Here is a 288,358-nt window from a genome sequence, read left to right as displayed (position 1 = left end):
CTTTTCTAATAAAAAAACAGATTTCCCCCTGTTTTTAAGAACACAATTACCCTTAAAAGACCCGTTACAATTCCACCAAAACTCAAATAAAACCCTGCCTATAGTGCAGAATTCGAAGTTTTTTTTTTTTCCATTTTTTAAAAAAAATTTTATTTAAATAGTGCTTCGCTATTTTTTTTTCGGTTTTCAAAGATTTTTTTAATACTTTAATGGTACTGTGATAAACCGGGAAAGGAAAAGTCGACCACCTTTGGGAAAAATTCAATTGCAATCGGTCAAAACCGAACAACCTCTTTTATTTCCACTTAAACCCCAAGGGGTAAACCCAAAAAAAAATTGGTAAACATTCTGTATAAATAAATGACTTAATTATTTGATAAAAAAATATTTATCCAGAATTACTGGGGAAGAGGGTGTTTTTTGTGCTGCCCACTGTGAAAAATAAGGCCTGACTTTTGGGCACTTTTCATTACTTATCAGGAATATGTTGCAGCATTTTGAAACGTTACCAAAATTAATCAAAAAATTTTCTAAATACAAAGTGGTCGAAATTTTTCATCAGCAACATTCATTTAGTCCCCCTTTTACAAACCCCTTTTTGGGTCTCATTCGTGGAGTTTGCTTCTAAATATAAATTTGAAATTTTTGAAGTTTTTAGCAAATGTTTAAACTTTATTTTTAAACCCACCTTTATTACAATTTGCAAAAAATAAAAAAATTACTGTAAAAAAAATCTTTTTTTCGGTTTTTCATCAGTACCTATGCTTGACCCCAAAAAAGCCAAACTCAGTAAATTGAGAGATTTGCTCTTTTTATCTTTTGAAGTTATTTTATTACATGGTTGTTTGATTTAGTACCATAATCTACAAGTAAAGGAATCTAGTAACAAAACATAAAACATGACATGGCCCCAAAACCCTCTTCCCCAACTAAAATAAACCCGAAATTAACAGTCATCTTTTTGTGATAAATTGTATTTTTTTTTTTTTTTTATAAAGATACAAAAGATAAAATTTAAAATGCTTTCTTTCTGTTTTACAAGAGTACAATAATATATCGGTTTTGTGATAAAAGTAACTTAGAATGCTGTTTTAGCTTTTTTTAAATAAAATAAAAAAAACAAATTTTATTTAAAAATCAGCACCGACATGTTGGGGTTTTTTTCAATAAACTTACTGACTTTAAAAGCATACTTTCGCGTCGGTATTAAAAAAAAAAAAAGACATTTTGAACTTATTACGTCGGTATTTTTATTCAGACTTTAAACCAAGAAGCCGGGGTTTTTAAAAAAATGAAAAAACTTGTTTTTTCCCGGGGAAACTACGGGGATTTATTGAAAAAAGCAAACTACAAAATTTTTGCAAAAGAATTCAAAATTTAATTTGCAAATAAATTTTTTCCCGGTTGTTAACAGGTTATTCTAGTACAGTTTATCATTTTCCCCCAAAAAAATCATTGACGGGTATCAAAAATCGTTCAAAATAAAACCCCAACAAACCAATTCTGTGATATCATAAAAAAAATGAAAATAAAATCCATAAGAAGTAAATTTAATCTCTTTACAGAAATAACTTATAAAATTCGTCAAAATTTATTTATGTTAAACTTATTTGGGATAAAAAGTTTAATAAGAGTCAAAAAAAAAAAGTTTGGGGGTCAATGAAAATTCTTTCCCCGAAAAGTGCTAATTTCCCTGCGCTCACCCAAAACGCTTGGCGAACGTATTTTATTTACCTTTTTTTAATTAAAATTTTTATTATTACGGTTAAATTCCCCCCAAAATCCACAAAAATACCATTATTGAAAAATATATGGGCGCAGTTTGTTTATAGAAAATTTCCCGGCCCCTTTCCAAATTTCAATCTCGATAAAAAGTTTTGCGCAACGTATTTCATTTTTTTTTTTAAATTTTTTAATTATGTTATATACGGGAAAGAATTCTGCTAAAAACCCCATAAAAGTACAACTTACTAAAGAAATACGGGGGCTTTTGCAGGATATTTCCCCTGCGCCGCCCATTTTCAATCTCGTAAAAATCGTTTTTCGGAATTTATTTCATTTTCCTTTTGTAAGTTAGTTATTTAGTTAATATTATGATTGAATATTGTTAAACACCCAAAAAATCCTTTAATAAAAAAAAAACGGAGTTTTTTCCCTTTTTGTTTACCCGGGTTTAAAGTGTGCCGTCTCACTTTCAAATACCAAAAACCATTTTTTTTATGGGGCAGATGGACAAAGTTTTTTCCAACAAATTTTTCCATTTAATTAGGTGGTTTTTAGTAACACTTTTTCTAACCTGCGAGACAAGAAAATTTTATTCGAAAGTAATAAACATTTCACAAAATAACCTGGAATCAGCTAAAGTATTTTCAAAAAAACGCAGTAGAAAAAATTCCCCTTTTTAAAATTTTATGTAATCATAGCTGTGTAATTATTGTGTGCTTGTTAAAGCTTCATCTAATTAATGGACAAAAAATTTTCAAAAAAAAGTCTCATAAATGTCAAATATTTCGTTCAGTACAAATAGATATTATTTTTCCCAAAACTTTAAAAGGGTTCGGATTCGTAAGACAAAAAAAATGAATGAAAAAATTAAAATAAAAATAAATTTTTTTACGCTTGTGGCATTTGTACAGTCCCAATATTTTAAACCCATGGAAAAAATTTTAATTTAAATAAAACACCTGTAAAATAATTTGTTTAAGCTAACAAAGTCGGGAAAAAGGCAGAAATCGAACCCCTTTTCTTTTGACTTTTTCATTGTACATTTTATTTATTTTGGGGATGTTACAAAGTATTTAACGGGACATGCTTCCAAAAGGACATCAAATGTTTTTTTGTTTTTTTTTTTTTAAAAAAAAGCAAAACTTTTTTTGTGTATTTAAATAACGTACAAAATTCTTTTTATCAAAATTTAATAGCGTAATAAAACTTTTTCTAGCGTATCAAATTTGTGAAATTTACAAAGAAACGTAACGAAAAATCAACTAAAATTTCGATTTTTTATAATAACTGGCACATTTTACAAAAACAGTCAAAAAATATTAAAAACAACCGATTTTTCGTGTGTCCCAGTGCGATGGCTCTGGTACAAAACCTTTTGATTACCGTGAAAAAACAGGAACGGGATTGTTTCCTGCCAAACTTTATCGTATTGTTTCTTTTCATTAAATTTTTATTCTTTTAAAATGCCTTCGCGTTTTTTTTTTATTTTTTAAATCAAATTTCCCCTTCAATGGGACTTTTTTTACTAGTAAAAAACTAGTCTATTCTTGTCATCTGGAAAGTTCAGAGATCGCTTGGATGTAGAAGTTCCCCCCGTGTTAAAAGATCCTGATCGACAGTCCTTTTACCGCTGGAGAATCCCCCTTACTTTCACCCCTGTTTTCGAGTTCACTTTTTTAAAAGCTGCGTTGTAATTTAAAATCTGTGGAATTTTGCTCCCTTAGGGCCAGTAGGTTTCTCATCACAAAAAACTTTTTTTCAGTAAAGAAAACTCTGTAAAAATGGTACCCGATTTCGGAATTTCGAATTCGTATTCCCATTCCAAACAATCACATATTGCAATTCTATCAAGCAACTTTGGGGCCCCCTGATTTCGTAATACTTTAATATCAACAGGATCACTTCCTCAAATTTTAAGAACCATACTGCTGATTTTTTTCGCTAAATGGTGCAACTGCGCGTTACAATGACCATTTTTTTTCAATTTACCCCGCCCTTTTTCTGAAATTCAAAAAATTTTCCTTATTTTTGGAGGCAAAAATTTACAGGTACAGCTCTCAATACATGTTGGCAGATACCGAGATCATAAAGGGAAAACGGTTGTTTGAAGTGTTCCGAAAGTAAACGAGTGCAAATTTACAAACGGGAAACATCTTCTTAACGGGTAGTAGCTAATCATGTTTTATGATCATGTTCAACCATCAAACATCATTATGCCATAATCTTTTTTCTGCCAAAAATGTTTTTAAGCCTGATGCAGTGTTCAGATACAGCAAGCAATCAGAAAAATGGCAAACTGTTCAACCATGATTATACAAGCAATATTTTTTCTAAAAAAGAATGCTTTCCTGTGTTTTAACCCCATAGCTAAAGCAAAATAAAGCACCCAAAAGGGGCAGAGGGAGTTGTAATGCAATACAAATAACAAGCAATAGAATAAATTTAAACATGTTCAAATATGGTAGACCAAGGCACTAAAATGGCAAAAGACCTTGCACTGGTAAGAATTTCCTGTCTGACAATAATATTAACACTGGATATAAAATTACTTTATAATTTACTGATAATTCAAAACCAGATACTGACAAAACTCTGGTTATACACTGGTAATACAATAAGCTGTACAATTCAGACTTTAAGAAAACCAAGATTGTAATTTTCACAATGTGTTAATTTCACAGAGCACTATGTTTTTGCGCAAAAATTGTAGGTCTTTCTATTTTGTTGTTCATAATCATTTGTAGCTGCAATATGTACTTTTTTCACAATGAAATGCTGTAGAAAGGTTTAGTGTAGTGGGTGCTTTTTAATCTGTATTTTAATAGTAAATGCCAATAGTTTTGTGAAGATACAATTGTCATCACTTTTCACGAACTTGATATCACATTATAAATAAAAACTTTACTTTTATTCGCCTGAGCTCTATTGCTTTAGACCAGTTATATTATGATCATTTGTTGTCTGTTGATAATCAGATAATTTTTGCCCAAGTGTTTCAAAAGTAAAAGATAACATGACAGTACTCAAATCAACACAAATTATATCTGAACATTTCATCTGAAAGTATCTGAATTGGGGCTGATTTTTATCAGATGTAGTCTGAACAGTTCTGAATCTCAGTAACAGAATTTTTCTGAAAACTGGCTGAATTTGTCTGAAAGTGTTCCATTTTAAGGACAAATTCAGATAATCTGAACGTCTCTGAATTTTGACTGATTATTTTCAGATGATAGTCTGAATCCCAGTAACAGAATATTTCTGAAAACTGACTGAATTCGTCTGAAAGTGTTCCATTTTAAGGACAAATTCAGACATGGTTTCTGACCATATATTCAGACACTTTCATCCGAAATTCAGCTTAATTTCAGATTCAGTTTCAGACCAACTCAGACATTTTTTTCATGAGGGATAGCCCCAAACGTTAACAGCCAGATTAATTCTTGTGTACTTAACATTTTGCTCTAGGCTTTCTATGCTTAGATTATGATAGTAGTTATGAATGCAGATATCAACTGAAAATGGTTTATTTGATGTTACCAATGGCTACGAAGATCCCAATGAGTTGAAAAAGCAAGTATGCATCATGTAGTAGAAAACAAAGAAATTAAATCTGTTCAATAATTAAACAGTATTCGACCGATGAACTTGATCAGAGTAATACCAGAACATCAAAGTGATAAAGACCCTTTAAGAATCAGACTTGAATTTAAACATTACAACAGAAAACTTATATGTACTTTTCAACAAACTGTCTAGCAAATGTTCTCCTTTCCTATGTAAAACTATGTAAAACTTATTTTAGCTTGAACAGACACATTTCATGCAATCGCACTCTGAGTTTCAACGACACATGTCAATTTTCTTTCGACTTCCGAGTGGAAGTAAAACAGATAACAGTCTCTGACGTTCTACAGATATAAAGTATCACAAAAAACTGGTTGTAACGGATTGTTTTCATCTGGGAAATATCGCTTGATTCCACTGATATTCATATTATACTGCATGCACTTGACATATCTGTAGTTGTGTATGGATTGTGAACAGAAACTGATCGTTTCAATCAGACGTAACGTATTGAAAAAAAGGATGAACTTTCAGCAGGTAAAGCCACGTTCTAAAAACACAGCCTTCCCAAAGCCTTTCCCACGGAATGCGGACATGTGCAAAACTACTATACATAGACAAACACACACATAGACAAAAAACCCGCAAACACACGTGGACAAAACGAACAGAAAACACACCCAGTGGGCACCGCCTTCGAACGATGAGTGGCAAAGCCTCCATTGGGGGAGCTTAAAACAAATGTGACGGTGAGTAACAGGGAAATAAAGAACGAGTCACAGTGCCGAAAATTACTAATCCTTGTCCTTTCCTAAACACTGACTTGGATATTGAGATTTAAAAACCTGTCAGAGTAATACCCGTCCCTCCCGCTGTTCCATCTATTTAGTAAAGTAATTACAACAAAAACGAAATTCCCATTCGCTACTAATAATCAGGACACTTTCGATGGTTGTATTCTGATGCTACCTACGTAAAATTTACAGGCAACGTTTTAAAGATTCGTTTCCACTCTGTTTTCTGAGTTCATTCTATTGATTGAAACTGTGGTATGTTTCATTCTGCCAAATCTACATTCAATATCTTTGTGAATGGGTGAAGTAAACTTTAGCCATTTTAAAACCATTTTAAGAAGTATGTTTAAAGTCGATTTCTGCTTATCGCCATGAAATATGAAACCTGCGAAAAAAATAATGTAATATTGTAATACAGGATACTTACTAGTATTTAAATGCCTTTAAAAACATGTAATATCAAAACATTGTGCGTTACAGATGCGCGGTAGGGAACGTATCAACGTTTTGTTATTCCTATTATAGGGCCTTGGAATAAACATGTTTCAGTTATACAGCCATCCGGGTAATTTTTAGCTCACCTGAGCACGAAGTGCTCAAGGTGAGCTTTTAGGATCGCTCTGTGTCCGTCGTCCGTCGTCGTCCGTCGTCTGTCCATCGTCAACAATTTGACTGTTAACACTCTAGAGGTCACAATTTTGGCCTAATCTTAAGGAAACTTGGTCAGAATGTTACCCTCATAAAAATCTTGGACAAGTTTGATATTGGGTCATCCGGGGTCAAAAACTAAGTCACCGGGTCAAATCAAAGGAAAAGTTTGTTGACACTCTATAGGTCACAATTTTGGCCCAATCTTAATTAAACTTGGTCAGAATGTTACTCTTAATAAAATCTTGGATGAGTTTGATATTGGGTCATTCGGGGTCAAAAACTAGGTCACCAGATCAAATCAAAGGAAAAGCTTGTTAACACTGTAGAGGCCACACTTATAACTGTATCTTCATGAAACTTGGTCAGAATGTTACTCATTATGATCTCAAAGTTCAGTTTGAATCTGGGTCATGTAGGTCAAAAACTAGGTCACCAGGTCAAATCAAAGGAAAAGCTAGTTAACACTCTAGAGGCCACATTTATGACCATATCTTAATGAAACTTGGTCACACTACTGGATGCACATGCCATTAAACGGGTCATGAAATTGACCTTAATTTTTTCAAAGGTTTTTAACAGACTTTTAACAGGTCACCATTAAAATTCACCCATTACTTCTTACTATTTAATGGGATTTTCATGACCATAGTTTTAATGCCATACATTAAAAATGACTTTGATGGCCATGAAAAGCTGCTTAAAATAAACCATTAAAATAAGTTAACAGGCTCCTTAAAACTCCATGAAAAATTTTAATTGGCATGAAATTAATGTGCCAATAAACAATTACCCCTTAATTCCCCATTAATTAGTAAGAACTAATGGGGCCATTAATTTTTCTAATACGCTGTTAATGGCCGTTAATTATTAAAAAATTGATTAATGGTCGCATTAAATATGTTAGATTCAATTTACATGGGTTTATAATATTTTAATTGTATATCAAATTAAGGGCCATGAAAATTTGCCTTCAGAATTAGACATCTAAAGATAATCAACTTCATATTAATATTTGCCGTATTGATTTAAACTACGTATTACTACACATGTAATAGTATCTATACATATGTACTGTTTTGTAAAATGCTAGAAGAATATTTGTTTCTTCTTTTTTCTCTTACTATTTTGTAATGTAAACACATGTAAGATGTAACAGCCTCGTACAAACATTTGTTTTATTGTATCCTTATTCTGTCATATGTTCATATGAAATGAGAAAATAAATGGATATTGTATTGTATTGAGTTGTACTGAGAAGGGTTTACAGGTACCGGTTTAATAGATTAAGTGACCATGTGGGTAGTTTTAACTATTCAACATTATAATATTGACAAACATTCTGACCAAGTTTTATTGGTACAGACATTAGGCATCAGGTGTATTAAAAAAGCAACTGTTGATGACAATGTCAGCGCACAATGGGCAATCACAATTTAGCTCTACTTCAGTATTTTGTGCTCACATGCATGCACTGTACAGCTAAGAGCAAATATTTGAGGGATTGCATCACAAGTAGCTTCTCCCATCTCCAATTAAGCGTACCACAATCTTTGATTCATTGAAACAAAGAAGCGATTGATCTGTAAATCTTCACAATTATGTGTACTGTTCACTTCTCTATGAACCTTAGTTTCTACTCAAGAATTTGAAAATCTAAACTAGTCTGAACACATTTTATAATGTAAATTCCTTACCCCACCCATTTTCTTATACAAATGCTGATTATTTGGACAAGAAAGACAAAGAACAGAAAAAGTGACATGCATCAATACGTATTTACCCTTACCAAAATATTGTAAATTGATGTTATCAAATAAATTAATACGTTTCCATCCGACTTTCATTGAAATAAATCCGATTTTTGTAGGAACACAATTTGCCAAACATTTGAAAAAAATGGCGTACTGCATCAAGGGGAAATAACTTCAATGCAACTAAATATAACATCATGATATAATATAGACGATGTGTGCGTAGTATTTATTTATTGTGATTAAAGTCCATTTTAGAACAATATGAGACTGGAATTATAAGCATTCAATAGGAGAGCAAGCCAAAACCAAAAAGAAAATATATACGAATCACATTTTACAGAATTTAGGATTTAATGGGCATTATATTGCTGTTAAGGGACATTAAGTTTACTCTTAAATGAAATCGTACACAACCTGAACATTTAATGGGTATTAAATCAAATTTAAGGGCCATGAATAATCCTGTTAAATTAAATAAATACAGAATTTCACTATTTTTTCAAAGCCATTAACTATTTTAGCTACCAAACTAAATTTTTAATGGCATGATTCATGGTTACAAATTGGTGTTTTATTGGTATTTTAACATGTAACCCATTAATATTGTGAAACCTGTTAAATAAAGTGATGCAAGACTTAATGGGGTTAATTAACGGTTTTTTCCTATTTTAATGGATATTTTACAGGGTTTTAAACCATGTTTAATGCTATGTGCATCCAGTAGTGTCAGAATGTTCATCTTGATGATCTATAGGTCATGTTCAAATCTGGGTCAGGTGGGGTCAAAAACTAGGTCACCAGGTCAAATCAAAAGAAAAGCTTGCTAAAACCGTAGAGGCCACATTTATGACTGTATCTTTATCAAACTTAGTCAGAATGTTAATCTTGATGATCTTTAGGTCAAGCTGAATCTGGGTCATGTAGGGTCAAAAACTAGGTCACCGGGTCATTCAAAGGAAAAGCTTGTTAACACTCTAGAGGCCACATTTATGACTGTATCTTCATGAAGCTTAGTCAGAATGTTAATCTTGATGATCTTTAGGTCAAGTTCGAATCTGGGTCATATGAGGTCAAAAACTAGGTCACCAGGTCAAATCAAATTAAAAGTTAGTTAACATAAAGTCTTTAGAGGCCACATTTATAACCATATCTTAATGAAACTATCTTGATGATCTTTAGGTCAATAGGTCAGGTGAGCGATACAGGGCCTTCATGGCCCTCTTGTTTATACAGGTCATCGCTTCTCTTAGAATTAATCCTTTTGTAGACATACTGACTTTACAAAAGCGGCGTTTTAAAAATCAGTATCAGTCGAGGAAATTTTATAATTGTTATTGATAAGTATGTAATAGACGAAAAACACAATCAAGAATAAACGGCAAGCTGCGCTTATTAAACTAAGATTATTCCAAAATACATATAGAAAGAAGATGATTTAGCACGAAAAACTTATAATGTATTGTTCTAAAATTATGTTTGAAATGTACCCAAAATTTACAGATAATAGTTGGAACTCGAAAATTGTACTACTTTGTATTCAACCTTATCCGCATGATCTGAGATTATTTTAACAAAATTATATTGCAGTTCACATATCCAGCATGTATTTTACAAATTATTTGCAAATTATCATGAATGCGGTTAGGATGCGATTTCGTATTGCCCAACTAAAAATCTATGTGTACTATTTACCGTACTAACAAATTTATACCTGGTTACCTATTGTAATGATATACTAGTATGCATGGCTGTTTATATCATTCTGTATTGATTTACTACATCCCTTGTTGTGTCTGTCGAATATATTCTCAAGCTATCGTACCAAAGTCAAATAGCGTAATCTACAGGTGGTAAAGGTAAACATATTGGTAGAAATACATACTATGTTCATATGCACCACTCAGTAATTTTAAGAAAATGGTGATACGCATTTCTGCTTTTACAAAGGGATGTAGGAACGACAAATAACTATTACTACGGCTAACTAAATACAAGCTTACATATATGCAAGATATTTTGAAAGATATGCACAATCATTTAGTCTGATACTCGTGTTCAGGTTGTAAATTTGAAAATGATGAAAAAGGTCTGTGCGATAGAAATTTAAAAACATCAACTTCAACTGGAGAAAGGGCTCCTGTTTTTCTCAGAACTAAATAATTGTATTTGAATCAACATAAGGAAATAATCAAGATATGTAAAGCAAGTTCAAAATATTCGTATAATTGTATAGATGTTCTGGTTCTTTGATTGGGAATCATCAATTCAGATTGTAAAACATTTAATCTTAAATGCCTAGTCAGGAAGCAAAAAGGACAGAACAAAACGAATGCAATTAGTTATTTTGAATAAGCCTGTACTTATTTTAGCGATGACTTCAGTGTTATTGTATTTTCTAGTCCTTTGGGACCATCGAGTCCTTCGATGTACCTGTAAAAAAGTTCCGCGTAAGGTTAAGCAGTATATTATCAAACCGCAGAACTATTTGGTTTAAATGAACAACACCTCTACCTTCAATTTACCTAGTACTGTCCCTTAATACTGGATACTTGAAATATTTTCCAATATTTTGTAAAGAAAATAAAGACAATTATCTTAAACCTAGTTATGTGCATTTCAGTACTTGGACATTGCAAATGCTTCAAAACAAAGATACCTAACAGTTCTTTGAAAAGGTTGTGTCCAGGCGTTGTACTGTCAGGTGTGTGGCCAGTTTATGCAGCCCTTTTCCGGAATTCAGTGCATATATCAGTAAATTTATGAGTAATATTAATGTTTTATATATATGTTGTTCAATTATCATGTAAAACAACTATTTCTTTTTATGATTTGGTACTGTTTGATTTTTTTTTCAAAACATGGACCTAGCCATCAAGTCGACGCAAATTCTGCATAAAAAATAAAAAAGGTTAATGCAAGATATTGTTACGTTTAGCATAATAATTGTTTTTTTTTTCTTTCATTTTTCCTTCTCTGTGACAATTATAAATTGAATGTCATGATGTTTGTAGTTTAAGTTTAGGAGACTTACACTCTGGTCCTTTAGAATTACTTTCGTTTTTTGTGTACAATAGCATCTGCTTAAGCCGACGTTTAGGGAGCGTAAGACGTGTTGAACATTCCATTACCTCTCATGAACAGACTGTATTAAGCTAACTATGCTGCTATTTTGCTTGAATCCATTCTTTGCTTACGAAGGATCGTCTTCCAACAACCAAATATACTACCTGCTTCAAATAAAGTTGCTATAAGTCGTATAATCCTCAACATACCTCTAATCCCGTTAAGCGATCAAAAACGATTTTATAGCTATTCGTTATCATTTTGGCTGAAACATTTGACGATTTCATTTTAGTTACATTTGTTATCACATAGTAATTGCAAATTGGTTGTCAAATACAGGCATATTGTTTAACTGTATTTGACACGGAAGTAATCTTCAAAACAGTTGTAACGTTGAAATCTAATTTGACATGGGAACCATATTAGGAAAATAAGGTACTGAAAATTTTAAACGATAACTATGACAATTTATGCGCTAATGACGTCTAAAATACTGCTGAAATAGTAGTGCCAGTTCTTTCTTTTTCGTTTTTTGTTGATTTTATCGTCACACCGATATGATGGAAGGTTATATTAGAATTTTCAAGCTAATGGTTGCGGAAAAAGACACAATATATTTATTTGGAACATAATTTCAGGCAAGGCTGGGAACCTGAGTAGAACCACTGGCCTCTCACAAGCGTGCTGCATTGCTTCCTATCTTGAAAGAATTCTACATCGAACCCATATATCAAAATGACATTTCATTTTCCATTTTGTCTTGATAATCAATACTTTTTGAAGTTTATTATTTTTTGCCCGCAGAGATCTTACGTTGCTTTCACCAGTCCTTTCACTGATACCAGTTACATAATTTTTATCCTTTTAACTATATGTAATATTTGTTCATGTTTGCAAGTATGAATTTTGGGTCTAGTGTACTTTTAGATTTCTTTCAACTTATGTTTTTTTTTTCAAACATGGCAGCAGTTTACTAAATGACATTGACATGGCGTACTTGCAGTGTGTATATTACATTGTCCATTTTATGTTTACTTGTTTATGGCCAATCACGTGTTTTGCAAGTTTGGATCTTTTTTACAGATTTTATTAACTATCACAACAACAATCTTTAAATGCTGTGTGGCGGCTGTGAAACGTCTCCCCGTACTTGGATTCATTGTTGTTATATTTTCTGATCCTTTTTAGATCATGGTGTCCATTCAACATATGCGTAATAGAGTTCCGCTTAAGCCGGTGCTGAGGGACGTGAGAGGTGTTGCACATTTCATTGCCTCTCATGAATAGACTTAATCAAACCGAGTTTGCTATTATTCTTGGTCCAAAGGATCTTTTTACAGATTTTATTATATTGCGTACGAATATATGAAGATAATCCCATGAAAAGGGAGTATTCTTCATTGCTTTGATTATAAAAATATCGCTACTGGTCTTGCACTTGAATATGAATGATAAATTGTTTGTACATATCAGTTACAGGTTTGTTGAGATTTCGTGACATTAGACGAGGAAATTTTATGTTGATATATTTTTAGACCTGTGAAGGTAGATGATGTCTGCAGAATCGACCGAACGTAGAACGTCAGTTGTTCAATATTTCAACGACCATATCACTTTCTGATCTTAATTGGCTAGTACAAAGCCACCAGCATGTCAATAATGAAGTCTCTAATCTGATATTGATTTAAACAGTATCTACATTAATGTAAGAACATTCCTTATTGCTTACCAAAACGTTTTTGTTTCGTTTGTATTTACGGTTTAATCCGTTGTATGATTATTGATAATTAGTATAGTACCAATGGACATATAAAAATGTAGCTTTGCGTAAAAAATCCAGTTTTCGTATCAACATTTGCAAAGTGGTTAATATGGGCAAAGATACCATTCGGAAACTTAACTTTACTATCTTTGTTCTGGCAGCACTATATTATGTAGGAAGAAGGTACTGAATGGTGCCGTTGGACAAAAATTGGAATGTTTTTCATTCATGTGCTCGATGATATGGTAACATAGGTCATTAAGCTTAATATTTGAGATACTTTTGGCCCTATGTAATCCTTGACAAGGCAAAACAAAACGTAAGCACACAGGGATTGAGTCTAACGGTAGATATGATGTGGTAAAAAGTCATTACAATTCACAATTAACGATAAATTAATCAGCTCATTTTCCTAAATATCAAGAAGTGCATGTCTGTCGGTACTAAAATGCCTGCTTAAATCTTCTTTACTTGTCATTGCCAATCCTTGAAGTAATAAATATCAGTAAGATACTATGATACCTAAACTTATCAATGTACTATAACATTTTTGTTTTAATTGTGTTTCTGCCTATATAGCTTTGACATTGTGTGTTCGGTGGTATAAGACAGTTTGATGCCAGGTCAGATCACCATGAAATCCACTCATGCATTCTACCTTACTGCAAGACATGTGTATTCTTGAATCAGTTAATGAAGATAGCTTAGTACATAAAAATAATAATACAATCATGTAAAACATTTCAAACATATTGTAACATTCCAGTACTTCTGCTATTACTAATAGTGTGTGGCATTTCAAATATGTTTAAGTTTTGTTTTGACTGAACTTTGGTGCAGATTTGGTACACAGCAGTTGCAGCGTCTGTCTGTGAGTCTGTCAGTGTAAAACACATTTGAACATGTTAATTATGAAAACTCTGCTATATATATTTGGTATAATATAATGTATAATAAATGTCGTATGACACTTTTAGGATATGGTAATTTCTGCGTTCTGTTTCGTAGGTCACCAGTAAATTACGGTACTAATAATTACTTACATATTTCCTGATAATAACATGCGTAATAAAATTTTAATTGTCTTATATATATAGCAGTAAGTGACCTCTACATAACTAGCTTAAGTACCAGCTGCTATAGTGTATGTTTTTTGTTTTGTTTTTGCATCTGGTAAAAATCTCCAGCACTCGTATCAGCTTGTAAATTTCATAAATTACAACTCTTCCAGTAAATATATTATGCTTAGAAACATGTGTTTTATGACGATGGTTAAAGTAGACATTCTATTAGGTATTTGATATATGTACGTCATGAACACAAGTGATTCAAACTGTTACGAGTTTTTGAACGAAATGCACTTTTTATATTGTATATGTTACCAATACGTTCTTTATGATGAACAAAGTTTAACCCCAGTTCTGACTGCGTTAATGTTCTATGTGGAATCAGATGCATATATATTGCCTCGTAACTGCGTGATTTTCAAGTCAGGAGCACTGACTGAACATTCTCTCGAGAATGTAAAGTCAGAATTAAAAACGCATAAAATGAAATTATGAAACAGTAGTTTACAACTTCATTTATGACTACATTGCAATGAATTGACATGTCTCACTTTTACTGATTAATATCTTCTTACTTAGCTCAAATGTTTATCTGTCGGTTTGACTGATTGATTTAAATCCAATTCCTCCCGATCATCAATGATATTCAAACGATGGTTCGTTTAATTGCCATTCTAATTGCCATTGCAATTTACATAATGTGCACTAAAACTTACGGATTTCAATTGAAACACCAGTATCTGTTTGTCAGTTTGTCTGTCTTGAACACGTTTACTTTCATGTTGAAGAGCACAGAAATTGTGTTCTTTTGATGTGATAAACTCGTCTAGTACTGAAACTCCCCTTCAGTGCATTACTATCTTCATTTACCAATATATAGAAAATAAAGAGAATGATAAATACTTTTGTTGAAGTGTAATATTAAGTTCTGTCAAAAAGGTTAACTAGATATCATAATATTACTTGATTATAGGTACATAGTTTGAAAAATACGCACGCACACACCCATTAAAAGTCTGCTTTATACGAAGTTCAATACATGGTTTGTCTTCTAAAAGTTACGTAATTATTGCATTTGAAGATTGGAAAGCATTTACCATCCTGTCAATTTACCAACATTTCCTGCAAATTCACGAACACTGTCTAATGAAAAAGAACATTGAAAATAAATTAAGCTATGTTTCAGTCAGTTATTGTTAGTTTAGCATCAACACGCCACGATAGAATTTAAATCTAGTTCATGCAAACAATGTGTGGATCAGTATGGTGGCTGATTTCTGCCATTTCGCGTTTTCGCCCCGCGACCCCGCCGAGCGAAAACACGAGAATTAACAAGTTAAAATGGCGGGGGCGCGGGGCGAAACTCGCTATTTAGCATGGGCGCGGAGCGAAAACTCGCTGTTTACGGGGTCGCAGGACGAGATTTAGTATCTTGTATGTCGGGGGCGCGAGACGAAAACACGATAATTAGCGCTGCTTAAACGTCGAGTTTTCGCACCGCGCCCCGACATCCAGTTACTAAATCTCGCCCCGCGCCCCCGCTAATTATCGTGTTTTCGCTTCGCGCCCCCGCTAAATAGCGAGTTTTCGCCTGGCGCCCCCGCCATTTTATCTTGTTAATTTTCGTGTTTTCGCTCGGCGGGGTCGCGGAGCGAAAACTCGCTATTTAGTAGGGGCGCGAAGCGAAAACGATAATTAACGGTGTCGAGGGGCGAGATTCAGGAACTGGAATGTCGGGGGTGCGATGCGAAAACTCGGCGTTTAAGCAGCGCTAATTATCGTGTTTTCGCCACGCGCCACCGACATACCAGTTACTAACTCTCGCCCCGAGACCCCGCTAATTATCGTGTTTTCGCTCAGCGCCCCCCGCTAAATAGCGAGTTTTCGCCCGCGCCCCGCCATAGAAAATACTCCATGCTGGAAAATAACATAACAAAATTTTTAAAATCGAAATTAGCATTAAATATCTGAAATAGTTTAATAATCTATTTTAATGTTTCGTTCCTTGAGTCTAGTTATCTTCCTTGACAGTTCGTCACAAGAAACGTAATATCGTGCTGAATGAGTTGGGCTAAGGCAAATAAGCATCACATATTATGTATGAAAAGAACATTTTTATTCAATTCGATCAATATTATATATCATGATATCTTTTGAATATCTTGGCAAAAAAAGACAAAACTCTTAAAAGAACGTGCTAGTCCTTGGTGGACTGTACCATGCAAAGGGAAATTAAAGCTACTGACAGCTTTTGTTTTGTCGCTGCTAGTAACAATACTGTTATTACAATTACAAATAAATGTGTTGGCACAAGTCTGGTTTATAAATGAAACTTCTTACCAGGCCATTGCAATTGCTTATGGCTGCTGTCGAGATGAATGGCTCCCGGCTTTGACCAATATAATAGCAGTTTGACACACTGTCAGATGTTGCTAAAACACCCTCACTGTCTTGGTATTCCACATAGAAGCCGGGAGACAGGAGCTCTGTGTTAAGTGTGAGATCAAAATGGAATTCTTTTCCGAATACGGAAAACTTGTAAAATATTCTGTACTCGGAAATGTCCGAATCGGTCAGAATTTCTTGCTGGTTCCTGCGCGTTCCGCGCCGAATTCGATTTGAACTTTCTTTGGGCTTAGTCTGGTTCAGTTGTACCTTATAACTAAGAAAATGTCCTCCTTTAGATACTACTTCCGGAACGACCGTTTGGTACTCTTGTAGACTAGACAGCAAAATATCTGAAACAAATACTACATGTTTAGTCAGCACATCTTAGACATAAAGTAGTTAAAATGGTTTAAACTTAGAGTCTAAAGGCTTCCATAGATATTAGAAATGTTACTAAAAAAATAAAGCTGTGGATATCTTCTCGTGTTCTGTATGGCGTATTTCAGATATCTTCGTAAATTTTATACTAGAAACTGCTAGATGCTTATTCATTAAAAATCTAAAATACAGATTTTGTATTTAAGTACAGGAGTAATAACTACAATAACGTAAATAATAATGTAAAGTGAATTTTGTCGGTCGCAGCTGTAATTAAAACCGTGTTTTATTATTTCAATATTATTTACAGTTTTTAAACCCTACTTATTTTGTATCGATTGTCGACTTTTGTTGATCGTGTTGATCGTGTTCACTGAGTGCTTTTTTTTTTTTTTTTTTTTTTTTTTTTTAATTTCTTTGTAAGTTTTTGTCGAGACCGCTCTCATCTTGAACTGAACCCGCGACCGTCGGTCAAGAGTACGGCGCTTTTACCCCTACAGCACTTTGCATTCCTTCTTGCAACAAACGCTTACTTGTACAAGTTAAAAGCTCTCTCTCTTTTTTTTTGGAATGCATGATTGATCAATGCGTTAGAATGACAGCAGTTGTGTTGGCAATGCAGTATGTTTCAGAAGTGGTGAGCACGCAAATTTAAATCTTGGGAGGTTATTTTGAACAATCTTTCTATTTCCATCACCTCATTATTTCGTAATCGTGATTTTGAAAACAATAATTCAACATGTCACGTCCAGGCGTCCGTAATTACGAAATGCATGCACTTAAAACTGTATTACAAGTAAGTCCGAGTAAAAACGTTTTATAATAACTGAACATAGTGCATTGAGAAATTAGAAGACGATTACGACGCATGAATCACATCTTCGTATTTATGTACATGACGACTATTATACTATAGTACCTGAATTCAAAAACGACTTTTAGGTCCTAAAAGGACACCATAATTATGTAGTGTATTCATGTGGGTAAGGGAGATACTTTAATGTAAATTAAATTGTAGCTTCTACAATATAATACATGTACATGTAGTATAAACATTTTACAAAATGATAAGTAAGGAATATTATGTGTTAGGTTACGGGTGTCCTGTCATGGTACGAATCGGGTATTAACATCTTAAAGCACTGTGCATGACATAATGCGAGACATTAGTTACAATGTCATGAGACATCTACGCAAGTATTAGACCGCAGAGACTCTAGCATTGATTTGAGGTATGCATATTCACACTTTGATTATTAATTGATTTTTCTCTAAAATATCTTGATTTTAAGACGCTTCATTTTTTTTGCACGTGCAGATCAGATAGAAATGAAAAAAAATCCTAACTGTTGTTGATATTAACCACATGTATAAGATGCTAGTTCTGTAAATTGATCAAAGTATTCCTGGAAGTATAATCAACTACATACAACAACAGCTACTTTGTTTAAGAAAGACTAATAAAACAATTAATCCAGACCTAACACATGCTGCGGAAAGCGCGAAGTGAAGCCACTTGTGTCCGTGAAAGAAAGAACAAAAACACGCGCCAATATATATGTTAATAAATATATAATAAACATCCTCTATAATGAATATCTGATATTATTTCCCAACCTGTTCTTTTCTGTCTATCCTCAGCTGTTCTGGCCGGAGCAGCCTCTGTTCGTAATGTAGAAATGCAGACGACAAATAAGCAGATGCCGGAAATCCACACTACTGACATACTAATCTAATTCCGCAGTTAAAATCTTCCTTTTTATACTTCACGGTTAGTTAAAATCATTTTTCTTCGAGGACATGTGATTTTTTTCACTAACTTCTCTCTAAACAGTGCAATTTCTTATTCGATAAGAGAGTTTAAAAGTCAATTCCCTTGACCACTGACTGATTAAATGTAGATGGAATTTATCAGCCCGCTGGCTTTCTAATTAACAAGTTTGATCTAGGATGTAACAGTAACCCAGTGATCTGCATGTGCCCTCTGTGAATTTTATCTTTCCTCATTACCACAGGCACCCCAGAGTATGCTAATTAGTTTGTTACGTCACCGGTAGCTACAGACGGCGATTTGACGCAGACGATAAAGTCTCTCACTGCGAGAAAACTTATTTTTAATTTGTCAAAATATTTCACACTATTTAATCAACATATTGTATAATAAATAGCACTCTTTGGCTACAGTGCACTTGAAATGTTGGTTATTTTGCACTATCCTCGAGTTGAAATATCATCCATGAATTAACTCCGTTTTTTTTTCCTTATAATTCAATTAATTTGTCCAATAAAATACGATGTAGTAAATAGTACAAGCCGTCAAAAATCGATGCTATTTAAAAACTGAATAATACAAAAAAGAAAAAATATCCTAAAATTTATTTTTAAAATTGCAAATCTGCTCTTTTTTCTCACAGATGCGCGCCAGGTACGAACACAGGCGAGATAGCATTTCCCTTTCTTTTTCACTGGACTGGTATTGTTTAATATACTTTTGTTTGGGAAAACCATTTATCCTCACAGTGCGAGCAGACGACCAGTGGTCGAGCTCAGCGTTGGCTCATTAAACCCAAATCTGCTTAATCGCTTTAGTCACAAAACCCCGGTAAACTGAAGCTGCGAGCGTATGGTGTTTTTACATGTATTTACAGTCAAACCTGAGATAGAGACCACATGTGAATCGCGTTTACAAATACTTGCTGGCTCTATACACCGAAGTTTCATGTAATTTGCAGAGCAATTTAAAATACAATATAAACCACCGCTATGGAGACAGCTCATTTTCTTTCAAAAACCGCTGCGAAACAAACAAATTTTGGTTAAAATTTACTCGCATGAGTTGCTCTGTACAGTTTCCATTATAATTCACCAAAATATTTAGTTGCTTTTGTGCCGAACATAACATATTATTGTCGACTAAATGTTATTTTTTTAAAAAAAGTTCGTCATTTTTTATTAAGCTTACGTGGAATTCAATAATGACCGACTTTTGATAATAAAATAAGAGTGCTATATCTATCTAACTAATAGATTACCTGTTAAGTTTTATACCGCATTTAAGAACTATATTTAAGTTCAAGCGTTATGATATAAACGTTAAATACAAGCAGGAATGTATAATACGTAGTCGTTCCAGTTATAAAGAAAAACTTCCGGTTTATCCAAGACAAAGCATAAAATATAAGAACAATGTTAATATCGACCATATTCTCTTTCGCCACATTTTTCCTTAAGCGGTTCAACAAGAACGTAAATGTTAACAAATTTCTAACATTTATTTTCAGGTTCTTTTGAGGATTCAGTTTATTATCTAATTGTTTTTGGGCCCATTTCGGCAATAGTCACAGTGTCCCGTTTAATATGATTAATTTTCACGTGTTCTCGTGCTTGATTCATTATTCTAACACGATCTGCAGCAATTGGTATATAAACATATTATAGCGAAATCGCCTATACATGAATCTACGATAAAATATGGTTGGCTGTTACATTTCACCCCCTATGATTGTGACATAAGAGTATCTACTTCAGTTCTATTACATACAAATTATTTCAGGGCCAAACCGTTGAAAACAGCATCTCAAAAACATAAATATGATAAAATGTCATACTGACTTATGTGTAGGACCGTAAAACACGTTTCGATCTCTACAAGCGAATTCAGTTAGCTTAATTAAGATTCAGCGGTGACGTCATAAATGTATGACATAAAGTATGACGTCATAATGATGTGACGTCATATAAGGTTAAGCTCGTAACTTGTAACACTGGGTCAACTCGCCTAATTTGATGTTTATCTTCATAATTAGTTTGCGAGCTGTTAGATTACTAAATTATAAATACTTCTCAAAATTCTGATAAAAAGAAACCAATATCTATACGTTCCATTGGCTATGCAACTCTTTCTAACCATAGGGGGTAAATTGTAACAGCATATGACCCGAATGACGTATTACGCTGAAAATGTAGTACTGTAAAATGCGAATTATTTGCGCTGTTAGAATCGAAATAATAAATATGTTCCAATGATTTTATCAATTAATAAAACATGGGCAGTCGTTTGGATGCGAATAATTAAATCACTCGTGCTACGCACTCGTGATTTAATTATTACGCATCCAAACTCCTGCCCATATTTTATTAACTGATAAAATATAGGAACAGATTTATTATTTCTTAAACAAGTATGCATGAAAAACAGCTAAATTTATCTTATGTTCCTAACAAAAGCCTAGTTCATAATGAGGATCAACTAAAACGAGCTCTCGCATATACAGGTCATTATGAATAAGACAGAGCTGTTTTGTTGAGCCTTTTAAACACACACGAGTTGTTATGAAACGCACGGTGTAAAAGGCACAGAGAAAATGATAATAGATTAAATTCACTGTTTGTATACACGCTGCATGTGTCTGCCCAGTGGCCAATTAACTTAAATATTTAAAGACCCATCACAACCTTGTAACTAACTTTTCCTCACATGCTCTTTGATAATACAGTTATAATAGAGCTATACTACAGTATGACAGATGGACAATTTAACAGTTTTCCTGGTACATTGCACTTTCGCAGCTTTATCTTCAAATTGTTTTAAGCATTTTTTAATTCAGTGTATTTTTCAGTATATCGTAACGTTTTAAAAAGGAGGTATATAAATATCTTAAACTGTAGAAACAAATGTTGGTCTAAACATAACTAAATACAGCAAGTATTGTGCACACTGCTATAATATTAATTCAGTAAAAACACCTAAATTATAGACATACATGACTTGGCCTACAAAACACTTATAATATTTACCATTTTAACAATTACTGTATTTCTCAGTTTTTCGGTGCAAATCATATAAAAGGAAATGCCATCATGGAAATGCAATACATTACAATTATTCTGCAGTGGGTTTTTAAGGCTTTTAACATCAGTATGATTACACATTATGTTCACTTATTTTTGGTAGTAAAATAGATAAAATTATAAAACTGGAGACCCTTTGTATATTCTATTTTGAATATTATTACATAATGAGAATTTTTCCTGGGATTGTACTGATACGTTTGCTATGAGAGAATATAGCTGTCACAAAATATTTTTATCTAAATCAACAATATTTTTCTTCTACTAGATCTATAATTGTTCAAAGTGAAGATTAATTAGCCAACAAGTAGACCGTTCAGACTGTATATAAGCTTCTATACAATTAACCCGTACATGAATCAGAGATGAGTGACAATCCTCTGCATATTTATTGTAAAATAGTAAAGAAATTGAGAAAATAGAGAATTTGAACTTGCGACCTCATGTTCGACAGATTTATGCCCTTCATGTTAAACTTCCTGGTTAGCTATTGCCAACTAAATGTTTTAATATTGCTTCAGTTACTTCACTCAAATCAATGTTTGCAATCGTGCTTATATATATTTGTTTTAATTATATTTTTGTCTGTATTCTAGCATAAAACTGCTGTTCTTGTCACGTTTTGGGGGTGTTTTAACAGGAGAGAAATGTGTGTTAACAGAGAGATTCTCGCGCTCACGCGTACGTGCTGTTATAACACCTTTTTGTATATGTGCGTTCCATGGCTGAGCGTAAACGTATTACGGCCCCAAAACGGATAATTCAAATGGAAATGACGTCAACGTGAAAAAACAACTCTGATACTCCCGCGCATTTCATGGGAATTTAATGACGTTGAGGGATAATGTATTCATTTATTGTTGTTTTTTTTTCGCGTTTTATGCTAGAATAGCATTAGCGCATGTTATTTTCGTCTTATAACATCTTCAGAATCCCTCGGGATACGTTGATACCCTCGCCCTAACGGGCTCGGGCACCAACCAATCCCTCGGGATTCTGCAGATGTTATAACACGAAAAAATTTGCGTTATCCCTACAGTAATAAAAATAATAAAAGACGTTAATCCTTGTATACTTTGCGAAACATTCATGTCACAAACCTCCATTACTGTGCGCCACTTCATAATACTTGTATAATACTTATATCACACAATGAATTTTGCGTAACTTTCATATCACATACCTTAATATACTTTGAACACATTCATATCGCTATATACCTTTGTTTATTTTGTGCAATATTCATATCTCTTGCTTTAAGTATACTGCGCGCAAGGTCATATCGCATGTTTTAATATATCTAAATTCATAATTTCTTCGTTTACTTTGCAAAACATTCATAACGCATTCATTAACATACTCTGCGCAACATTCATAACGCATATCTTAGTACACTTCGTGCAGCATTCATATCGAATATCTTAGTACACTTTGCGCGACATTCATATCGCATATCTTAGTACACTTTCCGCAACATTCATATCGAATATCTTAGTACACTTTGTGCAGCATTCATATCGCATATCTTAGTACACTTTGCGCAACATTCATATCGAATATCTTAGTACACTTTGTGCAGCATTCATATCGCATATCTTAGTACACTTTGTGCAGAATTCGTATCGAATATCTTAATACACTTTTTGCAGCATTCATATCGCATATCTTAGTACACTTTGTGCAGCATTCATATCACATATCTTAGTACACTTTGTGCAGCATTCGTATCACATATCTTAGTACACTTTTTGCAGCATTCATATCGCATATCTTAGTACACTTTGCGCAATAGTCATATAGAATATCTTAGTACACTTTGTGCAGCATTCATATCGCATATCTTAGTACACTTTGCGCAACATTCATATCGAATATCTTAGTACACTTTGTGCAGCATTCATATCGCATATCTTAGTACACTTTGTGCAGCATTCATATCACATATCTTAGTACACTTTGTGAAGCATTTTATTCCTTATTGCATCTTTAGTACACTTTGCGCAACTTTCATATTGCATATCTTAGTGTACTATGGGCACTATCACATGTATTACGTAATTTAGATCCGCAGAAGATTCCCTACTTTTCGATGCACCTGAAACAAAATAAAGCACTTGTTACCTTGTCGCATCTTTGCACTTTGAAACATCTAATACATTTGCAAAAGAATGCAATTTACAGCAGATAAAAGAAGAAAAAACCTGCATGAAACACTATACTATTGACAAATTGTCGTAATAGGTATGAAATAATGTGAAGAATTTATCAAAATTGAATTTACATTACAACAATGTGCTGATTCATTATCGATACACGCGTGTGAATGTAAGATAAACATTACTTTATTCACGTTCAACGTTCTTTTTCGAACTGTTTTTCTTCTTTTGTCACCCGATCTCGTGCAGAGGAAATTCAAATTTACGTTAATTCAAATTAAAAGTATCATTGTTTAATTGTAAACCTAACCTGTAAACTAAAAACCTAATGTAAAGAATATACCCAACAACCTAACAATGTTGATCCTTTTTTTTTTCAAAGCAACATATGCATTTACAAACTGTGCAGCACACTTCAAAAGAAGTTACTGCGAGTCTTTAACATGAAACTTTACATTCTTCCAGCTTAAATGAACCGAAACATCGGAAATATACATTATGACACTTAATAAAATCTCTTGTTCAAAAGGAGTCAAAGAGCACGTGCATGTTTTACACAGTTTCATAAATTAGCGGCACGTGCGTGGTGTCATAAAAAGTATCTGGTAGTGGTTTTCACACGTTTCATTTCGCACGTACCGGTGGCTTTCGTTCCCCTGATGAGAGTCTGGTAACTGTCAAATTAAAAGAGAAATTGTGCATTTATTGTTCTGTTTAATATGTATATTGCGGTTAAAAAGTAAAACGTTAGATTTTGAGCTTGATTCAGTTCGTTAAAAAGTACATCCAAGTTTTAAAGAAAGCTTCTATTTTTGTTTTTACTTGAGTAAACGTAACACCGACAAAGGCGACTTTCCTTCCTTTAACGGTGGAGGAAGACTCAAGGTGTCCTTGCATTATTTCATCACGGGAGGGCCTCTGGATAGAAGCACCGACCTTCAGTAATTTCCTCACATGAAAAATTCAACGTCCCAAGCGCGGCTCGAACTAGAAGTTGTGAAAGGCCAGCCATATTAACTACCCGGCCACGGAGGCACCCAAAGTTTAAAAAGATAAAAGTTTTTCCTCTGGTTTTCAACTATTTTAAACGTTTGAAAATCGTGGCTATTTATTCAAATCCCTGAAATATTGTCAACTTGTGCAGCTTTATGTTTCTCTAGCGTATGTTACAAAACGGCTACTTACCATGAATCTAGAGCACAAGCCATGTATATTAGATGTACGTGAACAAGGCACGCATATAAGTGATTTGACTGAAGATAATAGTAAGAAAAACTGCATTTCAAATGTCAATTTATTTTAACGGACATATTCCCTCTTTACAAGAAGACAGCTGTTTCGTGATTTTCTTTGACATAATATATTATTACATATGTTTGTGTTAACTTTTTTGTCGTGTAAAAAGATGGAACCATTCGGGACCAACGACTGCCATAGATCTGTTGGCTAATTTTGTTCGCCGTCTAGGGAGGTTAAAGTAATTGTCACTTTGTGAGCGAAGTCTGTATCGTTATCGAGTAGATACAAACATTTCCCTCAGATATACTGGAGCTGTACCATTGATGACACGGAAGACTATTACTAAAACTTTGAACATGACTCTAGCCTTAACTGGAAGCCAGTGTAATTCTTTCAGAAGTTCGGTACTTGGTTTTTCATAGGAAGCATTCTTGACTACTCTAGTGGCATGATTTTGGACTCGCTGTAGTTTATTGATTTGGTAGGCTGGAATTTCTGTAAATAAACTGTTGCAGAAGTCAATGTGAGAATGAACCAATCCATGCACTAATGATTCAGTTGACTTTTGTGTGAGATGTTTCCGTATAGCCCTAAGGTTATTCTCATCATAAGTGTTACTGAAAAAATGCAGTATAAAAATTGTCAAGAATGTCACTGCCCGACTACGAAACCTGGGGTCGTGAGTTTGGGCCCCGCATTGGATTTCTGACTTGTCATTAACATGAGTAAGTTAAATAATTTATGTTACTGTTTATTAGAATACTGAGTAAATTCATAAATCAGATACTATTACTCTTTCATTTATAAATATAACGTGATAACTGCGGAAAGTAACGCTACACAAGGTGCATCTGAAATGCATTTAAATTTCCCCCACCCAATGTAAAACCCTTAAACATCATGGTAACTCACTGGTTGCTTATTTATATGATATAGATCTAAATGTACATACTTCAAACTACAAGTTCAGCTTGAAATCACCATTTTTATGCGTCCTCTGTAAGCCTACACAAAAAAATGCTAACCCAAACCCCTAATTTTGAGCTTAAGTTAGATGGAAAAGATTAACAGCAACAAAAATAGATACGTAGTACACTTATATCGCATTAGTGGTATTAACGCTACCATAATAGATGATATATGCCTTTTTGAACTCTACAATGGAAAGGGAAAAGTAAGGAATATCAATATCCCTAAATATTTCGTGTTTGGCGGCTATCTTGGCGGCCATCTTGGATTTCTCTGACTTTACATATGGATGTGACCAAATGAATAACATGTCTAGAAGCCGCCACATCCCCTAGTAATTATACTGGTATATAAACGTTAATGTTGTAACATTGTAGACCAGCTACCCCTCGAAGTATGCAAGTAATTTGAGCTGATTTGCAGTACTTCATATATTATATATACAAAATGTATTTCATCTGGCAGGCTAAAGAAGGAAGTTTCTGAAAGTGGTGCGTGTTATATCGGTTACCGGTGATGACTATAAACAAGGCAGTCTGAAAGACAGCTAAATCCCCCGCCACTGCTATGGATAGTGAAAGGGTAAACCTTTGATTTTAGCTGTGACCTTGACCTTGAACTGACATGACTGACTCATGAATTCTGCACAACGTCTTGATGAGGTGATCATTTGACCCAAGTTTCATGAAAATCCTTCAAGGAGTTTAGGAGATACAGAGCTGAAACCTTTGACCTTCAGTTGTGACCTTGACCTTGAGTTGACATGGCTGATTCATGAGTTCTTGATGAGGTGATCATTTGACCCAAGTTTGATGAAAATCCTTCAAGGGGTTTAGGAGATACAGAGTGGACACAAAATGGAAGGCTCAAACCTTCGACCCTTAGTTGTGACCTTGACCTTGAGCTGGCATGGTTGACTCATAATTTCTGCACATCGTTTTGAGGAGGTAATCATTTTACCCAAGTTTTATAAAATTCCTTTAAGGGGTTTAGGAGATATAGAGCGGACACGAAATGGAAAGCTCAAACCTTTGACCCTAAGTTGTGACCTTGATCTTGAGCCAGCATGACTGACTCATGGGTTCTGCACATCTTCTAGATGAGGTGATCATTTGACCCAAGTTTGATAAAATTCCTTCAAGGGGTTTAGGAGATATAGAGCGGACACAAAATGGAAGCCTAAAACCTTTGACCTTGAGTTGTGACCTTGACCTTGAGCCGACAAGGCTGACCCATGGGTTCTGCACATCGTCTTGATGAGGTGATCATTTGACTCAAGTTTCATGAAAATCCTTCAAGGAGTTTAGAAGATATAGAGCGGACACAAAATGGAAGGCTCAAAACCTTTGACCCTAAGTTGTGACCTTGACCTTGAGCCGGCATGGCTGACCAATGGGTTCTGCACATTGTCTTGATGAGGTGATCATTTGACCCAAGTTTTATAAAATTCCTTCAAGGGGTTTATGAGATATAGAGCGGACACAAAATGGCAGGCTCAAACCTTTGACCTTGAGTTATGACCTTGACCTTGAACCGACAAGGCTGACTCATGGGTTCTGCACATCGTCTTGATGAGGTGATCATTTGACCCAAGTTTCATGAAAATCCTTAAAGGGGTTTAGGAGATATGGACCGGACACGATTTTGTTACGGACGGAAGGACGGAAAGACGGACGGACGGAAGGACGGACGGACGGACGCAGACCATTCCTATAATCCCTCCGCCACGGCGGGGGATTAATAAGCTTCAAAACAAACATAAATGGTACATCCATCCCTCCATGTGTAAAGTGCATACAATATTAGAAATACGGGATTAAACATTAAGACTAGGAATCAATTTAAGGTATGATCGACAGCACTATGTACACTACAACTGATCTGAGCGGGCCAGCATTTCATTGATCTTTTTAAAAACTTACCTTATAACATTTTCCCATATCAATAATTTATCAAACTAAATACTAGAATTAAATGAAAGAAACAAAATAACAACAAAAATTAAAATAACTGCCTTGATAAGGAAATAAATTTGAAACAGTCATTTCCCTTCTTGCATCGAAAACATGAATCATTTCCTGCAATTTGTTTACAGCATTAACCAGCGTGAGTACTTGCATTTCATCAAAGGTATTCTAGTTTGTAAAGATGAAAATTTTATTACATATAATCAGAAGAGGAAACTAGAAACAATTTGTAAAGGACTTTTAGTGGTATTATATTTAAATATCAATTTCATATATAACATAAAATAGAAAAAGTGGAAATTCCACAGGTCGCCCAACACTACTAATTGCTCAACTGACGGTAGTGAAAATGCATGCTACCTCAATTCGTTTTAATTAAATGATCATACTACATTAATTGCAGAATATAGCTAAACACCAAAATAACATTCCAGCAAATAAACTTCTAACAGTTGTTGAAGCAATTCTAAACTGAGATCTTCAATTCAGAAAATGATGGGTTGATGAAGATCTTGAGAATCGTGCGGATTCATTGGGAGATGGATATTTGTCCATTTCCATGGAGTCAAAACAGCAGTCAAAATTTAAGAAAATCATAAAGTGTCCCAACATTTGTTGCTAGACTGGCCAAGAAAGGTTTTCCAGCATCTCCGCGATGTGATTCAGATTTCTTATTCCCGTTGTTCTCTGCGCCATTTCTAATCTGCGGATTTTATTCTTTGCGTTAGGACGCAATATCTACATGGGGTCTTATTGAAATCTATATAGGCCGTGACATTTGTAGCTTTGGGTGCAAAATGGTATCCTAGAGTTCTATTGGCTTGAGGTGTTATATGTTGGGTGTGAGTGACTTGGGGGGTGTAGCTGAGGCAAACCTTACTATTTAGCAGAAGTCAAACCCTCCAGTACCTTTTGTTTAACAAAACTTTGGGCATATGGAAGGTAGTTTGTAACCCTTACATTGTGACTGTTGGAAAAGTTCAGTTTCATTAGCTAGGTCTCTTCCTATCTCGTCAATTTTCTCTGGTAATGGTATATTTTAAAAGAGGGTTGGGCCAAAGGTTTACATTCGGACATGATATCAGTCACGGGCGAGCACAGAAATCTGTGTGATTTCAAAACCTGTCGAAATTAGAGGAAATCGGCCAAAATTAGTTAGAAGCAAGTGATCTAAAGACAGAAGCTTTAATTACCACTTGCCCACTGAGGCCACTGACAAATTTATGAATACGCGTTAAGATAAGAGCAAATACTCGCTTTTTCAGCATCTTTATATGATTTAATGTCTTAACAATATAAGGAAATATGATCTGTTTTATATATTTTATTTCTAGTACAATTGTATTCATTTTCATAAAAGGACGAAGGTCAGCGGCGTGCGCACTTGTAAATTTTATACTTGAAATATTAACAATTACTGCAAGTTTATATGTATTAACAGTACTATGCATCAGATTTAAAATGATACATACTTAATATATGTCTAGCTAAACACAGTAAAAATGGTACATTACCACTAAAACACTGGAGGCATTTTTAAACAAACGACTGGTACTGCATGACATTTGATTATGAATGTAGCTGCACATAAACAATTAATTTACAAAATGTATATATTTAGTAAAATTAGATACATTCGAGGTAACTATCTAAAGATGAAGTCGTGTACTGGAAGTTGGGCACTACATATCTTTAAAAACATTCATAAACACTTCTTAGATAATGAATCATCAGATAGGGATATAGTTATAATATTTGATGTTATAAGACAATCATTAGTTAGTTTGTTGTCCAAAGTGCCCTTGAAACCTGCTTTGTAGTTTTTTGAATCAGAGCGCTTAAAATAGTTTGTACGGAAATTAAATAGTTCACGCACTCAAACTGTTTTGTTTGAAGTAAACAACATTATGTATGTAAAGAAGTAGATGTGGGATTGTATCAATGAAACAGTAATAAAACATAGGTAAAATCGGTTCCAGGTTCAAATCTCACTACCTATGTGGATATCAGCCATATACAGGCAAACAAAACGCCGGTAAATGATCTACAAATGTTAAAGGTGTACACCCACATTGAAGCAACATTTTACGTCAATTTTCATTTTACGTATTTTCTATTAGAGATTATATAACAATGTGGAAAAAATACAAGAGTTCAAAAAAAAAAAAAAAAAAAACATATAAGAATTAAGTACGTGATAGCGGTGTAGTTTGGTGTGAAATTAGGTGAGAGGGAGCATACTAGGGGGATTTATGGAGAAACACAGCAAGTGAATGCAGAGGAAACTATAGTCGTAAAAAAGGTGTGTCTATGTCAAAGGGCGCATAATTCTGAAATCGCTCATGTGCATTTAGAGCAGCACACGTACACCATCATTTCATTTTGATAACATTTCGCGCCACAAACTCAGTTGTACCATATTTTTCCAAGTCCAAAGACGCTTCATTTTAAAATACTCTGAATGACGCTGAAAAATTCACACAAATCTACGCCATGATGATCACGGGTATGAAATTTTATTGAAACCCAACTGAAACTGTGTGGAAGTATAGCTAGTGCAACAAAATCCCATGTGCTGATAATGCCAGTGTCAACTTTTGGTGAGTCAAATGGCCCGTAACTCTTAATGCTTGATCCGAGCCTTAAAAATATGTAACGCACATTTACACCTCAAACAGACAGTGTTGGGAATCCGTGCAAGGTGTCTATCAATGCTTGAAACAGATCGGTTGTCCGATCGCAAGGCCTTAAGACCATACCAAAACGATATTAAAAAGCAGCACATAGTGTGCTGAAGAAATGGTAATTGGAGAAAGGCGATTAGCTTTAATTACTTTGAAACTGGTAACAGAGTATTTTCTTCGACTAAAGCATGTACAGAGGATACCTCATTTGTTCTGTTAGCCCCGAAACCGAGTTTAGGGTTGTTAGTAGACCTGCAATAGCGGACAAAAACTATTATTTTGGTATTTTTGTTTTATTCTTACAATATGTACTTACATATCACCACGCTCTGCATATATCAGGTATAACTAATTCTTTATCAACTGATTCTGGGAAATACTGATATATACATTTATGTTGAAACGATACATTTCACTTTGTCATAAACGTTGATAGAATGCCCCTGAGTGCTTTTGATATCTATTTATATGTAGGCCGGTGTGAAACTAGTTCAACAATAGCTGAACTAGTTCAAATTTACTGAGACTATTTACATTTGAGAGCCCTAATGGTTTGAAACATTATTATTTCACAACTGTAGCCTGTGTATGTTAGTAAGCAATAAAATAGGGTTTTTACAACAGTAGCTCGATCTGGGATGCTGTATTCGGCTCTCGTGGATTTTTGCCAGATCGGATCTCACAAGGCGCACGAGCGCCGAGTGTGATCCGACCTTGCAAAATCCACGAGAGCCGCATACAAAATCCCAGATCTAGCTATATACTGTTATAATGACCCTTTTATTATATACCTCTACCTTTTTGTTTTGTTGTTTTGTTATTGAACGAAATCTTCAATGTTTATCGATATTAAATGGAACTAATTGAAGTTTTTATGTGCGCCATTTATAGAGCTGTGTCAGGTCATGTATATTAATGAAAGTAGTCCGGCAGCATATAATACGGAAGGTACAATACGGAATTTTTTCTGCATGTTCTTATTTAATCGTGAAATAAAAGCCAAAGAGTTATATTGTTTACTAAAATGTACAGCTGTGAAATAATGATTCAAACCTTTAGTATTTAAAACTCTGAGAGACAATTTTAGTATAATGCACATAATCATTTGATTAGGAGCTGATATGATAACTGCTCCTAGAGTGTCGTTGATGTCGTCTGCCACTGTCCTCAGAAATGGACGCAGGAGAAATTGTCGATGTACTGCGCAGATGAAATTTATTTCTGCACATTAAAAGAGAAACAATCTCCTTTCGAAATTTTGAACCACTTACAACATACAACACGAAGTTAATTGACGCGTTAAGGTAACCAAACGTGTGGGTGACTGCTTCCCAGAACCACAACTTTTCTACGCCAGTTAAATAGCTTTTGATATCTGAACAGGCCATTTTGTTCAAATCGGCAGCTATGTAGGGATAATACACAAGATATATTGCCAAAGGTGTCTGTGAAATGAAGAAAATAGTATTTAAAAGTATCAAAATGATCATTAGCGTCCTTGCGTGATGTCCGTGTCGATGACGACTGCGTGACTTTCTTCCTTTTCCGGTATCATCTTCCATCCATTTTTGACGCATGCGCATTTTCCGTAGTCCCCGAATGACGAGAGTATTACCGATGACAATAAAGAGAAAAGGTGTTGCAAAGCCGAAGATAAAGTGTACCCAAAACCAGTTGTAAATATAAAACTTGGAGTACTCCTCATAAATCGGCATGCATCTGCCAATCCCTTTGTACAAATCTGACGAAGAAATTCCGAAACCGTAAATTATGTGCGAATCCATTGCAAACACTGCCATTACAATTCCAATGGTTACAAAAACAGCTATCCGTTGCGTACAGCGGCGTTTCACTTTGTATGGCCAAATCACACTTACAACTCTTTCAACAGTCACTGCTACCAGTATCCATGCAGACATATGAAAACTTGAGTAAGTGAGATACATATATATCTTACAGCCTATGTTGCTTTCAGTGCCTAATGCCACTCCAAAAACGCTAAATACAAAACGTTTCAATGGAGCATTGAACAGGAACAACGTGTCTGTGAACGCCAGTGACAGGAGATATACGGCAGTTGACGACAACTTCCGGAAGTTACGGAAAATCACTAAAGCTGTCAAAACATTACCCACAGTTCCAAGCAAAATCAGACACGGCGGTACAGTTTTCCATATCCATTCAGTGGCTTGTGTATATGGGCCACTTTTAGGTAGAGGTAGCGAGTACGAACATCCAGGCCAGCCCCAAAGTGCATGTGGCGGAGGGTCGCTGCTGAACATATTTCGTGAACTTCCGTTTATTCCAGCATTCAGAATTTCAGACGTATTCATCTTTCTAAAATTTGGTCAATATAACTGTATCAATTACAATTGCAAAGACACTCTAAGTTTAACATTGAAATCTACTAGTATATCCGAGTGCTTTATTAGATACTGCAGCAAAACTCCCAGGTTGCATACCAAGACAAACAATTGTTGTTCTTTGTTTACTAATTGATTATATAGCAGATACAATTCTAATTTAGGCATTAATTTGATGTTTTATTGTTCGCATTTTTGCAGAAATAAATGGTGCTATATCCTCAGTTAAAAACATTATAATAGTTCGACAGAAACCGATGACTCTTGTGTAGACACAATATGTTACAACCGTCGTGTCATTAAAGCAATTTCTCCAAACAAATGAAAACTATTGTAATGTAGCCCACATTAAAAGTGGATAAAACAAATAAATGTAACTCAGCCTCTTTAGAAAATATCGATATTACAAAATACTGAAAAAAAAAGTTTCCAGTGACGACAGGACTGCAAGAAGAATAAAAAAAAAAATTCAAGTCAGACAAAGCCATAATTAGCACCAGCTAATCGTAAATTTTAACGGATGCATGATGAAATTAAATTCTGATTTGTTGACTGCCATATATATGAAATTTGTGCAAAAGATTAGTATTTTGTCACACATCTAAACTTTACCTAGCTATATCTTCATTCAGTTACTATTTTCCCGTTTATGCATGAGACAACTGCTTTCATAGCAAGTTAGCAATATGTTACAGACAGCCCGCGTGAATCTTGCTTTATAAATCATTTTGCAACATTTGACATTGTCAACAACATATTTTGATTGCGCATGAAAAAGCGCCCGCAAGGTCAGCACGAGAGTAAAACCATATCAAATATAAAAGAGTAAAAATGGAACCTTTTGAAGCATTGAGCACAGAATGCTGTAGCCATATAACAAAAGGCAGCCCATTTGCATGCTAAATACGTGTATTGCAGAAAACAGGGGTACGTGAAGCATCCAACAAGGTCATGTTTTATTTTCATTATATGTAAAAGATATATAAACGTGGGAGAGTGAAGGTGTAGGGGTAAGAATGGGTTAGATATGGGCTAGCTACATCACTTGTAAAACGGTAAAGACAAAAAGCAAGTTGACAATGGGAACGCGCCAAAAAGACCATTTTTACAATGTCAATATGTCAATGAAAATATGTTTGAAAAAAATATTTAGATAGAAGGTTTTTTTTCAACAAACAGCTTTAACAAATTATTTTCTTAATTGTACATGTACAGTGTATTAAAAGGCAACAGTAATGCGTTTTTCAGAAATAAGATGATTTTGAAATGATCGCAAAATTCCGGAAATATGTAACTCAAGTTCGCCGTTATACGGAATCAAAACTGGGACATTAGTAAATTTAGCGATTTTCACTGTAATTCTTTGTCATTAAGGTTTTTATCAGTTTTGTTTTTGCAAAATCGTTTATCAACACTTGTTACATTGTTATAGTGCTACTTTTTGATAAACATCAACATCTGTTAATTAGATAAGTCATACTAATTGCTGCACCATGTTTCGTATTTTCAGTAACAGCTGGTACAAATAGGTCCTCATGCTGCCATGTCAGTCATAAATTGTCGTTAAAAAGTATCTATTAACTTAGCATTGGTGTATTTGATACCAAAACAATCATTTATCAATTTAAAATCGGTGCAGTCAAGACCAAAACAAATATTTATCAACTTAGCATAGGTGTAGTCAAGAACAAAACAAGTATTTATCAACTTAGCACCGATGTGCCCAACGATGTAGTCAAGAACAAAACAATTTTTATCAATTTAGCGCTGAAAGCAAGAAAAAAAAACAATTATTAATCAATTTAACATCGGTGTTATAAAAAACAAAACAATTATTTATCAATTTAACATTGATGTACTCATCACCAAAACAATTATTTCTCAACTAAGCGTCGTTGTAGTCAACAACAAAATAATTACAATAACTGTATACATCATTTTCAAATACATATATACAGTAGGCATAAAGAAATGCATATGCAAATTTTTACACCTCACCTTTATTCTGATAGTTCCTAATCCTTTTATTTCTCAGTTGGACGTAGTAGTTTTAGTTCATCTGTCTGTTCTTTCTGTTCCTCACACGTGTCCAGACCGACAGTAGCATCCTGAACATTTTTAATGTACAATATAAATCATATTTCATTTAAATAGAGATGGCAAATTTATAGGGTTGGAAGTTGGTGTATTACTTTAACGAAGCAAGTGTGTTTATCATTTTGTTTGGCTTTTTGTCACAGTTATATTACTAAAGTATGTTTCATTCCAAAGGTTTACCCCAACTTCGGTGTCATCTGACAAAACTACAACACTTATCGGTACTGATAATTCAGAAACGAGGTAAACGTAATAGGTGGAATAGACTTTGATAGAACATCGGTGCTTATATATTTTTCAATATTTGAAAAACTGTCATAAGAAGATTTCCTTATATATTGAAATTTATGAAATAGGCATCATAAAGTGAGGAGACACTAGTGACGAGGCATCTGTTCATTTGACTGTCGCTCATGAAGTTCGTACTTATGGGATCCTGTTTGGACCGTGTCGTATGCTGTCCGTCGCGCTTTGACAACGCGACACGACACACAACAATGCGACGCGGCATCACGACAATGCGACACGACACACGACAATAATATCATAATGTCGTGTCACATTGTCACCTTTCAAAAGCGCGATATTTCGAATTGTCACGTCGCATTGTCGTGACTAGTGTCATGTCGCATTGTCGCGATGTCATATCGCATTTCCGTGCGTCGACGTCTGCCTTTTTTTGCTGCTCGGGACGTCCGAGAACGTGACACGACACGCGACAACGCAACGCAAAGCTCGACAATGTGAAGCGGTATTGCGCAATGTTGTCTTGAAATGCCGTGCGTCGTGACTGTGCCGGAACCGCAACACGTGATAATGCGAAATGACACACGACAACGCAACACGACAAACGAAACCCATATTGCAAAAGTCACAGAGACCTGCAGTTAAAACAAAACTAATTTGTTGCAATATTTCTGTGCAAAATAAAAAATGTAATAAAACATTTGTAGAGTGTTATCTTTATAGATAAAAAACAGATTCTTGTATATATTTCAGGCCAGTTAAAAGATTTGTCTGGGAAATGTATCTCTCATTTTAATTGGAACTTTGGTTTAACATTTTGAATTATTCGCCTTTTTTGTTTCTTTATTTGTGTTAGTTTATTGTTTAAAAGGTATGACTCAGTGTTTTTTTTTCTAGAATTTATACATATTTATTTTGTCGGAGGTATGTTGTTTTTTTAACTTTCTTTTCCATTCTTTTGGGATTGATGAGATAAGTCTATGATAGTTTAAGAACTCGTTATTAGGAATGTTGTATTCTATCTGTAATTGGTTGAAAGTTTTGAAATCATTTGTGCCCATATTATAAATGTCTTGAATACGTTTTATGTTTTTACTTTTCCATAGCGTGAACAAAAGTGGAGAGTTATTCTTCTTTAGATATGAATTTTTCCAAACAATTTGTTCTAATATATTTTGAGGAATTTCAATAAAATTTATTTTACTCCGGGCAACTAATATATATTTTATAAATTTCTTTTTAAGAAGGAATTTTAATGTGCCTTTTGTATTTATACTGCATTTGAATAGAGATATTCCTCCTAAATGCTGCAAGTGCTTCTTTATTATTTCCTTCCACAGTCCATCATTTGAATTGCTTAATATTCTTTTAATTCAGATTGATTTTAACGTGTTTAAACATATTGGTACGTCAATTATATTCAAGTCCCCGTTTTCAAATTCTTGTATTATTAAATCCCTTTTAACTTTATCCCTTTTTGAGTTCCATATGAATTCATAACAACTTTAAGTAATTCGTTTTATTATTTCATCCGAAGGATTAGGTAGAACAGAAAACAGAAAAGTCAACTTTAGAAGAATTATTTCCTAAAATGTTGCAGACAACTGCGAATGAAAATGAACCTTTAAGGGGTGTCTATTAGAGGATTAATTCGTTTGGCACTGACTCCTAAAAGTTTGCGAATGTTCCTTCAAATCTTGCAGACCAGTAACAGTTAACGTTGTCTATGGGAAAATGAAATAGTTTGGCACGACCTCCTGAAGGTTTGCGAATTTTCCTTTATATATCACAGACAATGGCAAATAAACTGGAGCCTGCTGGTGATGTCAACAGTAGAAGGAACTTGTTTGACAACACATCCTGAAAGTGTGCGAGTGTTCCTGCAGGCGTCGCCGACCATTGCCAACGGATTCTTACCTTTTGGTGATGGATACGGGAGGAAGAACTCCATCGGCACTGCCTCCCGAAAGTCTGCGATTGTTCCTGAAAGTGTCGCAGAACAGTGCAAATGGATTGGAACCTGTTTTGGATGTCTTTAGCAGGAAGAACTCATTTGATATCGCCTCCTGAAAGTCTGCGAGTGTTCCTGCAAGTGTCGCAGACCAGAGCACTGTGAAGAAATTGCTGTTCATTAGTTTGTAATCTAATATAATGTGTAATATAACATTGAATACAACATTGAACATGAGCTGCACGTGCACATGTGACAGCGTTTACGCTTAAAAATTGCAATATAAAGCGCAATATTGCATCAGATTTAGTGAATGATAATAAATGAATAACAAACTTGTTGCATTAAAGTCGCAAGAATGAAATAATTCCTAATATGTGTGAGAAGTTTAAAAGTTCTTGAGAGTACATATACCTGAGAAATAATGTGAAGAAAAAAAATCGAAACAAAATGTTAAGTCAGTACTTTCATGCAAGAAGAACTATAATTCAAACATGATTTCTGGTGTTTGTTTATGTTTCAGCAACAGGTTTTCCGAAGGCTCAGACAGTTGAATTACCTCTAATGACTGTCATCTCTCTTTCAATTCAACGAAACTCTAAACGCCCCTCTATATATTTTTGCAATATCTTCTATGCCATAAATAGTGCATTTATGAAATTCATCACGTTTAGAACAATTTGTAGTCACAAATATATTGAAATAGTACAGTGTCAGAGATCGGGATTCGAGCAATACTGGTCAACTTCATCGGAGTGACTGAATACTGTTCCAGGCTGCGCCATATCAAAGACTTATCAAAGTATCGAAGTTCAAAATTATATAACCCAAACAAAAAAAAAAGGCCCAATAAACACTGTCAATAAACACCACTAAAACCATGATCCGCAAGCGAGTTGTTAATCCAATAAACACCATCAAAACCGTGTTCCAATTTCACATGCAAATGAGCTAATGGATAGCTAATTAACAAAAAATGTGTCATTTAACAACACGCTAATGGAGCGCACAATAGATCGCTCAATGGAACGCATAATAGATCGTATACTGGAACGCATAATGGATCGTATAATGGATCGCTTAATGGATCGCTTAATGGAACGCATATATAATAGATCGCTTAATAGATCACTCAATAGAATGCGTTTCATCAAACTGATAAATTCCTCACTACAAGCTGTATTTAATTGAAACCTGACGCATTCAGTTTTGGCAAATCGTTTAAATGTGACTGGGTATATATATAGCCTGGATTTGCAGAGATATGCAGTAACTGTTGAAAAGGTTTTTCTGTTAAAATTATTCAAATATTAATTTGTTAAATAATTTATATAGCAATCATTCAACATTTTCATGATCATCTGGATGCAGTTTTATACAAATCATGTAATAAATCATGCAGCTAACAGAAATTCCATCTTAAATTTTGTACAATATGGATAGACAAAGAGAAACATATATTTATTAACTAGTTTCAATATAAGAAAGTAATATACAGGTCATTTGAATCTGCATCTCAAAAACTATTGTGTTATGCATTTGATAAATCTTTGAATTCTAACATACAATGAAATCTATAAAGAATCACAAAGTTAACATGCATTTATTTATACTGAATTGTAAGTACATGTATTAAGAAAATACTTTTAGAATACTGCATGAAGTTAATGTGCGGAGAAGGTTTACAATGCATTGCATAATAATATCCTTAATGCGTGATAATATCAATGCCTAATAAATAAATAATATTGAAAATTACAAAACCATGCGTTTTACAAACCACAGAATCTTATGATACATTTTCAGACGAGTTTTGTTTGAAGTCTAGTTTTGCAAACTCTTTAAATGTCACGGTATCAGCGGCAATAGTTCTGAGCCTACCTAAATGAAGCGATGTCATATGAACTTTGTTAAATAATGTGCATGTCGAGTGAGAGAGAGAGTATTCATCAAAAATAATCCTAAGTGCTATATATTGAAGTTTTTCCATTCAGTTTTTCTGTAGTACTTTTGCTACATAAGTGCAAGAGGAAAACTATTAAAGTTGGATTTAATAAATGTTTTCAAAATAACTAACCTAGCATCAAAATTTAAGAATTTACTTAGCCTAATCTTACTCAGGCGGTAAATACTGTTAAAACACTCTTTTGTTATAAATTATTTCTTAATTACATTTGAGCACTTCCATGTGATACGAAACTAAAAGGTATGAAAAATATTGAGAACGAATGGAATTTGTGGTCCAAGAGTAAGCTCCCTTGCAGATGCCCTTCCTCCATTTTCTGTGCAAACATGTCTCTTTGTCGGCAGTTTTTAAGAGGACCTCGACTGCTTTCTCAGTGTCAGAGGCTTTCAGTATTATCTCAGCAAAAATGTAACGAAAGCACAGATCCAGACAGCATGTCATTCACGTTTGCGTCCCCAGGAAAAGTATGTGGTGACTTAATTCTAAATGAATAACCGGTGGGTGGGGTAAACAAAATTTATAATATCTTTAGGAATACAGGCTGACTCGGACCATGGCTGATTCGGACCAAATTTACTTGGCTTATTCGGCCCAAATTGTTTAAGTTTTCCTGACATAAATGTCATGAGTAAAAATAAACTTTATGAGTATTAAGTTTAATCTCTGATGCAAAGAATAATTAAAGTCCTTCTTTAAATGCATAAGTGATGCATTTTAGTTTGTCAAAACTTCTTACCTGCTTGTACGTTGTATATTTTATGTTCTTACTTCAAGTTAAACCTCTATATAAGCTATAATCAACATCATTGTCTGAACATTGCTGAATCATCCAAAACATATGATATGGTCATTATTGACTATTAAATCAAGGCAGTGGCTACGATTACGGTACCGTAATCCTAGCCTCCGGTTCTAGGATTACGGGAGTTCCGTATTCCTAGACAACCCTATGAGAACAGGCTAGGATTACGGAAGTATTTTAAGAGGCATCAAATCTATGTTAGGACATGCATAAATGACATTGTAAACTTACTCATTTCACTTAATAGTTCGTGCTGTCGATCGGCCGTTTTCGGTTAGTATATAATCTTAATGGCGGTGCGCGGAAATATTATAGAAGTATCTATGTTTCGTATATACCTGCATTTTTTTTCATCAAGTCAACACAAATGGTATTTAATAACATACACCATGGTTATAAATCATAAAATTCAAAGTTTTTTCTTTTTTTTTAATCTAACTCTGACACTTATATTTCTAATATATTTCCGCGCGCCGCCATTCAGATTATACTAACCCAAAACGGCGGATAGAAAACACGAAATAATAAGGCAGACATGAAAAAATAAGTGAAATAAGTAAGTTTACAACATCATTTATGCGTGTCCTAACATATACTTTATGCCTCTTAAAATATTTCCGTAATCCTAGCCTATCCTCATAGGGTTGTCTAGGAATACGGAACTTCTGTAATCCTAGAACCGGAGGCTAGGATTACGGTACCGTAATCGTAGCCACTGCCTTAAATCAAAGTTTCTGGTCTGAATCAGTCAAACTATATGGTCATTATCTACTTTTATTCAAAATATGTGGTCCGAATCAGCCATGGTCCGAATCAGCCACGGTCCGAATCAGCCTGTTTCCTATCTTTAGGCATAAAGACAAAAAATAACTGTTTTTCTTTATTCTGTATAAATTTCAGAAACTTCCAGTGGCTGCCAGGACCCATTTTAAAATGCTGTAACTTACATTTTCTCGCAGAATCAGTTTTCCCACAGGCATTTAAACATTTTAACCAGTTTAAACAGTTAAAGTTTGGGGTGAAAAATTGAGGAGTTTTTCTTGCACATTTGCACCCCCTCACTAAGAGATACATAAACGCTGTCTCCAAAACTGGGGGAGTAAAGTACTATTTGGGGGTTTCTAGGAAAACTGAGAATATATATTGCCTGTGGCTGTACTGAATCACTGTGACAGGCACGAGTATCCAACCAGGCTCTCGCGTATGAATAGTGAAATAGCCCGCAGGTGGCTGTTCATAAGGCAGTTCTGTATTAGTACTATTACATTGTACTGAAGTCATTCAACAGATTTCTTTACTTTTCAGTCACAAGTATTTCAGAAGTATTTATAGATTTAACTCTTTAATCCCGGAAATATCAAAATTTATTTTATAGAAATAGCTCTCTACTCAAGTAGTAAATTGAACTCAACAATTTATGAGCACAATCCATGTTAAAATAACTAAATTCTTCAGTCTTGAGAAAAACACTAAACCAACAAAATATGTCTGATTACGGGGTACAATGTGCTAATTATTATCAATAATTTATCAAATTTGAGATCGTGTTTTTCTCAGATTAATCTATTATTTATAAATAATACTGTTTCCTGTTTCTTTCATTTACTATGTATCTAAAACGATGAAAAATGCTGTTAACATTTCATATTCAACAAGCCTCAAACCCGAGAGAGAGCTATTTATCAAATATTTACAAAAAACACAATATGTAACGGCAACTTTTTTTCACGAGCACAATCCATCTCTTAAATACTAAGAACAGTAAGTATATTATTTTAATTCATCGGTCCCGAGAAAAGCAAGAATTTGATAAAAGCTTCCAGTTTCGGTGTGCAAATTGCACTATTTATGGAATTTGCGATCATATTTTTCGCAGGATTAAAGAGTTATAAACACTTCAGAAATACTTTGGTTTGAAAAGTAAAGAAATCTGTTGAAAATATGTTGGTTGAATGACTTCAATATGGGAGAGCCGTACATGCTAAAGGTTTAAATGCCGATTATGTCATGAATTGGCCAGAAATTCAAATAAAACATGAATCAAAAGGGGATTAAATTCCTCATTGATTTATGTAAAAAAAAATACAAATTTTCTTGTGATTTAAACCTATGTATGTACTGTACACTATTAATGTTTACTATGTTTACACGCAATATGCGCAAGCAACAAAACCAGTAACTTCATATTACTGTGTACTGTGATTTATCCTCCAGTATTTGGTCCTTCGAAGTTTTAGTTTATACATAATTTATTTTAGTTCGATTGTGAAGGAAGTTCTACAACTTATATTAATCACACTCGACACCTCATTCCTGATGGAATCCATCGCTACAAGGGTATGAGAGAAGAGGCCAGTTTCCCTTTTAATGCTGAGCGCCAAGCATGGGAGCTACTGGTACCATTTTTCACGTCTTTGGTATGACGCGGTTGGGGATCGAACCCACAACCTCCCGCACTACCACTAGGCTATCGGGGCGGTAGTAGAGGCTTCGAAGTTTTGACGTTTAGATTGCCCATCACAAACCTAAAACAATCAGAACATCGAATTATTTTGACTAAAGAGAGAAGTGACCTCCCAAAAATTGGTCCTAGTTTGAGCTCTGCACTATTAGGCCAGTCATATTACCACATATTATGTCAAAGGGTTAAACAAATTCCAACATGAAATGTTTTTATTGTTTTATAATCTTTAAACATTAGAGCATTTTAGAAAAAAAGTCCTCGAAAAAAATTCCCATTGGAAAATCTTAAAAAATGAGATTATGAAGGGCACCCTCTTTGCAATTTAATGATTCAGACGAATCAAGAGGTTCATTCATTAGGTAACATACATTAGTTTAAACCTATACGTTGGTTTGTTTCTTTGATCAGAGGCATTGATTATATGAAATATCATATAAATTAAAGCTGATACTAAGCTTTGTTGTGACATTTACCAATAAATGCATTGATTTACACTATAGATTTACCCCACCCATCAATTTCATTTGTGTTGGATTTAACGCCGTTTTTAAACAGTATTTCAGTTATGTATCGGCAGGCAGTTAACCTAACCAGTGTTCCTGGATTCTGTACTTGTACAAACCTGTTATCCGCAAGTAACTACAAACTTCCCCACATGAATCAGAGGTGGAGGATGAATGATTTCAGACACAATGTCTTTTATCAAGTCGTCATGGAAAACATACGGCCCGCCCGAGGATCCAACTCACGACCCCGCGATTCGTAGATAGGTGCTCTTCCCAATGTGCTTAGCGGGTGGGTCCACCCATCAATAAAACGTGCATGCAATATCTTTAAACTATTTGCTTGAAACTCGCACTAAATGTAATAAATGTTATAATAACAACAGTATATTAAGAAACATTCAGGAAAAGAATCCCAGATCAACAGTGACTGTACTATAGTATATATAAAACAAGTCACTACAGTAAAATGTTAAAACTGTTTTAAACTCGATATTAAACTACAATTTTCAGCTAACAGCAAATGTACACAAAGCCGTAATGTACGAAAATGTGAGAACAAAACTCTGCGATGCCATATACTGTAAAAATATGCTCTATTATAAAGTTAGTATGTTCGAAAAACTTTTTATTGCTCTCTCAAAATTATGAAAGTCAGTTAAGTGTTAATGTCATGACATCTACAGCCATCCCAGTAGAGCAACCTCTGTGCTAAGGAACAAGTTTATCACCACGTTTGTACCATCCCAAGTCAAGAGGGTTCGTTTCCTTTCCAATCCATGTCTCTATTTTAACGGCAGTGCACTCTAAAATTATGAAACTTTGCAGTTGCCTCTGTAGGAGTTAGGCTCTGTATCTTTACTACCGATGTGCTTGTTGCCTTCGTAATGAATTTTCTGTACCTCAATGTGTTTAATGTACAAACATAATTATGAATGACATACTACCAGCTGTTTCAATGTCATCATGTTAAGAGTGTTTATTTACAAAGACTCTTGCCTGGGAGCATTTAATAATTTAAGCTATTTGCACACTTTCAGTGTTTTCAAAATAATGCATGGTTTTCAAAAATGCCTCTTCAGATGATTCTTTTGTTGGTCTACCTTTACTACGTTTTACAGTATTTTGAGGTGTTTGATGTTGAGTCGGAACTTGACATCCTGTTCTGAAATGTATGCTACATTTTTGATGATATCTTGCATCAACTGCTGTTTGATCATGTACGGATTAGAGTCAACAGAAGACTTCGCTTCCAATTTTTCTTTATTGTTGACTGAAATTTGGAAATCATCATATTCCTTTTTGTCATTTTGTTTGGCATCTGTACCACAGAACAGGAATTTGAAATGAAAAGAAGTCAGATGAATGTGTCCGTTTCGCTGCGTTATAGAGGTACCGTTTGCATCTCCAAGTAGATTCGAGTGGCAGTAATTTTTCTACACTCATAGCACACAATTTTCGCAGGTCTAACATACATTTGTTCTCCTGCAATTTTATAAATAGAGTAATAAACATAAAGGTCAACTGATTTGACATTAAGATTAATAGGCGAGTAATATATAATCTATATTTATAAAAGGGTTGACATAAATAGACTCATTATGATCCCTTTTATAATTCATTCTTTTATATACAAATATCAAGATGTTTAGGTTTCAAAGGAGGAGATACAATGACACACAAGTATCGTGTAATGTTTTGATACAATGATACAGAGAAAAAACAGATGGCGATTTGAAAATACCTTTCTTTCAATACAGATACACTACACAATTGAATATTGAAATTAAATTGGTAATAAGTAACACGCGATTGCATTCTTCTGCTTCCATTTTTCTCACTGTTTAAATAAATATACAATGCTAGATAAGCCAGGAAATAGCATAAACTACAGAAATGCATGAATATAATATTAGAGTACCTTTATTCCTGGCTGCAGAAATTAACTATCTACACATCTACATTTTTTCACCCAATGTTGCTATTTTACGTTCGCCTTTCATGTCGCAAATAACACAATTCTCCTCAGCACTGAAAATGGAAAGATTAGTGTTAAACTGTAAGGTGTATCAACAAATTTTCGCAAGGAAATTATATGCATTGGTATTAAAGCATTTAAAACAATTTTGTAAAAATCAAATGTTACAAATCCAAATAACAAGGGTTTTACCTCATAATGAAATCCAGTAAACACCAGACAAATAGTATAGCAACACTTCGAACAGTAAAAAAACTTGTTTCTTCTAGTAGCACTTACGCCACAGACAGCATAACGCAATCATAAATTTTGATCTGAATATAACAAAATTGATCCTATAACAATGATATATAAAATAGTCGGTATTTTCGAAAGAAATATACTTCTACTACAAAATGGATGCATTTAATTTCATTTCTACAAAATTAATTTTAAACATCTTTTTTTACGACACAAACACTTATCATACTGGTCTGTGTATCAGTACGTTTTGAATAAAACACTTTGTGGTAGTGAACTTCGCGGAAACCCATAAAAATCAAACAAAACAAATAACTATATAATTTAATATTGCATTCACCTAGTAACAGACATTTGACATACTTCAGTCAATAAATATTTTTACTTACCATACACGATTCACTTGACAATAACCAGTAGTCTTCGAACAGAGTGTGTTCCAAACAATTTGACAGCGAAATGCGATGTTTACTTCTTACCGGAAGTAGAGAAAAAATAGCACATGGTGCATGATAACGGAAATCGGAAAATACTTTTCCCCCCAAATAAATATGATGTGATATCTCAGTATCCTGTAGTGATATTTTTGAGGACGTTTTTTCTATGTGTTATCTTGTGTATCTCTACTCATTCCATACTAAATATCTCATGTTGGATTTAGTTTGACCATATGTTTCACTATAACCGGCCTATATAATTATACAGATCAGTTAGTGAACCAACAAACTGGCACAAGTCCTATTTTACATAACTTGTTGAGCTAAACAGGCATCATCATAGTGCATTATTCTGCTGCCTAAATTTCCAGTGTTTAAAATGTCAAATCCTATGGGAAAACTTGTTCTGCAGTTACGATCATGTAGCACAATGTGGGTATGCATTTGCAATGAGAAATTTCTGTAAAAAGAAGCCATTGATTTTCTATTTATTGTTCAGTTATAGGGTTAAATATGTGATGCCTTTTTAAATTTATAGGCTGCTTTGAAATTTAAGGACTACAAAAAAGCAAGTACAATGATGTTTGAAAGCAAAATTTACTGTACCAGAAGTAACTTAAGGGCTTTTCATCCCAATTGAAAATAAGGTCATTTTTTCCCAAAGTTCAGTCATGTCAGTGGCACAGGAACTTCCCGTAAAAAAATAAAAAAATTTGGCAATTATATTTCACAAATAGGAAGCAATGAGCTCATTTATGATTAGAAACCACCAATTGTGTCCTCTGTTACATGCCTCTTTTGCAGAAGGAAAAAAGACCCTGTTTCAATAAAATGCTCTTTTCCCAAAATTAGCAATTATCATGTATGAATTTCCCAATTTGAAAGGTCAGGGCCTCTTCCCAATTTCCTGATGAAGAGCCCTGAACTTCTAACCAGTTGAAATATATGGATATAAATTGTTTTGGTGTATTTACTATTAGTTTTACACTGTAGACATTCTACTCTTCAGGTATATTACAATGCTGAGGTTGTGAAGCAAGTGGACGTACCAACACTGAGTGGTGTATTTGGTATTCTAGCGAGACATGTGCCCACAATAGCAGCTCTAAAACCAGGAATTGTATCTGTCTTTGAACAAGATGGTGTCGCTCCGAAGAAAATATTTGGTGAGTCAGGTTTTTTATAACGAAAAGATGAGTATATTGTATAATTTGTAAGCGTTAACTAAACTTTTTGTACCTTTCTGTAGGTATATACAGTCTAACCTGTCTTAAGCAGCCAGCCAAGGGAAGCAGACAATTCGGCCGCTAAAGCCAGGTGACCGCTGACCGGAGGTGCAGCCAGTATATGTATTTTTCAGACTTCTGACCAGTCTGTAGCCTTAAGGCCCGTTTCTTTTTGGGTTTTCCATTATTATTTTACCAGGATACAATGACGTGCATTTGCCTTCGCAATACGAATGGTCTTCTTAGCAATCTAAAACTCCAGCGTGTTTTTTTTCTTTTACTACAAAAATTGTTACAGACAATTTTCCAACTTCGAAACAAGTTTGTTTACAATTTTCGCCATTTTGGTAAGGGAAGCTACTCTCGGCGCTTATTGTCTACGCTAAATCTAAGATTGCCGTTACGTTCCGTAAAAGATAGAGTGGTTTATTTTTTTTTTCAAACACAGTTAATTTCGTATAAATTTAATAGTATTTTGATGACAGAAGTATAAAAAAAATCACAAATATTACGCTACTAATTAGTTATCGAGTATTATCGTTAACCGAGGTCAAACTGTGAACAACAAAATTGACACGAGGTGACACGCTAATTACCGATAATTACTGGCCATTTGATCATAACAAAAGGGGATTACACCTTTGGTTATCAGTTTTAATTGAGAAGCTCATGTCATTGTGTCTTCTTTTGGTGAAATCCCGCGAAACTTAGCAACCACGTGCTTCTCAAAATCGGGTATCTTCGGCGATTATTGCCTAAAAATAATTGGTTTGGGAGAAAAAATGGCCGCAGAAAGGGGTCAAATACGGCGGTCGGGAGGCAATTTCGGTGGCCGCTGAATAAAGTGATAAAATAGAGGAAAAATCCGTCGGGGGCATCATAAAATGGCCGCTGAACGGAGGTGACCGCTGATCGGAGGTGACCGTTAGTACAGGTTAGACTGTATGCCCATTAAAAGAGTATTTGTAAACTCATTCTTGTGAATTTCTCTGTGGTTTTTATCCGAAATTGCAATCTTGGAAAAATATAATGCCTTTTGTTGGTGTAAATTGAACTAAGCTTGAAAATGGTGAATGGAATTTCTTTGGAATGATACAATAAAAGTCCTGTTTTGTGAAATGTTAGTAAATATTTCAGGTAATCTGGTTTTCCTTTGAAGATTTTGCAAGACATGTAATGGAGTCAAAATATTCCTCAAAGTAGGAGTTACATGAATTTTAATGTATTCTGTAAAACAACCAACCATTTATGTTAACAACAATGGAACAATTTGATACAATTTACAGACATTGCTTGAGGTCACTTTTCTTGGTTGCAGTGAATAGAAATTCATGATATGCCTGAAGTTTTTGATACCAAGATATTATGGATTATTTAATGTTTATATTTTAGTTTCCAGTGGCACAGTTACAGTAAACAATGATTCATCTGTACAAATTTTAGCAGAGGAGGCCCATCCATTGGAAAGCTTCGAGGCAAAGGTAAAATTTTAATTTTATGTTTTAACATCTCCGTATGGTGAAATATTTAATAAATTATGGCAGTCTTATTATGGACTTAGGCCATGTTTACATGAAAAAGGAATTTAACATCAAATATCAATTTTGTAACCATCAGATTATAGATAATATGCAAATATGACTTGGAATATTTTACAGATCAGTGAGTGTGCAATAACTACAATGTCCTTGTGGAGGAATTTTTGCAACAATATTTATAGGTTATTAGATTTGTATCGAGAAATGTGCACAAGTTCTACAGCAGAAATATTGACTTTAGGAGAGAAATATTATTCTGCGAAAGGATGAGTGCATATTTCCTGATGCAGATCTAATAATCTTTTTATTACATACACATTTATACTTAAAATTATTATAAAAATGTTATAAAATTGTTCTTAAGCCTGAGTAAAACTGAAATATCATTGTAAAAGAACTTTTAAACGCGACAAGATAATGAAACTGACGTCGCAAATGACGTCACACCCCCAATATGAAAATTTAACTTCAGTGTTTTAGGTTCCATTGAAATTTGACTGAGTTTATAAATGAGTATGTAATAAGATGAAATACAATTCATTATTAGTTACTTATTACAGGATTCCTTTGTAACCTTAATATTTTGTATATAACCAAGAATAAACATGTCATTATGTTCGATAGGACTGTCTTGAAATATTTCTAAATTTTAGTATTTTAAATTCTCAGTCAGTTGACGTGTATGATATTTTCTGTTTCCAAGTATGCAACTTTGCATTTATTTGCCTAGTAATATAAGTAATCGGCCAAAAGTTGTGGAAATTTGTTATTTCTCAATCATATGATATTCTGTTTGACAGCCCTTTTAACAGGATGACATACAGGTGTTGAATTGTAATTTTATACCAAGAAAGAGTGGTGTTCGGTACTTTGTTAGTAATTGTAAATAAAAACATATTTGTGTAACAGTCATACTCATGCACAGACTTAATAAAAAAAGTTCTCTTTCAGTTTGACACAGTACATTCTGTACTTTCAGGGTGTCATCTTGTAGATTAATTTTGATTGTAATAAAGTTGTTCTATTTCTTGACAGGAAGTGCAGCACAATCTTCAGGAGGCCCAGAATGCTGTGAACTCGGCAAAAACTGACCAGGATAAAGCCGAGGCTCAGATTGCCGTGGAATGCCTAGAAGAACTTACTAAAGCCATGGCCACTACTCATTAAAATCACAGAAACTTAGATCTTCTCATTTGTGTTAGAAACAGATTTTACTTGTTGAAAGAAGAATTTAATGTTCTAGAGATTACACAAGAGGGAATTTAAAAAGTATTAAAAAAGATGTTTTCCCTATGAAAGAGTGTAAATTATATCAGGGCCATGCATTATCTTTTAAAATGCATATTCCTACCATCAGGAAGTTTATTGGTCGAAGTTTTGGAATTTTTGTGTTGAATGCTGTTATTGTAATCTACTAGATTAATATTACAGTGAATAAATTATAGACACACAATTGTTCACGTCATATTCATACCAGAAATGTGATTATATTGCTTGAGTGAAAGCATATGTTGTGTATACATAACGTGGAGTACTGCCTTGTTCTAGGTGCACTTCCTTCTAATGAGTACAAGTATGATGCCCCATGACTCCACAAATTTATCTTTGGTTTTCTCTTTTTGACTCCACATAGATTATCACAGGTTTTCTATTTTGACTCCACATAGATTATCATGGGTTTTCTATTTTGACTCCACATAGATTATCTTTGGTTTTCTCTTTTAACTCCACATAGATTATCATGGATTTTCTCTTTTGACTTCATATAGATTATCATGAGTTTTCTCTGTTGACTCCACATAGATTATCATGGGTTTTCTATTTTGACCACATAGATTATCTTTGGTTTTCTCCTTTGACTCCACATAGATTACTGGTATCATGGGTTTTCTATTTTGACTTCACATACATTATCATGGTTTTCTCTGTTATCTCCACATATAATATCATGAGTTTTCTCTTAACTCCACATAGATTATTGTGGATTTTCTCTTTTAACTCCACATAGATTGTCATGGATTTTCTCTGTTTGCTACACATATATGAATGTTTTATGCTTTTGTATTTCAACTTTTATCAAAACATCACTGTGTATCGGCAGTCCTCTTGATAGAAAAGTTTTTTTCCCCCCATAACTTTACAAACGCTTCAGATACTTCTGCTAGTGTAATGTCGTTGTCATCCTCTAACAAGTGCTACGAAGTATTTAATATGAAACTGCATTATTCGCACACGCTACTGTTGTTTTAGAGTGATTGGACAAGTGCCATTCACAAAAATATTTTAGCCATATGTTTTAATTTAATAGGTCCTTTGTTATTTTGTAACACTTTACATAACCATTGTGTCAATTAACAGCAGTCATAAATTGGACTATCTTATTTTAGCTCACCTGAGCTTTTGTGACCACTGTGTCCATGGTGCGTCGTGTGTCCGTCAACATTTTTAAAAACATCTTCAAAACCACTGGGCAGAATTACACCACATTTCACAGGAATGATCTTTGGGTGGCCCTCTTTCAAAATTGTTCAAAGAACTGAATTCCAAGAAGAACTCTTGTTGCCATGGCAACCGAGAGGAAAAACTTTAAAAATATTCTTGTCCAAAACCACAGGTCCTAGGGCTTTTGTATTTAGTATGTAGCAACATCTAGTGGTCCTCAACCAAGATTGTTCAAATTATTCCCCTAGGGTCAAATATGGCCCCGCCCTGGGGGTCACATGATTTACATAGACTTGTATAGGAAAAACTTTGAAAATCTTCTTGTCCAAAACCACGGGTCCTAGGGTTTTGATATTTGATATTTAGCATCATCTAGAGGTCCTCTACCAAGATTATTCAAATTTGCTCACCTGAGCTTATGTCTCGCTGGGGGAGACATATTGTTTTTGCCCTGTACATCTGTTCGTCACACTTCATTTCCGGGCAATTACTGGAGAGTCATTTGACCTAGAACCTTCAAACTTCATAGGATGGTAGGGCTTAAGGCTGGTCTACACTATTCAAGAAAACTTGCACAATATATAAATCACAGCAACTTGTATAGTGTAGACAGTACATTGTGTCCCCCATTAGTGTTTTTTTGAGTGGCAGTTTCCAGATAATTTTCGGCTACAAGATCTTATGACGTTTAGAACTCATCCTATTTTTCTTGGATGGTAGTGTTGTCAAATGTTCTGATAAGGGTTTTTGATGTTTTAATTGAATAGCATGCTCAAAAGCCAAGTCTATATAATTCAATAATAAAATTATATCTAGTACTCCAGTGGAGCAAGTTCGGTGTTCTCAAAAAGTTTTTTTACATTATCAATGGTGTTTCTCACAAGGTTACATATTAACAAAATATGATGGTTCTTTCATATTTCCTGAAATGATATCTTTTAAGTAGCTTTGTTCTTCAACTGGATATGTATCACTTCAACTAGAGTTTTTCTCAATCAGTGTTTTCACAAATGATTCATTTTTTAAATGTCCAAATATTTGATCTTCATAAACACTTTGTACCAGTATCATTTTGGCCATCTTTTTTATTTACTTGTCATGATTTCCCTCTATTTAAAATTAATGTGTCTTCCAAGTTAAAGAAATATTGCAAAGCACTAACTGCTTGTACAAAATATAAATTATCTAGTGATTTATGGGCCCTACAAGATTTTCTTGCAGTGTGTAGACGGGGCTTTATGGAGTAGACGGCTGCTATTGTTTTTGGGGTCACTCCGTCAAAGGTCAAGGTCACAGGGGCCTGAATATGGAAAATCATTTCCGATCAAGAACTTGAGAACCACTTGACCCAGAATGTTGAAACTTCATAGGATGATTGGTCATGCAGAGTAGACGGCTGCTATTGTTTTGGAGGTCACTTTGTTAATGGTCAAGGTCACGGGCTGGAACATGGAAAACCATTTCCGATCAATAACATGAGAACCACTTGACCCAGAATGTTGAAACTTCATAGGATGATTGGACATGCGGAGTAGATGACCCCTTATGATTTTGTGGTCACTATTAAAGGTCAAGGTCATAATGACAGAACATAGAAATCCATTTTCGGTCAATAATTTGAGAACTATTTGACCTAGAACCTTCAAACTTCATAGGGTGATATGACTTACAGAGTAGACGACCCCTAATGTTTTTGGGGTCACTCTATCAAAGGTCAGTCAGAGAGAGCTGAACATAGAAAACTCTTTCCAATCAATACGATGAGAACCACTTGACCCAGAACCACCAGGCCCAAAATGTTGAAACTTAGTGGTATGATTGGACATGCCAAGTAGATGATCCCTATTGCAGCCAAGCATCAGTGTCTCTTTGACTTTCGCTCTTTTCCCCTATTGACTTCTTGCCTATATGACTATGTACTGGGGGAGACATGCGGTTCTTAACAAAAGCATCTTCTAGTTAAAACTGTAAATTTGTTATATTCAACTTATACAGCTCTTGTGTAAATTAAAAACCTTTTGATGGCCTCAAGTAAGGTCTCATATTTAAAGAAGTGTACCAAAGGCTACATGCATATACATTTAAGCTTGCACTTTTGGAGAATACAGTTGTGTTTGTTGTTGTTTTTTTTTCAAATTAATAAGTCTTTTGTATCTTTTGTACAACAGTATTCCAGTTGCAGTCCCACATTTGACACAAGGAACCTACTGGAACAAGTACCAGCCCATTCCACTTAAAAAGTATCTCATTTCTTTTGAAGAATAAGACTTTGAAATTGAAATACACTAACTTAAAGCCCTTTGGCATGATCAAACATGAACCCAGGAAATCTGGTTGAACTTGATAGGGACCACCAGCAAATGCCTGTCTGTGAGCTGATAAAGCAGCTAAGATAGGATTGATGCAGTATATGTAATTGTTTTATTGTCTTATAAGCAGAATTTAGCTATGAACTAAAACATCACATATTTACCAAATGAACAAAATGGTTAGACCTACTTGCAGACCAAAAGCAATCTCCCTACGAAGGGCTAGGAAATGATCCACCTATACTTTTTATTTGGCCATATGATTGAAAATAGGTAAATCTACAACTATGAGATGTTTCATAAAACTCTATGGAACTTTTTTATCAACAAAAGGGATTTTCCCATAGAAGCTCATTGATGACCAGTTTTTTTTAGCTCACCTGAGCACGAAGTGCTCAAGGTGAGCTTTTGTGATCGCCTTGTGTCCGTCGTCCGTCCGCCGTCGTCGTCAACAGTTTGACTGTTAACACTCTAGAGGTCACAATTTTGGCCCAATCTTAATGAAACTTGGTCAGAATGTTACTCTCAATTAAATCTTGGACGAATTCGATATTGGGTCATCTGGGGTCAAAAACTAGGTCACCACGTCAAATCAAAGGAAAAGCTTGTTAACACTCTAGAGGTCACAATTTTGGTCCAATCTTAATGAAACTTGATCAGAATGTTACCCTTAATAAAATCATGGATGAGTTCGATATTGGGTCATTTGAGGTCAAAAACTAGGTCACCAGGTCAGATCAAAGGAAAAATTTGTTAACACTCTAGAGGTCACAATTTTGGCCCAGTCTTAATGAATCTTGGTCAGAATGTTACCCTCAATAAAATCTTGGACGAGTTCGATATTGTGTCATCCGGAATAAAAAAACTAGGTCACCAGGTGAAATCAAAGGAAAAGCTTGTTAACACTGTAGTGGCCACATTTATGACTGTATCTTCATGAAAGCTGGTCAGAATGTTAATCTTGATGATCTCAAGGTCCAGTTTGAGTCTGGGTCATGTAGGGTCAAAAAGTAGGTCACCAGGTCAAATCAAAGGAAAAGCTAGTTAACACTGTAGAGGCCACATTTATGGCCTTATGTTAATGAAATGTGGTCAGAATGTTAATCCTGATGATTTATAGGTCATGTTCAAATCTGGGTCAGATGGGGTCAAAAACTAGGTCACCAGGTCAAATCAAAGGAAAAGCTTGTTAACACTGTAGAGGCCACATTTATGACTGTATCTTCATGAAATTTAGTCAGAATGTTAATCTTGATGTTCTTTAGGTCAAGTTCAAATCTGGGTCATATGGGGTCAAAAACTAGGTCACTGGGTCAAATCAAAGGAAAAGCTAGTTAACACTTTTAAGGCCACATTTATGACCATATCATAATGAAACTTGGTCAGAATGTTAATCTTGATGATCTTTAGGTCAATTGGTCAGGTGAGCGATACAGAGCCTTCATGGCCCTCTTGTTTTAAAAAAAGAGCTGTCCATAAGACAGCCAGTGCTTGACTATTTGAATCATTGTCCCAGAAGCAGTAATATTACTCTAAACGTTAAAATATCTATAGAGTTTCAATCCAGTATTTGCATTAGTTCTGAAGATGGTAAATTGCATGCAAAACTTTAACCTGAAGTTTAAAGTTGAAAAGGGGACATGATTTGGCCAAAATGCATGTCAGAGTTATGGGACTTAGAGCTATTAGGCCTAAAAAAAAATTCTTTGTTTCCGGTAACATGCTCAAAAAAATTAGGGTAGGTAGGTCGGAAATTTTTTTTTTTTTTGGAATTTTTTTTTATTAAGGGAGACTTCTCGGAAATTATTTTTTTGTCAAAAAATGATTACAAATAAGGGGGTTATGCCTTTAGAGCACCAGTAAGTTGATTTCTAACATCACTGGCCATGTTTAAAGCATAAAAAGTGCAGTTTTGCATCATTTTGTTAAAAAGTTGAAAAAAATATTCTCCAAGGCCATAAAAACATTTAGGGTCGGGCCAAAAATTTAGGGTAGGTCGGGATACCGGAAACAAACAATTTTTTTCTTTACGCCTTAACTAGTATAAGCCTGAAGACACTTAAGAAGTTTCAATTTTATATCTGCATTTGTTTGCAGATAGTAACTTGCACACAAAACTTTATAAAGAGTAAGTCCAAAAGGGGACATAATTTGCCCAAAATACATGTCAAACTTGCGGGACTTGACCCAGTGAGGTTGGTAATTGATCTAGAAAAAGAAAAAATAAGTTTCAAAGCTATATGGCTTTAATAATAGCCATATGTACTTGCACATAAAACTTTAATCAGGATTTTCTAAGTCCAAAAAGGGGCATAATTTGGCCAAATGCATGTCAGAGTTATGAAACTTAATGCAATCAACTAGTTTCATAACCCTGAAGACATGTGAAGTTTCAATTCAATATCTACATTAGTTTAGAGTTAGTAACTTGCATGTAAAACTTTAACCAGGATTTTCTAAGTCCAAAAGGGGGCATAATTTGGCTAAAATACATGTCAGAGTTATGGGACTTGACTTAGTGAGGTTGGTAATTGACATAGAAAAAGAAAAAATAAGTTTCAAAGCTATATGCTTTGCCATATGTACTTGCATGCAAAACTTAAACCAAGGTGTGATGCCAAGGGTGAGTAGAATAGCTAAGCTATTCTTTGAATAGTCGAGCTAAAACTTCAAGCACAGGTTTTGGCTGAATATATTTGTATAAAATAATGCTTTGAAAAAATACAATTTAATAAAATTCTACATTTTAGAATATATGTTTATTTGTTTCAAACATGCAGAACTACCTCGTGTAACAAAAGTTATGCTTATTAGGTGGACATTTATTAAACTCTCAGAAACAAAGTACATCCAGGCTATGACTTTCCGTTGTTCTGTTCATCTGTATTCATGAATGCTGCATAGATTTAACTGCAAAGAAGATTTTCATTAAACTTGCGTCAGCTATTAGCCTCATCAAGACGACATGCTTTGGACCAAGGTCAAGGACAAATTTGGAGGTCAAAATTCAATCTGCTTAACTCCTTGTCCTTGAACACATAGAAAGTTTTCACACAACTAGCATCAAATACTTTGCACATTAAAATGACTTGCAGAGTGCCCAACCTAGGCCACTAGATTCAAGGTCAGGTAGCTTAAATTCTTCTCTACTTTCTATCTTCTTATCCATTGGAAGGGTTTTCATACAACTAGTATCAAATATTACCTCATCAAGGTGTTTCTAAGAGGTAAAAGATGAAATAGCTCAAATTTGTTTCTGCTCAATTTTTAACCACTGGAAGGGTTTTCACAAAACAAGCACAAACTGTTCACCTCAGCAAACGACATGCATTGTGCACAACACAGTTCATTAGGTTCAAGGTCAAGGTCATACCTGAATGTCAAATGTCCTCACATTTTACATTTTTTGTATGAAAGGGATGTCTGGGTGTTATAATTACTTTAAGTGATAGCTTTAGTTTGCGTATGATTAAACTGAAACAAGAGCTGTCCATAAGACAACTTGACTTTTCAAATTGTTGTCCAAGAAGCAGGAATACTACCCTAAATGTTAAAATATCTATTTATTTATCTATTCCAAGTCCAAAAGGGGGCACAACTTGGCCAAAATACATGTCAGAGTTATGGGACTTGACCCAGTGAGGTTGGTTATTGACCTAGAAAATGAAAACTAAGTTTCAAAGCTATATGCCTTTAAATAATAGCTATATGTGCTTCCATGCAAAACTAAACTTAAAACGAAAATAATTAAGTTTCAGAATTAATGCCCTTAACCCTTTTCCAATCAGTACTCCACTGGAAACCTATACCTACTGGGAACATAGATCTGTGTGATCTGATAAGCCTGTCTGAACAGAGATATTTGCCTATGATAATATTTTGCCAGTTATTCACATAAAAATGAGGGGGTGTTTCACTTTAAACTATTCAAAGTAACAAAGGCCATGCAAAAAACATAACAACACATGCACAGGATGGAAGATAATTAAATAAACTTACAGTAGATGACACTTGCTAAGATCTTAGTGGGGAGTATGTCTATTTAATCCCCACTCAATTAACACTAATAATTTCCAGTCATTGACACTTAGTTGATATTTGCTGATTTCCTCTGATATAAATTCCTTTTTTATTGCTTTATTTTCCATTTTATCACATCTTACACTGACATTATTTATGCACAATTAAATTCTGATTATGTACAAACTTGCAATACATTCATAATTATATATAAACACATAAAATATATACTATATACTGCAAATGAAATTGTATTATATATATATCATAGTTGAAATATTTGTCTATATACATGACTAAACAATATCTCCCATTGATATTTACATTTAACACTTCCTTGATTTGTTTACTGTTTTATTTTTTTGTACTTTCTATTAAATTAAAACAAAAAAAATCAACAAAATTAATACAGATTTTATTCATATGCAAGTAGTTCAATTTGACACCTGACCAAATGTTTCTTTGAAAAGCTATGAGATTGCCTGAACGAAAACTATGATAAATAAATAGATAAATAAAGTTTAATAAATGAATAAATAGAGTCTGCCGACATTCGTGATTTGAGTCCCCATTTTTCGGCTAATTAGGTATTTAGTATTTACTGTTTCAGCAAAAACCGGCCTTTGAAACCAATCACTGCTTCATCAACTGACAGATTACGACTTGGATGGGTAATATCACTCTTGAAATTTCTGTTATAAAGGTGTATAAGTGGCCAGACTTTGAATAACCTGTCGCGACATTGTCGGTCGGATCAGGCTGATCACGGTTATTTGAGATGATTTTTCAACTTACACCAACGTTGAATAAGCATGTTTTGGTAAAACCCTCTACTCGAAGTCGGTCATCGGAGCTCCAGAAATATTTCACATAATGTTACGTTTTCTGACGATTATCGTAACCAAAGAAGAAAGTCCGTATTTCATTTGCTGTTGTTTCTCCCTGAGCCTCCCAAACATCATCATCCCTTCAGTCAATCTGTTGATGTTTATGTTGAATTTCTTGCCTTGTACCAGTACCATAAAAAATTTGGTTTCTTCAGCAATCATTAAAAAAATGAATCGAACTTTGTGTCAAACAAATTATAAAAACTATTTGATATTTCAGTCAAATTTTGTTCGCCATCACGAATAAAGTCCCTAACATACCTCGATGAAATATTCGAGTCAGATTTCAATAATTCATCAACGGTCGTAGGTCTTCCAAAGGGGTGTCACATTCCGAGTTATTTTCTATTTGTCACGAGTATAATTCTACTATTTCAGACGTATCAGAGTCGCTTGATAATTTCTCCGACCAAATATCACTAATATTCACATCTGAATCTGGATCCCGACGTAGAATTTCGTAAATATCGTCGTGACAAAATTGTCCGAAATCTCTATCGCTATCCGCCATTTTGGTACATGTACAATTTTATTTTCTGAAAATGAGTTGGGGATTTCCAAAATTTGCTGTATAAATAGTAACGTTTTGAAAGCGAGACTCGGGCATGATCGTATAATGAACTTTTCCTAACCGATTTAAACTTTTAAACCAATAAGTTTTCGTCGTTTTCAATCGGAAAAAGACGAATATTAAACAGTGCATTATCCGGGCGGTTTCAGGCGAATCGTTTGTAGACAGCACGGGCGGATTGAGGCGTTTCGTTGGATAAGCGATAAGGGCGGATTGGGGCGATATGATTGGAAAAGGGTTAAATGATAGCTGTATGTACTTGCATGCAAAAAACCAAGGTGTGATGCTGATGCTTACACCAGGGTAAGTAGAATAGCTCAAACTGTTCTTTGAATAGTCGAGCTAAAGATAAAAGTGTCCATTCTGAGGTTGCTTTAAAAAACAGTGATATCAGGACTACGAAACTATAACACGAACAGTAAACAAGTTTGAATATTTTATTTATTATAAAACTATTCTCTGAATATTGTAGATACCAGTCATATGGCACATAACACATGTATATCAAATAATAAAAAACAACTTTAAAACAACAAAAAAATACTTTCCTTTTGTAAATATTGGGGGACTATTTTACCAAGTTTGTATTCTGATGATTCAACAATGAAGACGCAGAATGAAACAAATTGTATTATCATGCATGTCGTGTTTTCCCTCACTTAGTCATGGCATTAATGTCAAGGAATGTTGCATTTTCTCTATCACATAAACATTATGACATTGTCCAGTCTACATGTAAGTTACTGGAATCAATTCCCACCCTCGACTCTGTTAATGATATATATATATATATATTTTTGTTGAGTTTAACGTCGCACTGACATATTTATAGGTCATATGGCGACTTTCCAGCTTTGATGGTAGAGGAAGACCCCAGGTGCCCCTCCATGCATCATTTCATCATGGGCAGAGGGGGAAGAGCACCTGGGTAGATCTATCAGCCTGCCGTAAGCCAGCTGAATGGCTTCCCCACATGAATTCAATGCCCTGAGTGAGGCTCAAACCCATATTGGTGAAGGGCAAGTGATTAGAAGTCATCCACCTTAACCACTCAGCCCTGTAGACCCCTGTTAATGTTAATGTTATATTTGTATGTAGCATATTTGTATTTTGAATATTATACACATACAAGAAGTCTCTCACACTGTAACATGACTAGAACTATTCAGGAGATACAGAAATTGTCTCTTTCTGTTGTACTTCATTAAAACGTAATATGTTAAATTAAAGCTTTGTATTAACACAAAATGTGATATTATCATTTATGTGCATTTAATGAAAGTTAAATGAAATTTAACTAAACATTCAATGTCTGAGTCAAAGTAAAATGTTATCTGGTATGTGTATTCTCCATACAGAATTTGACTAGCACCATATTAGAAGAACAAGCCCTGCTCAGAAATGGAATATAAGTAGTGATGTCTAATGAATAAAGTACAACAAGAGGGTCATGACGACCCTACATCACTCACCTGTTAAACTTGGCCCTGGAATCAAGATACACATTCTGACCAAGTTTAATGAAGATAGGGTCATAAATGTGGCCTCAAAGCTTTTCCTTTGATTTGAGTGGTGACCTAGTTTTTGACACCACATGACCCAGTTTTGAACTTGGCCTAGGAATCATCAAGATAAACATTCTTACCAAGTTCCATGAACATAGGGTCATAAACGTTCTGTGCAAGTTTGTACCAAATCAAAGCATAAATGAAACCTGTCTGTATGGCTAAAAGGGTCAAAATGGAAAATTTTGCCCCTTTCAGGGGCAGTAACTCTACAACCTATGATCTCTATCGTGTTCACAAGGTAAACATTAACAAATTTTGGCTCTTTCAGGGGTCAATCAGCGGCCGTAGCTCCGGAACCTATGATTGGATCATAGGATTCATCATGGAATCCAATTGGATCTATTGTTGTTAAAGACATTTTGCAAGTTTGTATCAATTCAAACCATAAATGAAGTCTCTATATGGCTGCAAAAGCCAAAATAGCAAATTTTGGCGCTTAAGGGGCCACAACTCTGGAACCCATGATGGGATCTGGCCAGTTTTCCAAAGGAACCGAGATATTATGCCAATACAAGTTGTGTGCAAGTTTAATTAAAATTGATTGCAAAATGTGGTCTCTATCATGTTCACAAGCCAAAATAGCAAATTTTAAGGGGCCTTAACTCTGGAACCCATTATGGGATCTGGCCAGTTTTCGAAAGGAACTGAGATATTATGCCAATACCAGCTGTATGCAAGTTTGATCAAAATTTATTGCAAAATGTGGTCTCTGTCGTGTTCACAAGAGATTGTGGACGGACAATGACGGATGTAGGGTGATCACAAAAGCTCACCTTGTCACTACATGACAGGTGAGATAACAAGAGCTGTCACAGGAGACAGTGCCCTTGACTATTTCGATGCTGGATAGTGAAACTGGGCACATCTGAGGAAGCTGGAGTTCTTACTGGAGTGTTGAATGACTCCAATGGCGGATGAAGATATTGCACAATAGCTTGAGTCTGTTATTTATTTATTTATTTAGGTTTTACAGTGCACCAACACAAATGCAGGTTATATGGCGCCAAACAGGACTACAAATTTTGGTTCCACATCTCATTTGAGTCTGTGTCAAAAATATTAAGTTATAAGAGAGATAAAGATAAAGTGTATCAAAACACTAAGTAAGTAGAATTCTAAGCAAAAAGGGGACATAATTCATAAAATATTAGTGCAAGAGTTTGTGTCATATGATGTGGGTGATGATGTGGAACAACTACTTCAAGTTTGAATCAAATCCATTTAGTAATTACTAAGATATAGTGAAAATGCATCAAAATTAACCTTAAATTCTAAGTAAAAGGGGCCATAATTCATGAAAAATTGGTGCAAGACTTATGTACCTTGCGCCATATGATGTGGGTAATAAGGTGGAACAACTATTTTAAGTTTGAATCAAATCCATTTTGCAATATCTGAGATAGAGTGAAAGTGCAGCAAAGCTTTAACCTGAAATTCTAAGTAAAAAGGGGAGATATTTCATCAAATATTGTTCCAAGAGTTATGGCTCTTATGTCATATGATGTGAGTGATGATGTTAAACAACTATTTTAAGTTTGAATCAAATCCATTTAGTAATAACTGAGATAAAGTGAAAGTGCGTCAAAATTTTAACCTGAAATTCTAAGTAAAAGTGGGGGATAATTCATTAAATATTGGTACCAGAGTTATGGACCTTGTGTCATATGATGTGGGAGATGATATGAAACAACTATGTTCAGTTTGAATCAAATCCATTTTGTAATAATTAAGTAGTGAAAGTGCATCAAAACTTTATCCTTTTAAAATTCTTAGTAAAAAGGGGGATAATTCATGAAATATTGGTGTGAGAGTTATGGCCCTTGTGCCAATGATGTGGGTGATTATGAGGAATAACTACTTTAAGTTTGAAACAAAAACATCAAGTAATAACAGAGATAAGGAGAAAAAAGAGAAAGTGTAAAAAAACTTTAACCAAGGTGGGGACGCAGAAGGACGCCCACGCCGGGTTGAGTAGGATAGCTCTCCATATACTTCATATAGTCAAGCTAAAAATGACCTTAAAGGTCAAATCTAAACAAGTGAGTCAAAGAAATCAAGGTCAACTCATAAAATTCATCTTACAAATCCAACACCAAAAATATACAGATTAGCACCAAAGCATAATAAGATCCCACTAGCATATTTGTGTCTAGAAGTATGCTTCACATAGATTCAGTGAATTAAGTCCTCTTGATCAATTTTGAATGTCTTAATTTACACAGCATTTTATATAAGATATACAAGGGTTGATCAAGAAGCAATGTCACTGCCTCCACAGAACTTTTTTTTTCATTTTTGTATTATGATAAAAATCCTCAAGACATGCTTTACATTTGGCTGTTTTAGCAAAAATGTAAAATATAAATAAAGTATACCACTGACACCATGTTGCCACATGGTAAAATATTTTTTTATAAATGTAAAAAAAAAATCAAAAGATAATGCCCAATTAACATCAAAATAGCACATCAAATCATATAAAAGTTTATTCATGTGAAGTGACATCTTTCTGCCATTAAAACTGATGTAACATCTCTGTTTTAGTAACATTACATATGGAACATGGCGTAAACACAATGTCATGTTACTGCTTTGTGACATGTTTTTTTTATTTCTGTCATAAGTAACATCTGTGTAATGCGGCATTTGCCATTTACATGATTTCCACTTAATGTTGATATCTCCAAAAGTATGCAATACAATTTGATAAAATTCTGGGGAAATACTGTAAGTAGATAAAGGTATTTTGGTTAGAATTATTGTTTTTCTTTTACAATATATATGATTTTTATGGTTGCAGTGACATCTGGAGCAACCCTCATATATATGTGACATTGTGATTAATATTACACAGAAATGAAAAGCATATAATGAAATATTGATTAAATAACACTATTTCAGAATGAACACAATGAATCACAGTAAAATCACAGTCTTATTTTGATATTATAATAAAATCTACAACCTATTCTAAATAATATAATAATCATGTAAATACTAATATGGTTGTCATTATTTGGTTTCACAGTATTGTTTCTTGCCTTTGTGTTTCCACTCAAACTTCCACAGCCCGTTAAATTGGTGCTCTGTCACAAACACAGTACTAGAACCTGGCTTGAAATGAACATTACTAGGTTTATCAAAAGGACATTTGATCCTTGTCACAGGATCACCTCCAGTTGAGCAAAATACTTCAAGATGGCCACCACCCCAGTTTGCCACAATTAGGTTGTTATGTTCATCAAAATCCATACCATCTGGCCCTCCTTCATGGTCACCTGTTGACAAAACCATAACCTTTTTTAGGATTTAAAAATCTATAGGTAAGCCAAATTCAAGAAAAATGCTTTAAGTCATTAAAATTGTAATTTTTTTCTCTATGCAAAAAGTAACTAAACAAAAATGTTGCTGGGGAAAATGAGATGCAACCATTTAGCATTTCAAAATATGATCCTACTGGAAAACATTTTTTTTTTACTGTTTTCAAAAATGAACTGACTCCATATGCCTCTACATAGCTACATTGCCGCTAGACTAAATCAACTGAAGTATACCCTCAATGTAAAGGTTTTCTTCTTAAAATATTTTAAATCTTTAACTGGGTAGTGTAAAAAAATGTAGCAAAATGGAAATAAAACATGTGCTAGAAAACAAGACAGAGTATACATACCTGGCAATTTTCCCCAGATACTTCTCTCCCCTACTTCACCAGGACCTTTTATATCATACTGCCACAGAAGTTTAGTAGGGGTTTCTGCAACAATCAGTTTGCTCGGCTTGCCATCATCTGTATGAAGAACAGCTATACCATTGGGAAATCTTAAGTTACCTTCTATTCTTACAAGCTTCTGATCTTTGGTAAGGCAGTATACTGATCCAAATGGTTCCTGGTGATAAACACATCAAAATGATTCATACTGTGGAGATTTTTTTTTTCACAAGTCAATGAAATAGTATTTAGATATTCTTCCTCGATAACATAAAAGTGAGAAAGGTTTAATGCAATACCCAAACATTAAGCCAGACCAGTCATGGCCCTTGACTTAGTAAAAAATATGCATAAAAGGACATGAAGGTTTGTGTCACAAGTATCTTAAAACTTATCTGACCTAGTATCATAAAACATAATAGAAAAATAATTCAACAAGTGAAGTGCACCTTTGAAATTTCTGTCCTTCAGACTAGAGCTATTGCCCCTTGATTAAGTCAAGAATATGCATAAATAACAAACAAGTTTGTGCTGCAGATACCTCTTGAAGTATTTAAAGTAGAGTAATAAAAGATTAGGAATTGTTCATAACATTTTGCAGCAAAAAATAAAATGGAACTATGTTGTGTGCATCTTTTTAACGTCACAACACGTCTGACGTCATGTCTGTTTACGGGCGTCTGTTTCCCGCGCTGAGATTAAAAATATTTGCAAAACGCACATCTCAAAGTAACCGAGCATAAAATAAAAAGAAAATTTGTTTGTTTTTCGTGAATATGGAATATATCTCACCTCAAAGTGAGAAAATGTTCACATTTTCACTCGCGCTACGCGGTCGTCAAAATATTTGAAATTTTCTCACTTCTCAATGAGATATTTTCCATATTCACTCAAAACAAACAAATATCCTCTATGTACTTGACACAGAGTCACAAAACCTTAGAGGGTTGTTATACAGCATGAGAAGTTGTGCACCTGGTGTTGTCATTGGGTTTTCACTCCTCTACACACGAGTTATGGTCCTTGAGTTAGTGAAAAGTATGCATTTAGTGCTTTAAACTTTGTGTTGAAAATTTAAAAAAACAAAAAACATTTCAGTTATGTCATGAAACCATATACAGTGATATACAGTGATAGAAAGTGAAGCACCTGTGTCCTATTGACACACATCTGGTTCAACTGTTTAAGAACAATGAACTTCCCTTTGACTTGTCCTAAAAATTGCCATTCGGACAGAATTATTGATATAGAGGACTTATTTAAACAAGATAAAGCCTTCTCATATAATACATTTTACAAGACTGCTTTGTGGAAAAACTTCATGGCAAAAACACCATTTGAAGCTACTTAGTACTTTACATGTCTAAAGACTACTACCCCAGCATAATTTATCAAAAGCAAAATGTAGCCTCACTCTTTTGGCTAAACATGGCCTATCGTATGACCTGATACTTTTAATTAACATCCCAGCAGCAACCAGTATAAACTAGAAGATGCTTTTGTAGAAAAGCACATGTCTCCCCCATAGCATAGTAGTAAAAGGCAAGCAGTCAATAGGGAACAGGAGCGGAAGTCCTGCAATAGGGATCATCTACTCAGCATGTCCAATCATCCCATTAAGTTTCAATGTTCTGGGTCAAGTGGTTCCCAAGTTACGGATTGGAAACGGTTTTCCATGTTCTGGTCCCTGTGACCTTTGACTGAGTGACCCCAAAATAAATAGGGCTCATCTACTCTGCATGTCCAATCATCCTATGAAGTTTCAACATTCTGGGTCAAGTGGTTCTCAAGTTACTGATCAGAAACGGTTTTCTATGTTCAAGTCCCTGTGACCTTGACATTTGCTCGAGTGACTCCAAAACCAATAAGGGTCATCTACTCTGTAAGTCCTACCACCATATGAAGTTTGAATGTTCTGGGTCAAATGGTTCTAAAGTTACTGATCAGAAACAGTTTTCCATGTTCTGGTCCCTTTGACCTTGATCTATGATCAAGTGACAAAAATCAGTAGGGGTCATCTACTCTACATGTCCAATCATCCTATGAAGTTTCAACATAATGGGTCAAGTGGTTCTCATGTTACTGACCAGAAATGATTTTCCATGTTCAGGCCCCTGTGACCTTGACCTTTAAAGGAGTGACCCCAAAAACAATAAGCCCTACCATCCTATGAAGTTTGAGGGTTCTCGGTCAAATGGTTCTCCAGATGTTGATCGGAAATGAAGTGTGCTGATGGACGGACAGGGAAAAAACAATATGTGGTGGGGGGGGGGGACATAATTATGTCCGGTAGAATATATTTTGTTGTGCCAGTGATGCCAAGCATACATATTCAACATTTTTGAAATATTGGTAAGACAAAAATGTTGACAAAATGTGTATAGAAAAGAAATCTTTGCACATGAGCATGTAATGATAATTAGATTAAAATTGATCATATTACCTCAAATGACCGTTTAAGCTCTGCAGGTGCTATATCCCCAGCCGGTGCAGTGACCCATAAATTACCATCATAGTCAAATGCACAGTCGTTACAACCTTGCATTGTACGTCCTGAACTGTCCTCTTTAAACATCTATCAATGAGAAAAAACGAGTCGACTATGCTAAATGCATTAATTGATATAATTATGTAGTAAATTATTTTGGATAAAAAAATGTCTAAAAGTCAAAGTAAAACTTAATCTAAATGTTATGCAAAATGCAAATGTATCAGAAGCCTGAATATGAACTGATTATAAAAAGCTTTATAAAAGGGCAAATACAGGATTAGGCATCACAGTATAAGATGCATACTTTTTTTCTTGTACTTTAATTCAAAATGACCATCACCCATTTGATTGGCTGACTTTGACCTGACATTATTGTAAATGACCAATGGCAACACGGCATTCTGAGACTGGTCACCAATCTTGGTTGAATAACCCTCAAACCAACAAAGGTAAAGACTTTACCATTCATCTGAAGAGCCAGCTGAAAAATATAACCACCTGTTGGTATTTTCCTGATGTATCCATCCTGAGTATACCAAGTGCCATATCAGCTATCCAGATGTTGTTGTCAAGGTCACACTGACAGCCGGCAGGGATCCCTCCTCTGTCTCCATCTTGTGGTGAACACAGAATATCTACCTGAAACAACAATATATCCGAAAATCTTTACCCTTTCAACAGAATTAAAAGCTTTGACTTTACATCCAAGCAAAAAAAAAAAAAACAACATTCGGCATCAACTGTTACTAAAGGAACACTTCTTCAAAAGCATTTTCAAATTTAGAAGATGAGGTTTGAAGATTTTTTATTTTAAATTATGACCACCTTGTTTTTTGAGGATTCAGAATACCAGGCTGTACAATTTCCTACTAGTGTCCGAGGGAAAAAGACTTATACCAAAAACTTTTAAGTTATAAAGGGGCATAATTCTGTCAAAATTCAAATCAGTTATGGGGATTGTTTCTCCTGGTGTAGACTTTGATAGTAAATAAATATTTCAAGTTTCGAGTCAATAGCTTTGATTGTAACAGAGATATTTGACTTCATCAAAAACTTTAACCAATGGTGAGGCCGATGCTTGGGCGAGTGCAATAGCTCTACTTTTTCTCCAAAAAGTCAAGCTAAAAATTGATTTAAAATGAAAAGCAGTTAGTTTTTGCAACTCTAAAATCTGCCCAGCTACATTACAGTACCACATTACGATTACATTTGCTAGACATCCAATGGTCAAAAACAAGATTCCAGTATTTACTGTTTTCATTGACTTTCAACACACTTTAAACTGGATGCTGTCTGTAAAAATAATGTTTTCTTAGTAAATTGCAGGATGACTTCAAATTGTAGCAAGACAAGTGAAAATTCGCGGCAGTTTGTCTGTATTTATGTATCTAACAAGAGGGCCATAATGGCCCTATATCGCTCACCTGTTATCATTGCACTTAAGGACAAGAAGGTCAAACAAGAGGGCCGAGATGGCCCTAGGTCGCTCACCTAAGAAACACACCATAACAGTGTAAAACATGTTTGACCTAGTGATTTCATGGAAACAAATATTCTGACCAATTTTCATTAAGATTGGACCAAAAAATTGGTCTCTTGTGATAAAACAAGCATTTTCTCAGATTATGATATGACCTAGTTTTTGACCCTAGATGACCCATGTTCAAACTCGACCTAGATTTTATCAAGGCAATCATTCTGACCAAAATTCATGAAGATCAATTGAAAAATACAGCCTCTATCACATATACAAGTTTTTTCTTTGATTTGACCAAGTGACCTAATTTTTAACCTCAGATGACCCATATTCAAATTTGACCTAGATTTCATTAAGGCAATCATCCTGACCAAATTTCATAAAAATCAATTGAAAAAAACAGTCTCTATCGCATACACAAGATTTTTCTTTAATTTGACCTAGTGACCTAGTTTTTGACCTCAGATAACCCATATTCAACCTCGACCTAGATTTCATCAAGGCAATCACTCTGACCAAATTTCATGAAGATAAATTGAAAACTACATCCTCTATTGCATACACAATGTTTTTCTTCGATTTGACCTAGTGACCTAGTTTTTGACCCCAGATGACCCATTTTCGAACTCTGCCTAGATTTTATCAAGGTAATCATTCTGGCTAAATTTCATGAAGATCAGTTGAAAAATACAGCCTCTATCGCATACACAAGGTTTTTCCTTGATTTGACCTAGTGACCTAGTTTTTAATCCCAGATGACCCATTTTCGAACTCGGCCTAGATTTCATCAAGGTAATCATTCTGACCAAAATTCATGAAGATCAATTGAAAAATACCGCCTCTATCGCATACACAAGGTTTTTCTTTGATTTGACCTAGTGACCTAGTTTTTGACCCCAGATGACCCATTTTCGAACTCGGCCTAGATTTCATCAAGGCAATCATTCTGACCAATATTCATGAAGATCAATTGAAAAATACAGCCTCTATCGCATACACAAGGTTTTTCTTTGATTTGACCTAGTGACCTAGTTTTTGACCCGAGATGACCCATTTTTGAACTCGGCCTAGATTTTATCAAGGCTATCATTCTGACCAATATTTATGAAGAATAATTGAAAAATGAAGCCTCTATCGCATACACAAGGTTTTTCTTTGATTTGACCTAGTGACCTAGTTTTTTACCCGAGATGACCCATTTTCGAACTCGGCCTAGATTTCATCAAGGCAATCATTCTGACCAATATTCATGAAGATTAATTGAAAAATACAGCCTCTATCGCATACACAAGGTTTTTCTTTGATTTGACCTAGTGACCTAGTTTTTGACCCGAGATGACCCATTTTCGAACTCGGCCTAGATTTCATCAAGGTTATCATTCTGACCAATATTCATGAAGATTAATTGAAAAATACAGCCTCTATCGCATACACAAGCTAAATGTTGACAGACGACGGACGACAGACGACAGACGACGGACGACGGACGCCGGACATTGAGCGATCAGAAAAACTCACCTGAGCATTGCTCAGGTGAGCTAAAAATCATAATCAAGATCAATCAAAAGAATCATGAGAAAATATAGTTGAAATTTTCTTAAAGGTACAGATATGTCAAAACGCAATTAAAAATTGAAGGAACCAGCCATGTTCTACCACAGAAAAGTGGTCTCGGTTTTTCCCTACAGCCAATAATAAAAAAGTTACTAAATAAGCTATTTATAGTAACGTAAAAGGGAAGTAATTAAAAAAAATTATTGTAAGTGAACAAAAGAAGGATCTGTCAAATAAAAACAAGAGCACTGCAATGCAACGCAAATGCAGAGCAATATACACACAAAACAAAGTCATATGACCTTTGACCTCTAAGCTCTGCACAGGTTTCTTTGAAATCCTTCAAGGGGTCCAAGAATTACAGAGCGAAGCTGCTATTGTGCAGACAAGGTCAAAATAGCTAATTCTGGCCCTTTCAAGGGGCCATAACTCTGGAACCTATTATGGGATCTGGCCAGTTCAGGAACAGAACCAAGATCTTATGGTGACACAAGTTTTTTGCAAGTTTGATTAAATTCAAATCATAAATGAAGCTGCTATTGTGCAGACAATGTCAAAATAGCTAATTCTGGTCCTATCAGGGGCCATAACTCTGGAACCCATTATGGAATCTGGCAAGTTCAAGAAAGGAACCAAGATCTTGTGGTGATACAAGTTGTGTGCAAGTTTGGTTAAAATCAAATCATAAACTAGAAAATGCTTTTGTAAACAAGAGGGCCATGATGGCCCTATATCGCTCACCTGTTATCATTGCACTTGAGGACAAGAAGGTCCTCAGAAAAAATATCTAAGTCCAAAGGACAGGAACAACAAAGGAAAGGAATTTAACCAAAAAGAAAAACAAAATTCTTACAAGGTACAGATATGTCAAAATACATCTAAAAATTGGAGGTACCATCCATGTTGTACCACAGAAAAGTGGTCTCGGTTTTTCCCTACGGCCAATAATAAAAAAGTTACTAAAAATAGGCTATTTATAGTAATGCAGAAGGGAAGTAATTCAAAAGAAAATTATTGTAAGTTAACAAAAGAAGGATCTGCCAAATAAATCTGCTGACATAAATGAAATTTCAGATCAGTATCTTCATTAGTTACGGAGATATACCCATTTTAATTTGAAATAAAGGGAGGTAATTTGACATAAAATCAGTCCATAGTTATCTACCCTGATTGGCTCGGTCCAACTAATGACAATAATGAAATTTCAAATAAGTCCTGTAGGTACTTACTGATATAAATCCATTTTGACTACAATCAGGGGAGGTAATCAGATATAAAATAACTCTGGAAACTATGATTGGATTTGATTTGTTATGGAATCCAAGATTTATTGTTGTTGAAGATATTTTGGAAGTTTGTATCAAATAAAACCATAAATGAAGTCTCTATATGGCTGCAAAAGCCAAAATAGCCAATTTTGGACATTTAAGGGGCCATAACTCTGGAACCCATGATGGAACCTGGCCAGTTTAAGAAAGGAACCAAGATCTTGTGGTGATACAAGTTGTGTGCAAGTTTGGTTAAAATCAAATTATAAATGAAGTTGCTATTGTGCAGACAAGGTCAAAATAGCTAATTCTGGCCCTTTCAGGGGCCATAACTCCAGAACCCACTAGGGGATCTGGCCGGTTCAACAAAGGATCTGAGATCTTATGGCAACACAAGTTTTGTGCAAGTTTGATTAAATTCAGATCATAAATGAAGCTGCTATTGTGCAGACAAGGGCAAAATAGCTAATTCTGGTCCTTTCAGGGGCCATAACTCTGGAACCCATAATGGAATCTGGCCAGTTCAAGAAAGGAACCAAGATCTTATGGTGATACAAGTTGTGTGCCAGTTTGGTAAAAATCAAATCATAAATAAAGCTGCTATTGTGCAGACAAGGTCAAAATAGCTGATTTTGGCCCTTTCAGGGGCCATAACTCTGGTACCCATAATGGGATCTAGCCAGTTCAAGAAAGGAACCGAGATCTTATGGTGATACAAGTTGTGTGCAAGTTTGATTAAAATAAAATCATAAATGAAACCACTATCGTGCAGACAAGAAATTGTTGACGGACGCACGGACGGACAAACGACGGACGACGGACGAAGGGTGATCACAAAAGCTCACCTTGTCACTATGTGACAGGTGAGCTAAAAAGCGCATGTCTCCCCAAATGCAAAATCCTATAGGCAAGAAGTCAATAGGGGTCAGGAGCGAAAGTCAAACAGACACTGATGGTTGGCTGCAATAGGGATCATCTACTTGGCATGTCCAGTCATTCCGCTCAATTTCAACACTCTGGGCCTAGTGGTTCTCAAGTCACTGTTCAGGCTCCTGTGACCATGACCTTTAATCAAGTGACCTCAAAATAAATAGGGGTCATCTACTCTGAATGTCCAATCATCCTATTAAGTTTCAACATTGTAGGTCAAGTGGTTCTCAAGTTATTTCCAAAAAATGATTTTACATGAACAGACCACTGTGACCTTGACCTGTAATTGACTTACTCCAAAATCAATAGGGGTCATCTACTCTGCATGTTCAATCATCCTATGAAGTTTCAACATTCTGGGTCAAGTGGTTCTCAAGTTATTGATCGGAACTGGTTATCAATGTTCAGGCCCCTGTGACCTTGACCTTTAACGGAGTGACCCCAAAAACAATAGGGGTCATTTACTCTGTATGAACAATCATCCTATGAAGTTTCAACATTCTGGGTTGAGAGGTTCTCAAGTTATTGATTGGAAATGGTTTTCCATGTTCAGGCCCCTGTGGCCTTGACCTTTAATAGAGTGACCCCAAAATCGTTAGAGGTCATCTACTTTACATGTACAATCATCCTATGAAGTTTCAACATTCTGGGTGAAGTGGTTCTCTAGTTATTGATCGGAAATGGTTTTCAATGTTCAGGCCCCTGTGACCTTGACCTTTGATGGAGTGACCCCAAAATCAATAGGGGTCATCTACTCTTCATAATCAATCATCCTATGAAGTTTCAACATTCTGGGTTGAGAGGTTCTCTAGTTATTGATCAGAAATGGTTTTCAATGTTCAGGCCCCTGTGACCTTGACCTTTGACCGAGTGACCCCAAAATCATTTGGGGTCATCTACTCTTCATGACCAATCATCCTATGAAGTTTCAACATTCTGGGTCAAGTGGTTCTCTAGTTGATCGGAAATGGTTTTCAATGTTCAGGCCCCTGTGACCTTGACCTTTGACGGAGTGTCCCCAAAATCATTTGGGGTCATCTACTCTTCATGACCAATCATCCTATGAAGTTTCAACACTCTGTGTCAGGTGGTTCTCTAGTTATTGATCGAAAATGGTTTTCAATGTTCAGGCCCCTGTGACCTTGACCTTTGATGGAGTGACCCCAAAATCAATAGGGGTCATCTACTCTTCATGACCAATCATCCTATAAAGTTTCAACATTCTGGGTCAAGTGGTTCTCTAGTTATTGATCGGAAATGGTTTTCAATGTTCAGGCCCCTGTGACCTTGACCTTTGACGGAGTGACCCCAAGATCAATAGGTGTCATCTACTCTTCATGACCAATCATCCTATGAAGTTTCAACACTCTGTGTCAGGTGGTTCTCTAGTTATTGATCGAAAATGGTTTTCAATGTTCAGGCCCCTGTGACCTTGACCTTTGATGGAGTGACCCCAAAATCAATAGGGGTCATCTACTCTTCATGACCAATCATCCTATAAAGTTTCAACATTCTGGGTCAAGTGGTTCTCTAGTTATTGATCGGAAATGGTTTTCAATGTTCAGGCCCCTGTGACCTTGACCTTTGACGGAGTGACCCCAAGATCAATAGGTGTCATCTACTCTTCATGACCAATCATCCTATGAAGTTTCAACATTCTGGGTCAAGTGGTTCTCTAGTTATTGATCGGAAATGGTTTTCAATGTTCAGGCCCCTGTGACCTTGACCTTTGACGGAGTGACCCCAAAATCAATAGGGGTCATCTACTCTTCATGACCAATCATCCTATGAAGTTTCAACATTCTGGGTCAAGTGGTTCTCTAGTTATTGATCGGAAATGGTTTTCAATGTTCAGGCCCCTGTGACCTTGACCTTTGACAGAGTGACCCCAAAAACAATAGGGGTCATCTACTCCAGCAGCCCTACAACCCTATAAAGTTTGAAGGTTCTAGGTCTAATGGTTCTCCAGTTATTGCTTGGAAATGAAGTGTGACGTACGGACGGACGGACGGACAAGGCAAAAACAATATGTCTCCTGGGTGAGACATAATGAAGCTGCTATTGTGCAGACAAGGTCAAAATAGCTTATTCTGGCCCTTTCAGGGGCCATAACACTGAAACCCATTAAGGGATCTGGCCGGTTCAAGAAAGGAACTGAGATCTTATGGTGACACAAGTTTTGTGCAAGTTTGATTAAATTCAAGTCATAAATGAAGCTGCTATTGTGCAGACAAGGTCAAAATAACTAATTCTGGCCCTTTCAGGGGCCATCACTTTGGAATCCATAATAGAATCTGACCAGTTCAAGAAAGGAACCAAGATCTTATGGTGATACAAGTTGTGTGCAAGTCTGGTAAAAATCAAATCATAAATGAAACCACTATCGTGCAGACACGAAATTGTGGATGGACGACGGACGAAGGGTGATCACAAAAGCTCACCGTGTCACTACGTTACAGGTGAGCTAAAAATAGCAAAAAATAATTTATCATTACAGGAGTTAGCAGTTTTTCAAAAATTTTCATAGAATATAGTGGTCACACTTTTCTATTGTTTTCCCTTACTAAACTTTTGGTTAAAAACAAGAGCACCGCCTTGCGGGTGCTGACGCTCATCTGATTTTTTTTGTATAATAGAAATATTGTCCTACCCATGATTTTCTAAGTCTAAAAAGGGCCATCATTCTTGCAAAAAGCAGGATAGAGTTATGTTTCTTGATGTACAATGTCCACTTATGATGGTGAAAAACTGTTGCAAGTTTTAAAGCAATAGCTTTGATATTATGAGAAAAGTTGACTTAAACATAATATTCAACCAAGAAAATGATTTTTCTAAGTCCAAAAGGGGCAATAATTATTGCAAAAAGCAGGATGGAGTTATGTTGCTTGCTGTACAGGGTCAGCTTATGATGGTGAACAAGTGCTGCAAGTTTCAAAGCAATAGCTTTGATAGTTTAAGAGAAAAAGTTTACCTAAACATAAAACTTAACCAAGAAATCTGATATTTTCTAAGTCCAAAAGGGGCCATAAATCTTGCAAAAAGCAGGATGGAGTTATGTTTCTTGCTGTACAGGGTCAGCCTATGATGGTGAACAAGTGTTGCAAGTTTTAAAGCAATAGCTTTGATAGTTTAGGATAAAAGCTATCTGCCCCTCGGGTGAATTTTTGTTTTATGTTTTTTGCCTCATAAGCCTTTGTTTTTCATAAAATGTATACCAAACTATTCATAAAGTATAGAAGTGTCTTTCAAGAGAAGTTGTTATGGATCCTATGTTTGGATAATAAATTTTCATATAAAATCACATGTACTTTGCTCGTCCACATTCTGTTTTGTAGAAATTTAAATATCAAACTTCATTTTCAAAAATATTCTGACATGTCTATACTTATTGTGTGCCTATCATATTTCTCCAGGTACTCCAGTGTTGAAAATGTTACAAAACATATACATTTCAAAATGTTGCAAAATTACAAAATGAAAATGAAGTAGAGTTGTCAAAATAACAAAACACAGTACACTGTTTTGTATGTGCAAGAAAATATGTAAGTTAACAATATTTCATTAAGAGTTATCTTTCCTGCAGTTGTTGCTATCTAGGGAACCATTCCGGTTCTCTAGCCACTGCCATTAACAAAGAAGAGCTGTCCGTAAGACAACACACTCGACTTTTCTCAGTGCTTGACTCTGAACTAGAGCTTTTCAAGTAAAATGGGCATAAATCTGTCAAAATTCTAATCAGAGTTATGGGAATTGTTACTTATGGGGTAGTCTTTGATAGTAAATAACTATTTTAAGTTTCAAGTCAATAGCTTTGATAGTAACAGAGATATTGGACGTTATATAAAACTTTAATTAAAAAAATCTTAGTTAAAAAGGGGCATAACTCTGTCAAACTTCAATCAGAGTTATGGAGATTGTTTTTCCTGGTGTAGACTTTGATAGTTAATAACTATTCTAAGTTTCAAGTCAAAAGCTTTGATAGTAACAAAGATATTTGACTTTATCAAAAACTTTGAAAAAAATAGTAGTAATCAGAAAATTACTTATGGGGTAGTCTTTGATAGTAAATAACTATTTTAAGTTTCAATTCAATAGCTTTGATAGTAACAGAGATATTGGACATTAAATAAAACTTTAATAAAACAAGAGGGCCATGAAGGCCCTGTATCGCTCACCTGACCTACTGACCTAAAGATAATCAAGATTAACATTCTGACCAAGATTCATTGGGATATGGTCATAAATGTGACCTCTAAAGTGTTAACTACCTTTTCCTTTGATTTGACTGGACCTTAAGATCATCAAAATTAACATTCTGACCAAGCTTCATGAAGATACAGTCATAAATATGTCCTCTACAGTGTTAACAAGCTTTTCCTTTGATTTGACCTGGTGACCTAGTTTTGGACCCCAGATAACCCAATATCAAACTCGACCAAGATATTATTGAGGGTAACATTCTGACCAAGTTTCATTAAAATTGGGCCAAAATTGTGACCTCTAGAGTGTTTACAAGCTTTTCCTTTGATTTGACCTGGTGACCTAGTTTTTGACCCTAGATGACCCAATTACAAATTAGTCCAAGATTTTATTGAGGGTAACATTCTGACTATGTTTCATTAAAATTGGGCCAAAATTGTTACCTCTAGAGTGTTAACAAGCTTTTCCTTTGATTTGACCTGGTGACCTAGTTTTTGATCCCAGATAACCCAATATTGAACTCGTTCAAGATTCTATTGAGGGTAACATTCTGACCAAGTTTCATTAAGACTGGGCCAAAATTGTGACCTCTAGAGTGTTTACAAGCTTTTGCTTTGGTTTGACCTAGTGACCTAGTTTTTGACCCTAGATGACCAATATCAAACTCATCAAAGATTTTACTGAGGGTAACATTCTGACCATGTTTCATTAAAATTGGGCCAAAATTGTGACCTATATAGTGTAAACAAGCTTTTCCTCTGATTTGACCTGGTGACCTAGTTTTTGACCCTATATAACCCAGATTCAAACTGGACCTTAAGATCATCAAAATTAACATTCTGACCAAGCTTCATGAAGATACAGTCATAAATATGTCCTCTACAGTGTTAACAAGCTTTTCCTTTGATTTGACCTGGTGACCTAGTTTTTGACCCCAGATAACCCAATATCAAAACTCGACCAAGATACTATTGAGGGTAACATTCTGACCAAGTTTCATTAAAATTGGGCCAAAATTGTGACCTCTAGAGTGTTTACAAGCTTTTCCTTTGATTTGACCTGGTGACCTAGTTTTTGACCTTAGATGACCCAATTACAAACTCGTCCAAGATTTTATTGAGGGTAACATTCTGACTATGTTTCATTAAAATTGGGCCAAAACTATGACCTCTAAAGTGTTAACAAGCTTTTCCTTTGATTTGACCTGGTGACCTAGTTTTTGATCCCAGATAACCCAATATTGAACTCGTCCAAGAATCTATTGAGGGTAACATTCTGACCAAGTTTCATTAAGACTGGGCCAAAATTGTGACCTCTAGAGTGTTTACAAGCTTTTCCTTTGATTTGACCTAGTGACCTAGTTTTTGACCCTAGATGACCCAATTACAAACTCATCAAAGATTTTATGGAGGGTAACATTCTGACCATGTTTCATTAAAATTGGGCCAAAATTGTGACCTCTAGAGTATTAACAAGCTTTTCCTCTGATTTGACCTGGTGACCTAGTTTTTGACCCCAGATAACCCAATATCGAACTTGTCCAAGATTTTATTAAGGGTAACATTCTGACCAAGTTTCATTAAGATTGGGCCAAAATTGTGACCCCTAGGGTGTTAACAAGCTTTTCCTTTGATTTGACCTGGTGACCTAGTTTTTGACCCCAGATGACCCAATATTGAACTCGTCCAAGATTTTATTAAGGGTAACATTCTGACAAAGATTCATTGAATTTAGGCCAAAATTGTGTTAACAGTCAAATTGTTGACGACAGACGGACGAACGACGGACACAGGGCGATCACAAAAGCTCACCTTGAGCACTTCATGCTCAGGTGAGCTAAAAATCTAAGTTAAAAAGGGGCATAAATCTGTCAAAATTCAAATCAGAGTTATAGGGACTATTTCTCCCGGTGTAGACTGTGATAGTAAATAACTATTTTAAGTTTCAAGTCAATAGCTCTGATTGTAACACAGATATTTGACTTTATCAAAAACTTTAACCAACGGCGACGCAGATGCTCAGTGGGGTGAGTGCAATAGCTCTATATTTTCTTCGAAAAGCCAAGTTAACAAGAGGGCCAAGATCACTCACCTGAGAAACACACCATGACAGTGTAAACATGTTTGACCTAGGGATTTCATGGAAACAAATATTCTGGACAATTTTCATTAGGATTGGACCCAAACTGTGGTCTCTTGAGTTTAAACAAGTATTTTCTTTGATATGACCTAGTTTTTGACCCCAGATGACCCATATTTAAACTTGACCTAGATTTCATCAAGAAAATCATTCTGACCAAATTACATGAAGATCAATTGAAAAATACAGCCTCTCTGGCATACACAAGGTTTTTCTTTCATTTGACCTAGTGACCTACTATTTAATCCTAGAAGACCCATATTCGAATTTGACCTACATTTCATCAAGGCAATCATTCTGACCAAATTTTATGAAGAATCCAGATCAGTTGAAAAATACAGCTTCTATCACATAAACAATGTTTTTCTTTGTTTTGACCTAGTGCTAGTTTATGATCCCAGATTACCCATATTTAAAGCTGACCTAGATTTCATCAAGGCAATCATTCTGGCCAAATTTCATGAAGTTCAATTGAAAAATACAGCCTCTATTGCATACACAAGGTTTTTCTTTAATTTGATCTAGTAACCTAGTTTTTGACCCATATTCGAACATGACCTAGATTTCATCAATCATTCCGACCAAATTTCATAAAAAATCAATCGCAAAATACAGCCTCTATCGCATACACAAGGTTTTTCTTTGATTTGACCTAGTGACCTACTTTTTGACCCCAGGTGACCCATATTCGAACTCAACTCGACCTAGATTTCATCAAGGCAATCATTCTGACCAAACTTCATGAAGTTCATCAAGGCAATCATTCTGACCAAACTTCATGAAGTTCAATTGAAAAATACAGCCTCTATCGCATATACAAAGTTTTTCTTTGATTTGACCTAGTGACCTAGTTTTTGATCACAGATTACCCATATTCAAACTTGACCTAGATTTTATCAAGGCAATCATTCTGACCAAATTTCAAGAAGATCAATTTAAAAATACAGCCTCTATCGCATACACAAGCTAAATGTTGACAGACGACAGACAGACACCGGACGTCAAGCAATCGCGATAACTCACCTGAGCAGCGATCACAATAACTCACCTGAGCAAAACATTCCAAAAGAAGCTTTCCTTTGAATTAAGAAATTCCTTCTACCATTGAACAATTCAGTATATTAATTATAAATGGTCTACGAGACCTGCATAAATGTCCAAAATTAATATTCACTTGAGGGGTGGTCTCCAAACACTTTTGATGAACCTTAAAAAATGTGTTTACTCAAAGAGCTACAAAAATAAATAGATCGGCAACTTGAAAGGCATATAGAGCAAATCTCGCCAAAAAAAACGTGACAACTGAATGAGATTTCATTTACCGGAAGTGACCCGTTCTCCACGCGCCATTTTGTATGCGAAAGCAATTATTCATCGGTAAATTAATTATCACCGTATGACCACGCTTCTTTTGATGGTAAGAAACGTGTACTTTGTGTCTTAAGACTATTTCACATTAAACTAATGTTACTTTAAAAGCTAACATGTATTTTAAATGTAGTTTTAAAGGAACAAATTTAACTCCATGCTCGCCGATGTTTGTTTTTCTAAGATAACGCTGATTCACGCTCTGACACAAGGTCACGGGAGATTACAGCCAGTTGCCATTCTGTGTATTTTATACTTCTTTGGTTTACTTTAGGGTCAAGGTCATTGCCTATTGTCACATGACATGCATGTTTTACCTTTCCACTTTCTACGTCCACTTTCAAAACATCACCTTCAGGCTTTTTCTCGCTGTTATCTCTTCCTAGTGGTGCAACCATGTAAAAGCTTCCATGTTTGTCAAACACAGGACCTTCTGCACCTTCCAGATTTTCTGCAATTTTAACAAAACTGGGCTCAACTATTTCCGACATGTTTTGGTCCAAAAGTGGTCGTGCATGTGTCGTAATTTGACATGACATTTTTTTAAAAGTTTGTAAAGGTACATTTTTCATCGGTGATAACGAATCAAGAATTATTTAGTTGTTGTTTATTTTTCGTCAACCGGCCTGTTATCTTCGTTTCTAATGTTAAAACCCAGACATGTTTACGACATGCCGAAAAACGACTGTCGTATTTGCCGAAGATGGCGGCTGCTATGGTCCGCCAGCACAGCGGACAGCGATTTCGTAGCGGAAGATTTAGAGGTAATACGCTTTAGTGTATTATTTTCAATAGATATTTAGTTATGGAAAGAAATATTCTTCAAATTTTATGTGTATCTCTGTACTTTTTCAGGAAGACATGGTAGTGGAGAGGAAAATGTTCAGCTGGATTTTGCCAAAGGTGAGATTGACTTTCAATATTTCCTTGTCGGAAAATTTCAAATTTGATATCTTGTTTATAAAGAACAGCCCTAAATTTCACTGTTGATATGAAATGAGGCATTAATTTTCCAATGAGAAACCCCAGTCATGTAGGAAGTGGTTAACCAGGTTAACTGGTATACAGGAGTCTGAAAATCATTCTACCGGTAAGTCTTTAAATAAGAAAATACACTTATAGGAGAGATCTTGTTTGTATACAAGTCTGTTGTATTTTCTATTTTTAGAACTGATAAGACAGTGATCGGGTGGGCAATCGCCAAACGTCCCACTTGCACCAGAACAGAAAGAAAATGCCTCTCTACATGTTATACCCTACCCCTAGGTATTCTATAAGAACCATGGTCATGAACGGGAAAATATACTAACCCGTTTCAATCGCGCATTTCATACCTAAAGCACGCAGTTCGGTAAATGGTACTATGGATATCAAACAAGTGGTAATTTATCTTCCATTGTGTACCGGTCACATTTCTTCAATACATCTTATCTTAGAAAAACAACGCGTAGTTTATAGTTATTTCAACGTTACACAAAAAACTTGCTTGAACTTCCCTGGTGAAGTTCCGTTCTAGATACATAACTATGCTGGTTGGCTGTTGTGAAAATGTATGTCAATAGTCATCATGTTCGCTAAAATGTGAAAATGCAGCATAAATGTGCAAAATGAATCAAATAAACAGAACTGATGCAGACCAGTATGATTTCAAATTAAATATCGTATACAAGATGAATTTCATTCATCATTTCGAATTTTAGTGTAAAATCGTGATTTTTTTAAAATTCTGTTTTTGTTTGTTTACATTTCGCCAAACATGTGCACACTGCCGTGACCTCTAGACCGGATATTCATTAGGCAAGGTCAAGCAAGTTTTTTCTGTAACGTTGACGAAAGCATAAAATATGTTGATAATCTCAGCAATATGAAATATTGAGACAATGTGACTGGTGCACGATGGAAGATAAATTATCGCTTGTTCAATATACTAGGTACCCTTTCACCGAACTGCACGTTTAAGTTGAGAAATGTATGGTTGAAACGGGTTAGTATATTTTCCCGTTCATTACCATGGTTCTTATAGAATACCTAGGGGTAGGGTATAACATGTACAGAGGCATTTTCTTTCTGTTCTGGTGCCAGTGGAATGTCCATGTTTTTAGCTCACCTGAGCACGAAGTGCTCAAAGGTGAGCTTTAGTGATCACCCTGTGTCCGGCGTCCGTCGTCGTCCGTCCGTCCGTCGTCAACAATTTGACTGTTAACACTCTAGAGGTCACATTTTTGACCCAATCTTAATGAAACTTGGTCAGAATGTTACCCTCAATAAAATCTTGGACGAGTTCGATATTGGGTCATCTGGGATCAAAAACTAGGTCATCAGGTCAAATCAAAGGAAAAGCTTGTTAACACTCTAGAGGTCACATTTTTGGCCCAATCTTAATGAAACTTGGTCAGAATGTTACCCTCAATAAAATCTTGGATGAGTTCGATATTAAGTCATCTGGGGTCAAAAACTAGGTCATCAGGTCAAATCAAAGGAAAAGCTTGTTAACACTCTAGAGGTCACAATTTTGGCCCAATCTTAATGAAACTTGGTCAGGATGTTACCCTCAATAAAATCTTGGACGAGTTCGATATTGGGTCATCTGGGGTCAAAAACTAGGTCACCAGGTCAAATCAAAGAAAAAGCTTGTTAACACTCTAGAGGTCACATTTTTGGCCCAATCTTAATGAAACTTGGTCAGAATGTTACCCTTAATAAAATCTTGGACGATTTCGATATTTGGTTATCTGGGATCATAAACTAGGTCACCAGGTCAAATCAAAGGAAAAGCTTGTTAACACTGTTGAAGCCGCATTTATGACTGTATCTTCATGAAACTTGGTCAGATTGTTAATATTGATGATCTTAAGGTCCAGTTTGAATCTGGGTCATGTAGGCTAAAAAACTAGGTCACCAAGCCAAATCAAATGAAAAGCTAGTTTACACTAGAGGCCACATTTATGACCATACCTTAATGAAACTTGGTCAAATCTTGATGATCTATAGCTCAAGTTCAAATCTGGGTTAGGTGGGGTCAAAAACTAGGTCACTAGGTCATATCAAAGGAAAAGCTTGTTAACACTCTAGAGGCCACATTTATGACTATATCTTCATGAAACTTAGTCAGAATGTTAAACTTGATGATCTTTAGGGCAATTTTGAATCTGGGTCATGTCGGGTCAAAAACTAGGTCACCGGGTCAAATCGAAGGAAAAGCTAATTAACACTGTAGAGGCCACGTTTATGACCATATCTTAATGAAACTTGGTCAGAATGTTAATCTTGATAATCTTTAGGTCAAGTTAAAATCTGGGTCAGATGGAGTCAAAAACTAGGTCACTAGGTCATATCAAAGGAAAAGCTTGTTAACACTCTAGAGGCCACATTTTTGACTATATCTTCATGAAACTTAGTCAGAATGTTAAACTTGATGGTCTTTAGGTCAAGTTCGAATCTGGGTCATGTCGGGTCAAAAACTAGGTCACGGGGGTCAAATAAAAGGAATAGTTAGTTAACACTTCAGAGGCCACATTTATGACCATATCTTAATGAAACTTGGTCAGAATGTTAATCTTGATGATCTATATGTCAAGTTTAAATCTGGGTCAGGTGTGTTAAAAAACTAGGTCACTAGGTCAAATCAAAGGAAAAGCTTGTTAAGACTCTAGAGGCCAGATTTATGACTGTATCTTCATGAAACTTAATCAGAATGTTAATCTTGATGATCTTTAGGTCAAGTTCGAATCTGGGTCATGTGGGGGCAAAAACTAGGTCACCGGGTCAAATCAAAGGAAAAGCTAGTTAACACTTTAGAGGCTACATTTATGACCATATCTTAATGAAACTTGGTCAGAATGTTGATCTTGATGATCTTTAGGTCAATAGGTCAGGTGAGCGATACAGGGCCTTCATGGCCCTCTTGTTTGTAAACAGTGATGTTTTTCTAACAACCAAAAATTTCGTAAAATCACAAATTATATCAATACTTTTTGTCAGTGGATAGGTTATAAAACAAGCAATTAATTAATCACTTTTAATTATTATTTCGAAATAAACTTGATTAATTAAGGATGCTTAACTTACAGTGTTTTTCTAAACGTTTTGAACATCACTACGCGCGCTATTAAAATTATATGTCATTCAGATGGGTTATTCATTTTAAAAAGATATTTGAATACAACATATGAAAATTGTAAGTATTTCAGATCATTTTGAAAATCCATAAATGAGCGAAACAGTTATAAAAAATTAAATATTCCGACCCCATACACAAACAACGTAAAAACATTTGTTTTGCCCACAACCAGATAAACAGATGTTAATGCGTGACGTCACGGCAATCTCTTCTATATGTATAAAATAAAGACAAGGAATGAACACACTTTCTCCCCATTTTAACATACAAAGTTCTATTTTGTGACATTCGTCATCGAATTTCAGCGGGTACTTTATCTATAACCATTTACAGGTGTCTGAGATTAACCAGTGTAATGCCATCACAGCCCCACGTTTGGCACCAAATGTCACAGGGTGAAAAAATGTGCCGCCAAACTGGGACTCGAACCCGGGGCCTCTGAATACCTTTTGATGCTCTACCGACTGAGCTACCAGATTGCCTATACACTTTCTCCCTGTTTTAATTATATACAAGTTCTATACCATGACACAGTGTCTAGCAAGGGAGCTACTCACACCAGGTACCATTTTTCACATCTTTGGTATGATGTGGCCGGGGATCGAACCCATGACCTCCTGCACTAGAAGGGGGCACTCAACCACTATGCTGTTGATGCGGTTAAACTCTCTCTGGTGTACTTTCTTTTGCATGCTCTCTAGATTGCAGTTGTTCAACAGATCCGTTTGTTATTAATTTCCTCATGCATGTTTGAAAATGTTATTTGTATGACTAAAATGGAGTTATTTAAACAAGAACCAGAACTGTGTCTTGCATAGTGCCTCATATGATGATAATTGGCTCTCAGGTAGTCATCTTTTTCATACATTTGTTCATTTTTACCATTTCAGACCCTGTAGAAAATGTGAAAGAAATATTGACATATGTTATTAAACAGCATTCTTTTTCCAAAGCGAAAAAGCTTGGCTATCTCAATGTATTTGTGAAGCTTATAGACAAATGTGGTGGCTCAGCAAACTTGGGGTTCCCTCTCAGGAGCATCTTGATCTGGTAAATGTTCATTTTCTCTTTTTTTTATCAAAATAATCTTGCTTCTTACCATACAGACTGAGTCTGTAAAAAAGAGGAGGCAACACTATCAAGCATTTTGACTGAATTATGGCCCCTTTTCGACTACGCTTATTGTAATGTTAAAGTTTTACTCATTGCTTATATTATACTATCAAGTACTGAGAATAGTCGAGCGTGCTGTCCACTGACAGCTCTTGTTATAGATATTATAGCACCAGACATGCAGGTGTCACTGCTATCACTATATGGGTTGTTAGTCAACTAAAGTGTTGAAATATGTATTGAAGTTTGAACTGAAATATTATATTGCCCAGTATTGACCACTATTGCCCAGTAAAACCCAGGTTTTCCCAGTATTGCCCACTGGGCTGGGCAATATGCTTAAAACCCGGGTTTTTGCCAACCCTGTAACAACAGTTTCAAACTGTTACAATTTGAATTTTCTTTCAAAAGTCTTTCTTGACTAAAGTTTTGGAACATAGATACATTTAAGATTTCACTGTTGTATATTAAATATTATTATGTGTAAACACTTACAGTTTAAGTGTGAATCTGCTACATGCTCCAAAAGAAGTCCGGGCAGGAACATTACGTGTGATTAAACATCTAATGACAGATGATGAATCAGTGCAAGTTCTCCTTGATTTACATCTGGACTACTTTATTGCCAGGTTTGTTTGATTTCATTAGAACAGAATTATTGACACAGTCTGTTTTCTGTAGGTTTGCTAGAAGCCTGCAGTTTTTGTTAGAAATAAATTCAATATCTGCCCATAAATGTCTTTCTCAGCCATTTATCTATCTTGAAGTTAATCCTGTTCATATTTCTAATGAGGAAGAGTTGCTCAAGTCTTGACACTAATGATCAAATGTTACAAACACTTTAGCTTTTAAGACAAGGACATTTTTCTTTGTTAATCACTTTATTACTAGTACAATGTCAGTTTGAATTCATTTAATATCATTTTGCCTTCATTGTTCTCTATTAATATTAGAGGACTTCAAAAAGTTTTAAACAACATATTGTAAGGAATATACCATGTTTTTTTATATTGATTTGTTATCAGGTCTTTGGATTTGTGTCTTGATAATGAAATCGAAAGAATTCATGCTCAGAAGTTAACCCGTAAATTTTCATCTGACCTACCTGCCAAGATGCCAAGGTCATTAGTTCAACCTCTTGTTGCTATTGGTAATGATGGAGTCAGTGAAAGAGACAGGATGGTTCGAGCATCGCTGGCCTGTATTTGTGAATTAAGTAAGTATATGATTTAATTGTACAGTACAGACATGTGAAAACAACAAATTGGTATGAGAGACATTGTTTACAAGTGATGTAAACTATCTGAGAAAAAAAGAACAAGAAATCATGGCAGTTTGATGCCAAAATAACAATGAAATGGCCTATGGTTACAGGAGGTTTGTACTGACCAAGACCTCCAGGTGTCACTTTTAAGACTGGTAGAAATGTACAGTGATAGGTAATCATTAACCTTATACATTGTACTAAAAGATAGGCAGTAATATTGACTGCTAGTTCTGTGTAACATTGGAAAAAAAGAGAAATTTGACTGAAGCAAAATTAGGAAAATGCAACAGAAGCAAAATTGGGAAAATGTAACTGTCAGCAAAATTAGGACAATGTAACTGAAGCAAAATTGGAGAAAGTGAAATTGAATAGAAATTTTGAAAATGTAACTCAAGCATATTTGGGAAAATGTAACTGAAAGGAAATTAGGAAAATTACTGAAGCAAAATTGGGAAAATGTAACTGAAACCATAATATAGGATATGCAATGTATTTATATTTTGCAGCCTACCACAATCCAGACCTGGTCGCCCATTGTGGTGGTATCAGCATGTTGTTACGTAAGATTCTGGATTGTCACCAGTATCCACGTATCAACGAGTCCATCGTGTCAACCATACTTCATCTAGTCAACTACCCATCAACCAGACATTTTGTACGATTCAACACAGACTTAGAGGTACTTTGGGATTTTTTTTTTTTTTTTTTTTGCTTAAAAATAGTAAATGGATGAAATTCTGAATTTCTGAATGATTTACCTATAACAAGTTGCACCATAATGATGTCAAAATGTCAAACATTTTCATCTGTTTATATTTTACGTAGAATTTTTTTTAAGGAGTTTGAATTACAAGCTTTGTCAATAGTTTTGTATTAGGACTGTAATAATTATTTATATCTGTTTACTGTTGATTGGGAGATAGGTTTTATTGACATGATCCATATTGAGTGTGACTTGCAATGTATTGTGAAAATTTTCCATCATTTTCTGTTTTTTCATGGTCATGTTGCATTAAGAAGCTAGATAAAGATTGTAATATATATAAATTGATTACAATTTGTAATACTGAAAATTGAATGCAGACTACACAGCATCAAATGAAACACATCAAAGAAATAAATGAGCCGTGCCATGAGAAAACCAACATAACGGCTTTGCGACCATCATGGATCCAGACCAGCCTGCACATCCGCGCAGTCTGGTCAGGATCCATGCTGTTCGCTAGCAGTTCCTCTAATTCCAATTGACTTTGAAAGCGAACAGCATGGATCCTGACCAGACTGCAAGGATGCGCAGGCTGGTCTGGATCCATGATGGTCGCAAAGCCACTATGTTGGTTTTCTCATGACATGGCTCATATTTTATTTCCAGTTATTATACTATTGAATAAACAAAATTTCAGATAGAACATTTGTCGTCGCCCTTCCTTCGGCATCTGCGCTGGCATCACAAGTTTTGCATGAAAGGCCAGAGTTTGTTGATTTTTATGCCCCGAAGGGAGGCATGTTAGTTTTCAACTGTCCGTTCGTTCGTTAGTTTGTTAGTTAGTTCGTTCGTTCGTCACAACGTTAACTTTTTGCATGAAGACACTTTACTCGTGAACCACTGCACCCAGGACCTTCAAACTTCACATGCTGATAGTACTTATTGAGTACACCACCCCTACTGACTTTAGGGTCACCAGGTCAAAGGTCAAGGTCACAGGGGCCAATGTTAACTTTTTGCATAAAGGCCTTTTACTTGCGAAGCACTGCACCCAGGACCTTCACACTTCACATGCTGATAGTACTTATTGAGTACACCACCCCTACTGACTTTGGGGTCACCAGGTCAAAGGTCAAGGTCACAGGGGCCAACGTTAACTTTTTGCATGAAGGCACTTTACTCGCGAACCACTGCACCCAGGATCTTCACACTTCCCATGCTGATAGTACTTATTGAGTACACCACCCCTACTAACTTTAGGGTCACCAGGTCAAAGGTCAAGGTCACAGGGGCCAATGTTAACTTTTTGCATGAAGTCACTTTAGTCACGAACCACTGCACCCAGGACCTTCAAGCTTCACATGCTGATAGTACTTATTGAGTACACCACCCCTACAAACTTCACATGCTGATAGTACTTATTGAGTACACCACCCCTACTGACTTTGGGGTCACCAGGTCAAAGGTCAAGGTGCTGCGGGGGCATTTGTCACCATTAGTGACAGCTCTTGTTCTTTACTCAGACCCTCCTGCCCTATTTTCTGTCATTCAAAAAAAATGAAATTTCAAAAAATGTTCAAGGGCAATGATTGATATTTTGCTGAGTTTTGATGATGACAACTCCAATATTTGTCAGTGCATTAGCTGTCAGTGTCATATAGGCACGATTTCCTCTCAAATGAAAGGGTCTTCCATATGTAAACGATTGTGTTAAATTTAAGATTATCTTTGAACCATTTACATTATGCGATGAAAAAGCGAAATACGGTATATCGACAATTAAACAATGAAATGCAAGTTCTTTAAAGGCCAAGAAAATGAAAGTATGAAAAACTTTACGGTGTCTCAAATATATGCTAGATGTAACCGAATGTAAATAACAATGGCAACATTGAATGTGAATTTGACATGCATTTTGGAAATAAAATATGACATTGGAAGAGGTATATTGAGATGACATAAGGAGCAATAGAGTGCTGCTGAACAAAGGAGTCATCCGATAAAGCTTTTGATCACTTATCGTCTGTTGTTTTACTGCCTTTTTTTTCCCCCCTCCTGTCAACATTTTTCTGCCCAGAATCCGAGTAACAAAAAATTAAAAAACTCTGGCCTAAATTAGATTTCTAAAAAACTATAAGGCCAAATGTATTTGAGCATTACACTTGTTTAGCATCATTAGATAACCATACAGGACAAGTTATATAACTAGCATTTAGTTACCGGTAGTCAAAATTATGTCCCGTTTTAACTTTGAAAATTCATATAAGTTTTGCCTGTATAAAGCCTGTGTCTCAGAAACTGCTTGACTAAATGTTTCCAAACTCCATATAAATCTACAGTTTGACATTATGAGCCACTGAGGTGACTATACATGGCAAGTTTCATAACTCTGGCTTACATTTTGCAAAATCATGCCTCTTTTTTAGTAAGCAGTTTTGGTGAAAGTTTTGCATGTAAACAGGTTTAGCAAATTGTAAAAATCATGAAAAGTTTCAAATTCTATAACTGTTTTATTTTTTTTTGCAGCAATTGATTGCTCCGTTTACAGACTGCCATTTTAGTTATACAGGGGAATTAACAGATCAAACAAGGTGAGACTTCAGCTCAGATAATTATTTTTTAATAGCTTGAAATTTGTTTGGTACTTTAAAACTGTCACTTCCCAGAGATTGAAAAGGAAAAATATGTTGAAAAAGAACTATTTACATACATATCTAATGAATACAAGTTTGGAAAAAAGTCTTTTGTGCATAACAGCAAAAAAAAATGATAAAGGGTTAGATGCTTATACTTGAAGGGTCTCTATAGCCATGTGATCAAAATTGCTGTCTGCAAATGTTTCATTACAGGGTTCTTAGCCCTGCTTGGGTTGTAGAATTTGTTCTTGAGAAAAAACTACACAGAAAGCCTGGAGATTGTCATAATTTGATCCAGGGGCTCACCCATGCCGAAAATAAAGCCATGGGGATCTTCCTGCTGTTAAGCTGGAAAATAGTTATGTCACTTTCTATGGGTGAGGCTCAGAATTTTTCTAAAGAAAAAAACAACCTCGGAGACCTGTCTGTACTACAACTTGTTGTGCAAACCTTTGATAAAGTTATTGAGATACAAGCACAGGTCTGGGAATCTCTCATAGAACTTCATAAAATTTCTGAGAAATATTTTGACAGTTTGTTCAAAATTCATTGGGTGTAAGATTATGTTTTGTTGATACTGGCAGTGAGGACAGAGATGCAAGGTTTACAGCCAGCAAGATGGCAATAGTAACTGTGATGAGATCCTGGCCAGGTAAATACATACAATCATATATTTTAATAGTTGGAGTATTGACTGTTTAGGTTTTAAATTGAGCAGATTTTTTAGCTTCTGGAACCTCAGGATTTATAATCCCTACAGGACATAAAAGCCAGTCTTATGCATTACGTATGTATGTTCTGTACAAAAAGCAAAGCCATTATGGCTTAGTGGTTAAGGTTGCTGACTGCCCGACTCATGTCCAGCACAGTTTTCGTAAAACTTTACCAGGATTTAATTATGTAATGTGAAGAAAACGTCCAGTTGCCGTGTTACTGTACGTTGTAGAAGGTTGGTGATTCTACCCAGGATACACAGCTTTGTGTGAATGATGCACATAAGAGAGGTTTATTTGGCCTTTGTCTATATAGTTTGAAAAATGCATGATGTGAAGAGAAAAGAAAAACAAATTATTATAAAATAGTCCTTTAAAATTACTCGATGAAACTTGATTGCATTCATGATTGACAACAGTAGATTACTGAACTTGTATGAACTTTATTGAGGTATGTTTTGTTCGTTTGTTGAATACTGTGGAAACATTCAATTTCTTCTGCAGAATGTTTTGTTGAGCCAATATGAATTCAATAAGGATGACTTTACAGTTTTATCACACATGTTTCAGGTATTGTAAGGTTTTGCAGACCAGATGGTACAGGGTTACAGTCTCTGGTGGGAATCCTATATCTTCCATTTACAGAAATACGAGTAAGTTGTCTCTGTAAAATTCAACATTATACAACAATTTGTACTTTGTGACGTACACATTATGTGAGCGCTGCCATGGGAAAACCAACATAGTGGCTTTGCGACCAGCATGGATCCAGACCAGCCTGCGCAGTCTGGTCAGGATCCATGCAGTTCGCTTTCAAAGCCTATTGCAATTAGAGAATCTGTTAGCGAACAGCATGGATCCTGACCAGACTGCGCGGATGGGCAAGCTGATCTGGATCCATGCTGGTCACAAAGTCACTATGTTGGTTTTCTCATGGCGTGGCTCATGTAGCTTTCTATTATCCCTGTATGCATTTTATACACTATATATTGATGTGCTTTAATAAATTTGGGTTACATGGAGTTTATAGATATTATTACTTTTTAGCTCATCTGATTTTTTGAAAAAAAAATGATGAGTTATTGTCATCACTTGAGCGGTTGTCGGCGTCGGCGTTGCCTGGTTAAGTTTTATGTTTAGGTCAGCTTTTCTCCTAAACTATCAAAGCTATTGCTTTGAAACTTGGAATAGTTGTTCACCATCATAAGCTGACCCTGTATAGCAAGAAACATAACTCCATCTTGCTTTTTGCAAGATTTATGGCCCCTTTTATACTTAGACAATATTAGATTTCTTGGTTAAGTTTTATGTTTAGGTCAACTTTTCTCCTAAACTATCAAAGCTATTGCTTTGAAACTTGGAATACTTGTTCACCATCATAAGCTGACCCTGTACATCAAGAAACATAACTCCATCTTGCTTTTTGCAAGAATTATTGCCCCTTTTGGACTTAGAAAATCAGTTTTCTTGGTTAAGTTTTATGTTTAGGTCAGCTTTTATCCTAAACTATCAAAGCTATTGCTTTAAAACTTGCAACACTTGTTCACCATTATAAGCTGACCCTGTACAGCAAGAAACATAACTCCATCCTGCTTTTTGCAAGATTCATGGCCCCTTTTGGACTTAGAAAATATCAGATTTCTTGGTTAAGTTTTATGTTTAGGTCAACGTTTTTCTTAAACTATCAAAGCTATTGCTTTAAAACTTGCACCTCTTGTTCACCATCATAAGCTGACCCTGTACAGCAAGCAACATAACTCCATCCTGCTTTTTGCAATAATTATTGCCCCTTTTGGACTTAGAAAAATTATTTTCTTGGTTGAATATTATGTTTAAGTCAACTTTTCTCATAAACTATCAAAGCTATTGCTTTAAAACTTGCAACAGTTTTTCAGCATCATAAGTGGACACTGTTCATCAAGAAACATAACTCTATCCTGCTTTTTGCAAGTATGATGGCCCTATTTAGACTTAGAAAATCATGGGTAGGACAATATTTCTATTATACAAAAGAAATCAGATGAGCGTCAGCACCCGCAAGGCGGTGCTCTTGTTATTTATTTACAATAAATAAAAATGAAATGTACTTGTAAAATTGAAAAAGTTTTGGAGATATCTCATTAAGCCCGCAGAAGAAAATGACAGGTTGGATGGATAATGGGCTGAATTAGATGTATATTTATAACACTACAAAAAACATTGACTTTTTTGTTTATTTTACAGCAAGGGATAGTAGAGTTGATATATGAACTGTTCCATTTAACACTGCCTGAATGGACAAAAGACTTCAACGAGGCCCTTATCAGTATTGGTAATTTTTTACTCCTACTGTACTGGAAATGAAATTTTGCTGTATCATAAGTGGGTGTAACTGTTTCGTTTTGTAAAATATTATTGATTCTTAATCTAAAGAGTCAGATTCAGCAGGAGTGCAAAGATGCTTTGAAATTATTAGGTTGACAAGATTTCAACTGCACCAGGAAGGGTTTTTTTATGGGGAAATTTTAATGTTAAAAGTACATTGTAAAATGAATGGGAAAGTTGGATTGATGCAACTATGAAATCTAGAAATGTTTGTTCACTGTTAATGGATTTGCATTGGGATTATTTGTTCCCTATTAATTTACACTTTGTAATAGTATTGATAAAACAACATTGCTTTTCTTGTTTACAGTATCTTATGTTTTCGTTATATTAAGAAAAAAAGTAGTTCCTGCCTGGTCACTATTCTCAGCAGCTTACAGTTGTCATAGGTAATCTTTACTTGATCATGGTCATTATGAATGATTTAAATTTAAAAAGTCAGGGTGATAGTTATTGTACAATTTATTTTTAGCAGAAAGAGTTTACCGTAATATATACTAGATTTTATCACCACTATTACAGATCCGTCCAAGATGGTAGAAAACTGGCAACTCACTGAAGGGTTTGTGGCCAATGAGGGCAAAACTATACTTCCACATACTGCTACTGTTAGGTAAGTTATTGAAAATGTACCTGCATACTTTAAACAATTCCTTTCAGGTCATCCATTTTGTAATAATAACTAATTTACTATGCCAGTAATTCAGGGTATTATCCAGTTCAGTAGATATATGCTATCAAATTTCCAGTATTATTGTTCATTAAATGAAAGTAAGTGAAAGAGAAAATTGTAATCTGAAAATCAGAAAGTGATTTTAAGGTAGAATGTTGTATTTGCAATGTAGAGGAAGACTCTTGTTGCTCTTTTAAGCTTTTTTCTGCCTCGGTAGAGCAAAGAGCTTTCCAAAGCCAGCTGGATACTTTCCTAGCATGAAAAATGAAGAACTCGGCAACATCAACCCACTCTAGTGAGAGGGGAAGTATTGAATAAAATTAAATGTTAAAATTATAATTAAACTTAAGCCTGCTGGCAGCAAGTGATTCTCCCTTTGCGAACCAGTGCAGACCAAGGTGAGGATATGCAGGCTCATTTTGATCTGCACTGTTCACTATTCAGTCAGTAAATTTTTCAGTGAAAGTCCCTTTGAATAATAAGTGGTACTGCCCAAATTGAATGATGCACCAGTCCATTTCAGAATTTATGAATTTTAGCAGGGTAAAAGTTACCGGGTAATCCTTTTGCCTGCTCCAGTGGTTTAAAGTGGATATTAGTGCAACTGTTTCACCCTTAACATGCATTAGAACAGTTAAAAAACATATTATGACTGAGATAACGACAGGAGATGTTTGTGAGAATGCTTTGATGATCTTTCTGTTTGTATCACATGCTGTTTCCAAGGGAACTAGACTTGATCATAATAGTTAAAATGTATACTTGAAGTTAATTGCATTGCAGGCCTAACTTGGTAGAGAATCATCTGGCACTGCTGTTGTCAGCCTGGATAGGTGCTGGTATACTAGATGTAAGTTGTTCATTATATCATGATTCATTAAGCATCGTTCCATTTTATTGTGTTTTCCAGAAAGAAGTGAGTGATACCCTGTAGATTTGTACCATAACATTCGGTTGTTCTGAAACATCTCGTGTGACAGACTTCCTTTAAGCTGCAGTGTTTATATACTGTATAATATTTAATTTCGTTGGCATGAAATTTCGTGGTCTTGGTCAAAATGGCAATTTCGTGGGGATACAAATTTGTGGATTTAAACTTTTGAACATAAAATGAATGGGAATTTTACTTGCTTGACGGGATTAAATTTCATGGATTGACTCAACCACGAAATCCACAAAAATTAGCCCCTCACGAATATTAATGATTTCACAGTATTTGAATGCAAGGAATGTTTTCAGAGGCAGTAATACTTAGGGTTTTGACCCTTATGTTAAGTGTAGGCAGTCTTATTTTGAGAGACACAGCCACGTCAAGTTTACATTGAATATTAATTCTTCTACTGTTTCAGAAATGACATCTGTTTTCTATTGCAGGCTTTAGTAGAAGTGATAATTACATCAGAAAATGAACTGTTTATTCGATCTGTGATACTTTTAGCAGAACTTTTACATTTAGTAAGTATCCTGTTTCAATTCAAGATCCAGAATTGGTATTTTTATTGATGTTTAGTTTTTAAAACTTTTCAAGTGGATTGTTTGAAAAAGTTTGATCAAGAAATTAATATGGTGTTATCAGTTTCCCCTCTCAAAACTTATTTCTTAATCAAAACTGTTGAAAAAATTATTTATATCTAATGACCATTTCTTATAGTTAAAATATGTTCTAGTTTTGAAATGTTAGTTTTTAACATGTTTAAGTTCAAGCTAGAAATTGTGTACAATGTAACCAGTCTAATGTTCAATCCACCAAATCCGTAACAGGGTTTTTTGTGACTTTCGACTTTATTTTGCAAGATCCAGATATAAACTATACATACCAGTAAATAACTGCTATATGTTTCCTGAGGGTAGACGTAAAAATTTTTAATTTTTAAAACATCTTTAATGTCAGTTATATGGCAAAAAATGTATTTTTCTCATTGTAAAATTCAGGTAAAATAATAGTTTTGCTGTGTACGAAATTCAGATTTGAATCCACTAGCCCGTTCGGGCTACCAGATTGGAAATTTTCCAAGCCCGACACCAATTTCACTAGCCCGAACTTTAATACCTTAAAATACATATTTTTTGCACCATATAACATTTTGTTTTACAGACATCTCTATGCATGTTTGAAGAAAAGACATACAGTACATGTTTGCCATGTTTTTGAAAAATTTTAACTCTAAATACTCCAGTCCAGATCAGCATCGTCAGAGTCCAAAAGCATCGGACATGACACTCCTTGCCAAAACAAAATCTTAACTGTTACGCCCAATTTTTTAGGATCCGCACTCGCCAATTACTGCAACTAGGACTGTTGACAATTTGAAAGATGTAATAACGAGTGCTGAATACACATTTACACACACGCTGATAGTATAGTTTAAGCTCCGCCTACTGCAGGTACTTGTGAGATTTTCGCGAGAAGTATGAAAGCTAATCAAATTATCCGTTATGCTAGAGGTGATTGTATTCAGCCAATTAGCGCTGCGGTTACGTCTTTGACACTGTGTTTGATTGTCAACACGTGAGAGTGCAAAACCAACAATAATTCCATAAGCGTTTCTCAGTCTGGATGCAGTACTCGTTTAATTAGCATGATTTTTTATACAAATTAGGAAAATTCGGTAGCCTGGTCGGGCTTGTACCTGCGGAAAATCGGTAGCCCGAGCTGAAATTTGGTAGCCACGGGCTGTCGGACTACCACGAATTTCGAACACTTTTGCATGGAAATGTTGCCTTTATACTAACAAAGGTGTCCTAAAAGTTTTTCTAATGATCCATTGACAAATTAGTTAAAATTTGAAAACAATATTATAGAAAAATGGCTGAACTTAAATGGAAAGTAACCCTTCAAATTCCTTCTTTTTTTTACAGTAAATTAAAAAACAAGTAAGATACTCTGAAAATATAAAAGAGGTCCTAATTCCACCTCTGAGTTCTTTAGAATGATGAAAAATGTCAGTGATATTGTCTTGTATTCAAAGAATAGAGTGGTCACTTCTGGGAACAACAAACTATGTTTAATGTTAGAGGTTGTTACCATAGAAGGGTTAATCTACAAGGTGATTTACCTAATGGGAAAGAAAATATTCACCTTTGTTGAGAGTTGTTGGTAAGAGAGTATACTGTATACTGTGCACATAAGCAACCCTGAATGTATGTTTCGGTTATGAATGTATGTTTCAGGCAAACCAGCTATTACCACCAGAGTGTAGTCACCATAGTCATTATCTCCCTTCATTGATGGCTCTAGCTTCCTCATTCGACATCTCAGAAAGTCAAAGACAGTAAGTGTTTATCTTTCCTCAGTTGAGCATACAAGTACAGTTTCGGTCTGTAAGAACTTTGAATATAGTTCTTGAGCTTATCTGTTTAATTCCTGTTACTTTTTTTTTTAACTTTATAATGAGATATTTCTGTAGGTCTAAAATTAGAGTATTTATTTTTACCACTTCTTACAAGGAACGCATACCTGTAAACAAAAACAATCTGACATTGAACATTATAAAACATTTATTTTTTATCTGATCATAGTTTTAGTTTCAATTTAGGTTCTATACAACACTGAGTGAATTTTAAATGAATGTACATGCTTTAAACTAAAGGTTATTATTCTAAAGTTGATACATTATTGTCTTGTTACCCACAGCCAAGCAAGTTTAGCAGTGAATTACTTGGATAGGATACATGTGTTAAAGAAGCGAGGCCCTATACCATGCAGTCTGTATCTAGACCAGCTTGTTAAACAGTCAGAAAGCTACAAAGATAGACCACAGTCACTCATCATACAGAAAGACAAATTACTTGATATGCATATCAGGAAGGTAGGTTACAGACAATTTAATTAAAGTAATTTGACCAGTCTGATCATGGTCTGCAATGTTCACCAGTCAGTCAGTATCTTTTTGGTAAGCACCCCTTTTAACAGTAAATGGTATACCAAATTGAAAGACGGACAAGTCCATTATAGAAATTTAGCAGGGTAAGGGTTAATCATCTATAAAAAAAATTTAAATGTTACTGTTATGGATTATGTCCCTTGGGTTAGCTTTATAGGTAACACACAAGGCTTACAATGAGGAAGTTACATGTTATGATGTATATGCAGCAAGTGTATATCCTCCATTCCTCCATAGAGAAGTTGAGTTATTTGCAAAGGACAGGTTAATAATTGCAAGGATATTAGAAACACTGGTTAAGTTCACTGACAACCATATATAATAATGGGAATATGGTTGATGGCAGCCTTACACCTAACAAAATAAAGTATAATGATAATTTTCAAACATGTAGAATTTATGAAAAATAGAAACAAGTCAAAGAAAAACTCTGAAGAAGTTTACATACAATCGTACTGAAAACATGTAACGTTACAGTACTTTTAATCATTTGTATATCTTTCTTCAGCGTGCATCATCTTCTGAAGAAGTGTGTATGCAAACGTTGAGGGATACACAAGTTCTGTTTACCAAAGAAAATAAAAACTGGGACTGGGATCTTATAGAATATGTTCTCAAGGTAAGTTGTGTTTCTTTTGTAGTTATATACATTGCCTGCTCATGGACTATACAGATGTTTAGTAGCCACTGCTGTAGAGGAATTTATGTTCTTATGTTCCCAATAATGTGACCATTCTCAGTGGCAGAAAGTACTCTCCCCGAATTATTTCTTAGAAGTTACCAGTTAAAGATTGAAATTTCTCCTGGACAGTGAAACAAGAAAATACTTAATGAAAAATGGCATGTTTAAAATTTTTAAAATATTTAGTAATTTCATTGAATCATACTTTAAAATGTCAGATATTGCATGTTTCCGATGTTCACTGATCAAGATTATATTTCTTCCTGTAAGCCTTCACTGCATTTTTAGCTCCACTATTTGGAGAATAGGGGGGCTATACTACTCACGTCGGTGTCGGCGTGACCCTTCTTGGTTAAAGTTTTTTGGCAACCTTTGTTTTTCTGTCATATCTTTGTTAATATTGCTTTAATATATCTTACTGTAACTTCACATAAACATTGTCCAGTATGCAAGCAAAGTATGTGTAGAGGCTGAGCCCATTATACCCAAGGTCAACCCCACCAAGTGTTATACTTAGGTTATTTTTAAGGTCAAAGTTTTTCGGCAACCTTTGTTCTTCTGTCATATCTTTGTTACTATTGCTTATATCTTACTGTAACTTTACATAAACATTGTCCAGTACACAAACAAAGTATGTACAGGGACTGGGCCCATTTTATCTAAGGTCAAGGTCACCAAGGTCTTATATACTTAGGTTATTTTTAAGGTTAAAGTTTTTTGGCACCCTTTGTTTTTCTGTCATAACTTTGTTACTTTTGCTTATATCTTACTGTAAGTTCTCATAAACAAACATAGTATATGCAGGGGCTGAGCCCATTATACCCAAGGTCAAGGAGTTATACTTGGAATTATTTTTATGTTAAATTTTTTCGAAAGCAAACTTAGCTTTAATAATAGACATATCTTTGGTACTTTAAAAGATAATGACTTTAAATTTGTTTATTATCATCATCTGCATGTGTTGTTACATACCCTATAACTCTAATTGTATTTTTGACAGAATTATGCCCCTTTTGTAAAACTTTTTTTGCAATCTTCACTTTCTGGATATTACTTTAATGCAATATAAGATAAAGACTTGAAACTTAAAATGTAACTTTATCACCATCATCTGCATGTGTTGTAACAATCCCCATAACTCTGATTTGTATTTTTGACCAAATTATGCCCATTTTATACTTAAATTTTTTTTAACAAACTTTGTTTTCTGGACATAACTTTGGTACTATATAAGATAATGACTTGAAACTCAAAATATATCTTTACCATCATCATCTGCATTTGTTGTAACAATCCTGATAACTCTAACTTGTGTATTTGATGGAATTATACACCTTGGTGTATCTTCCTTTTATAGTAGAGGTCTCTTATTCAGACATACGTTCATTTTACTGTCAAATTCCTGAATAGTGGAGCGCGCTGTCTTACAGACAGTTCTTGTTAAGGAGCCTTCTTGCTCAAAATTCCTGCAGGTCACTTACTTAGGTTGTTGAAGTTTACTGTGCAGCTTTGGTTAGCTATTGATATTATGTTGGTCTTTGTATATCTGCTTAGGGTTAAGATATTATGTTACCAATTACATAATATATTCTGATGTATTGAATTATATTGTTTTATTCTACAGTGGCCAGATGACAAGTTGAGAAAACTGGAGGATCAGTCACACGTCAGGTAAATTCTCTCTTTGTGTACTTACAGTTTTAAAAAATACCTTTTACATATTGGACAGAAGCTTTTTCTTTACATGAAGGAGATCTAACTAATAATTAAAACAGCTTCAGGCTGTCATTATAGTCATGTTAATATAGAACAGTGCTAAGGAAGGTTTTATGCTAATCTAGACAGAACTAGAACATTGAAGCAGTTTCTAGTTTGAAAAAAAAAAGATTGTCCATAATACTAAGGATATATAACAAACCAAAGTAGCTATTGCGACTTCTTAAACAGCAACTTAATAACACAATCAGAAATTAAGATATTTGAGGAATCATTTATTGACAGAATAAGAATTAAGTTCACAGGACTAGCATCTTGTTTGCTTTACTAGTTAGAGACTGAGTCTTTAAGTTTCCAACTGCATATAGTGTAGAACCCCGCTAAAGACAACAAGTGAATCGAAAATGCCTGTGTCCAATGACAACAAATTCCAGTTTGAATTTAAACGTGCGGTTTATTTTGAATGGTGGAAATGATCATCTGCAAGGATAGACCACTTATTGCCTCTCCCTAGCCTGGTCATATTATCCATGTTCAACTGTAAGTTAATGTTGACTATCAGAACTTTCTTTATAAAATAATCAGCTTTATAGTCATGTTAGTTTGTGTTATTGACCTGAGGTTCTCTTTGTTTCAGGTTTATCAAAAGACTTGTATTTTTCTTCAAGCCAACAAACCACATGTTTTCTCGTTTACATGCTGACCATGAGTTTCAGAGGAAATTTGCTCTGGCAGGGTGCCAACTTGCTGACTTTCTTGTCCGCTGTGAACAGGTACGTTTTATTGGTTCAGCTTTCATAGTGTTGATGTGCAAAATAGGGTGCCTCTATTGCTAAGTGGTTAATGTGACTAATTCAAATCACTGCTTCTTGCTGCTGTAGATTCCAGACACACATTGGGGCGAGGAAGCTATCCAGTTCGCTTGTTGACTCTCATTTGTTCTGTTCAGATACCTCCTGAATTTTGCCTGAATTAAAGCTGAAAGGGATGTGAGGTTGTCGTACATCATGAAAGTCACCATATGATATACATTGTATCATACTGAGTATGGTTTATAACCCAAGAAAAAAAATTGTGTCATATAATAAGCTAGTATTTTCAGATGTAAAATTTTAATTTTGTCATTTCTTTAAAGTACATCTTCATCACTCTTTAAAGGTGTAAAGACATAGTGACTTTCAAAAATTGATTTTGTTTGTATTTGTTTACAGGAGGAAGGAACTAAAATTTTGACAGATTTTCTTGCTGATATTGCATTATGTTTGTCTGAGGTAAGTTTATCCTCATACATGTTATATTTCCACACTTTAACCATTTAAAGAATGGTTATTAAACTGAAAATGGATGTATACCTCAGCTGTTTTTGCCATTAAATTTTTGAAGATGCATGTTTATGCAAATTTGAGTAAAATGTGGTTGCATTCTTCAAAATCTTTTGCCAGCATGTAGAATCTTGCAAGTTTGGTATCAAGGTGAATGGTAGGACAAATCATGAGTTAAATATTTTAAAGTCATAGGCATGCAATTTTGTGGTTTTAGCCAAAATGACATATTTTCGTGGGGGTATGATTTGTAGACGTCAATTTTTGAGCATTGAATGAATGTGAATTTTACTGGTTTGTTGGGATTAGATTTCATGGATTGACTCAACCACCAGATTGAAAATTAGTCCCCCACAAATATTGATTATAAGTATTTGACAATATATTAGAAGTGATGCCTTGAAAGTCATTAATATTCATTTGGATGTAGTTAAATAGATATATATTCTTGTGTAATTTATTCCCAATGAACATATACAATTCCTATTAATTTTGTCTGCATTATTGAAATCCACAAGTTCAAGTACCGGTATTAACAAGGGAGCCTCTTTTGTTCAGACCATGAAGTTTCCTGACAACTTAAAAAGCTACTTCACTGTATGCATTTGAATGTGATATCGTGATGGGAAATTCAGCAGAGAAATCAAAACATATGTAAGAATGTGGTTAAGGTCTCTGAAAAGCCAACTTTTTATGTAGTTTTCTTTCATGTAAAGGGAATATCCATGTGACTTGTGAAATGCATTTCCCATTTCACTTTTCAAAAGATCTCAAATTTAACATATATTAAATAATAAAATATGACAAAGCAAATCACCAAATATAGTTAAATTTTTACAGAGACATTTTAATCCCACTGAATATTTGCTAACCCTTTATTTCAGGTGGCATTACAAAGAATTGCTCCAGAGTCAGTCCTGAGTGTTAACAATGTTATAAACACACTGAGTCATTATTACTTCCTGTTTATTGGAAGATTTTCTATGACAACTAAAGGAGATAGGCTGCTTGAGAAAGCTGGCATTTATCAACAGTAAGTACATACTGTGAGACAGATTTTGCTGGATCAATACAATTTAGCTTCATGCCTCAGTAGTCTAGTGGTAGTTGGCCTGCTTTGAATACAGTAGGTTGTGGGTTTGCTGCCATCATACAGAACACTTGAAAAATGTTACTGGTATGGTCTCTCTTCCTTGCTTGGCACGCATCATCTTGAGGATAGTTCTAGGACTGGTCAGCCTGGTGCTAGTATAATGATGAGTGGGTGGAGTATCATGTCACATGCCTATGATGTAATATTATAGTGGGGCAGCACTACAAAGTTTGTATAGTGCTCACTGCTACAAGTAGATATTGCAGTTTATATGACTGAAAAATAGTTGAAAAAAAAATTATGAACCCGAACACATTCTCCTTTTTATGAAATTGAAAATAAAAAATAAAAGAATCCAAAATTGTCAGTTAATTCTTTTTGATTAATTTGTTGAAAATAGTTCATTGCAATTTTGCATACGTAGTAAAGAGGAATAACGGAGATTGAATGCTGACTATTTCAGTTTTCTAGACATAGTGTCTTCAGCACCTCAGGAATGTTACGTAAAGCTGATCTCATCTTGTCTGTACTATGGAAGAGATGGAAATTGTCGAGCCGTTCTCTCCAAGGCTCTCTGTGCTGGATCTGAGGTATGGTATCTTGATGTGTTATTTTTGGCATCAGTGAGACTTATTGTTATGATATCTTAAGTTTTCTGTATGGAAGTCAGGCATAGGATCTCATCGACGGAGTGGTTGGGGTCAATGACTTTGAATGACATACTCATGTTGGTGGTTCTTGCCAGTTTCTTGCCAATACTGGACATTATATCTAAAGAAACACCTTTAGTTCTCTGTTAATAAAACTGGAAAAAACACTTTACGATCCTAGTTCTCTGCATGACTTGAGGAGTTTAAATGTAACAAATAAAGAAGCATATTATCATACTTCAGCAGAGCAACATCACATTGGAAATTATTAGACAGAGGATGATGCTCTGGAGATGTATATTTATTAGGAAAATTTAATCTAACAAGTAAGCTGTCAGAGGTTTTTTTAAAAGAAGTTAAGTGAAACTTAAATATGGTTGAAGCCATTTTTAAAAAATTTTGCTGCAAGTTCTGAGATATGTAATGAAAGTCCTACTGTGTAAGTGATATATATGGTCTGTTTTCTGTACAGAAGTTTAAATTTTTTATTTGTGGAGTGTTTCCTGGTTTTCTAGCAGGCTTTTTCATTCATATAAAACTTGTCATTTAATTTTAGGCTGGAAGGTTGTACAGTACAAAGATGATGCGTATATTGCTGCGTGCCAAAGTGAAAGACTTCAGTCAGTGGGGTATAGAATTTTTGGTAGGTCAGCTCTATGATCAGAGTCGCAGTGTGGCCATGACAGCTCTTACCATACTGGACGAGGCTTGTGAAGTGAAGGTAACTTAGAACTCAGCATGAAATATTATGTTAAGAGTAAAAATTATTTCTGTAAAACTGGTCAGATTACTTCACATGATTTTTCCAAAATCGATAGTTGTATTTCTGTATATTATTCATTCAGGTATCTGGTGTTAAAAGAAGCTACCTTGGCTTAAAAGTATGATTTTCAAAGTTCTTTAACAGTCAGTTACCGCCCTTTGCTATGAAATGCCATTTGTATATTTAATCTTTACTTGCAGGAGAATTTAGAATCTGTAGTTAAAATGAAGCCGTCATTCCTGCACCTTGGAGAGAAGGGAGTGATGATACTGTGTCGGTACATGTCCACACCAGCAGGGTTCAAGTTCCTTACAGATGCAAATTATACTTTAAATGAACTGAAAAAATGGCATTCTGTAAGTAGTTTTAGTTCTTTCAGAGTTTCAGCCATATTTATGATGCAGGACTCTTCATGTTCAGTGTACATCAGACTTTTCAGTTCCTTATTAAAGAAATAAAGTTAAAGTAAGAAGGGGAAATAGAAACAATATTGTACATGAAAGATGCCTTTATAGGAACATAAAAGTGAGATCAAACAGTTACTTTTATATCCTTCATTAATCATGTTGGTTGCATACTATTATTTTCATTCCATAAAGATATTTTTTCAGTGAAATGATTTATAATTGTTTTACATTATACATCAGATTTTCATGGCTTTCTAAAATTATACATGATTGGGTAGGTTTACACTTCCTTCGCTTTGATCTTGAATGTCAAAATTTCTCAAATTTTCAGACATTTAACACTCGGTATGTGCAAATGGTAGAGGAAATGTTGAACGAGGCTTTGACAACATATGAGAAAACTTATGAAGGTTCTTACACCAGGAGGTCGAGCAGAAGGTTTGTGTAATAAAAACCATGAATGTTAGTCTGAGAAGTAACAAATTTTTGCTTTAAAATTTGGGTTTCTTCCAGGTATAATACAGTGGCCAGTAAATTGTTGTTTCCTGTAGTATTATTATATTTGAGCCAGATTCCATAGCTGTTACTTAACTTTTTTGAATGCAGGAGGTCGTGGCTTTGTCTCCAGGTTGCTTCATACCACAAACATGAAATATAGCCTTGGTACTCCCAAGCTTGGCCCTCTGTTTTTAGCTCACCTGTCACAAAGTGACAAGGTGAGCTTTTGTGATCGCGTGGCGTCCGTCGTCCGTCCGTCCGTCCGTGCGTGCGTTCGTGCGTAAACTTTTGCTTGTGACCACTCTAGAGGTCACATTTTTCATGGGACCTTTATGAAAGTTGGTCAGAATGTTCATCTTGATGATATCTAGGTCAAGTTCGAAACTGGGTCACGTGCCGTCAAAAACTAGGTCAGTAGGTCTAAAAATAGAAAAACCTTGTGACCTCTCTAGAGACCATATTTTTCATGAGATCTTCATGAAAATTGGTCAGAATGTTCACCTTGATGATATCTAGGTCAAGTTCGAAACTGGGTCACGTGCCATCAAAAACTAGGTCAGTAGGTCTAAAAATAGAAAAACCTTGTGACCTCTCTAGAGGCCATATTTCTCAATGGATCTTCATGAAAATTAGTCAGAATGTTCACCTTGATGATATCTAGGTCAAGTTCGAAACTGGGTCACATGCTGTCAAAAACTAGGTCAGTAGATCTAAAAATAGAAAAACCTTGTGACCTCTCTAGAGGCCATATTTTTCATGAGATCTTCATGAAAATTGGTCAGAATGTTCACCTTGATGATATCTAGGTCAAGTTCGAAACTGGGTCACGTGCCGTCAAAAACTAGGTCAGTAGGTCTAAAAATAGAAAAACCTTGTGACCTCTCTAGAGGCCATATTTCTCAATGGATCTTCATGAAAATTGGTCAGAATGTTCACCTTGATGATATCTAGGTCATGTTCGAAACTGGGTCACGTGCGGTCAAAAACTAGGTCAGTAGGTCTAAAAATAGAAAAACCTTGTGACCTCTGTAGAGGCCATATTTCTCAATGGATCTTCATGAAAATTGGTGAGAATGTTCACCTTGATGATATCTAGGTCAGGTTTGAAACTGGGTTACGTGCGGTCAAAAACTAGGTCAGTAGGTCGAAAAATAGAAAAACCTTGTGACGTCTCTAGAGGCCATGTTTCTCAATGGATCTTCATGAAAATTGATCAGAATGTTCCTCTTGATGATATCTAGGCCAAGTATGAAACTGGGTCAAGTGCGGTCAAAAACTAGGTCAGTAGGTCGAAAAATAGAAAAACTTTGTGACCTCTCTAGAGGCCATATTTTTCATGAGATCTTCATGAAAATTGGTGAGAATGTTCACCTTGATGATATCTAGGTCAGATTCAGAAGTGGGTCACGTGCCTTCAAAAACTAGGTCATTAGGTCAAATAATAGTAAAACCTTGTGACCTCTCTAGAGGTCATATTTTTCAATGGATCTTCATGAAAATTGGTCAGAATTTTTTATCTTGATGATATCTAGGTCACATGTGCTCAAAAACTAGGTCACTATGTCAAATAATAGAAATAACGACGTCGTACTCAGTTCAACACTGGGTCATGTGGGGATAGGTGAGCGATTCAGGACCATCATGGTCCTCTTGTTAAAGAGTTGTACTAAGAGGTAAAATAAGCCCAGGAAGGTATCTGTTACTGGATACATTGCCGGTCAAACAAGAGCTTTTAAGCCTTTGTTGTCTGTTGTCCATATGCAAAGTTTACTAAAGCTTACATTTACCTTTTTATATACATTTAACAAAGTTATGCCCTTTCTGTATTTTGGTAAAGCTTTTGTATGGAAGAAGTTGTTATGTAGAATAATGAGAAATGTTGCCATGCAACTGGTGTTTTTGGTAATGTTATTGTTGATGTGTTTTAGGAGACAGAAGAAAGACGTATATGTGCCTACTCATTTGTATGGGGAACTTGTGCAGCATAAAGAAAGCTTTAATCTCCTCAGACAACAGGTAATTCTTCTGTTAATCAGTAAGACTCAGAAGCATTCAGATTTAAAGTACATTGAATTATAATAAAGAAAATTTATAATCCCGTCATAATGTGATATCTGATAATTGTTAAGAGGCAGACAGCATGAAGTATCACACAGTCATGAAAAGTCAAAATTTTGTAAGGTATGTCCTTGACCTAGTGGTTAAGGTCATTTACTTCAAATCACTTGCCTCTGGAGTTTACACGAACCACTTGTCACCCCAGGTTTACAGTTGTTTTTATGTGAGAAAGCTATTGAGCTGGCATTGGTGGTTCTAGCCAGAGTTCAGCCCATGACGTTAATGAAGCCTAGAGGTGCTTCTGAATTCTCTATAGTCAAGTAAAGCTGCAAAACCACAATATGACCTAGAATTGTTTCAGTGTAACATAAAATTCAGCAAAAAATAGATCTAACACAGCATGTCCATTTGATTCCTTGGCCAATATTTACAAATTATGATGATGTTTCGCATATTTCAGACGTATATAGATGACTATTTCGAGTGTATAAGATGTCAGGAGTTGAAGACTGAGGATGATATCTTACACCTGAAGACAGCACTCTGGGCTGTGGTATGAACTTTTTGTTTTATCATATCATTGCATTGTGTATAAATCTACCACCATTTAGAAGAAACCGCATATGGTCAAGTGGTTAAGCTCACCTTATATCACTTGCCTCTCCTCAGTGTATTTGAAACCTGGATTGTGATTTAGAATTCTTTCATGTGAGGAAGCCAGTGTGAAGATCAGTGGTTCTACCCAGGTACCTGTCTGTGCCATAAATAATGCTTAGAGGAGCACCTGGGATATTCCTCAAACATCAAAGGCTGAAAGGGAATCATAATTATAATCTAGTTTGTGTTGGTATGACTTTTGAGACCCAGTTGAATAAAGACTAACATATTTTAGAAGAAAACTACTTGCATATTGTAGAATATTTCTGTGTGAAGATTGACAATGTGGTTCTTATTAAAACTACAAAATGCTTATCAAGAATGAAACTTGTCTATAGAGGATGTACAATATTACATGTAAAAAAAAAAACATGTTACAAAAATCTCATCTTGCACCTGTAGGATAGGAAAAATCATACAAATGAGCTGTGCTATGAGAAAACCAACATAGTGCGTTTGCGACCAGCATGGATCCAGACCAGCCTACGCATCCATGCAGTCTGGTCAGGATCCATGCCGTTTTCTAACAGTTCCTCTAATTCTAATAGGCTTTGAAAGCAAACAGCATGGATCCTGACCAGACTGTGCAGATGCGCAGGCTGGTCTGGATCCATGCTGGTCGCAAACGCACTATGTTAGTTTTCTCATGGCACGGCTCAAATTGTCTTCTTCCATGCTTGAGGCAATGGTGGGAAGAGAGAAGAGAAACAAAACAGAAATGTTGACAATTTAAGTAAATGAAATAATTGTGTACCACCAAGACATAAGTATAGCAATGTATTGACCTTGAACTTTATTTTGCTGCAGGGGCATATCAGTATGTCGTCATGGGGTGTATCCTGGTTACAGGAAGAGAAAATAGTTCCAGAAGTTATACGCCTGGCGGAGGAAAGTGCTATCTATTCTATAAGAGGGTAAGCATATAAGTAATACTACCTGGCTAATACCTGTTGTTTGGAAATAAAGGGTTTTTTTGGGGTTTTTTTTTCAAATACCTCATAAACTTGATCTTTAGCACAGGCTTGACTATATTTGTTTTCATGCAATTTTAATTGCTGCTCAGAAATTGGCTGTTTGATTTAATTTTAATTTTGCATTGCCAATATTCATTGTATGTCATATTGTTTGAAAAAGTCTTTAATGCTTATATTAGTGATTGAAAAGAAGGTATCAGATTCAGTGTCACTGTTTTTGCCAAAAGATTGAAATACCAGTATGTATGCTGCCATTAAATCACTAAAAATTCAAATTGATATCAATGAAAAATGGCTAATTTTAGTAGGCAGATTAAAAATAAGGTTGAACATGCACAAGTACTTCTGATTTAGAATTATTTCGGTGATAAGGATAATGTAAGATGTTTATTAAGATAAATCGTGTTTATTATATCTTTTTTTCAGGACATGTATTTTCATTCTGGGCATGGTGTCCAGCACTAGAGAAGGAGCAATGCTTCTTTCACAGTATGGCTGGGAGTCGCGCTGGAATACTCGTGCTGAGCACTGGCCTCTGGTTGAAGACCGGTCAGTACTGCTCGAGGACTCCATGGAGGACTTGCATTCAGAGGCTGCTTTCAGCATTGGCAATAATAGATTGGAACTTGGCAGCCCAGTGAGCAATCTAGACTATATAGCAGAAGAGCGTTTTCAGATAGGAAAACCAAAGAATTCTTGTTCCGAAAAAACTGTTGGTTGTGATGATGATGATGATGATGATGATGTTGATAGTGAGTCTGGGATACATATTCCTGATGTAAAAGCTCACAGGCAAACAAATAGCCCAGAAATAAGTCGGCAAGGAGTTAGAATGAAAAGTCAGACGTTACCATTGCCAGGCCAGTCTAGTAGTAAACATCATTTCCCATTTAGATCGCATACCTTCAGGAGCATTGCTTTACCACAGTTTATTAAAGACCGAACTAAAAGTGTTGAACACATATCAACTTCACATAAAGACTTTCGAATTTCACATGAGCATAGAAGTCATAGCTTTCATTTTCACCTGAAACATAAACATAAAGGTGACTCACTCAAACACAAAAATGAACCCCAAAAAGTGAAATCTGTGATAAAAGATGACAATAGTTTAGATAGTGTGAATGCCATCCCAAGAAGAAGTTCTTCGCTACGACACGTTAAAGAGGAGTCCTCGCCCCCACGGCCTAGATCTTCATCGGAGTATTCTAAACATTCAAGTGCTAAACATGTTGAGTCAAGTAGAGTTGAACATGAAACTGAGACAAAACCTAGTGATAAAGCAGAATTAGGTCTTGTTATAAAAGGAATACCTAGTGAGGTTTCAACGAACGCCTCATCTGCTGACATTGTTCTTAAAATTGTAGAACCCGGTGATGAAGAATACAAAGCTGACACCAAAATAGAACAAAATAAAGCTGCATCTGAACAAGAAGCAGCTAGCAACAGTATTAGAATTAGTGTGACAGATACTGATTTAGAATCAGATGATAAAGAACCTAAAAATCAAAACCAGAGTGAACAAAACAAAACCAGTGAAATTGATCATAAAGTGCCAAAGAATGAAAATCAGGTAGAACATGATCAAACTGAAAGTGAACTTGAACAGAATTCTGATAAAACTAAGAAAGCTGAAGGAGGTAGCAGTGAAAATTTGGAGGAAGTTAAATCTTCACTAGCTGAAAAGGAGGAAAGTTCTTTGCGAAAAATTGGCAGTTTGAAAGACGGACGAAGTAGCAGTAGTGACAGTTCAAAAACGAGTAAAAGTCGGACTGAAAGTTTTACTACAGACTCGACAACAAGTGGGATTGGTTCATATGATTCCGGACATCATGGTGTGATGGAATTTCCGTCGTTGAGTCCGATAGCAAGTTCAAATTCTCTGGATACAATGGATGTGCAGTTACGACATAAAGAAAAAAAGGAACACAAGGATACTGCACATCATTCCTCCTTTTTACGTAGAATGTCAAATCTTACGCGTGTTCCAAGTATTCGAAGACAATCTAGTCCAGGTGTAGGGCTCATGCCAACTTCAAAATTCTTTGACTTTTCAGAAAATGCCATAATGTATACAACAGCTCGTGATGCAATTGGTTATGCAACTCTCCGTAACTTGATGAAAACTCGGACAATAAGTTCGGATGTAGAGTCAGACTATGGATTAAATTCACTGTATGATAATATGGGAAGTATGACAAGCATCAATAGAAGACCAAGTATAGACAGTACATCAGGAACAGGCAGACCTTCAAGGTAACACATCTAGCATGACAACTACCTTCTAACACATAATACTAAATTGATTTAAAATAGGTTCTGAAGCCCCTTTGTTTATGTATTTTAAGAGATCTTTTTACAAAAATGGGTTTCAAAATCGTTTTGGCTTTTTTCAAGATTTTCTCATTTAGGGACAAGTCAGGCTTTGTAGATTTTTGTTAAGACCACATTTTGCTTTTTTCAATGGTAGTTTGTTATAATATAGTAAAAAGTTGTTTAGAATATAGTTCAGTTGCAATACAAAAAGTAAGCTGGTTCAGGTTTAATCACAAACGTGTTAAATAATTGGGTGACAGTATTACAGTAAGACAGAATTTTGTTTCTATTGCTTGATAAAAGAAAGGGTTATATACAATAATTTAATCATCATGTAATGGTTTGACCCTTCATACATGTAATATATGCCTGTGCATGATCATCCCTTAAAATTAATTGTTCAGAATTTAACACCACAGGCATTAGCTGGAAATATGTAAGAGAAGTCTCACATGTACTTGTTTCAGAGTACAAATGTACTCATGACAACAACCCTTACATTCCATGTTTCAAAAAGAAAATAAATAATAACCAAGGTATATCAAATATTCTATATTTGAGCCGTGCCATGAGAAAACCAGCATAGTGGGTTTGCGACCAGCATGGATCCAGACCAGCCTGCGCATCCGCGCAGTCTGGTCAGGCTCCATGCTGTTCGCTAAAAGTTTCTCCAGTTTCGATAGGCTTTAAAAGCGAACAGCATGGATCCTGACCAGACTGCACGGATGCGCAGGCTGGTCTGGATCCATGCTGGTCGCAAACCCACTATGTTGGTTTTCTCATGGCACGGCTCATTTCAGTCTAATGTTTAACATGAGTGGTGTGTCTTTAAATGAAATGGAGAACCCACGCCACCCAACAAAAGCCAGTTTATACCAGCAGAGACCACACACAGGCAAGGCTGAGTTTATGGGTATAACTCTGCCTGTTGATATCAACATGATCTTCGAGGTAAGATCTTGCTTTAGATAAAATCAAAAAGTTAAAATAAGGGCAGTATTTTCTGTTAGGATATAATTGAAAACAGTATGAAGTCAAACATCCTTTACCTCTATATTATGGTTGCTAGCCAATTACAAGTTCAGTTTAATTGCCATAGGTATTTAATAGATTAATCAAAGACAACTTATATTAATTGATTGCCGTCACTCAGTGATGAGTGTATGTGGAAATTTATATTTAGTAGGTATTTCATGTTAAATTCTTTTTTTTAAAGTGAAATATTATGTGCCACTTTTTGCTTTTAAACGGTATGCTCAAATCTCATTGCTTTGTTTCCAGTCCTGTTTAATTTGAATATTTCACCAGAAAAATGCCACAAGCCAAAATTGTGAAAAGTAGTGAACTTCCAGTAAACAAGACTTGTGTGTTACAGGTACATGAAGGTGAGGACAGACGGACAGGATCATTCCTTGGTTCCGGTATATCTCGTCAAGCATCGATCGTCAGTCGGTCTGCCATGTCTAGACAAAGCTCATTTGTTGACCCGTCAGAATGCAAGATTGCAAGATCGGAAAGTGGGACAGATTCTCTGGACAGGCTTGAATTGGAAAGTAAGTTTTATTCAACCAAGTATTTAAGGCATCAAGAAGAATGTATATGCGTAACATTGTAATATTTCTTTCTATACATTCTGATGTAATTTTAGGCAACCTTGAAATTGGCTTTGAAATGTTCTGAATGTGTATGCATGATATGTGAATTGATAATATTATAGTTATAGGTTATTAGCTTTGTATCGGGAAATATGCACGAGTTCTTTAGCGGAAATATTGCGTGAATTTAGGTGCGCAATATTCTTCCGTTGAAGAACGAGTGCATATTTCCCGATGCAAAGATAATAACCTTTTTAGCACATACGCATCTACACGTATAAATATTATGTAAATATCATAAATATGTTCAATAGCCTGAATAGGATTGACAATACTGAACTAAATAAAAAAAAATAGTGCAACAACACACACTGAATTACGTCACGCACCCGATATGAAATTCAGGCTTCAGTGTATGGAAAAATATTGACGTTTCCGGTACCAGTGTAACTTAACGGGGAATAGAAACGAGTATGTAATAATATGAAGTATAATGGTATTGTTAGTATTTATGTATACATATGTTATTTACTGAAATGATGGTTTGTTTTCAGGTCGAGGAATCCGGTCACGTTCAGGTTCATCTGTTGCACCGACACCTCTGTCGAGTAACCACAATGTTGATGTTTGTATACAGTGCCGAGGTATCCGACAGGAAGCTGCTGTTATACATCCTATTGATGGTAAAATTGTGATGATTTCTTAACTTCCATCTTCTGTGATAGTAGGATAAACATATCAGAACTTTGTCATCCCAACTTTGTCAGCATCCAACAGGACGCAATTGTTCAGAGTTTTAAAAGAAGATTAAGCGAATGGTTGTTCAACTTTTAGCATTATGTTTCACCATATTCGAGAACTTAGCAAAACAAATGTTTGTGGAGGCCTCCTTGGCTGAATGGTTAAGATCACTTGCCTCTCACCAATGTGGGTTCCAGCCTCACACAAGGCATAGAATTTTTCATGTGTAGAAACCAACCAGCTGACTTGCGGAAGGTCGTTGGGTCTACCCAGGTGCCTGCCTGTGTTGAAATAATGCCCGGAGGGGCACCTTGGGTCTTCCTCCACCATGAAAAGCTTGAAAGTCAACATATGACATATAATTATGTCGGTGTGATGTTAAAATTGAAAAAAAACAAAAACAAATGTATGTGTTAAGGATTGTGAATACTAGAAAATATTTGCAGCAAAATAGAAACATCAAACTAGCGTTCCCTACAAAGGCTAATATTTTCAGTCAAAGTTTAACTGGTGGTTGGTTTAACAGCCATTTGAAGCGTTGAACAACTGGGTTGAGATCTTTCTAGCAATAAATGAATATTGATCCTATGAGACTTTAATTTTTTCATTGTAACAATATGTGATGGCTAGAAATGACTAAAAACAACAATTATTATAGTGTTCTGTAATGCAACTCTTACACATAAGCATGTTGCTTGACCTTGAGCACATTTGAATCTTCTGATCGTTCAGTAATCTCTCCTAGTTCTTACTTTACGGCAGTGTTAATATTTATACTTCACATATTCTTAACTGATATTTATTAATTTCTAAGAGTTATCGTGCTTTATCATTGAAATAGGACATGTACAGTCTTTGTCAGTTAGAATGGTCTTTGGTTAAAAATCCTATTATTAACAGTATTCATCAGTCAGGGGTGTAACTGTTTCAAGTTATCACAGTTTATAACCCATCTGAGTTATTGCTTAAACTTTCATAACTTGTTTCAGTTATCATAAAATATTAAAAAGCCCTCCTGTGCCAATTCCTCATTATGAATGAGACTGATGCAATTATTTCCTGGATCCTTGACTTTTTATCTTTCCAGCTATGCAGTAAATTTTTTTTACACATGACTGATAAATTTTTACGCAAACATTTTAAAGCTATAAAAATCTTAATATCCCATTATGCTTATCAGGTCATGCTCAGACTAAAAGAGAATTTGATTAACCACAGTTTGCTACTAATTTCACTTTAAAGGTCACTTTGTGAGGAGAGCAAAAAGACTTTTTTTGAATAACTTACCTGAGTTAACTATATTTTACAACTAATACAGGTTATAAAATGCTTGAAAAAGTAACTGAAAAAGGTTACATAACTTAAAACAGTTACACACCTGACTGTTCATATGATATCTGCTCAATATTTCATTTAGTAGGAGATATTCCAAACAAAATCATTTGTCCTTCACCTCTGTTTTGAGTGAAGATGTTTTCAGAAATTGCGAGAATTAAGTACTGTGTAATTTGCTGTGGTTTGCACTATTCTTTATTTGCAAGTGTGTTGACTCCATAATGTTCTGATGTAATGTACATGCTTATAATAAGTGTTTCACAGAGACAAACAAAATTATAATGATACTTACAGAATTACTGTTGAGAAAATCCATCTGGCTTCCGGAAGGTTGTTGGTTCTACCCATGTGACCTCCCGTGATAAAATAATGCACGAAAGGACATCTGGTGTCTTCTTCCACCATAAAAGCTGAAAAGTAGTCATATGACATGTAATTGTGTTGGTGCAACTTTAAACCAAACAAAATAAGGAGTTGGACAATGGTAGTACTATTGTGGAAAGCTATAACGCCCTGAAATAAAGAATAATAAATTTCTATCTGAAAGATATGTCTTTATATTTAATAGCATGGTACTAGATCTATATTTCTAGGCTATATTATAAGCTGCATGTTTCTACTGTCTTTAAAGAAACAGAAGGTTCCACTGAAAGAGCAGACACATCTGGGGTTGGTATGAAATCTGGTCGCCATGGTAACAGACAACGTGCTGGCAGTATGAATGAAGCAGGAGTAGAAACGTCTAGTAGTCTCACCAGCACAGCGTCAGACTCCTGTAAGGAAGTTTATAAGTTTGTTTTGCAGTCTGTCCTGTGTTTGCTGTGTGGAGTTTGTGTAATACTTGGCTAAAATGTTTATAAGTACTGTTTAACCTTTGTTAACCTGGGAAGTCAGTACCTCCCTAAAGAGACAGTGATTTTCTTTCCAAGTAGGTGAAATGTTTTACTAAATTACTGGTAACCTTTATAGATCAGCAACTTGTGAACAGCAAATACATTACCATCTTCCCAGTGTAGTTCACTCTACAGATGTTGCACTGTATATACATTTGTATCCGCCAGCCTTTTTCTGAGGAAACCATAGCACTGATGTTGATGTTCAGTTATATATATGCGCTTCTTCTATCTTGCATGCTTAACTGTTATAATAAACATTCTCGGGGTTTCTGCCACATGAAGTTACTGTAGGTAAAAGAAGGCATTCCCAAAGCAAAGAAGAATGGTTTTTCCCTAATTTTGAACTAAAACTAGCCAAATGATTATTTGCCTTTGGGTTTTTGCTGTTTTCCTTTTGTTTTGCTACTTTATAAGCTTTCATGTGTATTTAGATTAGTAACCAACAGTAAATATTTGACAGTAAATATTTGACAAAAAAAAATTGGGGCCAATATGGGAAAACAGGGTAATTTCCTTAGTTCCAACAAGGTCAGTATGGAGTTGCATAGTACAATTATTATTTAGCTAACTTGACCACACTGTGTTATTTTGTCAAGTCACTGTATTTTTACAATATCAGGCATATATACATTACAGCTGCTGGGAAGAAAATTTCATTTGATACAGCTGTGGGTCGGACATTGGTTCGGAAGGAGATCATACAATTGGTCATCAACCTGTCGAGCTCTGTGGGAGTGAAAGGGGCTGAGCAGGGTCTACTCAGGTTAGAATGTTGTATACTTAAAACTTCTGATAATTTAACAGCATTGAGCTACACTACCCGCAACAATGATTTTAAAGACTAGTTTGTCAGTAGAACATTTAATGAAAGAGGGATTTTACATAGTGGATTAGATTTGATGATTTTCAGTTTTAACCGTGTTTAAAAATGTAACATTTGTGTACATGTTTTAAAAATACCACATAGTCGTAAAATTTGAAAAGATTTGTTATTTTGTAAATAAATGGTATTATACCAATTCATAGTTTGTCTAATATTGGAAATGATTGGAATAGATAGGGTTATTAATGTCCTTCATTTGAGTAATAAATATGTATAATGTTTCATTTTCAGTTTAAAACAAAAGTTTCCAAAGGCATTCCAAGACTTGTGTTTCTACTCAGAAGTTTCGTTCATGCTTGGCACATGCTCATTTCGCCTGACAGCTAGACGGTTTATACAAGAACTGTTTGATGACATTGATCGATCAAAGGTAGGAATTTTCATTTGTTTGTTCTGTGAAATCGATTGTGAGTACTCATTCCATCTTCAAACTGAACATACTGCAGATGTAGGAATGGCTTTGGGCGATTTTTATTTTCTTGTATAATGCAGAATGTTCAGAGTTTCATGTGGTAAAATGCTTAAGAGTAGATTATGCTTAACTTGCTTTAATGACCATATATGAAACCAGTGAAATTTTCTGTAAATACATAGATGGTAATAATATGACTGACATTGTTTGTCATCCATCTCTGATATATGTTTGAAATCTGTCAACTAATTGTGAAGATAGCAAGTTCTGGCATAGACTCAAGGAACACTGTTCAGCTTAAATGGTAAAACTGACCATTGTTACGTTAATGTGAAAAACGGGAAATGGGGTGGGGGGGAGGAGAGAAACCATACCACAGTTGGTAATGCCTTGTCAGATTTGTAAATTAGACAACAGAAATGAATTTTTATTTTAATACTGCCTGATTTGTTTTAATATTAAACAAGAAAGGGTTGGTGTGAAGCTTTTGTGGGATACGATCACTGCTTATATGTCACATTTAATGGGATATTATACTCATAGTGACACACTGAACATGAATACTGAATAAAACAGAAATATATTTGGTGGATGTCATAAAGACTGTAGATAGTGATCTTTGATACCATATAAGAGCTGAAATAACATGTCACAAACAGTGATTTTGTCTTAAAAAAATCATTGTTATTCAGATGTGACCTTGTTACATAATTCCTTTTCATCTGAACTCCAAACATTGATGTTATTCAACAACAAAATAACTGTTTAGGATGCATTATTACTCAAGTAATAAGTCACATATTAATGAAAGGAAAGATGCCGGCAGCAGAATATGAATTAGAACTGTTCTATACTTTTCCAGTTAATAGAGGAAGCACAGAATATTCTGGGAGTTGAAGAGTCTGCGGAGAAACCTGCAGTATTAGACAGGAGTGTGCCGGAAGACTTTGACGGCTTCGAAGACTTTTCCTGACACAAGCTTTCTTTTAGGAATTCTTACAGTTTTCTTCAGCGCATGTTTAACTTTGCATGTATGGCAAGAAGGGAATGATATGCATCTTTTCAAAGTAGCTGAACTGAAACATATTTAACCTTTAGTCTTCTAGCGGCAAGTGTTTCTGCCTTTGCGACCAGTGCACAGATGTGCAGGCTGATCTTGGTCTGCACTGTTCCCTGTTCAGTTAGTAAATTTTTTGTGAACACCCCTCGAATAATAAATGGTACTGCCCAAATTGAATGATGGACCAGTCCATTTTAAAACTTAAGCAGGTTAACTACCAATAAAATGCTTATGAGCTGAGCAAAAATTTGTGGAGACATTTAACCTAAAACATTATGGCCAAAGGCATTCTTCCTTCAACTCTATCATTTATTGAAGTCCACAGTTACTAATAAACATTCAAAAATAAATTTTAACTACCTGCCTTCATGATGAAATATAATAATTCACTTAACAACATCTGCAATGTTTGAACTTACCATGCAGTATGCATTTTTTGTGCCATGTTAAGAGCCAGTGTGTCAAGTCAGCTAGAGGTCCACAGATGCCGGATTACAATGTTGACATTATGTATGCTTCATGTTGAATAATAGTGGTGTGTTGTACAAATAGGGATGTGGAACAGAAGTTATGTGAATAAAATAGTTCAGTTGATTCCAGCAGACAAATTCATGGAGTTAGGTGCTCAAACTGAGCTATTGTGGTCACTTGCTGTCTTGTTCCATTAGCCATTTTCATCACATCTCCTCTGAAAATACTTGGTGGATGTTCTTTGGATGGCACTTGTTCAGATATGTTCAAGTGGTTCTGCTTGGTTGAATATATCTGCTGCCAGAGCTAAAAATAGCAAGTCATGGAACAACATCTGCTTTTAACTGGCTGGTCCAGTTTTGAAATAATTTCATGAAAATGTTCCAGTAATGACTCTACCAAGGTTGTTTAGAGAAAGATTTACCTGATTTGTCAAAGACCTAGTCATCAGTTTTCCTAATTTCGCTGTGTGTATTTAGTGGGAACTTAAAATAATCTTCTGGTCACTTTTTTCTATTATGCATATAGTGCCCCCCCCCCCCCACCCCCACAAAAATCTTTGAGTCAGGAAAAATGTTTTTACACAAATGATCCTTGGGTGACCCTCTCCCAGTAGTTTTCAAATTATTTTGTTTTATCATAAAACATGGCTGCCAGTTTCCCTTGTTTTGCTATTTTGCTATATGTATATGGTGAAAACTTTAAGAAATTTTCTGGTCAGAGGTCATTGACCCCATTTTAAAATAATTTCACACAAATGTTCCTTGGATGAATCTTTACAAAGAATCTTAAAATTGTTTAGATTTGTCAAAAAGCATGGCTGACAGAAGGCATTGTTGTCAGAAATTGACTGCATCATCAGCATGACTTTATAATAGTTTTCCACAAGAGATTCTTGAGGGAACCTTTTACTAAAATAATTTCAATTAATTTGATTTGTTAAAAAAACATTGTCTTCAAAGATTAAAATAGAAAAATCCTTGAATGCCATCTTGTCCTTAACCATTAGCCTGACTTTGGAAAAAAGGTCTTAGAAATGTTCCATGGTTGCGATCTACTAAAATTGTGAAACGTCACCTTAACAATGATGCCAGGTTTGGGTCTTAAGTTTTCTCTGTGTGGCGCAATGGAAATCTTCGAAAATCTCCTCTGATTCTGCAGCTCAGTTTTCAGAGTAATTGCCTGAACTATTTGTTCATTTTTCTACCTGTTTGAAATGTGGAACTCTGGTGAGCGATATAGGGTCATCTTATCCCTTTTGTTTCATACAGAACCAGAAATGTTGTGAACTGAAGCAGTTGGTGTGTACCTATTGCATATGAAGAAATGTCTGTGTGAAAACAGTTGTTGTTTGTTTTTTTGTTTTTTTGTATCAAATGTATTTTTCTGATTGTAGATTAGACTTCATCTGACAATAATTGTTTTTTTGTTTTTTGTTTTGGTTTCTTTTTTTATGGCCAGTCTAGATAAACGTAATACTGGCTTTGGCTGACTTTATATGCTCTAAACTGTTCAAACTAAGGCAGGAAGTTTTTGTGTGAAATTTGAGATGATTTTTTCCATGTTTTTTGGGTTTTTTTTTTTTTTTTTTTTTTTTTTTTGAGTCGCAAATGAATAATCGTCATATGGTCTGGAAATGAATTTCTAGGAGTTAACGGAAGTTAATGTCTAAAGTTATGAAAGTGACTGTCTAAGAGTTAGGGAAGTTAATGTTAACTGTTTTAGTGTTGAGGTAATTTTTGAGGAAATTACCTTTTTTTGTTGTGTAAAATAATTTTACCTGTTATGTTGGGGAAATGACTTTTGAGCATCACCTTAATGTTAATGGAGATGAATTTTCCAATTTACAGTGTCACGGAAATGAATTTTCCAATTTACAGTGTCATGGAAATGAATTTTCCAATTTACAGTGTCACGGAAATGAATTTTCCAATTTACAGTGTCATGGAAGTGTTAAATGCTGTTGTTTCTGTTTGCTTGTCTGTCTAGTGTTATGTAATTGCTATATTTATTTAATCAAATTGTTCAGTATGTTCAAAGTATTTGTGCAATATTTATATTGTGTAATAGATGCATGGAAATTTCGTGTAAATATTCTTATAATACATGTTGTGTAGATATTTTGGTTTTATTATGTGTTTGAATATGCCAAATATTTGTTATATATTTTACCTCCAAGGTTTATTGTTTTTAAAAAAGACAAACACGTTGAATTATGCCATTGTTCAGATATGCATGTGAGTTTGTTTTCTATATGTACAGAGATATATATATATATATATTGATGTCAGAATTATATAATTAAATAAATTGTTCTTTTTATTCTGATGATTGTACAGGAATTGAATCTGAAAATTTGGAGAGCTTGTGTTACTGGCCTGATAGCTGTGTAGAGCAATAGAATCATATTTTTTAGTATTTTAGATTTTTTTTTTTTTGAAAATTCATTTCTGAATAAAGTTTTTAATAACTGGAGGTAAATAAAGAACAAAATGTTAATTTAACAACTTTAACAGTCCCTGTATTCTTCTTTGAACAAATTGTTTAACACAATTAAAGTTTATATATAATAATTAAGACAGGCTGGAGTATGAGGACAAGATCAACCATTTTTATAAAACCAGTATTGTATCAAATATCATTTCTTTGTGTTTATTTGCCTGTAGATGTTGTTCAGTGACACATCTGGAAAAATGAAGACCAGTTGAAACAATAAAGAATATTTGTGAAATACAATGTAATAGTTTGACTTCAGAAAAAAGACATGGCATCAGATGCACTTTGATTCATGTACGTCCATTTTGTTATATTCTATGCATAAATTTAAACATTTTTGAAGCCAATGCTATGGAATTGCTTCGTGTTTGATCAACATTCCATTTAGATCCTTTCATGGAATTGTTTAAAAAAAGATATGCACATACCTGTTTATATGACTGTATGTTTGACAAGATAGGATGAAATTTGAACAGTGTCCGTTGGGTATACGGCTGCTGTTTCTAGAGTATTTTCAATGTAAAGTCTCTAGTGGTTCTGGGACAGTTTGTGTATGAAAAGAATTGGAACCACTGTTTTACCCTTGCATGATCATAGGTGACTAAATAGGTCTGAACACTTGGTTTTGTTGTATATCTGTGATTCCAGCAGGTATAAAAGTTTTGATTCTATTTCTCATGTTTTTATTTCGATGTAAATGAGATGTGAAACAAAATGTTTAGTCCTGTTTTACGCCATATAACCTGAGCTGCGCACGTGCACTATAAAACTAAGCAAAAAAAAAAAAAAACTTTTCAATGAAAAATATTTGATACATCTGCAAGTTTGTTACAACTTTTATTTCAGATGTCACAGAAATGTACAAAAGGTGTCATTTTTGTTTGCTTTTTGCTATAAAGTACATTTTGATTATACATGTGGTTGTTTAGATTTAAATTCAAAATCAAAGATACAATAAGATCAACTGAATCTTTAATGATTGTATTTTTAAGATTGTTTTTTCATACTTGTTATATGTGCATTTTTTTGGTGCAATTTCCGATGCATTTTAGTGATTTCCATATACAGTTAAACTTTGTTCGCACGAACTTAGATAATTTGTATGCCATCCTTTACACTAACTTGTTGTCAGGTCTTAATTGGCAAAATCCCTATATAATGTATTTTGTATTAGGGCTCTTGAACAAGTTTTGCTGGTCCTGAGTTGGAGTGAGCAATGTTTGACTGTACTGTGATTGTACAAAAAGTATGCACAGCTCAATTATTTAAGTTCAGTGTTCCATGCATTTTACTAAAAGTTTAGTGTTCACTTTTTTAATCACTTCATTCATTTAAATAGTGACTTTACAGCATACATGTATATTCACTCATAACAAATGTGCCACAGTAATTGTCACAAATGGGCATGCACCATACACTCACAATTCTGTTTTCATCTGAGAACAAAAGCTCTGTTTCAGTTTTAAATAATCTGGTATTTCAGTTATTAATAAAAAGGTATTTCAGTTACAAATAAAAAGATATTTCAGTAATAAATAAAGGGGGCGGGGGTGCAGAAATGAACAACACTTAAAAATAAGGTATTTATAATTCTCAATTGTTAATCTTAACTATTCGGATATTTTGTTTATCTATGCAGAAGCGAGGAAGGAAGTGGGAGTTTGACTACATAGACAGTACATGTGAACCAGAGATAGCTTAATAATTATATAAATTATTCATTAACAAAGAACCATTTTACCTCATATTAACAGACCACCAGACTGTTTAGCAGGAGATGTTGGGAGGGAGGGAGAGAGGCAAGGAAAGAAATGTGAGATTGGATTGAGAAGGACTCTGATCTGATACTTTTTCATTGCTTTACATAAGGCAGAAATAATCATCATCATGTTCGGTTTTGTCACAGATTAAAATACACATTGTGTACTTCTCTAACACTCTGGGACACTTTCATATATAGATAAAGCCTAAATGTGTAACGATTCTACATGTTTTGTTCACTTAATCAGACCTGTTGTTAAATTTGATTTTGTTTTTAAGAGATGATCATTATTAAACCTGATGAAAATAAAAGAAACTTTTGAGAAAGTTTTGTCTTTGTTTTGGATTAGTTGCCATGGAGTCCATTTGCATAGGCCAGGGATCTGACTTGTAAGATCATGATGGCGGTCAAGGTTTATAATATTTTGTTGAAGAAATAGATGCTGATGTCTGAGATACTTGTGTGTCCATTCCTTGACATGACCTTCACAAACATTGCATGAAATATCGTTCATGTGAAGTTTTTCATACCCCTGGGTTGTTCGTTATAAATGAAACTTTATTTTCTGTTTGAAAACTTTTTAGCCCGGTTCGGTCGCGGTATAACAAATAATCGGATGGGCACCCGTGGTCTTCTTCCGTAATCGACGCGTGACCGTGGCATTTTAAACTCCGATTGGCACGAGCGTTTACGTCACGTGACGTAGCACGAAGTGTATAAACATACATGAATTATTGCTTTACCAATACTGGAATGACCAGTAGGGTCAGAGGCATATGTTCAGTGCTGATGTACGAGGAGAACAATATGGCCTAAATGAAAGGAAAGTGCGAACTCCCAAAAAGTGATTTTTTAGTAATCTTCGGCAACATTTCATGTTGTTCGAATAATTCTGTAATAGAGCTTTACAAATGAGTAAGCTTTATTTAAAGTCGGCAAGAGTTCAAACAATACTACGTATAAAGCTCACACGAGCTTTTTAAAGCTTCTAAGATTAGGTCTGTATCCCGTTCTTACGGTCTCCTCCAAAAAGCTGAAATCATTTGGTATACAATAGTTTACACTAAACTTGGGTTGCCAAAATCACTGCGTTTTTACTGCAATTATTTTACAACATATTGAATATAGGCATGTCATAAATACCCGGCTGATTTGTCAGTTAAAATAAGTATCGTGTTTCCAATTACAGAAGGTTTATACCTTGTTTATTCTCTGTAGTAAAATCATGAATTATTACAGTGTTCAATACAGACTTTAAATGTCTTTATATTTAAAAAGGAAATATTTCTCAATGCCTCTTTGATGGGTTCGTTGACTAGGAGATAATGGGCTGTCATTTACTACCCATATACCTACAATCATCTTGTTTAAAGATTACTTCAAAATCTTTATCATAACATGGCACAAAAATACAGATAAAGAAGGCTTTGGTTTTACAAAAATTCATATGTAAATTTCAAACTTGAACAGTTTTTGATAATGATAATATCGAAGTTTAAAATTAAATAGAGTAAGTCAGCAAATAGTGTTAAAAATCAATGTGACTTTAGATAAATTTTGTAATTGTTCCGATAGATAAAACTGCAAATGTTTAGCATACTAATGTGTATACGGGAATTTTATGGTGACTTACTTTTCTCAAAACGATTATATATTTTGTCGCTTTCAAGAAACGCTATATCATGGTTCGGAACTTTTTTTTGTAATAAACACTTTCGTTTGTTTTGGAACGGACCTAGCATAAGCATGTTATTTTTAAATATTTTTGTTTGTTAAAAGAAGTCTTTCATCAGCAGTAAACTATAATAGAGATTGCTTCTATTTCGTTTTTCATATAGCACCTGGATTTATTTTATTTTATGCAGTGTTACCATTTGACGCAACACTTGATGTTTAATGATTATGTAAACTTGAAGAAAAATTGACGGAACATTTCTATCCTTTGTGATGTTTCAAAAGTATGTACCCAAGCGATACTTAAATGCAATTTACACTAATGAGCAAATGTATTTAGAATTAAAACTTTGATCATAAAAGTTCTTTTGGGAGCTTTTCAATAGAAAATTTGTTAAAACGTGAATAGGGTTTATTGGTTTCGTGTGATTTTATATATCGGATATGATGAGGCTAAATTGTAGAGGAATTAACGGCGGCTAGGTGAATAGATAAGTAAATACTTATGTAAAGATGATTTCAAACGTTAAAAAAATTAAGTTGACAGAGCACTTGAATTATGTTCTGATCATTATAAGGTAAAAATTACAGGGCAAAGATATTTCAGATTTCAAGTTTTTCATTCTCAGGACTTCAGTAAGTAACAGGGGCAGGGTACATTTCTGAGTGGTTTTGTGTGATTTTAAAGTTAATGGATACAAGTTTTCTTTAAAAACTTAATTCGATTTTTAGGATGTATTTTAGTACATAGAAAATACACACAACATTTGCTAATGCGAAATACGGACTCAACAGGCGGAATTCGGAGTAAAAGAATATGATGGATTGTATTTTCATTAAGAAACTGTGTAATGAAACAGAATATTCTTGCATTTGATACAGCAGTGATTAACAATGACAAAGTTTGGTTACCCTCCGAGCGGGGCATCACGGGAAGCTACACCGAGGTACGGGTCTACTGGACTTCCTGTGCCGAAAATAGGGTCGCAATCCGGATCCGCTGGCAAGGACAACAAAACCACAGGCCAGGGTGGTCAAAGGTAATATTTTAGTCACCGCATTTATTAGGATCAAGGGGGCTAAAATAACTGTCTGTATATTGTCTGACTGAACCGATGGTGTGAATACCATGAGTTTCAAAACTACTGCACTTCCATACCCTGTATTTGATAAACTTTAGGGAAGAGCAACGGTGTTATCGACCACTTACAATGAATTTGCCTATTCCATAAAAAATGCAAGAAAACTCCCATTATTTATTTTGTATGGAACGCAAAATTTAAAAGCATTTTCGCGTTTCCTTTGATGCAGTTAGACCCAAATAATACTTGAAAACTTTTTTTTTTTACTGAAAATGAACAATACCGACAATGAGGAAGGTTTTATTTGATGAGCGATATTTCGTGGGCATAGACACGTGCACGGACCACACTTCAATGAAATGCGGAGTTATAAGGTTTACGAGTTTGAACAGGAATGACCACGCAGGAAAAACAACAAAAGAAAAACGTTAATTTCGAAAACGTGAATTATATTCAACAGTTCAACGGTAAATTGCTCCGTAATTAAGCAATTAAGATAAAAAGATCATTGAAGAAAATTGCATGATTTTCTTTGTACGATTTATTGGAAAAGTACAAAAGTACACATGAATTGCTTTATTTTTTCAAAAACAATAATGCTACCGAACTACTGCATTTTGTCACGTAAACTTTTATAAACAACAGGGAGAGAGAGTATACCTTACAGTTTTGAAATTATCATGCGTTTGGCGCGTCCAAAGGTTAAATCGATTGATTGACAAATAAACTGCTTTTGAAAAAAATCATGTTCGTAATTAAGATAATTAGATTGATAGACATGTATTGTATTACGTTAACAGTGACCCGTGCTACGCCGCCTAATACAACCAGGGTACGGGTACGAGATACATGATACCCGTGCCAATTGTCGATTGTTGTCCGATGTTGCAATGGTTCGCCGGTACTCATCCGGTTGTTTTAACTACTGTCTGATCCACGAAATCTGTAACAGGTGTTGTTTTTTTTCTGACGAACTTCCTCTTTATTGTGTACTTAGTCTCCAGAGATGGCACTGGCAACTTTTGAATTTTGAAAAATATTTTAATCAGTTTAATTTTATGGGTTACAGTGTAATAAATGTTTGGGCAATGGAAATTAGGAGAGAAAAATCAAAACACTTACACGGTCATTCTCTCAGCACTGATGACTGTTTCTGTGGTAAGATTTTTTTACGACATATTGTCAGAAAAAGTACATAAAATTGGAAACACTACAAAAATCTTCAGGAACTCTTGTTAACTTAGAGCAATTCTTTTTTTTTCAAGGGCTGGTTATACTTAACTTTTAAAGGTGGATAATCAGATTTTGGCCATGTAACGGATTTGTTCGAAACTTTAGCATCTGATCATTTACACTCATTTATGTTCACTTAACACTTAAAACAAATTAGATTTTCACTGGATGTATTTTTAAAATTTTTATTTTCCTATCCTGGTTGCCCAAGTTAGAGTTATTTTATCATAAGTATAAATTTGATAAACATACTTTGCCTAAGGAAATGTATAAATATTAGACATATTGTAATATATTTGTAAAATATTTGCATTAAAAATTATGTATTTAGATGGAATTCATTAGAAACGCAAGTTTGAAAAATTGTTATTACCTCCCTTTGCCTATCTTGGTTGCGCAACCAAGATAGATTGGAAATAAATGAATTCAGAAGCTACACACAGCTTTTAAACTTGCATTTTGGTTCAGATTGTTCAATAGTTGATATATCTATCAAATGCAGATGTAAAACTAGACATTGTATCGAAATAAAAAGAAATACCCAGCTTTTTATATACTTTCATATTAAAGGGGAGTAATTACAAAATTTTATAAAAAGAATAAAATATACATTTCAAATAGGAATCTAACTCTATGTAATCGGTCTTTTTTGTTCCTTAAATAATTCTCTGCCAGAATATACAAAAAGTAAAAAATGTCATTAAATGTTGTTTCAATGTGATTGACCACCTTTAAAAGATAATTCTAATTTGTGGCATACCCAACCCACCAACCGAAACACTTCTGACACGGATCCAGATTTACCGCGTTTTGATCTTATTTTTAGGTGTGAATCGATAAAAACTTGAAATCGATGATTTTGTTGTCCATATTTTGATAGAGATGATTTTTTAATGGTAATAGGTTTTACTTTTTATTGGACAGTTTGTAAACAAACCTCTGAAAGCCTTCTTTGTGGCGGTACTTGTATTTAAGTGACTTAAAGACGGCAGTTAAATGAAATAAACAGTTCGCTTTTGATTGATATGTTTAATTTCGTTTCATAATCGTTGACATTAAAACGTTCATCATAAAAAGGGGAAATCAATTTTCACACCATAGATGAATCGTCGTTTACAGTTCAACTGAAAGGCACGACGCTAATAAAATGATCAATGTCTTATAAGACCATGGAAATAAGATATACCCCAAACATATAGATATTAAGTAAAAGTCATTTTTACCTATCGAGTTTCGGTGTAATTGGAGCCTTTACTCTCTTAATCCGTCAGATTAGTAAATAATTACAAATCTACTTTGGTTAAGATTTGATTCTTTTAGTGTTTTTGTAAATATGGAAATTTCTAATGGAATTTAAAAGGTTGAGGCTGTGTCCCCACAGGACTATCAGGAAATCGAAAACGTGCCTTGAATTTAGAAGGCATGGTAGATATAAAAGGTAAACACATGTTTTATAATTTTCTACGTGCCGTCATCGTTGCAAATAAAGCAAGCAACAAAACGTATATTTGTAGCAAATGTTTTTTTTCTGTGTTTTTATTTTTATACCATTTCTATATTTGCAGTAACATTCATGTCTTTCAGGACACGCACCAAATTGCATTTTGAAAAAACGAGCGACTGTTAACTCGAATTTTTGAAACCCGCACGAACTAATTTAGTTTTCCTATTTATCAAATATCCTCTAGAATATAAAGATCGCACAAAACTGGGAATTTCATCGCGTTGTTCTTTTTTTTTTTCACTATTTTTCGCGTATTTCCAGTTGCGATGCCAGAAGTTAACGGAAGTCATTTCATTCTTTTTATGACTGATATATTTCATTGTCAAACCTGTTAATCAAAAAAAAAAAAAAATCAAAAAAAAAAATCTCCATGTCTATAAGACCACGGCCGCAACTAACTGGACTAGTATTAATTTACGTATTGCTAAGTAAAACCTTTCCTGTTTTTCTGTTTTGCGTAGGTGGTGCAAAATAACTTTTCATATGATGACAAACAAATATGTTCTTAAGATGTGGTTTCTGTTTACGGTAGCAATGAAAAACTGAACGTGTGTATGAAAAATCTTATCATTCCAATAATCATAGTATTAATTAAGAGTGCCAAATTTCCACTGGTTTTTGTCCAAGGACGTTAATTTTTTGTGCACATGTAATCAGCTTAATAGATTAGCATGCAGCACCGGTCAATGTAAATGTATTTTATCATGATTAACTGCAGTCAGGATACGGGCGGGCAAACATATTACGTAGATATCAAAATTCTTTGAGAACTTAAAAAAAATGCATTTATATCACTGAAAATTAAAAGAAAACCGATTGGAATAGCTCAGGAGTAGCGATGAAGACTTGATGACGAATGTTTGTGTGTAAATGTTGTGAAGTGGTTAAAGTTATTATTAACTTTATTGGGACGTTGGGGACGGGTTAAAAAATGAGTTACAAAACGACCCCGAGAAAGGGGATGTATTTCACGTGGGATATGGAACTACCCAAAATTTCAAACAACAAAATAACTCTAAACCGTAACTTACCAAAAGACAGGGCCTTGGTTCGTCAGTTGACGACAATTGGGCCGTTGGCGAGCGAAAATCGAGAAAAGCAATTGAAAATTAAAAGACAGAACACGAGCTTCGGAGAGTTTTCAAAAATAAGGCAAGCTACTAATATATGCGTTTTTCCCAACAGGAAAGCTGAGCGAGACAAAAAGTGGCCACTCAAAGGATGGGATGCAGACGTCAAAACAGACGACGGTAAGTTATTATAATATCAAAATTGGCGGGAAAATGCGGGATGGTCCCAGTTCGGGCACACAATACATTTTCGGAAGTAGATTAAATGAAATAAATATGAGCCGTGCCATGGGAAAACCAACATAGTGGGTTTGCGACCAGCATGGGTCCAGACCAGCCTGCGCATCCGCGCAGTCTGGTCAGGATCCATGCTGTTCGCTAATAGTTCCTCCAATTCCAATAGGCTTTAAAAGCGAACAGCATGGAGCCTGACCAGACTGCGCGGATGCGCAGGCTGGTCTGGATCCATGCTGGTCGCATACCCACTATGTTGGTTTTCTCATGGCACAGCTCATATATGCATTTACGACCGCTTCCTTGAGTTGACTTCTTTGACGGTGTGCCTGGAAACATTGTTAAATTGATTTTTTTTTTGGAGGAGGGATGGGGTTTAGTTATTATTTCGTCACGGGCGGGCCCCTGGGTAAAACGACCAACCTTCTGTATGCCAGCTGAATGGCTTCCTCACATGAAGAGTGATGATTGAAACCACATTGGTAAGGAGCAGGTTATCAAAAGTCAGTGACCTTAACCACTTGGCCACGAGACCCCTTAAATGACTAATACAACTGCTTATGCTGTACCGAGTATTTTGAACGTGAATATCAATACGGCAGTGTTGGTATTTTAGAAATGAAAATAAGTCCATATACTTGGTTAACAGTTTGAAATTGATTATTTATTTAATCATTTAATCCTACATGAATATGGTAATCTCTGCAGGCAGTCATTAAATACAAAATTTAGTGTTTAATCTACTTAATTTAGTATACTTGTATACATCATATAGAACAATTATTGCATTTAAAAGCTGATCTGTATAACAGAATGTAAAACAATCATAAACTACTCATAACATGGATACACGGGTGGTAAACGCGCAATCCAATTCCCGCTGGGAATGCGCTTAAAATGGGTTGCGCAACTTCCGGTGCTGGTGTTGCGCGTATAAAAAGACGAAATTGAGGTATGTGAAGTTATGATTTTGCTTAGTATGAGACAAGAATGAATTTTCTCGGAAAAAGCAAAATGCTATTCGACACAATTATGATAATACATCATATGTGTAAAATATCTGGTTTGTAAGTTATGATTCGGCTCTATTATCACGAAAACTCAGGCGACAAGAAGCGTGAAAAAAGTATGAAATCAACAAAAATGGACTTTTCTGACCTCATATGCCTAATCTGAGAACATTTGATGCTTTTTATGATAACTCAACTGTTATAAAGTAACGAATATCTAAATTATTTGCTTCAAATCCTGCTTACGGGGACATAATTGACAAAAAATTAATCGGGAATGGGGTTGCGCACCGGGAATGGAGTTGCTCGTATACATCATAATGTATATAATGTATACGCGCAACTCCATTCCCGGGGCGCAACCCCATTCCCGATTATGTTTTTGCCAATCTTTACCCCAAAAGCAACATTTCATTCAGTGTATGTAATATTCATGACTGTTTTACACGTGTTTGATCATTAGAAGCGTCACATTTCCAGAAAGAAGGCACAAGAGTTAGAAAATTGGCATTTTTCATGATTTCATGCTTTTTTGACAGTTCGAGCCAGCAGAGTTTTCGTGATAAAAGAGCTGATTCTTAAATTTATAAGTTGGTATTTCACACATATGATCTTTATTCATTTTTGTGTCGAATAGCATTTTGCTTTTTTCGAAAACATTTGTAAATGTGTCATCATTTACAATAAACAAAAACCCACCTACCTGGATTTTGTACATATTGATGCGCAACACCAGCACCGGAAGCCGCGCAACCCATTTTTAGCGTATTCCCAGTGGGAATTGGATTGCGCGTTTACCACCCGTGGGATAACAAGGCAGTCTGAAAGGCAGCTAAATCCCCCGCCACTGCTATGGATAGTGAAAGGGTAAAACCTTTGATTTTAGCTGTGACCTTGACCTTGAACTGACATGGCTGACTCATGAATTCTGCACAACGTCTTGATGAGGTGATCATTTGACCAAAGTTACATGGAAATCCTTCAAGGGGTTTAGGAGATACAGAGCTGAAACCTTTGACCTTCAGTTGTGACCTTGACCTTCAGTTGACATGGCTGACTCATGAGTTCTTGATGAGGTGATCATTTGACCCAAGTTTGATGAAAATCCTTCAAGGGGTTAAGGAGATACAGAGTGGACACCAAATGGAAGGCTCAAACCTTCGACCCTTAGTTGTGACCTTGACCTTGAGCTGGCATGGTTGACTCATAATTTCTGCACATCGTTCTGATGAGGTAATCATTTGACCCAAGTTTTATAAAATTCCTTCAAGGGGTTTAGGAGATATAGAGCGGACACGAAATGGAAGGCTCAAACCTTTGACCTTCAGTTGTGACCTTGACCTTGAGCCGACATGGCTGACTTATAAGTTCTGCACATTGCCTTGATGAGGTGATCGTTTGACCCAAGTTTGATGAAAATCCTTCAAGGGGTTTAGGAGATATAGAGCGGACACAAAATGGAAGGTTCAACCTTTGACCCTAAGTTGTGACCTTGACCTTGAGCCGACATGACTGACCCATGGGTTCTGCACATTGTCTTGATGAGGTGATCATTTGACCCAAGTTTTATAAAATTCCTTCAAGGGGTTTAAGAGATATAGAGCGGACACAAAATGGAAGGCTCGAACCTTTGACCTTGAGTTGTGACCTTGACCTTGAGCCGGCATGGCTGACTCATGGGTTCTGCACATCGTCTTGATGAGGTGATCATTTGACTCAAGTTTTATAAAATTCCTTCAAGGGGTTTAGGAGATATAGAGCGGACACAAAATGGCAGGCTCAAACCTTTGACCTTGAGTTGTGACCTTGACCTTGAACCGACAAGGCTGTCTCATGGGTTCTGCACATCGTCTTAATGAGGTGATCATTTGACCCAAGTTTCATGAAAATCCTTCAAGGGGTTTAGGAGATATGGACCGGACACGATTTTGTTACAGACGGAAGGACGGACGGAAAGACGGACGGAAGGACGGACAGACGGACGGACGGAAGAACGGACGCAGTCCATTCCTATAATCCCTCCGCCACGGCGGGGGATTAATAAAATGTGAAATAGAAAATATACCTAGCTGTTTATGTAACTCTTGCTGCAGATCGCCAGTAGCCCTTCTGATATCCTCCATAGGCAGTTTTAGTCAAATTAGTACCAATAAGCTAGCATTGTCATCTTTCAAATTGTCAAACCATTAGAGACGTCATATCATAAACATTCTTCATGAAACTTGCAACAAATATTTATTGCCACATAATCACAATCTTGATAAAAGGCAGGATTGTTCAAGTAGCACCAGAGTTATGGACCTTGATTCAGAAAAAATGCTATGCACGTGTTTCACTTCGTCCTAAGGTACAAATAAAGTGAGAAACATAAGGCCATCTTGACCCTCATGAATAGAAGCAGTTTGAAAGTGTTACGATCTAAGCATTTGTATTCTCAGTCACTGTTACCTTGACATCAGTGACACCTTCCAGATACCAACATGGACCATCTACAGACCACAGACAGTCATTATTTGCAGTTTAGTGGCTGTAAACTAATAAATGAGCCGTGCCATGGGAAAACCAACATAGTGGGTGTGCGACCAGCATGGATCCAGACCAGCCTGCGCATCCGCGCAGTCTGGTCAGGATCCATGCTGTTCGCTTTCAAAGCCTATTGGGATTAGAGAAACTGTTAGCGAACAGCATGGATCCTGACCAGACTGCGCGGATGCGCAGGCTGGTCTGGATCCATGTTGGTCGCACACCCACTATGTTGGTTTTCCCATGGCGCGGCTCAAATGTGTTTTATCATTGAAAAAAGAATGTTTATAGCCTGAAGGTCACTGTTATTATGACCTTTATTTGTTGACCCCCACTCCCCGGGGTCTTATTCTGACAACAGGCAATCATTCTATGAAGTTGTTCATTCTCCAATTAAAATATTTTCAGTCCCAAAAGCCTCTTGCACCATATCCTTTTACCTACTGACTCCTTGCCCCCCCCCCCCCCCACCTCACCTTTCCACGGAAAAAAAGAAAAGAAAAAGAAATGATCATCTACTTCCTAACCATATGTGATTAACATATGAAAAATTGTTACTAAATAAAACCATTCTTAGTGACCCTGACCTTTGATCTAATGACTCATTTGTTGACCTAAGGCAATCATTTGTTGAAGATTGGCAGCTACAGACAGGGCCAGATGTTTCTCCAGTTTTTGATTCAGTATTTATGTCACTGTAATGTTGACCTTTGACCTAATGCCCCAATAGAACTCATCTTACCAAAGAAGGCAATCATCCTTTGAAGACTGATGGCCTCAAAAACAAGTCAAATCAAGTTCACTGTAACCTTTACCTTTGATTTACTAATCAAAGCCCCAATTTGGGCATGTGCTGATCACAGTCAATTATGCTTTGAAGTTTGAAAATAGAGCACCCTGCACATGTGGTTTTGGTTTTCCAAGTAACTGATTGGAAACTAATTCTAAGATCAAGTTCAAGGTTATATGTAGACTTAGGTATATTCTCTAGTTATTGGTTGGAAAATATTCAAGGTTACTGTGACCTTTTCCTTTGATCTAATATAAACATATAAACATATAAATGATCTAACATAAAAAGCAGAGGTCATTTGCTGACAGTGCACAGACAGTTATTCTGTAAAGTTTGATAATTGTGGACAAGTTCATACACTGAATGTTCAACCAAAGACTTACAGACAAATAGGTCAGCATGAGCAAAATGAAATATAACCCATCTTTCTCTGATGGAATATATTGAAATATAACCAGCATATTTTTCAAAATCTCTGCTTCGTTAGCAAAATTCACTATATTCCAGTATTCAAATTTCTTTGCATTGATATTTTTCATATAGAAAGTACCAGTAAATCCAAGAAAGATGTAAATAAAGTTCAAGGTCATTACAGTCGTAGACTCATTAGCAAGTGTAATGTTATAATGTTAGGCCTTATGGATTTGTTCAAAACATTAAGGACTGATCACTGACACTAATTTATGTTCATCTCTCATAAAGCACTTAACATGTTTGAAATGCACCCTAGGTATATATTTTTTTAAATTTGAATTTTTAACCTAGTTATTCAACAGAGGTGATATCTTTAACATATTAGAGAAAAGACTTTGTAAACCTTCATTGCATGAAGAATGAAGATGTGCATTATCAATTTAAGGCGTAAAAAAATTTGTTTCCAGTATCCCGACCTACCCTAAATTTTTGGCCCCACCCTAAATGTTTTTATGGCCTTGGTGAATATTTTTTTCATCTTTTCAACCAAAAGTTGCAAAACTGCAGTTTTTATGCTTTAAACATGGTCAGTGATGTTAGAAATCAACCTACTGATGCTCTAAAGGCATAACCACCTTATTTGTATTCATTTTTTTACACAAATATATTTTACGAAAAGTCTTGTTAAATAAAAAAAAAAAAAAATCCCCCCCAAAAAATTTTTTCCACCTACCTACCCTAATTTTTTTGAGCATGTTACCGGAAACAAAGAATTTTTTTTAAGGCCTAATCTGCATGGGGAGGGATCATGATCATACTCTATGTTGTGAAGGGGGCCTTTTTGTTCTTTAAGAAAATCTATGACAGAATAATTACATATTATAATGTAGCCAGAACAGGGTCATTGATGAATATGGACCCTGGTATATTTTCAAATATGTATTATTGTTCAGCAGGTGTATGTAGAGGTTTTAATGAAACAGTTAATAAATAGCCATTCAGACAATATACTTTTCAAGGGTGGATCTATTTCATGTTTAGTCAATTTAAATGAAACTTTAGTATGATACCATATACATCATGTATTTGATTTCTGGCACATTTAATTTTAACGATCAAATTTAAATGATAATTCAAACGAATTTATACAGGCCTTTAATTGCATTTAAACCTATCTGACCTTACTGACTGATATGTTTTGATCTATTCTGATGAAGAATAATGTGTCAAATTTTGATATGGCTTGATTACAAGGCGCTCTAGTGACCTATTCAGAACCGATAGTGTACAAGTATTGTACTGAACTAAGTATTGAATTACCAACCTGCGTGTAACTGTTGTAGGTTACAGACTGCAATCTATATAACAATATGTAATCTGATTAAAGAGAAAAAAAAATAATGTAGTAAATGATTTTATATCAATCACAATATAATGATGATCTATGCAAATTTTTGTACTGGTAAGTCAAGTGCAGTGAGAAAGAATGATGTCCTGAAAAGAATGAAGAAAAGTGTACTTTGGAGAATGCAGAGGTGGGGAAGGGGTCCTTTTAAGGATGAGACACACCATTTTTAATTGTTAAAAAATTAGCCACTTTGAGTCACATAGAGAAGAAAATAAAGGACAATGGCTGCAAAAGGAAGGAAAGGTGAAAAGAAGAATGAGACAATATGGGGGTGGAATGAAGAAGTGAAATAAGATTTTGAATAAAAGAAAATAATGGTGAAAATGAAGAAATGATTGAACTTTTAATTAGCAAAATTTTATTTATAGGATTTTTGTATTTATAAACAGATCTTGGCATAGATCAAATTAACCTTCAGTTTGGAAAATATTGAATGAGAAGAAAGCAACTGCTACTGAAGCACCCATCGACGATTTATATAATTTCTTTAGAGATGTGAATTACGCTGACAATATTGAAAATAACGATTTAAATATGCATTCAGATAATACAAATAACCATGAAACTGAAGAGATATTAAATGTAGAAATAAATAGAATAATTACAGAAGATGAAATTTAAAAATCAATAAAGACTCTTAAATCAAACAAAGCTAGCGGATATGATAAAATAGTCAATGAACACATTAAACATACGTATTCCCAAATGAAACATATTTATGTAAAATTATTTAATCTCGTTTTAGATACCGGTGTTATTCCAGAATCATGGACCATTGGAATTATCAATCCTATTTACAAAAATAAAGGTGATATAAGTAAACCGGAAAATTACAGACCCATTACATTACTGAGTTGTTTAGGAAAACTTTTTACGTGTATATTGAACGAAAGAATCACAAAATATGTTGAAAGCAATAATCTTTTGCATAACACTCAAGCAGGATTCCGGAAAGGCTACTCTACATCAGATAACATGTTTATTCTACATCAACTCATACAATCATTAAATAATAACAAAAAGAAACTGTTTTGTGCTTTTATAGACCTAAAACAAGCTTTTGATACAGTTTGGAGAGATGGATTATGGTTCAAAATTGCAAATTTAAATATAAATAGAAAATGTCTTAACTTAATTAAAAATTTGTATAAGAATATAAAGTCTTGCGTAAGGGTAAATTCTGAACTATCAGTTTTTTTCCCAAGTAACATCGGCGTACGTCAAGGCGAAAATTTATCGCCCTTATTATTTTCTATGTTTTTAAACGACTTACATGAATACTTTAGTACTAATGGAAGTATTAACGGCGTAAATATACCAATTGCACATGAAGATGGAACAATAGATCTAATAAAATTATTTATACTTTTATACGCCGATGACACAGTCATTATGTCTGATTCAGAAACTGAACTGCAAAATGCACTTAACACATATGCAGAATACTGTAACCATTGGAAACTTACTGTAAATACTTCGAAGTCAAAAGTTCTTATATTCTCAAAAGGTCGACAGCGAAACTTTAATTTTACTTATCATAATCAACCAATTGAAATCGTTAATGAATATAAATACCTAGGTATATATTTCAGTAGAAGCGGGTCTTTCTATAAATGTAAGAAACATATTGCATCGCAAGCAACAAGAGCTATGTACAGCCTATTGAGAAATTCAAATCGTTTACAACTGCCAATAGATATGCAAATTGAACTATTCCAAAAAACAATCAAGCCAGTTCTACTGTATGGTTCTGAAATTTGGGGATTTGGGAACATAGATGTTATAGAAAGGGTTCAGTTAAAATTTTTGAAACACATTCTTAAAATGAAACAGTCAACTCCGAGTTATATGGTCTATGGTGAAACTGGATGCCCCCCGTTACGATTAGATATTGAAGAACGAATAATTAGTTTTTGGGCGCGAATATGTAACAGTGACAATAATAATCCAATGTCCAAGTTATCTTCAAAAGTATACCAAGGTATTATATCAACATCAAGAACACTAAATGGTGACAGTTTCAAAAAACAATACCCATGGTTATATAATATTAAGCAAATCTTTATAAAGTGTGGTACATTTAATATATGGAACGATCACACATTCCCAAACATTAAATGGCTTAAATTGACAATAAGACAAAAGCTTAAAGACCTTTTTATAAACGAATGGGACTCCAGCATTGAAAATTCATCCAAAAGTTCATTTTATAGAATATTCAAAACAGAATTTGGATTTGAAAAGTACCTAGCAAAATACTCAAGTTCTTTATGTTTAACCTTTGCAAAGTTTAGAACTAGGAACCACCGAATGCCAATAGAAACAGGTAACTGGGCAAGAATTCCCTTAAGTGACAGAAAGTGTATATCATGTGATAAAATAGGAGATGAATTTCATTATTTGCTAGAATGCCAAGATCTTAGACAAGAACGAATTAGATATATTAAACCTTACTATTACAGAAGACCAAATACTCTTAAACTGTCCCAATTAATGACATCTGAAAACAAAACTGAACAAACGAAATTGAGTAAGTTCATGAAATACATCCTTTCTAAGTTTGTACGTTGATTAAATTATATCTTCTATGTAAGTTATAGACTATACTTTTACTTGTGTTTAATTTTATTGCTCTTCACTGCTATACATATTCGAAACAAAAGTATCTTAATCAAGATGTGAATATGATCACTATTGTGCCATATTCCAATACCATAATAACACATGTCGACTACTTAGAAGTAAGTCTATAGAACTTATATAGCAGTTACCACTTACACTTCAAACGCATTTTTGTACCTTGACAAGTATTGAATTGTTTTGATTTGACGTGTTTTTGTCCATTAATTTAATGAATTGCATTTGATTCAGTCTTCTGTTTCGTTTCGTGGGCTTTTAAATAATGATCTATCTGAAATTCCACTTTATTTCCCAATTTCAATCCGAATCATGTTACAAATAGTTTGACCACACATGCCACCTATATCAATTAATCTGACTTACCTATACCCTACTGTCAAACTTAACAGACTATCAAATGCTCACAGATGTTTTGTTTGTTTATTTTTCTGTGTGGCCCTCCACAATTATATTATATTTTACTATTTTATTTAAAAACAAAAATATCAAGGTATTTCATCATGTCTGATAGAAATTATACTTCGATAAAGTAGATTGTTGGAAACCAATTTATAGATGTAGATTTTGCTTAGTGAGTATAATCATTGTTGTAGTGTACATTTTCTTTACTTTGTATCATAGCTCGGTGTTTTTTCTTAACAAATTTGGTGCAGGTAATTCGTATACACTGAGTACAGGGTGCGGTAACTAAAAGTGTGCAGGTATTTAATACCCGCATGCTAGTTACCGCACTGTTGGATAGGGAGGTATGCCAGCATGTCTGGAAGAGTAGACAACGAAGTGTACTTTATTGATTTTCTGCTCTAGCATTGGTTTATTTTACCTGGGCTTTACACATTTGTAAAGCAAGGATTTTAAGTACTCACTGAACTGCTGTATATGGCAATGCGGAACGCCTACAACTACCATATATGGATGGCTATGATACGTAATAGAAAGAGCATTGAAACTCGAGGGTAAACGATTTGTACGAGGGGGCGTAGCCCCCGAGTATAAATCGTTTACCCGAGAGTTTTAATGTTCTTTCTGTTTTGTATCATAGCCTGCCATATATTGTAGTTGTAGGCGTTCCACACTGCCATATACAGCAGTTCAGTGTGTACTAAAATCCTTGCTTTACAAATGTGTAAAGCCCAGGTAAAATAAACCTATGCTAGAGCAGAAAATCAATAAAATACACTTCGCAGTCTACTGTTTCAGACACGCAGGCATACTTTTCTTTCCAACAGTGCGGTAACTAGCGTGCGGGTATTAAATACCTGCACACTTTTAGTTACCGCACTCTGTACTCAGAGTATACGAATTACCTGCACCAAATTTGTTAAAAAAAAAACACCGAGCTATGATACAAATAAATAATATAAAGACACTGTTTCTTTTTGAAACAGAAAATGTTCAAGATCAGCTTTAGTTTGTTAAGAGGAAATTATTCTTAATTCTCTAGCCAGAGAAAATTCAAGTCAGATAAAACTTGTATTCTGTATGTAACTTTAATATTGCTAACACAGAACAGAAATAGTTATATAGTAACACAGAGGCTTATAATTAAAGAACTGGTCCAAAAACTCCACTTAAAATTAATATTCATCTAGTTTTTTTTTCTCCACTTATAGGTAATATACATAAATCAGTAAAAATTGTCTCCGCTTAAAGGTCCAATACTAAGGAAAGTGAACATTTTAATTTCTTTTAAAAAGCACAGAAACTATTTCATTTTATTGGAAAATGAAAATGGGTATGTAGAAATTCGAAATAAATCGCAGTATATGTACAATTATTTTTCTATGAAGTATGAAGAAAGTTAAAAAGACCTGGGGGGTCATTCTGTCGATTCATTGAAATTTCAACATAATACACATACATTTCTTTGAGTTCCAAAGACCTTCTGTAAATTTTGACCTGCCAATCTTTATTATTTAGTGTCTTGCAGAAGTCTATGCACTGGCTATGAAAAAAATTACCATCTCACTTTCCCTTAGTAATGGACCTTTAACTAAATGGTATTTTTAACTGCTCTATTTGTTTTGTTGACTTGTAATAGATACATTCACATTTAGATAGCACCAGGGAGAACTACTTTCAAATGCTAAAAGAAAATAATTTTGACACATCCATGATGATGTTAGACAATCACTCTGTTATTTTGTTCTGCTCTTCAGGTTGATAATGAACTTTTTGGCAGTAGGGGCCATATTTTTTACACAATACCTTCAACTATACATATTAGACTATTAGACGACAATTATACATTGAAAAATGTTTTAACTGGCAGGTCCTCCAAGAAGTTATAATTATGAAAGAGTTTAAAAATTATCTTGAAATGTGCTTTTACTTGTCCTTTTAATTTCAGGAATTACTGGCTGGATGAAAAGGCAGAATCTTCTGGAATCCAAAAAAGGTCTGTAGTAGTCATGATTGCCTTATGAATTTTTGTTTATATTTTATTTAAAACAAGATCTTCCTGAATAAAAGTGGGAGCAAGACATACATCATAACAATCAAATATCCAGATATGCGTATTCCTTCAATCCTAAAGGCTCTAGATCTTCTTATACAGATAAAGGTCTGACACATCGTGACCGGGACTTTCTTTAAGTCATAAGTAAAAGATGACATTTAGCTTATTTAACCCTGTAACAGTGTCTTATCTAGTCAGGGGCTGTTTGTTCAGCTTATAAGCTTTCACCCTGGTATGCGAATAATAATCATTTTACTTCTATGGACTATATTAAAATGTAACTAGAGTGAGTTTCTTTTAATAAAAGTGCATTTATGATTAAATGAAGAGATAAAATTCAGATACAACTATTCTGAAATGTAGATCTTTACATAATTCTGAACCCAAGGCTTTAATGCCTTTAAAGGGCACATGTCTCTAAGTTAGTGCCATTTTTTTGATATGCTTTCATTTACTACTGGCAGTAACTTTTAAAAAGATATAAATCTAGAGTGCATCAGGGAGTTGCAGCTGGAATTTGTTTATAAAAAGCACTCTTATATTCAGTAAAACATGTAGAAAAGTACCTGAAAAATATTTGGTTAAGAAACTGAAATGTGGCGTTAAATAAAAGGAATTTAGTTATACTTTATAATAAATATGATATTATCATTTTTGGCATTTAATACAGATTTCTATGAGCATTCTGTTTTAAGTTTTTTTGTTTTTTTTTAATTTTGATGTCCTTTTGGAGATAATGTCCCTCTACTCACTCCACTTTTTAAGGCAAACAAAAGCATACCTACTTGTAGGGTTACTTGACCCAAAAAACATTAGGGTACTGGTAGGAAGGTACAGACTTTTTCTGTTCTGATTTTTATTTCAAGGAGAAAGTATTATTAAAAGCACACAGCTATAAATCAAACTGTTCATATAAAATGAATTTTAACAGATGTTACAAAGTATCACAAAAATGTACCTCTTAGAGCAGAATAAAAAGACATTTTTTTCAAGATAAAAAAGCATTAGGGCCGTGGCTCGATGATACGGTTAGTCAGGTAACAATAAACACAGAAACATTTCATTAGGCAAGGGCTTATGTACTAGGTTAATCAGATTACTGTTAAAGATCATGGTGGAATAACGATTTCTTTCCCAACAAAATTCAGATTTATTATTCATTATTCAAAAGTTGTCATGCATATATATTGAAACAGTAAGAAAATGTACCTTGTACAATATATTTTTTCTGTTTGTAGATTTTTCATTTGAACACACCTTGTTTTTTTTTACACTATACGGATAACATATCTTGCCTTAAAATAGGTTTGTTAAGAAAATATTGAATAATTAAATATTTTGTTTTAATGGATAATTTCTATTTTAATACAAATATATGAAAACATTTCAGCACTCTATACTATTTAGAAGAATTTATCTATATATATATAATTTATTTGCTTCTTTATTTTGCTAAGATAATCTTATTTAAGTCATAATGTGCTAAATATATACAAGATCTTATGTTATTGTATAGCTGGCTGTACCTTGATCTTTAGCCAAAATGTTTAAATACAGACAATTTTAAATTAAACATTTAAAAATCTGAAGTCAACCATTTGAATAAAACATACAGAATTCTCATGATTGAACACCCTTTCTTCGACTGTTGATTAAAACTCTTTTTAAATACTTTTTTAATGTTGTATAAAAGGTATTTCAAAAAGTATTTATTCCTAGATAATGCTTCAGTCAAATGCTGAAATGATGTTTTGTATTCATCGTTTTAAACACAAAGTGTCTTCAATTGCAAATAAGAAAAGCGTTTAATTAGAATTAACAAGACTTGACAGTCAAACATATGATCAAATCTAGCAATGACAACTCTGTATCTGATACCTACTGGTATATAAATGATTTAACTCCCTTTACACAGTGAAAAAATATTTGGTATTAAAAAATATAAATTATTATATATTCTAATAAATTACTTCTTTTCTTCAGGACATATTTACAATTTAAAACTTTATTAAAAGCAGAGAAGCTTATGTAGCCTACCATTGTGCTTTAACTTTGCAGAAACACCAGTTGTCTATTCATTACAGCTACTGAAAAATTGCTTTCTAAAGTATAGAAGGTGAAAAGAGAAGTTGATCAAGATCAGCCAAGGTTTTTCTGCAATACAGTTGAAACTCTCTCAAATTCCAAGGGACCGAGCGTTTTAGGTCGAGCCAAAGTTTGACTTAAAATGATATTTTGTGCACATGTTTTCGAGATGGGACTCGAAAATATTTTCGAGATTGGCAGAATTTTGAGTTAAGGGACTTCGAGATATCAAGGTTCAACTGTATTTAAATAGTGATTCTGATCAAGATATTGAAAGTAAGAAAATGATGGACTAATTAAGTTATTAAATGAAGCTTTTATTTTCATTATTCATGGTTTATTTTCTCTAATATTTCAGATACCAAGAAAAGGTCCCCAAGGTTAGACACAGAATTTTATATTCCTGTTAAACATAAATGTCCCGGTATTGAAGATCTAGAACTTTTTCATCGTGAAAGTCTACACCCTGTTTTCCAGCCAAAAACCAAACAAGCTACAAAAGATCCTGCCACAACTGTTAAACTGAAATACACAAATAAAGTAGGAGTTATCACTCCTGCTGGCTTTGAAGAACGTGATATTGAAGAAAACACTGGTGAAGAATTGACTATTAACACGCACAGAGAATCAAAAGCTACTAGCACTGATGGTCTATCAGAAAGGCGAAGTAAAAGTGTGCAAGACCTCTCTAAGAATCAGCTTGAACGGACAAACACATACCTCAAAATAAAGAGATTATTAAAGTTTTCTAAGAAAGGAAGACCACAAGCTAAAGCAGAAGATGATGAGGATGAAGGTTATTCATCTAAAACATCAAGTGCTGAGACTAAAAAGGAACCTGAGAGCGACGGCGAAGAGAGTGGGCCAGAGAGGCTCGAACAGCAACGTATGTATTCAAGCATGGTCGATCTCTCTGAACTTCCATCACATTCTACAGATTCTGGTGGTATTGAAGATGCTAAAGTAATTGGTGAAAGTCTTACTAGTCGAGTTAAATTTTCCTACACGCATCAACCAACAATTTTACAACTGCCAGATCCAGATGTGAAACTTACTCATGACAATTTAAGACTTGAAAAACGTATTGAAAATGAAGATACTAGTTGGTCATATGCAAAACTAAAGCGCAATAAGGAATTAAATCGGTGCTATAAACCTGATATACTTCAACAACCAGAAGACAGTACTGTTTATGATATAGAACACTTAAAGCCAGTAACGTTAGTGCTAAGGAAAATCAGTATTCAAAATGCCGATCAAAATGTGCCGGCTATTGTTCAGACAAGTAATGTTGAAAAAAATACCCGTGAGAATGTTGTAAGTCCATCACGCAATAATTCAGGTATGGGTTCAGATGTGGGATCAAGAGTTGGTTCGGCTTTATCAAGAGATGGTTCTTTATCTAGACATGGATCTGTTAAGTTTGGCGCTGGCACACCAATGCCAATATTGGTGGGTTCACCTGCACCAGTTCCAGGGACCCCACGTAATTTGTCTCCACAAAACAATTTGAGTAGATCTCCTAATGGGAGAAAAAGTGTTGGAGGAATTCAGCGTGTAAATTCTGCAGTTTCCCAAAGGGAACTTATGCACAATTTACACAAAAGTAACTATGTACGCGACGTTCGTGTAGTTAATGATAATAAGCCAAAAGAACCCATGTGGAACCATCAATATTCCTATATCGATCGCCAGACTATTGACAGGCAGGCGACAAATTATTGCATCGGTGATTTACTGCCTGCTGTTGATAAAAATATTTACACAAATAACTCCACGAAAACTAAATTCAGTAAAATAGAAAATGAAAGGAACAATGAAGAGCTAACGACAACGGAACTTCTTGACATGAATATTCAGTCAGCAGACGATGGCTATATTCTGCTGAAGAAAGGCATGGACTTGTTAACAGGAAGTGCTGAAAAGGTAAAATTTTATACATTTTCATCTGTTATTTGAATACACTGGTATCAGCAGTTCCAAATAATATGAATTCAGAAACTTTAGAATGCAAGATTAGAACTTGGCAATGGTAAGACTCTGCAATGCGTTTGTTACATTTGCTTGTTAGTACAGGTTTACAGTCCAAGAAAAAGCTTTTCAGTGGATATTAAATATAAGTTGGCAGGACTTTTTTTTTCAAAAAGTTTTGAAAAATTCTCAAATCTGCTAAACCTGTGGCTTCATTAGAATTGGACTGCTCATACATCTCTCTTGTCAGATCTTCTGATGATATACTGGCTTTGTATAATCTATGTGCAGGAAATTTTGCTGCTAGATATTTAAGTTTTATTCAAAACACTATGTAGAGAGCTAATGCTTGACTATTTTACATGCTAGATCTAATATATTTATGCTACTTTTTCAGTTCCGTAACAAGAAAAAGACTTTGGTATTTTAATTTTCTTTCCTTCATGTTTTAACCACTCCTCACCTTTATGTACTATTGTACCATCTACTTAACCATTAACCCTTAGCCTGCTGCAGGCGAATTTAACAGCCTTTGCAAACAGCTTGGAACCAGATCAGACGCCGATTAAATCGGCGTCTGATCAGGTTCCAAGCTGTTTGCTACTCTGACAATATTTCTTCCAATTTTGGAGCAAATTGCATGAACTTTACAATTTTAGCAGACGACATTTCCAGCAGACGACAATTTATCTAGCATGCTAAAGGTTAATTAAGATAATAAAAATAAACTACCAAACATTATGGAAAATGTAACCTCAGTATGGCATAAATCTTAAGATGAAGGTATACTTGTAATGCATAATAATGATTATGCTAAAAAAAAAAAATGACATTAAAAAAACTAAAACAAATAATCACATCTGACCAAATGTACACCATAATGTCTAGTTTAGTAGTGTGAATTAATAATTTTTTTAACCTTTCCTGCAATGACTTGGCTAGCCACAGATGACCTCTGAATCAGGGGTTCTGATATTTACTTGTACATGAAATACATGATTCGTTATGTTTGAAAGAACCATGTTAAGTGGATAGCTGATAGTTTAGAAAGGATTACTTAATGGTCATGCATTAAAGTAAGTCAGTAAGGTATTAAAATTAAGTTCTCTTTTAACCTTTAGCCTGCTGGAAGCAAGTGAATTTGCCTTTGCGACCAGAGCAGACCAGGATCAGCCTGCACATCCGATCATGGTCAGCACTGTCTGCTATTCAGTCAGTATATTTTCAGTGAACACCCCTTCGAGTAATAAATAGTATTGCCCAAATAGAATGATGGACCAGTCCATTTTAGAAATTTAGCAAGCTAAAAGTTAATTAAGACAAATAACAAGAATTATTAATACAGTTCAATCATGCTTTTAATCATAACTTCATATTTGTTCAAAATGCTGTTAAGCAGAATTATACTACTTTATTTTCTATACGAGTCATCATAGGCAAAGACTATAAACGGAAGTAATAAGAAGCAATAATAAATTTGAAAAAAGTGTGATATCCCTAGCATCTGATGTGGGCCAAAATTGGGTAAAATAATGTGTCATGCACTCGGCACAAACCAAAAGCAGTTTTTAGCCTTATTTCAGTCATTTATTATGTATATGACGTAAATCTTAACAGATTAAAGGCTTATCCATGTTAATACATTTATTCGTCAGATATTACTGTCCACATAATTTATATTCCTTAGGAAAAAGTTCAGTCATATTAAGGGAGATTAAAAACAAGGAAAAGTAACTAAGACATGTACACTTTGTAAAAAGTTAAACGGTTATCAACCTTGCATGATCTACAGTGACTTTATCCTAAAACTAGGCTGTTCCTTTGTACAAAAGGACTTAATGTCTCGTTTTTACCTCCAGAAGGTCAGACTGTAAAAGACAATAAGAAACAAGGATCAGTTTTTATCACCCAGGATCTTGAAAGGTGAAGGCTAACATTGGGATATCGTTTACTATTTTAAGTGTAGTTTTAACAAGAATGTCAGTAAGTCAATAAGTTAATGGTTTGCTTCAGTTTTGAAACATTTTAGATTTCTTTTTTAAGAAGCACACATATATATACATAGAGAGAGAGAGAGAGAGAGAGAGAGAGAGAGAGAGAGAGAGAGAGAGAGAGCTACAACTAAGTACATGAGTTACAGAAAGCATTATGTGTCACCTCCAGTATGTACACTACTGCACTTTACATGTGTGTAATACAAATTTGTTTAATTAAAACACCAATGTTTTTAATATATTATTATTATAGCAATTATTTGATAAGCTCCCAGATTTATGTATTGAAAGAAGTCATTAAAATCAGTAAAGGAGTTCCTGTAACCAGAGTAGAACAATGCATCCCGAAATTCAGTATGTTCTCCAGTGATGCAGTGTGTTTTAAATAGTTTCAGTTCTTTTGCATGAAAAAAAAAAAAACAACCCACATAATCCCTACTTGATTGTAAAAAAGTATGGAAAAAATCTGGCAGATGGCATCAATGTCTCCTATAATCTCTGTGTACTGGGCCAGTTACCGACCTGAGCCACAAGAATGAACAGGGAGATTGTTTGTAAAGTAAAAATATGTACTGCAATATTTCAAAATATGTTTATACTTTATTTGGTTAGAAGTTACTTTTCTTTATGAAAATAAAAATAAAAAAACATTTAATAAGGTAAGATGAAGAATTGCAAGAATAATTTTCAGTTCAATTTATGCCTTCATATTTTACAGTTTATAAGAGATTGGCAGGTATTATACTTATGTTAAATGTGAAGTAGAACAAACTATTCTTGTATTTTTGTACTAATAATTTATTGTCAACCTGTTGCTCACTATAACTATGTACATTGAGACATGTTTTAAGACATATGACTGTTGCTGCTTTGTCTACTAAAATCGAACATACAAGGAAATCACAAGAACTGAATAGTTATTTTTTTTTGTAAATTTTACGTTATGGTGCAATTAAGATATAGGAAAATACGGTAAATCATTTTGCAGGTCTTTGGAAATTCTCTTCTCACATAATATGACAAAAATTCTGGAGTAATAAACACTCTGTGAACACAGGTGATGGGTTAAATCTGCCCCATTTCTGTCCATGGAATCAGGCATTTGGACTGCCCTAGTAGTCAAACTGTTATGCCTTCACCTTCTCTATTTCCTAACCTTTTACGATAACATGTACATGGAGTTTCAAACTTTTTCACCAAACATTTCTTTTCAGTTGTTTTTATATCATCAGGTATTAAAATGAAATATCAGCTTTTGCAATTTCAGATTTTTCAATTTGTGGAACTCAAAGATATAGCCTAACCTACTTGGGAGATCTTTATCTTTATTCTCCACAGAAACTGGAGATTCTGCTGTCCTTCCATTAGGGTGAAAGATTTGCTTAAAATCCATGCAATTTTAGACACGAAACAAAGTACAATTTTTAGACAACATTTTGATTTAACTGGACACTAGCGATTTGCTGTTAAAAAATATAATATATGCAACATTAACAACTGTATTTTTACTTAGGCTTAAAATGGTTCTAAAGTAATATATACCATCAATATTTTAAAGAAAACTTTGCAAGACCTTTACCATTACATGTATGTTCTTAACAAAAAATACAGGTGCCCCTGGCATGAGGCTCCTAGTTAATGGTAATTTAAATGTTTTTTTTTTCCTGTGTAATTTATGTAAATGCTGGTAAATCAGTATGTATTTGTGTTATTAATCTACAATATATGTATAATCCTATGTGAACAATGTTTAATAATAATAAAAATAAAAAACTGACTTTAATAAACTGGTGTAAATGCATGTTAAAATATTACTAACATAACATAAAAATCTACTCAATGTACAATGTTGTCACAGAATACAATAATTTAATTTAAAAGGTTCAAAACATAATATTTGTTTAAACAGTTCAGCTATGTTTTCAAATGTCAACAAAGGGAAAAACTATCATTATAAAAGATTCATATTTTAACATATATATCAAATTATGAAGTACTAATTATGTAGTTCATTTAATGATAAGTTTGGAAAGATAAAAATCTATTCATAAGAAAATCTTGACTAATATGTGAATCCCACTATGACTCTGAGAAACATCAGGGTGATGCCATTTTATCTCTGTGGGACTCTATGTATGTAATATTCATCTAAAAATAGTTTGAATTCTGTACTGTAACTTATATTCTTATATAATATTTTTCTTCATTTTTAAGTAACATTCAGTAAAAGATAGATTTTTTTTGTCAAGAAACACCTCAGAGAATAAAATGGTTGATCCCTACAATATTTAGCACCCACTCCCTGTTCTTCTACCTTTAACAGCTTCTTTTAACAGTCTAATAAATATTCTATTCCTTATGTAGCCTACCCTCGGACCTCCACCTTTCCGACCTAACCAGACACGTCACCCCCTCATGCGTAGTGTGACTGTCATCATTGACAACAAACAAGACTACGGCAGCAAATACGTATGTATATATCGGGTTCAAAATTGCTAAAATGGTTTGGCTTGTGGTTGGTAATATTTTTCATTTTTCCAATTATTTGTGAAATTTTACTAGCAGTTGATCTTTAACCCTTATCTGCTTTTGCGACAAGTTTAGATCATGATCAGCCAGCACATCCGTGCAGTCTGATCATGATCTACACTGTTCGCTATTCAGTCAGTATCTTTTTGGTAAGCACCCCTTTTAACAGTTAATGGTACTGTTCAAATTGAAAGATGGACAAGTTCATTATAGAAATTTTGTAGTAGAAGGGTTAAATTCTTGAAAATGTTGCCTGGACTTGTGGACGTACTTGAAAAGTGGATATTCTATACAGTAGTAGTTGTTAGTACATGTTAATACAGTCAAACCTGGATTGAGCAGCCAGTCAAAGGAGTGACATATTCTGGCTGCCTAAAGCAGGTGGCTGCTAAAGACAAGTTGATACTAGAACAAAGTCAAATTGGGAAATTAGCCAGCTGGCTGCTTTAGGCAAATGACTGTTTTAATTAATAGATGCTGAGCTTTTTTTGACATAACACTTCTTCAGAAATAACAGTAACATTAGGCATACAGCTTACAATCTTGGCATAAAATCAGGCATACAGCTTGGCTTGAAATTAGGCATTCAGCTTACAATCTTGGCATGAAATTAGGCATACAGCTTACAATCTTGGCATAGAATTAGGCATACAGCTTACAATCTTGGCATGAAATTAGGCATACAGCTTACAATCTTGGCATTGAATTAGGCATACAGCTTACAATCTTGGCATGAAATTAGCGTGCAACTTACAATATCAGAATGAAATTAGGCATACATCTCGGTTTGAAATTAGCCATACACATGAAATTAGTCAGAAAACTTACAATCTTGATTATCTTGGTTTGACATCCAGCCCCATAGTCTTCATCACTCCGGAGTTATGGCCCTTGAATAAGTGAAAATTGAGAAAGCCTACTATTTATCTGGTCAATAAGTAGAGTATGAAGGTAAACTAGAAGACGCTTTTAAAGAAAAGCGCATGTCTCCCCCAATGCATAGTCATAATAGGCAAGAAATCAATAGGGGACAGGAGCGAAAGTCAAAGAGACACAGATGGTTGGCTACAACAGGGATAGGCTATTTGGCATGTCCAGTCATCCTATGAAGTTTCAACATTCTGGTCAAGTGTTTTTTTGTTTTGTTTTTTTATTGGTTGGACTTAACGTTGCACCGACACATGATAGGTCATATGGCGACTTTCCAGCTTTTAATGGTGGAGGAAGACCTCAGGTGCCCCTCTGTGCATTATTTCATCACGAGCGGGCACCTGGGTAGAACCACCGACCTTCCGTAAGCCAGCTGGATGGCTTCCTCACATGAAGAATTCAACGCCCCGAGTGAGCCTCGAACCCACATCGACGAGGGGCAAGTGATTTGAAGTCAGCGACCTTAACCACTCGGCCACGGAGGCCCCTCTGGTCAAATGGTTCTCAAGTTATTGATTGGAAACTATTTTCCATGTTCAGACTCCTGTGACCTTGACCTTTGATCATGTGATCCAAAAATCAATATGGGTCATCTACTCTGCACATCCATCCTATGAAGTTTCAACATTGTGAGTCAAGTAGTTCTCATGTTAATGATCTGAAAGGGTGTTCAATGTTCAGGCCCCTGTGACCCTGACTTAAGCTCAAATGACCGGAAAAACGAAAAGGGTCATCTACTCTGATAGTCCTATCATCTTATTAAGTTTGAAGGTTCTGAGTCAAATGATTCTCAAGTTATTGATCACAAACCGTTTTCCATGTTCTGGTCCCTGTGACATTGACCTTTGCTCAAGTGACCCAAATATTATTAGGGGTCATCTACTCACTCTACTTGTCCAATTAATGTTCTACGTCAAGTGGTTCTCGAGTTACTGATCAGAAACGGTTTTCCATGTTCAGGCCCTTGTGACCTTGACCTTTGATCTAGTAACCCCAAAACTATCAGCGGTCATCTATTCTGTAAACCCTATCACCCTATGAAGTTTGAAGGTTCTAGGTCAAATGATTCTCAAGTTACTGGCCAGAAATGGATTGCCATGTTCTGGCTGCTGTGACCTTGACCTTTAATAGAGTGATACTCTGCATGTCAAATCATCCCATGAAGTTTTAACATTCTGGGTCAAATGGTTCTAAAGTTATTGATTGGAAATGGTTTTCCATGTTCGGGCCCCTGTGACCTTGACCTTTAACAGAGTGACCCCAAAATCAATATGGGTCATCTACTCTGCATGCCCAATCACCCTATGAAGTTTCAACATTCTGGGTCAAGTGGTTCTAAAGTTATTGATTGGAAATGGTTCTCCATGTCCAGGCCCCTGTGACCTTGACCTTTGATGGAGTGACCCCAAAAACAATAGGGGTATTCTACTTCATAAGCCCTGCTACCGTATTAAGTTTGAAGGTTCTAAATCAAATGATTCTCCAGTTATTGATCGGAAATGAAGTGTGACGGACAGACAGGGCAAGGGAGACAAAAAATTGCTCCGACGGGCATATATTGTGACAGTTTAATACTTTTGTTTACATGATATTATGCTATGACTTTATTATCTCCATAATACATTGTCAATTCAGCTTTTTGGCAGACATATTTGATTCGTTCAACAGTCTGATCTTGGAAAAGCCCAAAACTTCAAATAAATTTACTTAATATGATATGTGAGAGATGCCTTCGTCATTGCAAGATTTCATGAAACTGACCCCTGAAAGTCTTGGCTTGCCCAACTGGCTTACGCAAGACTTCCTATCTCAAGGTTTTAGGTTCCTGAGAGATTATATCTTGGTACAGTACTGTAAAGTCATTTGATTTTGTTGGCATAACTTTGTGGTTTAGGGCAAACCCTCCATGAAAAACTGTTGAAAAATAATGTAGCAATTAACCTTTAGCCTGCTGGTGGCAAGTGATTCTGCCGTTGCGATCAGTGCAGACCAAGATCAGCTTGCGCATGATCTGCACTGTTCCCTATTCAGTCAGTAGATTTTGAATGAACATGCCTTCGAATAATAAATGGTACTGCCCAAACTGAATGATAGTTGAAATTTAGCAGGCTAAAAGTATATAAACATAAAGATGAAACAATGCAGCATGTCCCGTAATGCTGTAAAGGTGATCGTCCTCATTTCAGCAACAGTTTACAACACTTCACATGTCATATATTCTGCTAAACAGATAAATTTCAATGGACAATTTTGAGGAAGTTGAACTTATATGTTTATGTTTTAATCATTCCTCATGCAAGATATGTTTATCAAATTTATACCACCTACTTCAGCAAAAAAAATCAATCTTGGTTTGGTAACCAGGACGGAAAAACAAAATTCACAAAATACTTTGTGCAAAAAATCTAACGTAATAAGCACTCAATGAATATAAATCAATGATCATGCATAATTGTTTTGAATAAATACATTACTTGACCAAAATCAGATTGATTGCCTGACCCACAGACACTTGGGGTTCGGACCTCCACACACCCCATTCTCCTACGCCCCTGGTTAAGTTTAGCCAATATATTTTAGCATTTTACCATGTATTGAGCATAGGTGACGATCATAAAACGCATTTTGTAACATTTCAGCGTGTTTTTAAAAAATGCATTTTTACCATCAATGCTCTCAATACTAGAAGACATGCAACTTCTCACGAACAATGGGAACACTTGCTTGCGCTGGACCCTCGCTTTGTGTAGTGCATGTCATAAACCGGGAACCAAAATACGGCTATGTTAAACCAGATCATCACTTCTTTATGTAAACAAACCTCGTGTAACACGTGGTGAAGCGATAACGGTATCAATTTTCACACCCTGGAACCGGCGCTCCCAAGTACAGGTGGCACTCACACATACAGCGCTCGATAAGAAAATTTGGAGGAGCGGCGGTGTAAGTATTTCTTATTGTATCTCCGGTAATTCAAAACTTTTTGTAAAATGAAAGATATCTGAGCCCTGGTGAATAATTGATGACTATGTTCCGTGAGTGTCACAACATTTCATCTTAAAATAAACAAAATACGGCGAGTTAAATGTGAACGTTTGACTCAAAAATGTCAAATGTAAAAAAAAAAACACGTACTCAGTAAATACTCCAGATGTATTCATTTTGATACATCTTCATATAGTCATATCTTCCTACAATAACCAGTTCAAATTCCAAGACTTAATTTGTTATATTTAAGTGTTTAAAGAAGGTAAGTGGTTTCAAAACGGCACTCACATCGCACAGGTGTGTATTTTTTTGACGCTCACCAAGTACAGCTAGAGAAAGTTCTTCAGAAATGTGGAGAAATCGTCAGCTCTAAGGCAACTACAACGGAAAAGAGATGAATCGGACTGGTTAGTTATGTGTGGTAGAGATTACACCACCAAAAACAGTTTGATGTTGGATTAAACAGTAGTTAATGGAACTAGTCATTACGTCTCATGTCTGCTATTAAATCGGAATGACTCACATCGATTCCTGAGAGAGCCAAACAAGAACTCATTAATTGATAAATTCATTGAATTAATAAGATATTAAATTATGAGCGTCTTTTGTACCGAACAGACATTTTAACAAAATTCTTTGGTGGCTGATATATGCCATTCCGCTAATTTTAGGCGCCGATTTATAACGTAAATATCGACTTTTCGCTCAGCGCCCACCACTAATTATCATGTTTTCAATCTACGCTCCCGCCCTTTCTTATTCCTAGTATTTTCTGTATGGAGAATCGCAGACAAAAAGTTTAGATTAATATGTAAATCGTCGGGGGGAGTCGAGTGAAAACTGGCTGATCAGCGGGCTCCGAGCAAGAAGTTGAGGTTTGAAAGGCATAACATTGGTGGGCACCCGGGCACCCAGCCGCTTTACATCTTGAATCTCACTCAACGCCAGCACTCACTTCCCCCTCCCTCCCCCATCCCCATAATCGTGTTTTCGCTCCGCGTCGCCACATGTTATCGAATTTTTGCTCGCTAACCACTCCGCGTTTAACTTTTTTTAATTCTCGTGTTTTCGCTCGACGGGGTCGCGTGGCAAATTGATGAAATGGTATAAAACATCCACTGTAAAAACCTTCTATTTTTCTGTTATGAGTGTTTACTGAATCTTAAATCTAATGAAACAAGTAAAATATGTTTCGTAAAAAGTTCAACATTTATTATACATTCAATGTAGGCGTATGGTAAGTTATTAAAATTAAAGAAAAGAATAGAAAACTTGTCAGTCCGTTATAAATGAGTTTTACTAACTCTATGATTAAACATTTATTCCACACCCCAACAAAAAAAGTATCGACCTGGCTCTATATATATCATACGGATGCTCACGGCATTATACTGGTACTCTCAGTAGGTAGAGTGTCGGTCTACGGATCGTGGGGTCATGAGTTCGATCCTCGGGCGGGGCGTATGTTCTCCGTGACTATTTGATAAACGACATTGTGTCTGAAATCATTAGTCCTCCACCTCTGATTCATGTGGGGAAGTTGGCAGTTACTTGCGGAGAACAGGTTTGTACTGGTACAGAATCCAGGAACACTGGTTAGGTTAACTGCCCGCCGTTACATGACTGAAATACTGTTGAAAAACGGCGTTAAACCCAAAACAAACAAACAAAACAAATTATACTGGTACTCAAAAACGTTGAGATTGACCTGAAATATTGTTTAGTAACGGCGTTTAACCAAACGTATACGCACGCACAAACGCACGCAAGCACACACATCTTCTTGCAAACCTCACCGTCCACTGATCCCACTGAGTCATATGAATGTTTTGAAGCATGTTTTTCATTTTTCAACGAAATCCTAGGACATATCAAATTTTAGCATTAATTAGTTTTCAAGAAGCTTTTTAATAAAAAAAAATAATGTTAAAATATTGTTGCCGTAAGTTTTAACATAGAAAGGTCGACTTCTACAGTCAGTTTTTTAACGTATAAAGATTTATGATCATACAGGCACCACACTGAGAGTAAACAACAACAAGTTCTACGTTTCTGAAGACTTTTCTCTAGCTGTACTTTTTGAGCGCCAAAAAAATTAACACCTGTGCCACGTGAGTGCCGTTTTGAAATCCCATACCATCTTTAAACACCAGTCATTCTTTAAATATAACAAATTAAGTCTTGGAATTTGAACTGGTTATTGAAGGAAGACATGGCTATACGATACTGTATCAAAAATGAATACATTTGGAGTATTTACTGAGTATTTTACGTGTTGTTTTGACATTTGACATTTTTGAGTCAAACGTTCACGTTTAACTCGCCGTATTTTGTTTATTTCAAGATGAAATGTTGTGACACTCACATAACATAGTCACCAATTATTCATCAGGGCGCAGATATTTTTCATTTTAAGAAAAGTTTTGAATTACCGGAGATACAATAAGGAATTCTTACACCACCGCTCCTCTAAAATCACTTATCGAGCGCTGTATGTGTGAGTGCCACCTGTACTTGGGAGCGCCGGTACCAGGGTGTGATTTTGGTACCCGGCAATGATATGCGCAGTTCAAAGCAGGGATCTATTCGCAAGGAAGTGTTCCATAGAATTTAGATAGATTGATTTATATTATTTATTGATTTCTCGTCGGAATACAAATGACAGTTGTCGGGACCGGTGTCATTTAACAGAATGGTAACAGATCTGACGATTGATACCAGTGATTCATTGCTAGGGGTTCATTTAAACGTTTAACTGGCTATTGTTTCCCTAGTGTTCGTGAGAAGTTGCATATCTTCTAGTATTGAGAGCATTGATGGTAAAAATGCATTTTTTAAAAACACGCTGAAATGTTACAAAATGCGTTTTATGATCGTCACCTATGCTCAATACATGGTAAAATGCTAAAATATATTGGCTAAACTTAACCAGGGGCGTAGGAGAATGGGGTGTGTGGAGGTCCGAACCCCAAGTGTCTGTGGCCTGACCAAGTGTCCAGTATAAGAGAGGTAGTTGTCAACTGCGAATTGTGAAATGACTTGATACTGGCTTTAAGTTTCTTTAATACATAGTAAGCAGTCAAACTATCAATGCTGCAGTGCCAGTTACTCTACTTCACAAAGTTATGACTAAGAAGTTAGATATGACTTAATTAGTACAGCAGTTACCTTTGCTTGAGAAATTTTAAAATTGCTGCCTTTTTATTAAAAGAATTTGTTTGAGGAAGATTTTCCTAATGTGTATATTTATCATTGTTTCACACTGAATATAGGTATCAATGGTAATTTTTATAGTGGTTACTTAAAGCATGACTAACATGTGTGTAACTTAAAATTGTATTCAGATTAGTGTTGTTGATTTTTTTTTCATAAATATATATACATACAGAAATTCAGTTGTTGGTTTGAAACCTCAGACATCTGTTACCGGTTCACAGTAAACTAATAAAGAAACTGACCAGGAATTTAACTCAAAAAAGCTGGAGTTGATTCTGAAATTGCAAAATACTTTCATATATTACAGTGTAATTAAAATGTTACACAAGCCAAGTTTCTTACACAGTAGTCTGTCTAGTATACAGAGTTCTTTCAGAGATTCCACCAATTACCAAAATAACTGAAAGGTGGTTTGACTTGGGTGTAATAACACTATAGGAAGAGATTTTTCAGATACACTTATTTTTGGCAAATTTCTTTATACATGCGCACTAAATTTTAGAAATATTGGGCAATTTTGAAAGAAATGGGGGACGCAAATTTGTAATAGACTTCAGCATCTAGATCTAATAAAAAAAAATTTGTATATACATGCTGTTAATTTTTCATGACATGAAATGCAACACATTCTTTCTTGACAATGGTCACACTTCAAGAATCACAAAAGGAATTACCATGTGAGATACATAACAATACATTTATATATCAAAATATTTGCATACAATTCAGTTTGCTAAAATGATGTAATTTACATAAATGCTTGTTTCATTTTTTATAATTTTGTTGAGTGTATGTTAGGTTCAAGACTTATTAGAATGGTTGTCAGTAAAAACCATTTTAAATATGGTCAAACCCAAAGATCTTTCTGGTATTTAAATGCTATACTATGAAATCATTAATATTCGTGGGGGACTAATTTTTGTGGATTACGAAATTAAATCCCAACAAACATGTAAAATTCCCATTCATTTTATGTTCAAAAGTTGAAATCCATGAATTCATATCCCCACGAAAAAAACGTTTTGACCAAAACCACAAAATTTCAAGTATTAATGATAATCAGTCTGTTTGTTTTTAAACAATTTCAGGTTCCAGTGCAATCAGGACACAAAACAGTGAGAGTGCATTCAGATAAAGGGTAAGTAAAACAGTGAGCATGCATTCAGATAAAGGGTAAGTAAAACAGTGAGCATGCATTCAGATAAAGGGTAGGTAAAACAGTGAGCATGCATTCAGATAAAGAGTAGGTAAAACAGTGAGCATGCATTCAGATAAAGGGTAAGTAAAACAGTGAGCATGCATTCAGATAAAGGGTAAGTAAAACAGTGAGCATGCATTCAGATAAAGGGTAAGTAAAACAGTGAGCATGCATTCAGATTAAGGGTAGGTAAAACTGTCAGCTTGCATTCAGATAAAGGGTAGGTAAAAAAGTGAACATGCATTCAGATAAAGGGTAAGTAAAACAGTGAGCATGCATTCAGATTAAGGGTAAGTAAAACAGTGAGCATGCATTCAGATTAAGGGTAGGTAAAACAGTGAGCATGCATTCAGATAAAGGGTAAGTAAAACAGTGAGCATGCATTCAACATTCAAATAAAGGGTAAGTTAAACAGCAAGTACTGGTATGCATACAGATAACGGGTAATCCAAACAGTAAGAATGTGTACAGACAAAGGGTAAGCCAAGCAGTAATAGTGTATACAGACAAAGGGTAAGCGAAACAGTAAGAGTGTATACAGACAAAGGGTAAGCGAAACAGTAAGAGTGTATACAGACAAAGGGAAAGCCAAACAGTAAAAGTGTGTACAGATCAAGGGTAAGTAAAACAGTGAGAATGTATACAAAGGGTAAGCCAAACAGTAAGAGTGTATACAGACAAAAAGAACGTAAAACAATAAAATTAGTTACTGAATTGTATAGAAACACTAAAATCAAGACAGCAATTCATTAAATATTCCTTTAATAAGAGGTAAGAATTTATTCCAGCTCTGTAAGAAGATTTGTAAATGTTTAGGACAAGAGTATATAGGCCCAGCTGTAACTGGTAAACTATGGCACAAAAGCAAAAAGTGATTTTAAAAAATCACAGCATAGAGTAAAAATTGACACAAACATGAAATCAACCACAGTTACTCACCAACAAATATTTATGATTTTACAGTATTCAGCCAAGTCTATAACTTCAGCAAAATTTTACAAATTAAAGAGAGACAGTATAGTCAATGAATTTGGATTTATAGTGCAGCATACATTGAATATGTTGCAAGTCTTTAAAACAAATTTGAACATTTTTTTCAGACCAAGGTATGTGGTTGATGAAGATAAAGAAACACAGAAGAAACTGAAGGAAGCGTTTAGTAAATTCTATAGAAACAGACCTAAAGAGATAGGAAAGGAATTTCGAAAAATGGAAACAATGTGGAAAACTTGATGATTCAACCATGGCATTAATTCACATTCCATTACTGTCTGACAGCTTGTTTTAGACAAAAAAGTGCTTGATCCAGGCTTTGAGGTTATAAAACTAAGTTTGGGGCCAGTCTCAGAGGTCTTATTAATCAACATATGTTTTGGAATACAGTCTCAGGTAGCAACTTGATATTGGTCTATGTTTTAGGAAACCAGTCTAAGAAAGCAACCTTCCATCTGGTCAGTGCTTCTGGAACCATTCTAAGACAGTTCCAGAAAGAAAACTTACCAATGGTCCATGTTTTTAGGAACAAGTCCCAGGAAGCAACCTGCCCATTAGTCCATGATTTAGAGACCAGGCTCAAAAAGCAACCTTCTAACTGATCAATGTTTTTAAAGACTAGTCCCAGATAGCAAACTTGCCATTGGTCAAAGCTTTGAAAGACTATTTTATACTGTCTAAGAAAGCAAAATTGCCACTGGTTCATGTATAAAGACTGGTCCTTGAAAGCAACCTCCCATTTTTCCATGTTTCAGGGACTATTCCCAGTTAGCAAACTTGCCACTGGTCAAAGCTGTCTCACTGTCTCGGAGAACAAACTTGCCATTGGTCCATTTTTTAAAAACCATTTTTAGACTGTCTCAGAAAGCAAACTTGCCATTGGTCAATGTTTCTAGAAACCATTCTCAGACAGTCCCAGAAAGCAACCTTCCCATTAGTCCATGTTTCAGAGACCAGTCTCAGTCTCAGAAAGTATTTTCCCATTGGTCATTGTTTTAAAGACCATTTTCAGACTGTCTCAGAAAACAAGCTTGCAATTGGTCCATGTTTTTAGAGATTAGTCCCAGAAAGCATCCTGCCGATTGGTCCTTGTTTTAGAGTCCACATTGTTATTGACCAATGTTTTACAGAACAGTCTAAAAAAACCTGCTATTGGCCTTTGTTGACAAACCAGAAAGAAACATTGTCATTGGTCAATGTTGAAATTATGCTCAGAAATAACCAGTCAGATGCACTGGCTTTCAAAACTTTTGTCCCCAGTTTTACAAGTTGGGTACAATTTTGAATCAGGAATATTCCATAACTGAAGAACAAGATTGAAGTTGTGTTATAAAAGAGTTACCTTCTTGTTTCTAAGGCTTTGGTGATATTAGAAATATATATCAACTGTATGTAGTAGTATGCTGTTAAAAATCACATGTATTGATTAAAAGTACAATGTATCTGCATGTTGAAATTTATTGACTATTATAATATATTTCTATCAAGCTGTTTGGTCATGTCTGAAATAATGTTAAGGCAAAGGAATACATCTAGGATTTTTGTACTAAATAACTTCATCATGCATTAGAGTATCTTCTGCAGACAATATTTGCCTGGGCAACTACTTTGCAGAGAAACTGTTGGCATAAGTGTTGGAAATAAGTCCAAAAATTTCTATTTTGATTTGTTTCTTTTTTGTTGAGTCAGCGACCTTAACCACTCGGACAAGGTGGCCCCTACACCATGAAAGAAACGCGTTCCCAGACCCTTCCCCCAAGCACATCCACAACACCATGAAAGAAACATGTTCCCAGACCATTCCCACAAGCACATCCACAGCACTATGAAAGAAACATGTTCCCAGACCCTTCCCACAAGCACATCCACAACACCATGAAAGAAACATGTTCCAAGACCATTTCCATAAAGCACATCCACAACACCATGAAAGAAACATGTTCCCAGACCCTTCCCACAAGCACACCCACAACACCATGAAAGAAACATGTTCCCAGACCCTTCCCATAAAGCACATCCACAACACCATGAAAGAAACATGTTCCCAGACCCTTCCCACAAGCACATCCACAACACTATGAAAGAAACATGTTCCCATACCATTCCCACAAGCACATCCACAGCACTATGAAAGAAACATGTTCCCAGACCCTTCCCACAAGCACATCCACAACACCATGAAAGAAACATGTTCCAAGACCATTTCCATAAAGCACATCCACAACACCATAAAAGAAACATGTTCTCAGACCCTTCCCACAAGCACATCCACAGCACCATGAAAGAAACATGTTCCAGGACCCTTCCCACAAGCACATCCACAGCACTATGAAAGAAACATGTTCCCAGACCCTTCCCACAAGCACATCCACAACACCATGAAAGAAACATGTTCCAAGACCATTTCCATAAAGCACATCCACAACACCATGAAAGAAACATGTTCCCAGACCCTTCCCACAAGCACATCCACAGCACCATGAAAGAAACATGTTCTTGGACCCTTCCCACAAGCACATCCACAACACCATGAAAGAAACATGTTCTTGGACCCTTCCCACAAGCACGTCCACAACACCATGAAAGAAACATGTTCCCAGACCCTTCCCACAAACATACATCCACAATGCCATGAAAGAAACATATTCCCAGACCCTTCCCATAAAGCACATCCAAAGCACTATGAAAGAAACATGTTCCCAGACCCTTCCCACAAGCACATCCACAACACCATGAAAGAAACATGTTCTCAGACCCTTCCTGCAAGCACATCCACAACACCATGAAAGAAACATGTTCTCAGACCCTTCTCGCAAGCACATCCACAACACCATGAAAGAAACATGTTCCCAGACCCTTCCCACAAGCACATCCACAACACCATGAAAGAAACATGTTCTCAGACCCTTCCCGCAAGCAAGGAAGTGTCTTTGAACATGCTTCTTCCTTGGTGTTATAGATGTAGCTCTATGAGAAGGGACATGGAACATGTTTCTTTCATGCTGTTATTCTTAAGATCATGAATGAATATACTGTGAAATCATTTTTATTCGCGTAGGACGAATGTTCGCGTATTTCGCGCTAGGACTGATGCGCGAATTTAAGACCGCGCTATTATTATTTTTTAATTATATTTTTTCATTACTAAAATTAAAAATGCGCAAATTAAAGCCCGCGCGAAATAGTCCCTTTTCACCTTTGTGCGAAATTTCATGTCAGCGAATTTAAATGATTTCACAGTAAACCTTGTTTTCTGGATGGGAAAGTAAGGATTATGCTGGAGTAGCCCAAAACATAGCAGTGCTGATACTCAACTTCAATGTACAATCCCAAACATTTGGAAGAATGACCCTGGGTTATTAGAACTGTACAGATACCCTAATCAAGGAAATGTCAGAAATTTTGGCAGAGAAACATTTATTGGTGTTTAGCATCTTTTTACCAATTTTTCAATCATATACTTGTAGCAGTGAGCGCAATGCCCAACTTTATTACAGCACTGCCTCACTGGACTATCATGCCGTCAACATGTGACATGATAACCCATCCAGTCGCATTATACTGACACCAGGCTGACCTGTTTTAGAACTACCCTCTTAATGCTGAGCACCAAGCGAGGAATACTACTATCATGATTTTTTTTATGTCTTTAGTAAGACACAGCTAGGGTGCAAACCCATGACCAACCGCACTTGAAGCAGGCACTCTACCACAAGGCTCTAGAGGCAGTTAAAATGTTGAAAATCATAAAATATCACCAATAACAGACCACTTCTTCAACTGCAATGAAATAGTGCATTTGTCATAAAATCAGAAACCTACTGGTATCCAGAAACAGTTTCAAAAAACAACATATGTGACTCTTAACATATCTGGGGCAATGTACCTTTATTGCACTATCAGTACTCAGTGTTGGGAATCACATGATCAAAACAATCTCTAAACAAAAGTGATATTTTAAAGAACATGAATAAATCTAAACAATCAGGTGATTGCGATTGAAATTTGTGTAGTTTTAGAATACATCTTTGTTGCCATAAAATAGATTATACCTTAGATTTACAGCAAAACTTGCTTCAGCATTATCCCACATTATTTGTAAATTAACTTTGGTTTTGAGATTATTTTGATCATGTGATTCCCCACAGTGAGTACTAACCAAGGATTATTGTCAATTACCGACATGTCTTACCCATACAAAAAGCTGGCATGGAAGAGTATTGTTTCATTTAACCTGAATGTTTGACGTTTGAATCTCAAACAGTAGGCAAGGTGCCTACAGGCTAACAGTTACAAGTTCCCCTTTATAAGCAATGGTCCTCTGTCCTTTCAGGTCTTCAGGGGTGATAAAATTACGGATTAATCTGGAAAACTGGATTTGAAAGCTCCCTTAATGTTCAGTTTTGAGATCACTGTAAACCACGACTGAGTTTTTTGTTGGGGTTGGGTGTTGCTGTTGTTGATATACCAAGTGCATGGTTTGAAGTTGGGCAAAGGTTGCCAAAAATCCAGAAATCAACAAACACTATTCACAAAGTGTTATCGTCCTTTTTCGTTGCCACCGATAATACGTACAATGGTAACTGTTTTTAACATTACATCAGATTATGGTTCAACAGGACGCAAACAGCCCTCAAATACTGTAAAATCATTTAATTTCGTGGGCATCAAATTTCATGGTTTTGGTCAAAACGGCAATTTCGTAGGGATATGAATTCGTGGATTTCAAATTTTGAATATAAAAATAATGGAATTTTTACTTTTTCGTTGGGATTAAATTTTGTGGATTGACTCAACCACGAAAATTAGTCCCCCACGAATATTAATGATTTCATAGTACATTGTCACTTTGGCGCTGTTATCATTCCTGATGCTGTATGGCAAGAGCAAGGTACCTCAAGCTTACTATGTTATTAAGTTCCCCTTTATGAGCAATGAGTCTCTGTTCATTAAGCTCTCATTGAAGGGTGAAAACATCTGTTTAAATAATCAGGTATACAAATTAAGAATCTAGATTATTTTATAGTACCTAGTAGCATTAACACTGTTTGAATATAAAGACCCTTTTGGAAAAAGAACAAGAGCACCCGAGCTGACCTGGTCTGAAGTGCTTCACATTAGGCAGTATATACAAGGGTGTGTTTGATTCGGGTCGAGTCGAGCTGATTTTTCACACTACCGCCAATCGAACCAGAGTAGTCCAACGCTAGTGTCGAGGACACAGGTCGAGAACATGCTCCTCCCGCAATGGGGGGTGAAGTCGAGCAAATTTGCCTATGACTTTATCCAAAATGGTGGCATAGCAGCGGAAAGTGAAAGGTTAGCATTGAGCACAAACTATACCTTAGTTAAATTAATTGTAAATAAAGTTTAACATTTGCATCGAAGCTGATATCGAGAAACAATGCAAATTTTTCGAATTAATGTAGAAGTGTCATTTTTATTTAAAAAATCATATTGATGCCCAAATGACCCGACTCGAGCCTGTTTGATTTGACAGTAAACTGTGCATACGCGAGTGTAACACTAGTGTACTCCCGCTTGACTGAATTGAACGTTTGACTCTTTGTCCTTCATACTAAACTATGGAAGATAACAAAAACCAAGGTGCAAAATTTCACATGCTGAACATCTCTAAAAATTTTCACGATTCCTGGACAGGACCCACCTACTTAGCTCAATAAGGTGAGTGCACATCTGTGGAATGCAGGGTCCCCCCCCCCCCCCCCCCCCCCCCCAAGTTCAATCCCTGGGCAAGGTGTATGCTCAATATGATGATTTAATAAAAGACATTTTTGAAGTTGTAGATCATCAACCACTGATTCATGTGTGAATCAGCTGGCAATTAATTGTAGTAAACAGATTATTAGTATTACTGGTATAGTCTCAATCCAGGAATATTGGTAAGCTTAACTGCCCACCGTTACATTACCGTAATACTGTTGAAAAACAGCATTATTAAGAACAAGAGGGTCATTATGACCCTGAATCGCTCACCTGAGTATATTGAACAACATGTTTCAAATGGCAAACTGATGCTAAAATATAAGAAAGTAGATCAGTAGGTCACATTTATGGTCACTGAAAGACAGTTTAAAGATTGGTGTGCAAAACTGTACATGTCATCCAAATTTCAAGGATGGATCTTAAACTAGAGTGGTCAGAAGCAAATGTTTATGCACGGACACACGGACGATGTAGACCTACTGACCTAGTTTTTGCCCTCAGTTGACCCAGTTTCGAACTTGAACTAGATATCATCAAGATGAATATTCAGACCAACTTTCATACAGATCCCATGAAAAATATCGCCTCTAGAGAGGTTACAAGGTTTTTCTATTATTTGACCTAATGACCTAGTTTTTGATGGCACGCGACCCACTATTGAGCTTGACCTAGATATCATCAAAGTGAACATTCTGACCAATTTTCATGAAGATCCATTGAAAAGTATGGACTCTAAAGAGGTCACAAGGCTTTTCTATTTTTAGACCTACTTACCTAGTTTTTGACTGCACATGACCTTGTTTCGAACTTGACCTAGATATCATCAAGGTGAACATTCTGACCAATTTGCATGAAGATCCATTGAAAAATATGGCCTCTAGGGAGGTCACAAGGCTTTTCTATTTTTAGACCTACTGACCTATTTTTGACCGCAGTTGACCCAGTTTCGATCTTGATCTAGACATTTTCAAGGTGAACATTCTGACCAATTTTCTTGAAGATCCAATGAAAAATATGGCCTCTAGGGAGGTCACAAGGTTTTTCTATTTTTAGATCTACTGACCTATTTTTTGACCGCAGTTGACCCAGTTTCAAACTTGACCTAGATATCATCAAGATGAATATTCAGACCAACTTTCATACAGATCCCATGATAAATATCGCCTCTAGAGAGGTCACAAGGTTTTTCTATTATTTGACCTAATGACCTAGTTTTTGACCGCATGTGACCCAGTTTCGAACTTGAACTAGATATCATCAAGGAGAACATTTTGACCAATTTTCATGAAGATCCATTGAAAAGTATGGCCTCTAGGGAGGTCACAAGGATTTCCTATTTTCAGACCTACTGACCTAGTTTTGGAACGCACATGACCCAGTTTCAAACTTGACCTAGATATCATCAAGATGAACATTCTGACCAACTTTCATAAAGATCCCATGAAAAATGTGACCTCTAGAGTGGTCACAAGCAAAAGTTTACGCAAGGACGGACGGACACTGCGCGATCACAAAAGCTCACCTTGTCACTTTGTGACAGGTGAGCTAAAAACAAAAAAAGGAAACTTGAAAATTCCATGGAAAACCAGGTTTTCAAGCCGGACGATCTTGTTTTGCACTGGTCGCAAGGCAAAATCACTTGCCGGCAACAGGCTTAAGCTTGCTATACACAATAAGGGGCCAAGTGAAACCATTTGAACAAACTCACAAGACAAGCATACAATGATGCTACAGACTATAAATTTTGTTACTTTGTTTTGGATTTAACGCCATTTTTCAAAAGTATTTCAGACATGTAACGGCGGGCAGTTAGCCTAACCAGTGTTCCTGGATTCTGTACCAGTACAAACCTGTTCTCCACAAGTAACTGCCAACTTCCCCACATGAATTATCAGAGGTGGAGGACGAATGATTTCAGACACAATGTCTTTTATCAAATCGTCAGTTTGGTAAAGATCCATCCTGTGGTTCATGAGAAAAGTCAATTAAAAGTTTCTTTTTAATTACCAGTATGCTTTGAAAGTTTCTAAAATGGGCCAAGCATTTGAACAATCTTAACAGAAAACCACAAAAGGCTACTACAGAAAATGTCTAACAAACAATATAACCAATAAAGTAACCAATAGTATCAAGACACCTTAAGTCATGCAAGATAAAAAGGCGTGCAGTTTCTTTAATCAACATTTTTCACAAACGTATTGAAACTTTGTGAAACCTTTACGGAAATTCAGAGCGTGACTGAACATTCAAAGTAAGTAACTTTCTATCTTCATCTTATTTTTCATCACATCTATAAGGCTTTTAAACAAGAGCTGTCAGTGGACAGTGCGCTAGACTATTCTCAGTGCTTGATAGTATAATATAAGCTATGAGAAAAACTATAACATTACAATAAGCATATTCTAAGTCGAAAAGGGGCCATAATTCAGTCAAAATGCTTGATAGAGTTGCCTCCTCCTTTTTACTGACTGGAGTCATGATGGTAAACAAGTATGCAAAATATCAAAGCAATATCTCAATGGACTTTGAAAATATTTGGGGTGGTACGCAAACTTTAACATTTATTCTAAGTCAAAAAGGGGCCATAATTCAGTCAAAATGCTTGATAGAGTTGCCTCCTCCTTTTTACAGACTGGGGTCTTTAACTTTAACTTTTGTGTGACGCTCCCGCTCACGCTGACGCCGGGGCGAGTAGAAAAGCTACCCTATTCTTCGAATAGTCGAGCTAAAAATCATAATTTTCTATTTAAGAAGTAACACAAAAAAATTTAAAAAATGAAATTTTTATTAAGGCTTTTCAAATCATATTTTTAAGCAAAGCAATAAATCACAAAATAACTAACATCAAGATTTTTCACTCTTAACAACTGGACATTCTGCATAGTTTATTTACCTTTAATCTTTAAAACTGGAAATGCTTTACCATGATGTGATAAACCTTTTCTTCTGTACCAAATATAAAATTGACTGTGGATTGATCATTCATGTTTGCATACAAGAATTTACGAGACAGTTTGCATTAAAAAAAAATAGAAGAAAATTATGACACTGGGAATATAACTATATAAGTTTTATAAAACAAGTCAGAGCTTTCAAACAGCTACACAATATGGAAGACTAAAGAATAGTTGCTTAATTAATATCCAACAAGCGTGCGTCAAATTTTTGTCTCAGTAAAATGCTTGGTCTGAAATTCATAGAATCAAACATTTTTGTTTGTGAGTATTTGTCTGTGTATATGTGAAGGTTTCTCTTAACCATTTAAACATATTAGTCTGGTATATGGTGAAATTAAACAAGAGGACCATGATGGTCTTGAATCGCTCACCTCTTCCCACATGACCCAGTTTTGAGTATGACGTCGTTTTTTCTATTATTTGACATAGTGACCTAGTTTTTGAGCTCATGTGACCCAGTTTTGAACTTGACCTACATATTATCAAGATAAAAATTCTGACCAATTTTCATGAAGATCCATTGAAAAATATGGTCTCTAGAGAGGTCGTAAGGTTTTTCTATTATTTGACCTATTGACCTAGTTTTCGAAGGTACGTGACCCTGTTTTGAACTTTACCTAGATATCATCAAGGTGAACATTCTCACTAATTTTCATGAAGATCTCATGAAAAATATGGCCTCTAGAGAGGTCACAAGGTTTTTCTATTTTTATACCTACTGGCCTAGTTTTTGACCGCACGTGACCCAGTTTCAAACTTGACCTAGATATCATCAAGGTGAACATTCAGATCAATTTTCATGAAGATCCATTGAAAAATATCGCCTCTAGAGAGGTGAAAAGATTTTAATAATTTTAGACCTACTGACCTAGTTTTTGAACGCAGTTGACCCAGTTTCAAACTTGACCTAGATATCATCAAGATTAACATTCAGACCAACTTTCATACAGATCCCATGAAAAGTATGGCCTCTAGAGAGGTCACAACGTTTTTTTTATTATTTGACCTACTGACCTAGTTTTTGAAGGCACGTGACCCAGTTTCAAATCTGGCCTAGATATCATCAAGGTGAACATTCTGACCAATTTTTATGGAGATTCATTCACAAGTATGGCCTCTAGAGAGGTCACAAGGTTTTTCTATTTTTAGACATACTGACCTAGTTTTTGACCGCACATGACCCTGTTTCAAACTTGACCTAGATATCATCAAGATGAACATTCAGACCAATTTTCATACAGATCCCATGAAAAATATGGCCTTTAGGGAGGTCACAAGGTTTTTCTGTTATTTGACCTACTGACCTAGTTTTTGATGGCACGTGCCCCACTTTCGAACTTGACCTAGATATCATCAAGATGATCATTCAGACCAACTTTCATACATATCCCATAAAAAATATGGCCTCTAGAGAGGTCACAAGGTTTTTCTATTATTTGACCTACTGACCTAGTTTTTGAAGGCACGTGACCCACTTTCAAACTTGACCTAGATATCATCAAGGTGAACATTCTGACCAATTTTCATGAAGATCTCATGAAATATATGGCCTCTAGAGAGGTCACAAAGTTTTTCTATTTTTAGACCTACTGACCTAGTTTTTGATGGCACGTGACCCAGTTTCGAACTTGACCTAGATATCATCAAGGTGAACATTCTGACCAATTTTCATGAAGATCTTATGAAATATATGGCCTCTAGAGAGGTCACAAGGATTTTCTATTTTTAGACCTACTGACCTAGTTTTTGATGGCACGTGACCCAGTTTCGAACTTGACCTAGATATCATCAAGATGAACATTCTGACCAACTTTCATAAAGATCCCATGAAAAATGTGACCTCTAGAGTGGTCACAAGCAAAAGTTTACGGACGCACACACGGACGACGGACACCGCGCGATCACAAAAGCTCACCTTGTCACTTTGTGACAGGTGAGCTAAAAATAAAATATAACAATTTGCATGCTAAACTGTGATAATAACTTGAACGTACAGAGAATATGATGATGAATGAGCCGCACCATGAGAAAACTTGCGACCAGCATGGATCCAGACCAGCCTGCGCATCCGCGCAGTCTGGTCAGGATCCATGCTGTTCGCTATTAGTTTCTCTAATTCCATTAGGCTTTGAAAGCGAAAAGCATGGATCCTGACCAGACTGCGCAGATGCGCAGGCTGGTCTGGATCCATGCTGGTCGCAAACCCACTATGTTGGTTTTCTCATGGCACGGCTCAAATATTTAGCAATATTTGCAAGAATAATTATTGGACTGGTAGTTATGTCAGAAACAATCTCAAATTCACTTTAAAATAAGCATTGTAAAATATCTAGCAAACTGTTGCACACTTACATTCATTTTGTTATAAAAATGTAAAATGATATTGACAATGTATCAATTCCTTTTTTGAAACTTTAAATGTCACCTGACTTTAAAATTAGTTTCCCCCATTACTTGTAAACCTTCATGAATCCTTTGTTTAAACTTTAGAGGAACAATATATATCTGGCAATGACTACCATGTTTAAGATAAGTCCCTGTTTAAATTATAACCCCGACGACAGCGTTATAACGGGGTCTCAGTGTACTTCCATTTTAACCTTTTCAAAATTTCTGTGATTAACGAATAATAAAATTTTATTAAAGTTAAAAGGAATTTACTAACAAAGGTTAACCTGAAATACAATTTTTTTAACATTTCAAATGAAGTTGTCAATTTTCATTGTTGCAATGCTCATTACAATGTGCCGTGGAGAGCTTGCTCCAGCAGAAAAAATCAAACAAGAACCAGGAGAGCAAATAAAACTTGGCAAAGCAAAGCCATTGCCAAATATTTATAAAGAAAAAATTGAAGGACGAGATCTTGCAAAGAAAGCAACAAAGAATTATGAGAAGCCAACGGTTAAAGAAGGGTGGAAACTAAAAACTGCTCCAGAAGAGGGAAGAAGAGCAATCAAAGCAAAGAAATCGAGTAACTAAAGCGAAGAAAATATATGTTGTACAATGAATATGATGCCAGAAAAAAATTATTATGATATAAAGTAACATACTTATTTCTTCAAAATAAAAGCATTCTTCAAATTTCAGTGTTCACTTTATTTTGTTCACATGTAAAAGTGCATCTGTTATTGTAAATTCGTTACTATTGACTGAGTATTATTTTAACTGTTTTATTTTCATGAATATTCACAAATATTGCCACTCACAAAGTCAACGTATTATGAATAACAATTAGCATCATGTCCTAATTCACAAACCCAAATTTTAAAAAATCTTAATCCTCATCCTGCTTAATTTCAGTAATGAACTTGTTCATTTTCCAATTTGGACAGTACCATTAACTGTCAAAAGGGGTGCATACCAAAAAGATACCGACTGAATGGCGAACAGTACAGATCATGATCAGACTGCATAGATGTGCAGGCTGATCATGATCTGTAGTGGTCACAAAGGCAGAATCAATCGCGCCAAGCATGATACAAGTTATCACCCCACATAAGGCCACTAACTAGGAAATTGCTAAATAAAGTCTTTGCAAAAACCACCCAGTCTACAGTATGTTACAGTCATAATTTTACAGCCAAAGAAAGAGTAGGGTATAGCAAAACAACTTCTGTTATATCATGACTTTAAACATTTACTGGTAGACAACAATTAGAAATGTTCAACTCCCCCTCCCCCACGAGTCAGCTGGATATGACCCTCAAATTATAAGGGAATTTTTAACAAACCAACAGCAGTAAAAGAGCTATTTATATCATTTAAGTGACCTTAACTATTTGGGATCAGCATAGTAAGCTGGTTCAAGTCGTTGACTTAAAATCACTAGTTCCATCCTGCTGTGTGTATCAATTTATTTATTTAGGTTTTACGGCGCACCAACACAGTATAGGTTATATGGCACCATACAGGACTACAAATTTTGGTTTCACATCTCATTTATATCGAAATAAAAACATGAGGTATGGAATCAAAATTTGCATACCTGCTGGAATCACAGAGTTACAGCAAATCCAAGTGTTAAGACCCTATTAGTCACCTCTTACGATCATGCATGGGTAAGGCAGTAATTCCAATTCTTTTCATACACAGATTGTCCCAGAACCACATGGGGCGTATGTACTAAACCTCGTATGAGAGAGATATATATATAAATCTTTCAACAGCTGACTTGTGGTAATATTTAGTAGTTCTACCCTGGTGGCAGCCTGTTCCTGAAATAATACCTCGAGGGACACCTTGGATCTTCTGTCACTAAAGCTGCAAAGTTGCTTTACAAATTTATTATGCAAGTCACCATAAGCATCGGAAAATCCTGATCAAGTTTGGGCCAGAATCAAAATCAGCGACCTTAACCACTCCACCAAGGAGGCTCTCAGACGAGGCTTATATTAGTTCAGCATAATAAACAGCATTCTGTAAAATTTCAAAAGGCCATAACTTTTAAACAGTACATGGTACACGTCCTGATGGTATGTAAAATTTCATAAAATTTTTGAGCTGCACCATGAGAAAACCAACATAATGCATTTGCGACCAGCATGGATCCATACCAGCGTGCACATCCGCGCAGTCTGGACAGGATCCATTATCTGTTCGCTAACGGTTTCTCTAACTGCAATAGGGTTTGAAAGCAAACAGTATGGATCCTGACCAAACTGCGCAGAAATGCAGGCTAGTCTAGATCCATGCTGGTTGCAAATGCACTATGTTGGTTTTCAAATGGTGTGGCTCAATTATCATTATGAATAAATGCCAAATCCCTTATAGTATGAGTTATCTGGACAAAGATTTTGGGACTGATGGAAGGATAAAGTGGCCACTATATTTTTGTCCTTCAGTCATAAATTTTGAATGCTTATTCTAGTATTCATTTCCATCCTTCCTACTCACTGTATTCATGCCTGATCATATTTAAATCATAAATCTGAATAAAATTTTCATGAGATATACATTACCACTGATAAGAACAGGTGACAGTGATATCAAATCAATACAATGTCCTATAATCATAATTTTACTGGATCAATATAACAACAGCAGGATAACGCACCAAATACTATACCATACTATTTTATTATCATATTTTGCTTTTATTACTGATTTTTTTTAAAACTTGTACATTATGTTATGTAATATTTCTAAAGGCCATATTGTAAATAACATCCTATCTTCATTAATTTATGTTACCTTCATTATAAAAAGTATCTATAAATGCTACTTTTTAAATTCTTTCAGTCTTATTATTCCTTTTGCATAGATTTGACTGTAACTCCTCCCACTACTGATCACTAAATATACAAACTTTTTCTTGAAACATGAATCACTAAATATCAAAATTTTTACTTTAAACATGATCACTAAACACCCAAGCATGTTCACAGAATATCCAAAAACATTTCTTTAAATATGATCTGATCACTAACCACACAACATTGATCTTTATCAATGATCACTTAACAAGAAATTGTAACCATGTTACAGATGTTTCCCTGCCAAGGCAAATTTGCATTCAACATATTAATTATGATCTTAATAATTGAAAACTTTGAGCTTTGGGCCTGGATGTTGTGTGTAACACTTGATATAGCAATTTACTAATTTACTACAAGTCATATCAAAATCCATTATTGAATGAAAGAGTTAAGGACTAGACAGCGTAGCCTCGACCTTGGAGCTACGGGTATACATCGGTCATGCTATATACATATCCAATGACAATTTTCAAAGTAATGGGCTCAACATGAAACATACCCTGTAAATCTTTGACCTCTGCAAACTTGACCCTGGTGCTATATGCCTGGGTAATGGGCCTAGAGCGTCAACACTTTACTGGAAACATTTAGGCCAAGTGATATTAAATTCCTTAACGGATGGCACTTACAAACAAAAAACCTGCATTTGTCTCTGAAGGTGATCTCATCAAAAACATTTATTCAGGATTCCTCAATGCTGTGGCTACTCAGGACATCGCTAGAAATTATTGTCCTTCAATAGATAGGCAATGTTTGTGTACTTGTAATATTCAACTCAACATCAGAATGCAAAACTCAAAGGGGTGTTCCTTTTTGTTCCAACATTTCCAACATGAAAATACATGTTGATAGATTGTATAAGTCTTAGAGTGATTTTTTTTTACTTTTTCGACAATCTGTAAAGTTTTTGCAAGGAAAATATATCCAACTTTGACATTTTTTTATTTTGAATTATCACATATTCTTAATATAAAAATGCTCAATTGTATCATTCATGCAATAAACTTTGTAAAAAAAGCCAGTAAAATATACTGTGTTCATATAGTCTCTATATGTCTGAATTTGTCAACAATTTGTTCTTGGGTCATGAACTCTTTATGTCCTGCTACCATATCTATCACCTCATATAAACGGGGCTCCTCTAGGCACTAGAAAAATAAACAAACAAAAACTTGTAAAGGTGCTGGAATGAGAACAAAATCATTAACAAACTTTTTAATAAGACAACACACATTAAAATGTCATTGAAACTGACCTCGTACACCAGATATGAAATTTCATTGTCAACATGGAAAAATACTGATATTTTAGTACCTACTATAAGTACTGAGATTGAAATTTCATATGTAATGACTCTTGTTTTTAATTTGAAAAGATAACAATGAAAAAAATGAATTTACCTTTCTACCAACCACAATTACATGTGGATATCCCTGAGCATCTGCCTGGTGTATTCTTTTCCCTACTGTTGATTTAATTCTATCTTCTATCACAACTTCATTTCTCAAGTTTGGTAAACTAGTCAATACATCACTTAATTCATCAGATAACCTATTGAACTCTTCACTTCCATACCCTTCCTACAATGAAAATTATATTCAAAAAGAATAGGTGACATGATTATTATACAAGGGGACATGATCAGTACACAAGAAGACATGATCAGTCTATAAGTGGACATGATTAGTACATAAGACGACATGATTAGTTTATAAGTGGACATGCTTTAAAAGAGGACATGATCAATACACAAATGGACATAATTAGTACAGAAATGGACATGACTAACACACAAGTGGACATGATAAGTACACAAGTGAACATGATAAATACACAAGACAAAATTTGTACACCAGTTGACATGCTAAGTATACATGATTAGTACAGAGGTGGACATGATTAGTGCACACATGGACATGATTAGTACACAAGCGAACTGTGAACAAGATAAGTACACAATATACATGTTTTGTACACCAGTTCACATGATAAGTATACAAGCGGACACGAATAGTAAAGAAGTGGTCTTGATTTGTAATGGATATGATTTGTACACAAATGGACATGATTAGTATACAAAGTGGACATGATAAGTATACAGGTGGTCATGACTGTACGTAAGTGTGTGTGATTAGTACAAAGAGGACATGATGAGTCCAAAAATGGACATTATTAGAACAAAAGAGGACATAATTAGTATACAAGTGGACATATAAGTATACAAGTGGACATGACTGATACACACTAGTGGACAAGATTACTGTATTAGTATACAAGAGGACATGATTAGTACACATCTGGACATGATAAATATACAATAAACAAAATACAACACTCATGAATTCTGGATTGAGCAATTTCGAAAAAAGCATAATCATCAAGAGTGTCTAATTTTTTGTTGTTAGTTAGGTTGTTTTTTTTTGTGTTGAAAGAAGACCCTGCTTGCCCCTTCCCGGCATCTTTTCATCAAAAGAGACACCTGGGTAGAACCAACTACCTTCTGTATGCGAGGCTGATGGCTTTCCTCTACATTGGAAGTGCAGTTTTCAAAACCACATTGGTAAGGGGCAAGCAATTCAAACTCAGTATCCTTAACCACTCAGCTATGGATGCCCCTCAATGACAGGGTCTTTTTCTTAATACTACTTCCTCTAAATAACAAAGATGAATATCCAACAGGGCAAGCCAAGTTACAAAAACACAGGCTCCACAATATGCAACTCAACCTATCATGAGCTTATATTCTGAAAGGTGCACCTAAACCTTACCAGCACCACTATGTATAGACAGAGGCTATGAAGTCTTCTGCAATAATGTTTACCCTGCTAATTTTCTAAAATGGACTGGTTCATCATTCAATTTGGGCAACACCACTTATTATTCAAAGGAGTGTTCACTAAAAATTTATTGACTGATTAGCGAACAGTGCAGATCAAGATCAACCTTGAAGGATGTGCAGGCTGATCTTGGTCTGCACTGGTCACAAAGGCAGAACTGTTTGACTCCAGCAGGCTAAATGTTAAGAAACCTAAAAGGGAACATAGTGACTGACAAATGTTTCCTACTACTGAAGCTATCACTTCATTATCACTATCTAACTGTTGGGCAACATTTTCTATGCAGGTATGTATAGTTCACCCTCTTATTCACACTCATTGTGAAGAGGCTGAAACACATTATGTGTACACTATATAATCTCCAGGACAAAAGACAATTCTGAAAATGTCTGGCATGTACTTGGTTGAAAAGGTAGAATATCAAACACAATATTAGTTATACCACCTCATTAAAGCAGTATCAGTAGCACACAAGACTATAAACTTAGGAATCACAAGTTTGTCCCAAAGGCAAGGTGAATGTTTACAAAACTATTCTCATGTATTTTCTGAGTGCTTAAAATATTTCTTTGATTTTACTGGAGTAAAAACTGATCAACAAAAGTCATACTTGCACAGTTTAAGTTATACCATTACAATTTTCCAGTTTTTCAATGTCGAATTAGGACCCCAGGTGCCCCTCCTAGTACTTTTATTCAGTCACAGGCTGGGACCAGCATCATTTTTCATGTTAGTCTGGCTATCTATCTGGGAGTTGTCAGTCTGTTAACTAGGCCAGACAATATGTCTTTCATGCAAATTTAACAGAATACAATGTTATACTTATATTAAACAGCAAAGGCGACACAAACTCTTATGCTTTTTTGTGAATATTTTTTACTAAGTCAAGGGTCATAACTTGGTCTGGCTGAGTAATATCCCTAACAAAACCCCAGGTGCACAACTTCACAGGCTGAAAATATTCCTGTAATGTTTCATAAACATGGATCAAATACTTTCTTTAGATACATGTGACACAAACTTGGGCCCTTTTTATGCGTATTTTTGACTAAGTCAAGGGCCATAACTTGTGTGAGATCCAAATTAAAACCCCTGGTGCATAATTTCTCATGAGGAATAATAACCTTGTGAGATTGGATGACTCAGGTCAAATACTTTTGGAGATATGCATGCCACAAATTTCGGCAGTCAGACAAATTCCGAAGGCACAAAAAACTCATGTGCACAAATTCACATGCTTAATAATATTCCTACATGGTTTAATGACTCTATGTGAAGTACTTTTAAGACATATGCAGCACAACCTCTTTATGTGTATCTTTCACTAAATCAAGGCCCACAACTCTGTCTAGCTGATTTAAATTCCAAACAGACTAACAGTTGCACAACTTCACATTCTGTGAAGTTGTATGATTTTAAATGAAATGCTTTTTGGGATACATCTGACACAAACTCTTATGCACTTCATGCATATTTTTAACTTAATCAAGGGTCACAAATCATGTTTGACCTACAGTAATCCTCTTCTGAGATTCAATCCTACTACCTCCCCCTTTACAAGGATTGACACCTAATAACTCTCCCCAAGTCTGTGATTCAAATCTACCATGTTCCCTTTGCATGACATTCACACTTACTACCTCCCCCTCCTGAAATTCACACCTACTACCTTCCCGATGCCTGTGACTCACAGCTACCATTTTCCCCTTGCATGGGATTCACACCTACTACTTCCCCCTCCCTCTAAGATTCACACCTACTACCTCCCCTTTACATAAGATTCACACCTACCAACTTCCCCCATGCCTATGATTTACACCTACCATCTTCCCCTTGTATGGGGTTCACACCTACTACCTCCTCCTCCCAAGATTAACACACATACTGCCTCCCACTCCCAAGATTCACATCTACTACCTCCCCCTCCCGAGATTCACACCTACTACCTCCCCCTCCTGAGATTATCACCTACTACCTCCCCCTCCTGAGATTATCACTTACTACCTCCCCCTCCTGAGATTCACACCTACTACCTCCCCCTCCTGAGATTCACAACTACTACCTCCTCCTCCTGAGATTATCACCTACTACCTCCCCCTCCCGAGATTTTCACCTACTACCTCCCCCTCCCGAGATTTTCACCTACTACCTCCCCCTCCCGAGATTATCACCTACTACCTTCCCCTCCTGAGATTTTCACCTACTACCTCCCCCTCCCAAGATTTTCACCTACTACCTCCCCCTCCCGAGATTTTCACCTACCACCTCCCCCTCCTGAGATTATCACCTACCATCTCCCCCTCCTGAGATTATCACCTACTACCTCCCCCTCCTGAGATTATCACCTACTACCTCCCCTTCCTGAGATTCACACCTACTACCTCCCCTTCCTGAGATTATCACCTACTACCTCCCCCTCCTGAGATTCACACCTACTACCTCCCCCTCCTGAGATTATCACCTACTACCTCCCCCTCCTGAGATTCACACCTACTACCTCCCCCTAAGATTCACACCTACTACCTCCCCCTCCTGAGATTATCACCTACTACCTCCCCCTCCTGAGATTATCACCTACTACCTCCCCCTCGATTATCACCTACTACCTCCCCTTCCTGAGATTCACACCTACTACCTCCCTTTCCTGAGATTATCACCTACTACCTCCCCCTCCTGAGATTATCACCTACTACCTCCCCCTCCTGAGATTATCACCTACTACCTCCCCCTCCTGAGATTATCACCTACTATCTCCCCCTCCTGAGATTCACACCTACTACCTCCCCCTCCTAAGATTCACACCTTCTACCTCCCCCTCCTGAGATTATCACCTACTACCTCCCCCTCCTGAGATTATCACCTACTACCTCCCCCTCGATTATCACCTACTACCTCCCCTTCCTGAGATGCAAACCTACTACCTCCCTTTCCTGAGATTATCACCTACTACCTCCCCCTCCTGAGATTCACACCTACTACCTCCCCTTAAGATTCACACCTACTACCTCCCTCTCCTGAGATTATCACCTACTACCTCCCCCTCCTGAGATTATCACCTACTACCTCCCCCTCCTGAGATTATCACCTACTACCTCCCCCTCCTGAGATTACCACCAACTACCTCCCCCTCCTGAGATTATCACCTACTACCTCCCCCTAGTGAGATTATCACCTATTACCTCCCCCTCCTGAGATTACCACCTACAACCTTCCCCTCGTGGGATTCACACCTACTACCTCCCCCTCGTGAGATTCACACCTACTATGCCCACCTCGTGAGATTCACACCTACTACCTCCCCCTTGTGAGATTATCACCTACTACCTCCCCCTCCTACTACCACCACCTCCTGAGATTATCACCTACTACCTCCCTCTCGTGAGATTATCACCTACTACCTCCCCCTCCTGAGATTATCACCTACTACCTCCCCCTCGTGAGATTATCACCTACTACCTCCCCCTTGTGAGATTATCACCTACTACCTCCCCCTCCTACTACCACCACCTCCTGAGATTATCACCTACTACCTCCCTCTCGTGAGATTATCACCTACTACTCCCCCTCCCTGAGATTTCACCTACTACCTCCCCTCGTGAGATTATCACTACTACCTCCCCTCCTGAGATTATCACCTACTACCTCCACCTCCTGAGATTATCACTACTAACCTCCCTCTCGTGAGATTATCACCACTACCTCCCCCTCGATTATCACCACTACCTCCCCTTCCTGAAAATTCACACCTACTACCTCCTTTCCTGAGATTATCACCTATACTCTCCCCCTCCTGAGATTATCACCTACTACCTCCCCCTCCTGGATTATCACCTACTACCTCTCCCTCCTGAGATTATCACCTACTATCTCCCCCTCCTGAGATTCACACCTACTACCTCCCCCTCCTAAGATTCACACCTTCTACCTCCCCTCCTGAGATTATCACCTACTACCTCCCCTCCTGAGATTATCACCTACTACCTCCCCCTCGATTATCACCTACTACCTCCCCTTCCTGAGATTCACACCTACTACCTCCCTTTCCTGAGATTATCACCTACTACCTCCCCCTCCTGAGATTCACACCTACTACCTCCCCTTAAGATTCACACCTACTACCTCCCCCTCCTGAGATTATCACCTACTACCTCCCCCTCCTGAGATTATCACCTACTACCTCCCCCTCCTGAGATTTTCACCTACTACCTCCCCCTCCTGAGATTACCACCAACTACCTCCCCCTCCTGAGATTATCACCTACTACCTCCCCCTAGTGAGATTATCACCTATTACCTCCCCCTCCTGAGATTACCACCTACAACCTTCCCCTCGTGAGATTCACACCTACTACCTCCCCCTCGTGAGATTCACACCTACTATGCCCACCTCGTGAGATTCACACCTACTACCTCCCCCTTGTGAGATTATCACCTACTACCTCCCCCTCCTACTACCACCACCTCCTGAGATTATCACCTACTACCTCCCTCTCGTGAGATTATCACCTACTACCTCCCCCTCCTGAGATTATCACCTACTACCTCCCCCTCGTGAGATTATCACCTACTACCTCCCCCTCCTGAGATTATCACCTATTACCTCCACCTCCTGAGATTATCACCTACTACCTCCCTCTCGTGAGATTATCACCTACTACCTCCCCCTCCTGAGATTATCTCCTACTACCTCCCCCTCCTGAGATTATCACCTACTACGTCCCCGTCCTGAGATTATCAACTACAACCTTCCCCTCCTGAGATTATCACCTACTACCTTCCCCTCATGAGATTATCACCTACTACCTCCCCCTCCTGAAATTATCACCTACTACCTCCACTTTCTGAGATTCACACCTACTACCTCCCCCTCCGGAGATTATCACCTACTACCTCCCCCTCCTGAGATTCACATCTACTACCTCCCCCTCCTGAGATTCACACCTACTACCTCCCCCTCCTGAGATTTTCACCTACTATCTCCTCTTCCTGAGATTCACACCTAGTACCTCCCCCTCCTGAGATTCACACCTACTACCTCCCCCTCCTGAGATTCACACCTACTACCTCCCCCTCCTGAGATTCACACCTACTACCCCCCTCCTGAGATTATCACCTACTACCTCCCCCTCCTGAGATCATCACCTACTACCTCCCCCTCGTGAGATTATCACCTACTACCTCCCCCTCGTGAGATTATCACCTACTACCTCCCCCTCATGAGATTCACACCTACTACCTCCCCCTTCTGAGATTCGCACCTACTACCTCCCCCTCCTGAGATTCGCACCTACTACCTCCCCCTCCTGAGATTCACACCTACTACCCCCCCTCCTGAGATTATCACCTACTACCTCCCCCTCCTGAGATCATCACCTACTACCTCCCCCTCCTGAGATCATCACCTACTACCTCCCCCTCCTGAGATCATCACCTACTACCTCCCCCTCCTGAGATCATCACCTACTACCTCCCCCTCCTGAGATTATCACCTACTACCTCCCCCTCCTGAGATTTTCACCTACTACCTCCCCCTCCTGAGATTATCATCTACTACCTCCCCCTCCTGAGATTATCACCTACTACCTCCCCCTCCTGAGATTCACACCTACTACCTCCCCCTCCTGAGATTATCACCTACTACCTCCCCCTCCTGAGATTATCACCTACTACCTCCCCCTCCTAAGATTATCACCTACTACCTCCCCCTCTTGAGATTATCACCTACTACCTCCCCGTCCTGAGATTTTCACCTACACCCCCTTCCTGAGATTATCACCTATGGACTGCATAATCTTTTTAATTTTTTAATCTTAGCTCGACTTTTCATAGAATAGTAGAGCTATTGGACTCGCCCATGCGTCTGCGTTGGCGTCCGCGTCCCGATTTGGTTAAGTTTTTGTATGTAAGCTGGTATCTCAGCAACCACTTGTGGGAATGGATTGAAACTTAACACACTTATTCACTGTGATAAACTGACTTACATTGCACAGGTTCCATAACTCTATTTTGCTTTTTTACAAAATTATGCCCCTTTTTCGACTCTGAAATTTTTGGTTAAGGTTCTGTATGTAATCTGGTATCTCAGTACTCACTAATTGGAATGGATTGAAACTTCACACACTTGTTCACTGTCATAATCGGACATGCACAAAGCAGGTCCCATAACTCTATTTTGCTTTTTTACAAAATTATGCCCCTTTTTCGACTCTGAATTTTTTGGTTAAGGTTCTGTATGTAAGCTGGTATCTCAGTATCCACTGATGGGAAAGGATTGAAACTTCACACACTCGTTCACTGTCATGATATGACATGCTGTGCAAAGGGTCAATAACTCAACTTCGCATTTTACAAAATTATGCCCCTTTTTCAACTTAGAAGTTTTGGGTTAAATTCTTATATGTAAGCTGGTATCTCAGTACCCACTAATGGGAATGGATTGAAACTTCATACACCTGTCCACTGTCATGAGCTGATAAGCACTATGCAGGTTCAATAACCCTATTTTGCTTTTTTACTAAATTATGCCACTTTTTCGACTTCTGATTATCAGAAAAAGATATTTAAGATTTCTAGCAAGTACTAGTACCCTACATTTAGTATTTTACCATCTTTGTCAAAGAGTGTCAGGGTGTCAAAATTTAGAACATAGGTGCCAAAATTTAGAACCAAATCTATACATACATATTTCGAAAACAAACTTGTCATCGTTAAAGTTAAAAGGGGATGAACACCAAACATGTGAATCTCATGTCAGAAATAAGGAAAAAAGCATTCAGAGGGGATTGGTAAAACAACAAGAGCTGTCCATTAGACAGCGCGCTCCACTATTCAGCGATTTGACAGTAAAATGAATTTATGTCTCAAATAGAGACCTCTACTTACATATAAATGATATGTCTATAAACGAAGCTTTTGAAAAAATTTAGCAAGAAAATAATGCCAGGTATAACAATTTGGTGACCTTGGGTATAATGGGCCCAGCCCCTGCACATAGTTTGTTTGTATGCTGGACAATGTTTATGTGAACTTACAGTAAGATATAAGCAATAGTAACAAAGATATGACAGAAAAACAAAGGTTGCCGAAAAACTTTAACCAAGAAAGGTCACGTCGAAGCCGGGGCGAGTAGAATAGCCCCCCTATTCTCCGAATAGTGGAGCTAAAAATGTATTAACAATGTTAATTCAGATGGGTGGAGTACATTATAACACCAATATTTGCTTGAAATTGATAAACAGTTGCAGTAACCTTTTATAAAATGCTTTGTGAACTGTTTTTATTGTGTAACTCACATGTTAATAAAGAAATACTAATATTTCATTTAACTGATTTTATTTTAGCTAAATTTGCAAAAAATTTGTTAAAATTTAATATTTAGAATCTAAAATAAAATGCCCTTAAATATCACCATATTTTCAGATTTGACTTGGATCTTTTTTTTACCTGTATTACATGAGAAACTGAAGATTTGAAATCATCAATGAATTGTTTGAGGTTCTGGCATTTTTTCTAGTAATATAACAAGTCTAAAGATATTCAGGGCTGGTATTTTGCAGGTACTATATCCTTGATAAATGTAAATCATTTAAAGTAAGTTGAAGGAAAATAGAAAAGAGAAAGGGCTTTTTGTTGAAAAAAAAAACTTCCAATGACAGCTCTTACATGACAACATGTGAAAATATGTGACAAAATTTCTTATTTATAATCAAATCATTCAAATCTTGTCTTACTAAGTAAATATTACTAATACTTAACTTTCAAAAAGAAATGTAGTATATTTAACTTTGTGGCAAATTTTAACCTTTAGCCTGCTAGTGGCAAGTGATTCTGTCTTTGCTGCCAGGGCTGATCATGGACTGCACTGTTCCCTGTTCAGTTAGTAAATTTTTATTGAATACCCCATTGCATATTAAGTGGTACTGCCCAAATTGAATGGACCAACCCTTTTAGAAATTTAGCAGGGTAAAGGTTAAGGGGATGACATTAAAGAAATCATGTACCTGACATACAACTTTCACCTAAGTAGCGAATTATGTTTTATCTTAACTTATGCAAGTTACAAAGGCTGACTGGATCATTTGATAGAATATCATACCACTATTGGTGGAAAACAAATAAGCAAAGTTGCTATTTATTGCAACTTCAGCATCTTTCATATCAACTGGAGTAAACAGAATTTTGTGAAATGAATTATCAAACGTAAATTATATTTCATCAGTAGAGTTTTTCTCTCAATCAGGTACCTTCTTTTTCTTTACCAGCTGTATAACTTGGTGGCATGGCCATTGGTTACTTAGTCATTCGAAATGCTGGAGCAATATTTTCACAACTTTGCTGTGTTACATCATTTTGAGAAAATAACTAATACTTCTCCTGAAAAACATTTTTGTATGTTTGTCACTTTTAATGGAAACCATCAATTTGTTTAACTTTGAATTTCCTTTCAATTTCAGTTTTTTCTTCTATCTATTCAAAACATAATGAACAAGAGCTGTCTCCATAGGATGACACATGCCCCCGATGGCACTTTGAATGAATATTTAGTTATGGCCGATGTTAGAGTTTAGGACCTTTGACCTACGGAACTGGGTCTTGCGCGCGACACGTCGTCTTACTGTGTCACACATTCATGCATAGATATTTTAAAATCCATGCATGAATGACAAAGATATGGACCGGACACGCCTATCAATGCACTATCATGAAAAATGACCTTTAACGTCTAAGTGTGACCTTGACCTTTGAGCTACGGACCTGGGTCTTGCGCGTGACATGTCGTCTTACTGTGGTACACACTCATGCCAAGTTATTTGAAAATCCATCCATCGATGACAAAGATATGGACCGGACACGCCTATCAATGCACTATCCTTTAACGTCTAAGTGTGACCTTGACCTTTGAGCTACGGACCTGGGTCTTGCGCGCGACACGTCGTCTTACTGTGGTACACATTCATGCCAAGTTATTTGAAAATCCATCCATCGATGACAAAGATATGGACCGGACACGCCCATCAATGCACTATCCTTTAATGTCCAAGTGTGACCTTGACCTTTGAGCTTTGGACCTGGGTCTTGCACGCGACACGTTGTCTTACTGTGGTACACATTCATGCCAAGTTATTTGAAAATCCATCCATCGATGACAAAGATATGGACCGGACACAAAAATTGCGGGCGGACAGACCGACAGACGGTTCAAAAACTATATGCCTCCCTTCGGGGGCATAAAAATGGATAATTGTCTTTAAAATCCAAGGGCGCAAAACTGTGCAATTCTTAAACTGACCCTAAAAAAGTCAAGCACTTAGAACTTCATTTCATGGTGATCCAAGTTTGTATTACTCGAAGTGCTTGGAACGACCCAAGCAAAGGTCACACACACCTACACTTCAAGGTCATGTGCATGAAGTTTCAATGGAATCCATTATAAAGTGTGGAAAAAGTTTCTGCCACAAAGCTTTTGCAACTAACCAACCAACTGACCAACCATTATATGGATTCTGTATATACCCCTCTTGTCTGTTGGGTATAAAGATACATAGGTATTATTAGGCACCTACCATCTGTGGTATAATGCAAACTTGATATGGAGCTATTAAAGATGGCCAACGTATCTTTCTGTCTTGACACAGTACTTCTACACTGGCTTGTAAAATTCGGCTAACACCTAGACCATAACATCCCATCTCTGTCAGTCTGAAAATAAACCAGCATTCCTGTACAATGAACTTCATTTGGATCTCCATATCAACAAGAGCTGTTTTTGAAACATTAATGCAACCCTTACGAAATGTATTTTTGTCTGCTGTGACTTTGACCCAATGACCTTAAACAGCTGTAGTCACCTAATGACTACAGCTTCTCATCCTATGAACAGGCCCAACCATTCTCTAGATACTGATCATAAACCATATTCCATTCGAAGATCACTGTCACCTTGACCTCTAACCTACTGCCCCAGAGGTCATCTACTGACCACAATTAATCACCCTATGAAGTTTGATGACTGTAAGTCAAAGAGGTCTTTACTTGTTGAGCAGAAACCATCTTCATTCCCATTTCCCAAGGTCATTACTTTGTCCTTTGACATATTGATTCACACAAAGATATGGGCCATCTACTGACAAAAGACAATAATTCTATGAAGACTGACTGTAGGCCAAAACGGTCTTTAGTTACTGAGCAGAACCTGTTTTCAGTCTCAAAAAGCTGTAACCTTGACATTTAACCCCAGAACAAAACGTGTATACTGACCATAGGCAATCATCCTATGAAATTTGATGACTGTAGGCCAAAATAATCTTTAGATATTTAGCTGTTTAAAGGTCACTGTGAACATGACCATTGACCGACTAATGCATGATCAAATACCTGGAGACTGCATAAATCTGGCTCGATATGATAAAAAAATTTTTTTAAGAAGTTAGAGCTGTTTTATGACTTCGAAACCCTTCCATATAACACTGACTTACCTACAAAAGATGTACCAAAAGTTGAAAACGGACAAAATTTGTAGACTTAACTCTGAGTTAGGAAACCTGGCTCAGTTCATTTCATGGTACAGAGGACCTATGATGGCCTTAGAAGCATTCAGTACAATAAATGTTAATGTCTGAGAAACATGCTTACATGCAGACTTTTCAACAAAAAAATCCCATGTTAAAAAGGGGCACAATTTTGCTGAAACACAAGCCAGATTTATAAAATTTCCAATGTGAGATCATCCCATGATAATTACGGTGTGTGTAGATTTTGAAAGCATTTGGTTTAGTAGTTTCTGAAAATTATGTTTACATGCAGAACTTTCATAAAATTTCTGTATTAAAAGGGGGCATACTTTTGACAAAAAATAAAATCTGTTATGTAACTTGCCTTGGGAGGTTACCTCAAGATGCCCAAGACTTGTGTAGAGTTTGAACGCATTCAGATTAGAAATTTCTGAGAAACCTGCTTACATACAAAACTTTAACTAAAAATTCTAAGTGAAGAAGGGGTGTAATTTTGACAAAACAAAAGCTAGATTTATGAAATGTGTCCTGCAAGGTCAAGTAATGATGTCAAAAACATGACTGTGTCAAGTCTGAAAGCATTAGGCCCACGTAGTTTTTGTGAAAGGTATACAGATGTGGACATTTGGTGTCTTTCGTAAATATGACCACAAAGTGATTATTACTGATGAATGAATATTTGTTCTTTGAAAGCAAATTTAAAAAAAAAATGCCATTCTGTATTGTAGGAAAGTAAATCTAGCAGTGTTTCTTGATTTCAAACCAATGCTGATATATTTTTCTGGTATGAAACTAACAACCTGCCAACATAAATCAGAGATGGAGAATGAAAGACTGTAGACTTTGCAAAACTGTCACCATAAAATAGCTGTATGCACAGACATGTGGGTTGTAACCAGTAGGGTGCACTGTTACCACATCAGTTTGATTGTAATCATTACAGTATGCTGTATTAAGTAGAACAGCAGTAAAGTGTAGGATGGGATGCAAGCCATATAGTGGACTGTAACTAGTAGGCTGGATTTTAAATTGGAGGGTAGACTATAATAAGTATGTTAGCCTGTAACTAGGATATTTTAAATGTTGTATCTGAGACAGTAGTCTGTAACATGCTTCAAAACCTGTATACAAACTTCTGGTTAGCTAAACATTTCGGGTAATGCCATACCTTAATGAAGGCAACAGATAATAAGCCTTTTCCTGGGTAAATTATGGCAGTCAAAATTAATCCGAAATCCAAATATAAAACAAGAGGACCATGATGGTCCTGAATCGCTCACCTCTTCCCACATGACCCAGTTTTGAGTATGACGTCGTTTTTTCTATTATTTGACATAGTGACCTAGTTTTTCAGCTCATGTGACCCAGTTTTGAACCTGACCTAGATATTATCAAGATAAACATTCTGACCAATTTTCATGAAGATCCATTGAAAAATATGGTCTCTAGAGAGGTCACAAGGTTTTTCTATTATTTGACCTATTGACCTAGTTTTTGAAGGTACGTGACCCTGTTTTGACCTTTACCTAGATATCATCAAGGTGAACATTCTCACTAATTTTCATAAAGATCTCATGAAAAATATGGCCTCTAGAGAGGTCACAAGGTCTTTCTATTTTTATACCTACTGGCCTAGTTTTTGACCACACGTGACCCAGTTTCGAAATTGACCTAGATATCATCAAGGTGAACATTCAGATCAATTTTCATGAAGATCCATTGAAAAATATGGCCTCTATAGAGGTCAAAAGATTTTAATAATTTTAGACCTACTGACCTAGTTTTTGACCGCAGTTGACCCAGTTTCAAACTTGACCTAGATATCATCAAGATAAACATTCAGACCAACTTTCATACAGATCCCATGAAAAGTATGGCCTCTAGAGAGGTCACAAGGTTTTTTTATTATTTGACCTACTGACCTAGTTTTTTATGGCACGTGACCCAGTTTCAAACTTGACCCAGATATCATCAAGATGAACGTTCTGACCAATTTTTATGGAGATCCATTCACAAGTATGGCCTCTAGAGAGGTCACAAGGTTTTTCTATTTTTAGACCTACTGACCTAGTTTTTGACCGCACATGACCCTGTTTCGAACTTGACCTAGATACCATCAAGATGAACATTCAGACCAATTTTCATACAGATCCCATGAAAAATATGGCCTTTAGAGAGGTCACAAGGTTTTTCCATTATTTGAGCTACTGAACTATTTTTTGATGGCATGTGACCCACTTTAGAACTTGACCTAGATATCAAGACGAACATTCAGACCAACTTTCATGCAGATCCCATGAAAAATATGGCCTCTAGAGAGGTCACAAGGTTCTTCAGTTATTTGAGCTACTGACCTAGTTTTTGATGGCACGTGACCCACTTTGGAAATTGACCTAGATATCATCAAGGTGAACATTCTGACCAATTTTTATGAAGATCTCATGAAATATATGGCCCCTAGAGAGGTCACAAAGTTTTTCTATTTTTAGACCTACTGACCTAGTTTTTGACCGCACGTGACCCAGTTTCGAAATTGACCTAGATATCATCAAGATGAACATTCACACCAACTTTCATACAGATCCCATGAAAAATATGGCCTTTAGAGAGGTCACAAGGTTTTTCTATTATTTGACCTACTGACCTAGTTTTTGACGGCACCTGACCCAGTTTCGAACTTGACCTAGATATCATCAAGGTGAATGTTCTGACCAATTTTCATGAAGATCTTGTGAAATATATGGCCTCCAGAGAGGTCACAAGGTTTTTCTATTTTTAGACCTACTGACCTAGTTTTTGATGGCACGTGACCCAGTTTCGAACTTGACCTAGATATCATCAAGGTGAATGTTCTGACCAATTTTCACGAAGATTTTATGAAATATATGGCCTCTAGAGAGGTCACAAGGTTTTTCTATTTTTAGATCTACTGACCTAGTTTTTGAAGGCACGTGACCCAGTTTCGAACTTGACCTAGATATCATCAAGGTGAACATTCTGACCAATTTTCATGAAGATCTTGTGAAATATATGGCCTCTAGAGAGGTCACAAGGTTTTTCTATTTTTAGACCTACTGACCTAGTTTTTGATGGCATGTGACCCAGTTTCGAACTTGACCTAGATATCATCAAGATGAACATTCTGACCAACTTTCATAAAGATCCCATGAAAAATGTGACCTCTAGAGTGGTCACAAGCAAAAGTTTACGGACGGACGCACGGATGGACGACGGACGACGAACACCGCGCGATCACAAAAGCTCACCTTGTCACTTTGTGACAGGTGAGCTAACAAGAGGGCCAAGGTGGCCATAGATCGCTCACCTGAGAAACCCATCTTAGCAGTGTAAACATGTTTGACCTAGTGATTTCATAGAGACAAATATTCAGACCAATTTTAAGACTGGAGCAAAAATGTGGCCTCTTCAGTGATCCAGATTCATGCTTGTCCAAGATTCCATTAAACAACAATCTGACAAAGTTTTGGGAAGACTGGAGCAAAAAAGTGGCCTCTAGAGGAATATACAAGCTTTTTCTTAGAGATGACCTAGCTTTTGGCCCCACATGACCCAGATTCGAACCTGGCCTAGAATCATCAAGACAAATATTCTGATTGATTCTCGAGTTTCAAACTTAAAATGTGGTCTCTAGCGTGTTAAGACTTCCTTTTGATCTGGCCTACTGATCTAGTTTTTGACCCTACATGACCCAGTTTCAAACTTGACCTAGAAATCACCAAGGCAAACATTCTGACCAGGTTTCATAAAGATTGAGTCACAACTGTGGCCTCTTCGAGTGTTCACAAGCTTTTCCTTTGATCTGACCAGGTGACCTAGTTTCTGACCCCACATGATCCAAATTTGAACTTGACCTAGAGGTCACCAAGACAAACATTCTGACCAGTTCTCATGAGTTTTAAACTTAAATTGTGGTCTTTAGAGTGTTAACAAGCTTTTCCTTTTGATCAGGCCTACTGATCTAGTTTTTGACCCCACATGACCCAGTTTCGAAGCTGACCTAAAGATCATCAAGGCAAACATTCTGACCAAGTTTCATAAAGATTGAGTCACAACTGTATGTTCACAAGCTTTTCCTTTGGTCTGGCCTACTGATCTAGTTTTTGACCCTACATGACCCAGTTTCGAAGCTGACCTAAAGATCATCAAGGCAAACATTCTGACCAAGTTTCATAAAGATTGAGTCACAGCTGTGTGTTCACAAGCTTTTCCTTTGATCTGGCCTACTGACCTAGTTTTTGACCCCACATGACCCAGCTTAGAACTTGACCTAGAGATCATCAAGACAAACATTCTGAACAAGTTTCATAAAGATTGGGTCACAACTGTTGCCTCTAGTGTTCAAGGCAAATGTTGATGGATGAAGCACGTCGCGTGATGGTCGCCGACGGGCAATGACTGGTCACAATACCTCACCTTGAGCCCTTTGTGCTCAGGTGAGCTAAAAATCATATTTTTGCAATACCTTACCTCTTTTTCTGCAAAGCATCTATGTAGTTTGTTTTGAAAACCTTAGAATACTTTGTACCAAGCAAAAATGCATGTCCAACCTAAAAAATCAAATAGCAAGTCTTACACATTTATTTTACATTAAGTAAACCTCCCATGTAGTTTTTTTCACCAAACAAACTTCTGGAAAATGTTACCAAAAACAAAAAAAGAGAGTAAAAACAACAATAACAACACTTTTCACAAAACTGAAAAGAAAAAAAGATTGTTTGTTTTTGGTTTAATGCCGTTTTTCAACAGTATTTCAGTTATGTAACAGCGGGCAGTTAACCCGTGTTCCTGGATCCTGTACCAGTACAGACCTGTTCTCCATAAGTAACTGCCAACCAGAGGTGGAGAATGAATAATTTCAGACAATGTCTATTATCAAACTGTCACCGAGAACATATGCCCCATCCGGGGATCGAACTCACGACCCAATGATCTGTAGATCTGCACTCTCCCTATTGAGCTACAGAGAAAAGTTATTAATCTAGTAATTTCTCATAGCTGCTATACATCAGGTAACTTTTGGAGCAAGTTTTTTGTGATTACACAGAGAACAAACATATTAGCATTATTTTTAAAAGAATTCATTATTTGCAGCTGGTTGGAGATAATATCATGGCTTAACGGTCAAAAGTTTGTTTATTTCATGCATTAGTCTTATCTACAATATTAGTAAAAACAAAACAATTGCACAAGATGGTCAACCTATAGCAATGAAAACGTAAACAAGTTTATCACCAATATATAGAGAGGACATAACATATTCCATTATAAGTTAATAAGATATCAGCTTATAGACTGAACCAAATCAGGATGCCAACGCCAGCAAGTGAATAATCAAGCTAAATCGTTTATCATGCACTGATCATACTGTTAATTAATGACAGTTCTTTGCTGCATGCATGACAGGATTTTCCCATGTTTTCTGAAGAGAAGACTCACCTGCCGACATTATGGATGAATGTGTAAATTCATACTTAGTCGTCTATAGTAAAATAACGCTTAAAAAATTGCTTTTGTTTTATTTCATTTCTTCTATTAATTGAAGAATACAGCATGCCAGAAAAAGAATCTACCACTAGTTGAAGGTGTGGATAGAAATATCTGACTCTCAGGTAACTGTTTTGCAGTAACACGGCAGAGCCTCGATAATGCCTAAGCAGTAACCCTCGATTTCCAAGGCAACCAATGAAAGATTCTTGTACTGTTTTCTACAAACAGATTGTGAAGAAATAAATAAAATATGAGTTTTAGATGATTTGCTTGCCTCTATTCCTGGAGCATGTGTCATTTCAGCTTTACATTTAGGACAAGTCACATGGTTCTTAAGCAGATCTTCAGCATCTACAAGATAAAATTATTATTACTGTTTATTACAGAAGTTATCTAATGGACACCAGGATAAACAGACCAAGGTTATTCACAAAATACCTGGATAAACAGAATAGGTTATCAATTGAACCCCTGTATAAACAGATAAGGATTATTCAAAAGACACCTGGAGAAACAAACAAAGGTTATTAATCAGACAGGTAATCCACAAGACACCCATATAAACAGAACAAGATTATCCACAGGTCACCTGTATAAACAGACCAAGGTTATCCACAGGTCACCTGTATAAACAGACCAAGGTTTTCTGCAGGACACCTAGATAAACAGATCAAGGTTATCCATATGCCACCTGTATAAACAGACCAAGGTTTTCTGCAGGACACCCGTATAAACAGATCAAGGTTATCCATATGTCACCTGTATAAACAGACCAAGGTTTTCCGCAGGACACCTAGATAAACAGATCAAGGTTATCCATATGCCACCTGTATAAACAGACCAAGGTTTTCCGCAGGACACCTAGATAAACAGATCAAGGTTATCCATATGCCACCTGTATAAACAGACCAAGGTTTTCCGCAGGACACCTGTATAAACAGAACAAGGTTATCCATATGCCACCTGTATAAACAGACCAAGGTTTTCCGCAGGACACCTAGATAAACTGATCAAGGTTATCCATATGCCACCTGTACAAACAGACCAAGGTTTTCCGCAGGACACCTAGATAAACAGATCAAGGTTATCCATATGCCACCTGTATAAACAGACTAAGGTTATCCACAAGACACATGGATTATGAGACCAAGGGTATTCACTGAACAGCTAGGTAAACAGACCAAGGTTACCAACAGGTCAGCTAGATGTACAGACAAAGGTTATTCACTGGACAGCAGATATGGATTTCAGTTCACATCTGATACAGATTTTTTAACAACATATATCCTGGTCATTAACAGACCAAGAAAAGTATCAAGCCAAGTTTCAACTATTATCCAAGCTAGTATGATTCTATTTTTAAACAAGCTTCAGAATGTATGTCTTTTAATTTATCTATTACAATTTACTCTCCCCGTCACAAAGGATTTTTTTGTTTAACTCTTACCCTGCTAAATTTCTACAATGAACATGTCCATCTTTCAATTTGGACAGTACCATTATCTGTTAAAAGGGGTGCTTACCAAAAGATACTGACTGAATGGCGAACAGTGCAGATCATGATCCACACTGGTTGCAAAGGCAGAATCCGGCACGATAAGGGTAAATACATTTCACAACAAGGATGAGCTAAAAATGTTTAAGTCTGACATAATATGGAACCAACTGTTTTGTTAATAATGCTATTTCAAACACATTGCCTTAATTTAAAAAATCCTAGGATCTCTTACCTATTAATTCCTCATTTGATCCATAACCACACCTGTTGTGAACAAAGAAATGGGTTCAATGTAAATTTATCTAGTACATAATATATTAAAACCAATTTATCAAAAATACACCTTTTCATAAAAAGAGATGAAAAACTATTCAACAGAGGACTGTTGAAAGATTTTTCAAGAGAGAAAATATAGAAATTTCAGTGAGGTATACTGCTTTGAGAAATCGTTGTAACTTACAAGTTAAAAATAGATGGGTCTGTTGTTTACACTTGGATTTGAGGCTACTTTCACTCAAAGATCAATCTTGAGCTATCTGGACTCCATCAGATAGTAAATGACAAAAGTTCTTCCCCTCAAAATATTTAATTACATTTTGGGGGTAAGAAATGAAGTCATTCTCTAATAAAAACTTGTGTTGTCATAGAAAGTGATTAATACACCCTGACACTACTGTAATTTAGGGGAGGATGTTTGCCCTGGAAACCTGTGGCATGCACTCTTCACACAATCTTGCAGCACTGACAATCTTAGTTTTATGATGATTTTCCTTCTTATGGTTTAAAAGATATGAGGCTGTTTCATTTTTTACTACAAGTGTGATACGGGATCTAGTAACCAGGGTCATATACTCGGCATGTCATCTTGATAAGGTAAAAGAATATATGGTAGATTTACAAAAATCCTTCCATATTAAAGATTTGGAATGGTATTTAGCCTTCAACCCCCAAGTGTAAACTTGACCCTGGATCTAGCATTGTGTATTCTGCATGTCATCTTAATAAGACAAAAGAAATAAGACTAAAAAGTATATATAAAGGGAGAAAACTCCCAAGTCATCTATGTGACTCCAGACCAACTACAAATATCTCAATAATATAAGAAATTACCATTAGATCTACTTAATCTGTAACAGAGTTTTTTATGAATATAGTTTTTATTTTGCAAGATCTAGACATAATAGGTGCATCATTTTTATAGGTCTTCAAGAGTGGCAGTAGGTTCTTTTTAATTTTTTAAAATATCTTTAAAAGTGTCAAGTTTATCTTTTATTTAAATTTCATAAACTTTTTGCAAGGAAATGTTGCTTTTATGTTAACTTAGATATCTGTTTTATAACAATCCACTCTCAGAAAAGTCAAAATCAACTATTTCAAAAATCTGACAATGGAAAAAAACAGCAAAATCTACTTTTGAAGATAAATTTGAAACTAATGAAGACTTTTTGAAATTATAAAAATGTCCTATTACCACTGACATAACTCTTTGGCACGATGTATAATATTGAATTATCATCTTCTATTTACAGAGAAATTAAGGTAAAACCTGTTACAGAAAGGGTAATTTGAACAGCAGTTATAATATGTGAAAACAGTAAAATGTTTTACTTATTACACAAGTAGAGTGAGTCCTCGCCTATTGTTGCAGGTAGATGGAACTCGTGTGACAACTTCCCTCCTATGTTCCCTGTGGATCCTTCAACTGTAAAGAAATATGAGAGAGGTTGTAATTACATACTTGTATGGTTACATGTTCATGTCGGTTTTTCTTCTTTATTTCTATAAGCATCTGAGGTGTCCTGATCTAGACCAATGAACTGGTACAGCAAAAGTGTGTTTTAGTTAATTCACATATGACAACTATGCTGCACCAAATCTCAGGTAAACATTTTCTTCTGGTAAATCTATCAATTAATTATGAGAATAAGGAACCTTGTAATAACAACAGGAGCAGCAGTAGATCTACTTAACATTTAGCCTGCTGGTGGCAAGTGGTTTTGCCTTTGCGGCCAGTGCAGACCAGGATCAGCCTGTATGTCCATGCAGACTGATCATGGTCTGCAATTGTCAGCTGTTCAGTCAGTAAATATTCAGTGAATACCCCTTTGAATAATAAATGGTGTTGCCCAAATTGGAAGATGGACCAGTCTTTTTAGAAATTTAGCATCACTGTAGGAAGACAAAATTCAACTGAATTTCATTAAAAAGAAGAAAAAAAACAGCCAAAGAATTATTACACTGAATATTTTCAATTTGCATTTCTGTAGCAGACACTAAAATAATGTATTTTTTTTAAACTATTAGAGTAAGTGAAAGCTGCCTTTCTCACGGAAAAAAAAAAGGTTTTAACATCACGCTGACACAGTTAGAGGTCAGCAATGAAGGTCCCTAAAATCATTTTCAAAGTCCATGTTTAATTATTACACATCTTCAAGAAGAATGAATATCTGAAATTCAGTCAGAGTTCTACATTTTCAGTTGGATGTAAAATTAGAATCTGCCATTAATGTTCAGAGCAGTAAAAATTCTGTACCTACCCTGATACTCAATTAGCTGCAGATACCTGATAAATTGAAAATTACACTGATACTTTTTAGTAATACCTAAGCACCTCAATGTCATAATCTTTTATGATCATTTCGGAGTGATTTGTAGAAATGTTCCAATTCTGTCATAGTTCATACCTAACAACCTAAGCCTCATGAAGAGAATGCAAATTTCTAACAAAAATATCATCCACATAAATTTTGATCTTAAAGATTTAACCCTTACCCTGCTAAACTTCAATGATGAACTTGTCCATCTTTCAATTTGGACAGTACTATTAACTGTGCTTACAAAAAAGATACTGACTGAATGGCGAACAGTGCAGACCATGATCAGACTGCACGGATGTGCAGGCTGATCTTTGTCTGTACTGGTCGCAAAGGCAAAATCACTTACTGGCAACAGGCTATGGTTAAATAGATCAAAAGAATGCACAAATTCAGATAATACATTTTGACATTCATTCATCTGAAAGTAAGAAATAGAGGATATTTCTTCAATTCAGCACAATATCAAAATATCTTTCAGCCAGTGAGCACAAGAAGTGATGTTTTCATACTGTTTACTAGCAGTTATTATAATAATACTGTTAACACTTGTGAGACTTAATGTTACCTTTGACATAATCCAGCTTGAGTCTATCAAATATTGTACAGTAGCTATCACAAACCATGCTGTATGTTTCTTTAGCAGTGTCTTCATCTGTATCAAACGTATACAAATCTGAAATATGCAGAAAAATACAAACATGAAAACTGTAGGTATTAATGTAACTCAGACCATGCTAATACATGATTTTATTGAAAAGTAGTCTTCAAAAGAATACCAACACCTCCAAGGAGCAAATAACTTCCAATGAAGTCAACAGCTTTTTACATCAGATCTCATTGTATCACAGGTCATTATTTTTCTTTATAATGGATCTTAACAAATAATAGGTCAGTATTTTCCTTTACTTTAAAACATGGAAAATACAACAGAAAATAGAAAAGCAACTACGCTTAATCCAAACACAAAGAATGAAATTTCCATACCGAGATATAATACAGTAGATGAAAAAAGTCTCCGCAGATTCATTACAAGCATACACCACTGTCATGTATATTTGTTAGGGTTCTTTTTTGTCAATATGAATACCATGTTGCTTTAATACATAATTATTTTTTTTTCATCTTAATTCTGTCATTCTAAGACAAGCTTTTTATTAAATGAAACTCTTCAAAGCAAGGACAAATCTATATACATCAACCATAGTCCGGAATTTACAATGGTGATAATATACCGAGGCAGCACTGTAAACTCTTGAAAACTTTCAACACTCATATTAAGCTTGAAAGCTTTACCCTAACCCTAACTTTGGTTAACTATTTACTATTAAAAGAGGTAATGTCAAGAGAAATTGTTCAACATCATGCCTGATGCATGTCAGATGATACTATATCATGTGAAAAAAACACACATACCCTTCATTTCAAACTCCCTCCCTCGCAACAAGGCATATTTCGGATGCATTTCATCCCTGAACTTCTTTGTTATCTGTTTAAAAATAAAATCATAAGAGTACGTGCAGCAGAATATACATGTAATATATACTGTCAAACTTGCCCTACCAACCATGTCTATTAAGCAAACACCTGTATTAAGAGATCACATTTTCAGTCCCTTTTTGTGTTGCTAAAGAACATGTTTGTAGTAAAATATCAGTTTTGTTAACAGCTGAATGGAAGTTGTACTGTATACAGGCTTGTGAACACTGCAACATACATCGGTAATAAATATACTGCCACTAAAAACAGACACTGACATAGTCAGTATCATGTATCAATTAACCTTTACCCTGCTAAATTTCTAAAATTCCACCATTCAATGTTTACAGTACCACTTATTATTCAAAAGGGTGTTCACTAAAACTTTATTGACTAAATAGCAAACAGTGCAGACCAAGATTAGATTGCACGGACATGCACTGGTTGCAAAGGCAGAATCACTTGCCACCAGTTAAATTGACTTAAATGTCACATACTTCTGTCTTAAGTTTGAAATGATAAAACTGTCCATTAACGTTTTGCAAACTGGTGGCAAGTGACTTTGCCTTTGGGACCAGTGCAGACCAAGATCAGCCTGCAGGCTGATCTTTGACTGCACTGTTCGTTATTCACTCAGGAAATTTTCAGTGAACAAATAATAAATGGTACTGCCTAAATTGAAAGATAGAGCAGTCAATTTCAGAAATATAGCAGAGTAAAGGTTAACAGCACTTGTTGCAATAGCAGACCTTCTAACCTCACATCACAATGTATTTTTTTCTATCAGCAATGTCCAATAAAATACCCGTGTCTTGTATGATCATGTGATATAAAATAAACAACTATGGTCAATCGAGTGGTGTGACACAGAAATTCTCCTTTAAACTGAACAGTAACTGCGGTATCTAATTACAATGGAACACATTTATACTGTAAATATTTAGGAACTAAAGCTACTACTTTAACATCGTAGGAAAACCCTCATCTGGTGTAACATGATAGGAAAATGTTTACCTGATATAAAATATTAAGAAAATGTGTACTTTGGTATAACAAGATAGAGAAATGCTAACCTTATATAACAGCATAGGAAAATACTTACCTGGAGTAAACAACATGATATACTTGTATGACATGATAGGAAAATGTTTACCTGGTGTAATCTGATCAATTATGTGGTATAACATTTACTGGATAACAAGATCGGAAAATGTTTACATCATAGGAAAACATTTACCTGGTATAACATGATAGGAAAACATTTACCTGGTATAACATGATTGGAAGCCTTCTATGTGGAATATTACCATACTGAGATACCATGTCTGTAACTAACTCCTCATGTGTCTGTAATGTCAATTACAACAAAACATAAAATAATACATCTAAATAATGAAAAATAATGTGTATTCACTATATTTTCATGCTCTTGAAAAACAAACATTATCTTACATGTATAATATGTGTGCATGTTCCAGTACAGCATCTTTTCAACAATTTTTCAGTCGTATGTAAATGACAGTGTCTCCTTGCAGCAGTGAGAATAAAGTCCAACTTTATTATGCTGCCTCAATGGAATATCACTCCACAGACAGGTGACATGATACTTCACCCAGTCACATTATACTGTCACCAGGTTGACCAGTCCTAGTACAATCCTCTTAATGCTGAGCACCAATTGAGAAAGCTACTACATGTAGGCCTAGTGCCATTTTTCACTTTTTTGATATGACCCGGCCAGACAGATTATCCACACTTCCAGCACTCAAAGTGGGTCAGTGCTCTACCACTAGGCTACCGAGGCTGATTCTACAAATGTAATGCACATCTTTAAAGGTTTTTAAATAACTTTTAAAGATAATCAGTGCACCAAGGATATATGAGAAGAGGTTAATCCACTTTCTCTATTAGAAAAAAATACCTTTCCCTAATATCTAACATGACATAACAACATAAGAACAAAGTGAAATCATTTTACAAAACAGCACCAACCTCGAAAGTTTTCGATCACTGCATTTATTGTTTTAGTTAAACATATTATCTACTCAAGCCTGAAATATTATCCGTTCACAAAATTTACATGTGTCCAAGCTGGAGTTAAATTCTGTAACTATTTCATAATAAAAATTTACTGTGTAGATTTTTTTACAGACAAATATTGAAATAATACATTTCTTTGTCTGGTTTTAAGTTACAAAGGCACAATCCTAGGTCTGGTTTGAATGGAGGGGAGAGAACTCTCTGAGTATTACAAGGGTTTTTTTTTTCGGCTGTTTTTATAGCTGTTATTCGGCTATATTCCCAATGCCAAAAAGTACGTTTTTTTCCTAAAATGAGTGCAAAAATTCCCAATCTACATCCTGAAAAAAATTTCATCAAAATTGCACAAACATTGACCAAATTATGGACAATTTTGTAATGGAAGTATGTTAAAGAGGTTGTACAATGTGAAACAAGTGTATGGGAAAGTGCTTAAACACATCCTTACTGTATCCTATGGGACTAAATATTTCCCAGTTTGGAACATTTATGCGTCAAAATTCCCAATTTGGGGGTATAGGCTATGTTCCCAAAATAGCTAGAAACACCCTGTATTATCTTAGGCACAAGCATGAACCTAGGTAGAATCGGCAACTTTCACTAAGCCAGTTAGATAGCATCTTCACATAAAAGAATACTACATATCAAGCCAGGTTTCAAACCAACTGTGTGAGGGGCAAGTGATTCCAAGCTAGCAAACTTAAGCACTCAGCCGAAGAACACATGAAAAAGGTACAACACCATATTTCAAAGCAAACACAAGAAATCCAGTAAGAAATACTTACAGGTCCAAGACAATACTCCTTTGAATGTCTATCTTTTAATTTAAACAACTCTGGTGTGTCCCATCTTCCTGAAAGACATCAGTAAGCTTCATTAGCAAGATAACGTTAATGTTTCATCTACCTTTTCCGAAACAAGGTTTTTGTCTTCATTTCTATATATAAGACAATGCCCCTTCTAAAGAACTGTGAGTGTGCTAACATGATTTCTTACGGTGATTTCTAAAGATGATTTGCTTGTCGGAATTTATCAAAAATACTTTTGATAGGGCAGTTCCAGCCATTTTCGTAACCTTTATTCTTTATTTCTTCTTATTACAAAGCGTGTACAAGTACCTTTTCAAATTTTATACCAAGTTTCATTTCATCTTGATAGAAACTGTGGGAGCTGAATACACAATGTTCTGATATAGCTGTAATATTTCAAAGTCCAAAAAGAACTACATGACTGTATAATATCAGGGAAAAAAATCCAATATAAAAGACCCAAAAATATGCAAATGTCCACTCCACTTCATGCTGAGGATTAGTACCAAATTTCATTTAAACTGAATGAAAATTGTAGGATGTAGTTGAGTACAAAAAAAAGTGTCACAGATACACGCCTCTAGAATCTTTGAAACCTGAGGCATAAAAATATGAAGAATTTCCATACATAAGTAAGACTAAGTTATTTCAGTACCTGTTTTCTTCCATAAAGAAGATCTGACCATGGATGGCATTGCAATTTTCTGTGCACCAATAGCTTGCATTTCCTCATCAATGAGCCGTATAAGTTTCTCAAGGGCACGTAATCCAAGTGGTAGGTAGCAATATGCTCCAGTGTGACTCGGAAATAAAACTTCATTGTACAGGAACAACTGTAATTATTTAAAAAAAAAAAAAATATATGATTATGTAAAATGTAGATTTAAGACAATGTCATGATTTCAAATTTTAAAACATTTCCAATTTTATCAGTATATCACAGCTTAAATTTAAACAAGCTGCCAGCAACAATCTCTGAGTAGTTAGACTGCGATCGGAAGTAGAAATGTGACTTCACATTTGATCTAAACCACAGGTACCCTGCAGCTGGACATGTAGCTGCTGTTTTGACAAGCTGCTATGATTTGACCGTTTTTTCTCATATTTGAAATTCTTTACATATATAGTCACCAAATAACTCACAACTTTCGATTTAAATGCTTCCTTATTTAAAGTATCCAGAATTTACTGACAATATCAAATAGATGACAAGGTAGTCAGGCTATTTTTCATCGGAAGTGGATTGAACCCTGCTTGGCAATGAAAACGATAAAATTCGCGAAAAAGAGCGAAATTCCCAGTACACATGCGCATGCATTGGCACTTCCAAGCCCAGCACAATCCATTTCCGTTGAATGAAAAATGGCGTAAGAGCTTGTCATTTTTTTATATCATTGGCAAAGTCTGATTATATTAAACATGTTAAAGAAGCAATTTGATTGTAAGCTCCGGGTTATTTGGTGACTTAGTCCAACAAATCTGATGCGATCCTAGGAAATATTGAGATAATTTTTTCATATGAGTCAGGGTTCTCGCCAGGCTATTATCGCCTGTCGCGTGCGACATGCCTTCAGACTTTGAGTTGTATAATCGACATCCCTTATTTCCCCCGTCATCCCTTAATTGACGAAGCGACATGTCATAAAATCATCCCAATAAACACCCCGATTAACCCGATAGTGTATGCGAAAAGCTTCCACGTGCTTACCCGATAGTTTAGGTAAAGCGATGCCAGTTAAGATAACCGATAAACCAATGACAGCTTCCTATATGTGGAATGTGTGACGTAAATTTCATCGTAGCTCCGCCTTTAAATCCTTTGACAGGCGGTATCTTGTGATGTGTACATGAAAGTGACTGTTTTCGCAAGTTTTAAGATTATACATGTCATTAGATATAATGACAGTTGATTCAACAATTATCGTCCGAATGTTTTTCGCAATCAAGGAAAGACAATGTAAGGAATTAAGTCAAAAATTGTGCAATACGGTAAAATGCTTTTGAACAATTATCGCCGTAATAGTAATGTTTTTCACATGTATGAAATGTGTTTTCTCGGGCGGAATATCGAAAAGACAATGCAAGAATTAATGTTTTCTGTCGTCACTTTCAAAATAGAACTTGTAGAGAAAAGTTTGAAATACCCTCCGTGCATTATTTCATCACTAACGGACACTTTGGTAGAACCACCGACCTTCCGTAAGCCAGCTGGATGGCTTCCTCACATGAAGAACCTCACATGAAGAATTCAACGCCCCGAGTGAGGCTCGAACCCACATCGATGAGGGGCAAGTGATTTGAAGCCAGCGACCTTAACCACTCGGCCCCAGTCACAATTTCAGAATCCCTTCCAGCCACGCCAAATGGCCAAAGGAAATCGGGCACTGATCCAAAATGGAAATCAGCTTTTCCCTGGATGACAGTCTCAGATTGTGTTGTTTTACATGTATGTACAACAAACAGTTGACATTTTCAAAAACTTAAAATTGATAAGTTTTCAGCAAATAAACTCCACAGGAATAGAAGACATAAACTTTAAAATACAAATAGATCTGTGTGCAGTGCTAAAATTGTGTTGTTTTATGTACAATAAACAGTAAATGAACATTTTTAGCAACTTAAAATTGATGAACTTTTAATTGTCATTCAGCAAATAAACTCCATAGGATTTTTATGACCTAATATCTTTTCTTGTTGGACATGTAAATTATGTTTATTAATCACTGAAAATACCACTATGTTTTTCACTCTGAAATGCACCAGAATGCACCAAAATGAGTTGTAGTAACACAAAATTTTCTGGGGTGACCCCCATACCCCCCATGCAGGAGGGGACACCCCTCCCGCACCCTTCCCTTTGCTCGTCAAAAAATATCCTTCTGCAACATGCCTTCAGAAAAACCTGGCTAGAACCCTGTGAGTAATATCGGATATCAACACTCACGTCAAACACTCGAAAGACCAAAATAGTGGAGGAAATTCTGATGAAATTTTCATTGCTGTCGGTGCTTTACATGCTACAGGTTTAAAAGCTGATTATGTCATGAATTGGACATAAATTCAAATAAATCTTAGTACATTGTATCAAAAGAGGAATCAATTTCTCACTGATATATGTAAAAGTTATCAAATAATTTCTAAAATTACAAATTTTCTGATGATTTAAACCCATGTATGCACTGTACACAATCAACGCGGTAAACCGTGTGTACACAGCCTATGCGTGAGCAATAAAACGAATAACTTTACATGACTGTGTACTGTGATTTATCCTCCATTTATTTGGTCATTTGAAGTTCTGACGTTTAGAATGCTACATCACCAATATAAAGCAACTGCCTCGATAGCCTATTGGTAGAGTGTCCGTTGCGAGTGCAGGAGGTCATGGGTTCGATCCCTGGCCGCGGAATACCAAAGACTTGGAAAATGGTGCCAGTGACTCCCTTAATTGTTTGGCGCTCAGCATTAAAAGGGAAACTGGCCTCTTCTCTCATACCCTTGTGGTGATGGATTCCTTCAGGAATGAGGTGTTGATAGTGATTAATATAAGTTGTAGAACTTCCTTCACAATCGACCTAAAAAAAATGATTTACAGTCAACTCGTCCCCTAGTCAACTCGTCCCCCAGTCAACTCGTCCTCGATTTGGTCATTTCGTCCCCCTCGGCGATTTCAAATTGGTCATTTCGTCCCCCCTTTTTCGGCCCCCTTTTTAAAACGTATTTTGAAAAAAATAATAATCAAAGTATGATAATAATCTGTTTTTTTCTTTCAAATAAGTATATCCATGCTTCAAGTTTGTTTTAAGAGCTTTTTGCTTTAAAAGTGATCGATTTAACAAGGAGGATTTTCAGGTTTTTTTCTGTTTTGTTTTTGTAAGTCTGCTATGTTGGACAACATGATAGCTGTTTAAAAGTCCGTATTTGTTGCTGCTTATTTTCAAACTCTTGAATAATATTAAACTTTTTATGAAACGTTTTTTTTTATAATAAATGATTTCCTCACTCCAATTAACTACTAACACATTTAATTCTACTTGGGGGAAATTTTCACACATTTCATCCGGTCAATCAACAACTTCTCATGCAATTAAATACCATTAACACCTTCCAATCAGCCCAATCAACGCCTTTTAATGTGATTAATAACCTTTAACACCTTTCGCATGCAGGTATATGCTCATTCTACTTTTTTAGAAACCACTGTTTCCCTACTTTTGAAGTATTTCTTTTTTACTTTAATGACAAAAAATTAATATAAGCGTGTGACAGATATTTTATTTATTCTTTATTGTATTTCTAAATAAAACTTTCTTTTATTATGACCAGGGGTAACGATTTATTGCTCTCTCTTTTCTTACTATGATTTTTAAAAAGATAATTAGATTTCCTATTATATTATATTTTTAATACTAAGAGCATTGTATTTATTTTTTATATTTTATTTCAGTTAATTGTCTTATATATTTTCAGTATATTTCTTTTATCATTTTATCAAACCTAATTATTTAAAGTTAACTATTTCCAATATAACTCCTTCAAAACTCACGATGATTTTAAATACAAGTTTTCAAAGTCAAAAATATCATAAAAATGCAAAAATGCTTAAAATATTAAGGGGGACAAAATTACCAAACGGGGGACGAGTTGACCAAATTTTATAATGAGGGGGGCGAAATGACCAATTTTGTGGGACGAAATGACCAAATCGGGGACGAGTTGACCAAATTTTATGATGAGGGGGACGAAATGACCAATTTTGGGGGACGAAATGACCAAATCGGGGACGAGTTGACTGGGGGACGAGTTGACTTGGGGACGAGTTGACTTGATACCAAAAAAATATGTATAAACTAAATATAAAACAATTTGAACATCGAATTATTTTGACTATTTGACAGGTTTGATGACTATATGAATGTAAAGAATTTCAAACAGGAGAAACAATGGTCAAATCACAGGAGGTAGTCAACACAGAGTCTTTATGTCTAGCTACAGAGTACCTGTGTTCTAAATAAGTGACAAAAAATGCAAGTCCAAAAAAATTACATCTTGACTTGTGCACTTCAACCCTTCCTCTTTCAAGGTTTTTGGCAGGTACAAACTCATGCGACTGAGGTATTTCCTTCGGTAAGATTTATTTGCATGTTTTATTGTACTACAAAACAGATGCCGTTTAAAATAAGTGTATAACTTAAATTTAAGGCCGTGTCTTGCTATAAACATCATTTCCTAAAACAACTTTCTGCAATTCAGGCCGGTACAGTTTGGTAACTTTCACATATAGACGCATAAAACGGGGAGCCGGTCAAGTACCTGTTTCGTATTCATTATTTCCAAAACAAATCTATTTATGGATGATATTAGATACTTTTAATATTTTGAATATCTTTAACGATTATTTTGCATTCAATAAAATTTAAAATGGAAAATCAAACATAAAAAAATGGGAGCTGAAGTACGAATTTTGTCATCAGGAGATACCATTTTTCTGACGACAACAACAACAGCAACAAAAGAACAAACGAACCACTGTGGCCATAGTCGACCTAACCCTAACCTTTAGTCAGTATATTAGAGTCATAATTTTAGTGGTGCAAAGCCTGGACTATGGCCGACAAAACTATAGAAAGTAGTGTTTCCCCAAAAGAACAATTGATTTTTACAGATCTTGCAAACTTATGAAAGAATGACATCTAATTTACGTTCTTTGAATGAAACACGTATGATTTTATGTGTATATATGTAATATGAAATTAGGCGCTGCCTATCTGACTGGAAAACCTAGTGATAGTGATACGGATTCTTTCTTTTTTTCTGCATTAAATTGTTCTTTCTGATATTTTCTGTTTGGCTTTCAGTTTTGACAGTAAGCCTGATGGTTTTGCTATTGTTATAAAAATAAGAAGGGGAAATGTTTTAAAAAGTTTTGTTTAAATGAACATAGATCTAATCATTTCTTCAAATATATCAAGACTAGACTAAGACAGACAATGGAAAATAGTGTTCACGAGTTAAAGATAATAGTGATATTTGGGTGCACAGAATCTAGTCCCAAAATGCACCATTAGTTGTACTGATGATAAAATAGAGAAAAGTGGAAACTTCACATGTCGCTCAACACGACAAAAATGAAACTGTTGCATAAACCCGGACAGATAACGGGGGATTTTTGACCTGTCACTTTTTTATTTCTGCAAATTGTTATCATTTATTGGTATCAAAATAATGCCTTTGCTGAAAACTTTACATAATTCAAATTTATATCTAGTAAGCAAATTTTAACTCACACGAAGTGAGCGCCGGAAAGGGGTATGTAAAATGGGGGCTGTACGAACATTGTTAAATTCGAACACTGTCATTTACAAAATTTTCCTCATAGTATTATATATGGTGCAACAGTCATTCAAAAGTGACCCAATATCAGGCCTTTATGTGTTGTCAGTGAGCATGCGTAAAACACACTCTTCCTCAGTAGTTTTGGATAAATATTTTATTATATACAGATAAATGCAAGTCAAATTCATTGTAAAAAGTTCTTGACCAGAATTTTATATATAACACAAACACTCGAAGATCTTGGTCGAAATTCAATTTAATTTACCTAACTGCTAACAGTCTGGGACCTTTTTTTGAATATGATTAAGGTTAATTTCTTAGCTTGATAGTGATCGTAGTGAGCCTCTCAAGTTTATAGCCAACATTTTTTTCCAAGTGTAATTTTACTAAAACTCTAGTCAATGAATTGACTTTTAGAAAGTAGTTGCAATGTATGTGAAAGATTGTGGAAGGGAGGGGAGATAAGCAATATCCATATATGCTTTTCTATGCCTTCGAATATTTTGTTCAAAATTTACGGACAGAACATTGGTTAACTATACTTATTATTGATTTGTGTTCCAGTAATTGAAAAAAGTGTGATAAATATAAAGAAAAAAATTAAATTGGGCCTAAGCTAAAAAAAATTCAAGATCCTTACAAGATTCGAACTCTGACCTCGCGCATGGAAAATATGTGCGCTAACCACTGGACCACAGTGACTTGTGACATAAAAATGTGATAAAATTATGTATATAAATAAATTTTGTTAGGACAGCGTGTCTATATTCGTTTTACATTGACATTTTTGAAATTATTGGCTTTTCTACATTCAAAGAAATAAATAAATAATGGTTTTGTTATTCAAACAGTGCAGTAATGTAGCTTACATCATAATTCATTACCGGAAACAAAAAGCGGGCCGCTTGAATCATCCATAAACTCGTTTCATGAAGAAACCCGAATAACACCGATTTCTATTGATACCGCGAATTTTCAACTGGATAGAATACTTTGTTTTAATAATGCGGCGCCCGATCGTTCATAAGAAATTTTATTTTATCAAATGTCATCCTGAAAATTATTTATTGCGCAAGCACGGCAGCAGGTCCGGTAGAATTATGGGAGAACAACAACAACAAAACCGGTGAAGGTATAGAACATATTCCCAAGTTGGACGGTATATAGGTTTACTTTGACATATATACACGTACACATTATCTATAGACGGAAAAACCTTCGGTTTTCCCATATTAAGACTTGAGCTAAATTCGCCAGTTTATATGCATTATCATTGAACTGATTGGTTATTCGGACATAACTTTTCGGGTACAAAAACCTGTCGGGTCAAAGACATAAGGTCATGTCATAGCACTTTTGCAGCATTTCCATTTCACCATGGGCAACCGGCTAGCTGTTTTTTATTTGCTTACTGGCACTGTCTTGGTCTGTCAGGGGTTGTACATATGGACCAAACTCTGCACCCCTGCACAAATGATGCCAATTTATAAAAAAAAAACACTATGATACCTTTGGTTACTATGGTTACTTACTGTTCCAGTGTCGGTTTTCTAAGTGATCAGATGGTACGCAGATAAACAAGTCAACGAAACAGGACCATCTACGATATGTTTTTTTGGTATAAAATCTGGTAACATACTGTAATTTGGGGTTGATACCAACAAAGGTAGAAATGTACTGTAAGAAATATTTTGCTAACTTATTTTGAACAGGCCACAATAAATGATCAAAACAAATTTGAAATTTGTTGTTAGCTAAGGTAGAGCTATTGGACTCACTCATGCGTCCATGTCGGTGTCCCGCTTTGGTAAAATTTTTGAAAGTTGGTATCTCAGTAACCACTTATGGGAATGGATTATGGATTGAAACTTCACAAACTTATTCACAGTGATAAACTTAATTACATGGCACAGATTCTATAACTCTGTTTTGCTTTTTACAAAATTATGCCCCTTTTTATGCCCCCAGCATCTGCTGATGCAGGAGGCATATTAGGATTGTGCTGTCCGTCCGTTCGTCTGAGCACACGATTGGTACCTTAGGTGGTAGGAGGTGTGGCCTAGGACAATAGAAATCCTTCGTATTCATTCTGTAACCACTTAATTCTTTGTTCCTTAAGTGGTCATTCTATTTTTTTAAAACAGTATTTGGTAAGTTTTTGTATGTAAGATTGTATCTCAGTACCCACTAATGTGAATGGATTGAAACTTCACACACTTGTTCACTGTCATGATCTGACGTGTAATGCACATGTTACATAACTCTATTTTGCATTTTTACAAAATTATGTCCCTTTTTGACTTAGCAGTTTTTGGTTTAGTTTTTGTATGTAAGCTGGTATCTCAGTACCAACTAATGGGAATGGATTGAAACTTCACACAGTTGTCCATTGTCATGAACTGATACGCATTTTACAGGTTCCATAACCCTCTTTTGCAATTTTACAAATTTATCCCCCTTTTTCAACTTTTATTTTCATTCAACTGACAAGGCTGTTGAATAGTTGAGTGTTACTGCCCTCAGACAGCTCTTGTTTCTGTTTGCAGCTCAAGTAGCCACCATATGACAAGGTATTTTTTTCTTGCCACTCACATGCCCGGCATGTCTCAGGTTGAGTGAAACCAACTGGCCCATTGCTTATTTGAATCAGTCTAGTTCATTGTCAGAAACTGCTTGCCTGATTTATGAAAATTTATGTTTCTTGGGTGACTCTTCATCAAGATTGGTATAATTATTTTGATTCCTTCAAAAGAAAATGGCTGCCAGGGCTATAAATCTGCTAAATTTTTGGTCCAGTTTTGGTATGGCATGAAAGAGTATACTATAAATTTAGAATATAGCATCCATGATGACTTTTTTTACTGTCAGTTATTTATAGTGATGGCAGTTACAAAATATCTACTGTAAAAATAAGCCTTTCTATTTAGGCTATGACAGTTTGGATTTTCCAGTTTGAATTATATTGCATAATTACATTAAAATATATTTCAGAATTAAATGGACAAAAAAGAAAATTAGATGAGGAACCAACCAACACAGGTGTTAGTGATAGAGAATACATACCCAGTAAGAATGGGAGCAAGCGGGTTGTACAGGATGGGTATTCCTGGTGGACGTGTCTGACGATGGGTATGACTGTAGAACAGAGTCGCCCACATGCTGTCCCAAAACAACCACATTCATGACAATCTCTTTCTTTATATTTAAAATTCAGTACTTTTATTTTTTTTATTCTCGCGTTTTATTTTTTGTGCAATAGAAATGGCAATTTATTGTGTCAGTTTCATCTAAACTTTATTGCAGTTTGATAAACATTTCATTACTTTCGCCCCCAAAAAATCCTTTATTGTATCTGATACTTTGCCATGTAAAGGAGACTTTTTTCTGCAAGAAGGCGGCTTTCGCATGACTGTATAAAAGTTTTTGTTTTTTTTTACGATTGTCTTAATTGTGTATGATATTGCATATTTGAAAACTTGCAATCTTGGCAACTTGCATTATCCATGCATACAGAGCTAAAAATGTATGTTACCTAAAGATATCTTTGACTGGTTACACAAAACATAATGGACTTATTACGAAGTAGACCAGAGCGCCCCCTGGATAGTGATTGTTGTGGTCAGGGGTGTGATCCATGTGTACTTGATATCTATGCTGAGGAGATGAAGATCTGGGAGGAAGAATGCAGACAGATTCTAGCTGGGGAAAAGTCAGGGAAAACATCATCTTTACAAGAGGAAAAGGTGCATTTGTATTGGTAGTCTGTTTTGAATTGATTTGATAATGATTAGTTATTGCAGTGATATAAACAACTAAATGTAAATCGTTTGATTTTGGTTAAATGCCAGTTCAGAGGTACCAGAGTTTAGTAACAGCTATCAGTTAACCTGTTCAGTTCACTATGACAGATGCAAGTTTCCTTAGCATATCAAACCCCAGTATGTGTCCTTATCAAATGTTGATCTTCATATTGAGTAGAAATTTAAAGTAAATTCGCTGACAGGACTTTAAAATTCCTTTTGACATAGAGTTGTTTTAAAAGGAGTCCGATCATTTTTGAAGTGATTTTGACAGGACTTTGAATTTTTTTAACTAAATGGTAAACAATTTTGAGTTGTAAATTTGCTTTGAGAGTTTGTATATGGAATTCAGTGGTTATTGAAGCAATGTCTATTGCAGGAGAGTGGGCCAGTCCTCAGTGCAACAGAATACAGAAATTTCACCATAGAATCTGTTGAGAAAGAGACGCATGACAGTTACAGGTTCAGATTCAAACTTCCCACTGGGGCTACTCTAGGTTTGAAGACAGGGCAGCATGTTGTAATCAGGTAATTAAATTTTGCCATTTACCTGTCTGTCTGCAGGCCTTTAATTATTAATGATACAGGATAAGGTTTTCCTGACTGTAAAGAAAAACACGTATGACATTAGTATTTTAAACTTGTCATTTTATTTCCAGTCTGTGATGCAACTCTGGATGAATAATACAATAAAAGACTCACAACAATATTTATTATTTTGTTGATACAAGGTAATGTGTTTCCAGATATTATTTTACAAGTAAATAAAATGGTTTTCTGGTAGGAAAGGCAGAACCTAATAAACTGTAAATTTATCTTTAAATATTGCAATATTATGTCATGCATGACTTATTTTTGTAGACTTGCTTCAAAGAAAAATCATTATTAAAAGGACTGAAAGAATTAAAGGGGTGTCAAATTCATTTTTAACAAAAGAAATTCTATTTTAAGGGGAGATGTAGGAGAAGAGACTATAACACGGCAGTACACCCCTGTGTCCGATGTTGGAGAAAAGTCATTCTTTGAACTACTAATCAAAGTAAGAGGTCTTGATATTCTTCTTGTTGAATTTTTCTTCACCAAAACAGAAGTGCAGTTATATAAATAGATTTTACATTTTGAAGAATAGTGAAAGGTTTCTCACTCACTTGGACCAAGATGCTGTTTTCGGCCTAACATCTTGATTAAAAATTGTTCATTTCTAAAAGTTCATATTTCAGTAACCATTGTATGTATTTAATTATAATTCAACCAAGGCTTCCTAGTCATCAAAGCTACTGAAACCAAGTTAGGTAAGTCTTGGTTGTATTTTATACAAATTTTGGCCTTTTTTTTGACTTGTAAAATCAGTAAACAGTTTGCATGCAACATACTGTCAATTTGCATCTAAGTAACAACTGTATGTATTGGATTGAAACATACTGAAATAATAAAGTTTTGAATGGATTTAATGTTCATTATGATCTTTTCTAACTTACATGTACTTCTGACTTCATATTTACTTCAAAGTTTTATTTACCCAAGTTAGAGAACTCATGATTGAAATTAATTCACATTATGGCCCATATTTTGTTGAAGTTTTACATGCAAGTTGTTATAATTGCCATGATAAAATTCTAAATTGTTGTAAACTGTTAAATAGAAATTCTTTTATGTAAATCTTGCTAACTTGTGGTCCTCGTTCAACTTAGAAGATGTCGAATAGTTGAGAGCTCTGTCATATGGACAGCCCTTGTTTATATTCCATATTGAATTAGGAATCTTTGCTAAGGATTCTGTTGGTGTGTTAGAAATGTCCAAATTCAGCAAATACAGACTGAAAGGATAGTTTGTAATAGAAAATTGTGATGTAATTTATTGGTAATTGGTGGCTGTATTATAAGTCTATCTGGGACTTGAGATTCACTCTTGGTGTAGAATTCTTTCATGTGAGATAGCCATCTGGCTGTGTTTTTGAAGATCAGTGCTTCCGTCACCATAATGACCTTTAACCATGTATGGTGTTAAACCCTGCAAAAAAACAACAGAAATTCCAAAACAAAAAAACATTGGCCAAGCATCTACATTTAGTACACATTCTCTAGGCTCCTGGTGCTATAAAAATGTTGCTTTCTGAATTTGACATCTCCTATGCTGACTGATATTACGTTTACATTAAATCTCTGAGTTATATTTAGATAATGAGATCACATATTTTCAGATATATGAAACAGGTCGTATGTCACAGTATGTGAAGACATGGACAGTCGGGACCATGGTACAGATAAGGGGGCCTTGTGGTACCTTTGAATATAGACCTAACAAGGTAGAACTATTTTTTAATAATGCATATTAAAGCTACTTGATTACAGATGTGATACTTCTTCAAGTAGACATAGTTCCTTAAATTTCAGAATCAAAATGATAATAAACAGAATGATGTTATAGTTAATTAACACACTTGGAATAGATTATAAGGTGCACAGAATAGACCACTAAGCACACCTGAGCTATTTTGCAGAACATGTTACCTCTTGTATGTTAATGCTTTAAGGGAAATCACTGCTTGTCACAAAGAAGACAAAAGAAATGAAAACCTTTATTTGTAAATTTGAAGAGTGTAAATTTGTAACTTTAATAATTCAAGCAGCATTTAAAACAGATCTGTACTACTTACAGGTATTCAAGTTTCGTACTGAAAGAAATTGTATTCAAGTCATTCGATATTGATGTTTCAACTCTGTTGAATTTTTTAGACAGTTGGGTTTGGGATTTTGAATGTAACAAATTCATAATCTTTCTTTTGTTTATTGAAAATTTTAGAAGTTCAGTTTATTTCATTGCAGTATAGAAGATTGTATATGCTGGCAGTTGGTACAGGAATTGCCCCCATGGCTCAAATTATACAAACTGTGTTAAACAATGAGGATGATGAAACCATGGTAACACTGCTGTATGGCTGTAGAACATACCAGGATATTCTCCTTAAATCAGAGCTAGACGATTGGTCCAGATACTGGAATTTTACATGTACATACTACCTCAGTCAGGTCAGTAGGTTTGTGACTAGGCTAACTCAGTGGCTGTAAAACTGGCAGAGATATTCTTCTTAAAGTTACAGCTAGACTTCTCTTATTCAAGATAGTGCAGTTTTATATGTTTGGAAGTTATCAGTTGCTTGCAGAGATAGAAAACCAAGAAATGCTGCCTATTGGCATGTTGGTCAGTGGCAGTCATTACTTGTAAAAGTAGTGTTTTGTTTAAAGGGGCAATGCATTCAAATGAACACCCAACAGTTAAAATGTTTTAAACAGATAGCAATATTCTTGCATGCCAGACAGGATTTTCCTGTTTTTTTTCCAGTGCTAGAAAAACTCATTATACACACCGGCATAAGATGACTGGCAAACTGAAATTTATGAATGAATAAATCCATACACTACTATAATAAGATAACACTTAAAAGAAAATAAAATGATTTAATTTATTTCTACTGTTAATGGAAGAATATGGTATGCAAGAAAGAATATCTATCACTAGTCGAAGGTGCGTGGTACTATGGAAATATCTGGCTCTCAGATAACTGTTTCATGTTAGCTTGGCAGCCTTGTTACCACCTAAACAGTTACCATCGAGCCAGATATTTCCATTCACACCTTCAACCAGTGAAAGATTCTTATCAGTATAACTGTGAAATCATTAATATTCATGTGTGACTAATTTCCTTGGATTTTGTGGTTGTGTCAATCCACAACATTCTGCAAAACAATGTATTAAACATTTTCTTTCATATTATGAAACAAATGTACATACCGATACTAAAGCTAAGTTGCTTCTGTTTGTTCAGCTCACCTGAGCACACAGTGCTCAAGGTGAGTTGTTGTGATCACCCCATGTCTGTTCTTCATTGTCATGCATTATCAACAATTCAACTGTCCACACTCTAGAGGTCACAATGTTTGCCTAATCATAATGAAACTTGGTCAGAATGTAGCCCTCAATCACATTTTGAAAAAAAAATCAGTACTGGGTTATCTTGGTACAAAAAATTTGTCTTCATATCAATTAATAGGAAAGTCTTGTTAAAAATTTAGAGGCCATATTTTCTGCCTAATCCTCATAAAACTTTGACAGAATATTTATCACTATACAGTCAGGTTATATTTGAAACTGGGTTACTTCAGGTCTGAAACTAGGTCACAAGGTTAACTTGATTATCATAAATATTTGTCAGAATAACTATCTTTTTGAAATACAGGACAGGTTCAAAATCGGATTATCTGAGATTAAAAACCAGGTCACTAGGTCAGATCATAGAGAAATCTTGTAAACACTCTAAAGGCTGCACTTTCCATTTGATCTTCATAAAACATTGTCAGAATGTTTGTTTATATGAAGACTAGGTCAAGTTTAAAACTTGATTACCTGAGGTCTTAAACTAGGTCAAATCACAGAATTTTTTTTGTTTAAGCTCTAGAGGCTGTATTTTCAACTTTATCATCCTAAATCTTTGTTAGGATGTTTCTCTGTATTACATCTATCTTGAGTTGGAAAGTGGGTTGCCTGAGGTCAAAGACTAGGTCGCTGTGTTAAATCATTGAAAAAGATCTTGATTAATGATCTGCCTGACTTACATAAAACGTGGTCAGAACGTCTGTCTGTTTTAAGTAATATGACAAAAAATGTTTCTTTAGTGACCCTATACCAAATCTGTTCACATTATTCCAGTTTGTCCAAAATATGGCCAACAGATTGGGTCTGTGCTGTTTTCATATATATTATGTATACAATATTTCCTACATGCAGATGGTGGATACTTTAAAAATCTTCTTTCCAGGATACACTTGTCTAATTTTGAAATAATTTTACAAATATTGTTCATGCAATCAAAATTGTTCAAACAGTCTGTGAAACTCAGGTGAGTGATCTAGGGCCATTATGGCCCTCTTGTTTCCATATTTCTCTTGTGTTAAATGCTAGAGATTTCTGTTTCTTTTCCAGGAGACTGACAACAAAGGGAAGTCTGGATATAGATATGGGGATAAAATCTGTAACAGTAGGATTACCTGTGATCTTGTGCATTCTGTGATATCTGACCCACAGGACAATTTTCTCGTGCTCATTTGTGGAACTAGGTCATTTGAACAAGATATGTTAGGATGTATGAAAACATTAGATGTGACTGAACAGAAGTATCATAAATTCTGACAGAAAATTGAACTTATTATGAACACTTTGATATTTGACCTGTAAAGCCAGCTTTCAAACTTTTTAGGGCCCTGCCTTTTGGTGAAGCCCTATTAGTAACTGGCTTTCTGTCTTCTGTTTATATCCTCCTGCTACCAATAGATTTACTGCATCTTATTCTCTAGTTCTTTCTTGAGGGAACACTACACAGATTTTTTTTTCAGTCTTACGACATTTTTGTATACTTAGAGGGCTATAACCCCTTGTCACTATCATAACATAAAGTCTTATGTCTTAACATAAGACATACTTCTTAAGATGGATTACAAATTTTTTTGACATACTGGTAGTTTCCCCTTAAGCAGAGAATACTTTGTAGTAAAACTTGTGGGTACAAACAGGCCATCATGAGTTTACAATTGAGCCGTGCCATGGGAAAACCAACATAGTGGGTGTGCGACCAGCATGGATCCAGACCAGCCTGCGCATCCGCGCAGTCTGGTCAGGATCCATGCTGTTCGCTAACAGTTTCTCCAGTTCCAATAGGCTTTAAAAGCGAACAGCATGGAGCCTGACCAGACTGCGCGGATGCGCAGGCTGGTCTGGATCCATGCTGGTCGCACACCCACTATGTTGGTTTTCCCATGGCATGGCTCAATTCTTATTTTTATACGCCCATCTCTGAAAGAGCTAGGCGTATTATGTGAACACCGAGGGAGGGTGGGCGGGCGGTGTCCAAAGCATGTCCACTCTCAAACAGTTTTCATTCGATCTTCACCAACCTTGCTGACAATATTTGTGGGCATGTTATCACGGCTAAGTTTGATAACCAGCCAAATCGCCCCAGGCACTCTTGGATTATGGCTCTTGAATTAGGCCAAGTTCAATGACAGGCGTATTTTGTGACAGTCTGGCACTGTTTTCATCTTATTTTTTGTGTTGGAAAAATTTGAATAGAAATAATCTATATTAGATGAGTATGTTTTTAAATATACCCTTTTAAGTCTGTTAAATGTATTAAAAGCTCACATGGCAGAAATGTTATTATATAAAATATTTTTTTGTTTGATCCACAGAGTTTTTCTAATATATCTACTTTATATTACAAGAAGTCTTTACTGAAATAAGTATGTCTCCCACATGACGTAGTGGGGAGATAAAATGATTCTTTCTGTATGTCATGAATTTTGTCCATGCAACTCTTCCAACTCCACTTGGCAGATTTACACGAAGCTTCACAAGAATGATAATTGCCAAAACTAGATGTGTGTATCATCAGCATTTCCAAGTTGGAGATTTTCAGCAGAGATATGGCTCTTAATTCATCAAATTTTATGATGTTTTGTTCGATTCTGTTCTATTATTGGGTGGTTTCCCACCAAACATTACGGGAGTGATCATTGCCAAGCCTCATTATGTATTGTATTTGCATGTTCCGGTTCAGTGACTCAGTGGAATTATGGGCCTTGATTTTTCATATTTTATATTGTCAACGCAATTGCTGAGATACCACCTGGAGGAATTATAAGAAACTTCCTAAAAGTAATAATTTCTAAGCCTAATTATGTATATTTTAGGCATGTTCCAGTTTTATGATGTTAAGCAGAATTGTTGCCCTTGATTTGTCAAATTTTATGTGTTGGCCACTTCTTTGGCCAAGTTTGGTTATGCATTTTATTAGCAGGGGAGTTATGGCCCTTTATTTGTCAAATGTTATGATACATTAGCAGCTTCTATTAAGCCATTGGGCATATTTCTACCAAACCTTACAGAAGTTATCAGTGATATAGTTTAATATTCATGTCATTGATATGACCTTTGATTTGTCATAGATTACAGTGTTTACACTATTTGCTGTATGCCATCAGGCTGAATTTCACCAAACCTCACTAGTGGTTAGTGTGAAGTGTAGTTGTGAATATCATCATCATGTTCTGATTTAATGATTTTCGGTGGAGTCATGACCCTTGATTTTTAAAACCTGTGCCACTTCACAGGGGCTACTACTGCTAAGTCTAGTTGTGTATATTGTTAGAGTGATTTTTCCTGGAGTTATAGCCCTTCATTTGTGGCATTTTACAATGTTTGCATGATAAATGGAGTGAAATATACCTTTTTTTGCAAAAAAAAAAACAAACAACAAAACAATCTCTAGCTGACATATTGAATGCTCTAGAAGTGTCCTGCTTTTGTGTAAAACAAATAAGGGTAACAGTTCTTAGTATATAATCTAAATTACTTGTTTGCAATGTGGCAACTAAAGCAGGTGTAGAAAACCAAAAGAAACCTGGGAGATTTCAGACATGCCATACTTTTCCAACTTTACCCTGCTAAATTTCTAAAATGGACTGGTCCATCATTAAGTTTGAACAGTACCACTTATTATCCAAAGGGATGTTCACTGAAAATTTACTGACTGAATAGCAAACTGCACAGACCATGGTCTGCACTGCACTGGTCGCAGACTTGCTGCCAGCAGGCTTAAGGTAAAAGATGAAAATATTTACAAATTTAGATAACCAGCATGCCACAGATGCCCTGCGACATTAGAAGTGGATGAATATCAACCCCTTTCCCACTTGTTTATTTTTAGCATCATTTAGGTGGCGTATTTCAAAATGTTAGAGAGTTGTGTAAAGATCTTACAAAATGAAATGTATTGTTCACAAAAAAATGAGAGTGGAATGCCACTTGATAATGTTGGTGTACTGGTGTAGATCAGCATTCAATTAAATTTTGTCAAGGGTTTTAATTTATAGAATTGGCAAAAATCAAACCACTTTTTTTTTACAAAAAAAGCTCTGCTTTTTCTTTCATTGATTGTAAAATACGAGTTAAAACTGTCCGTGGAAAACTTGTTCATCAGGGATTACTGATTGTGGACCAGGCTTACACTAACAAACAACCTAACAGTGCAGTCTCTCAAACTAACACCCATTTTCTTCCACGCATTAGCATGTGCTCTGTGTGTCATCAGATAACAGCTGGAATAGTTATGAGCTGATGGTAACATCCGATGGCTAAAGAGATGTAACTTGCCCTGTCGCAGCTACATAGATGTTATAATAGGTGACTCTTGGATGTGGGCTAGTAGTTTGAACACAAGTTTTGTAGTATCAGAACCCGACATCTGATATAAGACATAATCAGGTTGTTAGAACTAACTCAAGCGTATGAAATCCAGTAAAATTAATCATTTTTTAGCTCATCTGTCACATAGTGACTGGGTGAGCTTTTGTGATCACCCTTCGTCCATCGTCTGTCCGTCCACAGTTTCTTGTGAAACCAATAGAGACCACAATTTTTCAACCGATTTTAATCAAACTTGCACATTTTTTGCACAGTATTGGTATTGACATAATATCTTGGATCCTTTCGAAAACCTGCCAGATCCTATCATGGGTTCCAGAGTTATGGCCCCTTAAATGGCCAAAATTTGCTATTTTGGCCTGTGAATACGATAGAGACCAAATTTTACAGCTGATTTTAATAAACCTTGCACACAACTTGTATTTGCATAATATCACAGTTCCTTTTGAAAACTGGCCAGATCCCATCATGGGTTCCAGAGTTATGGCCCCTTGAAGGGCCAAAATTTGTTATTAACTCACCTGAGCCAAAAAGCTCATGGTGAGCTTTTGTGACCGCTCAATGTTTGTCGTCCGTCATGCGTCGTGTGTCCCTCATCATTTTCTAAAAAAATCTTCTTCTTGAAAACCACTGGGCAGAATTACACCAAACTTCACAGGAATGATCCTTGGGTGGCTCCCTTTCAAAATTATTCAAATAATTGAATTCCATGCAGAACTCTGGTTGCCATGGCAACTGAAAGGAAAAACTTCAAAAATCTTCTTGTCCAAAACCACAAGGCCTAGGGCTTTGATATCTGGTGTGTAGCATCATCTAGTGGTCCTCTACCAAAATTGTTCAAATTATGTCCCTGGGGTTAAAAGAAGCCCTGCCCTGGGGTCACTTAGTTATTATGTGAGTTATATAGGAAAAAATACTTAAAAAATCATCTGATCCTATTTCCTAGACTGTCTAATTATAAATACCTGATGACCCAAAGTAATATGATGTCACTTGACTGTGACCTTGACCTACTGACCTATTTTCCTGTTTTTTAAGATACAGCCTTGAAATTCTGATGACATACACAGTTTTGCACACTGATCGTAAAACTGAATTTCATTGACCATGAATGTGACCTACTGACTTTCTTAATATTTTATCATCAGTTTGATATTTGAAACATGTAGCTCATATTACTCAGGTGAGCGATCCAGGGTCATCATGACCCTCTTGTTTTATCTATTGCAGCCATATAGAGACTTCATTTATGGTTTTATTAGCTCAACTATTTGAAGAATAGTCTAGCTATTCTACTCACCCTGGCGTCTGCGTCGGCGTCGGCGTCACACCTTGGTTAAGTTTTTGCATGCAAGTACATACAGCTATCATTTAAAGGCATATAGCTTTGAAACTTATTTATTCTTTTTCTAGGTCAATTACCAACCTCACTGGGTCAAGTTCCATAACTCTAACATGTATTTTGAGCAAATTATGCCCCCTTTTGGACTTAGAAAATTCTGGTTAAAGTTTTACATGCAAGTTACTATCTCCAAAACTAATGCAGATATTGAATTGAAACTTCACATGTGTCTTTGGGGTTATAAAACTAGTTGATAGCACCAAGTCCCATAACTCTGACCTTCATTTTGGTTAAATTATGCCCCCTTTTGGACTTAGAAAATTCTGGTTAAAGTTTTGCGTGCAAGTACATACAGCTATTAATAAAAGGCATATAGATTTAAAACTTATTTTTTCTTTTTCTAGATCAATTACCTACCTCACTGGGTCAAGTCCCATAACTCTTACATGTATTTTGGCCAAATTATGCCCCCTTTTGGACTTAGAAAATTCTGGTTAAAGTTTTACATGCAAGTTACTATCTCCAAATCTAATGCAGATATTGAATTGAAACTTCACATGTGTCTTCGGGGTTATAAAACTAGTTGATAGCACCAAGTCCCATAACTCTGACCTTTATTTTGGCCAAAGTATGCCCCCTTTTTGACTTAGAAAAATCTGGTTAAAGTTTTGCGCTCAAGTACATACAGCTATTACTAAAAGGCATATAGATTTGAAACTTATTTTTTCTTTTTCTAGATCAATTACCTACCTCACCGGGTCAAGTCCCATAACTCTGACATGTATTTTGGCCAAATTATGCCCCCTTTTGGACTTAGAAAATCCTGGTTAAAGTTTTACATGCAAGTAACTATCTCCAAAACTACAACAGATATTAAATTGAAACTTCACATGTGTCTTCGGGGTTATAAAACTAGTTGATAGCACCAAGTCCTATAACTCTGACATGTATTTTGGGCAAATAAAGCCCCCTTTTGGATTTAGAAAATCCTGGTTAAAGTTTTGCGTGCAAGTACATACAGCTATTACCAAAAGGCATATAGCTTTGAAACTTATTTATTCTTTTTCTAGGTCAATTACCAACCTCACTGGGTCAAGTTCCATAACTCTTAACATGTATTTTGAGCAAATTATGCCCCCTTTTGGACTTAGAAAATTCGGGTTAAAGTTTTACATGCAAGTTACTATCCCCAAAACTAATGCAGATATTGAATTGAAACTTAACATGTTGATAGCACCAAGTCCCATAACTCTGATATGTATTTTGGTCAAATTATGTCCCCTTTCGAACTTAAAACTCTTTTGATATTTAACATTTTGGGTAATAATTTCCTGCTGCTGTGACAATATTTCGAATAGTCGAGCTTGGCTGTCTTACGGACAGCTCTTGTTTGATACAAACTTGCATGATGTCTCAAACAACAATAGGTCTTGGATCCCATGATGAATCCGTCAGATCCAGTCTTAGGTTCCGGAGTTACAGCCCCTAACTGACCCCTGAAAGGGCCAGAATTTGTTAATTTTTATCTTTTGAACATGATAGAAGTGACATGTTACATTTGATTTTAACCACACTTACACATAACTTAAGTCACAATACGATCTTATTTTCTTTCGAAAACTGGCTACATTCCATGGGTTCTAGAGTTACTGCCCCTGAAAGGGGCAAAATTTTTTATTTTGGCCCTTTCAGCCATATAGAGGTTTCAGTTATGCTTTGATTTGATACAAACTTGCACAGAATGTTTATCTTGATGATCTCTAGGCCATGTTCCCAACTGGGTCATATGGTGTCAAAAACTAGGTCACCAGGTCAAACCAAAGAAAAAGTTGTTAACACCCTAGAGGCCACATAACAATTTATGATTATCTTCATGAAACTAAGAATGTTTATCTTGATGATTCATATGCCTAGTTCAAAACTAGGTCATATGGGGTCAAAAACGAGCTCACCTCGTCAAATCAAAGCTTAAGGAAAGCTTGTTAACACTCTTAAGGCCACATTTATTGCCCTATCTTCATGAAACTTGGTAAGAATCTTTATCTTGATGATTCCTAGGCCAAGTTTGGTTCAGCCATATAGAGGTTTCATTTATGCTTTGTTTTGATACAAACGTGCACAGAATGTTTATCTTGATGATCTCTAGGCCATGTTCGCTACTCGGTCATATGAGGTCAAAAACTAGGACATCAGGTCAAATTAATGGAAAGTTGTTAACACTCTAGAGGCCACATTTATGACCCTAGCTTCATGAAACTTGGTAAGTATCATTATCTTGATGATTCCTAGGCCATGTTTGAAACTGGGTCATGCGGGGTCAAAAACTAGGTCACCCGCTCAAATCAAAGGAAAAGCTTGTAAAGATTCGATGCCATATTTATGACCCTATCTTCATGAAACTTGGTCAGAATGTTTATCTTGATAATTCCTAGGCCAAGTTTGAAATTAGGTCATGTGGGATCAAAAACTAGGTCACCCGCTCCAATCAAAGTAAAAGCTTGTTATCACTCTAGAAGCCATGTTTATGATTCTATCTTCAAGAAACTTGATCAGAATGTTTATCTTGATGGTTCTAATGCCAAGTTTAACAGGTAAGCGATATAGGGTCATATCATAATGATCATGCTCTTGTTTGTAAAAGCCAGCCAAAGAGGCATTGCAAATTTCATGTTCTTAGGAATGATTTACGTTCTAATTCATCTCCCTCATAATCATCAGAATTATTCCCCTCTCATTACATTTATATGTCATACTCTTAGAGGGACATATCCGTTCATTGCATAAAAAGCGAGTACCTCACAAATGAGTACCTACTTTGTCTTCTTTTATATGTAGGAAATATATGTATAGAATTATAACTGTAAAACATTGCTTTCATAATATTTCCAGTTTTTTTTTGGTTTGTATGGAATCGCGGTATTTACTATTTGAAAGGCAACTAAAAAGAGATCACACTGCCTTCATATTTTTAGTTATCAAACTTACGATTTTGAAGATTTCATTTTTCTTCTAGGACAGAGGAGCTCTTGGTATATCCAAATAATTCTTAGTGAACAAAACTGCTTTATGATATCGAAAGCAGTGAACAGTGACGTAGCTTCCTATAGGAGCTCTAGGTACATGTTTATATTTTTAATTGGAAATGAAAAAAACATAAGCATGCCAAAATCGCAATAGAAATTGAAGGGCTAAGTGGATAGAAATGTTTAACGAAGAAGTCTTGAAAACAGCACCGTATACTGTTACTTGATTTATTCTTTAAAAACAATCTACTCAGTAATGGCAAGGGACAGTCGTCCAATATCCATCCCACCATTCCACATTTTAGGGAAGCGTCGTGCAACTTTGTATGTACTGGAGATCTAGGCCTACAGATGTAGGGGCCTAATGTCACTTTGTAGAGTTTAGTAGATTGTCATTAAAATCCTGCTTTTCTGATCCAGCAAACGAAACTCTAGCATTCTCGCCGATATTACGAAATGCCATAGAATCCACGAAGCGAATCAACATTTTTTGCGGGTCCGTCGGCTATGCTGCATTGCATTAATAAGAGACGGTGCCGTCATCTATAGGCAATACAACTAAATAACTAATCCGACCATCACATCTAAAAAAAGTTTTAGAGCATCTAGCCATCTGCCATGCATCGAAAATAGGTTGGAGAAAGAACTTCACACTTTATTTTGCTCTTTCGTACTTGTACATGACATTTCTATGCTTGCTTACAGTCTTTCCGACAGTACGGATCCACATGTTATTTATACCTCGATGTAATATCTTTTTCTTTTTGGTACTTGAAGGTTTTCTTTCTTGTTTTTGTTAACTTTCGGTTTAAACTTATGCACGAAGTTTTCATGAGCTAGCGCGAGCTTTAGTTCATTCGAGGTTTACTACAAACAGCGTTAACACGTAGGTTCACCAAATTCTTGATATCACCGTTTTCAATGAGCGAAGAAGAGATTTTACCTGCCAGCGGGAACGAAAATAGGAGCGCTAATGGAACGCCCCCGGATTCTGTACCAAACAACAATATCGAGATTTCTACACAGATTGAACAGGCTTTGGATAAACGAAGGGACATAATTCTGGACGAGTTCGGGAACTTTAGTGCCAAGAAGTCCACACATGAACAGGCTGGTAACATTGCCCGATCGGGCTTACGACATAAAAAGTGATATTTCTTGAAAAATAATAAAGATATTTCTTTCAAACTTGGTTCATTTATTAAGCATAACATATGATGCTTATCAAGATAGAAGTAACTTTGTTGCCTTCAGTTTTGTTAGAATTACTTCCCTTTTTCAGATTTTTATGATGCATAATTTTTGAAGTCCAAAATAGTTATGTTTTTAATGCAATGTTTAAAACAGAAAAGGTTCAAAGGCTTTCTATTGCTCCAAACTTGTGCGCCAATACCCTTATTCTATATATTTAGGATTAATACTTCGTTTCTAGTGCAGATGTATGAGCACTTTTTTTAAACTAACATTTCTCTATGATGTTGTAAGTGAAAGCAGAGTAAAATGTAAAAATTCATGTACTAGCGCAATAATTTAGAGTATTAGAAAGCCATTGAACCCTGTTTTTGTTTTAAACTTAGCATTAGAACATATTTTTTGGACTTCAAAGATTATGCGTCATAAAAATCTAAAAAGGGGAAATAATTCTACCAAAACTGAAGGCAACCAAGTTATTTTTATTCTAATTTGTATAATTTGTTATGCTTAATAAATGGACCAAGTTTGAAAAAAATAGCATCATTAGTTTTCATGAAATATTACTTTTTATGTCTTAAGCCCGATCGGGCAATGTTACCAGCCTGATGAAGGTACTTTTGAATTTAAAACTGAATCTTGTAAACATCAGTTCAATTTCAATTCTGAACGTTTAGAGAGTTTGAATAGAATTGAGGCATTGTGCGATTTCAAGAACTTCACCGCCATAAAGGAAATTGCTTGTAACGAAGTTCTAGCAATCAGGAAACGCAATAAACTGTTAAAAATCGCTGACAAGCATGGTTGGGATACCGTTAGAGAGTATGATGCTGATCCGTTGGCTGATAATGATGACGACGCTTCCAAGTTACGAAGCGCTATCGCAAGGGCAAATAGGTCACGAAGATTTAGCCCATATGGATACGACCGAGCATTTCAGCAGCGTTTGTCAGTACAGCCCAGGCAGGCGTATCAACAACGTTCTTCCTTTCGAGGGAATTCGACACGAAATGAAAGCAATCTCCAAGCATATTACCCAGGAAATATCCAGAGGAATGGAGGATTCTCAGGGCAGTGTTTCTCCTGTCACTTGCCAGGTCACTTCGCCAGAGATTGTCCCTACACACAGAGGTATACAGCCAACAGAGCACAGAATACACCCAAATCAGCAGTTACGACAGAGCAGCCAGAAGGCAACAGTAACGGGAAGTAAAGTTAAGTATGATAATTCAGAAAATTTGATTCCATTAGAATGTAAAAGTGTTTCAATTACGGTAAAAGACAGTATTAAAAAACATGTAGATTTTTGGGTACATGAACTGAAAGTAAACACGTTTATAGAAGATGTAATCAGAAACGGGTTTAAAATCCCTTTTGAGACAATGCCAAGTGCTGTAAATTTAAAAAATAATTTTTCTTCTTTAAAACATCACAAATTTGTAACATCAGCGATTTTAGATCTTTTAGATAAGAAATGTATTGTCGAGGTAGATCGTCAGCCCTATTGTGTAAATCCATTGACCGTATCCGTCAATAGTAAGGGAGGCTCATTCTTGATTTGCGGCATATCAATACACATGTAATCAAACGTAAAGTGAAATTTGAAGGTCAGAAAGAAGCTTTAGAATTTTGTCAAAAAGGGAATTTTATGTTCAAGTTTGATTTAAGTTCTGGTTATCATCATGTAAACATAAACGAAGAATATCAAGATTTTTTAGGTTTTTCATGGGTAGTAAACGGAGAACGCAAGTTTTACGTTTTCACCGTCCTCCCGTTTGGTATTTCTATAGCACCATGGCTGTTTACCAAATTTTTAAGACCTCTGGTGAAATACTGGCGCGGAATGGGAATAAAGATAATTGTTTATTTAGACGATGGGTGGGGCACAGACACCCCGCCGTATGTCACAAAGTAAGCAATCAGGTTAGGCAAGATCTTGTTAGAGCAGGATTAATAGCTAATGAGGAAAAAAGTCAATGGGAACCTTGTCCTATTTTAGAATGGCTGGGAAATATTTGGGATTTATCTACAGGGAGTGTCGAAGTCCCTGTTAGAAAAATTGAAAAATTAAAACAAATGATTTTAGGATATTTACAGAATAAAGACAAATGTACAGCCCGTTCATTGGCGAAAGTTGTAGGAACAATTCTTTCCATGTCTTTTTGTTTTGGGAACGTGTGTCAAATTATGACCAGAAATCTTCACTTACCAATAATTCAAAGGGAATCTTGGGATACAACACTTGTGTTAAATTCTCAGTCTTTAGAAGAGTTACAATTTTGGTTCATTAATTTGGAGTTACTTCCCTTCAGATCTTTAGTTTCTCTGGATAGAATGCCGGAGAGAATTCTTTTCGTGGATGCTAGCAGTCAGGCAGCCGCAGGAGTTTTATTGAGTTCAGCGAATAAGATTTCAAGAGTTATGTTTACGGATGTAGAGATCAAGCAGAGTTCTACTTTCAGGGAGTTGCGTTCTTTAGAATATGCGTTACAGTCTTTTTGTAAACATTTGGCAGGGAAATTTGTTAAAGTTTATACAGATAATCAAAACAGAGTTAGAATTTGTAGTCAAGGTAGTACAAAAGTTGTATTACAGGCAGTTTCAAAAAGAATTTTTGATTTATGCGTCAAACACAAAATTTTACTAGAAGCTTCTTGGGTTCCGAGGAATTTAAACACAGAAGCCGATGCCTATAGTAAGATTTTAGATTTTGACGATTGGGGAGTTTCATCTTCAGTATTTCAGTATTTTAATGACAAATGGGGTCCATTTGATGTCGACAGATTCGCAGATTGTAAAAACAAAAAGATAGAAATATTCAATTCAGAATTTTGGTGTCCAGGAACATCAGGTGTAGATGCATTTGCATTTGATTGGTCAGGAAAGAACAATTGGTTAGTACCTCCCATTCATTTAATACAGAAAGTCATTCGTCATATGATTAAATGTGGGGCAGAAGGAACCTTAGTTATTCCTAAGTGGAAATCTTCCAATTTTTGGCCAGCAATAGTAAACACTTTCACCGGATCTTTCAGGGAATTTGTTGTTGAATTTGTTGAGTATGAAAAACCTAAAACATTTTTTGTACCAGGCTCATGTGTAAGCAGTGTTTTTGCTGTTTCTCCGTTTAATGGCAATGTACTTGTTTTAAAAATTAAAACAAACATAAAAAAAAAAAAAAAAAAAAAAAAAAAAAAAAAATACAGTATAAGATTGTGACAAAACTATTTTTCATACTTCGTGTATGACGTATGTGAAAAAAAAATAAAAAAAAAAAATTGTTGTTTACATGTGGAGAACAGTTAGAATCGGAACAATGTTAAGGTTGTACAGTAATGTCGCGGGTTTATAAGTGAATTGTATATGAAATATTAGATAGCATTTATCGGATAAGATTATTGATATACAGTGTACAGTCAATCAGTTTGTATTAACGACCTACAGTTGTTGTGTAAAGACGTTTTTACCTTTTATCATTTGGAAAAAATCATACAAAGATAGTATTTAGCGTATAAGGATCTACAATTATTTTAGTGAAAAATTATAAGATTATTGATGTACAGTCATCAGTTTGTATTAACGACTTACAGTTGTCGTGAAGAGATGTTTTTACCTTTATCATTTGAAAAAATCATACAAAGACAGCATTTTTATTGTAAACGGATCTACAGTTATCCTAGTGAAAAATTATCAGATTAATGATCTACAGTTATCAGTTTGTATTAACGACCTACAGTTGTCGTGAAGAGATGTTTTACAAAAAAAAAAAAAAAAAAAAAAAAAAAAAACATAAAAAGATAGTATTTTTATTGTAAATGGATCTACAGTTATCCTAGTGAAAAATTATCAGATTAATGATATATAGTTATCAGTTTGTATTAACGACCTACAGTTGTCGTGAAGAGGTCTTTTATATTTATTATTCGAAAAAATCGCATAAAGATAGTATTTTTATTATTTATATTATTATTATATAAGGATCTACAGTTATCCTAGTGAAAAAATTATCAGTTAATGATCTACAGTTATCATTCTGATTTAACGACCTACAGTTGTCGTGCCTTGACGAGATATTGTATATTTGCATTCGAAAACATTGTATAAAGATTGTATTTAATTGTAAAAGTTTAGTGAAAAATTATCAGAATAATTATCTACAGTTATCAGTACGATTTAACGACAAAGTTGTCGTAAAGAGATGAGATCTGATTTATATGTTCATCCTTTTTTTTAAACCGTTCGATTTTAAAACAGACAATAATATATATAAAATATGTATATATTAAGTTGACGGATGGTGATAAGTAGATTATTGCGAAAGACGTTAAGAGATAGCATTCACTTTTTAACGGGCTTCATTATAGCTGTGAAAATTGTTAGTTGTGCGTTAAGTATGATGTTTATAGGTATTACAGTTTAAAAATAAATGTATTTCAGGATTCGGAAAAGCATGAAATATGGAAAGAGATATCGCATTTATCAAATCATGGTTCTCTTGGCGCTGCAGCAAGGAAGATACCGGACATAGTTTTGGCTTCGAAATCCAAGAATACCAACAAGAAATACATTGGTTATTTCAACAAATTTGACAGTTGGTGCGGAAAACACGGTTTGGTTAGTTTACCTGCAAAAGTGACAACGGTTTGTCTTTTCTTGAGTGATTTAACTATCAGTGAAGTGTCTGGTTCTGTTCTGGAAGGATATTTTTACGCTATTAACTGGAAGCACGAATTGTCCCTTCTAGATAATCCGTGTTCAAATAAGTTAACTAAACTCACTTTCGACGGTAGTAGACGTCTTCTGTGCAAACCACCTTGCAAAAAGCAACCAGTTACTGTTGACATTTTAAATCGTATAGTAGATATGTATAGTAGTACAGGAAGTATGAATCTTAAAGACAATAGACTATGTACAATGTGTATTCTTGGGTTTTCGGGTTTCTTAAGGTTTAGTGAATTAAGTTCATTACAAATGAAAGATGTTCATATTCATGAAAATCACATGTCTTTGCATATAAGAAAAAGTAAATCAGATCAGTTACAGAAAGGTTCAGAAATAGTTATTGCTAAGACAGGAAATAAACTATGTCCGGTATCATGATTGAAGAATTATTTAGCAGCTGCATGCTTGACCGTCTCCTCTAACCAATACATATTTACAGATTTCTTAAAAATAGTAATAGATATATCCCAACTGATACCTTTAATCCCTTATCTTATTCAAGAAGTAGAGAGATATTTTTGGAAGCGATTGTAGCTATTGGTGAAAACAAACAAAAATTTGGTTTACATAGTTTACGAAGTGGCGGAGCCTCTGCGGTCGCAAATAGTACGGATGAAATAGATAGCAGACTGTTGAACAAGCACGGTAGATGGAAATCCAGCAGTTCCTCTGAAGGTTATATTCATTTTAGTTTAAACAGGAAGCTTCAAGTTTCACAGAATTTAGGCATTTGACTGTCTTTATAAATTCAGGGCATAATCGCGACATCTTTGTTTTTTTCGAACAGTAGTAAACCGCAATCTTTGAAACCTATTTGTGTTAAGTTGTTTCCTTGGTATAAGTTCTATAGTAAAGGAAAGAAATAATTTATTTTCGGACGAACGAAGTGAGGGAGAAAATAATATCTTTTTCTTTTTTGTACTTGAAGGTTTTCTTTCTTGTTTTTGTTAACTTTCGGTTTAAACTTATGCACGAAGTTTTCATGAGCTAGCGCGGGCTTTAGTTCATTCGAGGTTTACTACAAACAGCGTTAACACGTAGGTTCACCAAATTCTGATAATAGTTTTTACAGAATTATGAGGAGACGGTCTTAATGTCAGTTTTACTGTAAAATAAATAACATAAGTTTCTTTAAGAAATTCATAGATTTATAATTGAATGACAGTTCAAGGACATTATTCAGTTTTTTTCACATTGTTTTTGTTTTTGTTTGGCACATTCATTTTTCTAGTACAAACATTAATAATGATGTAACTTAAAGTAAATACTCGGAAAGCAGGGGGTTGAGAGAGCCTTTTCGCTGGTCAGAGCCCCGGATTCTCCCTACCTCCCCCCTCATATAATAATAATATTAAAAAAAAAAAAAAAGAAAAAAAGAAATAAATAAACAAAAAAGAGTTAGGGTTGGGGCAGCCGGCTCGCAGCATACGATTAACCTGTATTTCCGGGTTGTTTTAAATAAATAAATAAATAAAAAACAAAACGATTGTTTTTAACAGATTTAAAATTAAGAGAAAATGTCTAAAGAGTAAGATTTTTGACACGTAGTTGTAATACATACGAGCTGTTCATTCCTTTATTGCAAACGTTCATAGACATTCAAGTGTATGTACGATTTAATATGAAGTAATATTAGATTTAAAGATTGTTTTATGATGTCTTTACGTTATGTTTCGACATATTGATTGCGTTAGTAAATGTATATTAGAAAGAATTGTGGTATTGATACCAGATAATTTTGATTATATATATTATATAATATTCTATATATTGAATACATTCTGTTGATATATTGTGTCATTGTGCTATTGATTTGATACATAACAGTAGTAAACCGCAATCTTTGTAACCTATTTGTGTTAAGTTGTTTCCTTGGTATAAGTTCTATAGTAAAGGAAAGAAATAATTTATTTTCGGACGAACGAAGTGAAAGGGAGAAAATAACTCATTGCAGACTTGGAGCGGTCTTCTGCGCATGCCCGGAAGTGATTATCAATTGTAGCGCACGGCAAAATATGCATATTTTTGCATGTCCGCATGCATTTGGTGTACAATATGCATAAAATACTGACTAAAGGTTAGGGTTAGTATCACCATGGTTACAAAATATATACATTTATGATATTTTCGTTCAAATTTAGTTAATCCGGTATGTACCGGAGCCTGTAATTTATACCGGCGCTCCAAGTCTGCATTGAGTCACAGTCTTTATACCTTCATGATGACGTAATCAAGTACGAAACGTGTATGACGTAATGAATAGTGTATCAACATGAACAACAATTAAACCGAGAAATGGCGGCTGAGATGAGACCAGGTAATTTGAAATGAGTGACACGTGTTATACCTCTGCAACAAGACCTCATTAATTTAGAAACCTGGGAGAAGACATGGTCCATGGAGTTCAACCCAGACAAGTGTGAAGTCCTTAGAATCTTTAGAAAGAAAAACCCCGTGGTCTACCCCTACAAACTTCACAACATAGAGTTAAAAACTTTTGAGGCAGCTAAATACCTAGGCATAACCATTTCCAAAGATCTAAACTGGTCCAAACACATTGACAATATCACTTCCAAAGCAACTTCCACTCTTCGCTTCATACAACGAAATGTGAAAACTGACAATAAAAAGGTCAAAATTGCTGCCTATAACACCTATGTCCGCCCTCAACTTGAGTACTGTTCAAGCGTCTGGCATCCTTGGCAAAAAACCCTCACTAGCAAAGTCGAAAATGTCCAAAGGTCAGCTGCTAGGTATGTCATGTACGACTACAGTTACACCAGTAATGTTACACAAATGCTGAAAACTTTAGAATGGAATACACTCCAATATAGAAGGTTACACAACTCATTAGTAATGTTTTATAAAATAAGGACCCAGACAGTTGCAGCCGACCAATCTCATCTTATTCCAACTAGAAACCTAAATTACTTAATCCCCATTGTAATTCTATTGCCTCTGCCCCATTTTAACTGTAGCATACTGTCTTTTTTAGCTTTTATTATTTTAACATTGTAACATATCATTTCTTTAACAACTGTTTCTCTGACAGCGCCGCCCAGTGAATAAACTGATAGTCGGAAATCGACGGTTGGGTGAAAGATGTAGATGTAGATGTACCTTAATTTTACTGATTTGATTTAAGAAATAATTTATAGCAAGAGTGTTTTAATACAATCTATGCACGATGGGCGGTTATATCGATACGCCAGTCAGGAGGGCCCCAGTACTGTTAGTCGGCCTAAAAGTTTAGCAATATCTGCCTGAGATGAGACAAAAAGATATGCAGTATTTCTATGACAGGCAACAGCAGCCTTGAATCGCTTGCTTGACTGTTAAGAGAAGTTAATAAATCTTAGACCGTAAAAAGAAGTTAATAAAACATAGATCCTTAGTTCTCTTAAATTAACCCAAATCTTTGATGTCGTGCATCACTCCATTGGCATTGCTACCTGACCTTACCCCAGCCGATGGACAAGACGGTGAGCTTTAACCCTTACCCTGCTAAATTTCTATTATGAACTTGTCCATCTTCCAATTTGGACAGTACCATTGTAAAAACTGTTAAAAGATACTATCTGAACGGCGATGTGCAGGCTGAACTTGGTCTACACTGGTCGCAAAGGCAGAATCACTTGCCGCCAGCAAGTATGCGCGGATCAAGGGGGGGGGGGGGGGGGGGGGGGGGGGGGTCCGGAACCCCTCTGGAAAATCCTTTAAAAGGAAAGAAGAGAAGAAGGAAAGAAAATGTTTTATTTTTGGTGGAAAAAGGCAATATCAGGACCGCATTCAAAGTATATTCGGCTGCTGCTTCATACGACCCGACATAATTTATATTTATATTAATTATCTAAAAGAAACTAAGAATTCTACCTTGAAGAAAACTTGATTTTATCATCATCCCCAAATTTAACAGGTTGCACATAAAATTGTGAAAATAATGGATATATTGTATATAAAACTGCAGTGGAAAGGTGTTCTTAAATGCTCCTAAAATGCCTCGGAATACAGAAAATGAAGCACTAAATTTCAAAATTTTCCGGAGGGTGGGGTCGGACCCCCTCTGAGAAAATAAGCTGGATCCGTGCATGTATTAACCCAGGGTTAATGAACATTTCAGTGATAAGGCTGGTGATTAGTCCAAAAAGACAGGTAACCTAATGATAACATTGTCTGACAACGAAAGCAGGGGTCGTGAGTTCGAGTCCCGATCCTCAATGTATAAAATTTACTTGCATTCGGAAGAGAGTTCCGTTTCTGTATGTTGCACTATCCTCCCTACTAAAATTACTACTGTAATCGTCTTCTGGAGGAGTCGCCCATACCCACATTAATCGTGGCGGCTAAACTTGAATACACACACATGTCGGATCAGTTTCTACTACATATGTATGGATGGTTAGGCAGGTTTTCTGCACACGACAGTGGTAGCGAAAAATGGTTTGACACCATTGCCACGACATATCATAACTGAATGTCTGTCACACTGTGTACTGCCCCCAGATTCTTAAGTTTTGGAGCAAACATGAATTCTGTACTCCACGATCAAGCAAATCTACTTGAAAATCAAAATGATCAAAATTTCTTAAGTAACTTAGTTGAAAGTGTAGATTTAAATATTCATTAAATTATGTCAAAATCAGTTGTTACAAGATGAACACATAAATGAATTAAGAATTTATACTTTTTGTCCAAGGTGCCTTGATTGTCAAATAATTGTTCGCGTAAACAACTCGGTTATGTGGAAACGCGAACTTCAAACGGATATCCAGTTAATATTTTAAGGAAAAAAACTTTTGGTGGTTCTGGGCACTGTTGTGCCTATTACATAAAAGTCTTAACTAAACAAAAATGCAGAAGTGATCTAGATACGCATATAGATTTCACGATATTATCTAGCTAAAACTAATCTTTTGGAGAACATTTACAGGTTATCATATACCATTCTTGTTGTTATAAATCGTAACTACACTTTTCAGAGGAAGGACGCAGAAGGGCTATACTACCTTACAAGACACTAGCGGGTGTATCTGGGCTGCTCGGGGCCGGTCTTCTAGCATGTGGTATTAAAGCAGTGCTGAGCAACAAGGAATCTCACCACTCCGAGATGCCATATTTTCTTGGAGGATTCGTTGTCGGAACATTAGTAATATAATCAAATATCATACAATAATACATTTGTAGATTTTCCAATATTGATATAACATTGATATAACCTATGGCACACAGAATCCTGAGCAATTACTTGACTCATATTTTGTAAAAGAAGGAACTTTTTTTAACAACTGTAAAATGAACGATTCGTAACAAGACTGTTGTTAGTTTTGATCCGATAATATGTATGTAATTGCTGAAAAAAGGTGAAACATGTTAACATAGTTTATTATTTTACAGAGAAAAAAGCAATATAATCAACCTCTCGAAATACATACTATGGAAGGCCGGTGCGCCATGCTAAAGGCCAAATACTTATTGCTAAATGCCATTTACTTGATACTAAATACCAATTATTTAATGCTAAATGCGAATTACTCTATACTAAATGCTGCATACCAAATGCTTTATGCCATATACTTTATGCTAAATGCCAAATAGCTAATGTTAAATGCTAATAACTAATTGAATCTCTTTACCTAGTGAATGTAACTTATATAAGACTACCAGTCTGACTTGAAATAATAGAATCTTCTACCGGCCATAAGAACATTGGACCGTTACTGTTTACTCTTAAAATGTTTAGAAAAAGTTGTTAATAGACAAAGGTCTGTAACAAAGGCCAATGACTATTTAAAGGATGCATTCATACACTTATATATTCAGATCATTTTTTGAATAAGCACTTAGCAATTAGCATTTGACATTTATATTTTCGCATTTCTCTGTTAACAGTCAGCATTTATCGTTTGACTATCATTAAATGTGACAATTCAGCATTTTGCAAATAGCATTTTCATTAACTACTTTGTCATTTGGCAATTTAATAGAATGGCGCACTGGCTTACCATACCAGGGTACCGGCACTGTATTTTATCGGAGGCCGGTGCGTCATGCTAATTGACGAAAGCCAAATATATTATACCAAATGCCAAAAGAACTAAATGCTAAATGCTACATACCAAATGCTTCATGCCATATTCCTTTTGCTAAATGGGAAGGGCTGTAAGCTGATGTTGAAATAACTCGTAGCCCAACCCTTTTGTTTTTTGTTGTGTGTTAAAAATGTATGTAATATTGTGTGTAATATTGAAACAGAGAGCCATAAAAATGATTAAACTAAACTAAACTAGCTAAATGCCAAACGCTTCATGTCAAATAGCTAATGCTTATTGCTAAATGATACATGCTAGATTCTTTAATTTTATGAATAAATGATGTCTATCTATTAACTTAATGAATGTAACTTTTAATTATTTAAGACATATCGGACTGGAAACAATTTCATGTTTTACCGGCCACAATATTGGACCGAAACAGTTCACACATATAGAATAGAAAAAGAAGTTTTAAATATAGACAAAGTGACTAAATGGGGACGTTCACACACGAATATATTCAGCTCTCTTTTTAAATAAGTACTTAGCAATAAGCATTTGGCATTTATTGTTTCAAATTTTTCAATTAACAATTAGCATTTATCGTTTGACAATTACCATTTGACTGTCAACATTTGGCAAATAGCATTTTGCATTTACAATTTGTCATTTCGCATTTGGCAATTAGAATGGTGCACCGGCTTTCATAGAAAAGTTCTTTACAACTCTCAGATTTCATATTTTATGGAAGACCGGTGCTCCGTGTTAATTACTTCATGCTAAATTCCGATTACTTAATACTTAATGATGTTTGAAAGACCGGTGCGTCATGCTAATTTCCAAATACTTAATGACAAATATTTAATGCTTAGTGCCAAATACTTAATGCTAAATGCCAAATAGTTCTTTATGGCGATAAAATTATTTTTATTTACATTATTTTTAGTAAATGGATCCATTGTTCTTATACAAATACGTGCAATGACTGAAGCCCGGATTCTCAATTAATTACGTGGAGTTCCTAGATTCAATACCGCCACACATTTTAGTGCTCTTACTTGTTTTCAATTTCCAGGTGTTAATTACAGCTGCGGTTTGTGGAGTAATATCCCTGAAGGCACCAGACGCGAACAGTGAAATGACTAAAAAGAAAGTAGGAACTATGGTATGTTTTTTTTCTATATTTTACATGTGGACAAATTTATTACTTTAATCATTTTCCTGCTTTTTAAAATTCTTTGAGTTGCCTCCTTTCTTTGAAGGCTCATAATGTCTTTGTTTAAAATGTGACTGCCACATTTTCCGTTATGAACATAAAATACATTAATTTCTTGTGAATTCCTATTTCTGGTAATTACTTTCTTTAACATTTGTCAAAGGTTTGAATATTGCTGAATATACTAGAATGTTTTACTGAATCTATTGTTTTTATTACCTCCTTTTATGACTCTAACTATAACAATTCATGTGCAGTATAAAAAGTAGTGCCTTTCTATCCATGTAAGTACGCATAACATCTATTTGGAAAGCTGTTTTATCTGTTTTTAATATATTTTTTTAAGCATTATGGACCTTTCACCATATTTTGAATTCTTTCGTAATATGACGTAATAATTTCCTTATTTCAAAGCTAGAAAGAGCTATCACAGGGCAGAGAAACCTCTTAGAATAGAGATATCTCTCTAACCATAGAAATGTCGCTATAAAATAAATTAGTTAGAGAATAAATAAACGACTTCCCACTTAAGTTACTTCACAAAAATTAGCAAAAAAAAAAAAAAAAAAAATCCTATGGAAGCATAGAACGCAACCAGGCAAAAGTAGTGTTAGACCCGGCTTGATTGGATCTTTCACGGAAGGTAATGAAATGACTGTGTACCCTCACGCCCTTCTAGCACCCGCTTAAGCGGAATTCTATCGTCGACTGAACACCATGGTCCCAACGGATCAGAAATCATAACTACACCGAGTCTAAGAACGGGGAGATTTTTTAACAGCCACCACACTGCACTAATAGACTGTTGTTGTGACAGTGAATAAAGTCTCAGTCTGATCCAGTCTGTTCATGGGAACGAGATAAGATCAAACAGCAGATTGAATTCTTGTATGTTTTTCTTTGATGGATTGATTACTTCGTATCCCGTTCTATTTCGAGAGTTTTAAGGCAAAATATATTTGTGTATTGTCCGGCGTAAGCATGTGATACTGTAAAAAAGGAGAAACCTTTTTTTCCAAAGTAGATACCACGTACAATACGATTATTTGTATTTCAGATGCAAGTACAGAATCTGTTGGCTGTGTTTACCATATTTGGCTGCATTCCTAGCTGTGCTTTCGCCGGGATGGCGGCTTTCTCTTCCACTGGATTCTTCAAAGGCGAAAATGGCGATGTCAAAACTCTTGCAACAATTATTTTAGCCGGATGCATTGCAGCATTCTTTTTGGCATTTGTCTCTGGTCATATTATAACTAAATATAGCTCTTACTTCGGTCTTATAATAAAGCATGACATCCGCGGAAATAGAGTATTTATAAATACCGGTGGAACGGCTGTGATGCCATTGACAACCGATTATTCTTTGTTCCAAGCGGGTCCACACATGACCGGAGATCAGTTGCACCAGTTACAGACACAGAACAACCTGCATCAACATTATTTAATGCAGCAGCAGCAACAACAACAACAGCAACAACCGCTTCGATATTCAACTGGTTTATATCAGCCGCAACCGCCACCACCGCCGCCACCCCAACAGACGCAGTATTCGCGGAGTTTGTACCACCAACCTCCGCCGCCGCCGGCGCAAAGAAATCAATATTCAGGTGGTTTTCATCGCCCGGCATACTAATATAATACTCCAAGACCCTACCCGCCTCGTTATGTCGTCAAGTAAAAGAAAAACGAAATAGCAAATGTGTTACTCTACAATATTAATATTAAATGCGAGTTATTTGGTGCTGTCACACAAAACAGTGCGCCATATAACCTTATATAACCATACATGTCACAGGGGTGCAGTATGAAAAAAAAAAAACTGAATTGAGCGTAACAATGTATTCATGCGCCATACTTGAGAACATTCTAGAAATAGAGCATAAATCACTATCAATATACTGAACTCGCTACGTACGTAGTTTTTCTTGTTTTGATGATTTCTGTATGATTTTATATCCACCGTAAATATGGCATGTTGTTTTCAACCGTTATAACGGACTGTTGTACATTTTATGTATTTGTTAACAGAACCATGGGCGTTAATTATTGGTGCATTGTGGAATATTTAGAGCGATTGAAGAAATATTCCGCACATGAATAAGATAACTAGCATCCTTTGTAAACCTTTTATTTGACTAACACGGCAGAATTATTAATTGTGTTTAAGTTTGATTTATGTTGTTGTGTTATTATATATTTTACTGACATCTTGGGCCCTATAACAACCATAAGGTTGTTACTTGAAATGTATTCCACAGAATGAAGGAAAAAAATAAATAAATTATTCATATTTCGGATATCAGTCTTATTTTGATACAGATTTAGATATACATGCTCGTCGTTTTTGCTCTATATCTGTACTAAATAGGGATGTCAACAAATTCGAATACTGCTTATTAAGGTATGATAAACATGAAATTTTGAGTTGATCAGCTGATGACCGAATAGTCGAGAATTCGTTTCGTAGATTGACCGAGTATTTGAGTAACAAAAAACTACTAGTATTCGTTGCCATCCCTGGAATCAAATTAGACATCACAGTATGGCGTATGGCTTAGTTGTGATGCAGTATAAAATAAATATCTTTCCAGACATGGCATATGCTGTAGTAACAGCAGCAGCTTTAAAATCAACTGATCGGTCTATTTATAGAAGATATACATCTGAACATATAGCATTACCCTTGTTGTCGGAAGTTCGGTTTATCTGCATTTATTAACCGTTTTTTTAATAACTGGAAAATGCCACTGGTGCCAGTCCAGTAAATGTACCGACAATGTATCCAATCCACACATATTGTATATCATTGAAAACCACATACTGTCAAACACGACATAAATAAAAATGTTGCAGGCTCATGGACGGTAACTTGGAAATGCAAGCTTCCGTCAACGCCCTCACATACACTCGCCACAAAAAAGAGATTGGTAACAGTCATAGTTTCTCTAAGACGTCAAGTTTTTGTTAATCACTGGCAAAATATCAAGTATCCTGCGTACTGCTATTGTTGTGAAACAAACGGATCAGATCCTATGCCATACAGCTGACGCAAATTAACAGTTTTAATATTTTTAAATGCACGGAGTTTACATTCTTACGGAGTCTTATTCCCATACTTATATCAGTCACTTGAGTTCCCTGCCGGCTGACTCGATTTCTTGCTTGAGTTACTAAAACAAATTATGTGAAACATATTAATATCAATATACGAAGAGATTTGCATGTGCATATCTTGGGATGTTGACAAATGGATAAATATTTCACATTTATGCCAACAAAATTGTCTGTTGAAAACTTAAAAGAAAACACAATGTTGGTGCTCTTGATTCTTAAGTTTTTTAAGTTAACAATGCTTTATAAGGGATTATTAAATAACTATTAATTATTAGCCCTTAAACACAGCATTTGCCTCGTCCAATAATACAAAGGCCTCCTCTATAACAGTGCCAATATCTGTATCAGTCAGCGGCCCCGGGCCGAAAAGTAATATAGATATAAAGCACACATTTTAAGGAATTTGGTTGGCTAATTAGACAGGGCAAAAAAAAAAATGATATAGATTCGCAGCTGGAAGTTCGGAAACGGCAGCCATTTTGCTTGTATTAGTTCTTTAATACATGGACAAAGTAAAACAAAAACATTGGTTTATTTTCAAAATGCACTGTGATATATATTTTGATTACTTTACTTAACATTTCCATAAAAATGGTTAAAATATGTTGTGTATTTTTAGAGTTGTTCTTTTTTACAATTAATAAATTGAGTGTTTAAATGTTGAACCTTTAAGTACATGTAGTTATTTAATAAAATTTTCAATAAATAAGTGATTTGATATTGGCACTGTTGTTTGTCCTCGGGCCAATACGACTGCCCTCAGACAGGCCAATATCGAATTGCAGCTTTATATCTTTTAATGTCGGTGTTTGGTGCATCAAAAACTCATGATTCAAATACCATGGCGTTGAGATTTATATCGGTCGTGATATACCTGCATAATGCATGTCACTCTAGTAGAAAAATTGAGGTTTTTCCCGGCCTTCCGACGCAGATAATTTGATTTTTAGCAAAGTATGCAATACATCGACTTTTATTGCAGTCCACAGTGTCTATGAATTTCAAATCACTTGTGTAACGTGTTATACAAAGTCGGCTACAGATATAGACATGTCCAGCATCATCTGTTGTTAACCCTAAAGGAGGATTATTTTTTATCAATAATTCTGCAGTACAAACGCATGTCTTGCTAAAACAGTATGCGTTTTCTCCATCTAGTTTGATACACTTAACCTTTGAACTTTCACCGTCTGAAACATACAACATATCACAATTGATGTTTAAGGTTAGATACCAAGGATTCATAAAAAATTTGTTCCCGGACGTGTCATTTTCTAAGGTTTGGAGAACATGTCCCGCCGTATCAACGATAACGAGTTTGCTTGAAGGCTCTTCGAACGATACAACAAATGTGTTTGCTATGTTGTTAAATACAATATCCAGGCATCCGATTCCAATATCAATGTCTTGTCTAGTGTCAGAAATATTATGCGAGTCTGAAATTCTATAATATCTTATCTTTCCTTCGGTTGGAAATGTTACCACAAATAGGGATTGATTAAATCGTGTTACTCTCGCTGGTGCAGAACGCGTGATAACTGTATGTAAATGGTTTTCCTCCAAACATGGAAATTTTCTCGGCACCAGAGCAATAATGCTGCGTTTTTCACTAACTGTTGCCACAAAACTATATTCATTCATCAAACAAATATCACTAAACGTGTAATTAGTACCCAAAATCGCATCCCCTTGTGCAATTTCACATCGCAGTTTCATTGCTCTGGGTGACTTGAACGTGTTCAGCTCTCCCATGTCGGAACATTTTAATATATTCGCATGGAACTCAAACCGCATTATTTTGGCCTCTTGTGATAGTTCTTTAACTTTATTCTCCAGCGAGTTTTTATATGCCAGAAAATTACTTATGTCGATAAATAATTCGCACTTGTTTCAAAGCGCTTCTTTTCTTTCTATCTTAGTTTTGATGTCTCTGATTTCCGATTTCAGTTCTTTGATTTTGACCGAACTGGTTGTTATAGTTTTGTCGTTTAGCGTGACGATCTTTTCTATGCTCTTTATCATTTGGTCGTCAAAGGTGGTGAGCATCCTATTAATCAGTTTAGTTTGCTGTTTTCTGACCTCATCCGTTGCTTTATTCTTGTATTCTTTATTAGACGTCTTGCAGGTGAGGATTGCTTCTTCCATACGACAGATTTCCTCTTCAGCAGTATTTAGTTCTTTAATAGTTGCCAAAAACTTGTCGTGCAACTCGAGTTCTTTCACAAACTGCGGAAGATGTGTCCACTTATGAAGCGACCTGCGATGTGCACTGAAAATACCGTATTCAGTTTTACATTCAGAACATGCAAATACTTTACATTTATCACAATAGAATTTAATCAGTTTTGCTGTATGCTTTGAACAGTGTGTCATGCATAAATCCTTCGGCATCTCATTTTTGTCCAGTATCTTATGGTCAGACCTGTAGGTGCGATGGTACTTTATGCATGTTTTGCACATATATTCCGTGCAAGTCGAACAAAATCCTTCAGCAGCTGGAATGTCCTCAATACTTTCGTCCTTCTTGCAATGTTCACAAAACATTTCACGAATTTCCGAATCGCTTGATTCACTTGGAGGATTATTTAAATCTGTCATGTTCTGGTCGTTGAAAGTCCTTCATTAAAATGGGTGTATATATCACTCGGATTACTGCTCTGCTGATATTATCATACGGCCATGTGACATTTATATAAATGTATAAAACGACACGATAAACGATCTATATAGCTAGATCTTAAGTTATCTTCGTATTAGATAAAGGGGCAGTTGTATTTTAGTATATTAACGCTTCATTTTTTTTTAATTTCAGATTTTGTTTTGAAACCACGAGATGCACGTTGCAAAGCTCAATATGATTATGGGTATATTATTGACAAACTTCACAAGATTCCGGGTTATGGCAGTCAGCTTTCCAACTGTGTTTGGTAAATTAAGAGGTTATGGACTGACTGCATGTTTAGTGCGCAAACGTTTGCCGCTGACCTGTACCCCTGTCAGTCGTTTATAGCTTTATTAGCCGATCGTTTAGTGGATTTTCTTTGGTACATAAAAAACATAAGATACATAGTTCTTTAAATATACTTTATTCATTCCAAAGCCCGAAATTATCCTGAATTAATTAATACATAAAATATCTCTCTCTCCCTCTCTCTCTCTCTCTCTCTCTCTCTCTCTCTCTCTCTCTCTCTCTCTACGCACAATTAAAAAGAACACTCTATCTACTCTATCTTTTATTAATCAATTGTTCCATAGCTCAGAAATAGTCTTAGTGGAGAGAATTACTGTAAAGCGGAGAAAATTACTGTAAAGTGGAGAGAATTACTGTAAGCTGTAGCAGAGCTTGTCTTGATATTTGTACTGTATCGATGTTATACGTATTGATGTTATATGTCATGTATATATGTTTAAACCAAATATTCTTTCAAAAATGAAATAATCTAATAATAATTTAGAATCGTAAATGCCAAAATAGAGACACCCATGATTTTACAGCTCTGTCCTGAAGCTAAAGCGCTCTTCAGCTAAATTGCTGCCTAGCTAAGGTGCTCTGTAGTCGGTTATATAGCAAAGCCGTTAAGTATGATAATTATGTCGATTGCTGACAATTTCTTATGTCATGTTAATGGAATTAGTATATAAAATATTCTAATAAGGTTCATTTAATTAAGGAAAGCTATCCGGTAACATTTTTTAGTTCTGATAAATATCAGCATGCCTGATAGATACAAAAAAGTGTGGCATTTTTCACACTTTATCTGAAGTTGCTGGTCTCGCCTTTATTGTAGTCCAGCTAAAAATACCATTTCAAGTTAAGAAAATACATTAAATTCATCAAAACTTTTCTAAATAACTATCATAACTATACAGTTATAGTATTATCAGTAACATTAAAGGACCGATACGAGTGCGTTATCGCAAATATCACGGCGTTGGGGTCACACACCAGTAAATATTCTTCCCTATATATTCTGTATAAAACTGACATTTTTAAAAGAGCTAACAAACATAGCTAGACCCATTTCAGAGAACAAATCCTTACCTCATTTTAAAGAGTTATGACAAAACTGATATAAAATGAAGAGAAAAGTAGTAGTCATGTATCTTCTAAGAGAGATTTCTCTTGTCACATTTGCTTACTGTAAATTCACATCAAAATCATATTGCTGCGACCCGGAAGTACTCTCATACTAAAATAGACTTTCATTTAAATAAACTCAATCTCCTCTCCCGTCTTTTCTCCCAAAATGTCAAAACTACATCCACAGTGCAATTTCAACAGAAACCAGCTTCAATTTAGACCTCTGTGGCCATGCCAAATGAAAAATTAGTGTTCAAAAACCTTCCGCCATTACGCGTCTAGACCAGATTTCCTTTGCTATAGTTAGGCCTTAATAATTAGGCTCTAACAAGCAGGCTGGACAGTAAAATTACTAATAACTGAAAAGATTCTGTTGAAACTCCTATAAAATGGTAACAACTATGCTAGGAACTGGTGAATCATGCACATTTTCGTCGTAGTCAAGGACACTTAGACAATTTACTTACTTGATATCTCAAAGAACTATAACTCCATAAAATTACAACCACGAAATCTTTAGAAAATGTACAGCTTAGTCCTCGGTGGTGTTTCTCCTGTTGTTACGTACATTCCCAAGAATATCATTGGGCCGAATTTGAGCATTTCTGAATTTTGGCCTTTGTAAATAATATCCCCATAAACATCTTTATAACTTTTTTGTGGTCAGAAATACACTGCATAAAATAAGAAGAAAACGTCTTTACAGCAAATATTTAAAGTGGAAGTACAAAACATGTATCGCAGAGGTGTCTTCGGGTTAACTACCAAACTGTATCGATTATCGAAAACATCAGACATTAGTATAGCTCACACGGGAAGAGTGATTTAACCAAGAACACCCAGAATGTACATCCAAACTCATGTTATGAAGAAAAGTCCAGAATGACACCTCTAGTTCCGTCTCTGGACAGCCCTCGTGCTACATTATCTGGCATAAGTCATAAGTTTGATATCATTTGCCGCCAAACACCGTCGACTTGAACACAATGTTCGAGACACTACTTAGCATAATTATGCACGGTCGTCGTCAAACAAATATACATTATGTGTTGGTTTTGGTACCCCTATAACACCATAATTGGACCAACTACATCATGTCTAGAATTTATGGCAGCTTGATCTATATTAGGACGTTCGGTCACAGTCATATTGTCCCTGTATTGAAAGCGTTTCATTGTCTCCCCGTTACCGTCACACACAACCTTCGTAAAGTACAGCAATCGGAGTTTGGCGTACAATGCACAAAGACTATGGAAAGCACTCCTTATATTTTTATATTTTGCTTAACATTTATATTTTACTGTTAGAAGCGTGAAGTTGTCGCCACATTCCAGACATATAAACACGCGTGCATACCCAATGTCCAACTGTCGATATTCGTCGAGATGCGATATTGAGCTGGCATGCCATTCGACATTAAATTTTGTATAGATCCGATGTCGATCTTGCGCGACATTTACCTACTAGTAAACCAAAAGTCGAGCTGGTAAAACATTAGCAAAATTTAATGACAAGTTTGCATGACATTCAATATTCACCAGAACTCAAAGTCAAGCTGGCACGAAATGATCTAATGCCGAGCTGGCACAACATTCGTCAAATACAGCATTTTTTTGTTTCTTTTTGTATTTTCAAAAATCCATTTTTTGACGTAGCATTATTAACATACACATGTATAACATACGTAAATTAAACGTTTTAGTTCTAGTCTAGTTTCATCTAAATTATAGTGTAGCAAATAGTTATATGTTATATGTGTATCTGTTTCTCCGAGGCTCGCCTGCCTCGCACCGAGAAGGGTTCACAACTCAAGTTTGGTTGTTGAATTCTTCACGTCAGGAATCCATATAACTAATTTATGGAAGCTTGTAAATGTCATATTATAAAAGTATGTCGGCTTTATTTTAACCACAAACAAAATCTCTAACAAGAAAAAGAAGTGCGACCGCCTGATCCATATTCACTAGAATTATCGAAACTATCGAGGACAAAACGTGGCGAATAACCATCTTCATTGTAAATATGGACCAGGACTCATTTGTACCGAAGTGCCTGAATCTTCTCAAGCAACTTACTGATCATAACAACATGTAACTGCAATGTGCATGTTATATATTCATATTTGGGTAGATAAACCGGTTACACTGCTTTATCACTAGGCAAAAATGCCTTCTCATGTGGAAAACCTGGCCTCCATGTCACGGAAGTTTATCAAACTTTTTCAGCGTGTTGTAGATTTCTGTAGATCAGGATGTACCTATATCGTTGTACTTACTCAATATTGTCTGACTTCTGCTGCAGTTAGAAAGTTAGCCTGGCTCCCTGGCTGCATTGTTATTTTTTTATATAAATACTGCAAGCAAAATAAGAAAATCTTAAGCCTCTAATATAGCACATTTTATCTGATGGCTGAACCATCCCTGGCTGCATGGTTATTCTTTTTATATAAATACTGCAAGCAAAATAAGAAAATCTTAAGTCTCTAAAATAGCAAACTTTATCTGATGGCTGAACCACACAGTCCCTATGTTCGGAGCCAGGGGCAATAAAAATGTCAATGTAGAAACAACCTGCTGGAGTTACTTCCATCTTAAAGAATAAACTTATATATGTACATTTTTGTATATAACAACTCAGTTATGTGGAAACGCGAACCTCAAACGGATATCCAGTTAATATTTTAAGGGGAAAAAAACAGTTGGTAGTTCTCGGCACTGTTGTGCCTATTACATATATTTGCTCAAGGTCTTATCTAACTGGGAAAAATGCAAAAGTTATCTAGATACGCATGCGTTTTCACAATATTATCTAGCTAAAACGAATCTGTTGGAAAATACTTGTGGTTATAAAAGAGGTTAAACAAGATACGAACTACACGTTTCAGAGGAAGGACGCAGGAGAGCTATACTACCTTACAAGACACTAGCGGGTGTATCTGGGCTGCTCGGGGCCGGGCTTCTAGCATTTGGTATTAAAGCAGTGCTGAACAACAAGGAATCGCACCACTGAGCGTTGCCGTATTTTCTAGGAGGATTCGTTGTCGGAACATTAGTAACATAATCAAATATCATACAATAATACCTTTGTAAATTTTCCAATATTGATATAACCTATGGCAAACAGAATCCTGAACAATTACTTGACTCATATTTTGCAAAAGAAAGAACACTTTTTTTTACAACTGTAAAATGAACGATTCGTAACAAGACTGTTGTTAGTTTTGATCCCATAATATGTATGTAATTGCTGAAAAGGTGAAACATGTTAACATAGTTTATTATTTTACAGAGAAAAAGCAAAATAATCAACCTCTCGAAATACAATGTACATACTATGGAAGGCCGATGCGCCGAATACTTATTGTTAAATGCCAATTACTTGATACTAAATACCAATTATTTAATGCTAAATGCGAATTACTTAATGCTAAATGCTACATACCAAATGCTTTATGCCATATACTTTATGCTAAATGCCAATTAGATAATGTTAAATGCTAATAAATAATTGAATCTCTTAATAGTAGTGAATGTAACTTTTGATTATATAAGACTACCAGTCTGACTGGAAATAATAAAGCCATAAGAACATTGGACCGTTACTGTTTACTCTTTAAATGTTTAGAAAAAAGTTGTTAATATATAAAATGTGAATAAGCACCCAGCAATTAGCATTTGATATTTATTTTTTCGCATTTCCCAGTTAGCATTTATCGTTTGACAATTACCGTTTGACTGTCACTAAATGTGACAATTCAACATTTTGCAAATAGCATTTTTGTTAACTACTTTGTAATTTGGCAATTAGAATGGCGCACTGGCTTTCCATACCAGGGCACCGGCAACTGTATTTTATGGAAGGCCGGTGCGCCATGCTAATTGACGAATGCCAAATAGATTATACCAAATGCCAAAAGAACTAAATGATAAATGCTACATACCAACTGCTTCATGCCATATTCCTGTTGCTAAATGCCAGACGCTTCATGTCAAATAGTTAATGCTTATTGCTAAATGATATATGCTAGATTCTTTAATTTTATGAATAAATGATGTCTATCTATTAACATAATGAATGTAACGTTTTCATATACATGTATTTAAATATTCAGCTCTCTTTTTAAATCAGTACTTAGCAATAAGCATTTGGCATTTATTGTTTCACATTTTTCAATTAACAATTAGCATTTATCGTTTGACAATTACCATTTGACTGTCAGCATTCGGCAAATAGCATTTTGCATTTACAATTTGTCTTTTCGCATTTGGCAATTAGAATGGTGCACCGGCTTTCATAGTAAAGTTCTTTACAACTCTCAGATTTCATATTTTATGGAAGACCGGTGCTCCGTGTTAATTTCCATATGCTAAATGACAAATATTTAATGCCAGTTACTTCATGCTAAATTCCAATTACTTAATACTTAATGATGTTTGAACGACCGGTCCGTCATGCTAATTTACAAATATTTAATGACAAATATTTAATGCTTAGTGCCAAATACTTAATGCTAAATGCCAACTAGTTCTTTATGGCGATGAAATTATTATTATTAACATTATTTTTAGTAATTATATGGATACATTTTTCTTATACAAATACGTGCAATGACTGAAGCTCGGATTCTCAATTAATTAAGTGGGGTTCCTAGATTAAATACGCCATACATTTTAGAGCACTTACTTGTTTTCAATTTCCAGGTGTTAATTACAGCTGCGGTTTGTGGAGTAATATCCCTGAAGGCACCAGACGCGAACAGTGAAATGACTAAAAAGAAAGAAGGAACTATGGTGTGTTTCTTTCCATATTGTACATGTGGACAAATTTATTACTTTAATCATTTTCCTGCTTTTTAAAATTCTTTGAGTTGCCTCCTTTCTTTGAAGGCTCATAATGTCTTTGTTTAAAATGTGACTGTCACATTTTCCGTTATGAACATAAAATACATTAATTTCTTGTGAATTCCTATTTCTGGTAATTACTTTCTTTAACATTTGTCAAAGGTTTGAATACTGCTGAATATACTAGAATGTTTTAAGGAATCTATTGTTTTTATTACCTCCCTTTATGGCTTTAACTATAACAGTCCTTGTGCAGTATTAAAAGAAGCGCCTTTCTAACCCTCTGTATTTAATACAATGTATATACTTTTTAAGCATTTTGAATTCTTTCGTAATATGACGTAATAATTTCCTTATTTCAAAGCTAGAAAGAGCTATCACAGGGCAGAGAAACCTCTTAGAATAGAGCTGTCTCTCTAACTATAGAAATATCGCTATAAAATAAATTTTCTTGTAGTTAGAGAGTAAATAAACGACTTCCCACTTAAGTTACTTCACAAAAATTAACAGAAAATAATAAAAATAAAAAGATCCTATGGAAGCATAGAACGCAACCAGGCAAAAATAGTGTTAGACCCGGCTTGATTGAATCTTCCGCGAGAGGTAATGAAATGACTGTGTACCCTCACGCCCTTCCAGCACCCGCTTAAGCAGAATTCTATCGTCGACTGAACACCATGGTCCCAACGGACCAGAAATTATACCTACACCGAGTCTAAGAACGGGGAGATTTTTTAACAGCCGTCACATTACACTAATAGACTGCTGTTGTGACAGTGAATAAAGTCTCAGTCTGATCGAGTCTGTCCATGGGAACGAGATAAGATCAAACAGCAGATTGAATTACCAGCTATGTTTTTCTTTGATCATATGAATTGATTACTTCGTATCCCGTTTTCTTTCGAGAGTCTTAAGGCAAAATATATTTGTGTATAGTCCGGCGTAAGCATGTGATACTATATAAAAAGGAGAGACCTTTTTTCCAAAGTAGATAGGGCCTACCACGTACAATACGATTATTTCAACCTTTGAAATATAGTCACAGTTTATCAAAATTTGTATGTCAGATGCAAGTACAGAATCTGTTGGCTGTGTTTACCATATTTGGCTGCATTCCTAGCAGTGCTTCCGCCGGGATGGCGGCTTTCTCTTCCACTGAATTCTTCAAAGGCGAAAATGGCAATGTCAAAACTCTTGCAACTATTATTTTAGCCGGATGTATTGCAGCATTCTTTTTGGCATTTGTCTCTGGTCATATTATAACTAAATATAGCTCTTACTTCGGTCTTATAATAAAGCATGACAGCCGCGGCAATAGAGTATTTATAAATACCGGTGGAACGGCTGTGATGCCATTGACAACCGATTATTCTTTGTTCCAAGCGAGTCTACACATGACCGGAGATCAGTTGCACCAGTTACAGACACAGAACAACCTGCATCAACATTATTTATTGCAGCAGCAACAACAACAATAGCAACAACCGCTTCAATATTCGATTGGTTTATATAAGCCGCAACCGCCACCACCGCCGCCACCCCAACAGACGCAGTATTCGCAGAGTTTGTACCACCAACATCCGCCGCCGCCAGCGCAAAATCAATATTCAGGTGGTTTTCATCGCCCGGCATACTAATATAATACTCCAAGACCCTACCCGGCTTGTTATGACGTCAAGTAGAAGAAAAACGAAATAGCAAATGTGTTACTCTACAATATTAATATTAAATGCGAGTTATTTGGTGCTGTCACACAAAACAGTGCGTCATATAACCTTATATAACCATACATGTCACAGGGGTGCAGTATGAAAAACTAGAGCTATCACTGAAGGTGATGAATGTACCCCCGCATGCACTGACACAGTACATTGCAATTTGACGCACACAAGACTGCATAATTATGTGGACTGTAAGTATAAAGACTGTATGTATATAGTATAGTAACAAAAACAAAGTCCCATAACTCTGCAGAATTTATATCTAAAAGAACATAACATGCACCATGCACAAGTAGGGTTGGTACTGATCACTTGTGTGAAGTTTCATTAAGTTGTGTGCAAGGGTTCGGGAGATTAGGTGCGCACAAGATTGCATATGCAGACTGTATGTATATAGTATATTAACAAAAAACAAAGTCCCATAACTGTGCAGAATTTTTTTCTGAAAGAACCTAACATGCACCATGCACAACTAGGGTTACTATTGATCACTTGTGTGTTAAGTTTCATTAAATTCAGTGCATGGGTTCAGGAGAATATGCGCGCACAAGAGATTAGGTGCGCACAAGATTGCATATGCAGACTGTATGTATATAGTATAGTAACAAAAATCAAAGTCCCGTAACTCTGCAAATTTTTTTCCTGAAAGAACCTAACGTGCACCATACACAACTGCTGTTGTTACTGATCATTTATGTGAAGTTTCATTAAATTGTGTCAAGGGGATGAGGAGAGTTGGTGCGCACAAGATTGTGTCTATGTATAAAGTATAGTAACAAAAAACAAAGTCCCATAACTCTGCAATTTTTTTTTCTGAAAGAACCTAACATGCATCATGCACAACTACTGTTGTTACTGATCACTTTTGTGAAGTTTCATTAAATTGTGTCACGGGGATGAGGAGAGTTGGTGCGCACAAGACTGCATATGCAGACTGTATGTATATAGTATAGTAACAAAAATCAAAGTCCCGTAACTCTGCAATTTTTTTTCTGAAAGAACCTAACTTGCACCATGCACAACTACTGCTGTTACTGAACACTTGTGTGAAGTTTCATTAAATTGTGTCAAGGGGATGAGGAGAGTTGGTGCGCAAAAGATTGTGTCTATGTATATAGTATAGTAACAAAAAACAAAGTCGCATAACTCTGCAAAAAAAAATTTCTGAAAGAACCTAACATGCATCATGCACAACTACTGTTGTTACTGATCACTTTTGTGAAGATTCATTAAATTGTGTCAAGGAGATGAGGAGAGTTGGTGCGCACAAGATTGTGTCTACGGACAGACGGACAGACAGACAGACAACCTGAAACCAGTATACCCCCCCCACCCTTACAACTTTGTTGTCGGGGTGTGGGGGGGGGGGGTACAAAAACTGAGTTGAGCGTAACAATGTATTCATGCGCCATATTTGAGAGCATTCTAGAAATAGAGCATAAATCACTATCAATATACTGAACTCGCTACGTACGTAGTTTTTCTTGTTTTGATGATTTCTGTATGATTTCAGTATATCCACCGTAAATATGGCATGTTGTTTTCAACCGTTATAACGGACTGTTGTACATTTTATGTATTTGTTAACTAACTAGTACAGTACAGAACCATTGGCGTTCATTGTTGGTGCATTGTGGAATATTTAGAGCGATTGAAGAAATATTCCGCACATGAATTAGATAACTAGCGTCCTTTGTAAACCTTTTATTTGACTAACAAGGCAGAATTATTAATTGTGTTTAAGTTTGATTTATGTCGTTGTGTTATTATATATTTTATTGACATCTTAGGCCCTATAACAACCATAAGGTTGTTACTTGAAATGTATTCTACAGAATAAAAGAAGAAAATAAATCGGCATTTGAAAAAAGTATTCATCTTATTTTGGTATAGATTTAGATATACATGCTCGTATTTTTGTTCTATAACTGTATTGAGTAGGGATGGGAAGAAATTTCCGGATGTATATTGGAATGCAACAAGTCGTGCAGCAAGTTGGGACTGGGTGATTTATATGAAATATAGAGAAATGTTTGTGACCTGAATTCCTCATTCGTTATCTCTTATAATTTATTTAAACTTTCAGCAAATGTCAATCATGATTGATACCTAGTTGTGCATAAGGATTTTTTTTTTGAATTGCCGTTAAATTTCCTGGATTATGGTCCTGTGTCGTCTTGCTCTATATGTCAACGAAGTCCAGGTGAAGGCATGAATCACATTGGTAATAGAAATCTAGCTCTAGTAAAGTATTTCAAAAGTCAAGGAATGTGACCAGCTGAGCTAAAAGTTATGTTATACATGAAAGGGAAATATACTAATAGTTATTTTTGCTCAAAACAAGAACTTTCAGAATTAAGAAATACATATTTAAAAGATTTACTTGTATATCATGTAGAATGGAGTAATATTTCCTACATTAAAGCGTAATGGTATAATAAAAATATTCAAGCACGTTATTCACTCTTAGATTACTTTTTAGGCTGAGTAGTCACACATACATCCATAACAATTTCTGGTCTGAATAACATCTGGCCGCATGAAATCTTTCGATTTGTGGTATAATAAACATGAAATTTTGAGTTGATGACCGAATATTCGAGAATTCATTGGAAGGTTGGCCGAATATTCGAATAATAAAAATGCTATTCGTTGCCATCCCTAGAATTATATTAGATAACACAGTATGGCTTAATTGTGATGCAGTATGAAATAAATTTATGTTGCCAGACATGTTATGCTGCTGTTTTAACTGCAGCAGCTCTGAAGCCAAACGATCGATCTAATTAACCTTTAGCCTGCTGGCGGCAATTGGTTTTACCTTTGCGACCATTGCTGGCGAAGATCAACCTGCACATCCGTAAATTTTCCGTGAACATCCCTGTGAATAATAAATTGTATTGCCCCAATTGAATGATGGACCAGTCCATTTTAGAAATTTAGCAGGGTAAAGGTTAAAGATAATAATCACCGTAAGATACACATCCGAACACATAGCATTACACTATGGTGCGAAAAAGGTGGTAATGGCGGATTCGAATAGTCCTCAGTTGTTTTGCTCAGACTGTAGAGCTAAGTTCCTTTCCTTCTTTGCATTATTTTGCTAAAATCACATGACAGATTTATGCTTGACATGTAGTTAGTTTGTTCATAATGAAATAATAACGTGACAGGATTTGTCCTGGATACTTAGATCATACACCACCACTACAATTTGGGGTCTCGTGTTTTAGTAGGTTTTGCAGTTTGTTTGAAAATATTCTTCTTGCATCGAACATGATTCTCACTTATCTTTGGAATTTTATCCAGCACTGACAATATTCTTTAAGAAAATGTAAGTTACAGGCATTTAAAATGGGCCCTGATGTGTCCTGCGGTCATTGGAAATGTCAATTTTATATTTAGTGTGTTGTTACCTTGTTCATGATTAGCCTATATCCTGGGATACACAAAGCAGCCGAAAAAGATCATCAGACAGATGTTTCTCATAAAAGTAATGTTCGGATAAGATTTAAACGAAGATAGGGGTGTATAATTATGTAATTGGTCGGTCATATTATGTAGATTAACACAAACAATTTGTGCAATAATTATTCTGTGTTTCGTTACTTTCATCTTACAAGGAAATGTCGCTAAAACCATTCAACTCACAGCCAACATTGACTAGGGTTATAAATATAAAAAAAACCCGAAAAAATATGGTAAGCCCCAATTGTTTGCCGAATTACAGTATTATATAAGTAAAATTTACTTATAGTAAATATATGTTTTATGAATTCACAAATGCTATTCAAGTAAAAAACATGTATCTATTTATCTATTGAATCTTCTTTACCCCCCTTTTGGGTACTACTAGCAGTTTGAATGAGATGAATAATAAAAACTAATAGAACAATCAAGAGCAGATTCCTTTTATTTTATATGTCGTGCACTTCTAGGAAATGTAAATTGTGTCTCATTCCAGTTCATAAACTCTTACAGTATCACTTGAAGAAGTTAACACAAGTCTGTTTTTATGTGGATCAAAGCAGGCTGAATGGGAATAAATCATATTCCTCAGTGTGCCCACTTTTCTTGTGTTGTCCTCATTAGTCTGAATAACATTTGTAGTCAATCCACAAACCAGTATGTTTCTTCTTCTGTCTGTACATACTCCACAAGCCCGTTCTAGTTCAGGATCTGTAAAAGTTGATTGATAATTTCCCTGGATGTCAAGAGCTATCAGACCTTTATACTGATCAGCTACATACACCCTGCTTCTGTTAATACTGTAACTTATATGTTGGCTGCAGTGGAAAATTTCTTTGCCTGATTTATCAGTTGCAATTCTGTTTAGCATAGTGCCATTCATATCATACATATATACTGATTTGCTTTCATCAGATATGAACAGTATCCCATTGATGTAGGCAACACCATTGCAACGATGACCAAGCTTCAGTTGCCGCTTGTTTGTCAACTTATCACCCAGTGATACAAACTGGATTGTTTCGTTTTCGAGGCTGACTGCAGCTTCATCATCACTGATTTGGCAGACATAAAATGGTCCAGCATTAAGATCTAGATGATCTTTAACTGTAGCTGTGGAAATATCTACATGTTTAAGTTTTGTGTTTTTGTAGTCTGTCAGTAGTAGACTGCCATCTGAAATGAAACAGGAACCAAAAATACAGCATTTACTTCCGTCTTTTGTCACTTTCACATTTATGCCATTCTGTGCTCGCTTTGTGTACACTGTTGTCTTCAGTTTGAGGTTTGTACTTGTAATTGAGATCTTACCGAGTGTCTTGAATTGGTTTAGAAAGTCTTTGATTTTTACATCAGGTTCAAATTGTATTTCTACACTTGGTTCTTCTCTCAGAATTTGTTCAGCTTTTTCAACTTTAACAATAGTTTTCTCAGTCTCTTTAACACAGACAAACTCCTGTGCTTTATTTCCAGCAGACCGCTCTAGTTTCTTGTAGTACTCTGCAAGGTCGACATTGAATTTCTCTGTTTCCTTGATCTGTTTGTGTAACTCAGTTTCAATTTTTTCATACTCTGCTTCAACTTCCTTTATGGACTCGTTTTCAAGTTGTCCTTCCTGAATTTCCTAATTAAATCAATTGCCTTATTCTTGTGTTTCTTCAACTGTTCCACTAGTTGCTCTTTTGACTTCTTTATATCTTCCACGGTTTTCTTCATGGTGTCCAGTTTTGTTTTAGTTTCCCCAAAACTTGATTCCCTGTACAAATTGTCAATGTCGTCTGGAATTGAACGTATATCTTGGCATGCTCTGAAAGAAAAATGTATTTTCCTCTTGACATTTTAAAGCAGTGTAGTCCTTGTAAGAATGACAACAAAAGATATTAATGTAACAAAATTTCAAAATATGATATCATACTGCCTTACATGAAAAACAAACATGTCATTTGTTATTTATATTTAATTTCGGTATTAACTTGAAAGTTTACCCATTTCACAAATGAAAAATCAATTACAATGTCATCACATTTTTATTACTTGTTTGTTTTGGGTTAAACGCCGTTTTTCAACAGTATTTCAGTTATGTAAGAACGGGCAGTTAACCTAACTAGTGTTCCTGGATTCTGTGCCAGTACAAACCTGTTCTCAACAAGTAACTGCCAACTTCCCCACATGAATCAGAGGTGGAGGACGAATGATTTCAGACACAATGTCTTTCATCAAATCGTCACGGAGAACATATGCCCCGCCCGGGAATCGAACTCACGGCCCCGCGATCTGTAGACCAAGATTCTCCCTATTGAGCTAAGCAGGCGGGCCCAATTTTACTATTAAGAAACTAAAATCAGTTCAGTGAAATTTCATTCTTGTTGACTTTTGACATAATAGCTAAATTATAGTTTATGCTAATATTAGAAATTTACGCACATCCGCATCTACAATGAAGTTTATATTTAATCCTTGATATAAAGTTAAAAAAAATATGGATGTTTGTTTGTAATAAAGTTAAGCGGATATAATATACTTAACAAATAATCAAGGCCTTCGCGTGGTTTATCGTCTGATTTACCACGGTTTAGAGTTCAGATGCGTAGGAATTGAACCACGAGGGCGTTAGCCCGAGTGGTTAAATACTGAAGCATCTGAACGATTGTTTATCGCAGAATATATAGAACTTGATTTTCTTCTTTTTTAACTGAAAATCAAACCGAACCATGTTAGAATATGTAATTTCACACCTCCATATTGCTTTCTATAACGTGACATTACAAAAAGAAACCAGTATTGCACTGTGTCATTTATAATGCAATCACTGTTTCTTAAATATAAATAGCAACATCCGAAATCTACAGTCAATTTAAATTTAAGGTTTGTTCGTATTGAACTAGAGTAAAACTCGTATTGGACATGCGAAACTCTTCCAATTTCTTATAGAGTCAGTTTGAATTACTTCCCTTGTATATAGCTGCAGCAGTATCTGTTGTTTTTTTAAATGCCTTAACGAAACATACATGTGTGCGCACTCAATTTCTTAGAACATTTCCTATCAGATAAATATGGTCTTGATTCAAAAGTTTATGAAAAGTTGGACTTGATTTTTTTTTTTTGCACTGAGAGCAAAATTAATGTCGGAAAATTATCATACGTATTATCAGAGAAGAACATAAACTTAATTGTTTAAAACAAGGGGTCATATTTTTATGTCCCAGGTCCGATACTCGTGCCTGTGCAGTATACTCAACGCTGTCAAATATCCTCATATTAATTTATAAATCACGTGTCCATAGTTTGTGCATTTGACCAGTCTATATTCAGCAACGATTTGCTTGTTTGCTTGGCTAATTAAAAACTTTGAAATAAACTATGAAAATTAAGTCCTAATGTCATGTAATAAAACACTTAATTGAACAGCTTGCCATTCAATAACCTAATGCATAGTGCTGCGAATATACATAAACTTGTTACGCCCCAACATTTATGGGGGTGGTGGGGGGGAGGGGGGTGTATATATAGCGGCGCTGTTGCTGTCTTTTTATGGCCCTTTGATAGTTTTGCTATATAAAATATAGAGAAAAAAACATATTGTGTGTCAAACTCCTCAAACACTATTGAAAAGATATGCTTGAAAGGTTCAGAGATGAAGGACCTTGAAGTGAAGATGACCGTAACTAATGGATTTTACTGTAGCCTTTTTTTCTAGTATTATGATCCTTCCTTCGCAAAATAGACCATAGTGGAGAAGTTTGGTAGGAATGGATTCAATGTTGTTCAGATGCACAACCTCATCTGAATATGTCATAAAGGATGGAATGTGACCATTTACCAGTGTTATTGCCCTTTGTTAATTTCTCTATATAGGGTATAGTGAATATTTAATGTGTTCAGCTCCTAATACTCTTCGAAGAAATGGGTTTAAAGTTGCATTGGTGAAGAACTGACTATAAAGGATGGAGTATCTGCTTTTACCACAGTAATACCGCTTTGTATTATATTTACCGTTTCTAGGTGTAGAAATAATCCTATGTATTTAACTGCTATTTGCAGGATCCCATACAAATTTCCAAAGATGAACAGCACTGATGTGAAAATGATCATTTAAGATGGGATTTTACCATAATCATTTTCACCATAATTATAATCCTTTCCTATTTTCACTATATAAAGTATATCAAAGAAATCTGTTTTCAAAATGATTTCGGTCAACATTTCATTTCGAGGATATCGCAATATGTGGGCGCATTTGTGTCCTATGGGTACATTCTAGTTAAATTTAATGGGTACATTCTAGTTAAATTTATGTTTTACATAAATCATATGAGGTAATTGTTCATGTTTATAAATATGAAATTTGCATCTAGTAGACCTTTAGTAAGTGTATAATATGTAATAGTTATAGTATGTGGGAGAGTGTGTTACCAGGATATATCAGAGCTAGGGGTACATCGAGGGTATTTTTCTCTGCACATATCGTCGAGGCCGTTCTGTTTTAGAAAATGTGTTCCCTAGATAAAAGTATCCAACAGATTTCTGCATTGGTTTTAAATCTTTGCATTTCATTGGCCAAACATATTGTAAAACTTGTTGTTTTGTTTGTAAAAAAAATCAAAGAAAAAGAAACATTTGAGAAATCTCAGAATTTCATATATTTCTGAATTTGGCGATAACTATCGTGTTTTTGAAATATTCTAGTTTATTTATTCTTTTACTTTATAAATGTAGGTGTTTGTGATAATTCTTTCTCTGTGAACTGTAAATTGGAGCTAAAATCGTCTTTTCTTTGAAAGGAAAAAATTATACTCCCTTGATAGGACATCGATAGAGAAAAAGTGTTGCGATATATATCGGAACAGTTTTACTGTGCTGATATATATCACAACAGTTTTTTTCTAATGAAACTCTATAGAGATTTCTGTGTTGATATATATCGTAACAGTTTTGTAAAATATCAGCACAGATTTTGTAGTATTAATGTGTGTTACCATGTTTAACATACTGCAAAGATCAAAGGAAAACTGCCGCACTATGCGATAATTCAGTAAAGCAGATGAATGTAGTAGCCTAAGTAACTGAGAAAATGTATCAAATGACAAATATTATGAGCCAGAAAAATGATCATACATTAGTGTACACAATAGTTACATAAAAAAACAATGTTAATTACCTGTGATTTATAGCCACACAGCTAGCACATTCAACTTCATCATAGTTGCCACAAAACATGTCCAGTAGTTTTGCCTTGTGTGTAGAACATCTCTCTATAGGATAACTTGGCAGCTCAGTTGCTTGTAAACCACGGGAGCCGAAGTCAGCTTTATCCAGGATCTGGTGACCACTCATAGCAGGAAACATTTTGTGTGAGTCTGTACATGGTGTACAGTAATAATCCTGACATTCTACACATTACTTTTCTGCATCTCTCGTTATGCTTTTCTTAGTGCATACACAACACTTGACTGTTATTATTTCATCAGATGCATCTATGTTTTCTTTAGACGGCATTTTGTCACTTTATACTTCTACATAATTATGGAAAAATCAGTATCATGTAAAGTTAAGGTTTAGCAGTATATCACAAAACAACAGAAGTGTTTAGTAAACGAACAGCATCTTGACAAACAACTTATCTGTCCAATACATGTTTTATTGTTCTGTCCCACATAGTTGGATACTTAAAACATTCTAAAGGAGTTGTCCCCCTTTAAAAAAGAATGCCATTTGTAAAGAAATAAATGTAAACAATTGTCAGAAACGATGTTTTACCTAGTTATGTTATGTTTAAACACTGGAACGTTGTTGCAAATGCATCAAAACGAAGAAATGTAACAACTTTTTAAAAATGGAGAGTTTTTAAAGGCGCTGAACTATCCAGAAGTGTGGCCCCTTCATGCTGTCCCTTTCCGGAATTCAATACATATATGAGTAAACTGACAATGGGTTAGTAGAATAATGTAAATATTTTATATGCTGTTAAATTTTCATGTAAAACAATGCTTTCTTTCTATGATTTGATGATGTTCGAACTTTTTTCTCCAAAACATGGACCTAACTCTTAACCCGCTATACACAACCACATATTGACATTGAGAAGTTACCATACCCTCGATGTATTAATACTACTTTATCAAAGTTTATGTTGATTTACCTGCTATCTTTCAGAAGATAACCTGTTTAGATATAGCAATAACTACCTTCTTCAGTTAAGTTTAAATAATGTTATGTACATCTAAAATAGATATAAGAATAAAACAGTTCAGCAAATAAAGAATCACTTACCCATCACATATCTTATAGTAAGCTGTATGTATTACGTTCGAGTACGTGTTATGGCTTCATTAGTTCCTTACAACTCTCAGGTTTCTTATTTTATGGAAAGCATGTGCTCCATGCTAATTGCCGAATGCTAAATGGCAAATATGTAATGCTGAATACCAGTTACTTCATGCTAAATTCCAATTACTTAATGATGTTAAATTGCAAAATGATATTTGGAACACCGATGCGTCATGCTAAATAGTTTATGACAACTATTTAATGCTAAGTGCCAAATACTTATGCTAAATGCCGAATAGTTCTTTAAGGCGATAGAATGATTTCTATTTGCATTATTTTTGGTAACATGAATCCTTTTTTCTTCATATACAAATAAGTGCATTGACTGAAGCTCGGATTCTCAATTACTTACGTGGAGTTCCTAGATTAAATACGCCACATATTTTACTACTTTAATTATTTTCCTGCTTCTTTGAATTCTTTCTTTGTTATGACAAATATTGGAACTGGAAAATGATATACGGAGACATACTGAAATATATATATATAAGTGATAAAGAAAAACTGTATACCTTAAGATATATCGCTATAAAGTAATTTTTCTTGAAGTCACGGAATAAATGGTAAAACGACCAACCACTGATTGAATCTGTTCATGAGTGTTAATGAAAAGTGCAAAACCCCTTACGCCCCCAAGCACCGGCTTCAGCGGATTTCTATTATCCATAATCGTCGAACATGTAGAATTTTAACAGCCACCACACTGCACTTACAGACTGCTGCTGTAACAGTCAGTAAAGTCTCGGATTGATCGAGTGTGCTCGTGAGGCTAAATTTTGTCCAGATGTACTGTTCCTTACTGTTTGCGAACGAGAACAGATCAAACAATACTAGTAGATTGATTTCCCTTCAATGTTTTTCTTTGATGTATCCTGTTCTCTTTCAATAGTCTTAAGGCAATAGTGTAGCAATAAAAAGGAGAAAACTTTTAAACCGAAGTAGATTGCACGTACAATACGATGATATCTATTAAAAATAATGCTTGTGTTTTTCTCGTTACCTTTAAGATTGGTCACTAATTATTTCTGTATTTTAGATTCAAGTACAGAATCTGTTGGCTGTGTTTGTCATATTTGGCTGCATTTCTAGCTGTGCTTTCTTCGTGATGGCGACTTTCTCTTCCGCTGGATTCTTCGAAGGCGAAAATGGCGATGTCATTGTCTCTGGTCATATTATAACTAAATATAGCTCTTACTTCGGTCTTAAAATAAAGCATGACAGCCGCGGCAATAGAGTATTTATAAATACCGATGGAGCGGCTGTGATGCCATTGAAAACCGACTATTCTTTGTTCCAAGCGAATCCACACATGATCGGAGATAAGGTGCACACCGTTACAGACATAGAACAACCTGCTTCAACAACAGTTATTGTAGCAGCAGCAACAACAACAACAGTAACAGCAACAACCGCCTAAATATTCGGATGGCTTATATCAGCCGCCACTGCCATAACCAACAGACGCAGTATTCGGGTAGTTTGTAGTACTTGTACCATCCATCAACCATCACCGCCAACGGTGCAACAAAGTAATTTTCATGTGGATTTCATCGATCGCCTGGCATACTAATTTAATACTCCAAGACGTTATTCTTCTCGTTATGACGTCAGGTAAAAGAAAAACGAAGTAGAAAATGTGAATTTACTCTATAATATTAATAAACATTACCAATGCGAGTTGTTTAGTGTTGTCACACAAAAAAGTTCGCCATATAATCTTTTATAACCGTACATGTCACAGAGGTGCAGTATGAAAAAAAAAGTTGAGCGTAACAAAGCATTCATGTATTTGAGAACATTTCCAGAAATAGAGCATAAATCACCTAATATATTGATATTTATGTGTTTCACATCTCAAATAAGAAATATAATCAGCCGGCAGATAAGGTGATATTTTAGCCGCGGCTTGGAACTCAAATGACTGATATTTAAGTGTGGGAATAATATATGTAAACCCCGTGCATTCAAAAATAGTGAAAATCTTGTGTCATCTGTATGGGACAGGGTCTGATCCGTTTGTTTCACAACAAAAGCATCACTTATGATACAAGATATTTTGCCAGTGACTGGCAATTAGAGAAACTGTGACTATCATTTTCTTTTACTGGCTGAAAATGCTTTCTTTCGTTTACGTTTGAACATTAACAATAATGTATTTTTGTGGCGAGTTTATGTGAGGGCGTTGACTGAAGCTTCTTTCGTCCATGAACAAGCTCTGCAACATTTTACTTATGTCTTGTCTAACGATATGTAGTTTTCCACCTTTTCTATCTGGATACATAATTGTATATATTTGGATTGGATCGTTCTCGGTGCATTTACCGGACATTTACAACAAGGGTAATGCTATGTGTGTCTTACAATGATTATAAATCTTTAAATGGTTTTAGAACTGATGCAGTTACAATAGAATAATATGTCTGACAATCGTTATATTTATTTTATACTGCATCATAATAAAGCCATACTGTGATTTATAATACTAGTATGATTCTAGGAATTTTTGCTATTCGAATATTAGGCCAATCTTCCAAATGAATTCTCAAATATTCGGTCATCAACTTATCAGCAAAACTACTCAAAATTTGATGTTTACCCTAATTAGCAATATTCGACATTGTATATCTAAATCTATACCAAAATAATATTGATATCCAAAATATGAATACTTTTCTTACGTGTCAATTTATTTTCTAAATTCTGTTGAATACATCAATCTTATGGTTCAAATAAGGCATTATATGTCAATAAAAGAAAACATTATAATTACACAACAACATAAATCAAATACATTTAATAGCTATGTCCTGTTGTGAAATAAAATGAACAGTAGTCTGCTATAACGGTTGAAAGAACATGCAATATTTAGGGTGAATATAAAATCAATAGAAATCGTCAAAACAAGAAAAACTACGCACGTAGCCAGTTCAGTGGCAGAGATGTACATTGTACATATCTTGGAATGTTGACAAATGGATAAAATTATTTCACTTTTATGCCAACAAAATAGTCTGTTTAAAACTTTAAAAACACAAGGTTGATGCTAATAAATCTAGCTGAAGCTTCCCAGTGATGTCAGTAAGAACTTATATTTCCGGAGTCAATCTGGGGCCATTGCTGTTTTATATATTTTAATTACGTTGTTTGATGCAACAAATACTCATGATGCAAATACTTCGTTGTCGAGTTTTATATCTGTCGTTGTATACCAGCATAATGCTTCTTACTCTAGTAGAAAAATTGAGATATATCCCATCCTTCCGACGCAGATACACTGATTTTTATCAAAGTATGCAATACATCGACTTGATTTGCGGTCCACAGTGTCTATGAATTTTAAATCACTTGCGTACCGTGTTATCCCAAAACAGCTACAGATATAGACATGTCCAGCATCATCTGTTGTTATCCCTGATATCCCTGAAGGAGGACTAACTTCGATTGATAATTCTCCAGTGCAAACGCTTGTCTTGCTAAAACAGTACGCGTTTTTTCTATCTAGCTTGATACACTTAACCTTTGAACTTTGGTTGTCTGAAACGTACAGCATATCGCAACTGATGTTTAATGTTAGATACCACGGATTCATAAAAAACTTGTTCCCGAACTCGTCCTTTTCTAAGGTTTGCAAAATATGTCCCGCCTTGTCGATGGTGACGAGTTTGCTTGAAGGCCATTTAAACGAGACAACAAATGTTTTTGCAATGTTGTTAAACACAATACCCAGGCATCCCATTCCAATATCAATATCTTGGCCGGTGTCAGAAATTTTATGCGTGTCTAAAATTCTAAAATATCTTATCTTTCCTTCGTAAGGAAATGTTACCACAAATAGGGATTGATTAAATCGTGTTACTCTCGCTGGTGCAGAACGCATGATAACTGTATTTAAATGGTTTTCCTCCAAACATGGAAATTTTCTCGGCACCAGAGTAATAATGCTGCGTTTTTCACTAACTGTTGCCACAAAACTATATTCATTCATCAAACAAATATCACTAAACGTGTAATTAGTACCCGAAATAGAATCCCCCAGTGCAATTTCACATCGCAGTTTCATTGCTCTGAGTGACTTGAACGTGTTCAGCTCTCCCATGTCGGAACATTTTAATATTTTCGGATGGAACTCAAACCGCATTATTTTGGCCTCTTGTGATAGCTCTTTAACTTTATTCTCCAGCGAATTTTTATATTCCAGAAAATTACTTATGTCAATAAATAATTCGCACTTGTTTCCAAGCGCTTCTTTTCTTTCTATCTTAGTTTTGATATCTCTGATTTCTGATTTCAATTCATTGATTTTGACCGAACTGGTTGCTATAGTTTTGTCGTTTATGGAGACGATCTCTTCTATGCTCTTTATCATCTGGTCGTCGAAGTTGGTGAGCATCCTATTAATTTCAGTTTGCTGTATTCTGACCTCATCCGTTGCTTTATTCTTGTATTCTTCATTAGACGCCTTGCTGGTAAGGGTTGCTTCTTCCATACGACAGATTTCCTTTTCAAAAATTTCTATTTCTTTAATCATTGCCAATGACTTGTCGTGCAACTCGAGTTCTTTCACAAAGTCCGGAAGATGTATCCACTTATGAAGCGCCCTGCGATGTGCACTGAAAATACCGTATTCAGTTGTACATTCAGAACATGCAAATACTTTACATTTATCACAATAGAATTTAATCAGTTTTGCTGTATGCTTTGAACAGTTTGTCATGCACAAATCCTTCGGCATCTCTTTTTTGTCCAGTATTTTATGGCCAATCCTGTTAGTACGATGGTATTTTACGCATGTTTTGCATATATATTCCGTGCAAGTCGAGCAAAATCCTTCAGCAGTTGGAACGTCCTCAATACTGTCGTCCCTCTTGCAATGTTCACAAAACATCTCACGAATTTCCGAATCACTTGATGAACTTGGAGGATCATTTAAATCTGCCATGTTCTGGTCGTTGAAATTCCTTCCTTAAAATATATATATTTCACTCGGATAACTGCTGATATCAAACAGGCATGTGACATTAATATAAATGTATAAAACGACACGATAAACGCTATCTTCGTAATAGATAAAGGGGCAGCTCGTATAGATTTTATTTATAATACATATATTTTAAGAGGTTAATATACGACTGGGTTGTGCTTTCTTGCCATAATGTCTCATCTAGTGTCATAATTGCCCAAGGGCTTTAGCCCGAGGGCCATTATGAAACTAGGTGTGCCATTATGACTAGAAGGCACAACCAGTCGTTTATTGACCTTTTTATTATATACATAGAGGATATTACATGAGTGTGTTTTCATATAGAATTTATTAAACGAGTTGAATAAAATGATAAAATGCGAGGCTCTGCCGAGCATGTTGTCAATTTTATTCAACGAGTTTAATAAATTCAATGTGGAAAGTCACAAATGTAATATTCTTTTTATCACATGTTAGCCTTTCTTGTCGAAACATCAAAAAATCGACTTTCTTTTACTATATAAACAAGACAATTTGACCGACATCGCCTACACTATAAATGACGTCGACGTCAAAGCTTTATTACACTAGTGTATTATCATTTTTATTTAATGGCTTTATTACACTCCCGCGACGTCAAACATGTGATAAGTAAGTTCGGTTCTTATTTATTTTGATAGACTTTATTTTCATTTCACATATTTTCCAAAAACTTAAAAGCATTATTTGTATTGCTTTTATCAACAATGCCATCAATAGTTGACAATCGATCTGAAACAGAATCAGCACCCATTCAACCGCCATAATAACGTTGCTACATGACGTCAACATCAGAACGCGCTGACGTTCCGGTTACCCGGGGCCATTATGATTATGGCGCGCGAGGCGCACTGCGCCATTATAGATTCCTCTACAGAGGCCGTAATGACCGTTTTAAACGGCCTTTTGTCACTATTTATAGTAACGTATATAAAGTAACCAGAGTGTCAGCGCGTTCTGATGTTGACGTCATGTAGCAACGTCATTATAGCGGGTGAAAGGGTGCTGAGTCATTTTCAGATCGATTGTAAAATAATGATGGCACTTTTGACGAAGAAATCAATACAAAAGATGCCCCAAAAGTTTGTAGAAAAGACATGTAAAATGAAAATAACAAGATGAGTATGAAGTGAAGGTATATAATATAAGGTCAATAAACGGCTTGGTTGTGCCTTCTAGCCGTAATGGCACACATAGTTTCATAATGGCCCTCGGGCAATTATGACACTAGGTGTGCCATTATGGCAAGACGGCACAACCAAGCCGTATATTAACGCTTCATATTTTTTAACTTCAGATTTTTTTTTGAAACCACGAGATGCACATTTTAAAACTCATCATGTTTATGGGTATATTATTGACAAGCGTCGCAAGATTCCGGGTTATGGCAGTCAGCTTTCCAACTGTTTTGGTAAATTAAGAGGTTATGCACTGACTGCATGTTTAGTGCGCAAACGTTTGCCGCTGACCTGTACCCCTGTCAGTCGTTTATAGCTTTATTAGCCGATCGTTTAGTGAATTTTCTTCGGTACATAAAAACATAAGATACATAGTTCTTTAAATACACTTTATTCATTCCAAAGCCCAAAATTACCCTGAATTAATTAATACATAAAATCTCCCTCCCTCTCTCTCTTTCTCTCTCTCTCTCTCTCTCTCTCTCTCTAGACAGAATCACTGTAAGCTGTAGCAGCACTTGTCTTGATATTTGTACTGTATCGATGTTATACGTATTGATGTTATATGTCATGTATATCTTGATTCCTAGATATGTTTAAACCAAATAGTCTTTCAAAAATAATCTAATAATTATTTAGAATCGTAAATGCCAAAATAGAGACACCCATGATTTTACAGCTCTGTCCTGAAGCTAAAGCGCTCTTCAGTTAAAATGCTGCCTAGCTAAGGTGCTCTGTAGTCGGTTATATAGCAAAGCCGTTAAGTATGATATGTCAACTGCTGACAATTTCTTATGTCATGTTAATGGAATTAGTATATAAAATATTCTAATAAGGTACATTTAATTAAGGAAAGCTATCCGGTAACATTTTTTAGTTATGATAGATATCAGCATGCCGGATAGATACAAAAAAGTGTGGCATTTCTCACACTTTATCTGAAGTTGCTGGTCTCGCCTTTACTGTAGTACAGCTACTTTGAAAAATTCCATTTCAAGTTAAGAAAATACATTAAATGCATCAAAACCTTTCTAAATAACTATCATAACTATACAGTTATAGTATTATAAGTAACATTAAAGGACCGATACGAGTGCGTTATCGCAAATGGTCGTCGGGAAACAACTAAATTTCCATAGGCCCACATTGTAATGTTTCCGGTCATGGGACTTTCCTAACATTTAAACTTTTGATGCCACCTACTCAGGTTGAAAGAACTATCCAAGAACTATTGAAAAACTGCAGGAAATATATATGTTGACCATCACTTTTGGGCACTTTTTTGTGCCCCCACCCCCCTGAGTGGTGGGGGCATATAGATTTGCTCTTGTCCGTCCATCCGTCCGTCCGTCCTTCCGAGAATGTTGTGTCGCACCTAGCTCCAAAAGTATTTGACGTAGAGTCACACAACTTTACAGGAATGTTGGTCAGCATGTGTAGTTGTGCACCTGGGGATTCGCGTCCGGATTCATTCAATCATGTAGGAGTTATGGCCCCTGACTTTGTAAAAAATGGTCATTTTAGTGTTGTGTCGCGCCTAGCTCCAAAAGTATTTGAGGTAGAGTCACAAAACTTTACAGAAATGTTGGTCAGCATGTGTAGTTGTGCACCTGGTGTTTCGCGTCCGGATTCATTCAGTCATGTAGGAGTTATGGCCCCTGACTTTGTAAAAATTGGTCATTTTAGTGTAGTGTTGTGTCGCGCCTAGCTCCAAAAGTATTTGACGTAGAGTCACAAAACTTTACAGGAATGTTGGTCAGCATGTGTAGTTGTGCACCTGGGGATTCATTCATTCAGTTATGTAGGAGTTATGGCGCCTGACTTATTTTGTTGTTTAAGTTTTTTCATTACACAAGACCAGACTTCTTGTCCAGACTTACTCAAAAAAAAAAAAAGTTTGTGAAACATGTATGTATAAATGTATGTGACCTAGAATCATAAAACATTAGAGGATTGTTTTATAGCCTGTGAAGTGTTCTCTTTAGGATTTTACTCAGCTAGGCCAGAGTTATGGCTAATTAAGTAAAAAATACACATAAGGTTCTTAAGCTTGTGTTGCAAACATCTTAAAAATATTTAACCTGAGTCATCACACTGGATAACCGGCGATCTTGACGCCCGCTGGAAATGTAACTCAGCTGGAAATGTAACGCAGCTGTAAATAGGTAGGTAAAGTTTTTCATTTATTTCTATTAAAACGAAGCAAATTCTTGCAAATCAACTTGACAGTTTTATCAAGGAATGACCATTGCTTACATTTACAATTTCTGGGCCAAAAACGATCGTTATGTTTTGAGATATTCGCTAACAATTTCTTCACTTTGAAAAATCGAGCAAAAATCCCAAGTTTTGCGCAAATTGTTTTGTTTATGAACAACCTGTGAAAAATTTTATCATCTGGTTGAACAGATGTGTCCTTTCGGAATACCTGTGTGAAGTTTCCGGGTTCTACGTTATTCCTGAAAAAGTATATTAGCCGTTAAATAGGCAGGGTCGAGAAAAAAAGACTGTCGAAAACGGCCGCTAGTGCTGTCGTTGAACTCAGATGTTAGCATTTATAGACTATCCATTAACTCCGATGATTTAGAATACTTTTGTAAGTAAAAAGTATTACTGGCAGTGATTTGACGGAAACGTAATTATTTTTAAAATTGGCACTTTCATTTCAAGAGGCTTTAGGACTATATTCCTTCACACCCGGGCTGAATTTAAACGTAGTTCACGCGTTCTTGCCATTTTTCCAGCATGCGAAAGCCAACCATATATTTTTTTGCAGTTACACCGAAGCAATATAGTACATATTGCAATTTTGCCAGCTTTTGATGGTGGAGGAAAACCACTACAGGTGCCTCCGGGCTACTACAGAAAGTAATTTCACCTCGGGTTTTGCAAGTGCAAATGATTGCTTCTGGCCGTCAGTCCTTGATGGTGCTAGATGGTGTATAATATTATTTGCTCATACATAATTATTTAATTTAATAATACTTATTTTGCACTCTTTTGGAATAATATCCTCGAAACTTTTAGTTCTATACCCAAATTTTCCAGTTTCAGAGTTCAATTCTTTCTCTTTGTACTTCAGGTATTTGTGGTCATGATTTTTGATAAGATGATGTATAATGTCTCTGTACACCTCATACACCGCTGAACAATAGTAACAGATGTACATCATTCTGAAATCAAATGTAAACTATATACATTATCGAGAAACGACTGGCAACTTAATAAATAAGTACATGCATGATCCATAAACAATATAACAATGAATTGAATTGAATTTTGAAATTATAAATCATGTATTACGTGAAAAAAAAGAAATAAACCCATTATATCATTGCCTACCAACTGTAAATCAGCTACTTCATCCAGCATATTTTTCTATTGAAAAAAGGTAAGGAAAAGGACATATTGAAACAAGTTAAATTGCCCTGCAATACATAGTTAGCAGTCAAATAAACCACATGCAAATAAAAGTTATACTATACGACACTATAGTACAAACATTAATCGAAAATACAACCTTGACCTTCCTGAGTTTCACTGTGTAATTAATAATATAAAATTAATTCAAAATACCACACTGAGTAACAAAGTTATGCTCCGGACACGAATTGTTGCTTGGAGACCGGACTCGAACCTGCGACCTTAATTTTCAAGGAAGGATGACGACTCTTGCATGTCTAAGATAATTTGGCTGTAGTAAACATTTGCGTAACATATTTCAAAATCTCTCGATGAATGATAAAGTCATACGCCAGACAAAACAAAATGTTGCTTTATAAACCTATGGAAAAAATGGAATTAATACCATATATTTGAAATTTTGTCTATGCATGTAGAAATTGCCAGTCTGACACAAAATACTTATATGTAGGTCTGTGTTATTTTTTTTGTTATACCGACATTGGAGGTGGCCATTAATGAATGGGCCTCAGCAATACTTGTATCATTGGTAACATCTGTTTGAAGTTTAAAAATTAATACTTAAAAACAAAGAAGTATTATAGGTCTTTGTTAAAAATCAGTCCATGCATGTAGAATCAGATTCCGGACAAGACACTGCGGGCGGACGAACGGACAGACGAAAGGAACTAAGCAACTTTTAGACCCTAAACCAAACGGACAATGATAATGAAATCAACCAGAATTACTCGACAAGGCAATAAGGACCATACCTAAGTATATTCAAACTGTTTACGGACTGCAAGTATACACATTTTACACAAATTAAAGACGAAAGAAGTCGCAAAAACACAGACAGACAAAACAGATCCAAAATATACATAAAGAAGAGACTCTACGGGGCATATTACATGTCTACAAGACATTTTTTTTACTTTGATACAGCTGTATTCTCGATAGCCGACAGCTGACTTCAACGACTGCCTTTTGCAAATACAGCGGCCGTTTTCGACAGTCTTTTTTTTTCGACCATGCCTATTTAACGGCTAATATACTTTTTCAGGAATAACGTAGAACCCGGAAACTTCACACAGGTGTTCCGAAAGGACACATCTGTTCAACCAGATGATAAAATTTTTCACAGGTTGTTCATAAACAAAACAATTTGCGCAAAACTTTGGATTTTTGCTCGATTTTTCAAAGTGAAGAAATTGTTAGCGAATATCTCAAAACATAACGATCGTTTTTGGCCAGAAATTGTAAATGTAAGCAATGGTCATTCCTTGATAAAACTGTCAAGTTGATTTGCAAGAATTGGCTTCGTTTTAATAGAAATAAATGAAAAACTTTACCTACCTATTTACAGCTGCGTTACATTTCCAGCTGAGTTACATTTCCAGCGGGCGTCAAGATAGCCGGTTATCCAGTGTGGTCATTAAACCATATTACAGTGGCAGGAGTGGGGGCACCTGTGTCCTATGGACACACATCTATTTCTCTTAGAACTCGGTTACCCATAGTCCGGCAATGATTTTTTTTTTGATTTTTCATTAAAATGCCCTACTGATAGAACAGGCATATTTCTCACACAAAATACATCATTTCATATTATTTTAGCCAGTAATCATGGATTAAAGTTTTATTTTATGAAATAAGATAGTTTTCAAACACATCCAACATATTTTACACCAATGGGAGATCACTTTACATGGTAGATATACACTGCAGAATACCATATACTTTTTCAACCAATCAGAGGCCTTGTTGGTTACTTCCTTCTGACCAAATATCATGGCGTTGGGGTCACACACCAGTAAATATTCTTCCCAATATATTCTGTATAACACTTACATTTTTTAAAGAGCTACCAAACATAGCTAGACCCATTTCAGAGAACAAATCCTTACCTCATTTTAAAGAGTTATGATAAAACTGATATAAAATGAGAGAAAGTAGTAGTCATGTATCTTCTAAGAGAGATTTCTCTTGTCACATTTGCTTACTGTAAATTCACATCAAAATCAATTGCTGCGACCCGGAAGTACTACTCATACTAAAACTGAGTTTCATTTCATAAATACAATCTCCTCTCCCATCTTTTCTTCCAAAATGTCAAAACTACATCCACAGTGCAATTTTAACAGAAACCAGCTTTAATTTAGACCTCTGTGGCCATGCCAAGTGAAAAACTAGTGTTCAAAAACCTTCCGCTATTACGCGTCTATACCAGATGTTCTTTACTATAGTTAGGCCTTAATAATTAGGCTCTGACAAACAAGCTGGGCAGTAAAATTACTAATAACTGAAAAGATTCTGTTGATTCTGTTGAAACTCCTATAAAATGGTTACAACTACGCTTGGAACTGGTGAATCATATACATTTTCGTCGTAGTCCTGGACACTAAGACAATTTATTTACTTGATATCTCAAAGAACTATAACTCCATAAAGCTACAACCACGAAATCCTTAGAAAATGTACAGCTTAGTCCTCGGTGTGTCTCTCCTGTGGTTATGTATATGCCCAAGAATCTCATTGGGCCGATTTTGATCATTTCTGAATTTTGGCCTGTGGAAATAATATCCCCCATAAACATCTTAATAACTTTTTGTGGTCAGAAATTACACTGCGTAAAATAGGAAGAAAACGTCTTTATAGCAAATAATAATAGTGGAAGTACACAACAAAATGTGTCGCAGAGGTGTCTTCGTGTTACTACCAAAGTGCATCGATTATCGAAAACATCAGACATTAGTATAACTCACACGGGAAGAGTAACTTAACCAAGAACACTCAGAATGTAATCTAACATCATGTTATGAAGAATTGTCTAGGGGATTTTTCTAAAGAAAGTCCAGAATGACCCCCTCTGGTTCCGTCTCTGGACAGCGATCGTGCTACATTTTGATTTTGAAATCATTTGCCTCCAAACACCGTCGACTTGAACACAATGTCCGAGACACTAATATTTAGCATAATTATGCATGGTCGGCGTCAAACCAATGTATATTATAATATGTTGGTTTTGGTACCCCTAAAACCATAATTTGACCAACTACATCATGTCTAGAATTTATGACAGCTTGATTTACAATAAGGACGTCCGGCCACAGTCATAATGTCCCTGTATTGAAAGCGTTTCATTGTCTTCCCGTTACCGTCACACACAACCTTCATAAAGTACGACAATCGGTGTTTGGCGTACAATGCACAAAGACTATGGAAAGCACTCCTTATATTTTTATATTTTGCATACGTTATATTTTACTGCGGGAAGCATAAAGTTGTCACCACATTTAAGAAAAAAAAAAAAAAAACATTCGTGAATACCCAATGTCCAACTGTCGACATTAGCCGAGATATGATGTTGAACTGACAAGCCATTCGTCATTTGTAAAGACCCGATGTCGATCTTGCGCGACAATTACCTACTAGTAAACCGAAAGTCGAGCTAGAAAAACATTCGCAAAATTTAATGACAAGTTTGCATGACATTCAACATTCACCAGAACTCAAAGTCAAGCTGGCACGAAATGATCTAATGCCGAGCTGGCACGACATTCGTCAATTGCGAACGTCTGTTTTTGTCTTTTCAAAAATCTTCATTATTCGACTCACCCCTCTAAACATATGTATAACATACGTAAATTAAACGTTTTAGTTCTAGTCTAGTTTCATGTAAAATATAGTGTAACAAATAGTTCTAGAATGTATCTACCTGTGGTTTGTACAGAGACATCTTATCTGTTATTCATATTTGGGTAGATAAACCGGTTACACTACTTTAGTATTAGGCAAAATGCCTTCTCATGAGGAAAACCTGGCCGCCATGTCACGGCGGCAGTTTATCAAACTTTTTCGGCGTGTTGTAGATTTCTGTAGATCAGGATGTACCTATATCGTTGTACTTACTCAATATTGTCTAACTTCTGCTGCAGTTAAACTATTTCCAAAGATTACAACATACGTAGAATAACACCACTAAATGCAAGTTGTCGAGCGAAGCGATAAAAAAAAAACAACAGAAAAAACCGTATAAAATTACCTTGAAAGTATGTTAATAGAATAAATTTGCAAACATTGCTGGAAAGTAGTGGTGCGTTCGCACTCGTTGAAAACCCACTAGCTACGACTCCAATAGCTTGTTGTAAAAACATATCATTGTGCGTTTAAATGTTTGATATTTTTGTTACTCTCAAGTTAGAAAGCTGGGAATATCGATAACCCATTTTGAAATACACCACCTTATATATTACGCTATACTGAGTATGTAGAACACTATAGTATATTGAGTGACACAGGTACATGAAAGCAACAGGAACTGACTGATTATTGATAAATCGGGACTGAACTGGAATAAAAATGACGGCTGAAGGTTGGTACTATGATTTAGCTTTATTGCTGTTATAATAATTAATATTTCACTGTCATCATATTAAACAGTCACCATCTTTACACTTAACATTCATTCTACATAGTTCAAAGTCGGGAGTGTATGTTTACGTAAAAGATGTTTATACCTTTAATTAAAAAGGCAGAAGTAACCTTTAATTAAATGGCGGAAGCTTCAGCAGTCTGCTTAAAAAGATACTAGTATGTTGTTCTGGGTATTACACTCGAAAAAGTAGGTCATTTGGCCCATAAATAAAAAATGTATGATATTTCGAAATTCGATATTTTGCCATGATACAGTAAACAACTGCGTCAGAGCAAAACAGGACCACTTTTTTGATATTATATTTATGTTACTAATACAGTTATACACATGGTAATTAACATTGGTTAAAATAGTGTCGCAATACAAATGGACATGTTCTCGTAGTGTTTATGAAAGGAATAGCGAGGGTGTAAGAAAAGAGAGGGGTGGTTTTGATGCGGGATAAATGCCCAGATACCCTAACTGACCTCTTTTTGAACGTTTGGCTTGGGGGCTCATTTCAATGTACTAGAAATATGAAACAACATATCAACCCGTGACAACTAAATCTGTCATGTAAATCAATACCAGAGTGACGTTTGAAGTATAAAGTATGTTTGTAAATACTAAAGTCAATAACCTGAAATCGATAAACAGCGAACCTGTGTGATGTATTATTTATACCTCAAATAGGTCCATTGAAATCATTTATTCATGTAGAAAAGTGGATATACACTAGCAATGCCTCTCTAAGGAAGGAATTACTTACACTTATATTAAGTTACTAGTATTCAGCAATGACTTCGCATCGCATCTAAACAAGTAAACATCTAAAATAACAACTTCAATAGTCTTAAGCGAAAATTGTAAATATTTACATATTTCAATGGAAAGTCGATTGTAGTTCAATTTAAAATGAAAAACCCCTACCCCTCTGCATGAGACGTGGTGCCAGTCGGCTCCAACTTAAAAATAACACCACTTGGTATTTTCAAAGTTTAAAGTCAGTGTAAGCATACATTTTTTATTTTATTTTAATGTTGATATGAGCGAGTTTTGCATTTTAATATTTGATTTTTTTTAGTTTGATTACTCTGAAACAATAAAATAATTCCAACGAAAAATTAATGCCTTTATCACAATGCTTGCCGACACAGCTTCCCTCATTTCACGGTGCATACACGTGACTAGCATGGTTCCTACCAGTCCAACCCGTTACATAATTCATTTCAGTCTGATATTCTGTGAACTAACCGTAAAGTGAGGTAACTAGGGTCACATATTGGGACTAGGTTCCTTCCTCTACAATATAACGCAGTGAAGGCAGCCAACTTTTTTCCCACTTTTAAATTTGATCTAATACATAGAAAACTTGTGGGGAAATTGACTTGCATTTCACTAATTAATATCAATATTTCAAACTGTATCGTTTATACAGTGTATAGTGCAATATGAAATACGATTAGAAAAGTATTATTGATCATTGTTTTACAGAGGAAGGACGAGAGAAGGCTTTACGGCTGTATAAGATTCTAGCATGTTTGCTTGGGCTGCTCGGAGTGGGTCTTCTTATATGTGGTATTCTAGCTGTGACGAACACAGATTCAGACAGCTTCGGAATGCCGTACTTTCTCGGGGGATTCATCGTCGGAATATTGGTAATATGGTTATAAAATATGTATGTAAATCGAAGAACAAAAATCATTTTCAATGCTAAGTAAAATTTATTCCATGCCAGAAGTGTTTTTTATACGCCCGAAGGGACGTATTATGTTATGACGCTGGTGTCCGTCTGTCCGTCTGTCCGTCCGTCTGTCCGTCCGTCCGTCCGTCTGTCCGTCTGTCCGTTAGCAATTTCGTGTCCGCTCTGTAACTCTTGAACCCCTTGAAGGATTTCAAGGAAACTTTACACAAATGTTCACCACACCGAGACGATGTGCAGAGCGCATGTTTTGGATGTCTCGCTTCAAGGTCAAGGTCACACTTAGGAGTCAAAGGTCATATCACTTTGTTTCGTGTCCGCTCTGTAACTCTTGAACCCCTTGAAGGATTTCAAAGAAACTTGACACAAATGTTCACCACACCAAGACGACGTGCAGAGCGCATGTTCCGGATGACTTGCTGCAAGGTCAAGGTCACACTTAGGGGTCAAAAGTCATGTCAGTTTCTTTCGTGTCCACTCTGTAACTCTTGAACTGCTGGAAGGATTTCAAAGAAACTTGGCAGAAATGTTCACCACATTGTAACGATGTGCAGAGCGCATGTTCCGGATGACTCACTTCAAGGTCAAGGTCACACTTAAAGGTCAAAGGTCATATATGACTTTGCTTTGTGTATATTGCTCTGCATTGCACTGCTCTTGTTTTTATTTGGCAGATCTCTTTTTTGTACTTACAATAATTTTTTTTTTTGAATTACTTCCCTTTTATGTTACTATAAATAGCTTACTTTGAAACTTTTTTATTATTGGCCGTAGGGAAAAACCGAGACCACTTTTCTGTGGTACAACATGGATGGTACCTCCAATTTTAAGGTGTATTTTTACATACCTGTACCTGATAAGGATTTTTTTGTAGACATTGAATTTTTTTTTTTGTGGACTTAGATTTGTTTTTTAAAGTTTTCCTTTTGTTGTTCCAGTCCTTTGGGGCTACAACAGTCAAGTTCTTAAAATTTTGCTCCCATCCTATGATGTAAGCCTTCGGGCGTATATTGCCCCGCTTGGCGGCGCTCTTGTTTTTTATTTCATTAACACTGTTGATAATGTTCTAAAATTCTAAGAGAATCAAAATTTTGAACTTCCGTTATACGTGACTGCCTAGATATGCAGCAGATTCTTAGAACAAACTTACATATATACTGAGCGGCGATGGCCTAATGGATAAGGCACCTGCCCCGCAATCGGGTAGTCGGAGGTTCGAGCCCGTAAGAGGCGGGTCATGTTACTGTGGAGAGACCGGTTGGTGAGCCGCCAGCTTGTTAAAATAATAGTTACTGATTGCCTACCTGCCTGGTGCCTTGCCTTCAAAATAGTAATCGAGAAGCAATGCTGTTCAATATATGTAGGTGTCTCATAAACCAAACTGGTTGTCACTTTCAGTGAGGGTGAGACTATAATAAACAAACACGTTTCTTTTTATTTACATTAAATGTTCGGAGTATTAGTTAGATAGTGGCCATACTGAAAATGCTATCACCAATTTTTCTGTTATAAATTAATTTCGTTACGTCTTGATTTTCAGACGCTAATTTCTGCAGCTCTTTGCACGTGCATATTCCTGAAAGCGCCTGGTGCAGACAGTGACGTAAAGAAAAGGGAACTAGCTTGTGCGGTAGGTCTTACTATACACTAATGAAAAGTGTTAAAACGTGATATTTAATGTGACGTTTATAGACGTAATAAACATAAACATAGGTGATAAATGCAACATTCATATAAATAATAAGCATTTATATAGCAAGTCGTTCGACTTTTTATTCAGTGACCACAGAAAAAGTTTTCTTTGTAGTTTCAGAGATATTCTGAAAGAGACGTCTCTGTTCTGTGACTCTTAGCTTTTTTTCTAGAGAGATATCTTTCTTTGTAATAGAGATATCAGTATACAGTGATAAGATGACTGATAGCTCGATTTACTGTAAAGATATCTCTTTTAATAACACCTACAGCGGTCCATACTCTGCGGAGCTTCGGCTTCACTTCGGCTGAAAAGTCGAATAATTTAAGCATAAACTTTCTCTCTGGCGCACGCACACACGCACGCACGTACTGATAGCTCTTTAAATAGTATATCTTTCTTAGTACAAGCGCTCACTCTCTAACTTAAAACGAATACTTATATCTATTAAAATGAAGGGGATATCCTGTTGTGCGGAAGTGCCAGCTGATTGGTAAAGACAATTGGTATAGGGATCAGTATTTTTTTACTTTTTGTAACGTTACTTTTCTCCCTCTCTTTCGAAATATATTGCCAGCACTTAACGTTCTCAATCCATCTCTTTCAAATAACGCGCCAGCGCGTTTGTGTATAGAGCTAGTCTTTTTTTCGCGTCAACTGCTATCTCTTTCAATAAAACGGCGCTAAATGCTATAAATGCTTTATAAAGATATTTCTTTTAATTTTGAAAATACTACTTTCTGTTTGCATTTGAAGATTTAGAGATATTTGTATTTCCTGTAGTCACTGACTAAACTGTAGCATAGATTTTGAATCATCTCCTTATAAGAAAAAATATCCAGATAGAATATGGACAACAACTTTTCTAGTGCATTTGTGTTCGTAGGAGATAACTCCTGAGGCTATTTAATTTTTATTAAATTAAGTCCCGTTACTCCTCCGAACGTAAACCGGAATTGATTAGAATATGAAAAGCGAAAAAGATGGAAATATTTGAAAACAAAAGATTATTTAGTTGCCTTACTAGTCTCCAGCTGACGTATGTTGAAAGGCCCGGTAAGATCATTTGCCCCTCGCCTTTGTGGGCTCGAAACCTCGCTCAGGAAGTAGAATGGTCGGTGATTCTACTCGGGTGCCCGGGCACTTTGGTCTTCCTACACCATCAAACGCTAGAATGTCACCATATGACCTTAAATTGTGTAGTTTTGACGTTAAGTCCAACAAAAAAAACAAGAGCTGTCAGAACAAGATAACTGAGAATACGCAGACAGTACTGCTTGGACTCGTGGGGTGTGGGTGGTGTTTTGAGAACTTGCATGGAACCTGCATGGAACCTGGCGTGAAATCGGCATTGATGGGCACCACAGCAATAGTTTTCTGTCCAGACCAGCTGTTGACTGTTGCTGTAAAATCACACAGCAGCATATATAAACTAGTTACTGAAGTGTACCCTCTTCTAAACGCATTGTTTTTAAATATTATTCATAACAGTATTTAGAAAAAAAGTCCTTGAAAGTGAAGTTGTTGGTTAAAATTCAACCTTCAAAATAAATTCAGAATGTAAACACACTAATACAACATATATTTTGCTGTTTCAGATTCAAGGACAGTATATTTTGTCCATGTTTACGATAATGGGTTGTTTTATCGGCTGTGTTAGCGCCGGGGTGGGAGGCTTAAGTTCATCTGGTTTCGATGATGACGATGAAGACGAAGATGGTCCCAAGAAAACGCTTGCAGTCATTATTCTCGTCGGCTGTATCGGAGCCATCTTCTTGACAATATTCTCTATGTGTATTGTGTGTACATACAGTTCATACTTTGGCGTAGTAATACAACGCGGACGTCGTGGTCGGATGGTATTTATAAATAACACTGGACAAACCGCTGGAATGCCCACAACAATCCATACAACAACATTCCAAACGACTCCGCAAACAAATAGTAACCAAGTAAGTCAGTTAGAGGCACAAAATCGTCTGCTTCAGCAGCAACTTGAGCTACAAAGACAGTTGTTTCAGCAGCAGCAGCAACAACAACAGCAGACGCAATATTCAGGTGGATTCTATCCCCCGCCACCTCCTCCTTCATACGGATTAAATGACTCGGCACCATCAGCTCCTCCACCTAATTATTTCGATGTGAAGTAAATCAAACACGATATGTAGTACAGTTGTGTAGTATTGAATAATAATATAGCGGGAATTGTAAACAATGCGCAAATCTGGTTGCACAGGAATGCAAACAAATAAAATGACGCATTTTGAAACAATTCGGATTACATGTATAAGAAAGTTTACGCGTTTGATCCATTTTTCCAAGACAATAGGGTTATTATAACAGTAGCTTGATCTGGGCAGCAGTATTCGGCTCGAGTGGATTTTGCCAGATCGGATCTCACGAAGCGCGCAAGCTTCTGTTTTATTATATACCTTTACCATTTTGATTCTTGTTTTGTTCTTGAACGAAATCTTCAATGTTTATCGATATTAAATGGATGTTTATCGATATTAAATGGATGTTTATCGATATTAAATGGAACTTAGTGAAGTTTTTATGTGCGCTATTTATAAAATTGTGTCGGATCGTGCATATTAATGAAAATAGTCCGGCAGCATACAATACGGAAGGTACAATACGGAATTTAAAAGGTACAATACGGAATTTTTGTCTGTCTGTTCATATTTGATTGTGAAATACAAGCCGATTTTTTTACAGAATTTATATAGGTATATAATAAAGTCATTTATTCGTACAATCAATGTCTTTACGCAAAGCCACTTTTTATGAGAATACAGTTTGCTGCACTTTATCTGACCAATTTTCCTGTATTGTATAAGGAATCTTGTTCTGCTGTTCCGCACTTTAATTTAACTTTTCTATGTCATACGCACGGGAAAATCGCTCATTCAGGTAACATTTCTAGTAACTTTTTAGAACGTTTTGCTTAGATTTTTTTTTCACGAGCAAATGTGTCAGTATAAATAAAGTCTAGTCGACGGTTTTGTGTCGGGAAAGCACTCGTTTTTTTCCTGTTTTCGACGCTTTTCCATCAAGTAACAAGAAAATTACAAGCAAAAATGTTACATGAATTCAGCGATTTTACCCGTGTGAACGTTACCGAAAAGTCACGTGGGTTGGCATGGAATATTCTCTTACATATTGACATAGATACTCTACGACTTATAACAAGGGCATGTGCCGTCAGTTTTGTAGGAGAGCCGTAAATAGCCACTATTCAGTGAAATAACCCTACATGAAATAATTCGATATTAAAGACTTTATACATGATTGTATTTCTTGTTTTTCTTATCTGTTAAATATGTTTATCACAGAAATGTTAAATACTTATTAAATAACTATTACTGAACATCTCAAAGTTTTCTTTCTTTTTACACATTAACTGACGTTTCTTTTTTTTGCATTTACGAAAACTAGTCAGCTGCCCGTTTATTATGCTCGGCATAACAGAGCCTGATACTACTGGAACAGCATGGAGCAATTACACTAACCCTTACCGTGGTAAATTTTAATAATGAGCATGTCCGTCATTCAATTTAGACAGTTCCATTAACTGTTAAAAGGGTTGCTTACCAAAAAGGTACTGACTGAATGGCAAAACAATGCGGATCATGATCTACACTGGTCGCAAAGACAGAATCAATCGTGTCCAGCATGATAAGGGCTAAATAGAAACAACTTTCATCTAGAAAGAATCTCTTTGGGTTTATATATTGCAATACCTATTGTAATTGTTTTATCAAAATTGGACACATACTGAGAACTAAATTTATTTTCTTCATTTGAAATCAAGTAGATCTGTTTGTTTCGCTTCCTCCGATTGAGCAACGGTTTTATTTAGTTATATATTGGTCTTAATGTATTGGATTTTGATGTTTATTTCTATACTTCCATTTTTTGTTCATTCTTTTATTTTTCTTCGGTCACATCACGTCAAAAATTAAGTCTTCTAGATACGGACTTTTTTTCAGTTTAATTACGTTTGATGCGTTTCAGTATAGTTCACTGAAGTCATGTAGAATTTGGAGAGGATTTTCCAAACATATTTGACGTTTTCAATTACTTTAAAATTTCTTTTTATTGTTAAAAGATTGTGCAAAGTGCACGCTGCCTTCATCGGGAAATAAAATGTCAAGTAAACAACTGTAAAAACATAATTATAAACAAGTCAACGACGAAGGATAAAATGAAATTCCTTCCGACAGCTCAAACGACACTGGTTCTCAGTTTGCCAATGCAATTGCAACTGATGACGATGACGTTGATGATGATGATGATGATGATGATGATGATGATGATGAATTTCTAATTCAACAGGCAAGTAAATTTACAAAAGACCATACTCCTAGCCATAACTCTTACAAGTTATTTGATTTTAGCCAGTGAGATCACTTTGCAGCCTCCACAAGACACTAATGAGAACAGTGCATCCTCTGGAACGAATAATTGCAATTTGAAAATGACAGATTAGAAGTTTGGTAAAATTGAGTTCCGAAACAATTTATTGCAACACCAGACATATGTTTGGTACACACATTTTAAATATTTTTCATTGGCTATGTGAATGCGTTTTTTTTCGTTAAGTACGAAATTCATGTCTGAAATATCCGATTCCAATTCCGTTGATATTCTTTACTACGATAAACTCACTGTTGACGTTATTTTGAAAATGCAATATAGGCATCATCTAAATTATTTTAAAAATACGTATTATTTAAAGGGTATTGTTTAAAATTTAAAAGAAACATCCTTTTACGGATTTAATGAGTCAAATGTAGCAGCCGAACGTAATACATTGTAGTATATAAATATTTTTCAATAAAGAAAACGAAAATAATGAGTTCGCAAGGTATTAAGTAGACAAAAAGATTAACCCTGCGGACAATAACATTTAAGAATTAAACATTAAATCTTTTCATATAAGTTGGCAAATAATGTCAGCTATTTTTATACGGCATAATAACTATTACATCTGGAAGATTAAGTTGATGTATTTCGATCAATAATCTAACTTGTACAGAAATTACCTCCCTTTTATTTTGACAAGCTTATTTTAGAAGGATTATAATTATACTGTGAAAAACTTTTTGTTGTAAAGAAGAACAGTTTGTAAATAGTGACATTTATTGATAAATTGGGAACGTTTTAGGAATACAAATGACGGCTGAAGGTAAGTTCTTTAATAACTACTTTCTCTCGTATTGCATGTTACCCTAGTGTCAGTAGAGCATTAGTGACAAGTGCGTGTAAATTATCAACCCGACATTTTCACTCATATATGGACGTAGATGTGTACGTCAATCGTCCTGACCAACACGGGTACGTTGGTAAGCCCCTGAGGGTCATAGACGATGACTAGGTGGTGTTGCACTTAGAAAACTGACTATTTTAACCATGTTCCGGGCGTGTTTGTCAAGGAAATTTTGCCGTACCCTACACAAAACGTGTAGATATAGGTCCTGGCTACCGTTTGAGACCAAGATCGGGTTCCTCTATAGGTAAGGGGCGGCCATAGAAGGTGACTGGATAGTGTTCAAACTATTTTGACTGTAAGTTAAATATTTTCAACCTAGTTGACCATTTATTACAAAACAGGTTGTAACATACGGCATCATGATCGGAACATGCACCAAACTATACACGAACCTACAAGGGTACACCCGTCAGTGCAGGACAAAAGTTAAAAATTATGATAATACCTATCATTACGCTGATTAATCTTAAGCTGATGATGATGGCGGTAATGACGATGATTATGATGATGATTATGATTATAAATATTTTAATGATGTTGGTGATGATGCAGAATGATGATTATGTGACGACTTACATGACAATAAATCTCCTATCTACAAAATGTCGAAATACTTTTTGTCCAAAGGTGCTGCACCCTAGCAACGTAGCTTCCATTTTGAGGCGAAACAAACCCATCATAGATTTCTTATTGTTAATATGCACTGGCGTATAATTATGTAGTAGGGTAGAGTATAAGGGTGCACTTTTACTTCCTTGCTATTGAGCCAGCTTTTAAAGCGACGTGGTAGAGTGTCAGCCTTAGGTTAGAGAGGTCCCGGGTTCAATTCCCGGTCAGGCCTGAAGTATTTTCAGTCTATTATATATGAATTTAAGTTATAGTTATAACCCGTCTTATTGATAATTCTAGCAAGAACACTGTTGTTTTCTTTTTCAGAGGAAGGGCGCGCAAAAGCTGTTAAAGCATATAAGATCCTTGCGGGCTTGTTTGGACTGCTTGGAGTAGGTCTTTTAGCATGTGGTATAGCAGCAGTGTTGAACCCAGGCTCACAAGACTTTGGACTACCCTATTTTATTGGAGGATTTATCGTCGGAATAATGGTAACGCAATCGTTCTGTTACATCGTAATTGGAAAAATTAAAAACACCCGCACCATGATGGCTTTTTACTTAATAAATAAATGTACTGAAACCATTTATTATGTAGAATAAAATCTGCAGTCCTCATTAAAACCATTCCTTTCTCGATAAAATATACGGGGCCTCCCTGGCCAAATAGTTTAGGTCATAGACGTCGGATCACTTGCCCCTCACCGATGTGTGTTCGAACCGTGCATGGGGTGAAGAATTCTTCCTGCGAGGAAGCCGTCGAGCAGACTTACGGAAGGTCGGTGGTTCTACCTGCGAGGAAGCCGTCGAGCAGACCTACGGAAGGTCGGTGGTTCTACCTGCGAGGAAGCCGTCGAGCAGACTTACGGAAGGCCGGTGGTTCTACCTGCGAGGAAGCCGTCGAGCAGACTTACGGAAGGTCGGTGGTTCTACAAAGGTGTCAGCCGTCGAGCAGACTGACGGAAGGTCGGTGGTTCTACCTGCGAGGAAGCCGTCGAGCAGACTTACGGAAGGTCGGTGGTTCTACCTGCGAGGAAGCCGTCGAGCAGACTTACGGAAGGTCGGTGGTTCTACCCAGGTGTCAGCCCATTACTGAAACAATGGCTGGAGGTGCACCTAGAGTCTTTCTCCACCAGGGAAAGCTGGAAAAATCGCTATATGACTTAAAATCATGTCCATGTGACTCTAAACAAAACAAGAAGAAAAGTTGGAATTCTTAAGAGATGAAATTTGAAAAAATGCTTGTATGTTCAATTCTATATATATTTCAGACACTAATTGCAGCAGCAATTTGCACGTACGTAATCCTGAAGGCACCTGATGCGGACAATGAATTGAAAAAACGGGAGGTAGGATGCGCGGTAAGTGGACGCTGTAGAAAGAAGTACAGTCTAGGATGAGCGGTAAGGGTCGATATAGAGAGGAATACAATGTAGTGTGAGAGGTAAGGGGTCGATGTAGAGAGGAATACAATGTAGAATGAGCGATAAAGGGTCGATGTAAAGAGGGATACAATGTAGGATGAGCGATAAGTGGTCGATGTAAAGAGGAATACAATGTAGTTTGAGCGGTAAGGGGTCGCTGTAGAGAGAAATACAATGTAGTCTGAGCGATAAGTGGTCGATGTAGAGAGGAATACAATGTAGTCTGAGCGGTAAGTGGTCGATGTAGAAAGGAATACAATGTAGTGTAAGCGGCAAGGGGTCGATGTAAAAAGGAATACAATGTAGAGGAATACAATGTAGTGTGAGCGGTAAGGGGTCGATGTAGAAAGGAATACAATGTAGTGTGAGCGGTAAGGGGTCGATGTAGAGAGGTTACACAATATAGTGTGAGCGGTAAGTGGTCGATGTAGAGAGGAATACAATGAAGTGTGAGCGGTAGGTGGTCGATGTAGAGAGGAATACAATGTAGGATGACCGATAAGTGGTCAATGTAGAAAGGAATACAATGTAGTGCGGGCGGTAAGGGGTCGATGTAGACAGGAATAAAATGTAGTGTGAGCGGTAAATGGTCGATGTAGAGAGGAATACAATGTAGGATGAGCTGTAAGGGGTCGATGTAGAAAGGAATACAATGTAGCGTGAGCGGTAAATGGTCGATGTAGAGAGAAATACAATGTAGGATGAGCGGTAAGTGGTCGAAGTAGAAAGGAATACAATGTAGGATGAGCGGTAAGGGGTCGATGTAGAGAGGAATACAATGTAGTGTGAGCGGTAAGGTTCGATGTAGAAAGGAATATAATGTAGTGTGAGCGGTAAGGGGTCGATGTAGAGAGGAATACAATGAAGTGTGAGCGGTAGGTGGTCGATGTAGAGAGGAATACAATGTAGGATGACCGATAAGTGGTCAATGTAGAAAGGAATACAATGTAGTGCGGGCGGTAATGGGCCGATGTAGAAAGGAATACAATGTAGTGTGAGCGGTAAGGGGTCGATGTAAAAAGGAATACAATGTAGTGTGAGCGGTAAGGGGTCGATGTAGAAAGGAATACAATGTAGTGTGAGCGGTAAGGGGTCGATGTAGAAAGGAATACAATGTAGTGTGAGCGGTAAGTGGTCGATGTAGAAAGGAATACAATGTAGTGTGAGCGGTAAGGGGTCGATGTAGAAAGGAATACAATGTAGCGTGAGCGGTAAGTGGCCGATGTAGAGAGGAATACTATGTAGGGCGCGTGGTGAGAAAGCGCAATAATCTTTGCCAAGGGACTGGACTACACACTTTGGCTAAAAAGATGTTTCTTTAAAATTGGAGTTTGGTCATATTATGGACATTTGAACATGAGTTTTTGTTTTTAAACTATTTCAAAAAATACTAAATACGCACGCACGCACGCACACACACACACACACACACACACTTTAGTCGGGAATCGAACCTGGAGTACCTCGGCAAGAAAACTTTCCTACCATCTTTACCAATACACTAAGGAGGCAATGCGTGCTTTATGCCTGTTGATATAAGGCTTCATAATCTTCGGTGTAATGGAACAATATTATGAACAACTAATTCTCATGTGTGTTCGATATGTGGTAATATCGCCGCATCTTTTTAGCTCGAAAACGATGCTGAAATGTTGAAACAATGAAACCATGATGGTGAAAAGACGGAATTATTTCGTACTTTCACCATCGTACCGACGACTTTTCACCATTGTGGTTTCGTTGTTTCGATGTTTCAACATCTTGATTTCATGCGACTTTTCATCACTGTAGGTTCGACTTTTCACCGCCGAACGTTGGACTTTTCGACCTCGTACTTTCATGTTTTCATCATCGTAGTATCGCCTTCCTGTCGCCAATACGTACCTGTAGTCTATTTAGCATTACATTGTTTTGAATCCTTTGCCCATGTGTGACAGGAAAACGATACTACGATGGTGAAAAGTCGGAACTACTATGGAGAAGAGTCGAAATAACGAAAACACGATTTCAATGTTTTTGCATCATCGCTTCATTTGTTTTTTCGACCTCAAAATATGCGGCTATGGCCCTAACGGGATACCGTATCCATAGCATAATAAAATCTGTTTGTAAGTACGTTTCAAAACCTTCTTAAAAAATAAAGCAATAATTCCTGTTATCTTAAAGTTTTCTTTTTTCTTTTTGTCATACGATCTGGAGGTCAGTTACTCGAATTATTATCCGTCAAATGATAAAAAAAATGTTATCTGAATCGAGCGATTTTTCCCGTGAAGTCTCACGTGATTTGGCCACTATTTGTACTGTCGGATTTCTTTAATGTAGTGTATCTACGGTGGCTGATTTCGGTCATTTCATTCTGGCGTATTGGCACGTTTGAAGGGAGCAAACAAATTGAAGTACAAGTGGCTTAAGTTTCGGGAACGTCGTATCATTACATTATCAAAATTGGCAAATTACTAAAATGTATCACAATAAATATAGAAGCAAGTTTGGATGCAGTAAGCGAAGACGAAATGTGACATATTTCCACGTAAAGAGATTTGAAAAGTCAAGTAAAATACCCCAGCCTCTATTGATGTTCTCGCAGAGCGCTGAAAATTACCTTGCGTGAAAAATATTTTGCAAGTATGTTAACTATGTTCTATGTAACTGTGAGAAGGCTAGCAAGTACGTTTTGCATATCGATGTTGCAGAGCTGGAGCGGTCTTCTGCGCATGTCCGGAAGTGATTATCAGTTGGAGCGCACGACAAAAATACGCAATTTTTGCATGTCCACACGCATTTAGTGTATAATATGCATAATATACTGACTAAAGGTTAGGGTTAGTATTACCATGGTTACAAAATATATACATTTAAGACACTTTTTTGTTCAAATGGCTTGAATCTGGTATATTCCGGAGTCTGTAATTTATACAGGCGCCCCAGGTCTGCATTGAGTCACACTCTTTGCATATTTGTAAACAGTTAAAAGGTATCAGGACGGATTGTATTTGTTTCACATGACAACCACGTTCATCGCGATTTTGCGGTATTGATATGATTCAACGCGAAAATATTGCTAACGTACATGTACTCACGTCTGAAAGAAAAGTTTCTTCATAACAAATAAGAAGAGAATGGCGAGCACTTTCTTTACTATGAAACGAATGAAGGTCCAACAATATTTTAATATTTTGTTGTTTCAGATTCAAGGACAGTACATTCTGGCAATGTTTACGATCATGGGCTGTTTTATTGGTTGTGTAGGCGCCGGATTAGGAGGCTTAAGTTCGTCTTCAAGTTACTACGACGACGACGAAGAAGAAGACAGTCCGAAGAAAACGCTTGCAATCATTATTCTCGTCGGCTGTATCGGAGCCATCTTCTTGACAATATTCTCTATGTGTGTTGTGTGTACATACAGTTCATACTTTGGAGTAGTAATACAACGCGGGCGTCGTGGTCGGATGGTATTTATAAATACCGGCGGATCATCTACAATGTCAAGTACAGTCCACGCAGCAACATTGCAGCCGACACCTCACACAAGTAATCAAGTTGACGAGCTAGAGAAACAAAATCGTCTGCTACAGCAACAACTTGATTTACAAAAGCAGATACAGCAGCAACAGCAGCAGAATCAATATTCAGGTGGTTTCTATCCCCCTCCACCACCGCCTTCATACGGAGCTGATGGGTCAGCACCGGAGTACCCTCCACCTGCCTATAATTGAATTCAATGAAACGGAAAAAAAACAGTTAATAGCTGACGAGGAGTTAAGCTTTGTCAGTTCTGTAAACTATCTGTACAAATGCTGGCATTCTAAATTGATGCTGATGATGATGGCGATGATCTACTGGCTCACAGAGAGGTCATTGTCATTGTAGTCTCTTTAAAGGCCTAGATTTTGGCAGTGGGCCAAGGGATTTCTGTCTTCACCAGCACAGTTGGGGGCTAATGATCATCACATTATGGTTCCAATAAACAAGGGTCATTGTTTATTGGAGAGTCAGTCTACCTTACAAGTGTATCAGTTAATGTGAAGGGGAAACAATGTAATTTATTTTAAATTAATGAATAATTGATAACTTTTAAAGTTATGTTAGTTTTTTGGCATTTCTATTTAAAGAAAAATATTTGTTGATCAAACACAATAATAAAATAATCAGAAACTTATTTTCACAATAATGAAACAATGAGAAACTTACTTAAAGAAATATGCAAGTTTTTATTTTTTTCAAATTCTGTCTGGAGAATTGTGATATTTCAGAAAAATGTGACTTTGACTCATCTAAAGTTTGCAGAATACTGTAAATAACATTTGTCTAAAATTGAAAACAGAATGTGCATGTCAAAGTTACAAAGCAAAGTCACTTTTGGCAACATCCTGAAAATGAAAATTGAGTATAGATGGAACTCAATGATATTATATTATATTGTTTGTCAGTACAAAGAACTAATGAAGTTTTCACTATACTTGTGTTTTATTATCATTATTATTTTCAATATTATTACTGTATCTTTTATCATCCTATATGTAATAATAATAATAATAATAATAATAATAATAATAATGATAATTATGATTATTTTTATTATTATCATTATTATAACATTAAAGTAATAGTTATTATCATCTATATAATATCAAAATGATAATTATTATTATTATCATTCCACATTCACTGAAGAAAAATTAATTTCTTTCAACTCCACTGCACACATCTTCATGGTCTAGTTGGGGTCCCTGCTGTGCTAATTGCCCTCTAATCAGTTACTGTTACATAATCGCAGATAAGCAGCAGATAAGATGGGAGTTGTATATTGGATTGGGGGGGGGGGACACTTATATAGTAGTGAATCTAGGGCTTTAAGACTATTTCTAGGTCATGTTTCCTACAGAAATGGCGGTGTTTATATAAACTATTTGCATTTTTACACTGGGCTTCTTCTATTACATAATAATCAAAGGGAACACAGTGTTTAAAATACAGATATGTTAACATTGATATGATTTTCCTTTATTA

At 35.6% G+C, this 288,358-nt stretch overlaps 12 protein-coding genes across 20 annotated transcripts; 7 read left to right on the top strand and 5 right to left on the bottom strand.

The window, feature by feature from the left end:
• Positions 1-16,249: 16,249 nt before the first annotated feature.
• Positions 16,250-19,763, bottom strand: LOC128555977 (A disintegrin and metalloproteinase with thrombospondin motifs 6-like). Its single transcript, XM_053539849.1, has 3 exons — positions 18,764-19,763; positions 16,721-17,118; positions 16,250-16,297 (listed from the first exon to the last, which is right to left on the bottom strand). The coding sequence occupies exons 1-3, from the start codon at positions 18,870-18,872 to the stop codon at positions 16,250-16,252; spliced, it is 555 nt and encodes a 184-aa protein (XP_053395824.1). The 5' UTR covers positions 18,873-19,763.
• Positions 19,764-39,877: 20,114 nt separating this feature from the next.
• Positions 39,878-50,276, top strand: LOC123523766 (ATP synthase subunit delta, mitochondrial-like). Its single transcript, XM_045301413.1, has 4 exons — positions 39,878-40,099; positions 47,069-47,225; positions 48,678-48,766; positions 49,859-50,276. Exons 1-4 carry the CDS (start codon positions 39,878-39,880, stop codon positions 49,988-49,990), a joined length of 600 nt encoding a protein of 199 aa, XP_045157348.1. The 3' UTR covers positions 49,991-50,276.
• Positions 50,277-59,475: 9,199 nt separating this feature from the next.
• Positions 59,476-80,281, bottom strand: LOC123523974 (diisopropyl-fluorophosphatase-like). Its single transcript, XM_045301785.2, has 5 exons — positions 80,074-80,281; positions 67,319-67,459; positions 66,773-66,904; positions 64,291-64,507; positions 59,476-63,898 (listed from the first exon to the last, which is right to left on the bottom strand). The coding sequence occupies exons 1-5, from the start codon at positions 80,245-80,247 to the stop codon at positions 63,633-63,635; spliced, it is 930 nt and encodes a 309-aa protein (XP_045157720.1). The 5' UTR covers positions 80,248-80,281; the 3' UTR covers positions 59,476-63,632.
• A 173-nt stretch (positions 80,282-80,454) lies between these two features.
• Positions 80,455-122,346, top strand: LOC123523973 (rapamycin-insensitive companion of mTOR-like). Of its 2 annotated transcripts, XM_045301783.2 has the most exons (35): positions 80,455-80,520; positions 80,612-80,659; positions 84,767-84,926; positions 85,487-85,618; positions 86,015-86,205; positions 86,763-86,935; positions 89,489-89,553; positions 90,183-90,250; positions 90,882-90,964; positions 92,535-92,622; positions 93,198-93,288; positions 94,132-94,198; positions 94,723-94,803; positions 96,520-96,620; positions 96,983-97,157; positions 97,741-97,851; positions 99,539-99,585; positions 100,268-100,403; positions 100,842-100,901; positions 101,837-101,985; positions 102,509-102,635; positions 103,252-103,416; positions 103,659-103,814; positions 104,197-104,303; positions 106,292-106,379; positions 106,882-106,974; positions 107,886-107,992; positions 108,479-110,308; positions 111,169-111,319; positions 111,744-111,921; positions 112,518-112,646; positions 114,671-114,814; positions 115,572-115,698; positions 116,050-116,188; positions 117,093-122,346. In XM_045301783.2, exons 1-35 carry the CDS (start codon positions 80,460-80,462, stop codon positions 117,201-117,203), a joined length of 5,739 nt encoding a protein of 1,912 aa, XP_045157718.2. In that variant the 5' UTR covers positions 80,455-80,459; the 3' UTR covers positions 117,204-122,346. The 2 variants fall into 2 exon arrangements, with proteins under 2 accessions (XP_045157718.2, XP_045157719.2); XM_045301784.2 differs by lacking the exon at positions 114,671-114,814.
• Positions 122,347-123,533: 1,187 nt separating this feature from the next.
• Positions 123,534-158,761, top strand: LOC123523972 (uncharacterized). Of its 7 annotated transcripts, none has more exons than XM_045301776.2 (10): positions 123,534-123,704; positions 124,576-124,733; positions 128,698-128,762; positions 139,955-140,002; positions 142,506-144,073; positions 144,516-144,539; positions 146,831-146,848; positions 148,477-148,581; positions 156,864-156,913; positions 158,074-158,761. In XM_045301776.2, the coding sequence occupies exons 2-10, from the start codon at positions 124,588-124,590 to the stop codon at positions 158,204-158,206; spliced, it is 2,157 nt and encodes a 718-aa protein (XP_045157711.2). In that variant the 5' UTR covers positions 123,534-123,704; positions 124,576-124,587; the 3' UTR covers positions 158,207-158,761. The 7 variants fall into 7 exon arrangements, with proteins under 7 accessions (XP_045157711.2, XP_045157710.2, XP_045157713.2 ...); XM_045301775.2 differs by lacking the exon at positions 123,534-123,704 and adding an exon at positions 123,714-123,977; XM_045301780.2 differs by lacking the exons at positions 123,534-123,704; positions 124,576-124,733 and adding an exon at positions 127,127-127,446.
• Positions 158,762-168,805: 10,044 nt separating this feature from the next.
• LOC123523970 (probable proline--tRNA ligase, mitochondrial) lies at positions 168,806-204,669 on the bottom strand. The gene is made up of 13 exons (XM_053539358.1): positions 204,227-204,669; positions 199,836-200,013; positions 199,157-199,224; positions 197,598-197,678; positions 196,269-196,341; positions 195,421-195,528; positions 193,867-193,960; positions 192,491-192,522; positions 191,035-191,111; positions 189,741-189,820; positions 184,305-184,440; positions 173,306-173,485; positions 168,806-173,053 (listed from the first exon to the last, which is right to left on the bottom strand). Exons 1-13 carry the CDS (start codon positions 204,404-204,406, stop codon positions 172,943-172,945), a joined length of 1,398 nt encoding a protein of 465 aa, XP_053395333.1. The 5' UTR covers positions 204,407-204,669; the 3' UTR covers positions 168,806-172,942.
• Positions 204,670-204,820: 151 nt separating this feature from the next.
• LOC123523971 (NADH-cytochrome b5 reductase-like) lies at positions 204,821-215,553 on the top strand. The gene is made up of 7 exons (XM_045301772.2): positions 204,821-204,900; positions 208,508-209,259; positions 209,696-209,844; positions 210,268-210,355; positions 211,517-211,621; positions 212,142-212,345; positions 214,297-215,553. Exons 2-7 carry the CDS (start codon positions 209,083-209,085, stop codon positions 214,501-214,503), a joined length of 930 nt encoding a protein of 309 aa, XP_045157707.2. The 5' UTR covers positions 204,821-204,900; positions 208,508-209,082; the 3' UTR covers positions 214,504-215,553.
• Positions 215,554-230,057: 14,504 nt separating this feature from the next.
• On the top strand, positions 230,058-237,398 carry LOC123523340 (uncharacterized). Its single transcript, XM_045301026.2, has 4 exons — positions 230,058-230,167; positions 232,830-232,996; positions 234,958-235,047; positions 236,156-237,398. The coding sequence occupies exons 1-4, from the start codon at positions 230,146-230,148 to the stop codon at positions 236,729-236,731; spliced, it is 855 nt and encodes a 284-aa protein (XP_045156961.2). The 5' UTR covers positions 230,058-230,145; the 3' UTR covers positions 236,732-237,398.
• A 15,412-nt stretch (positions 237,399-252,810) lies between these two features.
• On the bottom strand, positions 252,811-257,669 carry LOC123523765 (uncharacterized). Its single transcript, XM_053539848.1, has 3 exons — positions 257,482-257,669; positions 253,965-254,130; positions 252,811-253,860 (listed from the first exon to the last, which is right to left on the bottom strand). Exons 1-3 carry the CDS (start codon positions 257,667-257,669, stop codon positions 252,811-252,813), a joined length of 1,404 nt encoding a protein of 467 aa, XP_053395823.1.
• A 4,204-nt stretch (positions 257,670-261,873) lies between these two features.
• On the bottom strand, positions 261,874-263,589 carry LOC123523764 (uncharacterized). Its single transcript, XM_045301411.2, has one exon. The coding sequence runs from the start codon at positions 263,587-263,589 to the stop codon at positions 261,874-261,876; it is 1,716 nt and encodes a 571-aa protein (XP_045157346.2).
• Positions 263,590-272,392: 8,803 nt separating this feature from the next.
• LOC123523966 (uncharacterized) lies at positions 272,393-279,413 on the top strand. 2 transcript variants are annotated; one of them, XM_045301766.2, is made up of 4 exons: positions 272,426-272,604; positions 274,141-274,304; positions 275,889-275,978; positions 277,640-279,413. In XM_045301766.2, exons 1-4 carry the CDS (start codon positions 272,592-272,594, stop codon positions 278,189-278,191), a joined length of 819 nt encoding a protein of 272 aa, XP_045157701.1. In that variant the 5' UTR covers positions 272,426-272,591; the 3' UTR covers positions 278,192-279,413. The 2 variants fall into 2 exon arrangements, with proteins under 2 accessions (XP_045157705.1, XP_045157701.1); XM_045301770.2 differs by lacking the exon at positions 275,889-275,978 and having other exon boundaries at positions 272,393-272,604.
• A 975-nt stretch (positions 279,414-280,388) lies between these two features.
• Positions 280,389-287,256, top strand: LOC123523965 (uncharacterized). The gene is made up of 4 exons (XM_053539986.1): positions 280,389-281,232; positions 282,253-282,416; positions 283,196-283,285; positions 286,537-287,256. The coding sequence occupies exons 1-4, from the start codon at positions 281,220-281,222 to the stop codon at positions 287,062-287,064; spliced, it is 795 nt and encodes a 264-aa protein (XP_053395961.1). The 5' UTR covers positions 280,389-281,219; the 3' UTR covers positions 287,065-287,256.
• The last annotated feature ends 1,102 nt before the right edge of the window (positions 287,257-288,358 follow it).

This window comes from Mercenaria mercenaria, chromosome 3 (genome assembly GCF_021730395.1).
Source record: "Mercenaria mercenaria strain notata chromosome 3, MADL_Memer_1, whole genome shotgun sequence".
Classification (NCBI taxonomy): Eukaryota; Metazoa; Mollusca; class Bivalvia; order Venerida; family Veneridae; genus Mercenaria; species Mercenaria mercenaria.
The sequence above is the reverse complement of the archived record's forward strand: the minus strand, read 5'-3'. Positions and strand labels throughout refer to the sequence as shown.

Excerpts from the sequence above, each read along its gene's own strand:
- LOC123523974 (XM_045301785.2), bottom strand. The coding sequence starts at position 80,247 with ATGTCGGAAATAGTTGAGCCCAGTTTTGTTAAAATTGCAGAAAATCTG. Across the intron at positions 67,460-80,073 it reads TGGACGTAGAAAGTGGAAAG|GTAGATATTCTGTGTTCACC; the intron begins GTAAAACATGCA and ends TTGTTGTTTCAG. Across the intron at positions 64,508-66,772 it reads AGCTTAAACGGTCATTTGAG|GAACCATTTGGATCAGTATA; the intron begins GTAATATGATCA and ends GTTTATCACCAG.
- LOC123523973 (XM_045301783.2), top strand. The coding sequence starts at position 80,460 with ATGGCGGCTGCTATGGTCCGCCAGCACAGCGGACAGCGATTTCGTAGC. Across the intron at positions 99,586-100,267 it reads GAGGATCAGTCACACGTCAG|GTTTATCAAAAGACTTGTAT; the intron begins GTAAATTCTCTC and ends TCTTTGTTTCAG. Across the intron at positions 106,975-107,885 it reads AGACAGCACTCTGGGCTGTG|GGGCATATCAGTATGTCGTC; the intron begins GTATGAACTTTT and ends ATTTTGCTGCAG.
- LOC123523340 (XM_045301026.2), top strand. The coding sequence starts at position 230,146 with ATGGCGGCTGAGATGAGACCAG. Across the intron at positions 232,997-234,957 it reads GATTCGTTGTCGGAACATTA|GTGTTAATTACAGCTGCGGT; the intron begins GTAATATAATCA and ends TTCAATTTCCAG. Across the intron at positions 235,048-236,155 it reads AAAAGAAAGTAGGAACTATG|ATGCAAGTACAGAATCTGTT; the intron begins GTATGTTTTTTT and ends TTTGTATTTCAG.
- LOC123523966 (XM_045301766.2), top strand. Across the intron at positions 274,305-275,888 it reads GATTCATCGTCGGAATATTG|ACGCTAATTTCTGCAGCTCT; the intron begins GTAATATGGTTA and ends CTTGATTTTCAG. Across the intron at positions 275,979-277,639 it reads AAAGGGAACTAGCTTGTGCG|ATTCAAGGACAGTATATTTT; the intron begins GTAGGTCTTACT and ends TTGCTGTTTCAG.
- LOC128555977 (XM_053539849.1), bottom strand. The coding sequence starts at position 18,872 with ATGTCAGTAGTGTGGATTTCCGGCATCTGCTTATTTGTCGTCTGCATT. Across the intron at positions 17,119-18,763 it reads GGATAGACAGAAAAGAACAG|ATATTTTGCTGTCTAGTCTA; the intron begins GTTGGGAAATAA and ends TATTTGTTTCAG. Across the intron at positions 16,298-16,720 it reads TAAGCAATTGCAATGGCCTG|CATGGAGTATTTTCTATGGC; the intron begins GTAAGAAGTTTC and ends GTTATTTTCCAG.
- LOC123523965 (XM_053539986.1), top strand. Across the intron at positions 282,417-283,195 it reads GATTTATCGTCGGAATAATG|ACACTAATTGCAGCAGCAAT; the intron begins GTAACGCAATCG and ends TATATATTTCAG. Across the intron at positions 283,286-286,536 it reads AACGGGAGGTAGGATGCGCG|ATTCAAGGACAGTACATTCT; the intron begins GTAAGTGGACGC and ends TTGTTGTTTCAG.
- LOC123523765 (XM_053539848.1), bottom strand. The coding sequence starts at position 257,669 with ATGTTTCCTGCTATGAGTGGTCACCAGATCCTGGATAAAGCTGACTTC. Across the intron at positions 254,131-257,481 it reads TGTGTGGCTATAAATCACAG|AGCATGCCAAGATATACGTT; the intron begins GTAATTAACATT and ends TTTTTCTTTCAG. Across the intron at positions 253,861-253,964 it reads TGAAGAAACACAAGAATAAG|ATCAAGGAAACAGAGAAATT; the intron begins GCAATTGATTTA and ends TTACACAAACAG.
- LOC123523970 (XM_053539358.1), bottom strand. The coding sequence starts at position 204,406 with ATGATGTTTATAGCAAGACACGGCCTTAAATTTAAGTTATACACTTAT. Across the intron at positions 196,342-197,597 it reads TTCCAATCATGTTATACCAG|ATAACAAAGAAGTTCAGGGA; the intron begins GTAAATGTTTTC and ends ATTTTTAAACAG. Across the intron at positions 191,112-192,490 it reads ATCAAATGAGGAATTAATAG|ATGCTGAAGATCTGCTTAAG; the intron begins GTAAGAGATCCT and ends TTTATCTTGTAG.
- LOC123523764 (XM_045301411.2), bottom strand. The coding sequence starts at position 263,589 with ATGGCAGATTTAAATGATCCTCCAAGTTCATCAAGTGATTCGGAAATT.
- LOC123523971 (XM_045301772.2), top strand. The coding sequence starts at position 209,083 with ATGGACTTATTACGAAGTAGACCAGAGCGCCCCCTGGATAGTGATTGT. Across the intron at positions 209,260-209,695 it reads CATCTTTACAAGAGGAAAAG|GAGAGTGGGCCAGTCCTCAG; the intron begins GTGCATTTGTAT and ends TGTCTATTGCAG. Across the intron at positions 211,622-212,141 it reads TTGAATATAGACCTAACAAG|TATAGAAGATTGTATATGCT; the intron begins GTAGAACTATTT and ends ATTTCATTGCAG.
- LOC123523972 (XM_045301776.2), top strand. The coding sequence starts at position 124,588 with ATGACAAAGTTTGGTTACCCTCCGAGCGGGGCATCACGGGAAGCTACA. Across the intron at positions 144,074-144,515 it reads TAACAGGAAGTGCTGAAAAG|TTCCGTAACAAGAAAAAGAC; the intron begins GTAAAATTTTAT and ends CTACTTTTTCAG. Across the intron at positions 148,582-156,863 it reads AAGACTACGGCAGCAAATAC|GTTCCAGTGCAATCAGGACA; the intron begins GTATGTATATAT and ends AAACAATTTCAG.
- LOC123523766 (XM_045301413.1), top strand. The coding sequence starts at position 39,878 with ATGAAAAATATTGAGAACGAATGGAATTTGTGGTCCAAGAGTAAGCTC. Across the intron at positions 47,226-48,677 it reads CGCTCCGAAGAAAATATTTG|TTTCCAGTGGCACAGTTACA; the intron begins GTGAGTCAGGTT and ends TTTATATTTTAG. Across the intron at positions 48,767-49,858 it reads TGGAAAGCTTCGAGGCAAAG|GAAGTGCAGCACAATCTTCA; the intron begins GTAAAATTTTAA and ends ATTTCTTGACAG.